This window comes from Pseudorca crassidens, chromosome 7, assembly GCF_039906515.1.
Source record: "Pseudorca crassidens isolate mPseCra1 chromosome 7, mPseCra1.hap1, whole genome shotgun sequence".
Taxonomy (NCBI): domain Eukaryota; kingdom Metazoa; phylum Chordata; class Mammalia; order Artiodactyla; family Delphinidae; genus Pseudorca; species Pseudorca crassidens.
The window spans coordinates 6,290,159-6,533,951 of NC_090302.1; the positions used below are offsets into that span (position 1 = coordinate 6,290,159).

Consider the following 243,793-nt stretch of genomic DNA (forward strand, 5'->3'; position numbering starts at 1 on the left):
GGGAGAGCCCGGCAAGGAGCAGGTCATAAACCAGTGCGCACAGAATAATCGAATTAGCTCCATATACCTATGTAGAAAGCAGTCCGAAGGGTACACCTCCAGGGTGTTACAGCAATTGCTACCAGTATATGTGGGATTATAGGTCATTTTATTTTCTTCTCTCATCTGTATTTTTCCTTGTGTTTTAAAAAATTGGGATGGGACTTCCTTGGTGGTCCTATGGTTAGGACTCAGTGCTCTCACTGCCGTGGCCCCGGGTTCAATCCCTGGTCAGGGAACTAAGATCCCGAAAGCCACTCAGCGGGGGGGGGGGGAAAAAAAAAGGGATGTAATTCACATAATATAAATTTACCATTTTAAAGTATATAATTCAGTAGTTTTAGTATATTCACTAGGTTCTGCAGCCATTATCACTACCTAACTTGAGAATCTCCTCTGTGTCTTATATAGACTGTTTTCTATAACTAAATGCTTTGCTTTTGAATAAGAAAAGTATTTGACAAATCATCTTGCTCAGCTGCCAGTAGCCCCAGGAACACGCCTTCCTGAGTCAGCTGCTAGGGCTTGTGGATGACCTGGATGCCCAGCCCCCTTCCAGACGTGGTGAATCTGAAGGAGGGGGCATCGGGCCTGGGAATCTGCATTTTAACCCAGCATCTGGTCTCCCTCTCTCGCCTTTCAGCTGAGAGTCCCATCCCTTGTGTTATAAGCTCACCTGGGAGAGTGACCCCAGATGCTTGCTTTGTAGTTCTTTCAGAAAGCTTTGCGGGGGGGAGGGAGAAATGACACACATGTGGTGGGCAGAGTCAGGATTAAAGATTCCCCCAGGTCACTGCATCCTGGGTGTCGGTTACCTCTTCTGCCTGATCAACAGCTCCATTCCGATCTCTTCCAGGTCTCAGTCCACATATCCAGTGCCTTATAGGGTGTGTCCATTTGGACGTCTCGCTAGTATCTCAGACTCAGCACGGCAGAAACATAACTAATCCCCTCCCTCCCCAAAAGAATCTTCTCCCCTTGGGCACATGGCGCCCCCCATACTCAGTGGCTCCAGCCAGAAATCTGAAACATCTTAGGCTCCTCCCTCTCCCCAGGAACCTCCTCTCTAGATCCATCAACCTGGTCCATGGGATTTCCCTGCCTAAATAGCCCTCAAGGCATAAGGCTTTTTCTCCACTCCTCCCCAGCCCACAACAGGTCTAAGCCAGCCACTGCCCTTTCTCAAAGCCACCGTCTCCTGCCTTACCTCTTGGTCCCCCTAACAAGTTGTTACCCCGCCGGGGCTGCCCTTCCGCCCCCTCCCATATTGCAGTGACTGCCTAGACCTTCAAGCTCCAACAGGAAACCCCTCCCACACCTACAGCCACTGAGCACCTGAGATGTGGCCCATCCAATGGAGACGTGCTCTCTGCACAAAGTACACACTGGATTTCGCAGGGTCATACAAAATAAAAAGAATGAAAACTATCTCATTCATATATTTTAAAAATTTGATTACACATTGAACCGATAATATTTTGGCTATAATGGGTGAAATATATTATTAAAATTAATTCCATCTGTTTCTTTTAGTTTTTTTTAAATGAACCTACTAGAAAATATAAACTTCCACCGGTGGCCACATTCTATTCCTAACAGACAGTGCTGTCTTGGACGTCCCTTCTAGTCTCCATTTAAGCATCATCTCCACAGAGCCTTCCCGGGGTCCCACAGGTGACCTCATGCCCCCGTAGTGTGCACCTACGCCCAACGGCACCTGGTCCTGGGGTTTGCAGCACTTTATGTGATTTAAGGAGGTGTGTCCCGAGGAAGACCTTTCCGTTCCGTCGTTCCATCGGTCGGGTGGGTGCGAATGGGGGCTGCCCAGGTACAGCCAGCTGCTAGGAGTGGGGGGAGGGGTGTGCTGGAATTTGGCCCAGTCGGGGGAGGGGGAGGAGGGGACCCACTGAATCCCCAACGTGGAGCATGCATCCTGAGGCCCAGGTTCAGGCCTGGCTCTGTTCCTCATGCACTGTGTGGCTTCGGGCAAATCATTTCCCATCTCATGGACGAAGCTGATCTTCTCATAAGGGGAGGGTTTATAAGCATCAAAGAGGCTGGGCACAAACGCACGCCAAACAGTTAACATCTTTAACCTATTAAGAACTTTCTAAGCTAAGAAGCAAACGGTGAGCCCTCAATAGAAAATGGGGAAAGGACTCAAGGAGGTGATACTGGAGCAAATGCAAGCCTCCCGTCAGCACAGAAGCTGTCCCTGACAACTTATCAGAGGAGCACAAAACAAACTGGAAAGAAAAAGAGTCAGTGACCATAACCCAGGGTTGGCAAAGAAGTGAGAAAATGGGCAACCAGCCACTGCCAGGCAGGTTGAGTTGGTACAACCTTTCTGAAGAACATTTTGGCAGTAAATACCCATATTCTCTGACTCAGCAATTCCTCTTCTAGGAAATTCTCCGAAGCCAACCATTGGAGCTCTATACAAGTGTTTAGCTTCAAGGATGTTACTGTAGCGGCACTTATAACAACAACAACAAAAGTGGAAACAACCTACGTATCCAAAACCGAGGGATTCCATTATCCATACCATGGAATCCTATCCAACAGTATTAAATTACAGCATGGACAGAAATCTACTTACATGACACAGATCTGTTAACAGCACAAAAAAGTTTCAAAAATCCTAGGATCATGCCAACTGTGGGGTGAAAAAGAAATCTGTGATTTCATTGTGAGTGTGTGTGGGGTTTTTTTGGCCACACCAGGCGGCATGCAGGATCTTAGTTCCCAGACCAGGGATAGAACCCATGCCCCCTGCAATGGAGGCGCAGAGTCTTAACCACTGGACCGCCAGGGAAGTCCCTGTGGTTTTTTTTGGTTTTTTTTTTTTGCGGTACGCGGGCCTCTCACTGTTGTGGCCTCTCCCATTTCGGAGCACAGTCTCCGGACATGCAGGCTCAGCGGCCATGGCTCACGGGCCTAGCCGCTCCGTGGCATGTGGGATCTTCCCGGGCTGGGGCACGAACCCGCGTCCCCTGCATCGGCAGGCGGACTCTCAACCACTGCGCCACCAGGGAAGCCCTGTGTTTTTTAATTAAGTAGTTTTTAATCATATTTTTTCTCCAAGTTATAAAAAGATTATCAAAAGTATATAATCCAGTCTCTCCTGAAGAAAAACCAGTCTCAGTGGTACACATGTCCTGTGGGGAAAAGGGTTCCCTGGTCAAATGCTTTGGGGGGATATCCCATCTAGGAGTCAGGCACATTCGCATACTAAAGGCTCTGAGAAATCCTGCGGGAAAGAAATTTGTTTTATTTCAGTATTTCTACTCTTATTTTTTCCTTAGCTCCAGATAGCATTTGAAGAACTGATGTCCTGTGGAATACACAGACATGAGGAACCCATTGTTTTATGGGTTCTCCCGTGGCAGAAATGATGTAATGAAGAGGTGAAATGGATGGAGGTGAAGCACTGAGTCTTTAGTTGTCATATTCACAGGGTCGGCACTGCTAGAGAGAGCCCACCCAGCGGCCAGCTGCCTCCCCATCTCAGATGTCCCGCAGGTACCTGGCCCAAAGTGGGAGCTGCATGACCATAGGTTGGGTCCAGCTGAGCTGACTCACCCTGTCCCCAAAACATGCTGCAGTGGGCTGCCGACCCCAGCCCGTGGGCAGTGGCTGCCGTAGCGTTGTGTTGGGCAGGGGCTTGGCTGGAGAGAGTGGCATGAACCACTGCGCTATGGGTCATGGTCATCACGGAGGAAGAGGCAGCACTGTGTATCTCCGCGTTCCCTTGGGAAGAATTCTGTGGTCTTTCCCATCCTTCTTTCCTGCATTCACCCCGAGTGAATTACCACCCAGTCAGGGCAAATGGCGATTGGAGAGGACCAGGGGCTCTGGGGTCAGAGAGGACCAGGGGCTGGTCCTCCATCCATGATGTCAGAACTGCCCACCACAGTCACATCCTCACTAGGCTCTCTGGCCAGCAGCCTTGTGTTATAGGGGGCTGTGGAAGTGGCCAGTGGGACAGTGGTTAGCACAGGCCCTGGAGCCAGACTGTGCTTACTGGTTGTGTGGCCTTAGGTAAGTTACTTAAACTCCTTAAGCCTCAGTTTCCATATCTGGAAAGTGGGCATAATAAAAATACTACCTCCCCACAGAATCGTTATGAGAATTAAGTGATATACGGGAATACGCAGCACTCCTTAGTAAAGGCTGGCTGTTATTATTATTGATGAATAATTACATAGGTTTTAATAATATTATTGTTATTGACAGAGGAAAAGAGATCATTTAATGACATCATCTGGGGGGGGCGCCCAGGCATGTGACGACCTGAGCACGTGACGTGGTCAGCGCCGAGATCCTCATGGGAGAAAAGAAGAACAAAAAGAAAAACAGCTGGGCAGGTCTTCAAGACGGCGGAGGAGTAAGACGTGGAGATCACCTTCCTCCCCACAAATACATCCAAACTACATCTACATGTGGAACAACTCCTACAGAACACCTACTGAACACCGGCGGACCTCAGACTTCCCAAAAGATGCCTTCAGGTGACCTACACGCAGAGGCGGGGCCAAATCCGAAGCTGAGCCCCGGGACCTGTGAGAACAAAGAAGGGAAAGGGAAACCTCTCCCAGCAGCCTCAGGAGCAGCGGATTAAATCTCCACGATCAACTTGATGTACCTGCATCTGTGGAATACCTGATTAGACGACAAATCATCGCGAAATTGAGGCGGTGGACTTTGGGAGCAACTCGAGACTTCGGGTTTGCTTTCTGCATCGAATTTGTTTCTGGTTCAATGTTTATCTTAGTTTAGTATTTACAGCTTATTATCATTAGTAGATTCATTTATCGATTTGGTTGCTCTCTTCCTTTTATATATATATGTGTGTGTGTGTGTGTGTGTGTGTGTATGTGGTGTTTATTTTTCCTTCTTCTCTTTTTGGGAGTGTGTATGCGTATGCTTTTTTGTGTGATTTTGTCCGTATAGCTTTGCTTTTGCCATTTGTTCTAGGGTTCTGACTGTCCGTTTCTGTTTTTTCTGGTTTTTTTTTTTTTTTTTTTTAGTATAGTTTTTAGTGCTGGTTATCATTAGTGGATTTGTTGTTTGGTTTCGTTGCTCTCTTCTTTCTTTCTCTCTTTCTTTTTTCTTTATTACCTTTAAATTTTTTTATTTTTCATAATTTTTGCCTATTTTAATAACTTTATTTTTTTCTTTCTTTCTTTCTCTCTCTCTCCCCCTCCCCCTCTCTCTCTCTCTCTCCCTCCCCCTCTCTCTCTCCTTCTCTCCCTCTCTCTCTCTCTCTCTCTCTTTCTTTCATTCCCTTTTCTTCTGAGCTGTGTGGAAGACAGGGTCTTGGTGCTCCAGCTGGGTGTCAGGCCTGAGCCTCTGAGGTGGGAGAGCCAAGTTCAGGACATTGGTCCACCAGAGACCTCCCGGCCCCACGTAATATCAAACGGCAAAAGCTCTCCCAGAGATCTCCATCTCAACGCTAAGACCCAGCTCCACTCAACGACCAGCAAGCTACAGTGAAGGACACCCTATGCCAAACAACTAGCAAGACAGGAACACAACCCCACCCATTAGCAGAGAGGCTGCCTAAAATCATAATAAGGTCAGACACCCCAAAGCACACCACCGGACGTGGTCCTGCAAACCAGAAAGACAAGATCCAGCCTCATCCACCAGAACCTCCACCAGGAATCCTACATAACCCACTGAACCAAACTTACCCATTGGGAGCAGACACCAAAAAAAATGGGAACTACGAACCTGTAGCTTGTGAAAAGGGGACCCCAAACACAGTAAGTTAAGCAAAATGAGAAGACAGAGAAATGCACAGCAGATGAAGGAGGTAAAAACCCACCAGACCAAACAAATGCAGAGGAAATAGGCAGTTTACCTGAAAAAGAATTCAGAGTAATGATAGTAAAGATGATCCAAAATCTTGGAAACAGAATGAAGAAAATACAAGAAATGTTTAACAACGACCTAGAAGAACTAAAGAGCAAACAAACAATGATGAACAACACAATAAATGAAATTAAAAATTCTCTAGAAGGAATCAATAGCAGAATAACTGAGGCAGAAGAACGGATAAGTGACCTGGAAGATAAAATAGTGGAAATAACTACCGCAGAGTAGAATAAAGAAAAAAGAATGAAGAGAATTGAGGACAGTCTCAGAGACCTCTGGGACAACACTAAATGCACCCACATTCGAATTATAGGGGTCCCAGAAGAAGAAGAGAAAAAGAAGGGACTGAGAAAATATTTGAAGAGATTATAGTTGAAAACCTCCCTAATATGGGAAAGGAAATGGTCAATCAAGTCCAGGAAGCGCAGAGAGTCCCATACAGGATAAATTGAAGGAGAAACACGCCAAGACACATATTAATCAAACTATCAAAAATTAAATACAAAGAAAAAATATTAAAAGCAGCAAGGGAAAAGCAACAATTAACATACAAAGGAATCCCCATAAGGTTAACAGCTGATCTTTCAGCAGAAACTCTGCAAGCCAGAAGGGAGTGGCAGGACATATTTAAAGTGATGAAAGGGAAAAAACTGACAACCAAGATTACTCTACTGAGCAAGGATCTCATTCAGATTCAAGGGAGAAATTAAAACCTTTACAGACAAGCAAAACCTAAGAGAATTCAATACCACCAAACCAGCTTTACAACAAATGCTAAAGGAACTTCTGTAGGCAGGAAACACAAGAGAAGGAAAAGACTTACAATAACAAATCCCAAGCAATTAAGAAAATGGTAATAGGAACATACATATCGATAACAACCTTAAATGTAAATGGATTAAATGCTCCAACCAAAACACAAACACTGGCTGAATGGATACCAAAACAAGACCTGTATATATGCTGTCTACAAGAGACCCACTTCAGACCTAGGGACACATACAGGCCAAAAGTGAGGGGATGGAAAAAGATATTCCATGCAATGGAAACCAAAAGAAAGCTGGAGTAGCAATTCTTGTATCAGACGATTAAAATAAAGACTATTACAAGAGACAAAGAAGGACACTGCATAATGATCAAGGGATCAATCCAAGAAGATATAACAATTGTGAATATTTATGCACCCAACATAGGAGCACCTCAGTACATAAGGCAAATGCTAACAGCCATAAAAGGGGAAATCGACAGTAACACAATCATAGTAGGGGACTTTAACACCCCACTTTCACCAATGGACAGATCATCCAAAATGAAAATAAATAAGGAAACACAAACTTTAAATGATACATTAAACAAGATAGACTTAATTGATATTTATAGGACATTCCAACAAAAAACTACAGAATACACCTTCTTCTCAAGTGCTCATGGAACATTCTCCAGGATAGATCATATCTTGGGTCATAAGTCAAGCCTTGGTAAATTTAAGAAAATTGAAATCGTATCAAGTATCTTTTCCGACCACAATGCTACGAGACTAGATATCAATTACAGAACAAAATCTGTAAAAACTACAAACACACGGAGGCTAAACAAAACACTACTAAATAACCAAGATATCACTGAAGAAATCAAAGAGGAAATCAAAAAATACCTAGAAACAAATGACAATGTAAACATGACAACCCAAAACCTATGGGATGCAGCAAAAGCAGTTCTAAGAGGGAAGAATACTAGCAAACAGAATCCAACAGCACATTAAAAGCATCATACACCATGATCAAGTGGGGTTTATCCCAGGAATGCAAGGATTCTTCAATATATGCAAATCAATCAATGTGATAAACCATATTAACAAACTGGAGGAGAAAAACCATATGATCATCTCAATAAATGCAGAAAAAGTTTTCGACAAAATTCAACACCCATTTATGATAAAAACCCTCCAGAAAGTAGGAATAGAGGGAACTTACCTCAACATAATAAAGGTCATATATGACAAACCCACAGCCAACATCATTCTCAATGGTGAAAAACTGAAACCATTTCCTCTAAGATCAGGAACAAGACTCTCACCACTCTCACCACTATTATTCAACATAGTTTTGGAAATTTTAGTCACAGCAATCAGAAAAGGAAAAGAAATAAAAGGAATCCAAATCGGAAAAGAAGAAGTAAAACTGTCACTGTTTGCAGATGACATGATACTATACATAGAGAATCCTAAAGATGCTACCAGAAAACTACTAGAGCTAATCAATGAATCTGGTAAAGTAGCAGGATACAAAATTAATGCACAGAAAATCTCTTGCATTCCTATCCACTAATGATGAAAAACCTGAAAGAGAAATTAAGGAAACATTCACATTTACCACTGCAACAAAAAGAATAAAATACCTAGGAATAAACCTACCTAAGGAGACAAAAGACCTGTATACCGAAAACTATAAGACTCTGATGAAAGAAATTAAAGATGATACAAACAGATGGAGAGATATACCATGTTCCTGGCTTGGAATAATCAACATTGTGAAAATGACTATACTACCCAAAGCAATCTACAGATTCAATGCAATCCCTATCAAACTACCAATGGCATTTTTCACAGAACTAGAACAAAAAGTTTCACAATCTGTATGGAAACACAAAAGATCCCAAATAGCCAAAGCAATCTTCAATCTTGAGAAAGAAAAACAGAGCCGGAGGAATCAGGCTCCCTGACTTCAGACTATACTACAAAGCTACCATCATCAAGACAGTATGGTACTGGTACAAAAACAGAAATACAGATCAATGGAACAGGATAGAAAGCCCAGAGATAAATCCACGCACATATGGTCAACTTATCTTTGATAAAGGAGGCAAGAATATACAATGGAGAAAAGACAGCCTCTTCAATAAATGGTGATGGGAAAACTGGACAGCTACATGTAAAAGAATACACATAATAAACTCAACACCATACACAAAAATAAACTCAAAATGGATTAAAGACCTAAATGTAAGGCCAGACACTATAAAACTCTTAGAGGGAAACACAGGCAGAACACTCCATGACATAAATCACAGCATTTCTCCTTAGAGAAATGGAAATAAAAACAAAAATAAACAAATGGGACCTAATGAAACTTAAAAGCTTTTGCAGCGCAAAGGAAACCATAAACAAGATGAAAAGATAACCCTCAGAATGGGAGAAGATATTTGCAAACGAAGCAACTGACAAAGGATTAATCCCCAAAATATACAAGCAGCTCATGCAGCTCAATATCAAACAAAAACAAACAACCGGATCCAAAACTGGGCAGAAGACCTAAATAGACATTTCTCCAAAGAAGATACACAGACTGCCAACAAACACATGAAAGGATGCTCAACATCACTAATCGCTAGAGAAATGCAAATCAAAACTACAGTGAGGTTTCACCTCACACCAGTCAGAATGGCCATCATCAAAAAATCTACAAACAATAAATGCTGGAGAGGGTGTGGAGAAAAGAACCCTCTTGCACTGTTGGTGGGAATGTAAATTGATACAGCCACTATGGAGAACAGTATAGAGGTTCCTTAAAAAACTAAAAATAGATCTACCATACGACCCAGCAACCCCACTACTGGGCATATACCCTGAGAAAACCATAATTCAAAAAGAGTCATGTACCACAATGTTCACTGCAGCTCTATTTACAATAACCAGGACATGGAAGCAACCTAAGTGTCCATCAACAGATGAATGGACAAAGAAGATGTGGCACATATATACAATGGAATATTACTCAGCCATAAAAAGAAACGAAATTGAGTTATTTGTAGTGAGGTGCATGGACCTAGACTCTGTCATACAGAGTGATGTAAGTCAGAAGGAGAAAAACAAATACCGTACGCTAACACATATACATGGAAGAACATAGGGGCAGGACGGGAATAAAGATTCAGACATAGAGAATGGACTTGAAGACACAGAGAGGGGGAAGGGTAAGCTGGGACTAAGCGAGAGAGTGGCATGGACATATATAGATAGTGGGAAGCTAGCTAGTGGGAAGCAGCCGCATAGCACAGGGAGATCAGCTCGGTGCTTTGTGACCACCTAGAGGGGTGGGATAGGGAGGGTGGGAAGGAGATGCAAGAGGGAGGAGATCTGGGGATATATGTACATGTATAGCTGATTCTTTTTTTTTTTTTTTTTTTTTTTTGCCGTACGCAGGCCTCTCACTGTTGTGGCCTTTCCCGTTGCAGAGCGCAGGCTCAGTGGCCATGGCTCACGGGCCCAGCCACTCCGCGGCATGTGGGATCTTTCCGGACCGGGTCACAAATCCATGTCCCCTGCATCGGCAGGCGGACTCTCAATCACTGCGCCACCAGGGAAGCCCTGATTCATTTTTTTATACAGCAGAAACTAACACACCATTGTAAAACAATTATACTCTAAAAAAAAAAAAAAAAATGACATCATCTGTGGAAAGGATCCTGAACCAATATTGTGAGGGCTGGTCCTAGGGTCAGGCATGGGGCCTCCTGAGCCTCGGATTCCTCACTTGTAAGTTGGGATCGTGGTGCCCTGGGGAGCCTGCTGCCTCACAGGGCTGCTTATGGGCCTTGACAGTGGGGCTTCTCCATCGCAGAAGGAGCGGATATCCCAGGGAGCAGCTGAGCGAGTGGGTCTGTGAACGAGAAGCAGGTGCAAAACCCATTGGCCTGGGGACACACGCTTCCCTCCTCCGTTCTCTCGGGCGCCTGGGGAAGTGAGAAGGGATCTCTTTGCTCCTGAGTCCATGACCATCACGCCCACCCACCATTAACAGGCAGTGTTCTGGTCCTCAAAGTCTCTCTGCCCGGTGCGCTTGCGAGATGTACCTTCTCTGAACCTCACCTTCCCAAAAAGCCTTTCGCGAGGGTCCCGAGTGAGCTGGAGCTGGACACACACACACACACACACACACTCCTGCTGCCCCAAGCCCCACACAGAAGCAAAGGGGAACGGGCTGTCGGCTAGTGTTCCCCTGTCCTTGCCAACCCCACTAAGGCTTATTCTCTGGGTCTGGGGAAGGGTCAGGGAACCCATGCTTGCCCCTGGCCCAGCTGAAGCGAAAGGGGGATTTATTAGAAGGTCAGGAGGAGCCAAGGGGCAGCCCTGGGGCAGTGCCGGTTCCTCCCTGACATCCCGGCTCCCGGTGGCCCGCAAAAGAGAGACCACAGCCGGCTAACAGCAGCAGAACTGGCAATGTCTGTACGCACAGAACTGCTCAGGGGACTGATGGAACGGCGGAGGACGGGCTGAGGAGGGGCAGGACCCAGGAATCTCTGGAATGTGGAATCTACTGGCAGAGGCAAGGAGACAGTGTCTTCAGGATGAGATGGGCTCTGGCCTCTTCCTCCTTCTCTGCAGCCCTTTGTCCAAAATCCAGTCCCGAGAGAGACTGTGTGATGGGCCACGCCACACTGGGGTCTGGGGACTACACTGGATGGGGGCGGACAGGGCAGCTCGGTGGACAGCTTCCCCAAGGTTGATCCCAGTGGAGGAGTCGGGGGAGTCTCCCTCCAAAGTAAACTGGGTGTTTTTTTCCAGAAGAATGGGCAAGGAATGCTGGGGAGGAATGGGGTGCAGCGGGGCAAAATCTAGTACATGATCCCAGGACCCTGCTTCTTGGGGGCAGTTTCTGCCTTTGCAGACAGCTTCCCCTGCGCCTCCTGCCCCAGCGCGGCCTTACAGTCCCTCCAGGTCACCTGCCCACCAGACCGGCCGGTGAGTCACAAAGCCCAATCCTGGGGAAGAGGATCTGATTGGCTCACATGAGTCAGGTGTTTGCCTGATCCAATCAGCCCTGGCCAACGAGATTAGGTCACACAATGCCAGCTTCAGAGGTCCACCCTCTGGAAACGGGAGCTGGACAGACACCCCGAATACCGATGACCACACAATTTGAAAATCCTCAAAGCTGGGAGCCAGTATTTGAAGGCCCCAAGTCCAACGTGCCCAACTTGCAGACAGGAGAAAGGAAGACAGAGGATTGCTTCTCTCTGAGGGGCGGGTGCTGGACCCCCTCCCTAGGGACCAGTGGGCTCTCCCAGGGTCAAGCTCAGACATGCTCAGGAGTGGGGAAAACGAGCAGCTTTCTTGGAGGCCCAAGCCCTGGAGCCCATGACCACCCTGGGTGAAGGGAGCCGCACACCACCCGCCCCCCAGATCCTCACAGAGATGTCTGTTGGTTTCCAAGCCAGGCCCAGCCCCTCCTCATCCCAGGGAGTGCCAGAACCAGAGTTAGGGGCCAGAATACAGTCTCTTCTGGGCAGATGCAAGGGTTGGTTCCTAGGTTGGTCCCTGACGGCTGCTGGGGCCCAGTCCAGCCCTCCCAGGCTCCCGGGCCCCATATGTCTGTTACCTCTGAGCCAACCCAGCAGCCTCATGAGGGCAGGACTCCATGTGTCTTGTCACTGCCGCCTGGCCAGGGCCCAACCCAGAGTGGCAGCTCAGACAACACCGATGAATATTGGTGGTGACCCTTCAGCCCCTTGACTCCTCTCTGACCATGACGTTAAGTCTGTCTGTCTCCTTGAGGTCAGCCATGCAATGAATACAATAATGTCCAGGCCACTGTCCTGGGCTCCAGGCCCACTAACCTCCCTCTGGTACAGACCTGGACAACTGCTCTCACCCTCTGGACCTCAGTTTCCCCGTCTGTACAATGAGGGGCTTCAAGGTTCTTTCCAGTTGGGACATTGTGTGCTGTAACAGTTCCAAGCTGGGGTTCAGTCTCGAAGCAGTCAGAGCTGACCAGCATTCAGGTGGGACGCCTTGCCTTCTCTTGGAGTCCTTCAGCTTCTCTTGCTTTCAGACTCGAACTTAGTAAAGAGCAAGTCCACAGTAAGAGCAGCAGCTACCACTCTCTGCGTCCTTGCTGTGTGCCAGGCAGTGCGCCAAGTGCTTCCTGAGCACCAGCCCACTGAGCCTTTGCAGGATGCTATGAATTAGGCAGCCAGGCCCAGAGAGGTTGAGGAGCTGGGCCTGGGTCACACAGCTGCTGACCAGCCATAGGGATTCAAGTCAGGCTTGCCTGATCCCCAGCCTGTGAGTTCACTATATGGCGCGAAAGCATCCTGATATCTGAGTACAAAGAGATGTGTGGTCTGCTAAGACCCATCTTCATGTAATCGCTTGGTTTCACAGCTCACCAACGCTGGCAGAAGGCAGGGTATCCACATGATTTGGGGCTACTTACTGCTGCATGGATAAGTCTGCAAAGCCCCTTCCTCCTAGCAGCTCTGGAGAGCCTGAAGGGCTGTACCTGCTCGGCCTCTGGAGTTTTGCGGAGGGAGCCTGACAGCACCCCCTGGGTCCAGCAAACAGCGGACAGCCATCAACTGTGCATCTTTAAAGCCCTCACTGTCGGGACTTCCCTGGTGGTCCAGTGGTTAAGACTCCGAACTCCCAATGCAGGGGGCCCGGGTTCGACCCCCGGTCAGGGAACTAGATCCCACATGCCGCAACTAAAGATCCCACATGCCGCAACGAAGACCCGGTGCAGCCAAATAAATAAATAAATATTAAAAAATAAAATAAAGCCCTCATTCTCAACGGCCGCTGGGCCATCACTAACATACTGATGTGCAGACCTCACACCCACTCCCCCAGCCCAGGGAAATTCACGCTCCCTCACTGACTGCTGGCCAAGGATGCCTGACCCAGGGCTCCATGCCCAGTGTGGGATCCCTGCCCGCCCTACAAAGCCCAACCCACTGCAGGGGACTCAGACGGGGTCTTCGTGTAGATTCTGGGAATAAAGAGGCAGAATGCTGCAAAGCAGGATGTAGGAAAAGCTCCTCTGGTAGGGGAGGGCACAGGGCTGAGAGTTTGGAGGAGGAGTTCTAGAAGTGTCTTTCCTGGACTCCCCAGCCCCCATCTCTCTGCCCCTTCATCTATAAAAGAATGGCCTCTGCTCCTCCTGTGAAATGCTTCTAGAGCTAGCACGGCCACACGCACCCTCTCGCCCCACAACAGGTTAAGTATGGGCTGGGGGCTGGAGAGGGGACATCCTTCCCCTTCTCGCTCCCACTCTGAGAGCCCATCCAGCAGCACACCTGACCCAAGTCCCAGGTCGCTCCCAGGCTGGGGGCGGGAAGGGCAGATAGGACCTGATGGTCTGTGGAACTTGGCCTCTCTCACCTTCCTGCCCAGCCCACCAGTTCCTGCTCCTCGTGGCTCTCTGCCCCACTCCATCTGAAGGACACCTGCCAACAGCAAGCTGACAACAGGGCCCTGCAGGTGACAGAGTGCCCCTCGGGGCCTGGGGCCAGACTGAAAACAACAAACCAGAGGGAGAGACAGGCATAGCTTTTGGCTCCTTCCAAACAGGCTGGTGGCTCAGGGGTGATTTAAGGGCCAGCTTGTCTCCAGGGGTGAGGATGGGCCCTGAGCCTGGAAGGCCGTGGGAGCCAGTGCAGGCTGTGGGGTGGGGGAGGCCCTGTGATGACTTGGCCCCTTATTGCCCGTGTGACCCTAGGTTCTCCCCTGTTCTGCTGCATGGCCAGGTTTCCCGGCAGTTCCCTCCGGAGAAGTAAATACAGCCTTGTTAATAATTCTGTCTGAATCACCCGCCCTCTGGCTGCTCTGTGCTAAGAGTGGTTCATAGGGGCCTGGAGAGACTCATAACGGGGAGGTTAAACACGACTGAAAATCAATGAGGCCACCCTCTAATGGGTTTTATGAGGCCGGAACCAGGAAAAGGCAGAAGCCACAATAGTCGGGGCCACCAATATGCAGGGCGGGCAAAGGAGCCCGCATGCGAATTCCAGAAGGGTTAAACAAGTTTTCTCTCAAAACCAACAAAATCAGCTTTTATCCCGGGCTCAGCCCTGGAAGGCTTGTTGCTTCCAGTCAAAACGCAGAGTGGTGGGTAGGAAGGACTTGCCCCAGGATACAGCACAGCTGGGCTCCAAGTCCTGCACTTGCTGTGTGGCCGTGCGCAGGTCAGTTGCCCCCTGGGACCTCACCTTGGCTGCCTGGTCTATGGAACTGGGCGGGCCCCCTTTCGTGCTCAGTGTTGGGTCTGGGGTCAGGGTTCCTGAAATCCCACCTGGCTGCCTGCCCTCAGGGCATCGGTGATGAATGAATGTCATTAGCAGATTTTCAGGAAGGACACTGTATAAACCATCCCCTCCCTTCCCATGACAGCCCTTCCACCTCTGCTAACTAACCCCTTCTTGTCTCAGAATTCTGCCCCAACATTTTCCAGGGAGCCTTCCAGAACCCTCCAAGGAGACTGCAAAGGTTCCTCAGGGCTTCCTGATCCCTTGTGCATCCCTTCTGTCAGAGCGTCTACCTGCTGGAACACTTCAGAGTAACAGAAAACCTGACCTAAACTGGCTAGAGCATAAAGGGCAATTTGACGCATGTAAATCAGGAGTCCAGCAGTATCTTCAGGCAAGGCTTGATCCCGGCTTATAGGTTATGAGAGGATCTGGGTTTCCTCTCTCCATTTCTGGCTCTGCATCCTCAGTGTTAGGGCCATTCTCAGGAAGGCTCTCCAACTTGCTGCAGGCAGCAGTTTAGGCGTCCCACCTGGTGTACACATCTTGCTGAAAGTGACCCACTTCCTCCCCACCCTCATCCTGCCAACCATCAATGTAGCGGGGTGGGGAGACAAGGGATGTGCTGATCAGTTTCAATCTCTTGAGGTTCAAGCCTAGAGCTAGGAGTATGGGGTCAGTCTCCTCCAAAACACAAGCCTGAGAAATCTGAGGTCCAGTTTGGGATAGAGAAGAAGAGATAAAAGTGCGAGAGGCAGCCAGGCCATGTCCCCCACATCACTCCTTTGTGCTGTAATTACCAGCGTGCTGGATGATCAGGGTGCAGTCTGACCACATCACTTCCCTGTTAAAACTTGCCAGTGCCTTCCCACTGCCTTCATGGTAAAGGCCAGCCTCCTTAGCAGAGGGCCTCCTGACACAGCCCACATCTGCTTTTCTAGTCTCATCCCTCTCTGCTCCCAACTTCCCACTCATGATTCCAGCTCTACTGGATCCGTCCCAACGTGCCAGGATCTCATCACTGGCCTTAGCACATGCCATTCCCCCCACCCAAACACCTTTCCATCGCTGCCTGCTTCATTGAGCTAATCCATACAAAATGGTACTTCCTCCATGAAGCCCTCCTTGACCTACCCAGGGTTGGGTGCACAGGCTCTGTGTTCCCACAGACACCTCTCAGTTTGGATCACTATTTTTTTAACAGCTTTTGTCAGCTATGATTCACATACCATACAATTCACACATGGAAACTGTACATTTAATGGTTTTTAGTATATTCGTAGTGTTGTACAACCATCATCAACATTTTAGAACATTTTCATCAGTTCAAACAAAAAACACCTCTTCTAAAAAAAAAAAGTGGATATATGTATAACTGATTCACTTTGCTGTACACCTGAAACTAACACAACACTGCAAATCAACTAGACTCCAATAAGAATTAAAAACGGCAGCAGCAAAACTCACCCTTTAGCAGTCACCCCTTGCGAGCCCCCTCCCCCGGCCCCTGGCAACCACTAATCTACTTTCAGTCTCTACAGACTTACCTATTCTGGACATATTATATACATGGAATCGTACAATATGCGGCCTTTGTGTTTTCTTTCATTTAGCAAAATGTTGTCAAGTTTCATCCATGTCGTAACATGTACCAGTACTTCATGCTTTTTTTATTGCTGAATAATATTCCTTTGTATATAGATAGACCACTTTTATTTATCCATTCATCAGTGATGGACATTTGGGTTATTTCCAATTTTAGGCTATCAGGAGTAATGTTTCTATGGATATTTGTATCCAAGTTTTTATGTGGACCTGTGTCTTCATTTCTCTTGGCTGTGTACCTAAGAGCGGAATTGCTGAGTCACATGGTAACTCTACACGTCGTCTTTGGAGGAACCGCCAAACTTTTCTAAAGCAGCTGCAGCATTTTATACATTCCCATCAGCAAGTGTGTAAGGATTTCAATTTCTCCACATCTTCAGCAACACTTGTTGTTATATATTTTTTATTATAGCCACCCTAGTAGTGCGAAGTAGTATCTCACTAATTTTGATTCACTTTTCTCTGGATGTTGAGAGTCTTTTCAGGTGCTTGCTGGCCATCTGTCTATCTTCTTTATAGAAATGGCTATTCAGATGCCAAGACCATTTCAATGGGGTAAGGACAGTCTTATCAACTAACGGTACTGGGAAAACTGGGTATCCACACGCAAGAGAATGAAGCTGGACCCTCATCCTTACGCTATACACAAAAATGAACTCAAAATGGATCAAACTAAACCTAAGACCTAAAAACTCTTAGAAAAAAAAATAAAAGCTTCATGGCATTGGATTTGGCAGTGATTTCTTGGCAACAACAAAATAAATAAATTGGACTTAATCAAAATTTTTAAATTTTGTGCAGCAAAGGACACTATCAAGAGTGAAAATTCATTTGTTATAAAGCAGAAACTAACACACCATTGTAAAGCAATTATACCCCAATAAAGATGTTAAAAAAAAAAAGACAAAAATAGGGCTAATTCCTTGGTTCTGGAGCCAAAGAAGAAGAGATAAATCCAAGAGGAACTGGTGAAAGCCATACTCCCATCACATAGTCCCATGTGTGTTCTAGTATCATAACCTTTGTTACTGTGTATGTAATCACCAGTTTACTTGTCAGTCTCCTAGATTGTCAGCAACTTCAGAGCAGGGACCACACTTTATTATCATTATTATTCCCGTGCCTGACATAGTGGCTAATATTTACTAGGTATTTAATAAATGTTTGCTGAATAAAAAAAAAAAGAGTGAAAATTCAACCCACAGAATGGGAGAAAACACTGCAAACCATATATCTGATAAAAGATTAGTATCCAGGGTATATAAAGAATGCCTACAACTCAACAACAAAAAAACCCAATTCAAAAATGGGCAAAGAGAACTTTGAGGACACAACGCTAAGTGAAATAGGCCAGTCACAATAGACAAGTACTGTGTGATTCCATTTATACGAGGTGTCTAGAGTAGTCAGATTCATAGACAAAGTAGAATGGGGGCGGTGCCAGGGATTTGTGGGGTAGGGGAGAATAAGGAGTTGTGGTTTAGTGGGTGTAGAGTTTCAGTTTTGCAAGATGGAAAGAGTTCTGGAGATTGGTTGCAGAACAATGTGAATGTATTTAACGCGACTGAACCGTACACTTAAAAATGGTTAAGATGATAAATTTATGTATATTTTACCATAATTAAAACTAAACTAAAACTAAAATGAGCTAAGGACTTGAATGGACATTTCTCTGAAGAAGATAAACAAATGGCCAAGAAGCACAGAAAAGATGCTCAACATCACTATTCATGAGGGACATGGAAATCAAGACCACAATGAGATACCAAATCACAGCCACTATGATGGCTATGATAAAACCAAAATAACCTACAAAATAACAAGTGTTGGCAAAGAACACCTGTGGAGAAACTAGAATCCTGTGCACTGCTAGTGGGAATGTAAAATGGTACACCTGCTGTGGAAAATGGTACGGCAGTTCCTCCAAAATTTAAATACAAAACTACCATATGATCCAGCAATCCACTTCTGGGTATGTACTCAAAAGAGTTGAAAACAGAGACTTGAATAGATATTTGTACACCCACGTTCACAGCAGCACTACTCACAATAACCAAAAAGTGGAAGCAATCCAAGTATTCATCAATGGATGAATGGATAAACAAAATATGGTATGTCTATATATACATGAAATGGAATATTGTTCAGCCATAAAAAGGAATGAAATTCTGATACATATCACAGATGAACCTTGAAATTATTATGCTAAGTGAAACACCTATTCAGATCCTTTGCCCATTTAAAAAATGGGTTATCTTTTTATTGAGTTGTAAGAGTTCTTCATATATCCTGGAGAGAAGACCATTCTCGGATATACAGTTTGCAAGTATTTGGGTTGTCTTTTCACTTTCCTGATGATGTCCTTTGAAGCACGAAACTTTTAATTTTCATCAACTCCAGTTTATCTTTTTTCTTTATTGCTTGTCTTTGGTGTCTTATCTAAGAAACCACTGCCTAATAATACAAGGTCACAAAGATTTACTCCTGTGTTTTCTTCTAAGAGTTTTATAGCTTTAAGTGTATGGTTCATTTTGAGGTAGTTTTGGTATATGGTGTGAGGTAGGGCTACAAACTTACTTTTTGCATGTGGATGTCCAGTTGTCCTTAGCAGCATTGGTTGGGAAAAAAAATTCTTTCCAGATTGAACGGTTTTGGAACACTTGCCGAAAATCAACTGACCACAGATATATGGGTTTATTTCAGGACTTTCTATTTTATCTCATTGAGCTCTACATTTATACTTCTATCACTACCACATTCTCTCGATCACTACAGTTTTTTAATAAGTTCTGAAACTGAGAAGGGGAATCCATCAGCTTTGTCCCTCTTTTTCAAGACTGTTCTGGCTACTCCGGATCCCCTGCATTTGCATATGAATTTTAAGATCAGCTTGTGAATTTCTGCAAAGAAACCAGCTGGGATTTGGGTAGGGATCACACTGAATTTGGAGATCGATTTGGGGAGTATTGTCATCTTTAACAATATTGTTTCCTGATCCATGAATATGAGATGGCTATTTATTTAGATCGTCTTTCTTTCAGTGTTTTTGTTTTCAGAATATTAATTTTACACTTCTTCTGTTAAATGTTTTATTCTTTTTGATGCTATTGTAAATGGAAATGCTTTAATTTCATTTTTTGGACTGTTCGTTGCAAGTACATAGAAATAGTTGATTTCTGTATATTGACCATGCATCCTCCTTGCTTGCTTTTGCACCTCTATGCTTAACACAGCAGGCAGGCACTCGGCCAAGGCATGGCAAAGGCTGGGAGTGGGGCAAGACTGGAGGTCAGGCCACCAGCTGCAAGGCAGCAGCTGATGTTGTAATCCGGGTTATGGGTGAGTGTGGCTGGCCTGGCTAGTGGCAGTGGGGAGAGAGAAGTGGGTAGGCTTGAGCCACAGGACTGGGATGGGGTGAGGGAAAGGGAGTGTCAAGGATAAGGCCCAAGTTTTTGGCCTGGATCACATTTACTAGGATTGGGGAGGGGACGTGGTCATTTCATTCTGAGAGTGTAGCTTTGAAGTGCCTTTAAAACAGTCCAGGGACTTCCCTGGCGGGCCAGTGGTTAAGACTCCATGCTTCCACTGCAGGGGGCACAGGTTCGATCCCTGGTCAGGGAATTAAGATCCCGCATGCCACGCGGCACGGCCAAAAAAACAAAAACCAAACAGTCCAGGAGGCAGCTGGATAAACCGTAAGTAGCTCAGGACAGTTCTAGGCTGGGAATACGATCCTGGGTGTCAGAGAGCAGAAGAGAGCTGGGGCAGTGCCGAGGAGCCCAACACCGAAGGGCTGGGCGCAGGAAGCCGACTGTGGCCAAGCAGCTGGAGAGAGAAGGAAAACTACCAGAAGTCTAACCTGGCTGGCGTGGAATTCCGAGGAGGGAGGCAGTGGGTGCAAGGTGATGTGGCCAAGGGTGAAAGGGGAGGGGTCCCACTGTGCCACAGGCTGCTACAGTCACGGCAGGTAATAACCAAGCCCCAGAGGCTGCAGGAGACTTTGGCCGGTGGAACCCGACCGCAGTGAGTTGGGGGTACTGGAGGGGAAAGAGGCAGACCAGAGAAGTTCGCCCTGTAAGTGGGGGGCAGGGGCTGCAGCTTGGCCTAGGGAGATTTGTTTTTTTTAATGGGAAGAAAACTTGACCAAGCAGTACTGCTGATGCGAAGGGGCCAGTTAAAATGGAAAGGGTGGGAGGAAGCAGGGGCAGCAGTCATGCGCTCAACCCTCCCCCACGCACCCCCCCTCATTGCTCTCCCATCACGCGGTGGAAACCAGGCTCGCATCATTTTGCGCTGTGGTCCTGCAAACACTAGTGCGTTGAGGAGTGCAGCCCTCGGTGAGGCTTGCAGCCTAGAGCCCGGGCCCTGAATGAGACGCGTGCTGAGTGCATAAACAAGACTTAAGCTCGGTTGGTTCTGCAGATGTTTCCATGAGCAGATTCCTTGTTTTTTATGAAAGTCAGCAACCCTGGCAAACTGGGAAGGAGCAGTGCAGGGTGCAGCTCCTGCAAGGGGCACACTGACCCCCTAAAATCCAGCCCCCAAACCGCTGAGGCAGCTTCTCCCCACGTGGTGGGGCCAGGCCAGCTCTAGGGCTGGATGGATGCTCGGAAACGCCTGTTGTGCACGCAGCTCGGGCGCAGGTCTGCGGGAAGAAAGTCCAGCACTTTCTCACCCCACTTACCAGCCTCACTGTCGAGTAGCCTGAGGGACCGCGCAGCTCTCAACCTGCCGACCTGACAGATCCCTGGGGAAGGGCAGGGCGCCCGAAGGCGGCTGCCACAGGGAAGGAGCCCACGTGGGCGTCGGGAGGACTCCACAGGGTCCCAAGGGCCGTCGGCCGCTCTCAGCAGGTAGATCTGGGTCAGCTGTCTGCTGCCCACTTGGTCTGGTCTTCCGGCTCATTAGAGAAACCAGAAGGCGAGTGAGCTGTGGTCGGACCCACTGGCACAGGCCTTCCTGACCCTGAGCGGCACTGGAGGTGCAGGGTCCTCGGCCCGCGAAGTTCACAGGTTGTCAGCCCGGACGGCTGCATTTCTAACGGGGGAGGAGGAAGCCAAGGCTGATGGAGGGGAGCAGCTCAGCTGGCCCGCTGGCACCCCTCACCGGATTACCACTGCAACCCTGCCAGGCAGGCCCAGAGTCAGGACGCCGTCTCGCTGCTGTGTGACCAGCAGGAGTCTGCACGGGTGGGTGCTCAACGCACCCCCTGAATGACTGGGGCAAGTCTCAAGAAGGGAGCTGGGTTACACCAGCGGTTCTCAAGGTGTGACCTGGGACCAGCCGAGGTGGCATCACCTGGGAGCTTGTTAGCAATGCAACGTCTCAGGCCCCGCAAGAGACCTATTGAATCAGAAGCCCTGGGCCCTCCAGGGACTCTGATGCTTGCTCCAGTTTGTGAAGTACTGGATTAGACGGTCCCCAGGTCCTTCCCACACCTTTCCTCAGCTGTCCCCTTCCTGGGTGGCCTCAGCATCTCTCACCCTTGAGAGTCTCACCCGATTCCTGGGCTCTACTCTTGGAATGCCCTGTCCCCGCTCCTGAGGCTTCTCTCCATGGACACCCTGGGTAACCCAAGGCCTCTGCAGAGTCAGGAAGGAGCTGCGGGTGAGGCATGGCCGGTAACTGGAAAGCCCAGGGGAAACGACATGGACTCTGAGGCCCTTCATTCCGAGCTTCTGGGATGCTGTGAACTGAGGATCATTCTAACGTTACTGTAAACACAGCAACAGTACCCGATAGAGCTCCAGGCCAGGCCCCTAACTTAATCCTCATCACCACACCAAGGCTGGAGTCAGGAGACCTGGGTTCTCACCTCAGCTCTGATACCTACTGGCTGGGGGAGGGGGGGCACAATCCTCTCTACGCCCCCATTTTTTGCAGCTTTAAAGCCAGGGCTTTGGATGGACAAATCACAGACAGTCTCCTGAGTGGAAGAAGCCATACAAGGAAGTGTGATTCCACTCACGTGAAGTTCTAGAATAAACTAACCTACAGCGTAGAAATCAGAGCAGCGGCTGTGGTAGTTCTGGACAGGGGGTGGTTTTGACTGAGAAGGGGCACAGGGGACTTTATGGGGTGATGGAAATGTTCCATCTCACTTATTGCAGAGGCTTCAGAACTGTATATACACTTGTCAAAACTCATCCAACTACACGCTTAAAGGGTAAATTTTACTGTATGTGAGTTACACCTCAATTTAAAACATTCCTAGTAAAATAAGGGGTTTGGGATTGGAGGACTTCCAAAAATGCTTTGAGTCTGAAATCTTGGATTTCTCTGATTCTGATGTGGGAACACCAGCAGGGTTATCTGATGACCAACATCGTAAGAGGGTGAACCCGAGCCTGTCACAGGGTAGGCTTTACCCCAAGTCTCTGCCGTCATCTCCCCTCAAATGGCAGCAGTGCCCAGGCCCTGACTCAGAGAGCAACCCCTGTCCCCAGTGGAGGCAGGACACCAGTCAACTACAACTGATCTTCAGTTTGTTCCAAAACAAAGCCTCTGGAGTTGAAGTCACGTCTGAGTTTCAATGGCAGCTGAGACACAGGGAGCTTCTCTAGTAGGTGTCACTCTTGCCAGTGGGAGCGAGTGGGAGGCAATTAACTAATTTAATGAACAAAAATCACAAAGGAAAGAATTATAAGGGGGGAGGGGGGCGGAGAGACAGCAGGCAGCAGTTGGCAACGCCCTCGGATTACAAACATACGTTCCTGTCACAGAATCTTTATTTTACATGTTTGCATCACAGCAGGAGAACCCGTCCCCTACATCACCCGGATCGGAACCTCCACCCGGCAGATGTTCACATAAACACTCTTCAGTGACCATCAGTGTTTAAAAAAAAAGTACTGAAAACTCCTGCTGCATCCCAGTCTAACCTGGAAAGCAAAGAATATTTACAAAAAAAAAAAAAAAAAGACTTCCATTGGGCTTTCCTGGTGGCACAGCGGTTGAGAGTCCGCCTGCCGATGCAGGGGACACGGGTTCGTGCCCCAGTCCGGGAAGATCCCACATGCCGCGGAGCGGCTGGGCCCGTGAGCCATGGCCGCTGAGCCTGCGCATCCGGAGCCTGTGCTCCGCAACGGGAGAGGTCGCGACAGTGAGAGGCCCACGTACCGCAAGAAAAAAAAAAAAAAAAAGAATATTTACAGACATTTTCTCCCCCAAATGAAACTTATTTCTGGATTGGATGTGTCTGAGTTCTTCTGAGGTCACATGACTAGGCAAATCCAATTTACCATCCGCAAAGGCTGCTTAAGGCATCAAGAAGCCCCCTTGTGTGGACAGGATTTTTGGACCCTTTTGTAATAAGTGTCTTAAACACTAAGAAGGCTGACTGCCTGGCCCCCTGACTGGTTTGGCTGCCCACCCCGAAGTCTCAAACCCCGCCCCAAGATAAGCTTGCTGTCTGGGGGCGAGCTATCTCTTCTGTCTCACCTTGACCTTTACTGACTTTATCCGCACTCCTTCCCAAACGGCCCGCCTGCAGACTTCCTGCCAGTAGGTCCCAAAGGTCCTTGACACAACACAACCAAATCCTTGCTCCTGCACCTCCCCGCCCCGCCCCACCGAGTGCTTTCTGCACACAGTCTCTCGGAGGATGTGCGTGTCCATGTCCTAGCAACGAGCCACTGAAAAACATTATATTTCAAGCATAAGCCGTGCAGAGAGGGCAGATGCATCGCCAGGCGACAGAAGGGCCCTGGGGGGAATGTCCGGCTTGCCAATCAGTAACTACATTCCAGGTCGTAGTGACAAGTATTAGCATCAACTCAGGTGGAGCTCTTGTACGACCTCCTGCCAGAAACACCCTAGAGAAAACTGGAGTAAAGGGCAGATCTTCTAGAACGTCTGGTATGGTTTTTGATACACCAAGAGGTATCAAGTTAAAGTCTAACTTAACTTCTTCCGTGGGGAATTCTCTTCCGTGGGGAAGAGAAAAGAAAGCAGCAGGCCACAGGCGTCCTGGGCTCAGCGTGTTGGGAATTTGCTGAAGGTCAGGCGTGGGTCAGGGGAGCAAGGGTGAGGTGTGGAGTGCAGAGCAGGAGGAGGAGGGGGCGAGGATCCGTGTCCTCTGAACGAGCTGCTCGGCAGCAGGAAGCACCAACAGTCCCACTGCTCTACGGGGTGTACAGAGCAGGGCCAATAACCCATCAGACTGTCTCGGTCCTAGAAGCCTCCCTCGAAGGAAATGCTCCAGGATGGCAGAGATGGCCAGAGCCACTCACAATTAAAACTGGCATCTTTGACACTGTTCCTTGGTCGGTACAGACTAAAATAAGACATACATCTCCGTGCAGGGGCAGAAGATCATATACGGTCCAAAGCAGTAATATGTGCTCTTGGGATAATATTCTTAGCTTGGAAAATACATCCTTCACACAGCTGCTGGGAGAAAATGCTGCAATGCACCACAGGCTTCAGCCCGTATTCCCAGACTGAGCCCATGTGGAACTGATGGGCGAGGGCCAAGGCGAGGAAAGAGAAGGAGATGGGGGGGGAGGGGGAAGGAGGGGGGGAGGAGGGGAGGAAGGGGGGAAGAGGGAGGGGGGAGGAGAGCATCCTGTGGCGAGATCACAATGAGGGAGGGGACGCCTTGCCGAGGCAGTCCCGTGGAGTGCACTTATGAAGAGACTGGTGCCGCCTTGGCTGGCTGGACATGTCCAGGGGAAAAAAAAGCTGGAAATTTTACTCTAAAGTGGTTTCTTGAAAGAAAACTGAACAGACTCAGGCTATGATCTGAGAAACCATCTTTTACACCAAAGCAAGCTTCTCTTTACAAGAGGAGCCAGCAGGAGTATTCAGCGGAGGCACTGCTGCTAAAACGTTAAAGTATTGCGGGACCAAGAAACAGGCTGATGGAGTCTTTCGCCACTGTTAAGAGCCAGGATTAAGAGATCAGTGATTGTTCTTGTGGTCCAAGAAGTAATTTTCTAGCAAAACACACACACTCTATCAAAGGAAAACAGATCCTTTACTTGCTAAAGTTTCACAGCCAGCGGCACCTCCAGTCCACGGCCGGATTCTCAGAGGAAGTACGTATATTTCGCGTAGGCAGAAACGGGGAGCAGCACAAAGCGAAGCTATAAATACCACCGATCGTTCTATGATGTGCACCGATCCTTTCTGCCCAATCCCTGAAATACTGAGAGGGCTTAACCATTCAAACACTGCATCACCGTGAGCCCAAGGGGACTGTGAAAATCAGGCTGCAGGAAGCGGGCTGTCAGCTGGGGAAGCACCTTGGCTTTAGCCCCCAGTCAGTCATCTTTACGCAAGAGTAGAGCTGAATGCTGCTTACTGCCATCAAGTCATAGAGAAAGAGAACAGGATGAAGAGCTTAAATAATTTTGGAAAAACTTGAACCACCACCTATTTTCCCAATCTTGGGCTGGGGGTTTGATTTCTCTTGATCAGCGGCCTGCCTTTAAACCTTCTGCCAGTTAAAATATAGGACGTGGGCAGACGACCCGTTTGCTAGGAAGCCTGCGGCCTGCCTTTATTTCTAATCCACTAACTTATCTCATCTGTACCTTCCGGTTCCAGAAGGGTCAGCACTGTAAAACTGCAGCCTCTCAGCCATTCTGCGAGCCTAGAGGTGCCGCGTGGGATTTGAAGACCACCCGGTACCACAGAGAAGCCCAGCCCTCTGGCTCATGCCCTCCTGTGACCGCTGGGGCCCGGGGACCTCAGAGCAGGAAGGCTGAGCAGGGGCCGGTGCCAGCCCACATGCACACCCTCATCTTCATTTACTCGCTTCCCCGCTTCCAGCACATGAAGTGAGGACACCTCTGTGGAGACCCTTGTGCGTGTGTGTGCGTGTGTGTGTGTGTGTGTGTGTGTGTGTGTGTGTGTGTGTTTCCTCAAACCTTTGGTTCTTGCCAAGAGGTCTACGGCCTAGTCGAGAACATCTGCTTGCAGGACAAACAGCAAACACGTCCCTCGGAGGGAAGCACCAAAGGAAGTTTCGGCCACAGTATGCGACACATCTCTTAATCACTGGGATGGTGTTCACGTCAGGAAAACAAAGTCTGAAAAATACTCCCGTCCTCCCTGCCACTTCCTTCTCCTGTCACACAGCTCCCAGATTACTTAAAAGACAAAAAAAGGCCCTTAGATGAATACTTGGGGCCTATTTCCTCGCTCCTGAAGATGGGAAGACACATGAACCCTTCCCTAAAACATCTGCGGAGAGGTGGGCAGCAGCAGCCTTGGAAGACGCTGGTCTTCCTCCTCACTCAGCCAGGACCGAGCCCCTGTGGAGGTGGCACTGGGCAGAGCACAGAGGGCTCATCGAAGCGCATGGAAAGGACACCTGCTTCCTCACTGGTCATTTAGGAAGTGACAATGGTACAGGAGAGGGAAAATAACTGTTTTCTGAGTAAAGACACTTCAGGTTCCCAAACCGGGCATACTGAGCGGCACCCCTAAATCTTGTGGCTTCTGATCGACCCTTCCAAGTCAGAGGTAAGAGAATAACCACCGGCCACCGTCACCATCCAGCACCCAGGAGGCAGGCCAGGAGGTCGGGGGGGGGGGGCTCGGGCTCCTGACGCGCGTGGGCACTGGGAGCTACCCCGCCCGGCTGGGACCCCACGCTCCAGGGAGCTTGCCTGATGCAGTGTTTCAGTCCCCATCTCAGGCTCCGGCAGCCAAAGCCTTAGTAGGAAATGAGCAGAAAGCCCTGCTATGCCCTCCGTCACAGGGAACCTTCTGAGCTTGTCCCAATACTCGGATGACTTGGCTACGAGCTGCAGTACTGCTCACCTCAGGCAATCTATCCGTGTTCCTCTCCAAGCTCTGAAAGTTTGGAAGGGAACCTCACTGAGCTTCTGTGAAAGATCTCATCATCCCCACACCCCAGAGTAAACCTGCTAATCACCCTCACCTTCTTCGCATACTTACTCTTGGAATACAGGGACAAGGTCTGCTGCATTCCTCCCTTTAGAAGTCCTACCTGGCTACAGGGAAAGCTTTGTCATGATGACGACGTGCCTTAAGGATCTGCTTCGACATGATCCTTTCTGCCCCCAGCTGCTCCTTAAGGACAAGTCCTTCCCATTTCCCCGTATTCTGATCACACAAAATAGATGCAGCTGCGAGAAGAGAGGGAAGAGAGGGCCGCCAGAGATGGTGCTGCTCTGCGCCGTCGGGGGGACCAGACGTTCAGGGAAATCCTACAGGAGGCGGCTTTTCGAGCTTAAAAACACACTTCGTCCATCCATTAGGTAACACAGAACACACTTCAGTCAAGAGAACCATTTGCCACCACCAGGGCCTTGACTCTGACACCGTAGCCCTCGGACGACTGTCGCTCCTGGTCACTTTCAGAATCCGGGATGAAGGTCTGGGGCGACATTCAGGGTCGGAAATCCTGGGGCACTCTCTTAATACTAAATTGGGTTTTGACTTTGCTTTCTAAAATAACCTGATCTCACTCGTTTTTTGTCCCCAAGACGCAGCGATGCTCACCTCTCCCTTCTTTGTGAGCCCCCGTGCCCCACTCGACATCTGCTCGTTTCCTAAAGCCCCTTCCCGTGCCCTGAACGGCTGCAGACACACCACCACCTACCATGCCCCATCCATCAACACTCCGCTGCTACACACTGGGTCACACTGCACCTACCTGAAGAGTTCCCAATTTAAAATATAGAGATTAAAAACAAGGTCTTCCTTTTACCCTCCTCCTCTCACACCCCCTACCCAGCACTCCCACCTGAAGGAGAATTCTAGCTGCCTATCACCAGCCACAGATCCGGCTCCAGAAAAGAGTGAAAAGTTAGGCTTCCGTGGCAACTGCTCCCAGCCACGTGCTCTGCGGTGTCACCGTCGGGAGGGCCGACCTCTCTCGCCGACCAACAGGACTACGAATAAACCGTTTCCTTTGACAGTGCCGCCTCGGAGCTCCTCCATCACGCGCTGCCTTCCCACTCACCCTGCGGCTCCACCGAGCCGTTGGTCACCTTCTTGACTTTCTTCATATTCTCCATCACCCCTGACGTGGTCACTCTGAATGAGGGAAAAAACGAGGAAAACCTCAGTCTTAAAGTAAAAGGCCGTCTTCACCACAGCACAGTGGCAGCCAGGGGTAAAGGGTGTTGGCTCTGGAATCAGACACACGTGGGTTCAAATCCTGACCCGCCCTTTACTAGCTGTGTAAGCTTGCCCAAGTCACGTGACCTCCCTGTGCTGCAGGAGAAACACAGTCCCCACTTTCCAAAACTGTCGTGAGGGAGAAACGAGATTCTCTGTCCTGCCCAGTCACTACATACCAGCTGTTATCACAACCAGCATTCATCTCTTTCTTTTTGTCACAAATTTTTATGTTACGTATATACACTAGTCACAATTATGACACCAGTATCTGTATCATAATTAACATTCTGAAAAAAAGCTAATCAGCTGTAGATGTTTACACTAACCAGCCACAGTGGATCATTTCTGAGTCCTGGGACAGAACCACAGGTTTAGAGGAACTTTCTGGGCCCAAAGATTCTTTGACCGTTAGAGACAGAGAGTGACTCACGACATCTCCTGAGAAGGTGGGGGTCTATGAGAAGACAGCCTCTTGCCTCACAAAATGTGAGCTAGACAGATTCTAAGGATCTGGGTATCCATGACACAACTGAGCGGCTCCGTAGCAGGAAACACCAAGCCGATACTGAACTCCACCTGCTAGGCGGAGCACAGGGGATTTTCAGGGCAGCAAAATGACTCTGTATGATTCTATTATATAATGGTGGGCACACATCTGTCCAAACCCACACAGTGTACAGCACCAGGAGTGAGCCTACTGTAAACTACGGGCTCTGGATGATAATACGTCCATACAGGCTCATCAGTTGTAAGGAACGTACTACTGTGGACAGGGGATGCTGATAATGGAGGCAGCTATGCGTGTGTGGGGCGGGGGCATATGCGAAGTATCTGTACCCTCTGTTCAATTTTGTTCAATGTTATGAACCTAAAACTGTTCTACAAAATAAAGTGTTAGAAACAAACACCCCTGGCCCAGCATCTCCCTAAGGACTCTAGGAAGCAAGGAGGCACCTATGTTCCTCCATCGCGGACCAACAGGAATTTCCTAATCAGTAAAATAAATTCAATCAATCATTCCAACAGACTCTCTCCAAGGACCGTACCTATCCCCCGCACCAATTCCCAAATCCTGCTACTTACAAATGGCGACTCAGTGGCCCTACATGTGACATCTAGAGTTTGTCCAGCTGGACCTAACAGTAGATAAATTATTTTATTTGAGTAAGGAAAGAAAATTTTTTCTCCCTTCTTTCCTGCCACCAGCTGCTGCTGTGACCAAGCCCCAAAGCCATCCAGTCCTCCCCAGAGTTGGGGCTTTTCTCAAACAAGAGTCCTCTGGACTCATGCGTTATCTGTACTTCTGGTAAAGCCAGGACAAAGTATGCTGCAGGTAGGTGGTTCTTGTGGGAACTGAGGGATCCCTGCAGAGGCTGTGGCTGAGTATAAATGCAGCCCCCAGACAAAGGGAACACCAACTGAGAGAACCCAGCATCACTTCCTGCCAGCCGGTGCCCGTCTCGGGCCTGACCTCACCAGGAAGCGCTCACACTTCTCCCAGGAGAAATCCATGCACCCAGGGCAGCTTCTAAAGGGACCTTCTCCAGACTAGGACACGGGCACCACAAGCCTTTCCAGCCCCAGCAGAGCAACCCCTATGCGCCTCCAAACCTGTTGATGTAAGGGAAGAAGTACAACCTCGAGTCTTCCAGAAACACTCCTGGCAACAGCCGGCGGATCGTGTGGCTACTGCCCCAGGTTGAAAAGGACAAGGAGGCGGCCAACCCGCGCGGACGCGGAGGGCAGAGCACAGGCGCCGCGACCCAAGGGCGGCTCGGAGAGCGGGCCTGGGAAAACCTCTGCTCCCTTTCCTTCCCTAAGGAAACACTCCTTGCCAGATGGTGGCCCAACTGAGAAAACAACATTCACTCTGTCAGGCCGGGCCTGGGGCAAGGACAGAGAGCTGGAACTGGTGCTCCCAGGGAGCCCACTGCCCAGCAGAAGGGACGGTCTTCCAGACGGACACGCAGAGCCACTTCACACAGACAGGATGGGGGTGCCAGGGTGCAGGTGTGACGACGGCTTGGGGTGAGAAGAGTCACCTCCTGTGTTGAAAGACAGGAGCAGCAGCGAGATGGAGGAGAGGGGGGAGGGCAGGGGAGTTTCTGAAAAGAAATCTAACAAGAAAAGGCTTGGAGGAAACACAAGAAAGCTCCCCGACAGTCAGGGAGCGCTAAGAAGCTGCTGGTGAAGGCACATGGCAGGAGAGTCGAGGATGGGCACGTGGGGGGCTGTGGACGGCCTTCCGTGCCGTGTCACCGGGGTGGGCGTGACACTTATACCTGGGTTCTCGGGCCTGGCTCCAGCAGGATCCAGGGGAGTCAAAAAAGCACAGAGACACCTGAACCCCCAACATTCAGAATCTAGTCTCCGGGGAGGAGCCAGGGTATCCTCTTGAAAAACAGTCTACAGGTGATTCGGGTAGCTGAGGAGAATGGACGGGAAGGGAAGAAGATGGGAGGTGAGGACATCGGCCACACGAGGGCAGGGCACCAGGATAAAGTGGGGAGAGGGCGGGAGACACGACGTTAAGCCTCCAAGAAGTGGTCACTCACCCCACACAGGCCGAGGGAGAGGGAGGCATTTAGGCCAAGACCCATATTCTGCTGACAGCGACTGGGTGGATGCCGAAGCCCACAGGGTATGCAGGGGAGAGGCAAGCTTGGGGTGACAGGTGGACAGAGGGGCCCGAAGCTCAGGACAGGCAAGGGGGCTGGAGCTGGAGACTGCGGAGCGGTGAGTGAGCGGAGTGGAGGCGCCCCGGCTGCGGGGTGAGGGGTGCGTGGGCACAGAAGGGCGGCACGGGCGGAGCCAGCGATGATGGGGTGTGGTGTGAGGCTGGACGGGCGCTGTGCCCTGGCTCCCCAGTGAAGCCTCTGGGAAGTGAGAGGGGTGCCAGCTGGAGGAGACGGAGGAGGAGGCCGTGGTCAGACTGACGCCCAGGAGCCTCCCGGGCAGGAGGCGGCGCTTTGGCAACTTCACAGCTCCACGCACACCCCCCTGCACGCCCTGGTTTCAGTACAAACGCTGAATGGGGACAAAGAGCCGCAGAGCCGTCCTCGGAGCAGCGCCCCGCACTACACACAACCTGCGCAGAGGCCCTCCGTGTGGCGCAGAAAGACACCGGACAAAGCTCAGGTCGAGCACCGAGCAGCGGTGACGTTCAGTCTAAACTCAAACCCCAGGGATGCGAATGCAGGCGCAGCCCCTGGAGCCGCCCAGGCGGGGAGAGCCCGGTCCCCAGAGGGCAAGGCCTGCCCTTCCTGCCTCTGCCCATCCCAGCCCTGCCTGACCTCTCGCCCTCTGCTGAGATGCCTTTCTGTGGCTCCAGACACACACCTCTATCGCAGCGCCGTCTACACTCTGTCATGCTGGTCCCGCAGGAGACTGGGGGATTCGGCACCGGCTGCTGTCCGGAACCACCTGTAGGGCTGACAGAGCGCTCATACCAGCGCGAGTAGACTCGGTGCCCGGGCCAAGCCAGCCTCTCTGGCTGCCAAGTCCCACGCTGCTTCCAGCAGAAGCTGTCCTGCCCTCAGGGCCTGCTCAACTTTTTTGAGCCGAGGTGGCCTCTCCTGACTTCAAGAGGACACTGGCCCCAGGGTCAGCAGCTCCTGAGCCGGTCTGAGGCAAGGCGCCACAGTGCTAAGCCGACAGAGGGGCTCCCAGGGGGATGGGTCCAGGGGAGCGTGGAGGATAGAGAAGACAGTGGAGCAGAGAGGTGCCCAGAGGAGGGGGGCTCCAGCGGAGACGGGGGGAGCGGACGGACCCAGCTGCCTCCCGCTTTCCTTCTACCCCTATGTGGTGACCTCTCTTTTCCTTGTAGAGGCCTGAGTCTCGTGTTTGCAACCAACAGGGCCCTAATGAATACGGGAAAGACGAGAAAGGGGGCTTCAGGTCCCCACTGCTCCTTCTGCCACACGAGACTGCCGTCAACTGTGGCCGAAGTGGCACACGGATGCATCTGTTTCTGTAACCAAACTAAATCTAAATGCTAACCATCTCTGGACTTGAAATGTGGAGAGGCTTGGTTAAGAGACAATTCTATTAGTCTCCAACCTCTGTTTCTGCATTTGCTGGTTACCCACTTGCACGAGTGCAGGAAGTAGTAAAAGGTTACCGGCACTCGGGAAGGGGAGCCCCAGAGACACAGCTTCTGGAACCCAAACCAGATCTCTCCTCACTCCCGCTTCTCAAGATGGCAGAAATAATTCAGACCATCAAGGATACGCATAGCACGTGCGGTGGCTAAAAGTCTGATAACTGAAATTACATCCAATACTTAACTTGCTGATTTTGTTATGATAAATTCTGTTACCAAAATCAGTAAGCCACTTTGAGCTTGAGTCCAAAGAGAGATGTCAAAAGGAACAGAAAGAGAAAAAGATGGAAAGTCAGCATTACTTCCGAAGGCGCCCTCATTCCCCCAGGCCCAGGGGGCGCAGCTGCCCGGACTGCATGCAGGCCTAGGCTGGAGGCAGGGAGGACGCACTACCCTGGGCCAGACTCACTTCCCAATGCACCGCCCTCCCGCAGCTCAGCTTCAGACAGAGGAGGTAAGAAGAGGTGAATGAGAAGCTACCCAGAGCCTCAGTCAGCAAGGTCACTGCGTGGCCCAGGTCAGAGTTCTGGTGCAGAGGGCATATTAGGAAGGGTGTGAATTCGTCTTAGGTGTGCGAGGCATAAACATTATTACTGATACTTTGCACAAAGAGGTGCTTAATGTCCTGGGTGGGGATCAGACCTAGTGCCCTCCTTCAGGAAACACCCTCCAGTGTGCATGACAGAGCACTCAAGACCTTCTAGAAAATACAGGCAAGGCTGTGCTGGTCTCTGGTTTGGGTTATTTCTGGAGGATTTAAGAAGGGCCCTCCAGGAACAGAACTTCCGAGCAGAAGAGGGAGATGACAGTCCGGGCTCGGCGGTCCCAGAAGCTGCTGAGCCTTGACCCTCACCTGCGGCTGAAGCCTCCCCCTCAGGCCTCTTCTGCTGTCACATCTTATAACTTCACAGAACTTTCCCAACAGTCGAGTTCTCAGCTAAAGAGAAACCCCAGTACAACTGCCTTGCTGACTGAAAGGCACCTGGCCTCAGCTGGCTCCTCAACTTGTCTTTCACAGGCTCATCGGGGCTGGTGCTCCCGGGAAACACCACCACCACTCCTGTAAGCAAACCTTCATTTGGGCCGACTCCCTCTCTAGGCTGGTACATGTGCAGCCCTCCCGTCACAGAAGAGACGCTCACTTCACCATTACGGGAGGGCCCACACTCAGCCAACCCCGGAGAACAGAGCACAGAGCGCTCTTCCCCGGTAACAGGAGAAGAAGCTGAGGCAACCCAAGGGTCAACCTTGGCTCAAACTGCCCACCCTCCCCAAATCTTGCCAGAAGAAAGAAACACACTCCCCCTAGTCTCCAGCGGACTGCTGGTCTGTCTTCTTCCCTTTTCCTCCCCTGATTTTAACACACACACAGGCCCTCTTGCGTTTTCGTTACCACTACCACCAAATACTGTCAGAGAGAAATAAAAACCAAAACAAATTTTTAAAATTTTGCCAATGAGACAAACATACCTTAACAAAGCATCTGCGCTTCTAGATGCAATGGCTGACGGAAAGGATGTGGGGAACAGGAACGCCTGCCTTGCTGGGGAGAACGTCAACTGACCACACTTCAGTCAAGCGGAAGATGCTAGGACCCAGCCATTCAGCTTCTCGCTATGACCCCAGAGCAACCCTGCTTCAAACGGTTACAGAATGCTGAGCTACAGGGCTCCCCGCAGGGGAAAGGAAAAATACACCACGTCTCAGGTTACTTCCCAAAGCTGCTGCTTACCAGATGGACTCTATTTTTTAATTTTTTTACCAACAGCTTAAGTATTTTAATTGTTTCCAACTAAGCTTGTTCATTATAAATATATAATAAAAATGTACAAAGAATAACGTTGCACTTTTTGGTTAGATTTAAGTCAAAGGCATTCATCAATAAGGAATCTTCGGATGTGAATATTCCAGAAATTTCTCTAAGCCATCTGATGAGGAAATTGTCTCTGAATATTACCTTACTTTGGAAGGTATTGGCGGACATTTAAATTGAACTCAGACTTCTTCAAAATAAACCTTAATTTAAAAAAACTATTCTGGCCTGAGCGTCTGGCTTCCAATCTGCCTGAATCTCAGTGCTGCCTGAGATCCTTCCCTTCGGGACACTGATAGTTCTAGGAAAACCCTCAACTACCAGGAGCCACTAAAAATAAAATAGGCCACTTGGATGATCACAAAGGTTTGAGAGACAACCAAGAGTCAGGGCAGGGTTGAAGGAGGAGGCTCATCTCCTCCATGAGGCCCCTCCTTCAAGATTGGGAGAGGGGGCTGTTTATCTAATGCATAGACACCAACACAGAGTCGAGCAAAATGAAGAAATCGAAGACTATGTTCCAAACAAAAGAAAAGACAGAACCTCAGAAAAAGCCCCTAATGAAATGGAGAATTGACTAGAAAGCTTTTCTGAAAACTAAAATGACTAGTTTAAACAACCTGTATATGAACGTGAAGCATGAAAACAAATTTATACAAATGAGAGCCCTAACGGAAGGAATGGCTACCTTGATTTAAGGCAGCCTGGGAGCATGTCTTAAAAAGCAGTTATGCAAGATGATTAAGTTCCATATACATGCTGTAAAACACTGTGGCTATAATTAGCAACACTGTATTATACACTTAAACATTTATTAAGAGGCCACGTGGCTGACAGGGTCTTGGTGCTCCAGCTGGGTGTCAGGCCTGTGCCTCTGAGGTGGGAGAGCCGAGTTCAAGACATTGGTCCACCAGAGACCTCCTGGCTCCATGTAATATCAAACAGGAAAAGCTCTCCCAGAGATCTCCATCTCAATGCTAAGACCCAGCTCCACTCAACGACCAGCAAGCTACAGTGCTGGACACCCTATGCCAAACAACTAGCAAGACAGGAACACACCCCACCCATTAGCAGAGAGGCTGCCTAAAATCATAATAAGGTCAGACACCCCAAAACACACCACTGGACGCAGACCTGCACACCAGAAAGACAAGATCCAGCCTCATCCACCAGAACACAGGCACCAGTCCCCTCTACCATGAAGCCTACACAAACCCCTGAACCAACCCCTTAGCCATTGGGAGGAGACACCAAAAACAACAGGAACTATGAACCTGCAGCCTGCGAAAAAGAGACCCCAAACACAGTAAGTTAAGGAAAATGAGAAGACAGAGAAACACACAGCAGATGAAGGAGCAAGGCAAAAACCCACCAGACCTAACAAATGAACAAGAAGTAGGCAGTCTACCTGAAAAAGAATTCAGAGTAATGATAGTAAAGATGATCCAAAATCTTGGAAACAGAATGGAGAAAATACAAGAAACGTTTAACAATGACCTAGAAGAACTAAAGAGCAAACAAACAATGATGAACAACACAATAAATGAAATTAAAAATTCTCTAGAAGGAATCAATAGCAGAATAACTGAGACAGAAGAACGGATAAGTGACCTGGAAGATAAAATAGTGGAAATAACTACCGCAGAGTAGAATAAAGAAAAAAGAATGAAGAGAATTGAGGACAGTCTCAGAGACCTCTGGGACAACACTAAACGCACCAACATTCGAATTACAGGGGTTGCAGAAGAAGAGAAAAAAAAAGGGACTGAGAAAATATTTGAAGAGATTATAGTTGAAAACTTCCCTAATATGGGAAAGGAAATGGTCAATCAAGTCCAGGAAGCACAGAGAGTCCCATACAGGATAAATCCAAGGAGAAACAGGCCAAGACACATTTTAATCACACTATCAAAAATTAAATACAAAGAAAAAATATTAAAAGCAGCAAGGGAAAAACAACAAATAATATACAAGGGAATCCCCATAAGGTTAACAGCTGATCTTTCAGCAGAAACTCTGCAAGCCAGAAGGGAGTGGCAGGACATATCTAAAGTGATGAAAGGGAAAAACCTACAACCAATATTACTCTACCAAGCAAGGATCTCATTCAGATTCAATAGAGAAATTAAAACCTATACAGACAAGCAAAAGCTAAGAGAATTCAGCACCACCAAACAAGCTTTACAATGAATGCTAAAGGAACTTCTGTAGGCAGGAAACACAAGAGAAGGAAAAGACCTACAATAACAAACCCAAAACAATTAAGAAAATGGTAATAGGAACATACATATCGATAATTACCTGAAATGTAAATGGATTAATTGCTCCAACCAAAAGACACAGACTGGCTGAATGGAGACAAAAACAAGACCCGTATATGTGCTGTCTACAAGAGACCCACTTCAGACCTAGGGACACATACAGACTGAAAGTGAGGGGATGGAAAAAGATAATCCATGCAAATGGAAATCAAAAGAAAGCTAGAGTAGCAATTCTTATATCAGACAGAATAGACTTTAAAATAGACTATGGGCTTCCTGGTGGCGCAGTGGTTGAGAGTCTGCCTGCTGATGCAGGGGACACAGGTTTGTGCCCTGGTCCGGGAAGATCCCACATGCCGCGGAGCGGCTGGGCCCGTGAGCCATGGCCACTGAGCCTGCGCGTCCAGAGCCTGTGCTCCGCAACGGGAGAGGCCACAACATTGAGAGGTCCGCGTACCGCAAAAAAATAAAAATAAAATAAAGACTATTACAAGAGACAAAGGAGGACACTACATAATGATCAAGGGATCAAACCAAGAAGAAGATGTAACAACTGTAAATATTTATGCACCTAACAATGGAGCACCGCAACACATAAGGCAAATGCTAACAGCCATAAAAGGGGAAATTGACAGTAACACAATAGTAGGGGACTTTAACACCCCACTTTCACCAAGGGACAGATTATCCAAAATGAAAATAAGGAAACACAAGCTTTAAAAGATACATTAAACAAGATAGACTTAATTGATATTTATAGGACATTCCAACGAAAAACAACAGAATACACTTTCTTCCCAAGTGCTCATGGGACACTCTCCAGGACAGATCATATCTTGGGTCACAAATCAAGCCTTGGTAAATTTAAGAAAACTGAAATCTTATCAAGCAGCTTTTCCAACCACACTGCTATGAGACAAGATATCAATTACAGGAAAAGATCTGTAAAAAACAGAAACACATGGAGGTTAAATAACCAAGAGATCACTGAAGAAATCAAAGAGGAAATGAAAAAATACCTAGAAACAAATGACAATGAAAACACGACAACCCAAAACCTATGGGATGCAGCAAAAGCAGTTCTAAGAGGGAAGTTAGCAATACAATCCTACCTCAAGAAACAAGAAACATCTCAAATACACAACCAAACCTTACACCTAAAGCAATTACAGAAAGAAGAACCAAAAAACCCCAAAGTAAGCAGAAGGAGAGAAATCATAAAGATCAGATCAGAAATAAATGAAAAAGAAATGAAGGAAACAATAGCAAAGATCAATAAAACTAAAAGCTGGTTCTTTGAGAAGATAAACAAAATTGATAAACCATTAGCCAGACTCATCAAGAAAAAAAGAGAGAAGACTCAAATCAAAACAAATAGAAATGAAAAAGAAGTAACAACTGACACTGCAGAAATACAAATGATCATGAGAGATTACTGCAAGCAACTATATGTCAATAAAATGGACAACCTGGAAGAAATGGACAAATTCTTAGAAATGCACAACGTTCCGAGACTGAACCAGGAAGAAATAGAAAATATGAACAGACCTATCACTAGCAATGAAATTAGGACTGTCATTAAAAATCTTCCAACAAACAAAAGTCCAGGACCAGAAGGCTTCACAGGCAAATTCTATCAAACATTTAGACAAGAGCTAACACCTATCCTTCTCAAACTCTTCCAAAATATAGCAGAGGGAGGAACACTCCCAAACTCATTCTATGAGGCCACCATCACCCTGACACCAAAACCAGACAAAGATGTCACAAAGAAAGAAAACTACAGGCCAATATCACTGATGAACATAGATGCAGAAATACTCAACAAAATACTAGGAAACAGAATCCAACAGCACATTAAAAGGATCATACACTCGATCCTCATGATCAAGTGGGGTTTATCCCAGGAATGCAGGGATTCTTCAATATAGGCAAATCAACGTGATACACTATATTAACAAACTGAAGGAGAAAAACCATATGATCATCTCAATAGATGCAGAGAAAGCTTTCAACAAAATTCAACCCCATTTATGATAAAAACCCTCCAGAAAGCAGGCATAGAGGGAACTTACCTCAACATAATAAAGGCCATATATGACAAACCCACAGCCAACATTGGTCTCAATGGTGAAAAACTGAAACCATTTCCACTAAGATCAGGAACAAGACAAGGTTGTCCACTCTCACCACTATTACTCAACATAGTTTTGGAAGTTTTAGTCACAGCAATCAGAAAATAAAAAGAAGTAAAAGGAATCCCAATCGGAAAAGAAGTAAAACTGTCACTGTTTGTAGATGACGTGATACTATACATAGAGCATCCTAAAGATGCTACCAGAAAACTACTAGAGCTAATCAATGAATTTGGTAAAGTAGCAGGATACAAAATTAATGCACAGAAAATCTCTTGCATTCCTATCCACTAATGATGAAAAATCTGAAAGAGAAATTAAGAAAACACTCCCATTTACCACTGCAACAAAAAGAATAAAATACCTAGGAATAAGCCTACCTAAGGAGACAAAAGACCTGTATGCAGAAAACTGTAATACACTGATGAAAGAAATTAAATTGGGAGATTGGGATTGATATATATACACTAATATGTATAAAATGGATAACTAATAAGAACCTGCTGTATAAAAAAATAAATAAAATTCAAAAAAAACACCATATGTAAAAAAAAAAAGAAATGAAAGATTATACAAACAGATGGAGAGATATACCATGTTCTTGGACCGGAAGAATCTACATTGTGAAAATGACTATATTACCCAAAGCAATCTACAGATTCAATGCAATTCCTATCAAACTACCAACGGCATTTTTCACAGAAATAGAATAAAAAGTTTCACAATTTGTATGGAAACACCAAAGAGCCCAAAGAGCCAAAGCAATCTTGAGAAAGAAAAACGGAGCAGGAGGAATCAGGCTCCCTGACTTCAGACTATACTACAAAGCTACAGTAATCAAGACAGTATGGTACTGGCACAAAAACAGAAACATAGATCAATCAAACAGGATAGAAAGCCCAGAGATAAACCCATGCACATATGGTCATCTTATTTTTGATAAAGGAGGCAAAAATATACAATGGAGAAAAGACAGCCTCTTCAATAAGTGGTGCTGGGAAAACTGGACAGCTACATGTAAAAGAATGAAATTGGAGCACTCTCTAACACCATACACAAAAATAAACTCAAAATGGATTAAAGACCTAAATGTAATGCCAGAAACTATCAAACTCTTAGAGGGAAATATAGGGAGAACACTCCATGACATAAATCACAGCAAGATCCTTTTTGACCCACCTCCTAGAGAAATGGAAATAAAAACAAAAATAAACAAATGGGACCTAATGAAACTTCAAAGCTTTTGCACAGCAAAGGAAACCATAAACAAGACCAAAAGACAACCCTCAGAATGGGAGAAAATATTTGCAAATGAAGCAACTGACAAAGGATTAATCTCCAAAATTTACAAGCAGCTCATGCAGCTCAATATCAATAAAACAAACAGCCCAATCCAAAACTGGGCAGAAGACCTAAATAGACATTTCTCCAAAGAAGATATACAGATTGCCAAGAAACACATGAAAGGATGCTCAACATGACTAATCATTAGAGAAATGCAAATCAAAACTACAATGAGGGGCTTCCCTGGTGGGCGCAGTGGTTGAAAGTCTGCATGCCAATGAAGGGAACAACGGGTTCGTGCCCCGGTCTGGGAAGATCCCACATGCCGTGGAGCGGCTGGGCCTGTGAGCCATGGCCGCTGAGCCTGCGCGTCCGGAGCATGTGCTCCGCAACGGGAGAGGCCGCAACAGTGAGAGGCCCGCGTACCGGAAAAAAAAAAAAAAAAAATAGAGGGACAACCTCTGGAGCAACAAACTGCGGAGAGTAGCTGCTCCAGTTCATACCACGCTGCTCTTAGTTACGTGAGGGGCGAGGGAGGGAAGGGAAAAAAGGAGATTCTTACACAGATTCCATTTCCAAGTCATCTTCTTCCTGAGAAAGTTGTAGGTAGGGGTTATCTGAAGCTGGACGGAACTTATACCCCGTTAGAACAAAGAACACCAGCGTGGCCATTTCATCCAGGAGCTGCAAATTTTAAAACCACCCCCAAATAAAGGGATTAGAATATTGTTCTTCAGAAAGCAGTGGAACTAAACAAACTGACCCCCTCCCCCCGACCACTCGCCGTTCAGTCACTCAAATGCCAGAGCTGACCGCTGGGGAGCGTTTTCCTTAGAGGATTTGCTGAAGCCTTAGCTAGGAGCATTCTGCCCAGAGATGATATGGGAGACTCCTTGCTTTAAGTGTCTTCATTGGCGCCCTTTAAGAGCTCATTACATACATACATTTTCCTACAGTGTCTAAAGCACCAAGTGAGGGCCTCCAGAAAGAAGTCTCGAAATCATATGGCGGCTACCCTAGTAGTTAAACTAGTTCTAGTATATTGCAAAGATACTTTGTTATTGAAATAGTAATAATGGGCAAGAAAAAGGGAGGTCTGGATTCCAAGCTATTCTAAGCCCTATAACTGGCTTCATCTAGATTTTAATTATACAGGGCAAGTCTTTCTCGGCCTGAGGCTTTTCTCTGCAAAAACTTTTAAAATTGAAAACTAAAATCAATAATGCAATTACTTCCAGATTTCTCATGTAATCCAGCAGCTTTCCTGGACAAACATATCGTCTTAATTGCAGACCGGAAGAGACAAAAGGTCTTAGTGGCCACTGCCAAATAAATTAGTAACGATCTTAAGTTACACCCTAAGGCTTCATCCTCAGACACAAATTCTCTGGCACTGTCCCCTGTGAGCAGCATACCTGGTAGAGCCACTTCCACTGGAACGGAACAGCAAGTTTGAGGAGAAATGCAATAATCCTGGTGAAGTATATGTAACATACGATCTATATGAGGAGCAAAGAAAACAAGAAATAAAATCAACATAGAAATTATGGCACCCCTTTCTTCCAATGACCTGCTTTCACAAATTAACTATAAAAGAGAAAACAGAATTACCTGAAGATCATTTGACACTTACAGTGCTAATTAATAAACATGGCAGAGAGACAGATGCTCTGCTAGTTACACTAGAAAGGATTTCTTCTTTTTCTCTAGGTGACCAAGATATTGACTGATCACAGTCACACCCACTGGGAGGACACTTTGCTGTAGTTGCTCTTAATTCCTGAGTAACCCCTTCGTCGCCTAATTCTCATACATAACCCACTGATTTCAAGCCCCAAAGGGTAATAGTTTTTTATTCCCAGGATTTGAGAAATATTTTCCAGCAGTAATAGCGAAATAAAGCCACACAGGGAAAATACTGATTTTTAGTCTCTTCAGCAGATGCTGCAAATGTTTGAGGTCCACGCTCAGAGGAAGTACCAATAATCCTAAGCATTCTAGTAAGAGAGGACGTGAAAAGGATTCAACATGCTGACCCCTCGAGAGTGGACGGCTCACTGGGACCGCACCCAGGGCAGACAGGCTTGCAGGGGACTGTGCAAAGTGACAGTCAATGCCAAAACCACAGATGAAGATGACTCAGAAGCTTTCATTTACTAGTACGGAAGCAAATTCTAAAAGAAATCTATACCTTATATAGTCCAGGAAATTATGACTCTAATAACTTATAGTAAGTCCTGCCTTTGGTGCTACGTTTATATGGACTTTTCATGTTCATTCCAGTCCTGTTTGTAGATATGATCCCATTTTTGTAAATGAATTTTTTAAAAAGCAAGTCAAAGGAACAGCTATGCATGGCATATGCCTAGAAAGGAATCTAGCAAAATAACCACTGAACTGTTAACCATAATACCTGGGGGAGGAGGAAGAAAAGGGGAAGGGGTATAGAAGGTCGGGGTCATAAGGGGCTTTTGCTGTGTTCCTATAATCCTGCATTTTAAAAATATCAAGCATGTATTAATTTTCTGAGTATTTGAAGCCAAATTTAAAACTAAAATTTAAGAAGAAGTAACTCAGATATTTAATTTCCCACGTCCACGGCCCCCATCTGGTTTTGTAAACGAAGCCCACACGCAGCTCCAGGCAGCACTTCCTGTGCTTTTACCAGTGTTTTGGAAGTTCACTAGTTCTACTCCATGAATTGACCTCACTTACAAATTTAGGAATTTTTTACTCACCAAGACGTAGTAATGTCTGAAAAGTTTCAGCTTTGCCAAGTTAATGGCAGCTGGGGAGAAGAAAGGAACAAAATGAGAGGCTACTTCTTTTCTCATTCTTAAAGCCCATCATATTCAGGTACCCTCTCAGTCAAGAGGCCAAGTCTAATGCACATGGGTACCGCCCAAGGGGTCGGGGGCACATCTGTATTTCTGGAAATGCAGTTTGGCAGGGTCTCCCCCAGTCACCAGGAAGAATTTGGGAGCTGTGGCGGCAACATGCTGGGACTCCCAGCTCCAGTAAACCAGTGCACCTCCCCACTCCACGTTCCGAAGCTTTAAACAGCCACGCTGAGAATACAGTGACACCACAGAAATCAGCAGACACTACCAATCAGGACTCTTCCCCCGCCACCCCCAAAGCCATCATTAAACATTTCAGCTCTGCCACTGTGGCTACAGGGCTGCACCCCCCAATAGGACCAGTCCCAGGTGGGTCCCTGAGCCCCATCCAGGGGAGCCTCCAGCTAACTGAGGGTATAAATTCAATTAACCCATGGGTGCATCTTGCAAATTTCACTTAGGTTTTCACTAAGTGTCTTGTAACAGAGCCCTTGAAATACAACCTCCCCAGCTTTGCCCTACCTTCAAGATTGCTCAAGGTCAGGGAGCCAGGACAGCTAGCTTCCTGCCACCGCCAATGGCCATGAAATATTGATGACCACAGAGGGTAGCCTGGCTCCCTCCCCGACTGGCAATCCTTTCATTCATCATAAACCTCCCTGCAGGAGGCAAATTAATTTTGCTCAGTAACATTTAATTAGTGGTTCCCTTTAGGAATGGAACTGTGGGTGGTGAAGGAGCGACTTCCTTCTGTCTCCCTCCTCTGGCTCATGATTAGTCGGGGGGCAGTCAAGCTTAGGATTCCTGGAATCCTGAATTAATCTTCAAGGTGATTATCAACTAACAGTATCTGCAAGAATCCGCTCTGAGAAACCGAGTGTGTCAATGAGAGGAGGTTCAGAAAATCTGAGAAATTCTAACTCCCCAAATCGAGAGGCTATAATACCCACATACAGAGCTGTGATGGACTCGTGCACTCAGGTAACACCTGAAGAAGCTAAATGAAGCAGGCAGATCGGCAACAGCTTTCTTATCTAGCAACCCCTCTGGCAGTCTTGCTATTTTTTAAATTAAATCTCTCTGGTTCTCCGTCCTTCTTCATCTACTCTGACTCTGGGCCAGGCCCCTGGATGCAGCAGTGACCACGGCGCCTGCCCCAGGGGTGGCTGCCATCCCTTAGGGAAGGAGAGGCACTGGATCACTGGCCATCCACTCACAATGCTAAGCGCACAGAGTACTGGGCGGTGCGGATGTGGGGTCAGGTTCTCCTCCCCGCCTGGGGGACAGGAGAGGCTTCACGAGGTCAAGATGTTAAAACAGAAGTGTCGGATAACTATGTCACCAGATTTCAAACTCTGCACGTTTGCATGAACCAGCGTTCCTTCTGTGTTCCTCTCTGCGTGCGAGTCTCTGCTTACACTGGCGGCAGTCAGCGACATGGCCAGCTGCTCCTGCACTCTGCCCCATAAAACCAGGTGGCCTACGAGAACCGGGCCCCTTCCAAACAAGCAAATCGGTCTTGAATTTGGACGTTCAATCCTCTTCTTTGTGAATAACTGACAAAAAACAGCACCAACAACCAGACCATTTAGACAATAAAAATGCTTTCCAAGTCTCTTCTGAATTTTGCTTGCTGAAATAAATCCTGGCAAATGAATCTCCTGCCTTTGCTTCAACAAGGAACATCAGCCCAACAGAGAGAAGCAGCATGTTTCTATTCCTGGATTTCATGGTGCTGTGCTGGGATATGCATGGTTGCCATGGCCACGCCCAACTGAAGGGCTCCCAACTCAGACTAAGGGGATAGGGAGGAAAGACAGGATTCCCAAAGGAAGTGGTGTCCAAGCAGAGGCCTGACGGGGGCTCAGGAGGGAGCGAGAGTGGAGAGGCCAAGCAGAGAGAACGTTGGGGAAGAGCAGATACCAAGGTTTGGAGATGCTGGTATCACGTCTCGGTGCAGAGAAAGCAGCTCAGCGCAGCTGGACTGCGGAGAGGCTAGGGACACGGCTGGGCTGAGGACAAAGCCCCAAACTCAGTCAGACGCAGACCACGAGCTGCTCTCCTCGTTGATGCCAAGGCCCCAGGGAGCCTCTGAAGCATCTCAAGCAGGGCAAAGCCTGAGTCACATCTACATTTTGGAATAATCTCTCTGGAGAAAAGATGGAAGAGTCAAGAATAAGAGTCCAGGGGCTTCCCTGGCGGTCCAGTGGTTAGGACTCGGAAGTGCCGAGGGCCAGGGCCCAATCCCTGGTCGCGGAACTAAGATCCCACAAGCTGTGCAGTGTGGCCACAAAAAAAAAAAAGAAGAATGAGAGCCCCACTAAGGTCAAAAACCCTGAATTTGACACCTCATTGTAGTTTTGATTTGCATTTCTCTAATGATTAGTGATGCTGAGCATCCTTTCATGTGTTTGTTGCCAGTCTGTGTATCTTCTTTGGAGAAATGTCTATTTAGGTCTTCTGCCCATTTTTGGATCGGGTTGTTTGTTTTTTTGTTATTGAGCTGCATGAGCTGCTTGTAAATTTTGGAGATTAATCCTTTGTCAGTTGCTTCATTTGCAAATATTTTCTCCCATTCTGAGGGTTGTCTTTCGGTCTTGTTTATGGTTTCCTTTGCTGTGCAAAAGCTTTGAAGTTTCATTAGGTCCCATTTGTTTATTTTTGTTTTTATTTCCATTTCTCTAGGAGGTGGGTCAAAAAGGATCTTGCTGTGATGTATGTCATAGAGTGTTCTGCCTATGTTTTCCTCTAAGAGTTTGATAGTGTCTGGCCTTACATTTAGGTCTTTAATCCATTTTGAGCTTATTTTTGTGTATGGTGTTAGGGAGTGATCTAATCTCATACTTTTATATGTACCTGTCCAGTTTTCCCAGCACCACTTACTGAAGAGGCTGTCCTTTCTCCACTGTACATTCCTGCCTGAATGGCCATCATCAAAAAATCTAGAAACAATAAACGCTGGAGAGGGTGTGGAGAAAAGGGAACACTCTTGCACTGCTGGTGGGAATGTGAATTGGTGCAGCCACTATGGAGAACAGTATGGAGGTTCCTTGAAAAACTACAAATAGAACTACCATATGACCCAGCAATCCCACTACTGGGCATATACCCTGAGAAAACCATAATTCAAAAAGAGTCATGAACCAAAATGTTCATTGCAGCTCTATTTACAATAGCCCGGAGATGGAAAAAACCTACGTGTCCAGCATCAGATGAATGGATAAAGAAGATGTGGCACATATATACAATGGAATATTACTCAGCCATAAAAAGAAACGAAACTGAGCTATTTGTAATGAGGTGGATAGACCTAGAGTCTGTCATACAGAGTGAAGTAAGTCAGAAAGAGAAAGACAAATACCGTATGCTAACACATATATATGGAATTTAAGGAAAAAAAATGTCATGAAGAACCTAGGGGTAAGACAGGAATAAAGACACAGACCTACTAGAGAATGGACTTGAGGATATGGGGAGGGGGAAGGGTAAGTTGTGACAAAGCGAGAGAGAGGCATGGACATATATACACTACCAAACGTAAGGTGGATAGCTAGTGGGAAGCAGCCGCATAGCACAGGGAGATCAGCTTGGTGCTTTGTGACCGCCTGGAGGGGTGGGATAGGGAGGGTGGGAGGGAGGGAGACACAAGAGGGAAGAGATATGGGAACATATGTATAATTTGTTATAAAGCAGAAATTAACACACCATTGTAAAGCAATTATACTCCAATAAAGATGTAAAAAAAAAAAAAAACCTTGAATTTGTAGAGGTTCCTCGAAGTGGCAAGGGACCTGTCTGACAGGGCAGAGCAGTGGCGGGCCAGGGAACAAGGTGGATCCTGTCTTAGTGGCTGAGGGAGGGGTGGGATGAAGTTGAGAGTACCAGAGAGAATTCTTCAGGTGAAGTCTGAGCCCCCCGCCATCACAGGAAAGCAAATCAGGGGCAGAGGGAGGGCTGACTGAGAGGAAGCAGAGGGGTCAGGCCACCGCAGGTCTCCATGGGATCAGAGGAAGGCGGGGAGGCACTGCCTCTCCCATCCCCCTGCGATCTGCACCACACGGCTGCCTGTCAGACACTCCGAGAAGTCAGGCAGGCCAGGAAGCAGTCAAAAAATGAGCCTGCACATGACGTCCAGGCAACACGAGGAAACGTCAGCACGGGCACCGATGCCGCGCCATCCCGGGACACGTGCTGGAACAGATAAACGGACCTCGGGAACAACCGGTGTTGACTCTTAAGAAATGCAGCCACAATACGCAGGGCTCAGGGTTGATCCCGAAACCCACCAGTCACGACAGACATCATTTCCAGTCACAAGAAAGACATCCGTTTGCAAGTCTGCTGCTCGTGGGATCAGGCTCCCGGGTCCCACATGGGTGTTCCAGTCACAGCCATGGCTGTGAAGGCAGGAAGCAAGCTCACTTATTGTTGTGAGTAACAGCGTAGGCCCTGCACATCTGAACATCTTGGGTTCTAATTCCAACTGTGCTGTTTACTAGCTGTGTGACCTCAGATAATTCACCTAACTTCTCTGAGCCTCAGTCCTTCATCTGTAAAACAAGAATACCACCACCTACCACTAGGGTTGGTTGGAGGAATTGACTGACACGGTACGTGGAAGACAAACAGCACACAGTAAGCACTAGACGAACGTCTGAGGTTACAGCATTAGGACTGTATTAGGATTACAGCTGATCCTTGAACAACACGGATTGGAACTGCTCAGGTCCACCCTTACGTGGATTTTTTTCCCCAACTGTAAATACTACAGTACTAGGGGACCCGTGGTTTGTGGAATGCAGATACGGAAGAACAGCGGTGACTGTTATACTCACCGATTTTCGACTGCGCAGAGGGTTCGACTGCCCCAAGCCCCGCGCTGTTCAAGGGTCAACTGTTTATAGTTTTCCAATACCAAATGCGTTGTGGTGGCTGCCACATCTGGCAGGAGTCCAGGCTCTAGTAAGTGAAACGGGAACAAGTGGTGGCCCTGGGCTCTCCTGGAAGCAGGGCTGCCATGTGCACATGCTGAGTCAGCACGCTGAGCAGAGGAGGACCAGCTCCGAGGGCGCAACCTCACCAGTGTGCTGCAATGGGCAGTGATGCAGCACGTCGCAGCCTGGAATCCCAAGCCTCCCCTTGCTTTTCTTCCAAAAAAGCTCTCCCTGCAGCTAAGAGCGCCGAAGGCATGCGGCTTACTGGGCCGCGGCAGGGCTGGCCTCCCATGGGAGTGAGGCTCACCACGTCTGGGCTGGCTATTTTTGATCCCACCACGAGGAACAGCAAATATGGTAAAAGAATGAGCAAGATGAGAGGAAAAATAACTCGGAAGGAGCCAGGAGACCCGAATTCTAGTCACCGCACCATCGTAACTCAGCGTGCCCTAGCCTGGCCTGCCACTTCCTTCTCTGGGCATCGGTCTCCTTCAGAGGAGAATGTCTTAGTGGTGGGTTAGAATTTCTTTATGGCAATGGCTCTTAACCGGTGAGCACCAGAATCATCTGGAGAGCTTTAGTTAAGGACAGATGCCCAGGTTGCCCCTGATTCTTCTGCAATTGGGCCTGGCTATAAGGATTTTGAAAAGCCTCCCAGGGAATGGGGAAGGGCAGGGATTGGGGGCAGGGAGGCAGCAGGTCCACCTGCTTCAGGAGCTCCTACAAGGCTGGCCTCTGGTGGATTCCTCTTCCTCCCACTCACTCTCAGGAAAACAGCCATGACTCTGGGTTTTGGCAGGTGCTTTTTACTGATGAGCACAGAACAAGTGCCCACGAGGCAGGAAGAGCCCAGGTTCTCATATACTTAACAAGTCAGTTCTCTGACGCAGTAGCAAAAGAGCAAACGCGCCTGGCCTAGAGGAAACACCACACCTTCCCTAGACTTTCACCTTTCCTCTTTACACCAATGGGGAACTAAACAGGCTGGCAAGAAGGCAGGTCGTCCCCTTCCTCCCCAGTGGTCTTCCCTGGGTGGTCTCGGAACTGTGACAATGAAAAGAACAATAGTGCTGGTGGTCACATCTATTGAGTGGTAACCACGCACCAGGCATCTGCCTGGGCACCCCTCATGCTTCATCTCATGTAATCCTCACAACATCCTCTATGAGGGAAGAGGCATTGTTACCACTGCCTCACAGATGAAGGACTCAGGCCTGAAGAAGTTTAGTAAATTACCAAGGTCACAGAGCTTGTAAGTGGGGAGGCCAGTGCTCAAACCCAAGTCCCTCCCTCCAAGGACCAAGCTTTTAACACCTACACTTTGTGCTAAGAGAAAGGCAATTCATAGCTTTGTAATCCACTGGCAGCTCAGGGATGTGATGGTGGCTCAGAGTGTGGGCAATGCCCAGGAGCTGCCAGCAATCCAGTACTGAGGAGTCAATACCGGATGATCCACGGAACACACAGAGGCAAAGGCCCACGACAGCCACTTAAAGGGTGAAAATCCTTCCCCGGGAGTAAGGAAAGCCTCGGGGCTTAAAAACACCCTCACCCACCCATCACCTTTTTCTCCTGCTTCCTCCCTGCCACGCTTCAGAGGGAATTTTGAGTCAAGCACAAAAATTAAAGAAATGAGTGTGATGGCAAAGCCTGGACGGCAGGAGACTCACTCTGACTCACTCTCAGTAGCACCATTTCCACAACCTGCTTCAGCATCGGGCTCAGGCCCACTCTGTACGGGTGACAGGGCTGCTTCCCCTGTTCACGGTCAAGCACAGACCTGAAAGCCAGGCCACACTGGCCTGGGACCCCACTGTTCTGAAAGGGTCCTTTCTGGGGAGTGATCGGCTCATGGGGTGCCCTCTGGCCTCCATTAAGAAGAGATTCCACTAACGCATCTCACAGAGAAGGTATCAGCAAGTACGGGGAAGGGTGCGCTAATACAAGAAGAACTACTTAGAGAAGGAAACTCTTTGACCTTCAAACTGTTGAGGGTTGTGTGAAAAGTGGTTCAAAATACATTTCCAATATATACTTAAATCAATGACCCAGGAGTGGTCAAAAGTCATGAACTGAACAGTTAATGACTGTGCATCTTACTGTAAGCAAAATTTTATCTTAAATTACTAATAAAAAGAAAGAAACAAGAATGGCCCAAGAGAGCGGCTGATGGCCATCCCACACAAGGAAAGTAATTCTATGAAGACTTGCACTGTCAAGTCAAGCAAATTTCTGCCTTTCGCTTCCCTTATACTCCAGAACCACACCAAAGGCCCCGCTAGAGGAGGGGTCCTCAGGGCCAAGCTGATCTCAGACTCGGCTCCTGTCAGCCCCTCCCGTCACGTCCCGTCTCTGGAAGTCCACAATGAGCTGAGCTGAGTAGAGTGACTGGGACTCCCCCAGCCCCAGGGCCGCCCACTGCACAGATTCAAGTCAGACATCCCACTGCTTAAAGACACAGCTGGTTAACAGCGGATAGCACCTTCTCAATAAGAGAACCGGACCTCCCTGAGTACTGCAGTGATGGAGAAGAGCTGGTTTCAACTGTGTCTGTCTCGAGACTCTCAGAGTCAAATGCGTGCTGACACCCCTAGACAGGGAACCACGCCCGGAGCCAAGGTGGGCCGCCAACCCAGATTACTGACCAGGCCCGCTGGGTGGCCGAGGGAGGGACCCCTCAGGCAGTTAGGTTCCCAATGTTTTAAAGGCCTAATAAAAAACTGGTAATGTGACCATGATGAGGCTGGTTCTCAGCCTGAGGACATGAGGGGCCCCTTTGCTTTTGGTTGTAGATTATATGAACTCAGGGCGGTATCACTGGCTAAATGATTACTTCAAAATGTTGATTAGAAGCTGTGATTAGGTTCACGACACTGAAGGAATTTTGTGTGATCTGCGGAGGGCAAGTAATGAGAAGGTTTTGGTGTTTAAAGAAATTAAAAATCACTGGGCTTCCCTGGTGGCGCAGTTCTTAAGAATCCGCCTGCCAATGCAGGGGACATGGGTTCAAGCCCTGGTCCAGGAAGATCCCACATGCCGCAGAGCAACTAAGCCTGCAAGCCACAACTACTGAGCCCACGTGCCACAACTACTGAAGCCCACACGCCTAGAGCCCATGCTCTGCAACAAGAGAAGACACCGTGGTGAGAAGCCTGCGCACTGCAACGAAGAGTAGCCCCCGCTCAGCAATGAAGACCCAACGCAGCCAAAAATAAACAAATAAATAAAATTTTTTTAAAAATTAAAAATCACTGTATTAAGCCAGTCTCATAAAATACACTTTTTTCTCTCATTCTCTCTTCATGACAGTTTACTTAGCTATGGTTTTCACCCTTCCCAGGGTCACAGACTTGTTTGAAAATTTGCTGAAGGCCATGCATCCCCTAGCCGCGCCTGAAGTGCCTGGTGGCACACGCCAGGGTAAGGCACTCCCGGATGCCACGGGAAGAACATCAGAGTCAGAGGGTCGCCACACACTTCAGTGAAGTGGCCCTGAGCACAGGACAGAACCCTTCTGAGAGCTCGACATATGCACCCTCACCTCGTGCCTTAAGAGAGGGAGGAGGTTTCATGAGTACTTCTATCACACTGCCGGAGAGAAAGTGGTCTGCCTAACACTCCACCCTTCTGGAGCCGAGGACTGTCACAGTGCTCCCGTGGTATGCGTCAGACTGCTGGCACAGAGGTGGATTTACAAGTACATGCTCTAGCTACCCACGGACAAAAGGAAGCATGAACATCTTCTGAGGGACCGGACAAAGGGAATCTCATTTCTTCTGCCTCTTCTCTCCTATCATCAGGAAACAGCGCTCCAGAGCCAGGAGCCCAACAGACTACACTCCACAGCGGGGCAGACACTAGCAGACGGCAGGCAGTTCTGGAGGAAATCAGCCTTGCCCAGGCCGCACCCCGTCCTAGAGCACCGCCCTCAACCCTCACCTCCAGCCCCAGCCCCATGCCGAGGAGATGGGATCACGCCAGATGTGCAGCCGGGAGGCTCCCCCTTCTCCTGCCCTCCTTCTTCCCCTCCAGGCGTTTGACCCTGAGTCTCCAAGTTTAACCTAATCACAGTCCTCAGTGCCTAGAGCATCAGTGCATCTGGGGCTACCTTAGTTTCCACTTGGACAAACCTGGAATTATAACCAGGAACTGAGGAAGAGGTGCTTATTCACATGGGCCAGGCGGAAGGGTACAACCCAAAGCCCTGCTGGTAAACAGAGGAGATCCATGCGAAAAGCCATCTTGCTAGTTAAAGAAAAGTACCAATTCCCATGAGAGTAAACAGGTCAGGTAAAACACCAGAGCAGATGAAGATGCAAAAGCTATTGTTCCAATCAAACAACAAAGAACACAGTTCTGGATACAAAAGTTGGAGTTTGGCAAATACTTAAAAGCAGTGATTTCTTACATCTATGTGAGCTTAATAGTTTTCAAAGTGCTCAGTATAGAATGAAGTCAGTCAACAGCACTACACTGTAGGTACGGTTTTTAAAATGGTATCTCTTAAATGTCTACAACAGTACAACAGCCAGGAGCCGGCAAACTGTTTCTATACAGGCCTGGAGAGTAGGCGTCTGGCCTTGCGGGCCGGGGATCTCTGCCACCTCAGCGCAAAAGCAGCCACAAACCACAGGCATACACACCGCACAGCTGTGTTCCAATAAGGCTTTATCTATAAAAACAGACAGGGGTATTTCTCTTCCTTTCTCATCAGTGGGTTTTTCATTAGGCCTGTTTATATGAATACATCCAAATGAAACATTTTCCCCCCCATGAGTTGCCCAGAATGAAGAGACATCTTAAATAGTCATAGAATTTGGCCAAGTAAGTCTGAAACGGGCTCAGTAGGCACAGGAGAAGAGAACCAGGCAGGCTTTTCACTCCCCTTCATGGTCATCCTGACCACCAGACTCAAGAAGCCTTGTCCCTAACACACGTTTCTCAAACTTTCAGTGTCAGGACCCCTTCACACTTTTTTTTTTTTTTTTTTTTTGCGGTACGCGGGCCTCTCACTGTTGTGGCCTCTCCCGTTGCGGAGCACAGGCTCCGGATGCGCAGGCTCAGCGGCCATGGCTCGTGGGCCCAGCCACTCCACGGCATGTGGGATCCTCCCAGACCGGGGCATGAACCCGCGTCCCCTGCATCGGCAGGCGGACTCCCAACCACTGCGCCACCAGGGAAGCCCAGGACCCCTTCACACTTTTAAAACATTACTGAGGACCACAAAGAGCTTGTGTTGATGTGGGTAGAGTCTACCAATACTTACCATGTTAGAAATTGAAACAAATTTCAAAAACATTTAATAATTCATTTAAAAGTAACAAAAATAAATAATCCATTACATGTTAATATAAACAATGTTTTCCTTATTAAAAAATAACTTTCAAAAAAATTTCATGAGAAGAGTGAAACTGTTTTCCATTTTTGTAAATTCCTGTAACGTCTGGCTTAATAGAACACAACTGGATTCTTGTATCTGCTTCTGCCTTCAAATCTGGAGTGAGGGAGTGTTTTGGTTGAAGTCTATAAAGAAAATAGGGCCTAATCAGACGTCGGCCTTCTCAGAGAACTGTGAACAGTCATCTTTGATTCTGCATTAAAGCTTGACAAATGGTAGCTTCTTAAAGATAGGTGAGGTAGGGAATCTGAAACTGTAGCAATGAACTTTCTTTTCTTTTTTAGATTACTGGGTTTTTTTAATTTAAAAAAATTTGTTTTTTAATTTTTGGCTGTGTTGGGTCTTTGTTGCTGCACACGGGCTTTCTCTAGCTGTGGTGAGCAGGGTCGTGGGCTTCTCATTGCGGTGGCCTCTCCTGCTGTGGAGCATGGGCTCTAGGTGCACAGGCTTCAGCAGCTGCAGCACACGGGCTCAGTAGTTGCGGCACGTGGGCTCAGTAGTTGTGGCACGTGGGCTTCAGCAGTTGTGGCTTGCCGGCTCCAGAGCGCAGGCTTGGTAGTTGTTGCACACGGGCTTAGTTGCTCCGTGGCACGTGGGATCTTCGTGGACCAGGGATCGGACCCATGTCCCCTGCATTGGCAGGTAGATTCTTAACCACTCCACCACCAGGTAAGTCCCTGTAGCAATGAACTTTCGCACTCTGTCACAGTAAAATCCACTGGTCCATCTTAGACTCTGAATGGATCTTTTATTCACGCATGACTGCGTAACATGCAGTGATCAGGTAGAAAATATTGTTTCACTGAGTTAAGCAGATCTCTGAAATACTGAAACTTGTATCATAAAATATTTTTAAAGTCACATTTGTTTAATATCACCCCTGCTCACACCAGATGTCTGTTAAGAACTGGGAAGCCGTCAAGCTTACAGTGGTAGATTATAAGTTTTCCTAAATTAAAATCTGTGCTTTCAAGTGAAAATTAGATCACTGACAGCAAATATTTTAAATTGTTTTCATGAAGTGACACATTCACTTCGTTCATTTTCAGGAAAATGTTTGTCAAAAGCCCAGGTCTGAGTAAACACAGTTGGACTGTCATCATTCTTTCAAATAAAAACAGTGTCCCGAGAGAAAGCAGCTAGTTTGGCTCACAACTCAAACAACTGCACACACGCTTTTCCTCAAGATGACCACCACAGCCCGGGACAATGCACAAGTGCTTCCTGGGTATGTCCCATTCCACACAGGATGGTAAAGACAAATATCCAAGGGTCCAGACTGAATAACATTAGTACTTTCTCCTAACTCATCAAGGCATTCTTAAGTGAAGTGAGCCTTTTTCACCCCCAGGAAGTAGATGGTAATGAAGGATGCAGCGGCCACTAACAGTTCGGTGCCACCGTCCTGAATCATGCCAAGGCGCCAGCTGTTTTACCCACCTCTGCTTCTGCACCATCAGTGCAAACATGAACAGCAAAGAAGCCTGCGAAAGTCTTATTATGAAAAAAGTTCTGATCCTGAGGACCCTCCTGAGCACGGCTGCCCTCTCAAGGCCACAGCTACTTTCAGAACACAGTGGCAGCTGGGAATGAAGCCTTTCCTCCATACCCTCTTCAACCAGCCAATCACCATTTGTTTAAGTGCTTTTGACGCTCACGTGAAAGCTAAAATTTCGAAGAAGGCTTCCGCTGAAATTTCCTCAGAAACAAAAGGGGAAAAAAGAAGATGCTCAGAAGCAGAGATTGTTAATTAGGTGTATGGTGTGTCTCCCCAATCCAGTCCTCTGAGGTAATGACACTGGAGGAAGAGAAGGGAACAAGGGTGCAGGCTCAAAGGCAGAAACAGCCAGTGACTCCTGGAAGGCAAAACACAGCGCAGCAGAGCTGGGCGTGCCTGTGAAGACTCAACGAAGCCTCCTCTCAGAGGATGTGGCACGGCAGTGACACTAAATGACAGAGCACCTGAGAGAAGCCACCACGTGTGACAGGAGAGACAAAGACACGACTTAAGGACAGTGGGCAGCTTCGCCCTTAATGTTTTCCTTTATACTTTCTCAGCTTCTGTCGAAAGGAATCTAGACACAAAGAAGTAAACAAATCCACACCCACACTCTTTGAAAGCTACCTGCCCCCAGATAGCTGGAGCACACCTCCCACTCATTACCTACGAAATTATCCGCTCCTATAAAAACTGACAACCCCGTACCCTGGTGCCACTCTCGCCTTCTGAGATGGCCCACACTCTGTGGAGTGTGTTTCTCTCTAAATAAATCCACTTCTTACCTATCAAAAAAGAAAAAAGAAAAAAAGAAAAGAAAAGAAAGCAATATGAATCCCAAGTGCAGGGAGAACAACTACAAACAGCCTTTCCCCCACCTGCAATCAGTCAGCCTAGACTGCACTTAAACTGACATTCTTAAGCCCAAGTCGCGGTCAAGGTCATGTAATGAGTCAGTGGAATCATGAGACTAAGAAGAAGAACCAAAGTGTCAGGCTCCATCCGGCCAAAAGCTTCCAAATCCCGCAGGAGACTTTACTGCCCACGGCCTCTGCTCTGTCAGCTGCCTCCAGGATCTAGATCTCAGGCCGGGCGAACTGAGGAGCAGAGAGGGTCACCCGCAACATTCCAGGACCAGCAGGCGGTGGGCAGTGCGCTCACTCAAGCTCTCCCGTGCCGCCTCACCTCTGTCCTGGGGTAGCCGAGCAGGTGCCCGAGGATGGTGTGCCAGCACAGCGTGCTGCCCCTGAGTTCTCCGCAGGGGAGACTTCAAACGTGGGGACGTGGCTGCCCTGTTTCTGGAAGGGTCACAAGCATAACCACTCTTCCAAGTTCAGAGTGAAATATGCGTTTGTGGATTGGCTCCAAAGCACCCCACAGCCTAAACCAGTTCAGTGAAAGAGGACGAATCGAGAAGACACCCTATTCTAATCAACTCTGTCCCTCTTTCAGAGGCTTGTGATATCTGCTGATGAGACATGGGTGCTTTCTTAATGGTATGTCCCCGAGAACGGTGGAACGAAAGTCCTGGTGTGCCTGCAGGACTTCTGGTTTTCATATTCGCTCTCTGCTGAAGAGGTCCCATGCTGTCACCTGGTGGAAAAAACAAGAAACTGCCTTGTATGCCCCAGGGGATGACAAAAGCGTTCCTGTTCCATAAAGTTTCTCTTTACTACAGATGCTGGGGGACAACTGTGAGCCCCCCATCTTGGGCTTCACTTGCTGTGCTGTCCACCGCAGGCAGGACACTTTACTAAACAACAATCAATGTCTCATGGAATAAATGGTCACAGAGACAGTTAATTATCACAGTCACCCCCAAGCCCTCTAAAAGCAAAGTGGAGAAGGCAGAGAGGTCTCAGAGGATCAGAACAATGGAAAAGAGGAGAAGGGAGTGGTGAGGAAGGAATAGAGGAATTCACAAAGGGGTAAGGATGAAGCCAAGAAGAAAAGTACAGATAGGACTTCTCTGGCAGTCCAGTGGTTAAGAATCCACCTTCCAATGCAGCGTACGCGAGTTCGACCCCTGGTCAGGGAACTAATATCTCATATGCTGCAGGGCAACTAAGCCCTCACACCGCAACTACTGAGCCCGCACGACACAACTAGAGAGCCCATGTGCCGCAACTACCGTGGGACAACTAAGCCTGCACACCACTACTACTGAGCCTGCGTGCTCTGGAGCCCACGCACCACAGCTAGAGAGAAACCCATGCGCCGCAACAAAGACCTGACGCAGCCAAATAAACTAATTAATAAAAAAAAGAAAAGTACAGATAAAACTTATCAACTGGAAAACGTTACCCTTGGGATTTTTGAACATTTTCAGTCAAACAGTCAGTAAAATGAACCCAGAACTACTGAAGTGTAAAAAGATGAAAAAGTTAAAATGTCTCATTTCAATATATTAAAATAAGAGAAAGACCTATTCATTAAGTTACAGAAATAATAAAACCAACTTTTTATATAACATGCATAGAAGAAGGAAAAAAAAAAAGGCAAGAACATGCCCAAACGATAAGTTCCCAGAAGGTGGGTTTTTACTTTGTTTGTGGCAGCGTGCTTTATCAAGATTCGAATTCATGGTTTATTTTTTGCAGCTTTCCTTTACCCCACACTCCAAGAAGGCAGAACGGCTCTCTGAGATCCGTGACTCAGAAAGCCAGGCTAAAAGCAAAAGATTTCTGCAGACCACGTTCCAGCTTAAACTCACTGAAAAGAATCTATCCCAGGAGTTCCCTGGTGGCACAGTGGTTAAGAATCCGCCTGCCAATGCAGGGGACATGGGTTCGAGCCCTGGTCCGGGAAGATCCCATATGCCGCGGAGAAACTAAGCTCGTGCACCACAACTACTGAACCTGTGCTCTAGGGCCCATGAGCCACAACTACTGAAGGCGCAGCGCCTAGAGCCTGTGCTCCACAATAAGAGAAGCCACAGCAATAGAGCCCGCACACCGCAACGAAGAGTAGCCCCGGCTCGCCGCAACTAGAGAAAGCCTGCGTGCAGCGATGAAGACCCAACGCAGCCAAAAATAAATAATAAATAAATTTTAAAAAAAAGTAAAAAAGAATCTATCCCAGAGGGCATTCCAGAGGGAGAAGGGAATCCAGGGCCTTAGAAGGAAGAGAGAGAGAGAGGAAAAAAAAGCTATTTCCTGGGACTAGAAAGAGAGTTGGCACATTCTGCAAGTGGGGCCTTATGGCCACCTGGGAAGCTGGGGGCACCTTGGGAGCCTGGAATCTGAGTACCAGGGCTCCCAGCCTGGCATGACCCTCACACACCAGGCTTCTCACAGCAAGAGCACTTCACGGACCCAGACAGCAGGAATCCCGACAGCAACTACTGTGGACCCCAAACTGGAGATACCCCAGCGAGTACTGTGCTCTCAATAAGAACGCTGGGATCGTGCCTGACACTGGTATGAAGCCTTGAAGTCAGGTTAATTCAATTTAAAGAAAATCATGTGATATTAACTGTATAGCAAATGTGAAGGAAGCTTTGTGCCTACTATCCATTTTCCAAAATTTCCAAAATGAACCTACATTACTTTTACAATCAGAAAACAGGTCAGCAACAAAATTTTATTTAACAAGAACAAATGAATAATCTGGCTTAAAGAACATTACTACCAGCACTGGGTGTGGGATTTCATGGATCCAGAGGCAGACGGGACCTTTGAGAGAGCGTGCCTCCTCAACCAGCTGTGGCCTGAAATCCCCACGTGGCCCACGGCAGCCTGTCGTCATGGACATTATTCAAATAAGCCCAGAAATGCAAAACATTTTCTCGGTGGTTTCTTTTCAGACTCAGGAGGCATGGTTCGAAAATCAAGAAGATGCAAAAGGGTTATAATGGCACAACCATTTAAAAATCAGAGAGTTTCAGAGGTTCTTTCTGGCATGAGTCTCTTTTTGAATTAATACTGACACAACTATTTTGAAAGCGTGTTAAATCAGCAGGAAGGGATGCTTTACACATAGCCATTCCCAATCCATAACAGCCCCTGTTCTCACAGTGAAGTGTTATCTGGTCCTTCCAAGACAACATTTTCTCCTCCTGACTCAGTTCTGAGAAGGTGAAGATCACACTCGCGAGTGGTGATAAGCAGTCACCTCCAGGCCTTACACAACTGCTCTCAGTAATGCTCCCCACCTGCCTCACCGGCAAACAACCCGGGGCTACTCTTACAAAGCCCCTAGGGCTCTCCCTTGAGCACCGGCCTTCCTGCTCCACCCTCAGCAGTGCCCAGGCATGTGGCTTTAGGGAACGCTGTCCAGCACCAAAAGGAACTTGCCTTTTCCATCTGTTGCTGATGCTTCTTGTAAATGTCTGATTGACCTAAAAATAAACATTTGGAGAACAAAAAAGTTAGCTAACAAATTTGCATTCCTCTATTTTCAGCACTAGTAACTTGAGGCCTTGAATTTCTCGATTATAAACTTCAAAGGCTGGACTAGATGATTTTAGAGCACTCTCCCTAGACAACATGACTGTTGATAAGCAACCCTTCAGCACGTATGGTGCCCAAGCCTGAGGGTTAAAGATGCCCTCTGCTGGCTCAAAAAAGCCTGGCAGAGACCTGGGTGTGAGGGGAAAGATCAAAACACAATAACACTCCTCATCTTCTTCTACCTAATCTCTCAGTCCCACAGCCACGCCCCCGCCGCAACACAGCTAGGACAACGGAGCCTCAGTGAGTTCACCTGCTACCTGGAGAGAATGGACCCCATAAGAAGGTCACAGGCCGACTTCTGAAGTCTAGGTCTAGGAGCTGCGAGCACAAGGCTTCATGCAAACTCGATACTTCATCGACCTGAGATTTCTAACTTTGCTGAAAAAATGCCAACCTCTAGGGAATCTTTTCTGGCTGTGAGGTGCTGGTAACCAATTACCAGTCAGACAGGGGAACGTGAACGTTCTTAAAGAAGCTGTAGACCAGCGTTCTAGGCAGAGTTCACAGGCACCGAGGGAAGGACTGTGTGGGAGGAAGGGCACAGCACAAGCAGACATGGCACAGGGGGAGGAGGGTTGGGATCTCACAGACCCAGGCTGCAGTCCTGGCACAGCTGCCCACTCTCTACTCAACTGTAAGTAAGTCATTTCTCCTAAAACCTCTGCAGTTTGCCCACCTGTGAGAACTGAATGGCGCAACATGTGAAATTAAGTGGCACAAAGCTGACACTGAACCAAAGCTGGCTGAATCTGAATGTTTAAAAAAAACTTTGATACTGTTTCTTAAATTACCTCTCTAGTACTTGACTTTTTCACTTTACAGCAATTTTCAGAGTGGTTACCTTGAAGAATCTTGCCATCTGGCATCTGCTCCTTAGTGCTGTAATTAACAAAGGGCAGGAGATGGCTGCTTGTAGCTCCAGAGTGTATCTGGGGCTTCCCCAATCCCCTAGGTCCTTCCTATGTTACTGTGCAAATGTGGCCGTGGGGACTGAGGCTCTATTCCCTAATAAGATGCTCTTTCTGCCTGAAGACAATGCTGGCCATCCTGTTACAGAAGCCTGGGCAGGATGCGGGGAGGTTGTGGAGATTAAGAAACTCACTCGTGCTCTCCCTCCTATGCTGGCAGCTGTCTGCTCCATCTACTGAACTGCTGCATGTACACATGCGATGCATGACAGAGTTAGGGTTAAGAGTGAATCTAAATAACTGGCCCGAATGAGGATTACACTCCACTGGCACCATGTTCTAAATAATCAGAATAACTGAATGACCTGATCGACCCCAGGAGTCTAAAAATATTAATTCACTGCATGGGGCACTGCAGAGTGGAACACCTCACTTCTAATAAAAGGCAGGTAAATCTGTATTTTTAAACTTTATTCTAAAAGAACTGATTGCTTTCAAGTGGCCACAGAACGAGGTCATTATGAAGGCGAGTGTCTGACTTTTGTTAGCCCTTCTTCCTCTCAGTGCTTCCTATTGAAGCAAGAATTTCCTTCACTTTGATGAGATCTCAGGAGGACATTCTTTCTCATCAACCACTGACGTGGCACTAACGTGTCTTCACACACAACCAAAGCACGACACATACACGCATCTAAAGCCTGCCACTTCCAGGAGTGAAGCAAACCATCCTGAAGGTACCTGCAATGTTTATGAGCTGAGAACTATCTCTGGTTTTATGTTAGTAAACTTCCGCACTTTCTACCCAATCCGGCAAGATGAGGCTGTGTATGGGCTTTCTTCAACTCCCTTCCCTTTAAATTCATTCTGCTATTTTATGTTGCTACTAAGTTCTCATCTCAAGAATCTTCTCTAGTGTCTGAACTGCTAAAAGCCTGTGCCAGATGAGCGCTATCACAATCTACCCGGGAACCTGAAAGAGATACAAATTCCAAGGTCCTGCCCCTGGAGACTAATTCAGGTGAGTCTGGGGCCCAGGAAGTTGTCATTTTTAAACAGATGCCCCGTGTGATTCTGACCAGTTTGGGAACGGCGGGTTCAGCCATCGGGCTGGACAGACAAGCCCACGGTGCACACGCGGCCTCCCTCCCCGCAGGCACTCACCATACCACCGGGAAGAGGATGGCTCCACAGCACAGCAGGTCCACCAGAAACAGAGAATCCTTCCACAAGCCATACTCAGTCGTCCCCTCCTCGGTGGACTCTATGATGATATAGGCCACGTTTGCCAGGACCTGCAGGACACAGAAGTTGCTGAGGCCCCAAAGCATGGACAGATCTTTACAAGAGCAGCCCCGATGCGGGGGCGGGGGGGGGCACCAGGACCTAGAGGCCCCAACCTAGGACCACAGCACGGTTTCCAGGTCCATGTGCTCTTGCAGAACACTGCTTCCCTCCAATCAAGAAGTAGTCTCCGTGCCTCCTCGAGCTTGCGACTGCTCTGACCAAGAGAGGGTGGCCGTGACTGACACATGTCGCTTCCAAGGCAGGTCACACAAAGGACACTGCCCCTGCCTGGCTCTCACACACCTTTGGAGCTCCGGTCTTATAAGAAGTCTGGCTACCCTGAAGCGGCCCTGCCGGAGAACCCAGGCAGAGAGAGAGAAGATGCCCGAGGAGTCCCCACAGTGGACACGGCTTGGTTCTCCACACTGAGGTGCGTCTGCGTCCACGGCCTGCTTCAATCTCCAAAGTGAAGGACGTGCCTTGTACATTCGGTCCTGTCATTAAGCTCTTAGCATGTTATGAAAAGTCCCTCAGCTGGCTAAACAGAGAGAGCAATATTTTACAAACTGTGACACTACTGAGCATAAGGGAGACATAATTTATGAGATATTCTTTCGAAGATTATCACTAGGTATGAAAGCAGAGATCAGAATCCCACCTCTGTACTCCACGCGAAATCCATGGTCCCAAATACTCTGCTTCACTACTCTAAAGGGAATTCTCCACACTTCTACAAAAATGTGAAACCGGTCGTGCAATGACTTGGGAAGGGTAGTTTCTCTTTCCATCTAGGACTTATCAGTTAAATCATTACTGAAGCCATAATTCACTTAATACAAATGCAAAAATTAGCTTGAAATTTCAGTCTCCCACCGACACCCAGCCTCTGGGTTCCTCCTGCAGCCCAGTGCATCCTAAACATCTGCATTTGTGGCTCTGTCCATGAAGACAAAGTGGGAAACTAACAGCTTAAATGCTTAATCCCATTTTGTCCTTAGTTCACACTCTTGACACCAGACACGAAATGTTCCCAGAGGTGCTGGTGTGGAACCAAGCGCCAATAATGTTCTCGAAACTCCATTTTTACATCATCACTCCCTACTCAGAAATGCACAGTGGCTCCCCGTGACCAAAAGGAAACAGTTTCAACTATTCAAGGCTGATGCTCAAGGACTTCCCAGACAAGTCCTTACATTTAAATACTCGTAACTTCCTTACATTTAGTTTTTTAAATGGCCTTCTTTCCTCCGAGTGACCTGCCACGTAACCTTGTGGGGAACAAAAGGGGGGAAGCTGGGAAGATGTGTCCCTTATATCACAGTTTAGGCTATGTGAGGAAGAGTCGAACTGGAGGGGAAGGCAGCGGCTCCTAGAGGGAAGGCGAGGCGGGGCAGGACGGCAGGGGAGGAGCACCCCGGCCCACCGCCTCCGAGCTCCGAGACCTTGGCAGGCTGGAGAACTCAGCCCGGCAGGGAAGTGGCCCCAGTGGCTCAACAGCCAAGACCTGCCCAGCGCCTCAGCACCTCCTGTACACCAGACAGTCGTGTCATGTTTGCCTCCGTCATGTGTCTTACCTTAAAACCTAGGCAAGGCTCGTCTCCACCACAGAGCTCTTCCAGATCATTCGAACGGGGGTGAATACTCTCTCGTTGGAAGCCTACAGCAAATGGTCTGCACCATTCACTTGGCACTAGTGTGTGCCCCTTATTATTGACCGTGAAGATGGTTTTGCCACAAGCATTGCCAAACCGCTAATCACCAGAGTGGAACAGGCCGACCTGGGTGCCCAGAAAGTTGTCCCTCTCCCACCCTCACCTGCCACACTTACACTGTGCTCCAAAATGATTGGCTGACGAGAACAACGTTATCAGATAGAAGCTCCCTGGTCAAGCAGAGCTGAGGAGCTGCGCATCTCTGCTAGGACCTCTCTGTTTATTATGCGTCCCTTATGTCCAGGTTCTATATCCAATAAGACTGTTACACATAAGACAAGGTTCCTCTCCTGAGGGGCTCACAATTTTATAAAGTTGGCCTCAGTCCGGGGCCCCAAACATATAAAGCATTTAATAAATGTTTGCCCCAATGTCTCATATTCTGCCGTGTGGAAACTCACTGATGTCATTCAGTTTTAAAATAATTTGTTGGGAATTCCCTGGCGGTCCAGTGGTTAGGACTTTGCACTTTCACTGCCATGGGTGGGGAACTAAGATCCTGCAAGTCATGTGGCATGCCGGGGGGGAAGAAAAATTTGTTGGTCGAGTCACCGTGTACCCAAGCTTCTTTGCTAACAGGACCATCTTGTTACAAGGCAAACAGATTCCCTAATTTCTCAGCAGCTCCCTATTCACATGCTGGCTTAAAGACGGTAGATGGTGGAGCAACCCCCAGTGCAATGACCTGAGGTCCAGGTCTGTCAGAATTCAGAAAGAGAGGCCCAGTCTCCAACCCCAGAGGCAGAAGCGGGGGTTTCCGGAAGTGACTCCCTCTTCCCAGGCAGGCCTGGAGCTGAGCCCAGCTAAGTGTCAAGAGAGAACGAGGACAAGCAGGACTAGGGTTCCTTTACCTGAAGCGGGATGACAATCATGAAGATCTTTTTGTCTTTATCAGAAAGGATGTGCTTAATGAAAGCCCAGCCGGTGCCAATGAGTGCGATGGTGATGAACAGCAGGGCCCCTTTCAAGCTGCAAGGGAAAAAAATGAACAGACACCAATGGGTGTCTTTAGCATCTCACTCTGGGAGTTGGAGTGTACAGCTCGTTCTACGATTTCACGCACTGCCGGCAAAAGACAGGTGGCCAGACTCAGGCAATTCACCGTAAGTGAGGAGCACTTTCAGGTACACGCTAGCTAGCTATGCGCCCCACTATCTGATCGGCAGGAGCACGTCGACAGCCCCGAGCTCTCAGGTCGGGACAGCCACTGCACGCCACACGCCTCAGGCCTGGCAGGAATCCGGCAGGCTGCCCTGCGAGGGCAGGGCCAGTCAACGTGGGGCAGGTCTCGTCCTACCACGGCTGCCCCATCTTGTCTGGCAAGCCACCTGGCAGGATGGGTGCTTCCTGGTCACTCTGCATACTTACAGGTGAGTGATGTAGTACACCACAGCCCACCCTTCGATCGGGAAGCCCTGGGAGGAGATATAGTGGTAGTCGATCTGCAATCAAACAAGTGCATTTCAGGAAGATCATCTACGACAAGCCTTACACACAGCAGAACAGGAAATGCCACCAGCGCCCTCATGACGGGGGACACCCGCTCCCAATCCGTAATACTGAGCTTGCTGATGCACAGTGAAGCCTGTAAGCGCACTACAAATGTCAGGAAACCTGCGTCCTGACAAGGAACTTGACGCAAGGGTTCCATGTCACTAACACCTAGTCTGGGTCCCTCTCTTTCTGGCCGCGCCACACGGCATGTGGGATCTTAGTCCCCGACCAGAGATCGAACCTGCACCCCCAGCACTTGAAGCTCAGAGTCTTAAGCACTGGGCCACCAGGGAAGTCCCAGGGCCCCTCTCTTGAGGCAGGTGATTCACTCTGGCAAATGGATGCCTATTCTTTAATATCTCCAAGGGAGTTCCCTGGTGGTTAGGATTCCAGGTTTTCGCTGCCGTAGCCCAGGTAAAATAAAATAAAATAAAATGACGTATAAAACCACCAAAAAACAAATAAAAAAAAGACCTCCAAATGCCACAGGTCTTTCCAATGCCCCAGTCAAGAGCTTTACCTTCCATAGCCTTGCTGCTTACATAATAAATCAGTCAGTAAAGTCAGTAAAAAAATCTACGTGGGATCACCTAGCTTCAACTATGTTATCTTTGGGAAAAAATCTGTAAATTTAGAGCTACCTGAAATCACCAGTGCATTTTAACTAAAGTGACCAGTTTCAGTAGTGGCCCATATGCTTCCAGGCAGGACTCCCAAAGCTGACATCAGTTTCTTTATACATCTTTCATTCTCCCACACGTGGCTGTCTAGATATGAAAGTGACTTGAGAATCTTATCATTCGTTATCTACATGGTTCCAGAAAGAATCTTTTACCTTACACCCAAATGGGAAATTATCCAAATAATTGTCATTTCTTGAGATTGTAACTGGCTATATTATTACTTTTTCTGCGACAATATTTTTAAGTGCAGTAGGATCTTGTGCACATGTCTGGAGACTGTCACCCTCACGCATAACCCATGGATACCTCGTACGCCTACAAATCAGGGAAGCTGTGATCTGACTCCCATGGGCAGGCTCATTGCAATCTGCATCAGTACTAAATATTCAAAGCTTAAGCTCAATTCTTATGCCTCAATCTTTAGAGCATCAGTTTTCTCTCAAATAAGTATCCTAACACTGAACTTCATATCAAACGGGAACCGGAGGGAATATTTGGAAAAATAAAGGAAGTCATGGAAACAATTCAGCAGGTGGCACACTAATCTCAAGAAATGACTGGGAAAAAAAAACAAAAAAAACCCACCAAGTGTTCTGAGAAAACTGAGTCTGAAGGTAACGTCTGAAGATCTCAAGTCTAGTATCAGGGAGATTGTGATGATTTATCTCCGTGACCAGTCCCTCCCAGACCAAAGGAGGCTTCATGACAAAGGTATTCTTTCATCTCTTATTTGATGTATCCTGTCTTCTACTTTATTTTTCCAGACAGTATAGGCATTGTACATCATTTCGTAAATGACCCCAAAATACTAATACGTACTGCGTGGAACACCAAGGAAAGAGACTTGGTGAAAGGAAGGGCGGCCATCAACCAGTGAATTTTAAATACATCATTCCTATGTAAAAACAGAGAGAAAAGAATTAAAGGAATATTTCATACTCCCAAAGAACAGGTGAAGCTCCAGGCATCATATACTTATAAGGAGGCAGTAAATATAATCTAAGCAAACCACAAACACAAAGCTTTTTAAACAAGTGGTTGCTGCCAGCAGAAAAGGCCTGGAATGGAGCCCAAGTCACCTCTACTATATAATTCAATGCTGTGAATGGAGCCGAGTTATGCACAATGGGTTTCCAGGCCTGATAAGATGGAAATCTAAACAGGCTGCCAGCTTCTTCTCCAGAAACCACCTTGGAAAGCCCGCAGAGGCAAGAATGAGGCAGACGGATCTATGAAAATGGCGTGAAATCCCCGAGAAGGCAGAGGTGATTAGGTACAGCTACAGGGGAACTCTGTAGCCAGGAGAGGAGGATTTGGAGCCAGGCAGCAGGGCTGGTCAAAGAGAAAGCGCTGGGGTTGTGCCCCCTCTTCCCCCTCACAGCTGGAACCTGCCATACACACCAGGACGGTGGCGCAAAGCACCCACTGCCCCACCTCCCCCTACGGGCACGAGTCCACCTTCAGTCTGCCAGGCATTCAACTCCTCTCTACCCCTTCTCGCCTCATCCTAGGAATTAACCTAATAAGACAAACAAAACCATGATGGAGAAAAGTCTTAAACTCTATTAAAGAAAGCAAACAAAGGCTTGAGTAAGAGCTACAGTGGGGACTCCCACTCTCGGATATCAAGACATTCTGCAAAGCCACAGCAGTAAAAAATGGGAAATGGGTGTCGCATCAGACAAGTAAACCAACATAACAGACCAGAAGGCTTATAAATAGATTCGTGTGTGTACAGAAGCTTGATAGTTAAGGTGATACCAAGTCAGTGGGAAAAGAACAGCCTGCTTAATGACTGACATTGGGAAAAAATCAGCTCAAACCTATATAAGAAATAAGGAAAGCTGGATCTCTGCTTCACACTTACTTACAACCCAGGTGGAGTCTGCCGCTAAGCATAAAATACACATTTTGTAACCTTGGAGTAGGAACGGGCCTCTTAAGATCCAAGGAGCACTGCCCAGAAGACTAAAATTAGAGAGCTGTGACTCCATTAGTATGAAAGATTTTTACTCAACAATTCAACTGGGAGAAGAAATTTGCAATGTCTAAGACATGCAAGGGATTGAGATCCGAATGTGTGAGGAACTTATGCAAAGCAACAAGAAAAACACAGAAAATCCCACAGAAAAATATGCAAGTACAGGCAGTCACAGAGGGAAAACCCAGAAGGTTAACATGTCTCTGCTAAGATAATTCATATCACTGATATTCAGAGAAATGCAGAAGAAAATGAGGTACCAGTTTATACCCGTCACACTGGCAAAACATAAGGTGTCAGTGTTGGCACACGTGTCGTAGGAGCATAAGCCGGCACAGGCACGCATCCTGGCGGGCAACCGGTGGCACTTAGCGAAATTAAAGGAGAGCTCCCCGACACCCAGGGCACCTCCTTCCGAGAATGTACTTCAGAGGCTGCAGACCCCTCCGGGGACAGGGAGGAAGGGTGGATCATGACAGTATGGGGAAGCAGGGAAATGAAGACAACCTAGGGGTCCACGATTAAGGGGGTGGGTGAGTGGAATGGGGACGCTCACTGTGGATGACATGGAGTAGCTGGACAGTAATGAACTGGATGTGCACGCAGCCACGTGACTAGATCTTAAAGAGGATATTCTGAGTGAAAAATGTACAAAAACAATACCTACAGATGGAACAGTTTATATAAATTAAAAATACATGCAGGGCTTCCCTGGTGGCACAGTGGTTAAGAATCCGCCTGCCAATGCAGGGGACGCGAGTTCGAGCCCTGGTCCAGGAAGATCCCACATACCACGGAGCAACTAAGCCCGTGTGCCACAACTACTGAGCCTGTGCTCTAGAGCCTGTGCGCCATAACTACTGAAGCCCGTGCACCACAACTACTGAAGCCCGCGCGCCTAGAGCCTATGCTCTGCAACGAGAGAAGCTACCGCAATGAGAAGCCCGCGCACTGCAACAAAGAGTAGCCCCTGCTCGGTGCAACTAGAGAAAGCCCATGTGCTGCAACGAAGACCCAACACAGCCAAAAACAATAAATAAATTAAATAAATAAATTTATATAAAAAAATACATGCAATACCAATAAACATTATTTGTTTACAAGAATACACAAATATCCCCAAAACACATACTAAACGCATCTGAGTGGCTGGCCGTGCGGGGAAGGAACAGGAGAGGGGACAGGAAATAAAACAGGAGAGGGCCTTGCACAGAACGATAAGGAGGGCGTGTCGTCAGCTGACGCACACCCAGTTTCCGGACTGGTTTCCTCCCTGGTACTTTCCTGCTCCAGTGCCTACCTACTTGAAGGTCGAAAGGGAAGTCAAGGCCAGAGTAGTCTGTCCCTCCTGAATAGTAATGAGATTTACCCAGAGAGCAGAACCATCAAGGGCTGTGCTCACCACACACCCTGGCCACCAAGACTCGCAGTCCAAGTTACAGCATTGATGGCTGGGCCGTTATGTGAATGAAGGAAAGATCTCGGGAGCCACATCGACCTGGCTCACATGCGGGTTCCACCCTGACGACCTTCATTTCTCTAGGCCTCAGAAACCTCTGCTGAAAATGGGCCAACAATGGCCTCAAGGAGCCATGACATCCAGTGCCTGGCTGGGCAGAGAGCAGGTACCAAACCGATCAGCTGCCCGCGTTCCCTTCCCACTTCCCCGTGCTCTGGGGCCCACAACAGAACCACAAAGGCACAGCAAGCCACTCTGGGTCCCAGGGCCAGCTCTGTCGGGGGATGCTAGCCATGTCTCTCACTTCCCCGCTCAAGGCCTCAATAAGACAAGGCAAAAAATCTCTCAGTTCCCTCCAGCACTAAGGGGCTACAAGTCTCTGAAATGCGCTGGCAGCCCTGGAGTCACATCTGTGACGTGACTCACATGGCTGGCTGTGAGACTCCTGGAAAAACACGGGGATGGGGGCTTCCCTGGTGGCGCAGCGGTTAGGAGTCCGCCTGCTGACGCAGGGGACACAGGTTCGTGCCCCAGTCTGGGAGGATCCCACGTGCCGCGGACCGGCTGGGCCCGTGGGCCACGGCCGCTGGGCCTGTGCGTCGGGAGCCTGTGCTCCGCAAAGAAAGAGGCCATGGCAGTGGGAGGCCTGCATACCGCAAAAAGAAAAAAAAAAAAACACGGGGATGGGGCAGAGGGCTGAAATGATACGTTTCTGTATATAAGCTATACTTCAACAAGAAGTTTAAAATACGTTGTACAAAGTAGGTCAGCCTCGTTTAATCACAGGTTTTAAACTGCTGCTGCGGTTTTATATAAGTGAACCAACGACAATGACTGTTGCATCGCTAACTAAAAGGAAATTAAAATACCACTGAACATCTGGCTAAACTATTTTGTATGTCCCTCATCTCTGCATAGCACCCTGATCTGCAAAACACTCTTGTACACATCATTTCAGGGGGAATCACATAAGAAAACTAAGGATCTAAGACTTTGAGGGGAAGGCAGGGCAGTTATGACTGTCCCGGTTCTGTAGCCGAGGAGAAAGAGGCTTAGAGCGAAGGAAGGCACACAGGCAGTAAGAGTCACAGCATTTACACCTGAAATCAGGTCTCCGACTCCTAGTTCTTACTTTTCTAATAACGGCAAAAGCAAAACTTTCTTAAAAAAAACAAACCAGGGCTTCCCTGGTGGCGCAGTGGTTGAGAGTCTGCCTGCCGATGCAGGGGACGCGGGTTCCTGTCCTGGTCCGGGAAGATCCCACATGCCGCGGAGTGGCTGGGCCCGTGAGCCATGGCTGCTGAGCCTGCGCCTCCGGAGCCTGTGCTCCGCAACGGGAGAGGCCACAACAGCGAGAGGCCCGCGTACCGCAAAAACAAACAAACAAACAAACAAAAAAAACCAAACGCCGCCCCCCAACCACCTTTTATGGCCTGAATTTGTAGGATTCTTTTTTTCTTATTAATGGCTGCCTGATCTCCAGTCCAAACATGATTATGTAGGGTTCTTCACAAGTAAACAAGACACAGTTCCATCCAGCGGATGTAAAAGATTTATAACAGACAGGAACCAGCAACCACACCCAGCAGAGCCCAGTACCCGAGCTGAACATGTCCACTAGAAGGCAATCTGGCCACCAGAGGTTAGAGATCTCACTCTGTCCCACCGCTCCAGAGAAAGAGGTATCTGGTACTTGGGGGTGCTTAATTATTGTCTGAATTTAAATCCATATTATAATACCATATTCACATACCATCATTTACACAGTTCATGGGCCTTATACTATAACAAACACTTCACACTATTTTTTAACTGAAAATTAGTATTGTTTTCCATTTAGAGGGAGGGACACAAACACTCCCTGCACACACACACTGTTGCTCCCCTCAAGTACCAAGAACAGGAAGTTAAAGCCTCAGGGATTTCAGAAGAAAGGCCAAGAGTCAGGCAGGTGGGCTCTGAAGAGCTTTTCTCGAGTGATGATCCCCTGGAGGTCAGTATCTACCCTGCCCAGGCTCTGTGCTGGGGCCTTCAGCGCTCAGCAGCAACTCCATGCTCCCACCAGGCACTGGGCTGTCGTCACTCATCTCTTAAGAACAAAGAGCCCCTGAATGGGACCAATGTGTTCACTCTGAGTCCTGGACTCCAGTGTCCTCGCTATGGAAATGTTTTGCTTATACATTTTATTTTGCTTGTGTATTACTGAAATATTTGGATTTGCTTTTTAAACAAAGCAATGGGAAGTGAACAAACACCAAGGCATGCAAAGGCCTCCCAGGCGGCAAGGCTCCTGCACGGTCTCCCTTTGTTTCGGGGAACATGCCCTTTGGAGGGAACAGGATCGCTAGTGCCAAGTCCTCCAGGTTCAGAAGACAGCAAAAGGTGAAATTATATAAATCCCCGAACGCTCTTGGATGAAGGGCTCAAGGAGGTGATAATTTACCGTCGTTTTCGAAGGATGTGAATCCAGATTGTCCCAGAGAGCAAAAAGAAAAAGGCCATAGAAATGTATAATTTGGGGAGAGGAATTTCTCCCGCTGAGAGGTAGCTGTCAGGATTCTTCTCTGTGATCTCGATCTGAAACCAACATGACATTAATTTTTACTTTTCAGAAACAGATCATCCCATATTCAGCAATCTGGAATCTTAGCTGTTTCATGGCAGTTCAAGAAAGTGAGTACCAGCAGATAACAACCACATTCTTAATGCATAGGCTGAGAGCGTAAACACACCCTAAATTGCTTTATATTTTCTTATTTATGAACCCTCTGCTGAAGTATCCTGCCCACTGGCATAAATGTTATTTTGGCCACATGTTTCTCTTACTCTGGCTTAAGTGTTCTTAAAACTACTCTCCTAAAGAAATAACTGTCTCCCATTTTACATGGCTGACAACACCCACATGTGAGTTTCTGTATGGTACTCACATCGAGGCTGAATGAAAACTTGTCGTTAGACCGTACTTCACTTCCAGGGCATTTATGAAAATAAAGACTGTAGAGGCCTTCTTGGTCTTCAGTGCTGATGTTAAAGAAAAACTGAAAGTGAAGAAGAAAAAAATTTAAGGGTACCCAAATCCTCGGCTAAAATTTTAAATCTTAGAAATAAATCGTGACTACCATGAACAGAAGAAAGCAGACTGCTTACTCAGATAATCAAACTGTCCCAGAGCAGAGTCTAAGCAGACGGCTTCTTATTCTGTGATACCCTCCTAACATTCTGTTATAACAATTTTCAAGCTAACAGAAAGGTTACCAGACTTATACAGTGAATACCTATGTACCCACTACCTAGATTCTACAATTAACAGTTTACTACACTTGCTTTATCACATATCTATCCATCAGTGATGGGCTTTTGCAGAAGTCTGCAGAGCTAACCTAAGATACAGTTTTCTAGTTTGCAAGCCCACATACTGTTGTTTTGCTCTTTGGTAAAAAATACTTCTGAGAAAGAAAGGAGGTTCATCTGATACTTGAAAAGGTAAAGGACCAGTATTCCCTCATCAAAATTTACCCCTATGATTTTAAACAACAGTAACAGAGGCTACATTTTCTACATTTAGATATTTTTCTTTGTTTTCAACAGTATTTCACGTATTCAAATGAAGTTTAATGCAAATTTAAAAATGTATATATATAAAAAGATCACAGAATGTGACACTTTAATCAATTCCAGAGAACATTTTACTAAAAGCCTAAAATATACTGATTAGGGTTACATATATAGGTGGTAAACTATGAAGAAAAGGGAGGAAATGGTTATAACATCTTTCACGATAGGGGCTACTCTAGAGTTGAGAGGAGCATGAGGGCCACAGGGGGGCTCTGGGGTGTTGGCACTGTTCTAGTTCTCGTCCCAAGTGATGGTTACAAAGGTGATTATTTATAATTACGTGTACTCAACGTAAGTAATATACACTCTTCTATAGGTACTATATCTCAAAATTTAAAAGAATGGGGGGAAAAAAGAGACATCTGACAAGAAGACGAAAAGAAAAGACCAAGAATTATTCAAGCTGAAATTATTAGCATTAAACCATGTCCCAAACTCTTCACTGTAAAGTGAGAGCATGTATTCCCGTCCACCCAAGGTAGCCACAAAAAGAAAACTTTTCTAAACATGTAATTTTAATTACAAAAGTAAGACTCTCATGAAATTTCTAAAAAATATTTTTTTAAAAAATCAATAGGGGGCTTCCCTGGTGGTGCAGTGGTTGAGAGTCCACCTGCCGATGCAGGGGACACGGGTTCGTGCCCCGGTCCGGAAAGATCCCACAGGCCGCAGAGCGGCTGGGCCCGTGAGCCATGGCCGCTGAACCTGCGCGTCCAGAGCCTGTGCTCCGCAACGGGAGAGGCCACAACAGAGAGAGGCCCGCGAACCGCAAAAAAAAAAAAAAAAAAAAAAATCAATAGAACCATCATGGTGGATCAGAGTAGACACCTGACACTTGAAGGAAAAAAAACAAAACAAAATAAAGCAAAAATGAAAATTTTAGGGTTGGGGTAAGCCCTGACAGTCCCTTTCCAGCTCTAGGTAGATAAACTATCAGACCTCCTCTGTGGATGGAGCAGAAAAGCTCAGAATGACCGTACTGTCCAAAACTGGGAGGACACTGGGTAGCAGAACACTAAGGAGCCACCTGCCGGCTTCTTTACAGGAGAGGGGAAGCCAGGGAGAAAGCGAGCGGCCCATTCTGTGTGCTGCCTGTTCTATGCATCCCAAGAACCCTATGAACTGGCTTTTGAAGCAATTGTTCTGAATCACCACAAATGCTGCTTTCCCCTCAGTACTCACCTTGACACAAAGCACTAGTAACTGACAAATGTGTATCCTATAAATGCTTTCCTTTTGTGACTTAAAAAAGAAACATTCAAAATACTTATTTTATTAACAAACATTTTAAAGTGAGGGAAAGAAGACAGAAAAGTACCTTTTGTATTTTCTTAAGAAGGTAGTAAAGCAAAGTGATTAAACACATGGGCCTTCGAGTCAGACAAACCTGGGTTTGAACCCTCCCCTTGGGCAAGTTACTTAACCTCTCTGAGTCTCAGTTTCCTCATCTGTAAAAGGAGAATAATAATAGTACCTAATTCACAGACTGTTGGGAGGATGAACTGAGATAATGATGACATGTAAGTACTTAGCACGATGTCTGACTCACTCATTCATCTCCATAATGACTGATGGGCAGCCTGTTATGGGCCAGGCCCAAGATGAGGAATTTCATATACAGCAGCAATAAAGCAGATAGAGGGCTTCCCTGGTGGCGCAGTGGTTGAGAGTCCGCCTGCCGATGCAGGGGACGTGGGTTTGTGCCCCGGTCCGGGAAGATCCCACATGCCGCGGAGCGGCTGGGCCCGTGAGCCATGGCCGCTGAGCCTGCGCGTCTGGGGCCTGTGCTCCGCAATGGGAGAGGCCACAACAGTGAGAGGCCCGCATAATGCAAAAAAAAAAAAAAAAAAAAAAAGCAGATAGAAATCCTTGCCCTTATGGCTACCTTCTAAAGGGAGAGACAGATAATAAATACAATAAATAAGTACAAGTATACCGTATGTTGGAAAGAAGCACTAAGGGAAAAAACAGAGCCGGGGTGGGGCGGGGGGTGCTGCATTTAAAACAGGGCGATTGGAGGAAGCTTTGTTGAAAAGGTGACATTTGAGCAGAGACTTGAAGGAGGAAGAAATTGATCACACAGATTCTGAGGGATGAATGTCCCTCCAGCAGGTACAGCTAGAGCAGAGCCCAAGGCCTGATCTTTTCTAGCAGCAGCAAGGTGGCCTGTGTAGCTGGAAGAGAGTAATAAGCAGGGGGTGGGGAGGAAACAGGAGCTGAGGTGAAAAAGCTGACAGCAGCTGGACCATGCAGGTTTGCAGACCACGTGGAAGGACTTGGGCTTTTACTCGGAGACAGAAGGGAAGCTGTTGAGGATTCAGAGCAGATGAGCACCCCAAAAGCTCTCAGTTAGCTGTTAATACCGATGGTCACTAAACTTAAAAGAACATATAAAAATTGTTAGATAGGCAAAAGAATCTATGGTGAAAGAAATCAGAATAGCAGAGGCAGGGGTGGGGGACTTTCGGAGATGGTAAAAATACAGAGAATCTTGAGAGTAGGTTATGTGGGTGCATGCAGTTGTCAGAATTGACTGAACCATACACGTAAGACCTGGGCATTTCCCTCTAAGCAAATTATACCTCAATTAATGAAAACTGGTTAGGAAAGAGACAGTGATCCTTACAAATTAATGATAAAAGATTATTTGTATAGTGCTTTACAAAGCACTTTTATTTTTGAAGAATGATACACCTAACAACCCTGTGAGACACGTGCCCTCATTTTCCATTTTCAGATCATTCAAGAGCGAGGTTCAGAAGCTGAGTGAGCTGTCCAAGGTCACCAGCTAGCACATGTGCTCTGAGATCCAGTCCAGTGTCCTCCCCCGGACCCCACACATGGGCTGTGATGCTGCCATAAACACTCATGTGCAGTTAACAATGGTGACAGCTGAGCAGGTCAGTCAGGCCTCTGAGGCTCAGTGAACTCATCTCTGAAATGACAACATCACCCTAGAAGATCACAATGGTCCTTTCAGGTACAGAAGTTTGTGTTTCTGACACACTCTGAGTGGGAGGCAGCATGGGATTGGAGAGGCAGAGGTGTGGGGACAGCCAGGGAGAACTGGGTTGGAATATGGGCCTTCTCACTCACACTGAACATAACACTCTGAGTTATTCTCTCTCAGAGATTTATGATTTGCGAAGTGGTGGGTAACAATACCCACCCTGTAGGTTTGTTATGGAGAGAGCTACTGTATTCAAGTGACTGACACATAGCATACCTACATTTCTACTCCTCAATTCAAAATTTCTATTAAAATTCACCCTTTTACATGGTAGAGAGAAATTCTACGAAGCTTGACTGAAAGAGAATACATACCTGAAATGAAACTGCCCCATCATTATTACGAACAGAAAAGGATTTCTCTCCTGTTGCCTAAAAAAGACATTAACGACCTATTTTAGAATGAGACTGGTGGAAAAAGCATGCTAATAAAAATAAAAATTTTAAAACTCCAGAACATGCTTTTCTTAAACCCAAGCTTTCTTCAAAAGCTCACTGAAAAAGAAATTCACCATTTTTTCAAGATGTATGAAATCACCTTTCACAGAGAATGGTAATTCTTTACCCATTTCCTTTTCTCATCTACCTCTTGTCTCTTCAATACCCCATATTCACTACTGAACACCTCTCTAGTCTTAAAGCTTCCGCTAGACAACGGATGCCAACTCAGGTCACACCCTGACACAGCACCTGGGCTCTATCCCCGACTTCAAATGATCTACAAACTGCCACCAGTACGACAGACTGAAGGTAAGTAACAAAAAGAAGGAACTACTGACCCATGGAACAACATGGGCGAACCTAAAATAATTACGCTAAATGAGAGAAGACAAAAAAGAGTAGGTATTGCATAATTCATTTATAGCAGCTTCTGTAAAACTAATCTATAGTTACAGATCAGTTGTTACTTAGGGACAGGAAGGTGACAAAGGGACAGGAGAAACCTTTGGGGTGATGGACATGTTCACTCTCTTGTTGTGGTGGTGGTTTCATAGGTATACACACAAGCCAAAACTTATCCAATTGTCACTTTAAATATGTGCAGTTTATTATATATCAATTATGATTCAATAAAGCTGTTAAAACAAAATAAAATACCGCCATTTGGATGTCCCATCACTGAAAAATCAAGATATCCCAAACCAAAACTTTCCCGTTTTTCCTTCTGCTATTTCTACTTCCTACACCTCTTGTGGGGGGGGAAAAAATCTACCTCTTCTCCTACCCTCCCACCAGCCCCAAATGACCTCCCAGACTGATTGCAAAGCTCTGCTCTAGTTCAGATCCTCATCACCCTAAACCTGTATTATCACAACAGCATTCCTCCTGGTCCCTCTAGTTTCACTGTCTCCCTCTCCAAGGCTACCCTGCACGTTCCTTCAGAACTATGACCTTCCCTTAACACCTTCTGCATCACATTCCATCCTTGTCAAGAACACACGATGACTTCCTGTTTTCTGTTTTCTGTGCATCGATGCCTTCAACTTTCCAGCCCTCTGTTAACTAAGACACCTCTCTCTGCTCCCAAATAGGTAGCTTTTACTTCCAATAGGCCAGTGCCCAGCACCTGCCATGCTCATCTCCACTTCCGGTCTTTGCTCATGATGGCCTTCACCTCCTTCGCTCTCTTCTTCCCCAATCTACCAAACTTCAAGCCCTGGTGACGCCTCTCTCCAGAGGGCTCTCCGAGAGCCCACTTCCCTCTCCTCTCACTATCTGAGCCTCTATCATGTAAGTGCTGTATAGCTCAGCACTCAGTCTTACTTTGAAATTGTTTCCGAGTGCCTAAGTTATCTCCCCAAACAGAAGGCAACCCCCTGTAGATCAGGCATGCAGATGTATGTGTGCGCACCTGTGTGTGTACATATATACATATGTATACACATTCCTATACGCACACACATACACAGACAAACATATTACACCCAGGAAAGCTGAGAGCTTAACTCAGGTTATTTCTTACCTTTGAATCCACTGTACTTCTTTCAGACTTTCCACTGTCTAGAAGCAGAACCATTTAAGAGTTATTATTGCATGATTCAGCTCATATGTATATTACAGTATCATTTTATGAGACTCTAGCTCGTCTAATATCAAATAATTGAAACAATCAAAACGGTGAGGCCACGTGCCATCTTGTGAAATGCCATCTGCTTAGAACCCCAAACACTCCTGAGCTGTAGAAGCCGCAAATGGCAACCTGTTCTATTATAAATGCAATCTAATAAATGATAATATTCAGTACAGACGAGGGAAATCATCTCTAAATAACCTAGTGCATGTTTCTGTCAGAGATACCACGTGGAATGACTTCCTTATCTTCTAAGTAATTACATTTGAAAACAGATCATTGTTTAAAATACATATATATCTAATATATGAGATTTATTTATATACATGGAAAAATAGGAAATAATATTAGCATAAAGCATACTATTTTTATTTCCACAGCAAGGAGTGTAGAAATTGCTAATGACTTCTTTCAATGAACAGAGAGGGCAGCTGTGTCTTATTTTTACTTAAGACCCTCTTCGTGAGGAAGACAGCATCTCAAATTCCCTGCAGGAAGGGAGAGAGTTTCAGAAAAAAAATAAGGAAAAGAAGATTTTCTGCCCAGGGAATGGTTATGTGAGCCTGAGGAACCTAGACGAGGAGGAGATGGTGCACATACGTGAAACTACATCATCACACAAATGTAACATTTCTGCACATCTTTTAATCTGGGTTAGAATTTTGAGAAACCGAGAAAAAGACACATAAATAATACAATAAATAGTTATCTTTAAAGCACTCATATAAATTATCAGATAAACCTAACGGTTAATGAAAGAGGTGACAAATATAAATTGGTTAATCAACATACGGAGGAAAAGAGCAGCCTCAGTAATAAGAGTGACTTCAGGGCTTCCCTGGTGGCGCAGTGGTTGAGAATCTGCCTGCCAATGCAGGGGCCACGGGGTCGAGCCCTGGTCTGGGAGGATCCCACATGCCGCGGAGCAACTAGGCCCGTGAGCCACAACTACTGAGCCTGCGCGTCTGGGGCCTGTGCTCTGCAACAAGAGAGGCCGCAACAGTGAGAGGCCTGTGCACCGCGATGAAGAGTGGCCCCCGCTTGCCACAACTAGAGAAAGCCCTCACACAGAAATGAAGACCCCACACAGCCAAAAATAAATTAATTAATTTAAAAAAAAGTGACTTCAAAATCAAGACTACCTTTTTGCCTTTCACTTTCGAATTTAAAAAACAAAACAAAACCAAAAACCCAGTATTGTCTAGGACATGGTGACGTGGGCACTATTCTTATATATTTCCCAATAGGAGTATAAATTCACACCACTCATGTGGAGAGGAATGAAAATATGTATCAATATTCTCAAAAGTATTCATATCCTTTGAACCAGAAATTCCAATTCTGGGAACCCATCCTAAAGAAAGTTCTACATATGAAAAAAAATCTACAAATAACAATGTCTGATGTAGCAATGTTTTAATATAATAGCATCAAGGTTGAAATATGTCTCTTTAAGGGGAAAGGCTGAGCAAATTACAGTATCCATTTAATGGGATATCTGATAAGTATGAAATAACTTAAAGTTGAGTGAACAGGGATGCTTATAAAATTATAAACGTGTATGAGTTTTAAAAATCAAATATTCTAGACTTAGGAAACAAGTTTAGAAGGAAGTATAAATTACTAAAATTCTAACACAGGGAGTAAGGAGAAATGACGTTTCTTCTCCCATATTTTCCACATTTTTCTTTGTTACATATTTTTATATCACCTCAAAAATAAAATAATGCTAAGATTGTATGTGTTTTTACTCAGGAACAAAACAGAATCTACAGATCAGGGTAGTGAAGAAAATGCTCGCTTCTGCCTCACAGTTTACCTTGTTTTTTCTGAGTCTGGCTCCCTGCTGAAACAGCATTAACGCCAGGCTCCTGGCTCTGACCAAGGACTTTCTCATCCTTGCTGAAGATGATCTTCGGTAACTGGGTACCAGCTTCTGGTGGAGATCTTATTCGCACTCTATATTCAAACAAGACAGAAGAAAAAGAGTTCAAAGTAATGCTTATGGCCAGTAAGTGTTCTAAGTTAGGTGTTGTTTCCAGCTCTAAATCCATCATCTCATGCAGTCCCATGATGTCCTATGATGCAGATTCTATTGTCCGCATTTTACAGATGTTGAAATGAAAGCTCAGAAAGGTTAAAGAACCTGCCCAAGAGTAGGAAGCCAGTGAGCAGCTGGGCGAGGACCTGGGCAGTCTCACTCTAAAGCTTAAGTTCGTAGCAACCATACAATTCTGAGGTACACATTCCCCCCTAAGTATGTGCAATGTGTTCAACAAATTGGTGTACAAGGGAAAAGGAACAAGAGGTAAAAAAAACCCCAGTAAGATGTTAAAGTGAAGCCGTGGGGAGCACGCGAGGGGCAGTGAGCATTATTAGTAGCCCGCCTAATATGCATTTCCTCCCTTCTCCCTGCTTACCAGACCGCAATTTTGTTTGCCCCATCCCGCCTGAGGAGGAACCAGCAAGTTTCCATGCCTGAGTGGACACGCAACCTCAGCTGGCACCATCACTCGTACCAAGGAGCACGTGTCTAGCACTGAACGGGGAGGACCCTTCCTCTCTTCCCCTCAGCTGGATGCAGACAACGCACTCACTTCACTGAACACACCATGCTATTTCACACCACTCTGCCTTTGTATATCACGTTCCCTTTGCCTAAAATGCTCTTCCCTTTCTTACTCATCTGTAAAGGCTATTCATGAGAAGCGTGGTCGCACCAACACTTCTCTGAAGCTTTCCCTTCTCTTCTGCAATCCTCAGTCTCTCTGCTCTACTACTTCTCTAGTTTGCTGTGATCGTTTGTATTGCTCTTCTGTCTCCCTCATCCATCAAGAAGCTCCTCCAGGACTGGACCTCTGTCTTCCTCATCTTGTTTTTAATCTCCAGCACTCAGCAAAATATTTGGCATGTGGCAGACAATAAATGGTAACTTAACTACCAAATTCCCCCTAACTTTACTCTAGGATTGAACTGAAGGATTAGTAGAATTACTTACTCACTTCTGGAGATGTCTAGGATTAGAAGGGTGACAGAGGCAGACTGTTTCTTTAAAATACAGTAATTCACATCTTCATCCTGAGAAAGGAAGACCCAATTACACACCACCTTATTCATTCACACTAGAGTAAGAACAAAACGTTTTCAGGAACTAAGCAAATAAGTGGCCCAGACTCCATTCAAATAACACAACTGTGGGTGCTCAGAGATGCTTGCAAGTCAAAGCTGCTACCACCTCAAGAAAACAGCACTGACGGAAGCAGGGTGTTTCCACCCAGTGTCTTGGGTTCGAGTGAAGGGAGTATCAGGTCACGCATTTGACGCTCACCAGATAAGAAGAAAATCCATCATTCTTTGTGCGGTCTAGGCTGAATCCAATCTAAGAGGAGGTAAAAACAATGGAAGTAAATAACCACATGATGCCCGGGCGCCCTTACCTTCATTACTCCAAGAGCAGAAAGGTGACTCTTTTGGTCTGGCCACCTCTTAGTTTCCTTAGCATTCATTTTGTAAGAAGGATCAGTTGTTACTAAAATTATTCAAGAATTACAACTTAACTGCTAAGAATAAAACTATCTGACGCCCGCTCACAAGTTTAATTTTCTCTACATTCTGATACTTCATATTTAAGTATGGGGTGAAGCTTTCACCTAAGCAACAGAAAAGATCTCCTGGAAAGGCACTTACAGTTGCGTCCTTGTCTGTGGCTCCTTGAGGCTCACTCACTGAAAGGCTACTGACATTCACCATCATGTACCCATTCTTGAAGAATCCAAAGGTGTTCAGATGAACCTTATGCCTCACATCATCCTAAAAGGATTTGCAGTGGTGGAATTAGTAACATGGAGAAGTTAACTTGATTAGTTAACATATTCATTTGCTTGGAAAACTATGGTTACCTAGTTCCCTGCTACCTAACCAACGTTTCTATATATTCAGTAATACAGACAGCTGTGTTCTTGCTCCAAAAGCTGAAGAAGACTCATCAGATACTCATAATATAGCAACAATTTTGCAGAAGGAAACACACAATAGATTCGATTCATTCCAGTGTATTTGTAAGGGTCCCGGGGGCAGACTCGATGGCCTGCGGAATGTGGATTCCAGGAAAGGAGGAACAGTGTTTTAGTCATCCTCCCATGCTTCCTTCAAGTACAAGGCCTGGCATCCAGTAGGCACTCAAAACATGGAGGCGGGGGGAAGAGGCCAAAGCTGCTCCAAGAATGCGCTCATTTATATAAACCTTCTGAGGCGCTTTAGTGTAAGCAGCTCCTCCCACTGCAGGACAACAGGACTATCTGAACGTTACTTGAACCTATCTCAAAATGGTGATTCCAATGTCAACTCAGTCAACAAATTTTAGGGCCAATGGAACAATGATATTAGTGAGTACTTCTAAAGTTGAGGTTCCACAAAGACGCTTCACACTCTGCAAAGTCATGAGTTTTATATTGAGAATTATTTGCCCAAATGTGCACAGCTATTAAGCAGCTCCTGAATGCAAGGCATTACGCTAAGCACTTTTCTAAAACTCGGATTTGGTTCTTCCTCAAATCCGCAGAGCCATTAATGGTAGTGTTTGTTTCTTGCTCATGTTTTAGAACTCTATCCGCTGTTTCTTTCATTTTAAATATAGCTCTCTTACAACATACTGAGGAGCTCTGAAACCCCTAATTCTGTTCTTGGTCATCTCTGCTGACTTTCCTAGCAGTTTGTTTCTTTGTGTGAGGGGTAACTTTTTATTTCTAGACGTGGAGCTTCTGGACTTCAAGAGGTAGTCTAATTGCAAACACCAAACGCCTGTGATGAGAGGCTAAGGATCAGATCTTCAGCAGAAAAATCAAACTGACTCCTCCCATAGCTAAGACACGTTTTACTGCCGTTAGGAGGGCTCTATTTCCTAGCCCACTCTTTCACTCGAGGAACAGAGCTCTGGAGAGGCTGCTGTTACGAGCCGAGCAGAGGGACACAGTCCCGGCGGCCCTCCCGGCCTGGGTCTGGGGCTTTGGCTCCTGCTCTCCCTCACCGGCTGCTCAAAATCCAAGGCTCTGGGTCCAGATTTCTACGCCTTGGGGCAGCCCGGGCTTGTGTTATTTTGCCTCTGGGGTTTCAGCTCCTTCTCTCCCTCTCCCCTTTATCTGGCCCTGGGACTTTCCCTCCTCTTTCTAGGAGCCCAGCTATGCATTTGCTAGACTTCCTTCCACCTCCAGGTGGGATGGAGGAGCTTGCAGCAAACCAGCACTCCCCGGGAGAAAAAAAAAAAAGCCAGATAAGATAACTTAACTGTTATCTTCCAGAAGTCATCTGCTAGAAGACACTGGAGAGCTGCTAGACCACAAAAACCAGAAAAGCTGGGCTTCCCTGGTGGTGCAGTGGTTGAGACTCTGCCGGTTCATGCCCCGGTCTGGGAAGATCCCACATGCCACGGAGCGGCTGGGCCCGTGAGCCATGGCCGCTGAGCCTGCACGTCCGCAACAGGAGAGGCCACAACAGTGAGAGGCCCGACCTCACTGTACCGGGGGGGGGGGGGTGTGGGGGGACAAAAAACCAGAAAAGCTAAAGCTCCCAGTCTTTCCTGGGACTCTACGAGAGATGAACCTCCACGGAACATGATTTGAGTGGGCATCTTCTCAGTTCTCCCGAAGGTATTACAAGGCTACTACCATCCTAGACTCACAGGACAGAAATTAATTCAGCTACATATGATGGATCACTTTGGACTTTAGGGCTTAATACTCCGGCAAAATCCATAGATGAGAAGGGCTACAGAGGGACAATGAAGGAAAATGAAAAAATTCCTGCCCCACGCAACGTGGATGGATCTCACAGACATAACACTAAGCAAAACAAGCCATATTCCCCATAGGTATAACAAATTCAAATTCAAACGTTGGGGGAAATACGCTAAAGGCAACAGAGCTCAGGATGGTGGTTGGTTATTCTTGGTAGGGAGAGACTTTCCAGTCACTTGGGGGATGCGGCCTTTAGGAGCTTCTGGAAATGCTTGCTAACATTGTTGCTGGTTGCACAAGTATTCTTACACAGTGGAAATTCATTGAGTTGTATGCTTACAATGAGTATTTTCTTTAGCATGTATATTATACTTCAATAAGTTTAAATTTTGAAAAGTATGTTTGTTCTAATTTATCACGCATTTAGATGCTGTGTAGCAAAAATGGAAGCCTGTTAATCGATTTTTGTATCACATAGTCCACCACAATGTCTATTTTCTAGGTTTGGGGGGGGAAATGTTTCAATTGTAACCTTATAACAGTGATTTTTTTCCATACAAACTCTATTCCTTTATTGTTTTTTTTTTCACTTTTGTATAGCATTTCACTTGATAATACAATGCTATTAAAAACATGTTTTTGAATATTTTAAACAATCACAACAGCATCACAACTCCCTGTTTTCAGCACTTACCAAGAACTGGGTTATGTGCCAAGGGCTTTCCTATGATGTCTAATCCTTACTCAGCCCAGTGTGGTTAAAAGCAGTATCCCCATGACAGGGATGAAGACACAAGTTCAGAGATGAAACGCTACCCAAGACTATGGACACTCTAAGTGGTAAAGCTGGGATTTCAACACAGATCTGAGGTGAAAGCCATTTTCACACCACTATCCCCTAATACTGCAAAGTAATAACAATATAACATTAAATGCAGGTTGGAGTACCTAGAAGAAATGGACAAATTCCTAGAAACATGTAACTTACCAAGACTCAATCTGAAGAAACAGAAAATCTGAATAAGGAGACTGAATCAGTATTCAAACAGTTAAGGAAAAATTAACACCAGTGTTTCTCAAACTCTTTCAAAAAATTGAAGAGGAGGGAACACTTCCAAACTTATTCTACAAGGCCAGAATCATCCTGATACCAAGCCTATAAGGACACTACAAGAAAAGAAAATTACAAGCCAATATCCCTGATGAACAAAGATGCAAAAATCCTCAACAAAATACTAGCAAACCAAATTCAACAGCACATTAAAAGGCTCATACACCATGATCAAGTAAAATTTATCCCTGGGATGCAAGGATGGTTCAACATACGTAAATCAATAAATGTGATACACCACATTAACAAAGTGAAGGAAAAAATCCTATGATTATCTCAGTAAATGCAGAAAAGGCATTTGACAAATACAACATCCTTTCATGATAAAGACACTCAACAGATCAGGTATGGAAGGAATGTACCTCAGCATGATACAGGCTGTAATATGACAAGTCCACAGCTAACATCATACTCAACAGTGAAAAGGTGTAAACTTTCCCCCTAAGATCAGGAACAAGGCAAGGATGCCTACTCTCACTATTCAACACAGTACTAGAAGTTCTAGCCAGAGCAATCAGACAAGAAAGAGAAATAACAGGTATCCAAATTGGAAAGGGAAAAGTAAAATTGTCTCTGTTCAGAGATGACATAATGTTATATATAGAAAACACTAAAGACTCCTCCAAGAAACTATTAAAACTAATAAATTCATGGGACTTCCCTGGTGGTGCAGTGGTTAAGACTCCACACTTTCAATGCAGGAGGCCCGGGTTCAAACCGTGGTCAGGGAACTAGACCCCACAAGCATGCCGCAACTAAGAGTTCCCATGCCACAACTAAGGAGCCCACCAGCCGCAACTAAGACCTGGTACAACCAAATAAATAAATTAAAAAAATATTTTTTAAAACCTAATAAACAAATTCAGTAAAGTTGCAAGACAAAATCAACATACAAAAATTAGTGGCATTTCTTATACAATAACAAAATATCTGAAAGAGAAATAAAGAAAACAATTCTATTTTCAATAGCATAAAAAAACCAACAGGAACCTCCCTGGTGGTCCAGCAGATAAGACTCTGCACTCCCAATGCAGGGGGCCCAGGTCTGATCCCTGGTCAGGGAACTAGATCCCGCATGCATGCCGCAACTAAAAGTTCACATGCTGCAACTAAGAAGTCCACGCGCCACAACTAAAGATCCTGCATGCCACAACGAAGATCCCGCATGCTGCAACTAAGACCCAGTGCAGCCAAAATAAATAAATAAATATTTTTAAAACTTTGGAATAAATTTTACCAAGGAGAAGGAAGAACTATACAATGAAAACGACAAAAACACTGATGAAAGAAATTAAAGAAGACACAAATAAATGGAGAGATAAGCTGTATTCATGGATTGGAAGAATTAACATTGTTAAAATGTCCATTCTATCCATATCATTCAGTGTAATCCCTATCAAAATTCCAGTGGCATTTTTCACAGAACTAGAACAATCCTAAATTCACATGGTACCACAAAGACCTTAAAGCAATCTTGAGTAACAAGAACAATGCTGAAGGCATCACACTGACTGATTTCAAAATGTATTACAAAGTTATAGTAATCAAAATAGTATGGTACTAGCATAAAGACATATAGACCAATGGAACAGAATATAGAGTCCAGAAATAAATCCACTGATTTATGTTCAACTGATCTTTGACAAAGGTGCCAAGAACACACAGTGGGGAAAGGATAGTCTCTTCAATAAATGGTGTTGGGAAAACTGTATATCCACATGCAGAAGAATGAAACTGGATCCTTTTCTCACACCATATACAAAAATCAGCTCAAAATGGATTAATGACTTAAATGTGAGACCTGAAACTGTAAAACTACTACAAGAAAACATAGGAAAACAGCTTCTTAACAATGGTCTGGGCAATAACTTTTTGGATAGTAACCAAAAGCACAGGCAACAAAAGAAAAATAGACAAATGTGACTGCATCAAACAAAAAACTTCTGCACAGCAAAGAAAACAATCAACAGAGTGAAGAGACAACCTACAGAATTAAGAAAAATATTTGCAAACCATGTATCTGATAAGGGGTTAGTTAATATCCAAAATATACAGGGAACTAAAACAACTCAATAGCAAGAAAACAAATATCCTGATTTAAAAATGGATAAAGGGGCTTCCCTGGTGGCACAGTGCTTAAGAATCTGCCTGCCAATGCAGGGGACACGGGTTCAAGCCCTGGCCCGGGAAGATCCCATATGCCGTGGAGCAACTAAGCCCATGCTCCACAACTACTGAGCCTGAGCTCTAGAGCCCGCGTGCCACAACCACTGAAGCCTGCATGCCACAACCACTGAAGCCTGTGTGCCTAGAGCCTGTGCTCCGCAACAAGAGAAGCCACGACAATGAGAAGCCCGCTCACTGCAACCAGAGAAAGCCCGCGCTCAGTAACAAGACACAACACAGCCAAAAATAAATAAATAATTTTTTTAAAAAAGGATAAAGGATCTGAATAGACATTTCTCAAAAGAAGACATAAAAGGTGCTCAATATCACTAATCATCAGGGAAATGTAAATTAAAGCCACAATGAAATATCACCTCACACATGTTAGAATGGCTATTATCAAAAAGTCAAAGGACAAGTGTTGATGAGGGAGTGGAGACAAGGGAACTCTTGTACACTGTTGGTGGGAATGTAAATTAGAAGAGTCATTATGGAAAACAGTATGAAGGTTCCTCAAAAAATTAAAATTAGAACTCTAGGGAATTCCCTGGCAGTCCAGTGGTTAGGACTCACTGCTTTCAATGCCGTGGCCCGGGTTCAGTCCCTGGTCAGGGAACTAAGATCCCATAAGATGAGGGCGCGGCCAAAAAAAAAACCTCTATATGATCCAGCAATCCCACTTCTGGGAATAAATCCAAAGGAAGTAAAATCACTATCTTGAAGAGATAGCTGTAACATTATTCACAATAGCCAAGATATGGAAACAATCTGAGTAGCTGTCAGCAGATAAATGGATAAAGAAAATGTGTGTTTATGTATGGACTATTTTTCAGCCTTAAAAAAGAAGGAAACCTTGTCATCTGCAACAACACAGATGAACCTGGAAGATATTACGCTAAGTTAAATGAGCCAGACACACAAAGACAAATACTGCACAGTCTCACTTATACGTGGAACCTAAAAAAGTTGAATTCTAAGAAGCAAAGAGCGGAATGGTGGTTACCAAGGCTGGGGGTAGAGGGAAATGGAAAGATGTTGGTCAAAGGGTACAAAGTTTCAGATACGCAGGATGAGTAAATTCTGCAGATTTAATGTACAACGTGGTGACTACAGTTAACAATACTGTATACCTGGGGCTTCCCTGGTGACACAGTGGTTAAGAATCCACCTGCCAATGCAGAGGACATGGGTTCGAGCCCTGGTCCGGGAAGATCCCACGTGCCACGGAGGAACTAAGCCCGCGAGCCACAACTACTGAGCCCATGTGCCACAATTACTGAAGTCCACACACTCTAGGGCCTGTGCTCCACAACAAGAAAAGCCACTGCAATGAGAGGCCCATGCACCACGACGAAGAGTAGCCCCCGCTCACCGCAACTAGAGAAAGCCCGCGCGCAGCAACAAAGACCCAAAGCAGCCAAAATAAATAAATTTATTTATTAAAAAAAACCAATACTGTATACTTGAAATCTGCTAAGAGAGTAAATCTTAACTATTCACAAACATACAATCAATTTTTTTTTTTTTTGCCTTACACGGGCCTCTCACTGTTGTGGCCTCTCCCGTTGCGGAGCATAGGCTCCAGACGCGCAGGCTCAGCGGCCATGGCTCACGGGCCTAGCCGCTCCGCGCCATGTGGGATCTTCCTGGACTGGGGCACGAACCCATGTCCCCTGCATCGGCAGGCGGACTCTTAACCACTGCGCCACCAGGGAAGCCCATACACATACAATTTTTATTTGTCAATTATATCTCAATAAAGCTAGAAAAAATATTAAATGCAAAGAACAGAAACAAACTATATACAGTTAAGAGCTAAATTTGTTTTTAAAAATTAAAAGGTATACATATTTACAATTATTTATAAAGGATTTGAAAGAAATTCATCAAACCATGAAAAGGTTAGTACCAGTGGGATGGTGGGTAGCAATTTTTTCTTTATACTTTTCTATATTTTCTAAATTTCTAACAAAGACCGTGTGTTAATCTGTAATTACAAAAAAAAAAAAATCAATCGTTATTTCTAAGTATTACCATTTGCCAGTAATAACTGCAGGACCCTCGCCTAACCTAACCTCTGACACTCCATTTTAAGCTATTATGTCACCATATCAAATAAGATACGTATGGAAGTGACTCTGTAAACTGTATTTCACTATACAAATCATAGAGACACAAACTTTGAGATTGAAAGTAAACAGGAAGGTCAAACATTCTAACCACTCATTCAACTTTGATTTAATTCAATGTAAATAAACCAATATTTACAAAACACCCCTAAGGGCTGAGGCCCAAGAAGTGATAAACACTCAGTCTCAAAAAAAATCTCCAACAGCCAGGCCTAACTGTCCAGGAACAAGGAAACCTCTCCTTCTACCACAAGGAAGCCAGAGATCTGGGGGCCCTGGGATGAACATCCCGCCCACTGTAAGTGCTACAGCCAGAGTGCTACAGGCAACATCTGGGGATGGGGTGTGAGAGGGGAAGAGAGAAGCCTTAGCACTCACATCTGTCCCTCCAGATACTCTCCCAGGTAAGAGGCAGCAATGTCAGTGTCTTGGCAGAGTGACAGAGTAAAAGGAGGCAAGGCAAGGAGTTGCCAAAGTGGGGTGAAGATGACAATATCTGACACAAGCAATGAAGATTTAATTACATTTTCAAAGCCCACTCAAATCATTTCCATTAGCACTGAATGAGCAGTAAGGTTTGCCTGTTTCTCCAAGGATCACACAGATCGCAAACATTTGACCTTGTACCCAGTACTGTGCTAGGAAGAACTCTATCACCATTCACTCTTATTACAACACTGTGAGACAGATGTTGTTATGCCCATTTTACAGATGAGGCTCAGAGTGGTAAAACTTGCTTAAAATCGTAATGTTAGTAGGTGGCAAAGCCAGTATTCTAACTCAGGTTTGTTTAAAACCCAAACCTGTGCTCTTATCCATCTCATACTTTTTACAGGGACTCCCCTGGTGGTCCAGTGGTAAAGAATCTGTCTTCCAATGCAGGAGATGCGGGTTCAATCCCTAGTCGGGGAACTAAGATCCCACATGCCACATGGTGCAGCCAAAATAGAAAATTAATACTTTTTACAACCAAATAAATGGTATATGCTTTGCTTGTTTTAAATTTTTTTTTATTATAGAAAATTTCAAGCCATCAACTTGTGATCAATTTTGTTCCCTTACATTCCTCCCCATATAGGGGAGGAATAAAAAAATAACCATAAAAACAAGTTATATTCCTAATCACAGTAAACTGCTTATCAAGTTAATTAAATGAATTTGTTCACTCATGAGAAGTCAAGGCTACCAGAACATAAACAAAATACAGGACTGTTCCCAGGTACATATTTATATGGTTGATTGTAAAAACTTGTATTTTTTCGTGGCCTTCCTTAGTAGATTTATATTATCTGAAGTTGGTGGAAACATAACTGGCCCACAGTTATAATCTCAAAAGTACTAGTTCAAACAAAGACATAAGCATTAGTTTGACGATGATGATGAAGCCATCTGAATTAATGTACATGTAATTTATCATAGAGGATCTCAGAAAAAAGGCAGCATCAGATCATTCTGGATTATTTCAGACTATTCTGAAAGGTTTTCTGGTAAACAAATAAATAAATTTATTTATTCATTTATGCATGCATGCTGTGCCAGGTCTTAGTTGCAACACGCCAGATCCTAGTTGCAGCATGCATGCAGGATTTAGTTCCCCGACCAGGGATCCAACCTGGGCCCCTTGCATTGGGAGTGCAGAGTCTTATCCACTGGACCACCAAGGAAGTCCCCTGAAAGGTTTGTTCTTATTTGCAATAAACTACTTTGTAAAATTAAAACTTTAATATTATTGAAATTCTAAGCCAAAATTTTACCCAAAAAGTTTATTTAAAATGTGAAGTTTTGGGGCTTCCCTAGTGGTGCAGTGGTTAAGAATCCACCTGCCAATGCAGGGGACATGGGTTTGAGCCCTGGTCTGGGAAGATCCCACATGCTGCGGAGCAACTAAGCCCGTGTGCCACAACTACTGAGCCTGCGCTCTAGAGCCCGCAAGCCACAACTACTGAGCCCGCGTGCCACAACTATTGAAGTCCATGCGCCTAGAGCCCGTGCTCTGCAACAAGAGAAGCCACCACAACGAGAAGCCCGCGCACTGCAACTAAGAGTAGCTCCCGCTCGCCGCAACTAGAGAAAGCCCATGCACAGTAATGAAGACACAACACAGCCAAAAATAAAAATAAATTAAATTAATAAATTTACTTTTTAAAAAGTGAAATTTTGGTTCTTAATTATGGGTGCAATTTTTTTTCTCTTTTTCATGTTTTCTGTTTGCATGCAACTTTATTTTTCCCACCACAAATGCTTTACCAGCATTTAAGAACATATATACACCGAAAAGTATACTCTTACTGAAATAAGTTTTCCTAAATTTTCTGGTCTACAGAGAAGATCTGAAATTAAAGGCCAGCAGGGGGTTAATAAACATGCTGAGATCCTGAACCTCACCAACAGTTAACTTAAAATAAGATGTCACCTTTTCCCTATCAGGTTGGCATAAGCTAAGACATAATGTGTTGGGGAGTATGTGGGTAAATGAACACTCTGAACATGCTCATACTCTACTGGTGGAGTGTCAATTGATAAAACCTTTATAGAGGGCTATTTGGTACCTTTCCTAGGAATCTACTCCACAGAAATACACAAAGCTATATGACAAGAATATTCATAGCAGCTTTGTTTATAATAGCTAAAATCAAGGAATAAAAATACACTATAAATTTCCATCAACAAAAGAATGATTTTTAGAAATGGTGAGTCCCTCTTACAATGAAGTATTATTGCAGTAGTTAAACAGAAGGAAGTAGACCCATATATACACTAACATTTTTTAAATGTCCACAACTAATAAATGAAAAAGTTCATTCATTTGACAAGTATTTATTGCGTACCTACGGGCACTGCTCTAGGTTTTGAGAACAAAACACTGAAAAAATGAACAAAAAGGCCTCTCTCACTGAGCTTACATTCTAGTAGAGACAGACAGATAAGAACAAATAAACAGTATGAGCCATCGTCTGCTCAACGGTGATGAGCGCGCGCGACAGAGAAACACAGCAGGGAAGGGAGAGGAGGAGGGCGTGCAGCACTGCCAGCCACGCGAGGCTGGTCAGAGAAAGCTTCACTGGGAAGGCATCTTTGAGCAGGGACTGAGAGGAGCTGGACATCAGCCTGCAGGCGTAAAGAGGAAGGGCACTTGGGCCTCGGCATCCAGGAGTGCCACCCTCAGGTGAACCTCTGCTTTGTGGACGGAGGACTGCAAGAGGCCAGGATGGCTGGACATTGGCTTAGAAGTCATCGAAGAGCTCTGCACACACCCTGACCTGACTTAGATGTTATAAAGTGATTACACCAAAAAAAGGAAAGAAAGAAACATACGTGTGGGGAATGTGTATACGAAGACCTTAAACGTGGAAGGGACACACCAAATGGTACCAGTGGTCAACTCGGAAGAATCCAACTTAAGGGGATGGGCAACAGGAAGGACCGGACTCATAATAGAAAAGCTCTTAGGTCACCAAAAAGCAAACTTACTTGTCATATAACAAATACTATTTGACTCCTTCAAATGTTTTACGAAAGGTAATTATAACTTCTGTTGTTCTAATCTACACTTTATCCAAGCAAAAACATTTTTGGTTGTCTGTAAACTATGCCTCTCAAAATGAAGTACTGTATTCAAAAAAATCATTTTTATTTGACTTTAAGAGTGAATAGGATAGTTTTTGTAATCAAATTTAATTTTTAAAAATTACAAATGGGGAATTTCCTGGCGGTCCAGTGGATAGGACTCTGTGCTTCCACCACAGGGGGCACGGGTTAGATCCCTGGTCAGGGAACTAAGATTCCACATGCTGTGGCCAAAAAAAAAAAAAAAAAAGACAACTATATTAGGGAAAAAAGAATCAAAGCTCTCCCCTGCCCCCGAGTCACTACTATTTCACCACCTTGCGAAAACTATTCAGAATTTGGAGATTTCCCTCTAATCTCTGTTTTATTTTAATATCATTTATTTTCAATTATAAAACTTGCACATGCTCACAGAAAATGTAATTGAAAAAGTACAGAAAAGTAGCTGCAACCTTACCACTCAGGTATAAACTAATAATAATAGGTTGGTGTTTTCCTTTTACATGTAAGAATATTTAAAACACATTTTTCAGTCATTGTAGCTTTTCAGTGGTACTAACCAAACAAAACAGAAAGGTACAGAGCCATAATTTATAATCTTGCTGTTTGGTGGCATCTATAACAAGATCAGCCACGTACTAAGCACTCACAAGCCCACCACCCAGGTGCAAAGAATTTCTATTTTTATAAACATTGGCAACCATACTTTTTCCAGTAGTAAGCACTCATCCTAGAAAATCTGTAACACAGACACACATTCATTTCCTCATTCAACATACTCTTCCTGAATCCTTATCTGTGTCAGGCCCTGCGCATTCAATGGTCAGCGAGACAAGTGAGCCCTTGCCCTCAGAAGACTCACAATACCCCTCGCTGTAGAACAGTAAAAGGAATAGCGACAAATATCCAAATCCCCACTCCCCACAATTACCAAATGTCTGTATTGTAGTTGCTTCAGAGCCACAGGAAGGGAGGGCGGGAAGGAGGAAAAGAACAAAACTTCATTGACAAAGTTAAGCGCCTTTGTACCTCTACTGAATCCTATTCCCCTCCACCATCGCTTCCCAAGCTCATGAATTGGTTAAGTGCGCTTCTATTTTTCACTGGACGTATCCATAACCATAAACATCATATAGCATTGCTATGTTTTTAAAATTTGGATAAACTGTGTCATGATGTATGTGTATGTCTGGCAACTTGCATTTTCAGACAACACTGTATTCTTTGAGCACCTAACTGTGTTGATACATTGAATATGCTCTAGTTCCTCACTTTGTCTGCTTGTGTTCCATCATTATGTACATCACAGTATATCCATTTCCCTAAAGCATTACTTGTGCATTCAGGTTAATTCCCAATCTTCTGCTGTGACAGTGCTGTTATGAACATTCCCTGTACATGTCTTATGCATTATGTGTGTGGGGACTGAGGGTATATATATCTAGATGGCACATTTTCAGTTTTACTAGAAATTGCCAAATGGGTCCCCAAAGTATATGAACGTTTCCTTACATCCTTACTGAAACTCGATGTCATCAAACATTTCATTTTTCCCAGTTTTGGGGAAAATCAAGGCTGATGTTGACTGAATTTGCATTTCCTGGTACTTCATGAGTTTGAGCACCTCATCTAGGTTTATCAGCCATTTGGGTTTTTCCTCTGTGAAATGCTTTTTTTAAAATATCATATGTCCGGGCTTCCCTGGAGGCACAGTGGTTAAGAATCCGCCTGCTAATGCAGGGAACAAGGGTTTGAGCCCTGGTCCGGGGAGATCCCACATGCAACTAAGCCCATGTGCCACAACTACTGAGCCTGCGCTCTAGAGCCCGCGAGCCACAACTACTGAGCCCACGTGCCACAACTACTGAAGCCCGCGCGCCTAGAGCCTGTGCTCTGCAACAAGAGGAGCCACCGCAATGAGAAGCCCGCGCACCACAATGAAGAGTAGCCCCCACTCTGATTTTTCACAAGTTTAAATCCATTTATGACCAATGGAAATTTGAACCTGATTTGGTATTTCATGATATTAAAGGTTAACTTTTTTCTTTGTTATAATAGCATTGTAGTTATGTTTTTGAAAGAGTCCCTGTTTCTTATAGGTACATACTGAAATATTTATGGATCAAACAACATGATGACTTTGATCCACTCTAAAATAACATAAGAAGTACTAATGCTGGCACAATATGTGGAAAGGAGAGCCCTCACAGTTTCTGGTGGGACTGGAAAATGGTACAGTCACTTTGAAAGTGCTTTGGCAGTTTCTTTAGAAGTTAAATACATATCTTCCATATGACCCAGCAATTCTACTCCACTCCTAGCTATCACCCCGCAAAATGAAAACATATGTCCCCACAAAGACCTGCATGTGAATGTCTGCAGCAATAATATTCACAATAGCCAAAAAAGGAAACCCAAATGTCCATCACTGGTGAATGGCTGAGCATAAGGTGGTATATGCATACAATGGAATAGTAGTCAGCCATTGAAAGGAATGAATTACTAATACACAGTACAACATGTATGAACCTCAACGACATAAATAAAAGAAGCCACACACAAAAGATCACATACTGTGTGATTCCATTTACATGAAATATCCAGAAAGGGCAAATCTACGGAGACAGAAAGTAGATTAGTGGTTGTCTGGGGCTGGAGGTGGGAATAGGAGTTAACTGTAAACCAACACAAGGGATCTTACAGAGATGATGGAAATGTTCCATGGCTGAACAGTGGTGATAGATGCACAACTCAGTAAATTTACTAACAAATCACTGAACTGTACACTTAAAATGGGTGAATTTTAATGTATATAAACTATGCCTCAATAAAGTTGTTTCAAAAAGTTAAGGAAGCTAAAGAAAGAACAAAAGAGAAGAAATTTGAGAAGGCTGAGAAAACCAGAAGAATGATGGAAAATGTAGCATGTGATGAGAAAACTGAATAAAAAATGAAAAGACTTGTTTCTAATTAAAAAATAAAGAATGCAAGTGAGAAGTGATTTGTGTGGGGAAGGGGCAGAATTAGCCACTGGTTAATGGTTACTGAGGCTGGGTGACAGCTACATGGGAGTTCACTATACTATTCTATTTGGTGTATGGCTGAAATTCTCCTATTTCTCTCAGTCTCAAGCAAAAGAAGATAATCTAATGTTGCTGCTCTGACAGGCTCTCTTCAGGTGATTTCCATTTCCTTGGGCAAAACACCATACTGTTTAAGAGAAAAGGAGCAACTACAGTACTGACTATGGAAAGGGCACCACAGTACTTGAGAAACAATTACAAAGATGAAAAATATTCATTAATTTAGCACAATATGGAGAAATCAATCACCAGAATTACACCAACTCGGGTTGCTTCTACCACTGAGGATAGTATACTTTTTCCTCTATACCATTATGGTCAGTATTTATTTACCTACTGATGCTGGCCATCCGACACTTTAATTTTAGAAATGCCCAAAGCCAAGAGACATGATCCAGTGTGTCCTAGTATTAGCTTTGTCTCTAATTTATAAACTACATAAGCTCAGTTGCATGACTTCATCTAAGACTCATGATCCCAAACTATAAAGTGAAAGAATTTTAGGAGTTCATCTCTTGGAGTCGTAAACCTGGGGACTAGGGCCTATGGATAAGTTTCCGCAGGATTATAAAAGCCCTAGAAATTCCAAGGAAGTTTTGCCTACATTTCTACCTGCATTTTCTGGGGAGAGATTGAATACCTTTCAGCAGATTCTCAAAAGGAGCCAAGACTCACTTGGCCTCCTGCGGCTGAGAACCATTTTCATCAGGATACATTTTATTTACGAACAACTGGTAGCCAAGGTATGGAGTATGGGTCTGGCCAGGTTTTTTAATCCAGATTCTGTACTCTTTAAACTGTACATTCACAAAATACAATGCTTTGTTAAGGTACTGTTTTAACAAGGCAAACTTTCTACAATCCCACACTTCTAAGAAAATTGTATATTATGAAAACAATGCACAAGGCTTTGAGTCATAACGATTTAGTTTTCTACTTTCCAGATACATTAACCTGCTGAATCGCCTGGAGGCATGTTTTGAGTTATAAAGCAAGATCCAAGGGATCATTCTAGGCCTATCATAAATCCCTTCCCTAGGCAGACAATGACAGGAGCGAGAGATAAAAAGGCAGGCCCTCTAATTAGAAACATATTTTAAATGTTGGGTCTAAATTTCCGGTCACGTATTTCAAGCGAGATTTGAAATTCCTCCTGGAGATTCCCGCTTTGATCAGTCCAGAGTGCGCCCGAAGCCGAACCGGGAAATTGAGGCAAAGGTTCTGCCAAGTACAAGGGCATGGACAAGTGGAGACCGCGGACAAGCGAACTGGGGCATGAAAGTTGGAGGTGAGAAGGGAGGAGGAAAAGCAGGTTGCTGTCGGCAAGGAAGCTAGGGAAACCAGCAGGGACTGCAAGCGCGGCCTCCGGAGTCCTTCGGGGTTACGCCGCAGTTCAGCCCCTTCCCCTCTCTCAGCTCGAATCTTCCTGCCCTTTCCAGACAGACAGGGGACTCCCGCCATCCCCAGAGTTCCCAACAGACCCTTCTCGGAGAGAGGCCGCGCCCGGGAAAAAGGGCGGGAACCCAAACACTCACAGACAATCCCCCCCTCCTCTGGGCCAAAGTTACCCCCAGCTCCCGGGAGCGGCCGCGGCCTCCGGCCCCCGGCCCGCTCCTACCCGGCCCCGGTCGGCCTTACCTTGAGCGTCAGGTGGTGGACGCGGCCCAGGCCAGGCTCGACCAGCAGCTGCAGCAGCCCCAGTAGTGGGAACAATCGAAGGCCGGCGGTCAGCCGAGGACTGCGGGAGCCCGAAGAGCCGACGGGCGCCGGGGCGGCCATATTTGTTCCAGCATCACCAGCCGCTTCCTCTCCCGCCCACTTCCGGGGGTTAAAGGGCGGCGGCCGCCGGAAGGGCCTGGAAGGTGGGGTCAGGGGCTCCGCGGCCAGCGGCGCGGCGACTGTGGCTTTTTTCTTGGAGTGTGGGGCCCGGGAAGTCGCCGAGAGGCCTAAGCTGGCTACTTCGAGGCCGTTCAGTTGGCTTCCGCTGTGAGGACTTTAGGTTTAGCCAGAAGAGGTGGCGCCTCCAGTGCGGACCCTGTGGCGGTTGCCATGGCAGCAGTCGCTGGGCAGGACCAGCCCGGTCGTCGCCTTAGCCCGGCGGAGCTTGGAAAGCGACCTTGGGCCTGCGCGACTCGGCCCACCGAGTCACCCCGCTTTCCAAAGGGTGGGGGTACCGCCAGGGTGCCTGGCCGTTGATGGGACTGATTTCCCGAGCAGCGTTGACTCGGTGGAAAATGCCAAGTTCGTGGCTTGTCTTTTAGTCCTTTGGTTTTTTTGAGGCTCTTCACACTGAAATTTTTGACGAAGTGGTTGTAGTGATAGGAATTTATTGAGCCCTTATCAGGCACTTCGTTAGACCTTTTGTGTGCATTTTTGCATTTAATCCTTGGAACAATCTGATGAGATAGGAGGTAGGTATAAGCATTATCCCCCTTTACCGGTAAGCAAACTGAAGCTCTAAGAAATCAAGTCATTTGTTCCAGGTTGAACTGGGAATCACGTGGAAACTACTAAATACTGTGTTATATTGCTTCATGCTAGTTTATCCGACCACTAGAGTATGAATCTTTTAATTCTGTGTGGAAACTTCCTTTGCCTCTTATCTTTGGAATTTGTAGGGAGACCTTTTTTTATTATTATTTTTTAAATTTATGTAAGGAGATCTTTAAGGGAAGGAATCCTTCAACTCACTATTTTTTATCAAGGAGTTGTAGAGGAACGTGCTTATTAAAATTGCCAATAGACTAGCTAGGTTTATTTAGTTTTTAGTTTTTTGAGTTTTTTTTCATTGTTTTTGTTTTGTTTTTCTTGCCACACAAATAATGCATGCTCCTTGTGTGCAATCATTTAAGCAAAAGAGGAGAAAATAAAAACCACCAGGAATCCCAATACTGAGTGACTATCAGTGTACTAATGTGTTTTATGACAGAATCAGATTCTTTGTTTTTAACTGGACCTAGAAACTGAAATTAACATGATATATTTAAATGGAGCTAAAGTGCTGCACTCAGGTTAGAAAGAATCAGTTGGGAAAGTACAGAAGAGAGGAGGGAGGGTCCTAGATCTTTTAGCTGTGCAATCATAGTAGTAAAAGTCATGAATCTATGAATTCTTCCCTTGAGTCAAAAACCAGTACAGGTTCTGTCACACCCTCTGCAAGAACAAAAACAGGGTACTGAGGTGTAGCCGAGAAGCTAGAAAGGCAATGTTTACTATTTGGTGGTTTACTTCTTTCTCCAACCTCATATCCTTAGCCATCTATTGTGAATATGCAACCTTACTTCTTTGAACAGAATTCTCATCTGATCTTACCCCATCTTACAGGAAACTGAGAAGAAGAAACTTTATTGTTTTAGAAATCCACAAAGGAGATAATAGTTAATCTATTTATTGAGCAATTAAGTTTGCCAAATATTCTGCTAAGTACTTTATATGTACATTTTATAATTTAAGACCAAAATCTTTATAAGATCTATATTTTTGTTCCTTTTTTAAAGATAAGACTTGGTTAGATAAATTAATTTATTCAGGATGGTCTGATCATTTATAAATGACTCTCATTCAGGCCTCTCCCATAAAGCCCAGCACTTAATCCCTGTCCTGCAATTGTTTCAAAAATTTCATTTCATATGAGGCTGGAAGGGTCCTTAGATAATCAACAGATCCTTTCACCTTATTTAACAGATGTGAAAACAAATCCAAGGAACTCAAGTGATTTGCTCAAGATCACACAATGAGTTGGGTAATTTTTGGCAAGCATCTTTAGAACCAGGACTGGAGCCTCATCTGCTTCAGAACAGGGTCTGCGCTTCTTGCACTATACTGTACATGGCTTTCTAATTCTTATAATTTTATTATTATTATTTTTAATTCTTATAATTTTAAATTTTCAAAAAATAAAATCCCAGAATCTGAGTAACCAGTGTGTTATCAAGTGAAATGCAAGAGAAATTTTCAGAAAGTATTTTAACAATCAGCAGTATGAAAGAACATAGAAGAAATGTAAAATAGTTGATACTTTCTTTTAGGTATCTAGAGGAAATACCAAAGGCAGTTAGCTGATTCTCACTTCAGTATGAAACTAATCGTTAAAAGAAATGGGGATTTTCAAGTGCAGTTTCATTTTTAAGGGCAATTTACAGTGTTGGAGTATTATTATAGTTTACTTTTTAAAGTGAGGTACCATTTTTGAGAATCTCTGGTTTTAAATTTGAATATAATAGGCTTCTAAAAACGGATTGATCAGGAAGAATATTAATTTTATTTAATATTATAATAACTAGTTTATAAAGTAGAAGACGTTTGTCTTTTAGTCTCTGGAAAACAGTTTTACGAGGGCTCAAAGCTGGGTTCTTATTCCTTGCTTCTTTTCACTTGGGAATTATTATGTGACCTTCACAGGGTCACATACCAATGGCATCTGTCCAGACGTTTATGAGGAATAGTTTCTTCAGGTATTTGAGAACTATATTGTGCCAGTCATTAGCTTGGAATTGAGAGAAGTAAGAAAGGGAACACAAATTACAAAGACTTAAGTGAAGTATTGATTAGACAGTTACTTCTCAAATTCTGTGAAAACTGCTATCTTGGCAATTTTATATTTATTTATATATTTTTATATTTAAACACATGATTTCAGAGTTTCAAGAACAGATTATTTGCATAATCATGGTACTGTAACTGGGAACAGACCTGTTGAGTAACAGAACAAGTTAGGCCTGCCTCTCCCTGGCAACATTTTCAGAGGGGCATTAAACTTTGAGGTACTGACTGAAAAGGCCTGGAGGGGCTGGAAATACTGTCTCCTAAATCTGACTTTCAGCCTTATCCTCTTAGTCAAGTGGATTTTATTTTTCTATTTCCTCTAACCTTGCAAGGTCCACTGAAGTTTGCCACTAGTAGCAGAATTGGTAGTTTGAACCTAGTGTGATTCATAATGTTTAGCATCAGTTTAGAAATTTCCAGAGATGTTTAATGTAATTATTGCGTTAATATTCTCCAGTTATGATTGCCATTTGTCTTTCTTATCAAAAGAGATGACATTTCAGACCAAAACCCTCTATAAACACAGTATAGCGAACCAAAAGTCAAATTGGGGTCTGGCAACACATTCAGAAGTCAAATGTCACTTTTGTTCTTCAGCTTGAAATGTCATTTCTTGGGGCATGGGGGAAGCCCACGGCCTCTCCTTGCAGAGAGTGATCTTGGAAAAGCTAGGCCCTGACCCATCTTGAATCCTGCAGGCTGCAGAAAAATTTCCAATTCACTACTCCTCAGTTTGGTGGCACAGTGTGTAACTTGCTCAGCCACATACAGCTGGTTTTTCCTGATTTTATGCACATCTTTATAGAACTTCAGGGGAATTCCACTATCAGGTACAAAAATTGGTTTCAGTTTTAAGATTCTACTCACCACAGAGTTCCTACTTTTATCCCACTTTAGCTTTTTCCACTAGAGTTTGAATGATAAGTAAATGGAGAATTTAAAGCTAGAAACTGATGGAAGCTATTTTAACGGAAAAAAAAAATCTTCAGAATTTCATTAGGAAGAGTACTTCACCAATAGACAACCGCCAATCAATTGTAGTTCAGGCAGTCTGTCTTGCTGCATCAGAAGTGCTTTAAAGGATTGCTTTACTTGATAGAGGAAGTAAAAATTCTCCAGAAAACAAGAGGAAAGGAAAGGGAACCAATACTTGTGCCCTCACGTGCTAAGCATTTTACATGTATTCTTTTTTTTTTTTTTTTTTTTTTGCGGTACGCGGGCCTCTCACTGCTGTGGCCCCTCCTGTTGCGGAGCACAGGCTCCGGACGCGCAGGCTCAGCGGCCATGGCTCACTGGCTCAGCCGCTCCGCGGCATGTGGGATCCTCCCGGACCGGGGCATGAACCCACGTCCCCTGCATCGGCAGGCGGACTCTCAATCCCTGGGCCACCAGGGAAGCCCAAAAGGTTTCCTTTTAATATGGTCTCTCTCTTTTTTTTCTGCCGTCCCTTCCTCTTTGTCCCTCTTCTTTCACTTCTTTAGAGCAGCAGGTTGCTTTTCCTCCTGATTAGCATCTTTTCACAAGTGGTCACTCTGGTTTTGAGAAGTCTTCTAGAAGGCAGTCAAGTGTACTTGAAAAAATATTAAACCTTGGTAGGAAGGGAAATTGAGGTGAATACTGAGGCAGGGTCTTGTTAGATGATTTGCATTTCACTTACCATTTCCAAATAGCCAGCTAAACTGTGCAGTATTGTTTGCATTTCTAACCCCTCCAACTCACTCTGGCTATTAATCTACCTTGGGAGATAAGTGGATGGCAGTTCTGATTGTTACACATCTAGCAGGCTTGGGTAAAGAGTTCCCAGACCTGGTAACTGAGAACAAAATATTTAAATACACACACTAAAAACAAGGGGATGGAGGGAACTTGTAACTGAAAAAAGACAGACCAAAACAGTTTTGACAGTTTAAATTTATTGTAATTCTGTCCAACAAAGGAAGTAGAACTTGGTTTATCTGCAAGAGTAAAACACCACCCTTGCTCCACCCTCTCGTGGAGAATGATAAGCTGGTTGAGGCTGGGTGTAGTGGGACTGGAGAGATGCACCACTGTGAAATATTTCTAAAATGGAGCCCATTTTAGGAGTCCACAGTTATTCAGAAAAGTCAGTAGCATTAGCTGAGGAAGAAAGAAAAGTTGGGGAGAAAAGGCCTAGTGATTCAGAGGAAGGAGTTGGAACTCAAGCAATTCTCCATTCCTGGAATGTTATTTGTGTAGACCCTCCAAATACAGAGAAAAAGGAGTCCGTATCTACTGAAAAATGAGCTCAGTTTACCAACAACAGGCCAGGTAACAGGTGCTCATTTCCTTGATCCTCGCCAGCACATGGCAAGATGGCTACGTTATTAAATAACTCCATTTGTCAGGCGAGGGCTCTGAGCTTCTAGAGGTGGAGGCATTGTCGGAGGCCACCCAGCTAGTAAGTGCGGGAGGCTGGCTTGGAACCAAACGCGTTATCTGTGGACCCAGCGACTTTCCTTTTACCCACTAAGCGGCAACGTGATTTCACGTTTGAGAGTTTCTTGGCCGAACAAGTTGGAAATCACTGGTTGTGCGCCCCTGGATTCCTTCCCCAGGAATCAAACTCTAAGCTGTTTGGCCGCTCTTTGCCTCGACGTCCCTCTGTGTGCAGTACACACACAGCACCGTACCAGGCCCCACTCCCACCCCGCAAGGCTGCAAGGCTCCTCGGGCCTCCACGGTTCCCGAGCGGTGGGGAAACACCATGCGAGCGAACTCCTGTCGGTGTGAATGGCTGCCAGGGAAAAGTATGGTCCTGAAATTCAAAGCGGCGGCCGGCGCAGGGGAGCAACCTCAGGCCTCTGCAGAGCACCCGTAATAACAGGGGCCGGCTATGTTCAAAGGCGAGTGGTTGTCCTAAGAGCAGAGAGTGTGGTTGCTAATAAGTAATTTAAAAAATCGGGGGGGTTGGGGGGGAAGGTCCGGGCCTCCAAGTCCCGGCGGTCCCCCCTCCTCCCTCCGGGTCCTTCCGGACCCCCGGGCCGCGTGGGCGGGGCGGAGGGCCCCTAGGGGGAGGTGGTGCCGGGGCCGGGGGCGGGGCGCGCGCGTGCGCGAGCTGTCAGGCCGACCCCGCCCCCGGCTGCAGTCCCGCCCCCTCCCGCCCCTCCCCCGCCCCTTGCTCCCCGGCTGTGGGGCGGGCGGGCTGGCGGGCGCTGCGGCGACCGCGGCTGCTGCTTCCTCGGGCCATTTTGCTGAGGAGCGAAGGGGAGGAGGAGCCGCCGAGGAGACTCAAGGCGAGGAGCGGCGAGCCGGAGGAGGCGGCGGCCGCGCGGGCACGGGCTTTCCTCGATCGCGGGGATCTCGAGGGGCGAAGGGATCGCCTGGGAGGGGGACTGGAGAGCCGCGCCTGCCGCGCGGCGCGCCCCTTCCCGCCCCCTGCACCATGAGCTGGGGCACCGAGCTCTGGGTGAGTGAGGGGCTGGGCCCGCCGGGATGCTGGGGAAGGTGCCTGGCGCGCCTGGGCGCGGGGCGCGGGCCGGGCTGCCCGGGTGGAGGCGACCGCGCGCTGGTCGGGGTCCCGGCGGCCTGGGGGTAGGCGCTGGTACGGGAGCCTCTCGTCGGCCTTGGCTTGAGCAGGAGGTGCGAGCCAGATTCGCCCTTCGGAGGTGAGGGGCGCTGGGGTGGGTCCCCGGCGGCCCGAGCAGGGGGTTCGGATCAGGGTCCCCCCGCGGCCTGAGCCGGAGGCGCGGGCGGGACTCCCTCTCCTCGGCGCCCCGAGGCCAGCGGTGTGTGTTGGGAAGAGCCTTAATCCCCCGGAGCGAGTAACCGATGCGTCGCGGGCCGACCCAATGGGGGCGTGGAGGCCCGGGGATTTTCAGGGCTGCGTTCGGTGTTCGGCGCCCAGACCCGAGGTCCTCGGCTGCTTTCTCTTCGTGGAGGTGCGGGAGGGTCGGGCGCTCCTCCGGGGGGCGGGGCGGCCCAGGCGGGGCCGGTCCCGGGTCTTGGGTTTTGGGGCGCAGGGGCGAGAACTGGTGTCTTCCTCCTAGTGGCGAGGACGTTTGCACTGTGGTGGTCTAGGGGTACACTTGTGATTTTTTGAGGGGCAGCTCAGATCCTCGATTTGATGTGGGGACTGCGGCGTTTGGCCTGGAGAGGAAAGTAGTCGGAGTTAGAGGGAGATCTGGTGTTATCACCTTCAGGAAGAGGCATTCGCGGGGTAGATTTTATATTTTTTAACTGCTCAGAGGAAAGAGTCTAAACTGGGGTAGGGAGCGCCCCGCCGGGATTCTTAACCTGGGGCGCGGATGGATAAACAAGTAGCGTGCCGTCTGGAAGCTCCTCTCCCCGGACCAAGGCGACAGGAGGATGCCAAGGCGGTGCACAGGCCGTCCTCGGGGAGGAGAGGCAGAGGCTTGTGGACTGGAGCTTGTTTCCCTGCCTTCCTCTGGATTCCTGAGGCAATCACTAGGCAAGGAATGGGCAGAGCAGAGTTCAGAGGGAGGAGTAGATGAAATCTCAATTATCGCCCTGAAGTATTCTCAAGATGAGACGTTTCCCATGATGAACTCGAAAGTGCCTCCCATCGGAATCCCATTTGTAAAGGGCGTGGAGGAGAAAGCGTGGGGTGGTGGCTGCTCTCTGAGCTGAGGCGAGGAAATCTCACGTCAAAATAAAACAAGGTTAGAGCAGCTATAGAAACAGTGCATCCTCCCTTAATTTTTTTTTTTTTTTTGCTTTAATTGTTTTTACATAACCATTTCTTAGGCTCAGAAACAGCCACTGGTATTAAAACCAAAATCCTGAAGGCAATAGCTCCCTTACATGAAGATAACTCATTTTATAAACATCCTCTATCAAAAGGGACTCCAATTTTCGACTGATGTTTACAAATATTCATTTAAAAAATAAAGTAACACATGGTTTTAAGTATTTACACACGGCCAATTAGGCGGAATCTACCATTTTAAGTGTTGAATTTCTGTCTTCTATTCCTTCTCCACTCCATTTGGCTCTTTTTACCTTTTCTGGGATGAGGGGAACAAATCAGAAGTAATTTTTCATCAAGAGAATAGAAAATTTGGCACGATTTTTTTTTCACTTGTTCAAACTAGAGAAAGGAATTATTGGGGTGGGGGGAATACAATATATTTCTGAGTGAAATAGGCTGTAGTTAAAGGAACTGAACACAATGGTGGGCACTTCACGGTGATGTTGGTGAACGTTATAGAAGGTGATCCAGAAGGGGGGGGGTAGCTAAGAGAAGAAAACCAGTTAAATAGCTACAATCACCTGTATTCTGTACACTTCTTTTTGGAGGTAGAGGGTGGGAAGGAAGGCAAAGACAGGAAGTTGTTGAAAATCAGTCGGAACTGGAATATATATGAATGAAAGGAAATCTTGGACTTGCTTCAAAAGAATTTGGGGTGGTAGTGGATGGGGATGTCGATGAAGGGAACGTGCTTGGGAGTTGGTCATTGTTGAAGCTGGGTGATGGGTACAGGAGGACTTGTGATACCATGCTTTCTACTGTCTATGCTTGAAATTTCCTACAGTGAAAATAATTGGAAAAGACTTTTAAGGGAGAAGGTGTGTAAACTAATTGAGAATTTTTTTCACTTGTGTTTAAGTTTATGAGGAAGAATGACTCATCCGTTGTCTCTATACAAGTATATGTCAGCGAAGAGTTAAAAAAAAGAAAAAGGCATTCCAGTAGAGTATTGCCCTTTGCCCTTGAGTGGCTTGGAGGTTAATAGAGGGAAAAGAATGATCACATAATTTGTGCTAAGAGAAGTGCAAAATCTGAGTTTAAATTCCAAGAAGTAGAAGGGGAATGAAATGTCTGTTTCCAGTTGCCTTGTTTTATTAATATTTGAGATTTTTTAAAAAATTAGAATAATGAAAGATTCTGAAAAATAAACCTCCAGTTCTCTGGTGGTGAGAGACTCAGCGTTGTGTGGTGTGTTGGGCAGCAATGGGCAGCCTGGCAGGGCTGTGATTGAGGGTTTTCCTTGAATGGTGGCTGTGGGGATCATGCACATAGGTAATGAGATAATGATGGGGCGCTCAGGCCTAACTTGGCAGAATGATGCTTCCATATGGAGAGAGAAGGAGCTCTGGTTCCGTAGCCACGAGTTCTTTGTAATAGGTGTTTGCAGCTTTCATAGACCTTCACAAATGCCATCAAGTTTCGCACATATTTTAGGATGCCAGCCAATGTGCATGCAGGCTTTTCAAAACGACAGGTTTCTAACATGCACTTTACATTAAAGGCCTGTTCTTAGCCACATCCTGCTTTGTAGACAGAGTAAAACCGTTCTCTTTTCTCCTTTTTTTTTTTTTTAACCTCTCCATAGGCATAAACTTTGATATCCTAGGACGTTTTTGAGAAATCATGAAATGTCAGGAAGTTATCAGGCAATCATAAAAATGGACTCAAAACCCATAATTGGTAATAACTTTATTGGATTAGATTGTATTAAAATAGGGGCTTTCTATTTTATATCAGAAGTTATAACAAAGTATAAATGGCTGGTTTAAAGTGATTAGGGTAAAATTGTTTCTGTACCAAAATTAACCAAAATGCATTTACTCAAGACTTTGTTTAAAAAGTCATGTTAATAGGCTGAATAGTTTTCACTGACTTGTTGAAATTGTGACTGGTCATTGGAGAAATGGCAAAGCAAGAATTTCTTACATTTGAATTTTTTTTTTTTTTGGTTTTGTACCTACATGTTAGAAAGAAGTGAGAAGTTACTGAAGTGTCAGCTCAACTTTTTGTAAGCTTGATCATTAATGTGAAGTAAGAAAAAGTCCATTGGAAATTTTAGCTTTCCTTATAACTGTTCTACTCTTTGTGGCTAAAAATTTACTCAGTGATAGAATCTACCTTTATCTCCTAGTGTCCTCTCTGCCATCTTTCTTTTGGTGCTAATGAGAAATGGAGTAGCCCAAAATAATAACAGCAAGAAAGCAAACAGAGAGACCCGAATAATACATATTGGTTAACATATTACTATGTTAAGCCACCTGTGTTGATTGTACTTAATTTTTTTTCTTAAACCTACGTTTTTAGGACAGTGTCAGGCATATAATGTGCATTTCACAATTTGTTGAATATAATGACATTGATTGTGGTGTGAACCTTTAAGAGGCAGCAGTGAAAGAGTTGTCTACCAACTGGACCAGGAACAATGCCTGCCTCACAGTCGGGAGTTCAAGAAATATTTATTGAGGGACTGGAGCAACTAAGGGACTGGACCAATTGAGGGACTGGAGCAACTAAGCCCGGGCGCCACAACTACTGAGCCTGCAAGCCACAACTACTGAGCCCGCGTGCCACAACTACTGAAGCCCGCCTGCCACAACTACTGAAGCCTATGCGCCTAGAGCCCATGCTCCGCAATAAGAAAAGCCACCGCAATGAGAAGCCCGAGCACCACAACAAAGAGTAGCCTCCGCTCACTGCAGCTAGAGAAAGCCCGCGGGCAGCAACGAAGACCCAGTGCAGCCAAAAATAAAAATATATATTAAAAAAAAAGAAAGAAAGAAATATTTATTGAATAAATGAATGAATCCTTTTTTTCATTTTGTTTTAACATTTGCTGTTTTAAAGTAATGGGAGCGTAGTTTTAATGCCTTTCTGCACTTTGGCAGTTGTAAACATTTTTTAAAAAATAATTCTAGGCACCGTTTTTTTTTAAATAGACTATTTTTTAGAGCAGTTATAGTTTCACAGCAAAATTGAGCAGAAGGTCCAGAGATTTATGCTGCTTCCTCACAAATACACAGTCTAGATCTCTGTTTGGGGGGCAGGGGGCACGGGGCACACTGCACGGCCTGTGGGATCTTAGTTCAGAAGTGAGGAGTCGTAACCACTGGACCGCCAGGGAAGTCCCTCTAGACCTTTTTTTAAAATAATTTTTTAAATTAATTAATTAATCTATTTATTTTTGGCTGTGTTGGGTCTTCATTGCCCAGTTGCGGTGTGCGGGCTTCTCATTGCGGTGGCTTCTCTTGTTGCGGAGCGCGGGCTCTAGGCGTGCAGGCTTCACTAGTTGTGGCTCTCAGGCTTCAGTAGTTGTGTCCCATGGGCTTTAGAGCACAGGCTCAGTAGTTGTGGCACACGGGCTTAGTTGCTCCACAGCATGTGGGATCTTCCTGGACCAGGGCTCGAGCCTGTGTCCCCTACATTGGCAGGCGGATTCTTAACCAGTGCGCCACCAGGGAAGCCCTAATGGACTGTTAATAGTTGCAGGATTTGGAGAATTAGTACCTCTTCTTACTGCCCAGTACTAAATGGAGTAGAGTACTAACAACAGTTCATAGCTCTTCTCCTGCTCCTTCATCTTTAATCCTTCAGAGATTTCTGTTTGGGATAAACATGGCAAGACCAACAGGGGAGACATCACTCTTGGCACTTCGGTGAGCAGAGCAGAACTGCCTCAAAAAATAGACCAAATCAAGTTTAATTCTGTCGTCCCTGCCTCTCTATTAAAACAGGGTTTGCACAGTCTTTTCTGGTTAGTAGATTTTTTAAAATTAGTTTATTTTTTAATCTTTATTTTCTGTAATCGAAGTGTAGTTGATTTATAATGTTTCAGGGACTTCCCTGGTGGTGCAGTGGTTGAGAGTCCGCCTGCCGATGCAGGGGACGCGGGTTCGTGCCCCGGTCTGGGAAGATCCCACATGCCGCGGAGCGGCTGGGCCCGTGAGCCATGGCAGCTGAGCCTGCGGGTCCGGAGCCTGTGCTCCGCAGCGGGAGAGGCCACAACAATGAGAGGCCCGCGTACCGCCAAAAAAAAAAACAAACCCAAAAACAAACAAACAAAAAATAATGTTTCAGGTGTACAGCAAAGTGATTCAGTGATATATATATATTGTTTTTCACATTTTTTTCATTATAAGTTATTACAAGATATTGAATATAGTTCCCTGTGCTATACAGTAGGTCCTTCTTGTTTATCTTTTTTGCTGATATATAGTAGTTTGTATCTGCTAATCCCAAACTCCTAATTTATCCCTCCCCGCCCCCCACTTTCCCTTTTGGTAACCAGAAGTTTGTCTTCTAGTTCTGTGAGTCTGTTTTTGTTTGTCTTTATTTATTTATTGTGCCGTGCAGCTCGGGACATGTGTGATCTTCGTTCCCCGACCAGGGATTGAACCCGGGCCCACAGTATTGAAAGCACCAAGTCCTAACCACTGGACCACCAGGGAACCCCCAGTCTATTTCTGTTTTGTAAATAAGTTCATCTGTATCATTTTTTTAGATTCCACATGTAAGTGATATGATATTTGTCTCTCTGGTTAGTAGATATTAAACAAAACAGGGGTGGTCAGGTGATTCTATGGTTGGAAATTTACCCATCAGCTTGTTGCCTTCACTTTATACGTTAGATATCATCCTGAACATTGCATTTTTGGTAGGTAAAACTGTGTTTCAAGCACGGTAAGGGGTTTTGTCTGTGCTTACCATGTGACCACATTAGAACTCTTGCTTTACATTGGTGTGACATGGAAAGTGCCTCTTTGAAGGACTATTCAAATATCACCCACTTCCTTGCTAAAGCTAATATTGTGTTTCCTGCAAGTATTACTCATACTCGTTTCATCAACACCACCCACATTTAAAAATAAGGCTTTATTTTGACACTTAAAAATTGCAAGCTACCAAGCATACACGTATGCCCTGGGAAATTAATTAGATTTTGGAATGTGGGTGTGAAGTCTTCTGGAATTAGTGTCTGTAATGCAATATTTGTTTCCTGATTTAGTAATACATAGTCATACTAGCTTGAGCCTGGTGATGTGTCTAGGTAAAAAAAATTAAAAAGTCATAAAGGGCCAAATATGTATATTGTATTAAAGAGTTAGTTGGGAATATAAAAGATTTTAATATTGATTCTTTTTTTTTTTTAATATTGATTCTTTTAACTCATAAGCCTCATCTGTAAAGTTTATGCTAAATTTATGTAACTCAGGACTTCCATGGTGGCGCAGTGGTTAAGAATCTGCTTATCAATGCAGGAGACACGGGTTTGAGCCCTGGTCCGGGAAGATCCCACATGCCATGGAGCAGCTAAGCCTGTGTGCCAAAACTACTGAGCCTGTGCTCTAGAGCCTGTGTGCCACAACTACTGAAACCCTTGTGCCTAGAGCCCGTGCTCCACAACAAGAGAAGCCACCGCAATGGGAAACCCATGCACAGCAATGAAGACCCAACACAGCCAAAAAAAAAAGAAAAAAAAAATTATGTAATTCTTTTTTTAATTTTAATTTTTAAAATTTATTTATTTTTATGCAGCAGGTTCTTATTAGTTATCTATTTTATACATATTAGTGTATACATGTCAATCCCAATCTCCCAATTCATCCCCCCACCAGCCCCCCGCCTTCCCCCGCTTGGTGTCTATACATTTGTTCTCTACATCTGTGTCTCTATTTCTGCCTTGCAAACCAGTTCGTCTGTACCATTTTTCTAGATTCCACATATATGCGTTAATATACAATATTTGTTTTTCTCTTTCTGACTTACTTCATTCTGTATGACAGTCTCTAGGTCCATCCATGTCTCTACCAATGACCCAATTTCATTCCTTTTTATGGCTGAGTAATATTCCATTGTATATATGTACCACATCTTCTTTATCCATTCGTCTGTCGATGGGCTATGTAAATCTTAACTTCAATTGTTTAATACTAGCACTGTATTCATACCACCACTGCCAACAGCAAAATAGATGAAACTTCCAATTTCTTCCTGCAAAAGTTATTAAAACCTGTTCACATTTAAACTATAATATCACATTAGCTATATTGTGGTTTCTTTTTAAAACTTTGAACACACCATTCTAATCATTGGCATGAAGTTTTTAATAAGAATTATTTCTTAGGACTTCCCTGGTGGCACAGTGATTAAGAATCTGCCCTCCAGTGCAGGGGACATGGGTTCGATCCCTGGTCTGGGAAGATCCCACATGCCGTGGAGCAACTGAGCCCGTGCACCACAACTACTGAGTCTGCGTGACACAACTATGAAACCCGCGCACCCTAGAACCCGTGCTCCGCAACAAGAGAAGCCACTGCAGTGAGAAGCCCACGCACCACAATGAAGAGTAGCCCCTGCTCGCCGCAACTAGAGAAAGCCCGCGCGCAGCAATGAAAACCCAATGCAGCCAAAAATAAATAAATAAAATAAATAGCAGACCGTACCCTAAAGGAGGCTGTCCTCTAACCAGCTGGGCAGGGAGTCCTTTCTGGAAGAAGGATCTGAGCGGCACATCTCTGCACTGGCCACATCCTCATTATCCCCTTTTACAAGAGAGGAAATCGAAGCGCAGAACGGTAAAATAACTTATCAAGTTCACAGAGTAGAAAGCAGAGATTCAATCCCATGTCTGGGACTCTAGAGCTCTCCTTCTCGTCCTTTTTTTTTAAGTTAATACCATCAAAATGTATTTTTATTGTTTGTAGTTTTTATTATAGGAATTTTCACACATACTTAGAATATGATGAACCCCTACGTACTCATCACCCAACTTCAATATTATCAATATCTTTGGCATTCTTGTTTCATCTTTTTGCCGCCGCATGGTTTTTTAGAGCCCTCAGTCTCCCCCGCCACACACTGTAATAAATACTATTCTACTCCCTCCCTTTCTGAGGAATCATGCATAGAACCCAAATTCTCCCTCCATCTTTTAAAGTATGAAAACGGAAGAGAACCAACTTGTAAAGTGCTTGACACACCTTGATTGGGGTATTTAAATGCATCCTTTCATAACCTAACAAGGACCCTGTGAGTTTATTTCCATTTTATAGACCAGACCCACCCAAACAATGAATGCTAGTGCTAGAATTTAAATATTTTTTTCCCAACACTAAACAAATGTTGTTTTAAAAAAATTCGTCTTCTGTGTTAGTAGCTCATAATCCCTCTTTTCCCCATTACTCATATTTCCCCTATCACTGATGGAGGTTTTGCTTTCTAAAACATTTCATGTTACTCACACTGAGAATCATTAGGAACCAATGACTCACAGTACCGTGCTGTAAACGCAACAGAAACTATTATGAATGAAGCGCCTGTTCTAGCAGGTGTTTCATATATGTCTAGTGATTTCCCCCATTCCTTTAAGTCCGGAGTTTTTTTTTCTTTTTAATTTAAATAAATTAATTTGTAAAGGTATTAACTAGTAAGAGTAATATCAATTTTCTGATTTGGGGGTCTAACAAAATTATGTCTTGGTGAAAAGTATTTTTAATGAAATTGAGACGAAACAAAGAGAATTAGATATTGACCACTTTGGGGGTGCTCTGGCTGTCCCATGCAGGGCTTCAAAGTTTTGGTTCTTGAGAAACAGGAAACTAAATATGTCCTTTCATATCAATAGCAAAAGAAAACTTGGCACCTTTACAGGAAGCTATTCCCCTCGTACTTCTATTTGCACAACCCAAACTGAGAGTGGGTTCCTGGAATGCATTAAAATACCCGACCGGTCCTTGGGAGAAATGGCGTGGGCCCACGCAGGTGGATGAGACAGCCTGGAAGGGCTAAGCCGGGGCCGTATGGCTTGCCTCATCCAGCATTTATTAGTGTCCCGCAAGTCTTCATCTCTGCTCCTCCTTTTTCCCGATCTATAAAGTGGTGTGGTGATGCTTGCCTTCGGCTCCACAGAAAGCATAAAGATCAGTGCTTGTCTGTGAAGTGCTTTGAGACTGTTGGATGAGAGGTGATGGGGAAGTACTTAGGAGAGTCTAGGGGAGGGTTAAAGGAAAAAAGAAAATCCTGTTCCTTGAGAACAAATTGCAGAGCTCTCCTGCTGGAACTGGGACTTGTGAAAAATGAGCAATTCTAGTTTGCACAGTGCAGTCTGTCCTTTGATTTAAATTTCTGTTTTCATGTTAACCATAAAATAAAATAACTTAATAGTAGGAAAGTGCCTGGAAATCAGTGCTTTGGAAAGGAAATCTGGATTATAGGAGACTATGCATGTTTATCTCTTTTCTTTTTCCTTTTTTAAAAAATATAAAATGCACTGCAAAACTCTAACCATACTAATTTTTTAGCAATATACTTGGGTCTACTTAAGGGATAATTTAAATGTTATCCCTCAGAGGGAGATAGTTCTCTTTGGCTATTAATACCATTTAAAAAAAAAAAAAATCTACCGAAGTCACATTATTTCCCCCCAAATGCTGGATATTTGCTGCTTGAGACAGCTAATGAATTATTCTACATATCAGCTTAGTTTGAGATTGTTTTCTTCTTAGCAAAGAGAACCAAGAAGTTTTAAAATATTTGTGTTAGGACAGATATCTATGGAAATGCCTGGCAATGGTTGTTTGGGCAAAGACATTTGTATTTCATGAGTGTGTATATGTGTGTAAACTGTATTTTTCAGCATGACTGAATTTTTTTAAAATTTTTATTTTATTTATTTTATTTTTGGCTGCGTTGGGTCTTCATTGCTGCGCGCGGGCTTCCTCTAGTTGCGGTGAGTCCTCACTCTTCATTGAGGTGTGCAGGCTTCTCATTGCGGTGCTTCTCTTGTTGTGGAGCACGGCCTCTAGGCACGTGGGCTTCAGTAGTTGTGGCACACGGGCTCAGTAGTTGTGGCTCACGGGGCTATTTGCTCCGCGGCATGTGGAATCCTCCCGGACCAGGGCTCGAACCACTGCGCCACCAGGGAAGCCCAGCATGACTGAATTTTTAAATTTAAAATTTACTTATCTTTGGTGGTGCAGTGGTTAAGAATCCGCCTGCCAATGCAGGAGACACGGGTTCGAGCCCTGGTCCGGGAAGATCCCACATGCCACGGAGCAACTAAGCCCGTGTGCCACAACTACTGAGACTGCGCTCCAGAGCCACAACTACTGAGCCCACGCGCCTAGAGCCCGTGCTCCGCAACAAAGAGAAGCCACCACAATGAGAAGCCCACACACCACAACGAAGAGTAGCCCTAGCTCGCCACAACTAGAGAAAAGCCCAGGCACAGCAGCAAAGACCCAGTGCAGCCCAAAATAAATTAATAAATAAATAAATTTTTAAAAATAAAATAAAATTTACTTATTTTTAAAACTAGCAAAGCAATCTGTTTGCATTGTTCAATTTTCAAACAATACTAGAGTGTACATGAAAAGTCTCCCTATCATCTTAGGATAGATGTAATTTTTTGTTTTGTTTTGTTTTTTGGCTGCTCTGCTCAGCTTGTGGGATCTTATTAGTTCCCTGACCAGGAACTGAACCCCAGCCACGGCAGTGAAAGCATAGAGTCCTAACCACTGGACTGCAGGGAATTCCCAGGATACATGTAATTCTTAATTGCCATTACCGTTTTTGGCAGAGGGACAGGTGATGTTGGTGGCAAGTAATGTGACTTTAGTACCTAAAAGAAGAGACCAAAATTATAAAAATTGTATCAGACAAGAGAGATGAGAATGATTGAGATGTCCATATTTTTGTCCAAAGTATCTATTTATTCTTTGAGCATCTACTAAGTGCCCAGACATGGTTCTTGCCTACAAGTAGCTTATAGTCTAGTTGGGGGGGGGGGCAGAAACATAAATAGGAAGTTGCAGTACAGTGTGACAAGGACTAAGGTAGGGTAACTACATGGAAACTTGTACACAGGAGTATAACTCAGTTGGGGAAGAAATGACATCTCTATGGTGTCCTGAAGGACTGATAAGTTACACAGGTGAAGGGAGGCGGTCAGGTTGGGAGGGTGATCTAGACAGTCTTTCTGGAGGACGGAGTAGATGCCATGTCCAAAGGCTTATAAGTGTAACAGGACACAGAGCTCCAGAATGAGCCGAGCACATGAAGAGGAGCCTGGAAAGGTAGACTGTAGCTGAAACCAGGTGACTATGGCTTTACCTTGAGGGCATACAAGGCACCCACGCTTGAACTGCTGAAAGCAGTTGCTATGGGGCTAGATTGTCAGTCTCCTTACTGCCGTGTGGAGAGGACTGGAAAGGAGGGAGATAGCTTCGGGCTAGACTAGGCTAATTGGCTAATTGGATTAATCCTGTGAGTTAGAGCAGAGAGTACCCCTCCACATTTTTATAAGGGTAGAATTGATGAAAATGAATTGCTAAGGAGTCTTGGATGCCGAGAGAAGACCTGGCAGTGTACATCGTGAGTGGTGAGCCAGGGCATCGGCAGGATGAGGTCAATTCACTGCTCTGGCTAGTGGGTTAAGTAGTAAGTATATCAGCCTCGGGGTTTTTTGGTTTTTTTTCTCCAGTTGGATGCAAAACCAAAACCTACAGTCACTTCTTTCTTTCTTGCCCTCTCTTTGTTTCTGCTCAGTACAACCTTGATAGGGCTACCAGTGTCTGTTCCTCAGCTCTTTTAAGCTAACAGAGTTGGTATTTTCAGTATGCCTTGGAGGTGACTCACATTAACCGAACTCCCAAGACTGATGCACAAACCAGAATGCAAGTTTCAAATTTATAATGAGAAGTATATCCATAAGGAGACTAGCTATTCATATTTGCTGAAGTGCACATTTTTTCCCTGAAGGCTAATCTATGTGGAAGGCTAAATTCTATACACAGTTACTTGGAGAGCATAAAATGAAAATCGAGTTGGAGGAATTTAATGGCTTGTGACACCAAGCTATGGAAGCCTGAGGCATCTATCTCTTCTAGAGGGATAGATCTACATTAAGGATAGAATAGAGTCTGTTTTTACAGATGCTATGTAGTGATTCCCTTTCCTTTTTTTTTTTTTTTTTCTGTACGCGGGCCTCTCACTGTTGTGGCCTCTCCCGTTGCGGAGCACAGGCTCCGGACGCACAGGCTCAGCGGCCACGTGGCTCACGGGCCCAGCCGCTCCGCAGCATAGTGGGATCCTCCCGGACCGGGGCACGAACCCATGTCCCCTGCATTGGCAGGCAGACTCTCAACCACTGTGCCACCAGGGAAGCCCTCCCTTTCCTTTTAATCTATCCTTTCTTTAGACAGACTACAGGGTATTCGGTTATACAGCTAGATAGACAGACAGACAGATAGTTTGGCTGCACTGGGTCTTCGTTGCTGCGGACAGGCTTTCTCTAGTTGAGGCGAGTGGGGGCTACTTTCCTTGCGGTGCGGAGCTTCTCACTGTGGTGGCTTCTCTTGTTGTGGAGCATGGGCTCTAGGTGCACAGGCTTCAGTAGTTGCGGCACACGGGCTCTGTAGTTGTGGCTCGCAGGCTCTAGAGTGCAGGCTCAGTAGTCGTGGTGCACGGACTTCGTTGCTCTGCTGGCATGTGGGATCTTCTCAGACCAGGGATCAAACCCGTGTCCCCTGCAGGCGGATTCTTAACCACTGCGCCACCAGGGAGGTCCCTTTGGTTATGTTTAGACCTTCTAAATTCTAATCTCTATTCCATCTTGCATCCCTGAGATTCCATCCAACATTTCCCAAACTGGCAAGAATGAGCATCAATAAATTTAAAAGCTCTCCTCGGTAATTCTGATGTGGCTTAGGTAGCATGATTTAACACTGAGATTCCTATGCATACATTCTCAGCTTTTGCTCATTTTTATTCTTTACAAAAAATTTAAAATCTAGCAATATTTTGGAGCTACTTTCTTACCCTGTCAACCACTTACAAGCATAATCGTTCTAAGGTACCCTTTATTCCTTTATCCCTTCATTCCTTGGTTCTCTCCTTGTGATTTACTCAGGGACCCAGATAAGTCATAATTCATTCAACAATAATATTGACCACCTGCTATATGCCAGGCATATTTCCCTTTGCTCTAGGCGAAGGGAAAATGGCAGTAAACCACAGAAAAAAAAATTTTGCCTTAATATATGTGATCTAAAGGCAAGTATAAGGGTATAGCTAATGTATCCAATAATGATAAATGCTATGGAGAAAAATAAGGCTTTGAGAGACTGAAAACAGTAGGATTAGGGTTGATGGGGAAAAGAACAGAATTTTAGTGCTGGACATTTTGCAAGATGCCTATTAGCTATCTAAGTATCTTGTATCTAGTAGCTGGTTAAATGTATGCATCTGGAGCTCCGGGAACAGATCCAAGCTGTTTGGGTCTGTTTGGATCTGATTACCCAATGTAAGTAGGAAAAGCTAGAATTATAATGGTAAAGTTCTAAGCTCTTGCCATAGTTATATTCCTGCAAGCACTCTTATTTAACTTTAGAACTCTGTCACTTGGAAAAACTGTCATAATATGTTGCCCTTTTGGACAGTGGCTGTGCTCCCTGTTTGCTGAACTGTTTGCCTTACTGAGAATCATGATGGGAAACTTGGTTTAGGTTAGGAGGGGCATAGACTATTAAGAGTTGATTGGTTTTGTAAATTGTGATATGAGCATAATCAACAGATCCTGAAGCTTCGATAGGTGTAGAAATAACACTAATGTACCAACTTGTAAATGAAAAAATAAAAATAAATGGCCACTGATGGGTAGTGAGTTTTGGGTAATAATTAGAAATTAATGTCACACATGCATCATTTTAATAGGTTTTTGCAGACGGTCTAAGATTTTCAATTTTACTTCTTTGAAAGCTGCCTATTTGCTTTGGAGATGATTAGCAAATGTTTAGAATTATTCAGTTTACACTGCGTTGACTTAGATCTCTGTCGTACCTGATATATTGCTTACTTTTCCTCTTTACATTTCTCGGAGATAGTTTAAAATCGGCAATACTAGATCACCAAATTGACCTGATTTTGGGGGGAGCTCTACTTCATATGTGTGACAGATTCTGTTTTGCAAGGATGGCCACAGCAGTATCTCCAATTCCACGTGCTCTTCTAGTGTGACGTTGAGACTCCTCCCACTGAGGGGAAGGGGAGGGCTTACATCCCTTCCCCTTGATCCTAGGCAAATCTCTGTGACTTCCTTGACGGGTAGAATATGGTGAAATGGTGCCATATGATGCCATGTGATCCTTTCTGAAGCAGGATCATAAATATGCCATGCACTCTTGCCTTGCTCTTTTGGGATGCTTCCGCTTAGAACTCAAGCACCATATTGTTAGGAAGCCCAAGCAGCCCACATAGAGAATCCATGTGGAGAAGTCAACTGTAGGGGTTCCAGCTGACAACCCAATTGAGGTTTCGCCGAACAAATGTAATCAGCGGCCAGCCTGAGTGAAGGGTGTCCTGATGATTGTACCCTCTCGCAATCAAGTCCCCACAGCCTTCAAGCCTTTCCAGCTGGGGCCCCAGCCACGGAGGAGCAGAGACAAATTGTCCCTGTCAAATCGCTGACCTATAATTAAATGGTTCTCTCCAGCTGAGTTTTGGGGCTGATTTCTTATACAATAACAACTAGAACAATATCTTTGGATGTCAGGCTAGATAATACTACTACTATCCTTGTTTAGTTATTTAAGAATAGGGCTACCATGTGTCCTTTTCTTAAAAATAAAATAAAATCACTTTCTCTCTGAAGAAATCCCTTCAAATAAGAAATTGAAAAGTTGGGGAACATTCAAGAAGTATCTATGTTTACTTTCTCTGAAGATGATGGAATAGGAAAGTGAGAAGCTCTGACGTGAAGACTTATAGGAGAAAGTAAACTCCTCAAACTAAGTTTGTCCTAAGGTTCTTGTCACAAGATTGTACACTTTGACTATGATGATGCTGTGTCATTCTTTACAAAATCTCAAGAATTTCTACATTATTGTCATAGCCATTGACCCACAGAAGAGGACATTTCATTGCCCATCCTTTTTGTAAGAAATGGTTTTTCTAGTTTTTTTCCCCCTATAATTCATCTTCTCTCCTTTGAAATGTAAGCCATGCTGATCCACTAAAGAAGTGTTTTTGAAGAAATATCAAATAAAACACAATAATTTCTGTAGCTTTAGTTGTGAAATAGAATCAATATTCTGGAGGCAGTGAATCTGTCAGACTAAAGCTAAGCATATGGGTCTCGTTGTCTCTCTGCTACTCACTCTGTCTTCACTCTCTGAGTGGAACACTTGGGCTTCTAGTCTCTAATGGCTGCTTATTTTTTAATTCTTTTGTTTTATTCTTAGAAGATTTCTACAGTTTAGTCAGTGCCATATTGTTCAAGAGCATGGGTTTGGATGCCGACTGCTTGGTTCATAGTCTGATGAACCTAGCTGAGTAATTTGGGACAAGTCATCTAGCCTCAGTTCCTTCATCTGTAAAATGGGGATAATAATAGTGCCTGCTTTATGGGATTATTGAGAACACTAAATGAGTTAATGAATACTTAGAGCACTAAATGTCCGACACAATAAGCTTTATGAGCATTGGCTATTGTTACTCACCTTCGTATGTTGCTGGTTGTGGTGATATTTGGGTTCACGTCTTGGGTTCCATGTTGAGAAGAAACTGAATGAATACTTCTTTGTTGGGGGTTTTGTAGACATGACCAGTGAATTGGGTGTAAATTAGACTGCATGACCTCAAGTTTCTTCAACTCAAGTGTTCTAGGGTAATCCGAGTTCCAGGATCAACTGACACTGGAAGTGGTTGTCCCGGGAGTACTGATTCATAATACACGGAGACTACATCAAGATCAATTATGGTAGAGTAACTACTTCCAAGGCTAGAAACTCTATTTAGAAATTTTATGTATAGTTCCCACATTGTAGCCCAAAGAAATGCCAATAATGTTAATAGGAGGTTTGTAAAAGTTTCAACAATTCAAAAAGTGACACAGAAATAGAATCATTAGGCACATTCCTTAAGTTGTCAGGCACTCAGTACATGGATTGAATGTCTTGGGTATGACACTATAAGCAGAAATATCAGGGACTGTTTTGCTGAACAAAAGCTTTTTGGCTGAGAAACCTGAAAGGCTTGATGTTTAATTTATTTTGTCACTTTGGTAGATCAGTAGGTAAATAAGGTAGATAAATAAGACCATTCCAGAAAAACTTTAGGCACGTGCTTCATTTCTAGATAAAAATATTCAGGCACCTGATGGAAATGAAATGCAGGTTGATGACTTTTTTCTTTACTTTCTGGATTATTTTTGGATTATGAAGTGCTGATAATTGAGAAAGTGGAAGGAAAAGCTAATTAGATGAGAAGGAAACCCTCAGCTAGATGAAAGACATTGGAAAGAGTTGGCTGGGATAAAGAATGTTTCTGATAATTTCAAGCAGATCTATACATTCTTTGATTATGACCAAAGAAGAAGAAGAAGATTAAAAACTTTAATCAATTGCAGAGTCAGTTGCAGAATTGGGCAAAGGATTACCTCTATCAGCAGTGCTCAGTTAGGTGTTACCCATGTCTGGTAGTCTGTAAAAAGATCTGTTTGTTTACAAATAAATCGTGTTTGTTTGAGGTATAGACCACACTCAGGTCACATGCTTGGAGTGTGGGGCTGGCTGTTAAATGATTGCAAATGTAGGCCAAGCTGAAGATTATACTTAACTTGGTTTTTCAATGTGGCAGAGACTAGAGTATCTCAAAGGGAGATTAAAGGATTTTCTACACTATTTGCTTGGTCATCTTTGAATTGTGGACCAGGCAATCTCATATGGGCTGAAAATAAAGAAAGAAAGGGAGAAAAGAGAGACTAGCTAGGGGGAATGTAAGATTTGCTGATGACAATAGAAGGTTGAGCTCAGAGAAACTGAGTAAATGCTAAATGCCCAGATTTAAAAAGATGACCCATCCTTTGGATCCTGTAGGCAACTCCAAGGGGTACTGTGGGGAGAACATGTAGGAACCTGGGTTACCTCCTATGCAGTGGGTGAGGGGCGGACCTGAGCCCAAACCTAAGGAGGCCTTTACCAGCTCAGAGTAAAAGCTGAATTTAGACAGTCCTCTACCTTGTCTGCCTACCCGGTGCCCCTAGACACTCTCTTCCAGCCACATCTGCCTTTTCAGTCCATCCTGCGCACCAGCCTGCTTCTCCCCCAGGGCTCTGTACTGCTTTGTCCCAGCTTTGCCCTCCACAAGGAATACCCTTGCGCGGGGTAGCTTCGTGCCCCTTCACCTCCTCCCGCCAACCCTACTTGTGTGTCGTTTTGTCCCCGTAATATACTTCACGCATTTCCACACTTAAATGAACTCTGAGAGCTCAGCCATGAGAGAAGACTCTGTTAAAGCAGCCAAACTGGGGAGAAGTCATGATTTCAAAAGCACGATTTCTTTCTTATCTACGTCTTGAATTTATTTATGTATTTGAATAGACCATATACCTCTTTTCCTCCCTGGGGGCAACCACTGCTACCAGTTTTTTGTGAATTCTTCCAGAGAGCTATCAAGCGTTTATAAACAGATGCCCCTCCCCCCACACAAATGTTAGTATACTATTCGCACTTTTTTTTAACCTTACTTTTATCGCTTATAATATCTTGGTGTTTTGTTTTGTTTTGTTTTCCTTAGCTGCCTCATTCTTCTTCTTTTTTTCCCCTTTTTTCCTTTTTTTTAAAAAATTCACGTATAGTTGATTTACAATGTTGTGTTAGTTTCAGGGGTACAGCAAAGTGATGTAGTTATACATATATGTATATAATATATATTTTTTCAGATTCTTTTCCCTTATAGGTTATTACAAAATATTGAGTATAATTTCCCGTGCTATACATGCCTCATTCTTCTTAATGTAACTTAATTCTTATTTAATAAATAAAATTCTATCCTATGGATATATTGAAATTTGCTATGGTCACTAAATTGTCTTCAATACATTTTCCTATTAAACATAGTACAGATTAATAGTCTTATATGTGTTATTTTACATCCGTGTAAGTATATTTGGAGGATAAATACCAAGAACTTAGATAAGTATCACCAAACCACCCTCCAAAGAGGGTCTAACAATTGTGCTCTCACCAGCCACGTATTAAGAGTTTTCCCTAACTGTGTGTAATCAAACGTTTTGATATCCACTCAACAATCGAGTGCTGTTAATTTTATGTTATGTGAATTTCACCTCAATTTAAAAGAAAAAAAGATAAAAAAACAGACTGGTACTGGGCATAATTGTTATCTCTAAGATGGCAAACAGCTCATCTGGGAAGCTCCTTGGTCTTTAAAATCCATTGTAAACACCGTATAAAACAATTGAGTTTAGGCTTCTCAGAAGGGTTCTAGAAATGTTTTCCAAATAATTAAAGGATTGCTGTGTCATGTTTGAAGTCTCCTTAGTGACTAAGAACTCTTGTTGCAAAAAAGTTTCTAAGGGTATATTAGGTGCCATTTAAAAATACACCCACAACATCAGACTGAACTCAAAAAATTAACTGGTAACTGTTCTCTCTGCAAAATTAATTTTTCACCAAATCAGTTGTTAAGCTATCTACCCAAACCAGTATTTAGTGGCTTTCAGTTAAATTGGCTAATGATAGTGTTCTGAAGTAGAAGAGAATAGAACTGAGAGTGAGCTGTCAAGGTTGACTTTTTCACACCTTACTGTAATTGCATCATGGGACCGAAAATAACTATTTGGTTCTCTCTTTTTCTAAAGCCACTATAGCTAGATTGACCGTAAACATCATTCAGTTTACCTGTGTTATAACTCACTTCCACAAACATGCATTGTGCAAGGCACCGAGCGAGGTGCCGAGGGGGTGGGTATGAAGAGACCTGACAGCTGTCCTTAAGTTGAATAGGTATGAGATATCTAGAAATTGCTATCATAATTTTTCAACACCTAAAAACCCATCTGTTCTGAATAACCAGTTTTATGCTAGGTCAGAAGCACTTTGGAAAAGTAGCCGGCAATTTGAGATTATTTTGGAGAAGTCTTTTTTTTTTTTTTTTTTAAACAGAGGTGGGAATCTATGGGAATCTATTTAACAGTGATTTTAATTCATCTCAGTAATAGAGGATGTTAGAACTAACTCTGGCTGTATGCTGACACCCACGATCTACAGGGGCCAGTGGGTTTTATATTCTCTGTTGTTCCTGCAGTGGGAATGAAGGGCTGAAGGCTGCCTGCCACTTGAGAAAATGGCAGCTTTTCAAAGTTCTGGAGTGCTAACCTCCCTTGAATCTGTTAAGGCATTCAGAGCAGAGTACAAGAAACTTAAGGTTTGAATTGGACTCTATCTCTGCTGAGTTGGCATAGCATAGTAACGCTCTCTTCCTATTGGTAATTTTTGGTGTTGTTACTAAATTCTTAGTACCCTTTGGTTTTATGTTGACGTGAGGTAGTTTGTGTTACAGAAACAGTCGTTTTAAAGTTATCATTGCACTAATAGTCTCAAATAGACAACACCTAGTAAACGAAAAAGGGGGAAAAATGCCTAACACAAGAAAAGTTAGAGGGCATTTCTAAAGTACCCCCGATTAAATGAGAAAATCTGTGTTCATGTATGTTGCTGAAGTGAAAATAAGCACATATGACATTGTCTCCTAGGCAGAATCACTGCTGTTCGTGGCATGTGTGTCATGCTAGGGTTTTGACAGCCAACGGGGATTTCCCCTTTAGTATCCACATGGAGAAATATGATTAAAACATAGTTCTGTTGCCTAAATGGCAAATCATCAGAACAGCTTTATAAGGGACTTGTAGTAGTTACTTTCAAGTTCTGTAGACTTTTTTGTTTTGTTTTTAATCTAGTGGGGTCCTGTTAAAATAGTTCAGTGTTTATAGAGATAAAATCAGCATTGTGCATTTGACCACTTGAAAAATTTGAGGTTCCTTCCTGGCCAGCCATCATTCAGAAAACCAAAACAAACAACAAAACAAGCAGGGATGGTATTGTTTATTTCTTTCCAGTTAATTACTGTCAGATTTGAATTTGTGTGGCAGTTTGGGCTCCAGATGGCGCAGTCATAATGATCTCTTTTGGAACTTTACTCATTGATTTTAGTAAACATCAGAGCAAATTACAAAATTGGTATTCCAAAATATTTTCTTAAATCACTCCATGGGTGTATCTTTCATCCAAAATCACTGTTAAACTCATAAAGACTTTTTATGAAACCAGTGCAATCTGATTGTTAGTTCAATCCAAAAAATCAGCTTGGCTGGTGTATGTTGGCTTTTGTCTGGGGAAAAATATGATGATTTGATTGTCTTTTTTAATGTATTATTTTACTATTTCTAGCTAGCAAAAGATGATTCTTACTTGCTTGAAATAAAGTCCGTACTTCAGATTTTCAGGCGGCAGAATTTTCAGAGTTAGTAGAAATTCTTCTGGTACAATTCAGCTACATTATATTCTTCTTTACCTGAGCTTTATTGAAATATAATTGACATATAACATTGTATATGTTTAAGATGTACAACTTGTTGATTTGATACACATATATTACAGAGTGATTACCACCTTAGTGTTACCTAACACCTCCATCCTGTCACATAATTACCATCTCTTTTTTTTGTGGTGAGAACATTTAAGATCTACTCTCTTAGCGACTTTTAAGTATATAATATAGCATTATTAACTATAATCACCATGCTGTACATTAGAACTTGTTCATCTTCTAACTGGAAGGTTGTACCCTTTCACCAACATCTTCCCATTTCCATATTCTCCCCTGGTGCTTGTTAACCACCATTCTACTCTCTGTTTCTCTGGGTTTGGCTTTTTTAGATTCCACATATAAGTGATACCATACAGAATTTGTCTTTCTCTGTCTGACTTCTTTCACTTAGCATAATACCCTCCAAGTCTATCCATGTGTCACAAATGGTGGTGTTTCCTTCTTTCTCTTGATGAATAGTATTCCATTGTTTATGTAGACCACATTTCTTTATTCATATATTCTTATTTTACTAAGTGGTAACTGTATATAAAAGTGGACTCTTTTGACTGCATTTGAAATAATCCAGGTATTCTCTATATGCTATATGGCAGGTCTAAAAACAAAATTTTGAGATAGTGAAAATTGCAGTGAACCTTAGTAATTCTTTTGTTTTTTCTTTCTACAATAATTTTTAATTAGCCATGAATGTGATGCCATTTAAATCTTCTCAAAACCAGAAATATGTTTCTAAGTTTAAGAAATTTCTCACTAACACTGGTTCTTTTGATATTATTAAAATAGTACTTTTGGGGCTTCCCTGGTGGCGCAGTGGTTGAGAGTCCGCCTGCTGATGCAGGGGACACGGGTTTGTGCCCCGGCCCGGGAAGATCCCACATGCGGCGGAGCGGCTGGGCCCTTGAGCCATGGCCGCTGAGCCTGCGCGTCCGGAGCCTGTGCTCCGCAACGGGAGAGGCCCGCGTACCGCCAAAAAAAAAAAAAGTACTTTTGCCAAGATATTCATTCTGTTATGTCCTGCGGGAATACAGGGGTGAGCACCCAGAGGGTGTCTGCCCTCATAGAGCGTACTAATTAAATAACTTCCCAGGTAGATGTGGATTTATACTCTGATCAATGTCGCAAGAGAAAGGCACATAATATTATGAGACTATGACTGGGGAGCCAGCTAAGTCCAGGTAATTTCAAGAGGCTTCCCTGGAGAAGTAAATATTGTCTTGCTAGTTTATGCTATCTTTACAAATACTGCCTGAAAAAAGAAATTGCACAGCATTCTTACAATTTGCCCCACCTTAAATTATTCATAATTCTTAAAGGTGCCATGTCCATTTTTGTTCATTAGAATTTCTTTTTTATTTTATTTTATTTTTGTTTATTATTTTTTTAGAATTTCTTATAAATGCCTAATAGTGCTGAGAGAACCATCCAAGAGAAAGTTTTCTTAATTTGAGGAAATCCTGACTTTTCTGTGCAGTGGGCTTTTTAAATAATACTGTCATTCTTTTGTTATCCATGTCGCTTTTTAAAATAAAGAAATAAAGAGAACAACTCCAGAACAAAAAAGAATGTTTTTGGAAGGGAAAATATCAGTCAGACCGGCACACTGATGTTTATAGCTTTCTTCATAATTGCCCAAACTCAGAAACAACTGTGATGTCTTTCAGTAGGTGAATGGTAAAGCAAACTGGTACATCCAGACAATGGAATATTATTCAGCAATAAAGAGAAATGAGCTATCAAGTCACAGAAAGACATGGAGGAACTTTTTTAAAAAAATCTTTTAATTGAAGTATAGTTGATTTACAAAATTGTGTAAGTTTCAGGTGTACAGCACAGAGATTCAGTTATACATATCCCATATATATATATATATATATATATATATATATCCTTTTTCAGATTCTTTTCTCTTATAGGTTATTATATAATATTGAGTATAGTTCCCTGTGCTATACAGTAGGTCCTTGTAAGACATGGAGAAACTTTAAATGCACATTGCTAAGTGAAAGAGCCGGTCTGAAAAAGCTACCCACTGTCTGATTCCAACTGTATTACATTCTGGAAAAGGCAAAACTATGCAGATAGTAAAAAAATCACAGGTTGCCAGGGTTTAGGATGGAGGGAGGGATGAATAGGTGGAGCATAGGGGGTTCTTTGGACAGTGAAACGATTCTGTATGATACTGTAATGGTGGATACGTGCCATTATTCATTTGGCGAAACCCGTAAAATGTACAATACCAAGAGTGAACCCTAATGTAAACTATGGACTTTAGTTAATAATAATGTATCAATATTGGCTAATGATTCATAGCAAGTGTACCACACTGATGCAAGATATTAATAATAGCAGAACCTGGGATGGGGAGAGCAGTATATGGGAACTCTGTACATTCTGCTCAATTTTCCTGTAAACCTGAAACTGCTGGGGAAAAAAAAGTCTATTAATTAAAAAGTAAAAAAAAAAATCAGTGCAGTAAACCAAGATCATTAAATAACCTATTAACCTATTAGCTCTTGTGAAGGAAAAAAATTGTCGATTTTTATTTTAAACTTAAAAGCATCTGCATTGGTTCTTTCCTTTCCTTTTCTTTAAATTAATTTTTATTGGAGTATGGTTGCTATACAATGTTGTTCCTTTCTTTTAAAAAGACATTTTCCGCCCCCAGAGGCTAATGTTTTAATTAAAAAAATAATAAATTTATTTATTTATTTTTGGCTACGTTGGGTCTTTGTTGCTGCGCGCGGGCTTTCTCTCTAGTTGCAGCAAGAGAGGGCTACTCTTCGTTGTGGTGTGCTGGCTTCTCATTGTGGAGACTTCTCTTGTTGTGGAGCACAGGCTCTAGGAGCACGGGCTTCAGTAGTTGTGGCATGTGGGCTCAGTAGTTGTGGCACACGGGTTTAGTTGTTGTGGCTCATGGGCTTAGTTGCTCCACGGCATGTGGGATCTTCCCAGACCATGGATCAAACCTGTGTCCCCTGCACTGGCAGGCAGATTCTTAACCACTGCACCACCAGGGAAGTCCCCTAATGTTTTATTGATGTATGATTTCATAGAATAAGATGTTTCTGAAGATTCCATTTTTTAAAAAAATTATTTTATTGAAGTATAGTTGATTTACAATGTTAATTTCTGCTGTACAGAAAAGTGATTCAGTTTTATATATGTATGTACATATATATGTATATACGTACATATATACATACATGTATATGTACATATATATACATATATATATTCTTTTTCATACTCTTTTCCATTATGGTTTATCACAGTATACTGAATATAGTTCCCTGTGCTATGCAGTAGGATCTTGTTGTTTATCCATCTTACATATAGTAGTTTGCATCTGCTAGTCCCAAACTCCCAATCCACCCCTCCCCCACCTCCCTACCCCTTGGCAACCACAAGTCTGTTCTCTATGTCTGTGAGTCTGTTTCTATTTCGTAGATAAGTTCAGTTGTGTCATATTTTAGATTCCACACATAAGTGATATTATATGGTATTTGTCTTTCTCTTTCTGACTGACTTCAATTAGTGTGATAATCTCTAGGTCCATCCACGTTGCTGCAAATGGCATTATTTCATTCTTTTTATGGCCGAATGGTATTCCATTGTATATATGTATCATATCTTCTTTATCCAGTCATCGGTCGATGGATGACCATGCAGATTAACTTGAGTTGTTAACATCTTCTGCACCTTCGTGTTTGCATAATTCTTTGAAGAATTCCTGAAATATGGGCCCTTCCCACTGAATTAGAGGCTTCCTATGGTCCTACCCCAAATCCCTGGAACACTGGGATTTCTGCTCTTAGACTCAGGATTACGGTCATAACCACTAGCAATGTTGGATTCCTTACTAGCTCACACTGTGAGTAACCCATGTGCAGAAAGTGAGAATGGAATCTAGTGTTAAAGATAGTTTTACCTAGTCTTTTAATTTTTTATTTTAATTTTTTATTTTTTGGCCACACTACTTGGCATGCAGTATCTTAGTTCCCTGACCGGGGATCGAACCCGTGCCCCCTGCAGTGGAAGCATGGATTCTTAACCACTGGATGGCCAGGGAAGTCCCTTACCTGTCTTTTAGGGCACAGAATTTAACCATTTGACCTGTGTTATGATATCGCTATGATGTTTAATCTGTCAGTAAGCTATTATTTAGCTACTTAATTACTTGGTGCCAATTCTCAGCACTTTACTCCATATTCACTCATTTTATGTCCCAACCACTTTACCAGGTTGGTACTTTTTTTCCACACTGCCTCATTTTCGCTTTTCAGATCTCATGAGCATTATCTCGCTTGTGAAACCTAAACACAGATCCCTACGTACAAGAGAGTCTGAGAAATGTAGTTTTTAGCCTTCTAGTCTTTATGGTAAAGTAGAAACTTCGAAGGGGTGAAAAATGAATACTGAAAGTCAATAAGCAATATCAGAACTAATTCACTATTCTCAAAGTATTTCAGTGACTCCCCAACCTACTCTAAAATTCCTTCGAATGGCCAGTGTGGCCCTATGTTGTCTAGTCTAATGTGATCTTTCTGACTTCTCTTAATAGTCTTTTTCATAAACTTTTTTTATTGTAAAATATACATAATATAAAATTTGCCATTTTAGACACTTTTAAGTATACAGTTCAATGGCTTTAAGTGTGGTATTATTATTTTCACTTACAGATGAGGAAACTGTAACACAGAAGTTATGCAACTTCACACTGCTAGTGCAGTGAGGCGCCGAGACTGGAGTCTCATGCCGCATAGTCCACAAACCTTCCCCCTGTCCTGCAATAAAAAACTTTGCCTGGGCTTCCCTGGTGGCGCAGTGGTTGAGAGTCCGCCTGCCGATGCAGGGGACGCGGGTTCGTGCCCTGGTCTGGGAAGATCCCACGTGCCGCGGAGCGGCTGGGCCCGTGAGCCATGGCCGCTGAGCCTGCGCGTTTGGAGCCTGTGCTCCGCAGCGGGGGAGGCCACAACAGTGAGAGGCCCGCGTACCTCAAAAAAACAAAACAAAACAAAAACGGAAACACTTAGCCTGACCAACAGCGCTGTATGTTTTTAGTTTACTCATTTTAGTTTGTTTTTAAAGCATTACTATAGTGTATTCGTTATATTAGCATTTGCCCAAAAGAAATCTGTAACACAGAAATAGCTCAAAAGAATGAAATAAGATGCAGCTAGAAATAATTTACAACCACTCAAAAACAGAGCCAAACATGCGGGTTTTCTTTGAACTATCTATTCATGTTTATTTTTAAAACTTGAATAGCTTTTAGTTATTAAGAAAACTGACTATCCGTGTATAATTAATGAAAAGAAAACACTTGTGCCAGGATTATAGGTATCTAAACATTTAGCTGTCTCACATTCTTTGGCAACAGCTTAGGGAAAGCAGCCATGTACTAGAATTTTTTTTTTAAGCTTTTTTTTTTGCACCCGAGCTCAGGGACTTAAGTGCTCCTAATGGTATGATTGGAGGTTTAAGAAACAAGGCAAAAAAAAAGAAAGCAACCCTATATATGTAAAATCTCAGGTTACTGCAGGCTCTTCAAAAGTAACATTTTTAATAGCTTCATGAGAGCAGGGTACTTTTGTGTTCACAGTTGCATCCCTAGCTCTTGGCAGAGAGGCTGGCTCACATTATCCTGAAATCCAGGAAAATAAACGACATATGTGAACTAAACTGACTCTGATAATGGGCTTGAAGGAATTAAATAGCAGAAGAATTACAGTGATGGCTGAAGGAGTTTCCATTGACTCATTCATTCATTCCACAAATATTTAACAAGGGCCCCCAGGTGGTATGTGCCACGTTAGTCTTGACTGATGGTGCAAGATGTAGTGAGTCAGGCTCAGATGAGGTCGTGCTCAGTGAAAGAGGTAACTAGTGTTGGGATTACAGGTAAGAGTGCCTGGTGCACCTTCGGTAAACTGATTAGTATGAAGGTGGCAGCACTTGGCAGTAGATTTAGAAATTTAGAGGAAAAGACATTTGAAAGTGAACCCTGGATTTCTATTTAATGTTACATGATATGTCAGTAGAGATGTTTTTCCTTTTAGTAAAAGCATCAGACTTGAGTAAAATGGCAACATTTATGTTATTTTATCATGAATTACTACCTGGAAGGAAATGGTAATACAATAAAGTGAAGGTAAAAGTTACTTCCAGAATAGATACTTCCTGATGTTATTTCCTTGGGTGTCTTTAAAATAATAACTTGTTAACTAAATTAGCATTGTACTATATTGATAATCAGGAAAAATGCTCATTGGAGAAAATTTGGAACGCACAGAGAAGTGGAAAATAGTCACAGTTCTAACCCCCTAGATAAACGTACATTTATATTTCTCTGTGTCAAAAATACATATCAAATTTTAAATCCAACATTTATACCAAATATGACACTCTAAGATATGATGAGCTTATGCAGAACAATAAGATAATTTCAAAATTTCTAACAGAGAAGTGAATAAGGATTAAGAAGAGAACCATTATAAGAGGAAATTCCAAATGCTAATGAACATGTCTAAAAAAGGTTAATTCCACGAATAATTAAAGAAATTCATAATAAAGCACTTTCCTTACCAAATAAGCAAAATGGGTTTTTTGGTTTTGTTTCTGTTCATTTGTTCTTTGTTTTACAAATGGTAATATTCAATAGTCTTGGATTTTTTAAAAGTTTTTTCTTTCTAAGTGTGAAGTCTTTTTTTGCAATCAATAGTCAGTCCATACTTGGGTATTAAATGATGCCCATCTTCTGAAGAACGTTTTATATTTTTTATGGGAAAAAAATAAGCACATCAATCAAGGGAAAAAGTACAAGTTCAATACTTTATGTAATGTTTCTATTGACTTCATTTTTTTTCTTTCATAAATGTATCTTTATTTTTGATCTCCAGTTGGCAGAGGTTCAAGTGATCTTAAGTCCCTCTTATACTGAAGATTTCCCTATCAATCCAACTGTAAACTAGCAGTTAAATATTAATTGTGGTATATTACAAATGAATGTATGAAACTGTATAGATAGAATGATGTGTACAGAAATAGCAGTGAGATGAACATCCATGTGCATTTCACCCAGGGAAAGAAATAGAACTTTACTCCACTCCAGAAGCCCCCTATGAGCCTGATCACATCTCCACCTTCATACTCTCCTGCCCTAATTGAGTACTATTCAAAATTTTGTATGAAACATATTATTTTGTTTTTCTTTGTAGTTTTTCGTCACTTATGAATATATCGATAAACAATACATGGTTTAGTTTTGTCTCTTTTTATATAGACTTTATATAAATGGAATCAGATGGACAGTTGGGTTGTTTGTATTTTGCTGCTGTGAATTATGCTGCTATAAACATTCCTTTGCATGTCCCTTGGTGCACATGAGCAAGAGTTTATTGTTTTGGTCCTAGACCTTAAGATACGTCTCCAGCAGAAGAATTGCTGGGTCATACAGGGGCAAATGCTCACCTTTACTAGGTAAACCAATCTGTGTGCCAAGGTCCCCAGCAGTATATGAGCATTCACCTAGCAACACATCCTTGTTAACGCTTGGTGTTTTCTGAGTTAAAATTTTGCCAGGCGGGTCGGTATAATTTTAATATGCATTTTCTTGATTACTTATAAAGCTAAATATCATTTCATTCTTAAAATTATTATGATTTTTGCCCCCTTTCCTATTGGGTTATTTCCTCTTTTTGAGAAATGATTTAGTTGTCATCACAAGAAAAACATTTTTTTGTAACTGTGTATGGTGACTGATGTTAAATAGACTTACTGTGGCAATCATTTCACAATATAAATATCAAATAATTATTTTGTACACCTGAAACTAATATAATGTTATATGTCAGTTATACCTCAGTTAAAAAAAGAAAATTGATTTGAAGGAGTTCCTTCTATATTCTAGATACTTACTAACCCTTTGTTGATCATGTGTTACAAATATCTTCTCCCAGTTTGTCCTGTATCGTTTCACTTTCCTCGTGGTATCTTTTCATGAACAGAAGTTTTTAGTTTAGTTTTGTTTTTTTAAATTTATTTATTTATTTGTGTCGTTATTTATTTATTTATTTTTGGCAGTGTTGGGTCTTCACTGCGGTGAGCGGGCTTTTCATTGCAGTGGCCTCTCTTTGTTGTGGAACACGGGCTCCAGGCACGCGGGCTTCAGCAGTCGTGGCTCGCGGGCTCTAGAGCGCAGGCTCAGTAGTTGTGGCGCACGGGCTCAGTTGCTCCGCGGCACGTGGGATCTTCCCGGACCAGGGCTCGAACCCGTGTCCCCTGCATTGGCAGGTGGATTCTCAACCACTGCGCCACCAGGGAAGTCCCCTAGAAGTTTTTAGTTTCTATACAGTCAGGTTTATCAATCTATTTTTCTTTACAGTGAATGCTTTTTTGTATCTTTTTAAAAAATCCTTTCCTACAAGGTCAGAAAAGCATTCTCCTATATTGTCTCCTGAGAATGTTATAGTCTTGCCCTTTCCATTTAGGTCCTTAATCTACCTGGAATTAGTTTGTGTATGTATTGTAAGAGATAGAGTTTTGATTTCATTTTTTTCAATAGATGTACAATTATCCCAGCACCTTTTATTTTATTTGAAGTTTTGAATTTTATTTTTTTATACAGCAGGTTCTTATTAGTTATCCATTTTATATATATCAGTGTATATATGTCAATTCCAATCTCCCAGTTCATCCCACCACCACCCCCACCCCCCACCGCTTCCAGCACCTTTTATTGAACAGCTTGTTTTTTCCCCATTAGCCTTTGATGATGATGGTGATGATGGTGGTGGTGGTGATGTTGGTGATGATGATGCCAGTATTCACACTTACTGAGGGCTTACCGTGTACCAAGCAGTGTTCTAAGCATGAGATAACTTATTGAAACCTTACAGTAACCCTACAAATAGATCCTGCTATTATGCCCATTTTTTTAGACAAGAAGCAGAAACACAGAGAAGTTAAGTAACTTGCTCCGTGTGGCATAGCTGGTATGTCAAAGAGCCAGAGTTCAAACCAATTCATTCTAGCTCCAGACCCCAGGTCCTGCCATCAGGTTCTCTGTCTTTTCTATACGGCTACCTGTTTTCTATACAAAGTCTTTTTTGGCATGGGTCTGTTCCTGGCCTTTCTGTTCTTTGCATTCACCTATTTTTCTGTCCCTGGCCAATACCACACAGCCTCTTAATTAACTTCATAATAAGTCAATATCCGGTGTGGCTAGTACCCACCCCTGCCTTGTTCTTCAAGAGTGTTTTTGGCTATTGATTTAGCTTTTCAACTCCTTTTTTTAAAATTTATTTATTTTTTACCTTTGGCTGCATTGGGTCTTCGTTGCTGCACGTGGGCTTTCTCTAGTTGCGGGCAAGCGGGGTCTACTCTTTGTTGCGGTGCGCGGACTTCTCACTGCAGTAGCTTCTCTTTGTTGTGGAACACAGGCTCTAGGCGTGCAGGCTTCAGTAGTTGTGGCACTTGGGCTCCGTAGTTGTGGCTTGTGGGCTCTAGAGTGCAGGCTCAGTAGTTGTGGCACAGGGGCTTAGTAGCTCCGTGGCATGTGGGATCTTCCCGGACCAGGGCTCGAACGCATGTCCCCTGCATTGGCAGGAGGATTCTTAACCACTGCGCCCCCAGGGAAGTCCCTCAACTCCTTTTAATCTTTGAATTATATTCTCCAAAAACTTGTGGAGATTTTAATTGACCCTGCATTGGATCTATAGATAATTTGGGGGAGATTTGATACATTTACAGTATAGAACCTTCCAATCCATGAACATGGCTTGTATCTCTCCACTTATTCTGGTTTTCTTTAATGTCTCTTAAGAAAGTTTTATCATTTTCTCCATGACGGTCTCACACATTTTCTGTTAAGTTCATTTCTATCTACTTGCAACTTTTCATGCTATTGTAAATGAAATTGTTTCTAAAATTTCATGTTCTGTTTGTTGCTGTTTTATAGAAAAGCAATTGTGTCCTGTATGTTGATTTTATATCCAGCAATCATGTTAAACTCTTAATTCTAAAAAATTATCACTGGATTCTTTTGTCTATGCTACATAGTTAATCATATAATCCGTGAATGACGTATTTCTTCCTTTCCAATCCTTGTACCTTTTATTTTTCCTATCTTGTCTTATTGAGCAACTTATTTCCCCAAATTACGTTCAACATCTATTGATATTATCCAAAACCTTTGGAGCCAGATGTGTTTGGAATTTCAGCTTTTTTAGAATTTAGAAAGGGGACTTCGTGTAACTAGGAGGAGGAAGCATCACTGATGTGCTGGGAATGGCAGAAACAAGAGATGAAAAACATCTGGCTCTTTAATGAAATTACTGACCATCAACACCAATCCTGGAATATCCCTGCCTCTGGACTCTTTGTAATGTGAGATAGTATGTGTCCTTATCATCTAAGCCTCTTTGCTTTGTGTCTTTTGTTACTTTCAATCTAACCCACACCCCTTGTTTCTTTTCCAAAATTGCAAACATTCAACCATTTCTTACTGAGCGCTGACCATAGGCACTGGAATTATAGTGGAAACACTAGAGTTGTAGTGGGGGTTAAAATAAAAAGGCAGTGGGAGCCTGGAAGTATGGGACTCAATCTAGATGTGGGATTAGAGAAAGCCTTTCAGAGGAAGTGATGTTTAAACTGAAACAAGAAGGATCAGTAAAAGGCAGCTGGGCAAATCGGGGAGAGAGGGTGCAGTCCCAAGCACCACAGGTAGCTATGACCAAGTCAAGTTAAGAAGGGGAGGAGTTTGATAGGGAGGATAGTCTTTCTCAGAAGCCACCTGTAGATATCCCATACACCTCACTAGCCAGGGTGATGTCACATGTTCACGTCCTAGCTGCAAGGGAGATGGGAAAAGTGATCTTGTATCAGGAGAGCTGCTCGACCCACAGAACGGGGAGCAGGCAACAGCTTCGTTGCCAGCCAAGAGGGTCTGTTCCAAGGGATATCTTACAGAACCAGGGGCTGGAAGAACAGGCCAGTCTCCCAAAGGACTTGAGTCAGCCAGTGGAAAGCTCGCCATACACCCATTTTGAATGCCCAGAGTAATGTTGTCTGGCATCTCTGCTTTATTCTCCGTCTCTGCAGACTCACGTTTTTTTCTCTAACTTCTCACAGGAACAATTTTCACCTCTTACCTCCAGCACCTATTTCCAGAGACTTTCTGATGGGTCCAAGCTAGCCTGTCATGTGGGTACTTTGGATCAGATGCTGGGTTGTGGCAGCGGGATTGAGACTTCGTATCCCCTGTCTTGGAAAGGGACAGCCTGTATTTGCTTAACCTTCTTTACTTAAAATTGGAAGTGAGTAAATTGCTAAGTGTTTAGATAATCTTTTTCATCGACGTTAACTAAGTTTCAGGTGCCAGGGCTTAAAAAAATGTTTCCCTGTGATATTTCTATAATATTTTGCCCAACGCCCCACACACACCTGGAAATATTTTTATAGAGTTTAGAAATAAGTCAGACTTCTAAAATCTGGCTTTTCCTTTTCATTAAAAATTTACTTGCTCTTCATTAATTAATTTGCTCTTCATTAGTCTTTGGACTGCCTTCAAAGTTCTTCCTGGTATTTAGAGTGTGGTTTCCTCCTCTTCCTCTCCTTCTTTTCTTCTGCCCTTGGGTTGGTCTTGAACATGCTTCCTGGAGGAGAGAATCACCCATGGAGGCCAGTGTGGGCTGTTTGAGAGGTACAGTGAGTTCTCCAGGGCTCAGAGGAATGCTGGACAGCTGGAGGAGGGGAAGGGAACTGAACTCTTGCACCTGCTGATGGAGCAGGCTCGGGAAAGGAACCAGTTCATATGTAGACAACCTTCAATGTTCCAAGCTGATGCACAGAAACCAGGAAATGAATGAGGAGATTCCGTGCCAGGTTGAAGCCAGACAGTAACGATTCTGGGTGTTTGTGTTACAGATGTTCATCTTACAGTCGTGAGTTGACTAAGCAAAGCCCCTCTTGTGTGCCGTCACAATGAGACAGAGCGTTTTTTCTTATAAAGAGCAAGATCTTGTTCTCTGACTAGTTTCTATCTTCAATTAGCATTGATTCAGCCCACTACTTACAAGCTAGACCCAGCTTTCTGAAACTAGTTTTTATAGCTTCATCATCCTTTTTTCTTTCTTTCTTTCTTCCTTCCTTTCTTTCTTTCTTTGAAGTATAGTTGATTTACAATGTTGTGTTTCAGGTGTACAGCAAAGTGAATCAGTTGTACAGCAAAGTGAATCAGTTGTACATGTACATATATCCACTCTTTTTTAGATTCTTTTCCCATATACATCATTGTGGAGTACTGAGTAGAGTTCCCTGTGCTATACAGTAGGTCCTTGTTGTTTATCTACTTTATATACAGTAGTGTGTTTCTGTTAATCCAAAACTCCCTAATTTATCCCTCCCCCCTGACCCCATCATCCTTAATTCTTCGCCTCCTCTGCTTAAGGTATTTGATAATGCCTATCTGGAAAAATACTGTTAAAAGTATCATTTACAAAGTTAGTGGATTTGTTTGTTTGTTTTAATGAAAGAAAGTAAGCGCTCTTTGAAATATTTTTTTCTTGAAAATCTTATCCTTTGCAGTCTCTTTCACTCAGTCTGTTTGGGGCAGTTACAGATGTTTGTTTGTTGCTTTTACTGTATCCAAAGGAGCAGAGATGGGGGTGGAAAGTGACTAAGGTGTTCTAAGAACATTGAAATAGACCAGAAACTCATTGTGGCTTCTTTTTTTTTTTTTTTTTTTTTTTTTAATTTTACTTTATCGATCTTTGGCTGCGTTGGGTCTTCGTTGCTGTGCGCAGGCTTTCTCTAGTTGCAGCAAGCGGGGGCTACTCTTTGTTGCAGTGTGTGGGCTTCTCATCGCGGTGGCTTCTCTTGTTGTGGAGCACGGGCTCTAGGCACGTGGGCTTCAGTAGTTGTGGCACTCGGGCTCCGTAGTTGTGGCTCACGGACTCTAGAGCGCAGGCTCAGTAGTTGTGACACACGGGCTTAGTTGCTCTGCAGCATGTGGGATCTTCCTGGACCAGGGCTCAAACCCGTGTCCCCTGTATTGACAGGCAGATTCTTAACCACTGCGCCACCAGGGAAGTCCCCATTGTGGCTTCTTAAAGGAATACGTTCCATAGCAATTTCCCCTCCAAATCTCATCTGCTTGGACTCTGGGAGAGTCAAAATTCTGGTGCTTTTTCTCCATGTTATGGTTGTTACCTTCTCTTTTCATTTCAGGATGCAATGTAAAATCGCATCACGTTTGGCTGAGGGCACCCCACATTCATTAGCCCCAAGTCTTCTGCTTTCTGGGGCCTCTCATTTGTTGTACATCCCACATTAGCCTCTTTATTGTCCTTTTTACACAATACAATTATCGTTAGAAAAATTCCAAAATGCAGCTTTTCATGTTCTGTGCGCCTTTCCACATTCTTCATGTCGCTAACTTCATCCATATGCTGTTGCCTCAGACTTCAGCGAAAGTTTTTTTTTTTTTTTGACTCATACATATATTTTCATCTTGTGTTTGTATATGTCCTTACCTCTCATGTTTCCAATGCAATGGCTGGAAAGAACCATGAACATGGACTAATTCTTTAATATTTTCATTTTCACAACAGAAAGAGTGTTCGATGGTGACTCGTTACAGCAAATATACCTGAATTTGTATACCCATTTTTATGACATGTTGTAGACTTGCTTTTTAAAGAGATTCTGAGTTCAGGAAAACCTTTCATTTTGCGTGCATTCCCTTCCTAATTAAAATCCATTGTACTAACTTGACTGTCCAGCCATGACCCTATGATATCAGAGCCCCTATTTTGTCAATTATGTCACAGGCTCTTGCTTGAGTAGGCATTTTCAACCCAAGGCGCACACCACACTAATTCACAGGACCCGTTTCAGAATCAGTAGATGTATTGTGTATATGGTTTGACAGAATCTGCCTCTACTTGTATTGCCAAAACACAAGGATTTCTGGCTGCTTGAAAGAAACACTCTAATGCTGCCTTTCACATTTTATCTACTTTGGTCAAACATTGAAGTCACTTTGGGTAATGGTTTTTCGTCACTTTTAAGGTTTGACAACTTTAATGTTGAACCTATATTTGGGGGTATTTCTGCTTTTAATGTAATGTATGAGGACAAGTCTTCTTTTGTCCATGAAAATGAATTGAAGTCTTTGTTAAACATTCAAGAAATAGAATTGCAGGTGCTATTTGGGATGACACATTTTTGTTTATTAAGTTTTTAAAAATTAATTAATTTGGCTGCGTCGGGTCTTAGTTGCAGCACATGGGATCTTCACTGCGGCGCACGGGCGTCTTGCTAGTTGTGGTGCGCGGGCTCAGTAGTTGCGGTGCGAGGGCTTAGTTGCCCTGCGGCATGTGGGATCTTCATTCCCTGACCAGGGATCGGACCGTGTCCCCTTCATCGGAAGGTGGATTCTTAACCACTGGACCACCAGGGAGGTCCCTTGTTTATAAAGTTTTATAAAACTTTTTTTGTTCCTGTAGATGCAGCCACTTGACTCTTCAGACTCAAATGGATTTTTTAAAACTTTTTTTTTTTTTTTTTTTTTTTGCGGTACGCGGGCCTCTCACTGTTGTGGCCTCTCCCGTTGCGGAGCACAGGCTCCGGACGCGCAGGCTCAGCGGCCATGGCTCACGGGCCCAGCCACTTCACGGCATGTGGGATCCTCCCGGCCTGGGGCACAAACCCGTGTCCCCTGCATCGGCAGGCGGACTCTCAACCACTGCGCCACGAGGGAAGCCCTTAAAACATTTTTTTTTAAATTTATTTGGTTGCACCAGGTCTTAGTTGCAGCACGTGGGCTCCTTAGTTGTAGCATGCAAACTCTTAGTTGCGGCATGCGTATGGGATCTCATTCCCTGACCAGGGATTGAACCTGAGGCCCCTGCATTGGGAGTGTGGAGTCTTACCCGCTGACTGCACCACCAGGGACGTCCCTAAAAACACTTTAAATGGAGGTTTTGTTACATTTACTGAGGATAAATCTATGCCTTCTGACACTCTTATTTTTTAATTTTTATTTTATATTGAAGTATAGTTGATTAACAATGTTGTGTTAGTTTCAGGTGTACAGCAAAGTGATTCAGTTATACATATACCTGTATCTATTCTTTTTCAAATTCCTTCTGACACTCTTCCCTCAAAGAGAAGAGGAAGCCAACACCAGTAATTACATTCCAAGCGATTCTGTTGAAATGGAGCCATTTAAGGTCTGCCACTTTATAAAGTGCCCAAGTCCTTAGGAAAGTGGATTTTTACAGAATTAGAGTATCCTAACATGGTGGTTTGATAGCACAGATGGAAGTGCCCCAGTGATATGGTGGGGATAATTCCCTTCCCTGAGTAACTTGCTGAGAGGGACGGATTTAAGTGGGGGACAGCTACCCTCAGTATACCCTTCCTCTGAGTCTGAGCCATTTACACAGAGGTAACTTTAGCAACTTAGTTTCTTACTAGATTGGCTTTTGCCAGGGATTTTGAATGTATCTGTTTAGCATACTTTATTTATTTGGTTGTGCTGGGTCTTAGTTGCAGCAGGCGGGCTCCTTAGTTGTGGCAGGCGGGCTCCTCAGTTGTGGCATGCATGTGGGATCTAGTTCCCTGACCAGGGATCGAACCCAGGCCCCCTGCATTGGGAGCACAGAGTATTAACCACTGCGCCACCAGGGAAGTCCCTAGAATACTTTTTAATTACAGGAAGTATTGTGTTAAAAATTGACCTACACTTTGGAGAAAACTTCCTTGTGGCTGATTTGGTCTCCTCATCTTAAAGTAAATAGCTTTTGTGCATGTAGTTCCTGTGTTAGTTCTTTTGCATCATTTGAAAAAAAAAATCAGATTTCAGAAGTCTTCCTAAATAACCAAGAATAATCATTGTATGCTGACCTACAGAGACCAGTCTCAACCCTGACTGATGGGTTCATATTGTAGATATATAGGAATGCAAAATTTGTTTGTATTCAGCTTCATGATTTTTTAAAAAATAAATTTATTTATTATTTTATTTTGGCTTCATTGGGTCTTCGTTGCTGCGCGTGGGCTTTCTCTAGTTGCAGTGAGCAGGGGCTACTCTTCATTGCAGTGCAAGGGCTTCTCTTTGCGGTGGCTTCTCTTGTTGCTGAGCACGGGCTCTAGGCGCATGGGCTTCAGTAGTTGTGGCACGCGGGCTCAGTAGTTGTGGTGCACGGGCTTAGTTGCTCCGTGGCATGTGGGATCTTCCTGGACCAGGGATCTAACCAGTGTCCCCTGCACTGGCAGGCGGATTCTTTTTTTTTTAATTTTTTTTTTTTTTTTGGCAGGCGGATTCTTAACCACTGTGCGACCAGGGAAGTCCCAGCTTCATGATTTTTTAGAAACTGATGAAGATATAATGAGCCAAACAAATGCCAGAGTTCATGCTTATTTCGGTTCAATCTTCAGTGTATAAAGGAGCTTAGTCACAGTCTAGGACAGAAAACCACACCTGAAAAATAATACAGCAATTGTATGCTGATTAATACAATTGCAACTCATTTGTCTCTTCAGCTTACTCAGCCCCTTACAGCTGAAAGCTCCTGGCAGGAGCCTTTGGTTGGTTGGAATTCAGGGAGCAATGAGAATTTAAGAGGAGACTGTGGGGGAGGGGGGAGATTCTGGAAAGGTACCTGTCAGGTTGTAACCAGCTACTTGGACACATCCATTTGCAGTCCTTTTGGCAATTTTGGAGTTACTTGTTGAGTGTATATATAGTATGCTCTTATAAATTAAACATTTTCCATTAGCTCATACATTATCTGACTTTCTTCATCTTTGGCAATATGAAGCTTTCAAGTAGAAATTTTAGAGTATGTGTCATATGACAGTGGTTCCTAAAGTGTGGTCCCTGGACCTCTGGAGGTTCCAGAAACCCTCTCATGGAGTCTATGAGGTCAAACCTATTTTCATAATGATAGTTAAGACATTGTCTTTTTCACTGTGTTGGCATTTTTACTGATGGTACAAAAGCAGTGGTGGGTAAGATGGCTGGTGCCTTAGCAGGAATCAGGGTGGTGGCTCCAAACTGCAGTAGAAGTTACTGAATTCTTCACCATTAGTTGTTAAAAAAAAAAATCAGTTTTATTTTTAAATGTCCTTGATGAAACAGTAAAGATTATTAATTTTATTAAATCTCAACCTTTGAATATACATCATACATCTTTTTAATAGTGTGTGTGACAAGACAGACAGGAAGTATGCTTAAACCAAAATACTTAAGTGATTGTTTTGAGCTGGTCTAGCTGCTTTTATCATAGGACACCGTTTTTACTTCAAAGAACGATTGACAGACAAACACTTGAGCATTTGTCAAACATTTTCTCAAAAATGAATGAAGTGAGCCTGTCACCTCAAGGAAACAACTGACAACATTTGTTGATAAAATTCCAGCTTTTAAAATTAGAATTTTGGAAATTGTATACATGGCACTGTGAGCTTGACAGTTTCCAAATATTTAAAGACTCATCAGATAAGATAGGTAGTGAAATAAACATGGAATTTTAAAATATTTTATACGGAAATGTGTCAACACTTGGAAGATCTGCATATATCAGTGTAATAATATTTTCCAAATGACCAATGCATAATGCATTCACGCATAGGTGAAAGCTCCATTCAAAGTGCAAGACAGACTAGTGCATTTTATTGTAACCAGTATGAAAGGTTCATTGCCATGGTTTCAGATTTCACGTTGCAGCTAGCCTTTAAGAAACTACTATTTGTTAAGTTTGGGTGTGGTGTCAAATAAGAACATCTGCAACTACCTAGAAAAGGCGTTGAAATACTCCTCCGTTTTCTAACTACATATCTGTGTGAAGTTGTATTTTTTTGATGTACTTCCACCAAAGTAAAGACTCATAACAGACTAAATGTAAAAGAATATGAGAATCCAGCTGTCTTCTATTAAACCAGACATTAAAGAGATTTACAGAAATGAAAAACAGTGCCATTCTTCTCATTTTCTTTTTGTTTTGTTTTGGAAAGTAAAGTTCCTAAAAATAAACAAAAAATTAAAAATATATATATATGCTAGTTACATTAATATATAATGGATTTATTATTGTCTTTTTAAATGAATTGATAGGTATTTAAAAAATCTTTTAGTTTTTAATTTCTGATAGAGTAAATATTGATAGCTATAAACCATGTAAACAAAAGCTCTTTGGGGTCCTCAACGATTTTTTAAAAAATTTATTTATTTATTTATTTATTTATGGCTGCGTTGAGTCTTCGTTGCTGTGCGCGGTCTCCAGTTGCGGCGAGGGAGGTCTACTCTTTGTTGTGTTGCGCGGGCTTCTCATTGTGGTGGCTTTTCTTGTTGCGGAGCACGGGCTCTAGGCACGCGGGCTTCAGTAGTTGTGGCTTGTGGGCTCAGGAGTTGTAGCGCGTGGGCTCTAGAGCACAGGCTCAGTAGTTGTGGCACACGGGCTTAGTTGCTCCGCGGCATGTGGGATCTTCCCGGACCAGGGCTCGAACCCGTGTCCCCTGCATTGGCAGGTGAATTCTTAACCACTGCGCCACCAGGGAAGCCCTCCTCAACGATTTTTAAGAGGACAAAGGAGTCTTCAAAAGTGTCATCATGTGACATTAAACAGGAAGGGATGCATTTCTCTCTCTCTTTCTCTCCCTCTCCATTCCTCCCTCCCTCCCTGTCTTTAATTGAGGTATAATTCACAGATAATGGATAGGACTCATTTTTGATAATGGTACCATCCCCAAAGTAGCAAAGGCTATTTTTAAAAACACCACTTAAAATATTTGCTTACAAAAGAGTCTTTTTAAGATTTGGAGGTTTTTTTCCATTAAGTTTTCCACATTTTAGTCAAGAATGTAAGTGGGTTGATGATTAGTTTTTCATCTGTTTTGAATTTTCTCGTAGCTGCTGTCAAGAAAGTCCATGTTGTGGCCATCCATGTGACAGCAGCAGTAGAGTCTGGCGTCATTGGAGATGTTTTAATGTAGCATAAAAAAGAACTATGCTGTATTCACAAGCAAGTACTAGTTTATGTGTTACTGAGTCAGGTTTTTTATTATTAATATCTTCTATCTCACTTGGACCCTGTTATTTTAGTAAGTGCTTTATTATAGCTTCCAGAATGTTCTTGAATACAGATAACTTTATTGGAAACATATTGTTGGTTTGAGGCCTGTAATTTTTAAGGTGGACTCAATTCAAATGTAGATTTTTTTAAAAAAGTGTTTTGATCTCAAAAGCTGTTGCTTTATATTATACATATTAGGGCTAAAAAGAATTGCAAAGTAATATAATAAGGAAAAATACGAACTTAGGTTGTTAGCAGGACAAGGGTGAAATCTAAGAGCAGACTATCTTAGTAAGCCTTCAAGGAAACACCTATAAACATCTATAGATGTTTATAACATCTATAAACATCTGTAACTGCTAAACATAGTAAGGCTCTGGAGATAGGAAATTATACAGAGAGAGGGCTCTCAAATGGAGGGAAGTGTGTGAAAAAGAATTTTCAATAAATAAGGTCAATATGAAACTATATTAACAAAGGGTTACTGATTAGCAGAGAGCTTTAAAGAAGACTTGCTCTAATTAACTAGGAATGATTGTAATCATACTTGAACTGTTTGTATATTTGCTCTCTCAAGTAGTTTAAAGAGATCTAGTCTTGTTTACACTATAAATTTGCCTGACAACCCTTGACCTTATAGGTAACATAAATAAATAACATTCTTGAGCAGTGTTTCTTTTATTTATTTTTGTTTTTGAGCAGTGTTTCTTGAAATGAAATCTCAGAGTTTGTGGAATATGTTATTGAGGACCAAGAATCAATGAAAATCTTAAATGGTCTCTGATTTTTTATGATAATATTAGAAATTATTAGGTATAAAGGTAAACATTGTACAGTGATTACTTTCAATTAGAAAATATTCTTGTAAAAGAAAGCCTGAATTTCTTTTCTTTTTCTTTTTCTTTTTTTTTTTTGCGGTACGCGGGCCTCTCACTGCTGTGGCCTCTCCCGTTGCGGAGCAACAGGCTCCAGACGCGCAGGCTCAGCGGCCATGGCTCAGGGGCCCAGCCGCTCTGCGGCATGTGGGATCTTCCCAGACCGGGGCACGAACCCGTGTCGCCTGCATCGGCAGGCAGACTCTCAACCACTGCGCCACCAGGGAAGCCCCTGAATTTCTTAAGTTGAGGTTTCTCAAACTGTTCTGTGGGCCTGGGCGGGAGTAAGGTTGAGGAAATTATTTTTCTTCAGAAGAGGGTTTCTCTTGTGTAGCTTGCAGGATCTTAGTTCCCCGACCAGGGATGGAACCCATGCCCCCTGCAGTGGAAGCGCAGAATCCTAAGCAGTGGACCGCCAGGGAATTCCCAGGGTTTCTCAAGTTTGAGAAAAAAAGTGTCTTGACTCTGCTACCCTCCTGCTCTAAGTCAAGTATATGGAACATTTTCTCATGTTACAGTTTGCACTGCTTTGAATGGAAAATAGAATCAAAGCACAATGATAGATTTAAAATTGAAGATGCTGGATCTAAAAAATAAGCTGAAGGACGATGCAAAATGTATATTGTAAGATTGCACACGCCTGGGATAGGGTTACATGGTGGCTTGTGTTTTTGTACTTGGCTTGGCATTTTTCCGTCTTACATGATGCTCACGACCGATTTCTCAAATTAGGCAGGGATTCTATCTTCATCTTGTAGGTGGATGACTAAAACCTTGAGATGTTCCATGGCCTTTCTCTGCGAAGTCCCAGAGCTGGGGCTAGAACCTCATCCTCTGTTACTGTTACCTCTCATGAGCAGACTTTCACCTTTGCAACTTCTCTCTTCCCCAATGTTGTGCTAACACCCCACCTTCGTAGGTCTTTCTGGGCTCTCCTCCCTGGGTTTGGCCCTCTTTATGAATTCAGTGCAGAGCTGCAGCCGACTCTGGGGTTCTGATCCTTGGCTATTGTTTCAGATCTACCAGCTCCCTGGCCTCCGTCCTTGAGCCCTGAATACATCTGTGTTTCCAACTCTCTTCTGGACATGTCAGTCCCTGACTCCACATGTCACTTCACCCCAAACTGCTGCCCCTCCGCCTGTGTACTCACAGGAAACAGAACCAAGGAGTCGCCTTAGAATCCTCCCCTATTCTGCATATCCCTTCCAGCCTCCCCATCCAGTCACTAAGACTAGCTGATTCTTTGTTCATGGTCTATAAAATCCTCCCCTCTGCTCCCAGTTTCTCTGCTTAGGATATTGAACAGTCCCCTGACATCCAGCTCCTGGTGATGCTAAACATGTCTTAGGTGTGCCACTCCCTTTGCGAACCCTTCAGTGGCTCACTTGTGCCCACCAGAGAGTCTAGACACCTTAACTCGGCATTCAAGGCCCTGGGTGATCAGGCCCGGACCCTCTAGTCCCCTCACCCACCACCACTCATTCCCTTGTGCCCTACCCCCACCTTGAGCTCCAGCAGGACCGGTCCCCCTGATTCCTGGGCCTCTCCCTGCCTTTGCATTAGGGGTGGCTGGAATACCTACCCGCTCCCTTCCAGACTGGGAATCTTGAGGCAGCCTGTACATCGTGGCTATAATTCTCTTCTTTCTTGTTCCCCAGCCCCAATCACCATTCCTGGCAAATAGTGTAGGCTTGATGCATGGTTGGATGTTGGAATGAAGTCCGCATGAGTCATTTGTTTGAAGAAAGCAAGTATTTTGTAACTCTTCTCCCTGCCATTTCCTTGCCTCAGATTTCAGTGAGCTTATCCTGAATGCTAACTCAGAGATAACAGTTAAGGTGCTAATAGTGTGACTGAGTTGACACGGGAGTGTGTTTCATCTCTCAGTTTTGGGTATCTGCAGAAGACACTTTGCTTTGCTCTAGGACATTAAATACATCCAAACACCATGTTTCTAACAGGAATAGGTGACGTGAACAGAGGGGTCAGAGTTCAATATCTCAGGCAGTTTTCAAACCAAATTTGGTAATGTTGATTTAAAATTTGCTCAGCGAAAAAGCACCCAAGTACAATCATGGAAAATGTTAGAACTGCTTTCTACGTACTGATTTATTGTTGAGAGAATTGTTCACTGAAGTTACGTTAATCACAGAGAAAGATTACAAGCTCTCCCTTTGTTTTTTATTAACAGGATCAATTTGACAACTTAGAAAAACACACACAGTGGGGAATTGATATTCTTGAGAAATACATCAAATTTGTAAAGGAAAGGACAGAGATTGAACTCAGCTATGCAAAGCAACTCAGGTAAGTTGATATTGAGAAAGGTTGTTTGTTAACTGCAGAATGGATGTAAAGATAATTTATATCCTCATTTTATACTATAAATGTATAATCCTTTAAATATTTATTTTCCCTTTTCATGTAAGCTTATATTTCAGTAGAAGCAGTTGTTTTTTTTAATATCGAAAATTATTTTTTAGAGGACAGTAAACATAAAAACCAAGTTATTGCTTTTAGGCTCTGTTTCTTTTTTTTTTAATTTTTAAATTTAATTTTATTTATTTTTTTATACAGTAGGTTCTTATTGGTCATCAATTTTATACACATCTGTGTATACATGTCAATCCCAGTCGCCCAATTCAGCACCCCACCATCCCCACCCCACCCCCCGCGGCTTTCCCCCCTTGGTGTCCATACATTTGTTCTCTACACCTGTGTCTCAACTTCTACCCTGCAGACCGGTTCATCTGTACCACTTTTCTAGGTTCCACATACATGCATTAATATACGATATTTGTTTTTCTCTTTCTGACTTACTTCACTCTGTATGACAGTCTCTAGATCCATCCACGTCTCAACAAATGACTCAATTTCATTCCTTTTTATGGCTGAGTAATAGTCCATTGTATATATGTACCACAACTTCTTTATCCATTCGTCTGTCGATGGGCATTTAGGTTGCTTCCATGACCTGGCTATTGTAAATAGTGCTGCAATGAACATTGGGGTGCATGTGTCTCTTTGAATTATGGTTTTCTCAGGGCATATGCCCAGTAGTGGGATTGCTGGATCATATGGTAATTCTATTTTTAGTTTTTTAAGGAACCTCCATACTATTCTCCATAGTGCCTGTATCAATTTACATTCCCACCAACAGTGCAAGAGGGTTCCCTTTTCTCCACACCCTCTCCAGCATTTGTTGTTTGTAGATTTTCTGATGATGCCCATTCTAACTGGTGTGAGGTGATACCTCATTGTAGTTTTGATTTGCATTTCTCTAGTAATTAGTGATGTTGAGCAGCTTTTCATGTGCTTCTTGGCCATCTCTATGTCTTCTTTGGAGAAATGTCTGTTTAGGTCTTCTGCCCATTTTTGGATTGGGTTGTTTGTTTTTTTAATATTGAGCTGCATGAGCTGTTTATATGTTGTGGAGATTAATCCTTTGTCCGTTGATTCATTTGCAAATATTTTCTCCCATTCTGAGGGTTGTCTTTCCATCTTGTTTATGGTTTCCTTTGCTGTGCAAAAGCTTTTAAGTTTCATTAGGTCTCATTTGTTTATTTTTGTTTTTATTTCCATTATTCTAAGAGGTGGATCAAAAAAGATCTTGCTGTGATTTATGTCAAAGAGTGTTCCTCCTATGTTTTCCTGTAAGAGTTTTATAGTGTCTGGTCTTACATTTAGGTCTCAAATCCATTTTGAGTTTATCTTTGTGTATGGTGTTAGGGAGTGTTCTAATTTCATTCTTTTACCTGTAGCTGTCCAGGTTTCCCAGCATCACTTATTGAAGAGACTGTCTTGTCTCCATTGTATATCCTTGCCTCCTTTGTCATAGATTAGTTGACCACAGGTGCGTGGGTTTATCTCTGGGCTTTCTATCTTGTTCCATTGATCTATGTTTCTGTTTTTGTGCCAGTACCATATTGTCTTGATTACTGTAGCTTTGTAGTATAGTCTGAAGTCAGGGAGTCTGATTCCTCCAGCTCTGTTTTTTTCCCTCAAGACTGCTTTGGCTATTTGGAATCTTTTGTGTCTCCATACAAATTTTAAGATTTTTTGTTCTAGTTCCATAAAAAATGCTATTGGTAATTTGATAGGGATTGAATTGAATCTGTAGATTGCTTTGGGTAGTATAGTCATTTTCACAATATTGATTCTTCCAAGCCAAGAACATGGTATATCTCTCCATCTGTTAGTATCATCTTTAATTTCTTTCATCAGTGTCATAGTTTTCTGCATACAGGTCTTTTGTCTCCCTAGGTAGGTTTATTCCTAGGTATTTTATTCTTTTTGTTGCAGTGGTAAACGAGAGTGTTTCCTTAATTTCTCTTGCAGATTTTTCATCATTAGTGGATAGGAATGCAAGAGATTTCTGGGCGTTAATTTTGTATCCTGCAACTTTACCAAATTCATTGATTAGCTCTAGTAGTTTTCTGGTGGCATCTTTAGGATTCTCTATGTATAGTATCATGTCATCTGCAAACAGTGACAGTTTTACTTCTTCTTTTCCAATTTGTATTCCTTTTATTTCTTTTTCTTCTCTGATTGCCGTGGCTAGGACTTCCAAAGCTATGTTGAGTAAGAGTGGTAAGAGTGGACATCCTTGTCTCGTTCCTGATCTTAGAGGAAATGCTTTCAGTTTTTCACCATTGAGAATGATGTTTGCTGTGGGTTCGTCGTATATGGCCTTATTATGTTGAGGTAGGTTCCCTCTATGCCCACTTTCTTGAGAGTTTTTATCATAAATGGGTGTTGAATTTTGTCAGAAGCTTTTTCTTCATCTATTGAGATGATTATATGGTTTTTCTCCTTCAATTTGTTAATATGGTTTATCACATTGATTGATTTGCCTATATTGAAGAATCCTTGCATCCCTGGGATAAGTCCCACTTGATCATGGTGTATGATCCTTTTAATGTGCTGTTGGGTTCTGTTTGCTAGGATTTTGTTGAGGATTTTTGCATCTATATTCATAAGTGATATTGGTCTGTAATTTTCTTGTTTTGTAGTATCTTTGTTTGGTTTTGGTATCAGGGTGATGGTGACCTCATAGAATGAGTTTGGGAGTGTTCTTCCTCTGCAATTTTTTGGAAGAGCTTGAGAAGGATAGGTGTTAGCTCTTCTCTAAATGTTTGATAGAATTCACTTGTGAAGCCATCTGGTCCTGGACTTTTGTTTGTTGGAAGATTTTAATGACAGTCTCAATTTCAGTGCTTGTGATAGGTCTGTTTATATTTCTATTTCTTCCTGGTTCAGTCTCAGAAGGTTGTGCATTTCTAAGAATTTGTCCATTTCTTCCAGGTTGTCCGTTTTGTTGGCATAGAGTTGCTTGTAGTAGTCTCTTATAATCCTTTGTATTTCTGCGGTGTCTGTTGTAACTTCTCCTTTTTCATTTCTAATTGTATTGATTTGAGTCCTCTCCCTCTTTTTCTTGATGAGTCTGGCTAATGGTTTATCAATTTTGTTTATCTTCTCAAAGAACCAGTTTTTAGTTTTACTGATCTTTGCTGTTGTTTTCTTTGTTTCTATTTCATTTATTTCTGCTCTGATCTTTATGATTTCTTTCATTCTGCTAACTTTGGGTTTTGTTTGTTCTTTCTCTAGTTCCTTTAGGTATAAGGTTAGATTGTTTATTTGAGATTTTTCTTGTTTCTTGAGGTAGGCTTGTATAGCTATAAACTTCCCTCTTAGAACTGCTTTTGCTGCATCCCACAGGTTTTGGATCATCGTGTTTTCATTGTCATTTGTCTCTAGGTATTTTTTGATTTCCTCTTTGATTTCTTCAATGATCTCTTGGTTATTTAGTAACGTATTGTTTAGCCTCCATGTGTTTGTGTTTTTTATGTTTTTTTCCCTGCAATTCATTTCTCATCTCATAGCATTGTGGTCAGAAAAGATGCTTGATATGATTTCAATTTTCGTAAATTACCGAGGCTTGATTTGTGACCCAAGATGTGATCTATCCTGGAGAATGTGCACTTGAGAAGAAAGTGTAATCTGCTGTTTTTGGATGGAATGTCCTATAAATATCAATTAAATCTATCTGGTCTGTTGTGTCATTTAAAGCTTCTGTTTCCCTATTTATTTTCATTTTGGATGATCTGTCCATTGGTGTAAGTGAGGTGTTAAAGTCCCCCACTATTATTGTGTTTCTGTCAATTTCCTCTTTTATAGCTGTTAGCAATTGCCTTATGTATCGAGGTGCTCCTATGTTGGGTGCATATATATTTATAATTGTTATATCTTCTTCTTGGATTGATCCCTTGATCATTATGTAGTGTCCTTCCTTGTCTCTTGCAATATTCTTTATTTTAAAGTCTATTTTATCTGATATGAGTATTGCTACTCCAGCTTTCTTTTGATTTCCATTTGCATGGAATACCTTTTTCCATCCCCTCACTTTCAGTCTGTATGTGTCCCTAGGTCTGAAGTGGGTCTGTTGTAGACAGCATATATATGGGTCTTGTTTTTGTATCCATTCAGCAAGCCAGTGTCTTTTGGCTGGAGCATTTAATCCATTCACATTTAAGGTTATTATCGATATGTATGTTCCTATGACCATTTTCTTAATTGTTTTGGGTTTGTTTTTATAGGTCCTTTTCTTCTCTTGTGTTTCCCACTTAGAGAAGTTCCTTTAGCATTTGTTGTAGAGCTGGTTTGGTGGTGCTGAATTCTCTTAGCTTTTGCTTGTCTGTAAAGCTTTTGATTTCTCCATTGAATCTGAATGAGATCCTTGCTGGGTAGAGTAATCTTGGTTGTAGGTTCTTCCCTTTCATCACTTGAAGTATATAATGCCACTCCCTTCTGGCTTGTAGAGCTTCTGCTGAGAAATCAGCTGTTAACCTTATGGGAGTTCCCTTGTATGTTATTTGTCGTTTTTCCCTTGCTGCTTTCAATAATTTTTCTTTGTCTTTAATTTTTTCCAATTTGATTACTATGTGTCTCGGCGTGTTTCTCCTTGGGTTTATCCTGTATGGGACTCGCTGTGTTTCCTGGACTTGGGTGGCTATTTCCTTTCCCATGTTAGGGAAGTTTTCAACTATAATCTCTTCAAATATTTTCTCTGGTCCTTTCTCTCTCTCTTCTTCTGGGACCCCTGTAATGCGAATGTTGTTGCGTTTAATGTTGTCCCAGAGGTCTCTTAGGCTGTCTTCATTTCTTTTCATTCTTTTTTCTTTATTCTGTTCTGCAGCAGTGAATTCCACCATTCTGTCTTCCAGGTCACTTCTCTGTTCTTCTGCCTCAGTTATTCTGCTATTGATTCCTTCCAGTGTAGTTTTCATTTCAGTTATTGTATTGTTCATCTCTGTTTGTTCTTTAATTCTTCTAGGTCTTTGTTATACATTTCTTTTGTTGTTGTTGTTGTTATACATTTCTTGCATCTTCTCGATCTTTACCTTCGTTCTTTTTCCGAGGTCCTGCATCATCTTCACTATCATTATTCTGAATTCTTTTTCTGGAGGGTTGCCTATCTCCACTTCATTTAGTTGTTTTTCTGAGGTTTTATCTTGTTCCTTCATCTGGTACATAGCCCTCTGCCTTTTCATCTTGTCTGTCTTTCTGTGAATGTGGTTTTTGTTCCACAGGCTGCAGGATGTAGTTCTTCTTGCTTCTGCTGTCTGCCCTCTAGGCTCTGTTTCTTAAAAGGATTCTGCTGAATTTTGGAGCACCATTTTTTTTTTTCCCCAGAAAACTGTTTTGAAATATAATATATATATACAGAAAAGTGCACAGGTCATAAATGTAAAGCCCCGGAAATTTTCAGAGTGAATACCACTATGTGACCAGCACCCAGGTCAAGAAACAGGAAATTCCCAGCCTCAGAGGCCCCCCATCGCCCCAGCCCTTTCTGGTTCATCCCCCTCGCCCACATGGTTGACCACTTTCCTGATCTCTGACAGCTTGGATTAGTCATGCTTATTTTTGAACCTTATGCAAATGTAATCATTTATTATGCACTGTTTGTATTTGGCTTCCTTTTTTCCTCATTATGTCTATGAGATTCATTTGTGTTGTTGCATGCAGTGGTGCTTCTCTTTTGATTGGTGTTTAGTATTTTGGTATATGGATGTATCACCGTTTGTTCAGTCTACTGTCACTAGGCTATTGCTTGTTTCCAATTTGGGGATATAAAGTATATACCCAGGAGTGGAATTCCTGGGTCATAGGCTTTGTGTATGTTTAGCTTTAGTAGATGGAGTCAAACAATTTTCCAGACAGTTTGTCTGATTCACGATCCCTCCAGCAGCACGTGAGAGGTCCTGTGGAGGCCCTTCTTATAACAATTTAACAATGATGAAATTATCCAAGAAAGTTGTGTTTTTATGTAAAATGTTTAAAAGTGGCTGGTAAGCTTGAACTTGAAGTGGCAAAATCTTTAATGATTTCTTTTTTTTTAATTTATTTATTTATTTGTGTATTTATTCATTTTTGGCTGCATTGGGTCTTCGTTGCAGTGCGTGGGCTTCTCATTGTAGTGTCTTCTCTTGTTGAGGAACACAGGCTATAGGCACACGGGCTCTAGAGTGCAGTTGCTCTGAGGCATGTGGGATCTTCCCGGACCAGGGCTCGAACCTGTGTCCCCTGCATTGGCAGGTGGATTCTTAACCACTGTACCACCAGGGAAGTCCCTTTAATGATTTCTTGTTTGGCTGGTTTGCACAGATTGTGAAAGGTCTAGATGACTTTTGGTTTAGAAGTATTTCATTTTAATCCAAAGAGCATCTGGATAAGGTGTATGTCATGTATCTTTGAAAGAACGTGGCTTCTCAGAGGGCTGTTGTTGTTGTTTGTAAATAAGTACCTAAGTGGTAGCACCTGTGGTATACTTTTATGGATGATAAGTTTTGTTTCCATTGAGTAAATAAAATGTAAAACAGATTGCTCAACGAAATAATTTTTATAAATAATTTATTTAATGTATTTAATAATAAATAAATTTATTTAAGAATAATTTAATAATAAATAAATTATTCTTAAATTTACTTAATAAGAATTTAATAAGTAAATTTATTTTTATAAATAAATTTTATTCCAGATGAATTTCTGGCGCCCTGTATGTGTATCAGCCTCATTAGCGCTTTAAGGCTTTTAAAACTGAAAGTGTGAATGGAGAATGAGCTGCTTTGTGTTGATTACTGAGACGTTGCGCTGTCATAAAATGTTGTCTCTCATGTGGAAATGGGTTACCTAACAGCTTTAGGCGAAGTAAGGTCTCATCTAATGGATTTCCCTACATTTGTTGTATTCTTTTTCTCTTAGCCTATTCTCTTCTTTCCTGGTGCCTTATCCACTGTCTTGTTTTGCTTTGGAGGTTTGTCATGGGATGTCATTAAGTCAGTTCTCAGCAAATTTCTCCATCAGTTCTATGTCATGAAGGGAAGGTGCTTTCTTTTTCCCTCTGGGAAGCACCTGGCTCCCTGCCCTTTCTCATCCCCCTCTGTGAGGGAAGTGCTGATTTAGGTAACAAAATTGGAGGCTATTGGAAAAGACTCCAAATCCCAATAATAGGTTTGGGATAACATTTAATAGCTCTCCATCGACCGTTTTACCCTGTTCTGGATCATGTTTCATGACTTGAAATAGAGTAGCGGTATTACTGCTATGATGGTAATCTCTTAGGAAGTCCTTTTCCTGAGATTTAAATGTTAACATCTGTTTCATCACATCCCTGCAAAGTATCTAAATTTGTGCTTATTGGGAGAAGTTGATAAAAAAAGATTATGAGTAATTCAAGAGAATTCAAGACAATTGCTAATCCTTTGGAGGTGTTTTCTAATCCTTTGGACTGAGATCTGGGCCGGGCCCTTGAGGCTGATGAGTAATCATACTACCTGCCCTTTGTTGGTTTGCTTTCCCACCTGCCTGCGTCTTTCATAGCTTCTCTTTCCACAAACCCCAACACCTCCCTTCCCATCCTCACCACTTGCTTCCTACTTCACTGAGAAAATTGAAGCAGATAGAGGAAAACACCCTCAGGCTCTCAGGCTCTGTAACCCATCTGTCGGCATCTGTTCCCACACCTGGATGCCCCCTCCCTCTGATGCTCCTGGCTGAATCCAAGCCCTCCTCTTGCACACTAGATCTTCCCCCATCTCTCCGACTCTGGAGCTCTGTCCCCACTAGTTTTCCTCTGTCTCCTATGTTATCAAGGCTTTACTTTCTACTGGATTATTCCCATGGTCACAAAAATGTACCACTGTCTCCCATCATTAAAAACAAACAAGAAAACAAAACTTCTCTTGAGCTCACTTCCCCCACCAGCTGCCACCATTTCTTTGCCTTCCTTTGCAGCAAACCTTCCCAACAATGTCTCTCCAGTTCCCCTCCTCTCCCTATTTAGCTCACCTGCACCTGTGCACCAGAACAGCTCCTCGGGGCACCAGTGACCTTCATCCTGTCCCACCCAGTCGCCTGTCCTCAGTCCTCACCACCCTTGACCCCTCAGCGTCTTTGAAGGGGTGGGTGCTCCCTCCTCGAAACACTTTTCTTGCTTGGCCTCTGAAACCCCAGTCTCTTGGCTTCATTCCTATCTCACCAGAAGCTCTTCAGAAGCCCTGCTCAACCCCCTTCGCAGTTCCTCCTTTCCTTCTGCCACTTCACCCCGATGTGCCCTGGCGCCCAGTCCTCCGTCATCTTCCCTTCTCTATTTATACTCTCCTGGTGATGGCTTTAAGTACGATCTCTACGGCAACAGATGTCTCCAAGCTTGATCTCTGTCCTGAACTCCAGAAACAGGTTACTCAGAATCTCCATTTGGATGTCTGAAACAGAATATCCACTCAAAGTCTGCATTTCCGGGGCTTTCCTGGTGGCGCAGTGGTTGTGAGTCCACCTGCCAATGCAGGGGACATGGGTTCAAGCCCTGGTCCAGGAAGATCCCACATGCCGTGGAGCAGTTGAGCCTGTGCGCCACGACTACTGAGCCTGCATGCTACAATTACTGAAGCCTGCGTGCCTAGAGCCCGTGCTCCACAACAAGAGAAGCCACCGCAATAAGAAGCCTGTGCACGGCAACGAAGAGTAGCCCCCACTCGCCGCAGCTAGAGAAAGCCTGCATGCAGCAACGAAGACCCCACGCAGCCAAAAAACAAACACAAAAATCCCAACAAAATCTGCATCTCCGCAGCCCGGCTCCCCGCAGCTCCCCGGCTCGGCTCGAGGGCAGCTGCATCCTTCCTTGCTTGGGTCAAAAACTCCAGAGTCATCTTTGGCTTTTGTCTTTCTCCCACACTCCCCCGCCCCCATCGGGAAGTCCTGGTACCTCTGCTTTCCAGATTGATCCAGGATCCCTGCCCTTCTCAGCACCTCCACTGCTGGCACTGTGGTCCAAGCCCCCATCACCTCTTACCTGGCTTACTATGAATCTTCTAACTGGTTTCTTATTCCTCCCTTATTTCCTACTGTCCGTCTTTTCCACAAGACAGGCAGATCACAGCACTCCTCATTCAAAACACCAACGTCTCCCCATTTCCCTCGAAGTAAATCGAATATCCTTACAGTGGATGTCCTATAAAGCCCTTCGTGAACGGGTCTCTCTACCTCTCAGACATTACCTCTTTCTCTCTCTCCCTTCGTATCTCTGCTCTAACAGAATTGGCCTCCGTGCTGTATCTTGTACATGCCAGACATGCTGTCACCCCAGGGATGCTGCATTGGCCTTTCATATAGATGTTGTCACCTAGAGGTCCATCCTCCAGGGTCCACGTGGCCAACTCCCTCACCTCCTTCAAATCTTTGCTCAGATGTCACCTCCTCAGTAAGGGCCTCCCTGCCTCCCTGCTGGACTTTTTGGTTTTTCCAAAGCGCTGATAACTTTCTAACATTATGTAATTTTCTTACATATTGTGTTGTTCATTGTCTTCTGCTCCCTCCCTGCTAGAATATAAGCCTCCCAAGGGCAGAGGGCTCTTTGCGTTGTGTTCACTAATGAATCCCTGTAGTGTGGAACAGTGCATAAAATAGGTGCTTAGTAAATAGCTGTAGAAAGAGTGAATCAACAGGGAACAGGTCTACAATATTTGGTCAGCACTGCTTCAAGGAGAATTATGTGCCTGCACAGGCCTATGGGAGCTGATGAAGGTTTAAAAACAAACAGAACAACTAATAATGTGTCAACAGAGTTGGGGGCGGGGGAGACTCTAGTGAATGAGACACAGGAAGTGCCTGAGCCTGAGGGACTCACCTTCTCACTATGGAAAAAAGACTGCATGCAAATAAGCAAGGCAGTAAATCATTTAAAGATAGCGTTTAAGTAATAAATAAAGTTTAATAAAGATAGCGAATAAGTAAAACCAGTGATGCATTAGAAGATGATGGGGGGGGCAAGGCTTACTTAGCCTGACTGGCCAGGGAAATCCATTGCTTGAGAACTGACAGACAAGGAGAAAGCAGGCATGCAAAGATCTGAGAGCAGTTCTTCCAGGCCAAGGAATCAGCGAGTGCAAAGGTCCTGAGGTGGGGACATGTTCAAGGAATGGAAAGACCAGTGTGACTGGAGCATATTCAACAAAGACTTGCTTAAAACATCAATATGATGTTGAAAAACCATCATGGTCTCTTTGGGGAGTTGTCTGTCGTTAAATAATTTCTTTTCTGCATTAGAGGAAAAAAGACTCTAACTTATTTTAGACATGGAAGATGATAATTAGGGCTTTGATTTCTGTAGGTCAGTGGTTAACAAACTACTGGCCATAGCCATAGCCAAACCCATCACTGCCTGGTTTTGTACACAAAGCTTTACTGGAATACAGGTGCGTCCATTCATCTGTGTATTGTCCGTGGCTGCTTTTGCAGCCCCGTGACCCTGGGGCTGCAGGTCTAATATATTTACTGTCTGGCCCTTTATAAATTTGCTTTTATGTATAAGCATATACATATATACGTGCTTATATATAAGTTTGCTGACCCCTGCTATAGTTATTATCCGTTCAAGGCAGCATAGGGTCAAATTCTTAATATAATCTCTTTTTTTTTATAAAAACATTTATTTATTTTATTTATTTTTGGCTGCATTGGGTCTTAGTTGCAGCACGCAGGATCTTCGTTGAGGCACGCGGGATCTTTCATTGTGGTGTGTGGGCTTCTCTCTAGTTGTGACGTGTGGGTTTTCTCTTCTCTAGTTGTGGCGCTCAGGCTCCAGGGCGCGTGTAATCTGTAGTTGTGGTGCGCAGGTTCTAGAGCACGTGGGCTCTGTAGTTTGGGCTCACGGGCTCTAGTTGAGGTACATGAGCTCAGTAGTTGTGGCACCGGAGCTTAGTTGCCCCGTGGCCTGTGGGATCTTAGTTCCCTGACCAGGGATTGAACCCACGTTCCCTGCATTGGAAGGCAGATTCTTTACCACTGGACCACCAGGAAAGTCCCAAGTTCTTAATATAATCTTTTTTAAAATTTTTATTTTCTATTTATGGCTGCATTGGGTCTTCGTTGCTGCGTGCGGGCTTTCTCTAGTTGTGGCGAGTGGGGGCTACTCTTCATTGCGGTGCATGGGCTTCTCATTGCGGTGGCTTCTCTTGTTGTGGAGCATGGGCTCTAGGTTCGCGGGCTTCAGTAGTTGTGGCTCACGGGCTCTAGAGCGCAAGCTCAGTAGTTGTGGCGCACGGGCTTAATTGCTCCATGGCATGTGGGATCTTCCCGGACCAGGGCTTGAACCCATGTCCCCTACATTGGCAGGTGGCTTCTTAACCACTGTGCCACCAGGGAAGTCCCCTTAATATAATCTTAAAACATCTTACATGACCTATATAAGAGAACCAACTATTGATTGCCCCTTAGCAACTGTTTCTTTAAAAATAAACAAAAAGGACTTCCCTAGTGGCACAGTGGCTAAAAATATGCCTGCCAATGCAGGGGACATGAGTTCGATCCCTGGTCCGGGAAGATCCCACATGCCTCAGAGCAGCTAAGCCCGTGCACCACAACTACTGAGCCCACTCACCACAACTGCTGAAGGCCATGCACCCTAGAGCCTGTGCTCTGCAACAAGAGAAGCCACTGCGATGAGAAGCCCGCACACTGCAAGGAACAGTAGCCCCCGCTCACTGCAACTACAGAAAGCCTGCCCTCAGCAACAAAGACCCAACGCAGCCAAAACAAACTAAATTATTTGTTATGACCAGGTAATGAATTCATATGATTAAAACTTCTAAAGGTACAAAAAGGTTTACAGTGGAGTGTCCCTTCTCTTACCCCTGTTCCCAGGGACAATAAATGTTATCTGTCTCTTACGTATCCTTCCAGAGAGATATTATGGATACACAGGCAAGGAAGTGTGTTTTCTTCCTTGCTTCCCCAGCAGTTCAGTGTGCCCTTGCCTTTCTGCATCCTGGAAATTATTCCGAGAGTTCATTTTTACTATTTACAACTATACAGTGTTGCATTGAATTGGTGGATATGTTGTTTCCAGTTGTTTGCAACTCTGAACAAAGTTGCACTGGATAACCTTGCATGATACACTTGGGCAAGCATATCTAGAGAATAAGTTCCTAAAAGTAGCACTTTGGTTCTAGTAGAATTTGCCAAGTTGCCCTTCTCGGAGGCTGTGACCCTTATCACCACTTCAGAGTTCGTGGCGGTGCTACTCGCCTTGACCCTCAGTGCTTCTTGTTACCCATCTTTTTTATCTTTGCCGATTTGATAAGTAAAAATTGCTATGTCTGAAAGGTAATTTGTCTCTTAGCATGAATGAGGTTGAGTATGTTTTTATACATTTGAGCCGTTTGTACTTTCTTCTTGATGAACCATTCTTGTCCTGGTCAATTTTTTTTTTTTTAAATTGGATCTCATTGTAAATGAAAGGTAACTGTGTAAAAGTCATTTTATAAAATATGTTGCATATTGTATATGCAAGGTATTAAATTTAAATTTACTTGAACAATTAAAAAGATTTTATTAAAGTGAAACTGAAGGATTTAGCAAACTTGAAATATTAAACAAATTCTTATAAGATTTAGCAAAAAGATTATGGAAAATGTGTAGGGTGTCATTCCTGTTTTTTGTTTGTTTTTGTTTTTGCTTTAACTCATGTTGTAATTTTAAACAGGCTCAACTGACTCACTGCTAGGAAACATAAAGAAAATAGTATCTACCTGTTTTACTTCCTCTCCTGATTCAGTTATATAATTTAGTCTGTAACATGAGTCTCACAGTTAATTTGTCTTAATTATAGATTTATGCTCATCACCATTCCTTCTACCACAGCCCCTCTACTTGTTTGTTGGCCTCAAGAAAAATAGGGTTATCTTCCCCCTATAGGAGCCTGTGGCATAATCCTCCAGTTCTTTCTTGTTTGAGAATGCCACTATCCAGTCACCCCTCAGAATCCGTGGGGGATTGGCTCCAGGAACACCACCCCCTGCCCCCGCCCGCCTCGGATACCAAAATCTGAAGATGCTCAGGTCCCTTATGTAACATGGCATAGTATTTGTGTGTAATCTACACACATCCTTCTGTATACTTTAAAGCATCTCTTGATTACTTATAATACCTAATACAATGTAAATGCTGTGTAAACAGTTGCCATCATGAAGTAATTCACGTGTTGCTTTTTGGAACTTTCTGGAATTTTTCCCCCAATATCTTTGATCACGGTTGACTCTGTGGATGTAGATCCCACAGATGTGGAGGGTCGACTGCACTTAACAACAATTTGACTTGATTATTCTCTGGTCATACTTTTCTCTCCAAACTTTGCTGCTGCGTTGTCTTCTGGTTGAAAAGTCTGGGGCCAGCCAAATTTTTATTCTTTGTAGGTGACTTGCTTTTTTGACTCTGTATGTGAAGAATTTTTTGTTCCACTTTAGCAGTTTGATAACCTTACCAAGCAATGCCCTGTGGTTGATCACTCTTTGTCAATTTCCCTTTCATATAAAAAGTCAATAATTTATTTCAGGGGAACTTTCTTCAATTATATCTGAATTTTTTTCTATTCTACTTATTGGGTCATATGCTTCAGAGATCCATTTTCCTTATGTTACAGCATCTTGTTCTTCAGATCTTTTTTCTTTTTCTGATTATGAGAGTTACTTTCCACGTTATGATTGTCTTAAAACTTTCCTCTCTTAAATTTGATATCCAGCCTAATTTATTTATTAGCTCTGGAGTTGTGTGTTTTAGTTCCTAGTTCATTTCCTTAGCTTTGCAGCCTCCCAGTTTCATCCCATTCTGTTTTGTCCTGTAGGCTGGGGATTCTTGCTTTATTGGCTTTGTGGTTTTATTAAATTTGTTTATAGTGTCAAATATTCTGGAGGAGTTAGGATTTGCTTCATTTCCTTTTATGTTTTCTTCCAGATTGGGTTTTTCTCTGTCATTTTCTTCCTTCCTTTTCTTCTTCTTTCTTATTTTTATTTTTTTTAATTTTTGGCCACATTGGGTCTTCGTTACTGTGCGTAGGCTTTCTCTAGTTGCAGTGAGTGGGGGCTGCTCTTCGTTGCGGTGTGCGGGCTTCTCATTGCGGTGGCTTCTCTTGTTGCAGAGCGCGGGCTCAGTAGTTGTGGCGCGCGGGTTTTGTTGCTCCGCGGCATGTGGGATCTTCTCGGACCAGGGATCGAACCTGTGTCCCCTGCATTGACAGGCGGATTCTTAAGCACTGCGCCACCGGGGAAGTCCCTTCCTTTTCTTCTGTATTACATACTACATCCCTTCACCTTGCTTATATTTAATACAGGCAGTTTAGTGAAGTGGTTACAAGTAACAGGCTCTAAGAGTCCCAATGCCTGGGATGTTCTTCCGCTTAATAGTAATATGATTTGGGACAAATTACTCTCTGTGCTTTGTCTTTTTCAACTGTAATATGTGAATAATAATAATGATGATAATTCTCACCTTATAAGGCTCTTGAGGGGACTTAATGAGATAAAGCATGTAAACGTCTTAGGTTGATGCCTAAGCACGTTTTTGTTATTAACACAAACAACACCAGTGCCCCTCTTTGATCTGATAGAATGTGAATAATCACTGCTGTGCTTCCGGTGCCATTGGTCTTTCCCTCTGAGCTCCCTTATAGGGTAAGCGTGGAGGAAAGTGTTACCAAACCAGGTTCGTTTGCCAACATGCAACAAGCCAAACACTGAGACGCCGAGGTTTGCAGGAGGGAAAGGGTTTATTCACAAGGCAGCCAAGCGAGGAGGTAGGAGAACAAGTCTCAGATCCACCTCCCTGAAGGTGAGAGGCTTGGGGTATTTACGGGATAAGGAAGCAGGGTGGTCTTAGGCGTGGGGAAAGGTGATTGCAGGTAGGGAAAAGGTGAGGTAATTAGTGTTCTGTGCAGGCGTATCTGGGTTACTTGCTTCTTCCTGGGATGCATGTTCAAAAATGGAGGCGCCTAGCACGATCTGACGGTGGGGTCTTTGGCCCTCTGGTGTCAAAGTGTCATTCGCCAGACACCTGTGCAGGCCCAGTTTTAGGGAGCCCCGACCAGTCTTAGCTGGCTTGAGCTTGAGCTAGACACAGCCGGCTCTGAGTGCCTGGAAAGCAGCCCAGGCACTCCTCTTACCGTGTCGGCTGTGTGATGCTTGGAGGGCGGCGGAGCCTTTTGTAGCAGCAGTCACAGCATCGGCTCGATCGGCGAGGGCAGGTTGCACGTGAGGGGTGTTTAATAAACTGGGAGGCAAGCTCAAGAATTTCTGTTCATCACCAGTTTTTATTAACCCCATGGGGCATGGTCTCAAAAGCACTTGTTTCTGTACATCTTGTCTTTGAGGCTCTGAGTTTTGTTGTCTGTTCTGAAACTTGGTTAGAGGTTCTGTTTTAGCATTCACTCCATTAGGTCAAAGGCGTTCACCCCTATTCCTTGGGAATCCCTAGGTTTTGTGGTAATCTTCCCCAGGCATTCAGCCTGCAGCCCTGGGAAGTAGAGACCCAGGTGGCCAGCCCCAGCTCCTGCCAAGTCCTGGCATCCGGGTGGCCAGCCTGCATGTCTTCCTCTCAGATCTTTTCTGTCACTGTCCCCTGAGTGCTTACTCACCCCTCAGTTTACTTCTGTCTGAATCGGTTTTCAGGGTTCTGTGGACTTGTTTCCCTCCCTGTGACTGTGAGGGTGGGGTCAAGCATATGTTCTACACTGTTCCAGAATTTTCTGTCCCTCACGCTGGTCACCACTCCTCAGAGTGTGTAGACTGAGGTGACGTGCCTTTCTTCATGGGTTTATTTTCTGCTGTTGAAAATTTCCTGGCTTTTATTTCGCCTCTCGTTGGAAAAGCGCAGTTCTCTGATCAGATTTGATTGTGCCATCTTTATCTGGCAATCTGTGGTGAGCTTTTAAAATATAAAAGACAGATTAAAAAAAAAACCAACAACACAAAACATTCCTGTGTCCAGCCTTGGACCTTCCATTTCAGAGGGTCTGGAATGAGGCCCAAGTTTTTCCTTTTTAGAAGCTTCACCGCAGTTCTTAGGACCAACCAAATTTAAATCCAGTATCTTTATTAAAAGATGTATATTTTCCTTTTACCTTTTAATTAGCCTATCTGAAGAGCAAGTGTATAAAACAATTTAAATTTCTCAGAAAGACGCCGTAAATTTAAAGGTGCTTTTGGTGTTTATTTGCCTGCTTATTTTTAAAATAACCTCATACAAATAGGGCGAGAAAGCCCACCTCCAGAGAATGGAAATGCAAGTTGCTCTTTTTTTTGTAGTGGTCCCTGAGAGAAATATCCTTATCCCTTCTAGACCTCTTAAGCCTTTAGTTTTCTGCTGGTGTCTATAGAGTGAATTATTCATTGATGCTTTTTTTTTTTTTTTTTTTTTTTTTTGCGGTACACGGGCCTCTCACTGCCGTGGCCTCTCCCGTTGCGGAGCACAGGCTCCGGACGCGCAGGCCCAGCGGCCACGGCCCACGGGCCCAGCCGCTCCGTGGCATGTGTGATCCTCCCAGACCGGGGCATGAACCCGTGTCCCCTGCATCGGCAGGCGGACTCTCAACCACTGCGCCACCAGGGAAGCCCCACTGATGCTTTTAAGAAGCATTTTGAATGCTATATATGCTAACATCGTCAAAGTGATAATCATTCTTCAGTACTGGACCGTCTTTACTGGAGATCACCCACAACAGGTCTTTAATCCTGGTTAGGATTTGACTGGTAAAACGGAACTATAGAAAGTACTGGTTTCACCTGGATCTCTTCAAGCTATGGTCCCTTCAACTAGATATAAAGTTTAAGTTATTTTTACATCTGCTAATGACTGAAAGCTAAAAAGAAAATGTGGATTTAAATCAACCTCTAAAATAACAGTTTTGAATGAGTTTTTATATAAGATGTGAATTTAGAAGTGACATTTTCCATTTGTAATTTATAGTTAGCAGAAGAAATGGTCAGTATTTAAAACCATGCACTAAAAATATCTCACATGCAACCTCTAGGCTTTTCAATACTGCAGGTCCCATATATGCTGCTTTAATTATATTTGGAAAATAACCTATTGATTAGTCATCTGCTTTCCATGGCTCCCCTTTTATTCCTGGTACATGTAAGTCGGAGCTATTGTTTTTATTAAATCTACCTTTTTAAGGACTAAATGTGGTAGGCAACTCAAAGAATTCTACCATGCTTTCAATATATAAGATTTATCTCTTTTAACAAAGTGAATCAGCTATGTATAGCTGATTCACTTTGTTATAAAGCAGAAACTAACACACCATTGTAAAGCAATTATACTCCAATAAAGATGTTAAAAAAATTAAATTAAAAACAAAAATTTCTCTCTTTTGCATTAATTTTTCTCTAAGGCACCTGCTTCAAGGAAATACTGCTTTTTCACATTCTTTCAAATCTAGATCTATTAGATAATCTTTACTGTGTATCCAGAGTATCAGTAGAGAAAACACAATGTAGTTTGTTTAAGCATAGCTCACGTGATAGCAACCTCCAAGTCAGTAGATTTTTCTTTCATCAGTTTGTCTAATTATAATTTTTAAATTGTTATATACCCATGACTTCTTTTTTTTTTCTTTTGTGGTACACGGGCCTCTCTCTGTTGTGGCCTCTCCCGTTGTGGAGCACAGGCTCTGGACGCGCAGGCTCAGCGGCCATGGCTCACAGGCCCAGCCGCTCCACGGCATGTGGGATCTTCCCAGACCGGGACACGAACCCGCGTCCCCTGCATCGGCAGGGAGACTCTCAACCACTGTGCCACCAGGGAAACCCCATAACTTCTTTTTAAAGTAATTGCAACAATCACTATTCTATTGGGTGACATATATTCCCTGGGAATTTCCAAACTTTAAGGGACAATAGAGGTCATTTCACACACCTGACTCAGGCTTACAGATGAGGAACTGGAAGCACAGGCTTGCCCATTGCTTTGTCTGAGGTTACACCATCTAGTCACGTGGCCTCTGGGTTCCCAGAGCAACGTCCTTTTTACTAAAGTCCTCTGCCTCTCATGTCACCTAGTAACACCTGTTAGAGATGAACTCACATTTCGCTTTGTCTGTAAAACGTACCGTGATCAAAATTGTAAACTTATTATTGCACACTTTTCTAGGTATATCTGTAGATTCAGGGGAAATGAAAGAAATAGAATGTGAAATAATGAAAGTAGCTACTATGAAAGAAGAATAGCAACATGGAATAAACAGGGAAGTGAATACTGAGATGCTGTCATATGGAGTCCCACTGTGGACCACTAGTCCACTCCTAGGGCTGTTGTTCTGCTTCTTTTTTTTTTTTTTTCCGGTACGCGGGCCTCTCACTGTTGTGGCCTCTCCCGCTGCGGAGCACAGGCTCCGGACGCGCAGGCTCAGCGGCCATGGCTCACGGGCCCAGCCGCTCCGTGGCATGTGGGATCTTCCCGGACCGGGGCACGAACCCGCGTCCCCTGCATCGGCAGGCGGACTCTCAACCGCTGCGCCACAAGGGAAGCCCTCTTTTTTTTTAAATTGAAGTATAGTTGATGTTAATTTCTGCTGTACAGCAAAGTGACTCAGCTCTCGCGCTCTCTCTCTCCCTCTCTCTCTCTCTCTCTCTCTCTCTCTATATATATATATATACATATATATATATATATATATACAGACACACACACACACATTCTTTTTCATATTCTTTTCGATTATGGTTTATCCCAGGACATTGAATATAGTTCCCTGTGCTATATAGTAGGACCTTGTTGTCCATCCATTCTATATGTAATAGTTTGCATCTACTAACCCCAAACTCTCAGTCCATCCCTCCTCCAGCCCTCTCCCCCTTGGCAACCACAAGTCTGTTCTCTATGTCTGTGAGTCTGTTTCTGTTTCGTAGATAGGTTTATTTGTGCCATATTTTTGATTCTACATATAAGTGATATCATATGGTATTTGTCTTTCTCTTTCTGACTTACTTCACTTAGTAAGGTCCATCCTTACTCCAGGTCCATCCATGTTGCTGCAAATGGCATTATTTCATTCTTTTTAATGGCTGAGTAGTATTCCATTGTATATATGTACCACATCCTCTTTATCTATGGCTGTTCTTCTTCCTTTTTTTTTCAATATTTATTTATTTATTATTTATTGGCTGCATCAGGTCTTAGTTGCAGCACATGGAATCTTTTGTTGCATCGCACAGGCTTCTGTCTAGTTGTGGCGCATGGGCTTAGTTGCCCTCCCACATGTGGGATCTTAGTTCCCTGACCAGGGTTCGAACTGGTGTCCCCTGCATTGCAAGATGGATTCTTAACCACTGGACCACCAGGGAAGTCCCTTTATGGCTCTTCTTCTAACTACAGAAGCCAAAATCAGGACCCAAAAGAAATCAATAAGTGGAACAAATGTTAGTGAGTTTTCTTTTTTCAAGATTACCTCTTAGTTTTTGTGTAATTTGAAGCATGCAGAATGTAGAGGGGAGTATCTGGATTCTTGACCTGGAGATGGGATTAGGAAGATAGATTAGAGCAATTTTGACTAATCTGAGTGTGTTCAGTGCAAGCCTGCTAGGCAGGTTAAAAGTTCTCCTTGCTAAATGTCTTAGCATAAACATCCCCCCAAATATTGTCTCTACCTCCTTCAAGAAGACTTATTCACAAGTAGTTTTCATTAGGTTTTGGGAGAGCGGCACACAGCCTTCAAAAGCTGCCCTTGACACTTTGATTTTTCATTTAAACATCTGGACTCAGTCCAGATGCTTGCCTTGGATTTAGAGCAATAATGGTTGCATAGAAACACATGGTCTGCCCTCTCCGGTTAAATAATGTCAAGTCTTAACATCCAGGTAAACGACCGGTTGGCAACCATTTCTGTTCTTATTTGCTCTACCTTTAGGTAAAAGAGTCAAAGCTGTGCAAGTCTTTCACGCTGGAAGATGGAAGGAAACATGGATTTCAGCTGTGGACATTTTGTGGCTTTTCTTTTTTTAACTTGTAAACAAAAGCACTGACTTCTTTCATTCCTGATTTCTCAGTTATCTTTCTGTGTAAGGTGACATGTCTGCCTTTTTGTTTTAGGAATCTTTCGAAGAAATACCAACCTAAAAAGAACTCGAAGGAGGAAGAAGAATACAGGTGTGTTTATCATTGATTGTTATGTGGTAATATCTATATGGCATTGGTGATGATTATAAAGGAAATCTACATATATTTTGTAGATATAATATATCTACAAAAACAAGTTGCCTTCCTCATTCATATCTGTGCCAGTTTTTAAATTGGGGGAAAGACAATAAAAACCTACTCAAATAACTTATACTGAGTCACTAGACCTATTCCAGATTGTTTCAGTTAAGGTAATTAGGAAAAGCTTAGAATATAATCTAAGCAAATACAGGAAGTGTGGATTATACACTCTACATCTTGATTTGGTTTTGTAATACAGGCGTCTCATTCATCCAAGAAATATGTCTGTTTCGGACAGCAATTAAGACATCTTAACATGAAAAGTACAAAAGTATTATCTATAATTTAGATCTAAATATCCATGATATTAGTACCTATAGTACGTATATGTATTTTGGGTTATATGTGGGCTATTAACAAAGCCAAATATTGCCTTATGTAGGGCAATTTGGCTTTACACAATGAAAAATGATTCAGTTGTAATTTATTCTGCACCATTTTGATGAGAACCCTCTTATGTGTAATGAATTGTCAAGACCCTATGGGAGCTGTATGCAAATTAACCGGATTTTAATTACTATTTCGCTGGTGAGAAGCAACATGAGAGAGGATGTGCCTTGTTTGAAAAGGAGTGGTGTGCGTTCTGTTCTGTAGGTATACAGCATGTAAAGCCTTCCTTTCCACCCTGAATGAGATGAACGATTATGCTGGACAGCATGAAGTCATCTCCGAGAATATGACCTCCCAGATCACCGTGGAGCTAGCACGCTACGTCCAGGAATTGAAGCAGGAGAGGAAATCGGTAACTAAAATTTGTTTTTTCTTCCTACGAGATGGACCAAAGATGATGGGAATATCCCTACAAGTTTTAAAATTATCAATAAATGGAATCATATGAGATGGTGGGTCTTAAATTGCCACCTTTGAGACACGTATAAACATTCCTGACCCTGTTCGTAGAAAGTGTTTCTACGAACACTGGAGTAATTTAATGAGTAAATTATATAGTAATTTAATGAGTAAATCCCTAGTCTTTACATCCGATTTCAAGCATCCCTCGGACATTCTGAAACTCATTTGTGGATCCCAGAATACTAACCCCTTTGAGGAATTTAAATATATTTGCGGCTATCAGATATACAAGAGTAAGCAATACAATATGATGTATGCTGTGTGGAATAAACTGTGTTAAAATAAATGTTATAAGGAGTTCAAAAGAGCCAGAAGGATGACCTCAGTTACAGCCACTCCGTTCCGTGGCTCATTCATTGTCATCTAATGAAGAGGGCCTTTTTGTTCCTCTTGTCATCATTACAGTCTTTTCATAGCTTTTGTTGTTAACAAAAGGGAAAAATGTACCCTCAAGTAAAATATATTCATAGTCAAGATTTTGCCCTAAGAGATTTATCATTAAGCCATGGTGGTCTGTATCATTGTACTTTGATCGCCTGTGAGGTGCATAATAATTTGTTAGTAATAAAGTACCAAAGTTGGCCAGTGATATGCTTTTCTATATAAATTTGACTCCACAGTAATTCTTTTAGTGCTCTGGAGATACATGAGACAACAAGATTGATAGGGTTCTTGCTGAAATGGTGGAGATATTAAATAATAATGACCAAAATAATTATTTAATTGCAGTTGTGATAGTTTCAACAAAGTACGAGCACATATGTGAGAACATATAAAAAATGGGAACACCTAACATGCTTATGCTCTGGATCATGGGAAAGCTTCCTGGGGGGCTTCACAGTTAAGGCTTTAACAGGACTTGAGGGACAAGTAGGAGTTGCATGGGACAAGCATTCAATAGAGGGAGCAGCTGTGCAAAGGCCCTGAGACAGGAAGGTGTTTGGAACATCTGAGGAGTTTAGTTCTTTCTGAACTATAAATATGTAGCAAATAGCTGTGGGTATGTTTAGAAGTTAGGAAGAGATATATGCCTTAGGATCAACCCATTGAATTACAAAAAGAGTTAATACACTGAGCCGATGTTTTTATCTGTTCACATTAAAGCAGTGATTACCAAGCAGGCACAATTTTGCTCCCCGCCCCAGCAAACATTTGTCAATGTCTGGAGACATTTTTGGTTGTGAGGGGCATTATAGCTGGGGGTTGCTACTGGCATCTAGTGGGTAGAACCCAAAGGTGCTGCTAAACATCCTATAACACAAAGAACAGCCTCCACGACAAAGAATTACCTGGTCCAAAATGTCCATAGGGGCTGAGAAACCCTGCACCAGAGCTCCAATTCGGTGACAGTATCTATACACCATGGAGACTGGTCTTTTATAAGAAAAGGAGAGCTTTTCTTTTATATGATGGAAAGGAAGAAGTGAAACAGAATATTAAGGTTTGGAATTAAGCAAAATACCTAATATAATCATAAAGTAAACACAGTAAATCTGAACACGATGCTGGACTACTTCCCTGGTTCCTGACTTTCCCTTGACCTTGCAAAGTTTATACCTTCTTCTTATTTGTTACTTTGGTCAGTGGCTTGTGTCTCTTGCTGACCTTCCTTCACTCATACAGTTTAGCATTTTAGCCAACACCCTAAACAAAAACTCTGCGTATTTACCTTAGTAGCAATCATTAATTGTATTTCTGGAGTGAATCATGAAATGTGAAGCCCACATAACTTGGCCTCCGCCTACTTTTTTTGAATTCTCTTCCTCCAACCACGTGGCCTTCTTACCCTGTGCGATCCTGCCCCAGGGCCTTTGCACTGGCCTTTCTCACCTTGGTAAGCTTTTCCCCCAGGTATCTGCAGAACTCACTTCCTGACTTCTTTCTCAGGAATATCATCTCATGGAGGTCTATCTTGTTTACCTTATTTAAAATTACAAAGTCCCCCCACCTTCTCCACCCCATTTCTACCACGTCCCCCTGCTTTATTTTTCTTTAGTACTTAACCAGCATCTAACATTTTATGTATTTACTTGTTTGTTTTTCTTTCACCCCACGCTGTAAGCTCCACTAGGGCAAGAATTTTCTTGTCCACTGTTGTATTCTCAGTCCCTGGAACGGTGCCCAGTGTGGCACAAAGCAGGCTCTCGATCAATACTCTTGGAGTGAAAGAAAGAATTGAGAAGTAGAAGCAGCCTTTTTCGACATAGCTTAGTTCTCAGTTAGACTTTGTTCTACTAGTTGCAGATCCTTGTATTTCTTTGCTATGTTATGATTGTGTCCTTCTGTTTTATTTACTCACTGGTAATCATGTCTTTTTTACAGTCTGTCATGTCTGTACTTTGAATTCTTTTTCTTTTTTAATAAAAAATTATAGAAATTTAATGAGTAAATTATAGGTGGTGCAGACACAGGTTAAATAATATCTTGCAATGCACAGTGTTCCTTTTATTTTAAGGGGAATTACACGTACACTTCTCTGAGTCAGATGTTCTGTTGAGAGGAGCTGTAAACAGTATGCTGTCTTAAAGCCTTTTGTAATTCTGTTGAGATGAAAATTTAAGAAATTGTGAAACCTTTTAAAATTCTAGAAAGAATATCAGTAAGTACATTTGTGGTGTTTTAATATCACGCATCATGAGCATTTCTGCTTTGCTTATTATGTGGGTAATAGCTACCGTTATTTTGAATGACTGCATGATGTGGCATTGTGTTGATGTTCTCTGATTTCTAAAATTACTCTCATAATATTGGATATTTAACTGTTTGGCCTCCAGTGTTCGTTTTTGTTTTTTGTTTTTTTTTTTGCGGTACGCGGGGCTCTCACTGTTGTGGCCTCTCCCGTTGCGGAGCACAGGCTCTGGACGTGCAGTGGCCATGGCTCACGGGCCCAGCCGCTCTGCGGCATGTGGGATCTTCCCGGACCGGGGCACGAACCCGTGTCCCCTGCATCGGCAGGCGGACTCTCAACCACTGCGCCACAGAGAAGCCCCTCAAGTGTTCGTTTTTACAGGTTATAATAACTGACTTCTATCCTCACAGCATCCCTGGGGGGGGGGAGGGCCGTTATCTTATACATTGTGCTCATTATCTTACATTTTGCTACCAGGCAGCCCACGTCTCAGGGCAGCGCACAGTCACACACATGCTCTGGTTCCCACTGGGTTATTTTCTGGATCTTACACCCCAGGATGCTGGGCTGACTGGTGTGAAGGTCTCCATCAGCAGTCAGCTGTAGAAAGGGCTCCTTGAGATCATCTCATACTATGCAGTGTTTCTCCTTGCAACCTTTCACCTTTGGCTACCCTGACTTTTCTTAGTAAGTGATCTAATTTTCATAAGGATGACTGTCAAAACCACAGTAGAATGTGATGGTTTCCACTTTCTGGTGATGGTAATTATCAGCAGAAGGGCCACAACAGAGCGAGAGCCCAAATCCAGCTCTTCTGGGGTCAAATCCAGTTGCTGCTTCGATGCGGGACCATGAAGGGCTGACAGTGAACTTCAGATCTTCTTCAGAGGAGAGGAGGGCCTCAATCAGCAGTATGTCCAGAGAGCCGCAGCTCCCGGCCGTCAGGGAGGAGAGGAAAGGACCCAGGCTCTGCAGTCAACAAACCCACTCAGGACTCCGGTAGCCCCACCAGCTAGGAAACCGTAGGCAGGTTATATAACTCTCTGAGCAGCCAGTTCTGCATCTGTAACTGAGGCTGATTATTATAAACCACCTTCCCGAGTTCAGGGGAGGATCGCAAGAAGACAGGTACAAACCACCTAGCACCACTCTGTGTATTGATGTATAGGCACTGCATATCTGGTACCTTCCATCAGGTCATTCTGTTTCTCAATACAGAATCTCCTTTCTACTCCAGAAAGGGTTTGACAGGGTTTATTACAGAAAACAGGAGCAGATACAGGTCTCCTTGTGACCATATGTCCTAACAATATTGTCCATAACAGGACCAGTCTAAAAAATGTTGAATTGGCTGACGGCATTGAAAACAAGCCGCTTTTAAAATTTTAGGTCGAGTTACTGTTTCTCATGGCTGACTAGAAATAGTGCCTTGCTTAAGTACCATTCTTAACCGTCAGCCTAATACATTTTGGGCCATTTGATACAGTGGCGAAATCCTCCCTGCCCAAAGGGACGATTTAGAATTTACAGGATTACTGCTGGATCTTGTTACTGCATATAGAGAGGATTTCCAAGTTCAGTTCAGAATACGAGTAGAAAATTATTTTTCATATAGATTTTGCGATGTTTCGATAGATGAATCTCTAACAAGAGTGCCTGGTGAGAAATAGCTCACCAAGCAAAAGATGAGGTTTCCTTCCTTTTTTGAATGGATTTGAAAGGAAGTAGAAGACAGTAACATAGTGGGAGAGATGGATATTCTCCTTGCCTCTGAGGCCATATCATGCTCCTGGGCCAGCTGTTTGATCGTAAACAAAAGCTTAAAGTCTTAAAGGTATAACTGATTCACTTTGCAGTACAGCAGAAGCTAACACAACATTGTAAATCAACTATACTCCAATAAAAATTAATTTTAAAAACTCTTGAAGTCTTAAAAGTAAAATAGGATAGTACTTGTTCATGTTTTTGGGAGAAAGGATGATTTTTTTTAATTTATTTTATTTTTTATTGAAGTATAGTTGATTTACAATGTTATGCCAGTCTCTGCTGTACAACAAAGTGACTCAGTTACACACACGTATATATACATTTCTTTTGGGACTTCCCTGGTGGTCCAGTGGTTAAGACTCTGCGCTTCCACAGCAGGGGGCACAGGTTTGACCCCTGGTCGGGGAACTAAGATCCCACATGCCGCGTGGTGAGGCCAAAAAAAAAAAGCGTGAAAAGACTTTGTCAACATAAAAAAAAAATTCTTTTCCATTATGGTTTATCCCAGGAGATTGGATATAGTTCCCTGTGCTATACAGTAGGACCTTGTTGTTTATCCATTCTAAATGTAATAGTTTGCATCTACTAAACCCCAAACTCCCAGTCCATCCCTCTCCCTCCCCACCACACCACCCCTGCCCCCCCATCCCTGGCTTCATTCTCTATGTCTGTGAGTCTGTTTCTGTTTTGTAGATAGGTTCATTTGTGCCGTATTTTAGATTCCTCATATAAGCGATTTCATATGATATTTGTTTTTCTCTGTCTGACTTACTTCACTTAGTATGATAATCTCTAGGTCCATCCATGCTGCTGCAGATGGCATTATTTCGTTCTTTTTTATGGCTGAGTAGTATTCCATTGTATATATGTATCACATCTTCTTTATCCATTCATCTGTTGATGGACATTTAGGTTGTTTCCATGTTTTGGCTATTGTGGATAGTGTTGCTGTGAACATAGGGGTGCGTGTATCTTTTTGAATTACAGTTTTGTCCCGGTATATGCCCAGGAGTGGAATTGCTGGATCATATGGTAGTTCTATTTTTAGTTTTCTGAGGAACTTCCATACTGTTTTCCATAATGGCTGCACCAGCTTACATTCCCACCAGCAGAGTAGGAGGGTTCCCTTTTCTCCACACCCTCTCCAGCATTTGTTATTTGTAGACTTGAGAAAATATGATTTTTATATAGCAGTTTCCACATATGCTATGTTCTCCTATTACAATGCAGCTCACTCACATAATATTATAAATAACCAGTGTTGGTCCTGACACACAAAAATCCGTTTGCTCGTTTTGATGAGAATATGTTGATTTTGTAAAAGGAAGTTCTTTAAAAGAGAGCTCTGACTTGCCATTTGCAAGAGCACAGCCGTTGAGATTCTTTCCAAAGCCTGGTGTTCAAGCCAGCAGCAGTTCTCATTAGGAAACACCAACACTCCTGGAAGCCTGAGAGGAGGGGGGCTCTTAATTTCTTCACCTCATGGGCTCCACTTAAGGCAACTGTATTTTTGGCAAGATGTTCACCTTCTCTTTAGAGGTAATGGACTCAGTGGCCAGTCCTTGGGGTGAATATAAGTCAAAGTACACAGTGACCGTTCTTACAGGAAGTACAAGATTCCTCATCTCTTTAAGCTGACCACATACAATAAGAACGTCTGTTTCTTTTATTTACTTTCCCTTTTTAAGGGGAGTTGCTGTGATTCATTGATTAGTTACCAAAGTTTTTAAAGAATGTTACTAAAACTCTGAATTAAAGAACAAAAACTCACAATCCTTATCAATCAAAAGCATCATTTTTCCAAGTTTCCTTCTGGATGTCATTTATAGATATATAGATAGTTATTTATATAGAGAAGTACTGATATCCTCTATATATGGATATAATACACATATAATATTTAAGAGTATTAGTCCTAGTATAGGTATAATTTGTTTTTCTTTATTCCCCATTCAATATCATAAACACTTTATATGTTTCTACATGAAAATATATAGTTTTCATAATTAGAATTTTAGTGGCTACGTATTATTCTAACACATAATTCACTTAACTAATTATTGCTTGATCATAGGCTATTAGTGGTTTCTGATTATTTATTTAGTTATTTAGCTGGTTTATATATGATTTATATAAAATCATACTGCCATGAATTCTTTACTTCTGTAGCTGTTTGCTTTGTGTGTGGGGTGGGGACTATTTCTCCAAGCTAAATTCCCAGAAATGAGACTATGAGGTCAAAGCAGACCAGATTCATGGTTCTTGGTTAAACTTTGGCCATTTGTGAGATTGATGGTCTTTAAAAGAAGAAAAGATGAGATTCCCAAGTTGCTGAAAGGATCAACATGGGTGTGAATTGGCTTATCTGAGATGTGGGTAATTCAGAGTTGCTATCAGATAGATTCCTCTGAAAGAACTATTATAGATATGCTCTTACGAGCAATTTTTGCACTCTGAATCAAGTTATTAAAGAATTTTAGAGAGAGAGGTTCAGCTCCAACCTTTGAGTCTGTGTAAGATTATCTGCAGTGGTCACCACTAACCACGTATGAGGGATTTATGGGAATTTATAGCTCCAGGAGGGGAATGCGAGGTTCCAGCCAACATTTACTGGAACCTCCAACTACATTTCTCCTGGCAGGTGGAAGGAACGCTTGATTACGAAATGTTGGCCAGGAGCAGAATCACTTTTTGGCAATGGTTATCTGAAGAGTTCTGGAGGAAATAATTATACCTTCAGTGACTCACTAAAAATTTTTATAAATCTCAGATAATGCTTGCAAGACCCCACATTACTGAGAATTGACAATATGAAAATTTCCCCCAAGATTTTGGAAATGTTTAAAAGTGGATACTAAAAGCCACACATTTACACAGTGGTTAAGAATCTGCCTGCCAATGCAGGGGACACGAGTTTGAGCCCTGGTCCGGGAAGATCCCACGTGCCGCGGAACAACTAAGCCCGTGCGCCACAGCTACTGAGCCCGCGAGCCACAACTACTGAAGCCCATGTGCCACAACTACTGAAGCCCGTGTGCCTAGAGCCCGTGCTCCACAACAAGAGAAGCCACTGCAATGAGAAGCCCGCGCACCACAACGAAGAGTAGCCCCTGCTTGCTGTAACTAGAGAAGGCCCATGTGCAGCAACAAAGACCCAACTCAGCCACAAATAAATAAAATTTTAAAATAAATAAATAAAATAAAAGCCACACATTTAAAAGTTTAGGTATTGGCTATATCCTATTTATGAAACTTACGAAGGGGCTTAATTTCCTACAAGGCAGTTCTGCAGCCCAGACTGACTCTAATATGTTTAGAACATGTTTTGGTTTTTTGGTTGGTCTTTGTTGGTTGGTTTGTTTTTTGGCTGCACTGTGCCACGCAGCTTGTGGGATCTCAGTTTCCTGACCTGGGCCACGGCAGTGAAAGTGTTGAATCCTAACTACTGGACCACCAGGGCACTCCCTAGAACATGTTTTTATAAGAGATGATAGCAAAGAGACAAAACTTAGCATGAAGGAAAGCAAAAAGGAAAAGGAGCTTATCTATATGACCAAGCTAATTGCAAATCTGTTTTTGATTTATTCAGTCCTATTGAGATTCAACTGTGGATACTCTGTTATAAAGCCAGAACCTGTAGGAAGAAAACACAGAAAAGCAAGGCAGATCTTAGATTTCATGATCTGGAAAAGAAGCAGCGGGTCTAAAGAGCTGTTCTTCCTTACTGGTGTTACTGCATTTATTTAAATAAATCAAAAAGCGGGAAACCCTATAAAAGTTGTTGGTCTTCTGCGTGTCACGCTTATACAGCACCCACTTATATCCCCTGGTTTAATGTATGTCTAGAAGGTGTATTTTGTTTTGTTCTGTTCTCTTTGTTTTCAAAGAACATGTGATAGCGGCACTCAATTAATTAACACCCTGTCCCCACTGTGGTTCTGTCACTGCAAAACCATTGGCCGGGTGAACCAAAGAAATTTTATTTTCTCATTTATGGGGTAACATACTTAATTATCAGGATCCTTAAATTCTGTCCTTGATTTCTTGGATTTGAAATGTGACTTTGGGTTTTGTATTTCCCCCCTGTAAGTTAGAATGAGACCTTCTTTTTCTTCTAAAAAGTATGAGAATTTCTTGACTACTGTGGTGTATCTCACCTGACTCTCCTATATCCAGTCATCTCCCCTTAAATGTCCGGTATAGCATCACCCATCACCCATGTCTACACTGCTGTCAGCAGAGGCCCTGGAGCCCGGCAATAGTGTGAAAGTGCAATGCGGTGGCCCTGTCAACCTGTCCAAAACAAACTTTGGATTCCCCAAGTATATCCTTTATCATGCCCCATTCCAAACTGCAATTCCTGCCATCTGTGAATGGCAGTCCTTTTTAACCCAGTTGGTCTGGCCAAAAACGTGGGGCACCCAGGACTTACTTTTCCCTTATGCCCCATCTTCTGTCTAATGTCAAGTCCTGTCGGCTCCCCCTTCAGTAACTGTTCTGAATCCAAACACTTCTCACCACATCTAGTCTCTCATCATCTCTCATCTGGAGGACTGTCCTAAGCCTTTTATTTTTAACTCATCTCTGCTTCCAGGCTTGCCCCATGGTCCATGATCCAGCCCCCCATCTCCATCTCCACCACCAGCTCATCCTTAGGCAGGTGGTCCCCATCCTCCTGCCTGGTCCCCCTGCACCTCCTGCCCCCATTCAGTCCATTCTCCATACAGCAGCCAGCGCAACCTTGTGATCGTGCAAATCAGACCATGTCCCTTCCCTTCTTAAAATTTCCAGTAGCTTTCCATTGTGCTCATGTGGCTTGGGAGGCTGTCCACGGTCTAGCCCTTGCCTTCTTCTGCCTTATCCTTCCTTTCAGTCTAATTGCACTGGCTTCTAGCTGTTCCTTGGATACACCAAGCCCTTTCCCACTTCAAAGCATCTGCATTAGCTGTTCCTGCTGCTTGGAAGGGTGTTTCCGAGAACTTTGCAATTTCACTCCTACACTTTATTCAAGTCTCTGCTCAAGCATCCTCCCAGACTGCCCTATCTAAATGCTGCCTGCACCCACACCAGTCCTCTTTAGTTCCTTACCCTCTTTCTCTTACTGCTGTGTCCACTATTTCACTAGGAAAGGGGCTTTGTTTTATTCACAAGTAAAGCAACACCCTGCACATGTGGGTGTGGAATTAACACCTGTTGAGTGAACGATTTGAGTTAGATTTTAAGATCTTTCAGCCCAAGGAAGGATTACTGTCCCGAAAGTTTCACCCATCAACCTCGCACTCTACCTAAAATCCTTATTAAGGGCGATTTTCCTTGTTTTGGTTTGGAAGAACAGTTTCATACCCTTGGAAGAGATCAAGTGAGGAATCTGAGTCATTTGCTGCTTAATACTGATCATTTGAAGATCCTTTCATCCTGAGTTAATCGGGATTCCTCAGAGGAATTAGAATTTTAAGGGATGTGAAAGAAGGGATCCTTTTGAAGAACAGTTTAAAAAAGACTACTGGAGTCTAGGTAAAAAGTGTGGTTGTGGGGAATTCCCTGGCGGTCCAGTGGTTAGGACTCAGTGCTCGCACTGCCGAGGCCTGGGGTTTTGTCCCTGGTCAGGGAACTAAGTTCCCACAAGCTGCACGGCAAAGCCAAGAAAAAAAAAAAGTGTGGATGTGGGGAGAGTTCTGGGGAGTAAAAGCCAGCATGAGAATAAGAGAGTCGGTGGGGTAAGGGCACAGCAGGAGAGGGGATGAAGGAAACCTGGCCAGGGCTGCTGGACCTGGACCTGGACTCGGCGGGGGCAGGGGGGGGGGGCGGCGGGGGGGGTTGCCCAGTGCCTGGATGGTCAGTGTTACGGGGGAAGTTAAATAACTGAAAACATGGCACGGGGAGGCAGGCAGTTTTAGGAACTTTAAACAAGTTCATTGAGAAGATATTTTTATTATAAATGAATTTGGGGGAAACAGGCCTTACTGAAGAAAAGCAGAATGCAACTCCTGTCAGGAACGTTTCTGGGTTTATGGTTTGGGACTTCAGTGAGGTGACAGAATGCTCCCTTGAGGAGGTCTGAAGATGCTTCACAGCTTTCCTACACGGTCCACATAAAGATCTACACACACAGATTTATCGCTACGTTAATTAATCCTGAGTCAGGCTTAGAAGCTGCTAGTACTCAAACTCACCACATCGTAGGTTTTGAGGAAATTCTAATATTTGTCACAGACATATTTTCTGGTAGCTCCTTTTCTCTTGGCCTTTTCAAGTTTTTGTGTTCCTTTGTTTTCATCTGTGGAATCTGAGTTTTATTTAAAATTCCAGATGGCTGACTGTCCGTAGTTGAGTGTTTATTGTTTTTTTTTTCCACTTTCTTTTTTGAAGTGGCTGTTCTCAACATCAATGCCATATTTTGCTTTTGTAGATGTAGTTTTAAAAATTAATGATAGATTATATGTATATAGTAAAATGAGCAGCTGTTGTACCTAATTGTAACATGTGAATAATAAACATTCTCACCGTTTGTCTATTCAGCCTAAATATGATTTCTTGCAGTGCAGAAAAATCTCCTTGGAAGCTTTGTCATTGTCATTTTACTTTAAGTTAATGCTTGCCTATTTTAGGTTCCCTGTGATTTTTTATTTCAGCTACCCCTGGTCCCCAGGAAATTTCTAAAAAATTTTTCAAGGCTGATTTTATTTGTATAGATTTTACCTGTATATTTTTAAGGTTCAACCAAAAAGTTGAAATGAAAGTAAGTTTAACTGTCACCCCAGATACCATCAGGCATTTTTAAAAGGTCTATTATTATGTTTGAAGAGAAACTAAAGTATCTTATTACCGGAGAAAGCAAAGAGCATTTTTCTGGGTCTCTAGAGATGGCATTTCCTGTCTCTCCTCTGATAGGAGAAAAGAGCTGTGATGACTTCACTCCGTGCCTCCAAAAGAAGTGCTTATTATCTTTTTCTAGAGAACAATTCCTCTTTATTTAGAGCTTGGAGACGCACTTTTTAGATCCACACTTGCTATCTGCCCAGCGAAGAAATGTTTGACCATTGTTTGTTAATAAACAACAAACACATCTGGCAAGCTGGTTGGTTTGTTTAACTTGGTAACTGTTAAGATAGCTTCTCCGATTAAAGGAGGGAAGATGGAGCTGGTGACAAAGGGCCGCTGCTATTTAGGTCATGGGATGCTCAGAACGGTCAGAAGGGCTTTTGTTCCATCCATTAGTTTCCTAAGGGATCAGGCAGCACAAGGTTGTTTTTGTGTGTTGTAGGCAAATCCATTTGGGAGGAACACATACTAGGCAAGAAAGACTGGAAGGAAAATCAGTGACATATAGATTTTTTTCCTTAAGCTACATGAAATGCAATCACAGGTGTAGTTCTCAGATAATTGTTTCGGTTCCGCCGAATTGTGGTGTCACGGGGTGTGTTGTGACAGGAGTCCATCCTGGCAAAAAGCTCACCAGTAGCATCAAGCAAGGTCCACACCGTGCTTGAAAAATAAATTCATATTTATTTTTGAACCTTGGAATGAAGAAGTGACAAGAGAGTTTACTATGCAGTAGATTTTCAATAAAAATCATCCTTCATGCTTCCAAAAACATGACCTTTTTTGGAACACTGTTGTCTTCAGAGAAGGTCCCTTTGCTAGTAGAGCCCAGTCCACCTTTCCTGTGCCGCGTCCGTCACTTCTCCATATTCTTTGTGTGCGTTTCCTCTCCATCAGGACGGCCCTGGCTGTGAGGGAGCTTTCCTTTTGTGAAAACATTCATTTCAGAGTTGCTGTCGAGCTGGAGCGGAAGCTTAGAGCCCAGCTCTGAATTGAGTGCCGAGCTTTCCTTTCTCTTTTTGTGTCTGTCTTTGAATCTCAAAGTAAGATTTGGGGGAATGGAGGTATCTTTTCTGCAAACTGCAGAACACAGGGGACCTGCTTAGGAAATGGGGCTGGTCCTCTGGGCTGTTTGGGACAATGACGAGGGACTCTCAGGGCCGAGCGGCACAGCTGAGCCTTGGTCTCCCTCCGGAGCCTCCTGCCCCCCTACCTCCCCAGGCCCTCCCTCCCTCCTTCCTTCCATCCTTCTTTAAAATGATACATGTGGCTTTCAGAAAACCTGTACTTCCTCCAAAGCTCCCTAACTCTGCTCTCAGCTCACCTTACTCCTCCCGAAGCCCAATCCTTTCTTGCTTGTTTATTCCCACCTTCGACTCCATTTCTTTTCGGTCCTATCCCTGTGTCTATTATGAGACTTGAAAAATGAAGCCCCACGGGGCTCCTCTAGACCAAAAAATTGCTCGATGGATAAACCTTGCTGTCAAGAGGCGCTTAACATGGTGAAACGTGACCTCAGAAGAGAGACAAGAAAACATTCCCTTATAAAGGAGCACTGTTCTTAAAAAAAAAAAATCTGATTTTGTCTCCTCCTCCCTGGCCTCCCAGGAGTCAGCTACCTTTTGTGACTTGGCTAAGCCATAGGCGCTGACGACTGAGAGAGAAGGCTCTGAGGCTGTACCGAGGGGACCTGTCTGTGCCTGTCCCCCTGTCACCGTGCCTTCTCTACAGCACACCCTTCCCAGCCGTGCTTACCTCGGCGGCCAGAAAACAGACAGCACATTCAAGCCTAGTCATTGAGGGAAGGCCATTTATTAAAAGGAGCATTTACCACTTGTGGAAAGGGCTCAGGAAAAGCAGTGAGGGATGGAGTGGTACCCCCAGGCTAATCATTGGTGGGGAGCGGCCGTGGCCCTGGGTCTCAAAGGGCAAGGCAGCCTTGAAGGAACTTCAGAGATCAGCTGCAGAGGTGCTGCCTGACAGGAGCTGTGGCCTTTGGTCAAAGGACCTGGCCAGCCCCTGGCATCCTAGCGAGGGAAAGCTGCAGATAGAAATTCACGCCCTCTGATATGCCAGAACCCTCTCCGTGGCAAATCTAACAGAACCAGAGGGCAAGGGCTTCTGTTCACGTAGTCCATGCAAGTCTGAACAACCTTGGAATCACTCGGACCCCTCCGTATCTCACAGCCCACCTCTGATCTGATTCGCCAGCAAATCCTAGTCGTTTTCCTGATCAAAGGACAGCCAGAATCTGAGCCTCTGTCACCACCTGCACTGCTACCCCATGGTCCAAATCTCCATCATTTCCAGGGTTGGAGAGAGACTCCCACCTGGAACCTTCCTTTACGGCATTTACAGATCCCCCGCTCATTCATACAAAAACCCTACGAGACCCTGCACAGGCTGCCCCTTTCTTCTCTGACCCCATCTCCTCATATTCTTGAGGTTCACTTTGGTCTGGCCCTCTGGTGTCCTTGATGGTCAACACCAAGCGCATACCTGCCTCAGGGCCTTTGCAGATGGCAGGGAGATGAATTTTAAGTTTTAAGAAAATCTAAGTAATGGAAACATCTATCCACACAAAACTTATACAGATGTTTGCAGCTGCATTATTCATAATAGCCCCAAACTGGGAAAAACCAAATGCCCATTAGCTGGTGAATGGACCAACAAAATGTGGTATAGTCACCCAAAGAGATATCACGCCGCAATAAAAAAGAATAAAGTACCGATACATGTGCTCACGTGGATAAACCTTGAAAACATTAGGCTAAGTGAACATTATGAAATAATGAAGGCATGATGTCAGTCACAAAAGACATCATATAGTACGATTGCATTCATATGAAACTTCCAGAATAAGCAAATCTATATAGACAGGAAGTGGTGTGGTGGTGGCCTAGGGCTGGGGAGGATGGCGGGTGACAGCTAAGAGGTACGACGTTTTTTTGGGGGGTGATAAAAATGTTCTAAAATCGGTGAGGGTTGCCTATTTTGTGACTATACTAAAATCCATTGAATTGAACAATGTCAATGGGTGAACCTTTTGGTATATGAATTACATCTCAAAGCAATGAAAAATAAAGATCAAAGTGATTGCTGTCTTAAAACATTCCTGTCATTTTTACAAGTGGTGTATGTAAGTCTTAGCATTCAGTATTATTATAGCTAAAGTTTGAAAGTCAACTCTTGACTATTACTGTTTTCATTTCCCATTTATTTTTTAACTCTTAAATTTCTCTGGCATGCACATGCTAGATAGTCAATATTTAAATATCATTGAAGTTGGGCTTCCCTGGTGGCGCAGTGGTTGAGAGTCCGCCTGCCGATGCAGGGGACACGGGTTCGTGCCCCGGTCCGGGAAGATCCCACATGCCGCGGAGCGGCTGGGCCTGTGAGCCATGGTCGTTGAGCCTGCACGTCTGGGGCCTGTGCTCTGCAGCGGGAGAGGCCACAGCAGTGAGAGGCCCGCGTACCGCAAAAAAAATAATAAAAATAAAAATAAATAAATAAATAAATATCATTGAAGTGGATGAATTTTTCTTTTCTCAAGTGTTAATATGAGAAAGAGGGGGTACTAATTATGGGTGTGTTCCCCCCTCCAGCACTTTCATGACGGACGGAAGGCACAGCAGCACATAGAGACTTGCTGGAAGCAACTAGAATCAGTAAGTGAAAAACCAACCTCTCAAGAAATGTCTTTATAGATTTTCTCGTTTGAATTTAACTTAAGCTTGAATCAACCAGCAAGTACAAAACAGAGACACTATTTATTGTCTTTAGAGATTTTTATAATTTGAATTTAACTGGTTTCTAGAAATCATTGCTGAAAGTAAAATGTTAAGCCCAAAAGAGTCCAAGCAGAGTCTTTTTCTAAAAATCATATGGAAAGAACAAAGATTAGACAGTTTGGATGGAAATAAATGTGGATTTTAAAATAACTTCCTGAAATGATGACACGGAACAAATCAGTTTGGAGAAGAAAGCTTTCGGTGGAGGGGGGGCAGGCGGATGTCGATAAAATTACATCTTCTCATAAGAATCTCATGGTTTCATTGAAAATTACTTTCCCCACCACCATCTTCCTCTGCTTTTAGAGTAAAAGACGTTTTGAGCGGGATTGCAAAGAGGCTGACCGAGCCCAGCAGTACTTTGAGAAAATGGATGCTGACATAAATGTTACAAAAGCAGATGTTGAAAAGGTAAGGTGAAAGTGAGGGTCTTTCTTTCATTTCCCTTTTTAACGTTCATCACGTATCCTCCCAGACTGCTGGTTCCCAAGTTCTCCTTTCTGCTGCAACCACAAAAGGCCACTTTACTTGGGATCATTTTCGTTTTGTGTCAACGGAGGGATGTTGGCGGTGGGGTGGCAGGGGGAGAATCTAAAATTTGGGGAGTCTTCGGTGTTATGATTTGAGCAGTTTGTTGATTTATTTAGTCATCAGGATGGTAACACGGAGACTTAGACCATGAACATACCTTAGGGGGTGGTTTCCGCAGACCGTGGTTCTCTCTTAATGGCTTTTCAAAGAAAAAGTCAACCTCTTAAAAGCTGGAGCAGACTGTCCAGTGCCATCTGGAAGAGCTCGGCCGCTTACAGTGCTTCTGTTAAAAAGGTAAAGAGATTCACATGAGTGGCCTGTGTTCTAATGGATTCATTCAGGTTGATAACAGGTTGTACTCGAAGGCTTGCATTGGAAAGTCCTCCCAAAAGCTTTTCCCGAAATGGACTTGTATTGGCAATTAGGAATATTATTATAAAGCTTGTACTGTGTCTTCCTGTGGTTCCCTCTGTGTTTTTTCCCTGGAAGTTAAAGTTTCTTTTTATAAAAGTCATCAGTGTTAGTGTAAACAAAACTGGGCTATTAAATAACAGTATTCATTCGTGACTGCCCAGGGCTACTTTGGCATTCACAGACTCATGCTTTAAGTGGGGAAAAACCCTGCTTTTTTGCAGATTTCTTTCACTTTTGCCAGATTATTTGGAGTTGAATTTGCTCAGAAAATAGTGTGAATTAGTTATTCATTGCCCAATTCTGCCAGATTCCTTGCTTAAAGCCTAGGTATATATTAGCATGCCTTCCTCTAAAATTATCTAATATATTAGAAAACACATTCTTAATGTCTATATTTGATCTTGAGTGGAGACATTTACTTTACCAAAAGATATATTAATTTGCTGGTAAAGTTACCTATAAATTACCGTAAATTTGTTATAAGTTCTCATAAAATATTAATTCCCTGAAGTATTTAATATGTTATTCCATTAAAGTAGATTGACCCAAAGTTTATCAAAAAAACATTTGGGGTTAAAGGAGGTAAAATCAGTATATGTGTCCCAGAAACATGCCTGGCACAAAGGTATGCATTCTGTAGCAAATATTTTATTACTCTAAATGTAAAATTGGAATGATTTTTATTTATTGAAAGACTTTTTAAAAACCATTACTATTATGACCTTGTCTTAGAAAAAAAGCTATCTATCCTTGCTCATTGTAGAAATACCTGAAAATACAACCAAATGAAGTGGGAGAAAAAAATTAAAACATCCAACTATGGTTAATAAAATACCTTTCAGAGCCTCCACCATTCCTTCCTGGTCTCTAAACAAAGGTACTTGACTTTTTTTTTTTTTTTTTTTGGCTGTGCCGCGTGGCTTGCGAGATCTTAGTTCCCTGACCAGGGATCGAACCTCTGTCCCCTGAAGTGGAAGCACAGAGTCCTAACCACTAGACTGCCAGGGAATGCCCTCAGAGCCTTTTCTTTAAAAAAGATTATGTATACTACACATGTACAGTGTAAAGAATAGTAACAAAGGGAACAGCTGCTAATCCACAACCTATCTTAAGAAATAAAAATCTTATTGTTGCCTTTCAAGTCTCCCTTCCTAACTTCATCCTTCTCTTCACTCTAGAGGTAAACTTTATCCTTAATTTGGTGTTAATCATCTCCTCGCTTCTTCATAGCTTTACCTTAGGTGTCTGTATCTCCAAAGAGTTTATTTCATAATTTTGTGCACTTTTCACCTTTATAGAAAGAAAATCATACTTTCATTTCTTTTCTTGTGACTTGACTTTTTCATTTGATATTATGTTTTTTACTTAATTCATGTGGACTATAGAACACATAACTTTTATATATTAATTTTAGAGCCAGATGCTTGCTAAACTCTCTTTTTATTTCTCTTTTGGGGTTTTCCGTAGGAACAGTCATAACACCAGCAAATAATGGCAGTCTTATATCTTCTGTTTCAATCTTTATGTCTTTTATTTATTTCTCTTATCTTGCTCTTCTGGTTACGACCTCTATTATGCTGGCAGTAGCAGTTATTGTGGACTTCCTTATCTCGTTCTAGATTATAAAGAGGGTGCTTCAAATGTTTCCCCATTAAGCATGATTATAATATACCCTTTATCGGGCTAAGGGATTTCCCTTCTTTTTCTATTTTGCCAACAAGTTTTTTGTTTTTTTTTTTGCGGTATGCGGGCCTCTCACTGTTGTGGCCTCTCCCGTTGCGGAGCACAGGCTCCGGACGCGCAGGCTCAGCGGCCGTGGCTCACGGGCCCAGCTGCTCCGCGGCATGTGGGATCTTCCCAGACCAGGGCACGAACCCGCGTCCCCTGCGTCGGCAGGCGGACTCTCAACCACTGCGCCACCAGGGAAGCCCCAACAAGTTTTTTTTTAAAGCTTGACTTAATATTGAACATCATCAAATACCTTTTCTGCTTCCTTTAATCCATTAACGGGTAGATTACATTATTAAATTTTCTTGTATTGAACCAAATTAGCGTTCCTCGGACGAATATAACTAGGTTATGATGTATTTTTTTTTTTATACAGAGCTGAATTTATTTTGTTAACATTTTAAGATTTTGCATCTATAGTCATTGAAATTGATCTGTCATTTTTCTTTCTTGACTGTTGTAGTTTGCTTTACTTCTTTTTTTTTTTTGCGGTACGCGGGCCTCTCACTGTTGTGGCCTCTCCCGTTGCGGAGCACAGGCTCCGGACGTGCAGGCTCAGCGGCCACAGCTCACGACCACCGGCCCCAGCTGCTCCACGGCATGTGGGATCTTCCCGGACCGGGGCACGAACCCGCGTCCCCTGCCTCGGCAGGCGGACTCTCAACCACTGCGCCACCAGGGAAGCCCTGCTTTACATCTTTTTAGTTGTGGAGTGTTGCTCTTTATTCTCTGGATAATATATGTGAGACGAAATTAACTGTTCCTTAAATATTTTGTAATCCTTTATTGTGGGAGAGTTTCTAACTACTGATCCAATTCCTTTATTGTCTTTTTCTTTGGTTGATCCTGGTATGTTATATTTTTCTAGAAATATATCCATCTCATCCCAGGTTTTCAAATTTAGTGGCCAAAAGTTGCCCATAATATTCTCTCACCTTAATTTTTTGCTGCATATATTGTGTGTCCCCCTTATTTATTCCTATTATTATTTATTTATACTTTTGGGGGAGGGCCTTTTTTTTTTTAATCAATTCTTATTTATTGATTGATTTACTTGGCTGCATTTGGTCTTAAATGTGGCATCTGGCATCATCGTGGCATGCGGGATCTTTCAATGCGGCGTGGGCTTCTCTCTAGTTGTGGCACGTGGGCTCCAGAGTGCACAGGCTCAGTAGTTGTGGCGTGCAGGATTAGTTGCCCCACGGCATGTGGGATCTTAATTCCCTGACCAGGGATCGAACCCACGTCCCCTGAATTGGAAGGTGATTCTTAACCACTGAACCACCAGCGAAGTACTGGGAAGGGTCTGTTTTGTTTTGTTTTGTTTTAATAATGTATATATATTTTAATTTTTATTTACTTATTTATTTTTGGCTGTGTTGGATATTTGCTGCTGCGCGCGGTCCTTCTCTAGCTGCGGTGAGTGAGGGATACTCCTCTGTGGTGCGGTGGCTTCTCTTAGTTGCAGAGCACGGGCTCTAGGCGCACGGGCTTCAGTAGTTGCGGCACATGGGCTCAGCAACTGTGGCTCACGGGCTCCAGAGCACAGGCTCAGTAGCTGTGGTGCACGGGCCTAGTCGCTCTATGGCATGTGGGATCTTCCCCGACCAGGGCTTGAACCCGTGTCCTCTGCACCAGCAGGCAGACTCCCAAACACTGTGCCACCAGGGAAGTCCGAGGGTCTGTTTGTTTTTTTTTAAAGGACATTAATGGTCTTCATCTTTTATTTATTTGTTTGTTTGTTTTTGGCCACGCCGTGCAACATGTGGGATCTTACTTCCCCGACCAGGTATCAAACCATGCTCCCTTCAGTGGAAGCGCAGAGTCTTAGCCATTGGACCGCCGGGGAAGTCTCAAGGGTCTGTTTTTTAAAATCATTTTTTATTAGTATTTTACAAAAACCAAAAGTTATCTTTATGGAACTTCTTTTTACTTTCTATTTTATTTATTTTCTTTTTCTTCTTCTTCCTCCTCTTCCTCTTCTGTCAATATCTTTGGATTTATTTTATTGCCCTTTTAAAAATTTCTTTCTTCAGATGCTTTTCTCATTTCAACTTTTCTTCTTTTCTAATATAAGCATTTAATGAACAAAGTTCCCATTTAACTACTGTTTTATTTGCAACCCACGGATTTTGGTATGCAGTAGTATTATTATTGTTCATTTCCTGATATTTTTCATTTCTTTTACTATTCAGTCTCTCCAGTAATTTATTTGGAAGCATATTTTTAAATTTCCAATTGTATGACGTTTTTAAACTTATCTTTTTGTTAATGATTTCTAATTTAATTGCATTGTGGTTATAGAAAGTCTGAGTTTGAGACTTTTACGTTTGTTGAGACTTGTCTTATAGCCTAGTACAGGGTCAGTTTTTATAAGTGTTCTCTAAGTAATTGAAAAGAATGTGTATTTTCCATTTCTTGGTTGCAGAGTTCTACATTTTTTCATTAGAGCAAACTTGCTGATTACCCACATCTTCCCATCATTAAGGATTTTTTGTCTGCTTGTTGTAATGTATTTTGATAGAGATATATCACTTCTTTGTGCCTCACTTTCCTTGTCTGTAAAATGGGAACACAGAAGGAAACGATTGGTGCGAGTGTTGGTTGAGATAATATGTACAAGATACTCAAAGCCGTTTATGGCAGTGGCCAGTGATCATTACATTAACTATTGCGATGATAACGATGGAAGATTTGTCATTTTCTGTCCATTTTGCTCTTCCATTGTAAAGCTGTTTTATTAAAGAATAAAGTTTAGAATTGTAATGTCTTCAATGTGATTTAATTTTTCACTGATTTCCACAGTCATGCTTTATGCCTTGAAGTCTATTTTACCCAACATAAACCAGCCTTTTCTTTGGGTCAGCATTTGCCTGGCAAGTCTTTCCCATAGTTTTAGTCTACATGTTTCTTTGTTCCCATATTTAGATGTGTCATTAGTAAATGGCATATAGCTGGATTTCTTTTTAATACAGTCTGATGGCCTTTACCTTTCACCTGGAGAGTTTGGATGGATGTATACCATCTCATTTTATTTCTATTTGTTTCACTTTTTCTGTTTCCTTCCCCCTTTCCCTGATACTCTCTGTTTCTTGCCTTCTTGGATTTTTGAAAATTGTGTTTTGTTTTCCTCATTCCGTTTTCTCCTCTACTGCTTTGGACATTATGTATTCTATTTCTGTGCTTTATTTGGTAAACCTAGACTTTTTTTTTTTTTTTGGCTGCATTGGGTCTTTGTTGCTGTGCGTGGGCTTTCTCTAGTTGTGGCAAGTGGGGGCTACTCTTTGTTGCGGTGTGCGGGCTTCTCATTGTGGTAGCTTCTCTTGTTGCAGAGCACGGGCTCTAGGCATGCGGGCTTCAGTAGCTGTGGCAAGTGGGCTCAGTAGTTGTGTCTCATGGGCTCTAGAACGCAGGCTCAGTAGTTGTGGCGCACGGGCTTAGTTGCTCTGCGGCATGTGGGATCTTCCTGGAGCAGGGCTCGAACCCGTGTCTCCTGCATTGGCAGGCGGATTCTTAACCACTGCGCCACCAGGGAAGTCCTAGACATTTTAACATATATGTTCAGCCTAACTATAAAGTAAATTAGGGTCTTTACTAATGTCCACCCAAACAACTTTAACTAAAACCAGCTCCCTCTTAACATTGCAATGTATTTGTGAATATTTTTGGTTCAACTGCATTAATTTTTTTTTATATAGTTCTGTAAGTATACTTTCTATTTTCTTTGTTCACCATTTCTTTTTGTACCTGGGGTCTTATTCCTTCTTCCCAAAGGACACCTTTAGAATTTCCCTTAGCAGAGATTTATTACAGTAAAATCTCAGTTTTTGTTTGACTGGAACTGTCTTTTTTTCCCTTTCATTCTTGAAACATGATTTCTCCATGTGTACGGCCCTAGGGTGAGTGTATTGCACCTGGAGGGTCTTATGCTGCCATCTTTTGACTCCCGTTTGTAGTTGAGAAGTCACAGTGTGTGAGAAGCCAGTATAATTGTTAATCCTTTGAAGATAATGTCTCTTCTTTTTAATAACTATAAAGATCTATTTTCTTGTCTTTTTGTCTTTAAAATAGGGGTGACTTTCTTTATCTTCCTTTTGAATCATTGGGCTTATTGCCTCCAGATTGGAATTTTCTGATGCCTGCCTATTCCTCATTCTATTGTTTCCATTGGAACTATGATTATAAGGCATTAGTTAAAATATCTACTCTATCCTCCATGCCTATTAAACTATATTTGTATTTTTCATCTCTTTGTCTCTCTCTTTCTCTGCTGTGTTCCATGTAATTTCTTTAGATATAACTTCCATTTCAGTAATTCTCTCTTAAGCTGTGTCTGATCTGTGGTTTAACATATCCATTGAGTTTCTAATTTCAGTTGTTACATTTTCATTTCTACAAGTTCTTTATAGCTCTCTTTAAAATCTATAGAGTCATTTGTTATTTTCTTGTTGCTTTGTCACACCCTTGTACCATATTTTACTTCTTTAAACATACTAAACACATTGACTTTATATTCTCTATTTGATTAATTTCAGTATCTACAATTTATGTGGGCCTGTTTCTTCAGTTTGTTGTATCGGCTGACTTGTTTCCTCCTATATTTTTGTCCTTTCTTCGATAATGCCATAAATGCATTGCTGAAAAACTTTATGTTCTGCAAAAAAAAAAGTAAGCTGCTAAAGATAATGAACAGGACTTAGGAGAAAATAGGCTTAGAAATAGATCACTCAGTACTCACAGAACTTTGTAACCAGAGAACCAACAAAACAACAATCCTAGTAAAACAACTAGCGTTTGAATTGAGTATCACAGCCCTTGTCCTTTAAGATGTAGGTCCTTCTGAGTATTCGGGCCTTAAGACACGTAGGTCCTTGGAAGCATTCACTTTCAGCAAAATGAAAAATCTGCTCCTGGATAAATGCTTCCTGCACTTATCTGTTGTTCTGCCACAGGTGGAAATATCTTTCCAGATTTTGCATACGTAGCTTTACCAGGTAGTTCAACAGAATGAGTATGGTAGCAGTTCTTGAAGCCACTGAAGCAGCCACTAGTTGCAATTCTGTAGATTTTTAGCCTTTTTCTTTCTTTTTTTTTTTAATTTGAAGTGTAATTGATGTACAATATTATATTAGTTTCAGACGTACTTAGCCTTTTTCTTAAAATCTGCATGACGTTGCTAAGGCTTACCTGTGATTGCTTCCAAACATTAATTTACTGTGAAAAATTGCATACAGACTGGCAAGGCTTCTATGTTATACCAACATCATTGCCTTATATTTCAGTCACAGAAGAAAGTATGTCACAGCAGAAAAACATGTGAGATTCAAAACAGAGTGTGTGTGATTACAAACGTGCGTTTCTTGGAATTTCCTCTCTGGCCTACATTTAAAGTGGGTTCTCCAGGGAGCTGGCATTACCTGGGCTCACTACCAGGCCAGGACTGCATCAGTCTGAATTTCCAAATTGGGGTTGGCGATCCACACACGCTGTGTGAGTTCTAGTCCTTTGTGATTGGAAAACTTCCAGGATGACTTTTTAATTTTCCTCCCTCAGGTCAGATCCAAGGTAGTTAACTTAACAAACGTGCAATTGCTGGGTCCAGTTGCAGCTTTAGGACTTTTGGAAGGTACTACCAAATTGAACCGCTCTCCTCAACTATTTTAATTTTTCCAAGGATGTATTATTATTTCTTATACGTAGAGAGTCATTTTGTTATTTTTATGGAAGTACTATTTACCTCCTCCCTAAGGATGTGATAAATTACTGGATTTTAGCATCACAAATGTTAAGCTCATAGAGCAATGTCTAAACATTGGAATTCTTAAGTTATTCTTAAGTTATTTTGCTTATGAGTATCACTTGAAGCACTGTAATTTCCCCAAAACAAACTGTGATTTGACTGTTTTATCAGTTTTTGCATTATCAGCCGTGAAGCCTCTTGTCAGTAACAAGCTGAAAGGATGCAGTGTTTCAGTTCTTGTGGATACTTAATGTAATTTCCCATTTTGACTTCTAATAGCCTTCAGATCTAATATAAATGTCTTTTCCTCCAGTTTCTGCCCATGATTAAATTATCCAATTGTATTCAAGATCACTCCCCCTCCTTTTTCCAGCAGTCAGCCCCACGACACTTGGAATGCCATGCCTGTGTTTACAAAGACATTGTAGCTGCTCCCACCATGAGTAGGATGGACTTTCCTAAACTACGCTTGTGTTTGATGACACAGCTCATGGGAACTATATGTGCATGCATCTTCTAAGCTGCGTAGGATCTGGGTAGGAGCCTGATTTTCTTCTTCTCCTTTTGAGAAGTTAAATGTTCCGCAGAGGGATTGGCTCTGTGTTCAAATTGCCTAAATCTGCTCGAGTCCACGTTTTTGCTTTGTGTTCAGCATCAGTGTGTGGCCAGATGTTTAGTCATTTGCTTACAAGAGGGTATTTGTTAGCCTTGAGGCACCCAGTTTAACTAAATGTAAATTTATACGTTGAAAGTAGGCATAAGAAAAAAACCTGACAGTTTTACCTCTGGGCCAGTGAACATATTTGGATGTTGTGAGGATGCCATGTGCCTTAGAAGAACGATGGGGAAAGAAAATAAGTTCAATGGAATGGTTTTTATGCCACTGTCAGAAAGCTTTGGATTTGAAGACTTGGAATGAGTTGTAGTGATTTGAAATTAGTGAAGCTGGCTATGTCAAAGAACCAATAGAGGTTGGAATAGGTCATCTCATGGCTCGTGACCCATACGCTCAAGTTGAAGGTAAAACCAGACTTTTTTCCTCCTTTTTAAGGAGATGGAAAAGATAGTCCTTACTATCTGTCTTGTAATATTGAGCAGTCGAAGGACTGCAAGGGAACATGGAAAAATCAAACCATATTATGTCTTACTCAAATATAGGAGTCTCTTGTAAAAAAATTAAAGCACTGAGGATAAGGTGGAAGTATTCTCTGCTGTCCAGCCCTCCACCTCCCAGACCCTCCTCAGAGGTGGTCACTCTCGCCATTGGTATGTGTCCTTATAGACCTTTTAAAATAGGTTTTTATTGAGGTGTAATTTACATACCATAACGTGGCCATCTAACTCAATATGATGTCTGTGAGATTCATATTTTTGTCGTGCGGGGGTGGTTTGTGTTGCCGTGTGGTGCCCATTGTGTGGACGTACCACAATTTAGCCATTCTCAGGTTGGTAGATGTTTGGACTGTTTCCATATTGAGACTAAATTAAGAATAAAGCTCCTAAAAAAGAATAAAAGCTCCTGTGAACATTTTTATACATGTCAGTTGGTGGCCATGGTCTCTCCGCCATGGGCGTGTACCTGAGGTGAGATGGAACCCTGGGTCACAGGTGCGAATTTGGCGCAGTGCACTGTCAGAGCTTTGACAAAGTGGCTGTACCAACCGACACAGAGCGGCAGCTGCTCCTCGCCCTCATGGACGGTTGGTATTCTCAGTCCTTTTATTTTACCCGAGAAGACCCTGCAATGAGAAGCCCACGCACCACATCGAATAGCAGCTCCCGCTTGTGGCAACTAGAAGAAAGCCCGTGTACAGCAATGCAGCCAAAAATAAATAAATAAAAATAAAATAATAAAACATTTAAAAAAAAGAAAAGAAAAAATAAAGTGCAGTGATTTAACTGCATTCAAGGTCAACATTAACATTTATTTATTTGGCTGTGTCAGGTCTTAGTTGCGGTATGTGTGATATTTAGTTGCGGCGTGGGGGATCTTTAGTTGTGGCATGCGGGATCTAGTTCCCTGCCCAGGTATCGAACCCAGGCCCCTTGCATTGGGAATGTGGAGTCTTAACTGCTGGACCGCCAGGAAAGTCCCTTTAGCTCATTTTAAAAATAGATTTTCTTCTTTCTGGCATACAGGTGCTCTTGATACACTTCGTATATGAGTGTGTATGTATATGTGTGTGTGTGTGTGTGTGTGTGTGAGTGTGTACATATATACATATGTATGTATGTATATACTAATACAGTTATCTTTACTTACCCCCAATAAAGCCTTCTCTATGCCTTTAATCGATATGTGGGTCATCTTTTATTTAAAAATTTTCATCATTGCTATTAAAATATTGTTGTGTGATGGGAAAAGCCTAGACAACCAGAATATTATCATTTCCAAGTTACACATGTTTAAGGCTCAGGCTTAGAAATACAGAGAACCCAGCTCTCCGTGGCCCCATCTCTCAGAAGACCAGTGCCATCAGATTGGACATGGTGCCAAAGGACCATTTAAACTCTTGATGTATTCTCGATCTGGGGGGCCGGGGGTAGAGTATAGTGTGTAAAGAGGTGAGCCAGAGACTACTTTTTAATGGAGTCGGTATTTCAAGCTTTATAGAGTTTGGAGATTACTTGTGAAGAATCAGAATGCTAAGTAGCCATTAATTTATTTTATTAAAATGTTTCTAGTAATTTTTTTCTTGCAGTTTGCTTCTGCTTGGTATATAGCTTTTCATCCAACTGAATTCCAAATTTGTCTTTTTCTATTTAAACATGGGCCCCCAAATGAGTTACCGTATATATATATTTTTTAATTTAAGGGAATTCTAATGGAATCATGATTTCATGGCCTTATTATCATTTTTCAAAAGCATCTAACTTGTTGACAGAATTCCTGAGTTGTGAAGTGTTCCCATCCATTCATTCCCTCGCCCATTATTTGTTCCCTGTGTGCTGGTGAGGTATGGTGGTGGCATAGATACCGTCGTGGAATCACACAATCCTTGACTTTAAGGAATTTGCCTTTCATTTTCTTCCTAATACTTAGTGACTGTATGGTGAATTTTCCCATGTGCTCCCTACATACTTCTTGAATGCCATTTTGGTGACAAACACTTTAAAGTGGGGTTTTATCTGTCGCTGTGCTTTGGAATAAAAACATGCTAGACAAATGGGTGAGAGGCAGGGCCTAATCTCTGCTTTTTCTGATAATGCTGCAGCTGGCTAGTGCGGTGCTGGGATGAAAAAGGAAAAGGTTATCAAAATGAATGGAATGTGAACTAATATTTCCGAACAGAGAGAACAGTGTTTTCTAAATGCATGCATTAAACTGAGTTCATCCATGTCAGGCAATGAATAATTCCCTTTCTCTCATTCGCCCTTGCCTTGTGACTGTTGGCTCTTACATAATTTCTAAATGCAAAATAGGATATTGTTTAACAGAAACTGCAGTTCGTGGTTACAAGTAGCTGCAGAAATTGTTAGTGAGCTCAAGTTATGGTTTTTAAACTCTGGCATCCATTTCTCCTTTTCTTACAGGTCTAGTTTCATTTAACTTGTGTGATTCTTTGACTGCTAACGTCTTCATTTTCTGGGCAGTTGTTTGCCATCAAACAGTTAACTTGGATTCTTAATTCAAATTCAGTGCAGTTCTGAGTGTTGACTAACCAGAAGAATTCTCTGTACAATGTGAGAAGTTGCCCTATTTGGCCTAATCATGAGTTTTGCTGTACAACCCGATTTAAGGAAATGTTTTAAAAGTTAAATTAATGTAAAATGCTGACCATGAGCCCTTAGAACAGTGTGTCCATTTCTTAGGGAGTTTGCATTCCATTTTTGTGTGATATTACGGCTTCCAAACATATTTGGCTTTGAGCATTATTAGCTTTTAAATTCCACATAGATGCCCCTATCGTGAAGTAGACTAGGACATTCTGAGTCATTTATGAATTAAGGTAGAATTCTAAGAAGTATGTGATAGAACTTCACGTTTCTAATGACATTAAAATATGCATGCACTCTTTTAAAGAGAAAAATACAATTTTAGTAAAGAATCTATGTCAGCGTTAAGCAAGAATGAAGGAATTTACTTTGAACGATTATCAGTTTGATAATTATCTTGATAAAACAAATGAAATTTACTAGTTTAGGAGGTTGTCCTCAGTTGGAATCAGGGATGCCTGCTCTGTGAAGCACAGGCAGGACAAAGTTGGTTCTGTTCTAACTGAAGCCAGCTGAGTAGCAGAGTGTTAAATTTTTTTACCATTTGGGGAAACATTCTCTAGCAAGATGACTACTTTCGTTACTGTACGTATAAGGAATTGTACTATTAAGTTTTCTTCTCTGCCCTTGCTGTAACCACGAGGTTGACATCTTTATTAAACATGTTAATATCTTTGGGGCTTTCCCCAAATTTGTTTCATATCAAATGTCTGACTGGTTATCTGAAGGAATTGTTCACTGTAACAATTTAGAAAACAATTTTTTTTTCCAAAAGAGGAAGTGGTTTGTATGAATGCAGGAAGTAAATTTCTCAACGGCAGCTTGATCTTTTAGTTTAAAATTGCTTTCGTTTGCAACAAGAGAAAAATGTATAGAATAATGGATATCGCTGCTGCGACTGTTCTTTAAAAGTGGATCAGTGTTCAAATGAAAGCTTCTAGAAAAGTCATCTTTGTTATCCTCTTGTTTATATCTGTCCTGTAAGCAGTCACATCTGTAGACTTTATGTTTTGTTTATTTTGCTCCTCAGTGTGCCTGTATTAAGTGAACGTCGTGAATGGTTTCAGTCGTTTTGATGCTTAATGTTTGTCCTGAGTAATACGGATGTTTTCTTCTTTTTCGATGCTTCATATGGGAAATGGAATTTAATGGAAATTTTTCCCAATTATCAAATGTGGAATAAATGTACTTATATTTGGAAACAGGACACAACTTTGAATATTAGTAGGATGCGTTTTTTTTTTTAAGGCTGTGACCCTCGATATTTAAAAAATGAATTTGTGATAGGAATGTTGAAACATAAAATTATTTACTCTGTTTTTTTTTCACATACACGTATTCTTGTTTCACATACACGTTTCACATACACGTATTCTTAACGTTGCATTCAGCTCCCAGTTTTAGTTCATTTGCTAGCAATTACTACAGCCTCTATGTTGTTGACCTTAATTTTCGCTTCTTTGCTTTGGAAATAAGTGGTTTTTACACAGCAAATGGAGTTTGGGTAAACAAACATTTAAAAAGTAGCAAGGGGGCTTCCCTGGTGGCGCAGTGGTTGAGAGTCCGCCTGCCGATGCAGGGGACACGGGTTCGTGCCCCGGTCTGGGAAGATCCCACATGCCACGGAGCGGCTAGGCCCGTGAGCCATGGCCGCTGAGCCTGCGCGTCCAGAGCCTGTGCTCCGCAACGGGAGAGGCCACAACAGTGAGAGGCCCGCGTACCGCCAAAAAAAAAAAAAAAAAAAGTAACAGGAATGTCAAAATCTCAGAGCATCAGAAATGTTGGGGGGTGGGGTGCTCCCCAAAGTGAATGTATATAAAGACCAAATACTTTTAAAAGCCTCTTCAGTGAACTAGTTCCAGTACGCATTATGTTACTTGCATGAAAATGCTAACGCGAGAATCCATCTTAGCTTTGCTTTAATACTCCTACAACAAGCCTCTAAGTGAATGTTCAAGATAGCAACAGAATGAAATAAGATGATAGGTCATTCCCATACCCTAGATCTGAAAATAAAAGTGAACTGAATAAAACATGAATACAAATATTCATATTATATGAATATATGAACTTGAATATAAAATAAAATAAATAAATGATATTTACTTATTTGAGTGTGTGTGTTTGTGTTTGTGTGTGGCTTCAATACTTGGCATTTCCTTTGTGCCCCTCATTGTTCTAAAGGCTTTTGTACAGCAACTCATTTAATAAAATATTTTAATTTTTACTGATAGTAAATGGTCTATCTCGGCCAGGAGCTGGTTCTTAACATATTTTTTTAATTAATTCGTTTTATTTTTTGGCTGCAGTGGGTCTTCATTGCTGCGCGTGGGCTTTCTCTAATTGCAGCAAGCAGGGGCTACTCTTTGTTGCAGTGCACGGGCTTCTCATTGCGGTGGCTTCTCTTGTTGTGGAGCACGGGCTCTAGGTGTGCGGGCTAGAATCGCGTGCCCCCTGCAGTGGAAGCCCAGAGTCTTAACCACTGGACCGCCAGGGAAGTCCCCGATTAAGTATATTTTAAACATCCTAGACAAATTAGAGTCTATTAGAGTATTTATTGAACAAATAGTTCAGAGCATCAGTAAGATTATAATGAATACCTTTCTCGAGGGCCTTGGTTAGCAGATAACAAAGAGATAGAGAGACAAGGAAAACTCGAGTCAATTGCAGAATCAGATAATGTGTATAACATGCTAAGCTGCGGGGTGAAGATATTCAGAGCAGCAGTAGTTTAAAAATGATTAATGAGGTACATCCTATGTGAAATCACCTGGTCTTATGACCAGCAAATACTAGGAGCTTAAGAGTTGCTCATAGATTCTGCAGCTGAAAAAGCTCCATGTGGATTACAGGTTGTTGGGATAGGGCTGAAGGAAGAATCAGGACTTGAGTATGATGGATGGGTAGAAGTTGAGTGGATAGAGCAGCGAGGGAGCATCTGAGAGGGAGAGAACTTCGTCCCAGGCGTTGCGGGAAGCATGCTGCTGATGTTGACAGAACGGGGAGTTGAGCAGGATCTCCCGGAGAGGTGACATGAGAACGGATTGTGAAGGATATTAAGAGTGAAATGAATGTGATCCGCATGAAATGGTATTGAACCTACTTCTCAAAAAACTTACACTGGGAACGTGTTTTATTTTTTTCGAAGAGAGTTTCAGTCCTTGCCATAATTCTTTTATCCCTTGATAGATAAAAAAAGGTAAGGCTATACAGTGTTAAATTTCCATTAACCTGGGACTTCCCTGGTGGTCCAGTGGTAAAGAATCCACTTTCCACTGCAGGGGATGCGGGTTCCACCCCTGGTCCGGGAACTAAGGTCCCACATGCCGCGGGGCAACTAAGCCCGCACACCACAACTACTGAGCTCGCGCACCGCAACTAGAGAACCCGCGTGCCCCAAACTGCGGAGCCCACGCTCTCTGGAGCCTGTGTGCCACAACTAGAGAAGAGAAAACCCACACACCACAACTAGAGAAAAGCCTGCACTTCACAACTAGAGAGAAGCCTGCATGCCACAACGAAGAGCTTGCACACCTGAAAGAAGATCCCACGTGCCACAACTAAGGCTTGACACAGCCATAAAAAATAAAATTTAAAAAAATTTTAAAAATTACCATTAAGCTAAAATGGCCGTGCTGGATGTGGGAGAGCTAAGACTGAAGCACATTTCTATGAATTCTTTGTGAATTCAGTGTCCTTGCCAGTGTGCCGTATGATTTCCCTCCTGGTTTATGTTAAACGAGCTCTTTATTGTTAGCCACTGCTCTTGCCTGCAGAGCTAGGCTGGTGATAATGGGTTGGGATAAGGTGATAAAGAGCAATTGACATGAAGCCTCAGTATATACTAGGGGCCCAATAAGGAGAGGTGGGCCCAGGGACCATCTGAAGTGGGCACCATCTATCCACACAGCCAGAGACATGTACTAAGGCAGGCCAAGTGTTGTTACTTCTTGCATATTCCTCCTTTCTGGGTTAAATTCCCTCCTTTCTGAATGATAGGTTGTTTTCATTTTCTTCCATAAGGGTTTGTGAGTAGTAAGTTCTTTATTTGTCTGAAATGTTTTTATTTTGTCCTCACTCGAATGTGATTGTTTAGTTAGGTATAGAATTCTAAGCTGACAATGATTTTCTCTAAACATTTTGAAAACCTCATTCCGTTGTCTTTTATCATTGATTGTTCCTTTGGGAAGTTGGCTAACTACTTAACTGTGTTCCTTTTGTGGGTATTTGACTGTCCTCCCTAGCTCTTAAGACCTTATCATTGCCTTTGGTGTTCCGTGGCATCACTGTGATATTTCCAAGTACAGACTTTTTGTTTCTTATTTACTCTGCTTAGGGTTCACTGGGGATTTGTTCCTTTCATAAATGTAGGAAAACTGTCAGGTGTTCACTCTTCAAATATGCCTTTCTTTCATTCTCTTGAATTGTTGGTTCTGGGGCTCAGATACGTCTGAAACTTCTCATTCTATTCCCCATGCTTCTTAACTTCTTTTTCCTTCATTTCGTTTCTTTATCTCTATATATTACACTTCGTGTAACTTTCTCAGCTACTTCATGAGTTCTCTTCAATTATTCTATTATTTAACTGATTTATTAAGTTTTTAAATTTCAATGAGTGCATTTTTTATTTCTGGAAGTTCCATTTGCTTCTTTCTCAGATACACTTCATCTTTATAATGTCTTTCATTTTCTTGTGATTTCTGTTGCTTCTTTTATTTCTTTAACCCTTTTAAATGTCTTGTTTTATATGTTCTTTAAATTTTTCTTTTAGCTCAGGTTTTTAAATAATTAATTAATTAGTTTGTTTGTTTATGGCTGCGTTGCGTCTCCGTTGTTGCACACGGGCTTTCTTTAGTTGTGGCGAGGGGGGCTACTCCTCATTGCGGTGCGCGTCCTTCTCATTGCAGTGGTTTCTCTTGTTGCGGAGCACGGGCCCTAGGCACGCGGGCTTCAGTAGCTGTGGCTCGCGGGCTCTAGGCACGTGGGCTTCAGTAGTTGTGGTGCACGGGCTTACTTGCTCTGCGGCATGTGGGATCTTCCTAGACCAGGGCTCGAACCCATGTCGCCTGCATTGGCAGGCGGATTCTCAACCACTGCACCACCAGGGAAGTCCCTAGCTCAAGTTTTTATGGTGATAGTTTTTCTCTCTACTGTGTCAGCTCTCACAGTAGTTTATTTCCTTGTGCATTTATGATTGTTATATTATTATTTTTTGTATGAGCATACCTTCAACAGGGATGGGTTTTTCCTCTGGGAATCCCTTAAAAGCAGGATTGTGGGTGTATCCCCACTCCCATTAGGGTTTTGTATTTATTTTGGCCAGACAACCTGGGGCCGATTTTTGTGTTAATTTCTTGTGGTGGAGATTCTTGCAACACTTTATGGTATACACAGGCTTAAGGTTTTGTTTCTCAGAGGACACTCTTACCCCACTTCATCCCATAGCCTGATACCTAATCAAACTTCTTTGCTGTCTTCTTTGACCACTAGAAGTTTTGCTAGGTGTTGCCCAGCTGAAAGAATGCAGAGAAAAGTAGTACTGTGGTCAAAATTCAGGAAGCGCCTGTAATCTTTTATCTTGACCTATTAAGAATATATTACTGAAAATAACTTCTGTAAGATTTTTAGTATTAAACATTCCTGATTAAACATCTATTGTGACTTGGGTACTAAGGTTGAACAGCTGCTCACCAAACACCTCAGATTTCTCTTTTTTTTTTTAACTGAAGTGTAGTTTTTTTAATAATGTTTCATGTGTACAGCAAAGTGATTCAGCCATAAATATATATATATATACTTTTACAGATTCTTTTCCATTATAGGTTATTACAAGATATTGAATATAGTTCCCTGTGCTATCTAGTAGGTACTTGTTGTTTATTTTATATATAGTAGTGTGTATCTGTTAACCTCAAATTCCTAATTTATCCCCATCCCCTTTCGTAACCATAAGTTTGTTTTGTGAGTCTATTTCTGTTTTGTAGATAAGTTCACATGTCTCATTTTTTTTTAGATTCCACATATAAGTGATATCATATGGTATTTGTCTTTCTCTGACTTACTTCATTTAATGTGATAATATCTAGGTCCCTCCATGTTGCTGCAAACGGCATTCTTTCATTATTTTTAATGGCTGAGTAATATTCCATTGTGTGTGTGTGTGTGTGCGTGTGTGTACATATATATACCTCAGATTTCATGGTATTTCATTTCTTTCTCTGGGGTATATAACATGATTAATTTTTTTACTCTTCTAAGGAATATATATGTCTTGTAGAACTGCATTCCAGAGTGCTTTCAGTATTTTTGCTCTTCACAATAATGCCACAGCCGTAGAGAATGGTGATCATATGGGCATCAACTTTCCAGAATCCAGGCTGTTCTCTTCAACTGTGCATATATGGAACCTTGTGGTATTAACCTTGTGCATGTCATATTTTGGGGTGACGTTACTTTTTAAGGGGAGAAAGGGAAGAGAAAGAGATCATCAATCTCAACCTACTATAACTGAAAACTCAAGACCCTCGCCAGGAATAATGTGTTAGAAGCCAGGGAGGAGGAGGGGGCAAGTCTTGGAGACAATGATTTATATTTTATCAAGATCTCTGAGCTCATACCAAGTTTGTTTTCACCAGCTTAACTTGGAGGTATGCCAGCCTTAAGAGCAGCCATATCAGCAGTGGCTTCTGTTTCAGCAGAAATTGTCACTCACCTTCTAATTCTACTTTTTAAATAAGGCAACTGGGGTATAGGGAAACAGAAGGCCTTTTCTTAAAACTGTTTAGCAAGTGAATGGCCCCTGAGGGATTGAGATGCTGGTCTCATTTGCTATCTTTCCATTTTCTCTCCTTCTATTTCAGCACTAAAGTAACCTACAATGCTGGGGCTAGAAGTTGTAAGCCTGTTTCAAAAAAAAAAAGAAATCAGGAAATGGCTGGAATATTTCAAGCATATTTCTTTGGTTAACTTATTTTGAAGTTTTTCTGTGTTCTGTATTTTAGCTGCCCTTATAATTTATCAAAGACAGACTCATTGTTTTGGCAAGTCCCGGCCTGGAAGTCTCCAACAAAAACTCACGGTGCTCCTCTGTCTGAATAGGAATTTTTAGATGCATTTTAGTCTTAAACTTGAAAATGTATTCTAGATGCAACAGTTTGCTGGGAAATTGAAATGATGCCATTTATCATACAACAACATTACTCCAGACAGAGAGCTTTTCCATCTCTTCCTTTGTTACTATCCCTCCTACTATATCTTTCAGAGCTGTGTGTGTGTGTGTGTGTGTGTGTGTGTGTGTGTGTACCTCAAAGGCAAGCCATACCTCTTCAATCTTTCACTGTTGTTTCTGGAATTCTGCGTTACAATTTGCCTCTTTCACTAAGCTTTTTGGCAAAATAAACTAACTTTGTCACTCTTTTCAGAAGTGATCATTATTAATGTTTTATTTTTATAATAATGAGATTATACTGTAAACACTGTTTTAGAAACTTGAAAAAAATTAAATTATATATAGCTTTCACTTTCCCTTATTAAATACTCTTTCACATTATTTTTCTTCCAGGCTACACAATAGTCCATCAAGGGTATGACATATAATTAACCAATCACATTACTGGACATTGTCTCAAATTATTAGATATTATAAATAATACTGTGTGGATATCTTTTGTGAACACTGAAAATTATTTCATTAGGATAAATTCCCAGAAGTAGAATTGCTGGGTCAAAGACTAGGGTGAAATCAGTTTTACTCCTAATCATTGACAAATCATAGAGAAATTCAGTTTACCAGTTAGAAGTTCAGGGATTCTCAATAGATTGCTGTTTTTCTGGTCTCAAAAATACGTAGAGGAGGACCTGGTGGCGCAGTGGTTAAGAATCCGCCTGCCAATGCAGGGACACGGGTTCGATCCCTGGTCCCGGGAGATCCCACATGCCGCAGAGCACCTTAACCCTTCCACCACAACTACTGAGCCTGCGCACCTAGAGCCTGTGCTCTGCAACAAGAGAAGCCACCACAATGAGAAGCCTGTGCACGGCAATGAAGAGTAGCCCCTGCTCACTGCAACTGGAGAAAGCCCGTGCGCAGCGACGAAGACCCAACGCAGCCATAAATAAATAAATAACTTAAAAAAAAGTACATCCTTTATTTAAAAAAAAACAAACAAACCTAGAGGGACTTCCCTGGTGGTCCAGTGGTTAAGATTTCATGCTTCTACTGCAGGGGGTGTGGGTTTGATCCCTGGTCGGGGAACTAAGATCCCACATGCTGTGTGCTGCTGCATGGGGGGTGGGGGGGGACGACACACCTAGAGAACAGGTCACAATATCCAGTGGCCCCTACCTCTCTTGTATGCTGTGAAGATGTGTGCATTTCTTCTCTTTAACCTGGCCACGTCCAAAAGGAAAGGTGCTCCAATCGTTGGAGCTACTGGTGACTCTGAGACTCACCATCTTTGCCAGCTGTTGATTGGGGATCATTGTAATGTGGTGGTGTCATTTAATGATGTCCTTGCAGCTGTGTTCTTGGAACTTTCCGGTGAATTTCCCAAGGCTGCTCTACCTCCTCTCAGTGTTATCTCAGATCCCACTCCACCAGGGAAGGACACTAGGTTTTCACTATTACCAATGTTTACCAGAGGGTGGAATGTGCAGGGACTTTTACTTTCTAAACCTTACAATTCTGTAAATTTGAATTATTTACAGCAAGCATATTTTTGTAGTTGGGTGAAAAAAGAACTAAGATGGAGAGAGGCCGATAACCCAGGTTATTAAATTCGTTAAGTTTGATTTTATGCACAATATTAAGTCAGCAGCTCAGGTAGTTGCAGAGGGGTGAATCGAGAGCCAGGTGCCCTGCTGGATTCTTGCTGTGTCTCCAGCCCAGGCTCTGTGCCCTTTTGGCTGGATTTCGGGGCTGGTGGTCAGGCCATCTGCCCCCTAAGTGGAGCTGTTGCAGGTCACGGGCTATTGGATAATAAATATGGACAGCCTAGCTGTGGTTCAGAATAGTAAATTCAGAATAAAATCTCAATTTAGCCCTCCTTTCCCCTCTGGCCTAAAATACAATTGATCTCTTCTTATGATAATGATGAAATAAAATATTGAAAGTCCAGCTGCTCTAGAGAACATTTACTGCTGTTGGAACTACCAGTGATGAAACATTTTTCATTGTGCTCCCCAAATTTTTGGTAATCAAGTGGGGCCTTTCTAAGTTGTTATATTCACATACTTCTAATCAAGGAAAAATTTGACTTTCCAAAAGCTAGGAATGCTGCTGCAATAAATAGTTTATCATTTAAGGAACAGCAGTGTATACAGTCCTGAGAAGTCTGAGGTCATGTTCAAAAATTAATACATCTCGGGCTTCCCAGGTGGCGCAGTGGTTGAGAGTCCGCCTGCCGATGCAGGGGACGCGGGTTCGTGCCCCGGTCCGGGAGGATCCCACATACCACGGAGTGGCTGGGCCCGTGAGCCATGGCCGCTGAGCCTGCGCGTCCGGAGCCTGTGCTCCGCGACGGGAGAGGCCACAACAGTGAGAGGCCCGCGTACCGCAAAAAAAAATAATAATAATAATACATCTCATTATGTATTTAACAATAAATATATAAATAGAACCAGTCCGCATTTGGTCATTTTGTTAAAAGGTCAAAAGCTATAAGCAGCCCTGATAAAAGATGTGAGGGTATAACCTAGTAAGTATAACCCTATTCCCCGTGTGAAAGTAAACACATTCCTTAGTATAGCTCATTCTCTCTGTTTATGACAATTGAGACTCAGCCAGCGGTGTTTTCTTCTTAATATTTGAAATATTAAGGAAAAAGTAATAGCGAATTGAACAGGAAATAGCTACACAGTTTGGCCATGCTCATCATCTAAATTTAACTAACTAAATGGATTTTAGTATTTTTGTCTTTAAACCTGTGAGGATTTAGAAGCATTGGGCTGCAGCTCAGTTTCTAAAATCTTGTTTTCTTTATTTAGAAACTGTAACTCTGACCTTTTAGGCAGCACAGCTTTATTTCCATAGGATGTTGAGTTAGAGGTGTTAAGAATTACTAAGCAGTGAAGTAGCACTTAAGCAATACATACTTAGGCCTATTTGGATTTATCTGGGGAGAGTCCCAAGGATTTGTCAAAGAAATTCTAAAATTTAAGTTCAGTCTTTCTGATTGACAGTGAAACTGGTGTAGTTCTTATTTAAAGATGTCTGTGAATTACAGCCTCAGGCAGTTGTGGTCATTCTGGACTTTTTTAGAATGTTATCTCTAAATTCTGTAACTCTGAGTCATTAAAAAAAAAAAAACCCTCTGACCTTCTCTCTGCCCTACAGTAATATTGCTATAAGATGCAGTATCTTTTATTCTTAGAATGAGAACATGAATGAAAAGAAATAGCTAATGGTCTGGCTGACAGTAGAAATACTATACCTCTTTAAGATAATAGTTGCTATTTTCAGATGGACTTAAAAAGGGAGGAGAAGTGATGCTTCTAATCTTCATGTAGCCTTAGTCATTAGGAGATACACTCTCGAAAATATCTAGTTACTTAGCGGTTACTCCAAATAAGTTTTTGAAAATACTTTTAAAGATATTTTTAAAAACATATTTGTAGTAATGAGTAACTGACTCAGCACTAGTTTTAGAGAGAGACTCTTGAAGTTCCATCGCAAAATAAACACAGCAGCTTAGGAAACAAAAATAGATTTCCACAGTAAATCTTGGTCAGAACAATGGCACATTCCTGGGCCTGGATTCAACAGTGGGTATTAATTCAAAGCAGCTGGATGCTGGGATTGAGAGTAAGATAGTCCCGTCTTCCTGCGGTGGCCTTGCAGAATCTGATGTGCGACAATATTTTGCTGCTTTTAAATGTTGCTTTATCCTTTTAGTGAGTCAGAGAGAATCTGCAGAGGTACAGAGGCTTTTGCAACCTCAGGTCCAAACTTTTCCTTTCAAGAAAACTCCCAGAGAGATCATGCTTCCTTTACAAAAGGTAGACCCATTCCCTCTGGAGTCTGTTTGTTTTCTTCTACTCAGCTCACTTTCCAGGCTGGATTTTATCCATGTTCTTCCTTATCTCAGTTTCTTCCATAGTTTACTGGTCACCTAGTTACATTTCAGGAATGCATTGTGCAGGGCACTGTGAAACTATTATGAATTAATATTAATTATGAATTAATTATTAATAGTTTAATTATTATGAATTAATATTAATAGTTTAATTAATATTAAACTATTATGAATTTATATTAATAAAAGCAATTATATAGCCAAAGCAAAAACATGATTAGAGATTCTGGGGAGTTCAGAGGTTAGAGGATGACGACCACTTCCAGTCAGATGGTGCTGGGGTACCTCTGGCAGGCTCACCTCCAGTTCTCATGAGTAAAATATTCCGTGGTCGTTACGAGGGCTTGACTGTCAGGAAACGTTAATCTGCTTATGTGGGCTGTGTGTGTGTGTGTGTGTGTGTGTGTGTGTGTGTACACACATAAGTGCATATTTAATGATGACATTCTGATCTCTGTTTCAGAACTAAGCTATTTTAAGTTTTCACCAAATTAGACTCATTTCTGCAAAATAAATAAGGAGACTGTTCATCTTGCTACTCTCCTTACAAAAGAGATGACGGAACCTCCCTCCCCTGGGATTTTTCTGAGACTTGTTTTCTGAGGAAGTTTTGTAAATGAAAGAGAGAATTTTTTAGAAGTGGGAGGTTACCTGGGAATTTCCTTGTATGTTATTTTTTTTTCCCCCATCGTCATAATAGAATGAGAAATGATAAAATTCTAGGTAATTGAAAGAGTTAAAAGGATTTTTGAGTTGGTTGCATCAGGGGAACAGATGGAGTGCACGTAGGTGGGGAAGCTACTATTAAAGTGGAGGAGGGTTACTGTGTGTTGGAAAGGCATGGATTTTGCGGGGTAGCTGGGGAGTCAACATGCTGGGGACTAGCTTACGTATCTGCTAGTGAACACAGTAAAGCGGAAGCCAAAGCGTATGGTCAGGAAGGGAGTTAACAGTCCGCTGACAAAGAGGAAGAATGCGGCAGCTGAACTAACTGAGGGGAGGTGAGAAGTTGGTAAATTGGTTTTGAGGTACCTAAAGGTCTTAAGAAACTAAGAAGCCTCAGGTAATAAGGAAATCAGTTTGGAAATATTGATATTGTTCCCTGCATTTGGGAAGTGTTTACGTATGAACAGAGAAGAAAATAAAGGAAGCAGCTCTGAATGACCACCTCGGGCTTTCACGGATACACAGATGAGCGAAGCATATCAAGGAAGTGAAATCAGGTTAAGCCTTCAGGTCACAGAGGCAGGAAACCAACGAAGGACATGGCGGTGCGAAGAAACCGATCTGGTACCAGTGATCAGACAGAGAGTGGGACAAACGACTCCAGCCTTTCTTCTTCGTGTTGGCATTTGAACGGTTCTTTGTTTTTTCTTTTTCTTTTTTTAAGCAGTTAGGTTCAGTAAAACAAGACAAAACAACAAACAAAAGTTGCCTTGGGTATGTTGGAACAAGGCCCTTTTCCTGTTGAGTTCTTGGTTCAGTGTGGTAAGTTTGCCCAGTATACAGGCCAAGCCATCTCTTCATCTGGCAGGGGGTAGTTGTTGCCCTGCACGGACCTCAGATTGTCTTAGAGATTCATGAGATTGTATTTATCAAGGCGCCTCCAAGGTGCTGGAGGAATCTGAGGAGCTGTTACCAGCATAACAATCTCTGCTATTTGTGGAGGACTTTCGACTTTACAGACATTCTTGTTTGAACTTTCAAATCGATTCTGCAACTTGCCGCTAAGAGCCCCTTTCTTGCCTGTGTGTAATTAGCCAAAAAGTGAATGAGAAGAGAGAAACAAATGTATGAGTTCTATTATTATTTAGGAGAAAAGCAATGCAGTAAAACACAAAATAGCACGCGCGCGCGCACACACACACACACACATAAAAAGCACAAAGAGAGCACCGTACTTACTGCTTCTTTAAAGTATATTCTGAAAATAAACATAGTGGAGAGTTTTAGAAAGGTCCCTTTAGATCACTGGTTCGTGTACCTTTTTAAAAAATATTTATTTATTTATTTTTAGCTGCTTTGGGTCTTCACTGCTGTGCACAGGCTTTCTCTAGTTGCGGCGAGCGGGGGCTACTCTTCATTGCGGTGCGTGGGCTTCTCATTGCTGCGGGCTTCTCTTGTTGCAGAGCACGGGCTCTAGGCGCGCGGGCTTCAGTAGTCGTGGCTCATGGGCTTAGTTGCTGCGCAATATGTGGGATCTTCCTGGACCAGGGATCACACTCGTGTCCCCTGCATTGGCAGGCGGATTCTCAACCACTGCATCACCAGGGAAGCCCCCGATATGACTTTTTAATTCATGAACTCCGTTGAGAATTGGATTAAAAAATTTATAGATCGCCTGTCCCCTCCTCAGGATATAAAAAATATGATCAGCGGTTCCCATAAGGGAACCTAAATCTAGGTAACATAAATGTGCGAATTGGGCCAAGTGCAGACAATAAAGAATGTTGGCACATGTGTCAAACTAGAAAGTAATACCAAGTTAAGACAATAGAGAATGTTGGTGTTTGTGAAAAATTAGGGTGCACATCCTTGCCTAAAGTAAATTCAAATTCTAAATAATCTCTTTCTCCTTTTTCTTTTTTTTTAAATTGAATTGCAGTTGATTTATAATATTATGTTAGTTTCAGGTGTACAGCATAGTGATTCAGTATTTTTGCAGACTATACTCCACTATAGGTTATTACAAGATAATGGCCATAATTCCCTGTGCTATACAGTATATCCTTGTTGCTTATCTGTTATAAATATAGTAGCTGGTATCGTTAATCCTATACCCCAAATTTGTCCCTTTCCCCTTTGGTAACCACAAGTTTGTTTTCCAGCTGTGAGTCTGATATTCATTTGTACTATTTTTTTTAGATTCCACGTGTAAGTGATCTCATACAGTATTTGTCTTTCTCCGTCTGGCTTATTTCACTAAGCATAATATTTTCTAGGGTCATCCATGTTGCCACAAATGTCAGTATTTCATTCTTTTTTATATCTTAGTAATATTCCATTGTGTGTGTATATGTGTGTGTGTGTGTGTGTATCACATCTTCCTAATCCAGTCATCTGTTGATAGACACCTGGGTTGCTTCCATGTCTTGGCTATTGTAAATAGTGCTGCTATGAACATTGGGGTGCATGTATCTTTTCGAATTAATGTTTTCATTTTTTTTCTGGATATATACCCAAGAGTAGAATTGCTGGATCATATGGTAGTTTTATTTTTAGTTTTTTGAGGAACCTCTATATTGTTTTCCATAGGGGCTGCACCAATTTCCACCAATAGTGTACAAGCGTTCACTTTTCTCTACATCCTAACCAACATTTGTTATTTGTAGACTTTTTCCTGATAGCCATTTTGACAGGTGCGAGGTGATATTTCACTGTTGTTTTGACTTACATTTCTGTAATAATTAGTGATGTCGAGCATCTTTTCATGTGCCTGTTGGCCATCTATGTGTCTTCTTTGGAGTAATGTCTTTTCAGGTCTTCTGCCCATTTTTGGATTGGATTGTTTAAACAATTTCTTTTTAAAACAGCATCTGCTAAATACAACAAATGGGAGGTAAATTTGATCCCCCAGTTCCTCCAGTTTGCAATCCTAGGTTTTTACTTATTATGTGTAAACATGGGGGTATTCTCATTTTTTGCCCTAAGGCACGACAACAAGCTCAAATGCGTCACCAAATGGCAGAGGACAGCAAAGCAGATTACTCATCAATTCTTCAGAAATTCAACCACGAGCAGCATGACTATTACCATACTCATATTCCCAATATCTTTCAGGTAAGGAGTTCAGATCTCTCAGATTTGCTTTGCTTAGAAAAATGTTGCCTTGGAATCATGATTTCTGGGCTTATATTCTAAGTATTTCTATAATTCTAAGTTTCCTCTAATTCAAATCATTTTTTAAAACATTCAGATCAAGCACTGACTGACATTAAGATGAAATATAACATGAATCTCAAGATTAATCGATAGCCTTTGCAAACTTCCTTGGCTTGCCCCTGCGGCCATTCTTGGTCAGTCTTAGAACTGTGATTCTCAGATGAACACTCTTTTTGCTAAAAGGACCATCCTGGTTACAAAAATTCCAACTTAACCTTTAGGAATCTAAGCAGCATTGAGACAGGTGTAGGATTTGAATAGATGACAGTTCTTTCCTTTGGATTGTTTTTCTTTTGGCTACTTTAGGTTGTCAAAAATCGTATGAGAAAAGATACATACATTCCCACTCTGGGAATTTTTTACAACTTAAAGTCCAACTGTAGAAAAAATAATAAATGTTTGTGTCATAGCGTCTACATAGCAGATAAGAACCTCCAGCTTGTAGAAGGCAGGTATACTAGTTAATGTAAGTCTGTGTTGGGTCAAGGCAGTTAACCAAATACCATGCTTTTGGTAGAGGACAAAGCAGTGCCTCAAAGATGGAGGAGATGTTTAAACTCTAATACCAAATGGTGCTAATAGTAAAGCTACTTGAGTTTCGGGTTCTTACTGAAATTGGAATGGAATTGGGTAAAGTGTACATTTAGGCAGCCCGGCAATTCGTAAAATAGGTGTCCAGCTGGCTAAGGTAGAGGCACAAGAAATTTACGGTTGCTGTAACTCTAACCTTTTTATAGGCCTATTTCCCTCCTAGAGAATTTTTTAGAGGTAACAGTGCTGCCAAAAAACAACTTCTGTAAGTAACAGTGGACCAAACTGGGGCTTCCTTGGTGGCGTAGTGGTTAAGAATCTGCCTGCCAATGCAGGGGACACGGGTTCGAGCCCTGCTCTGGGAAGATCCCACATGTCGCAGAGTAACTAAGCCCGAGTGCTACAACTACTGAGCCTGCACTCTAGAGCCCACGAGCCACAACTACTGAAGCCTGTGTGCCTAGAGCCCGTGCTCCACAACAAGAGAAGCCACCGCAATGAGAAGCCCGCGCATCACAACGAAGAGTAGCCCCCACTCGCCACAACTAGAGAAAGCCCGCGCGCAGCAACAAAGACCCAACGCAGCCAAAATTAAATTAATTAATTTTTTAAAAACCCAGAAAACAGTGGACCAAATTAATTTTATGCAAATTCTGATGTTTCAGAAAATACAAGAGATGGAGGAGAGGAGGATAGTGAGAATTGGAGAATCAGTGAAGACGTATGCAGAGCTGGATCGGCAGGTGATTCCAATCATCGGGAAGTGCTTGGATGGAATAGTAAAGGCAGCCGAGTCAATTGATCCAAAAAATGTAAGTACTGTAGTTTGGACTTAATTTATAACTAAGAGTTTGCGGTCCCATTATTTCCCTGCCCCTTTCCACAGTGACCATATTTAATCACCTGAAAGTAGTTGCTTTCAGTGGTCACAAATACTTTTCAACAGAAGCAGCACCATTTTAGAGTTTTTTAATTCAGCCTTCTGTGTTTTGGATTAGTATAGTCACTGGCACACTTAGGATTGTAGAGCTGAATCTGCTAGTATAGGTTTAGGTTCATATAACAATGGCAATAGTGTCTTAAGGTGGTTTATTTTTCCTTCCATGTAAAGATGTCTAGAGGCAAGAGGGTCCAACCATGGTATGGGCAGATGGTCTGCAAGTTCTCAGTGACCCAGGCATCTCCTAGTTCACAGCTTTTGATGATATGGCTTTCAAACTCAATGTGGCTTCTGTAGCTCCAACCATCACATCCAAATTCCAGAAAACGTTATATAGAGAAGGGCCCATGCCATCTCTTTAAAGAGGCTTCCAAAAATTGCTCCCTGTACTTCTGTCTACATCTCAAGAGATCTCAGAGGTCAAAACTTAGGGGCCACCTCCTGCTGTACAGAAGACTGGGGAGTGAAGCCTTTTTGCTGGGTGGCCATGTGCCTGACTTAAAATCAGGGTTCTTGTTACTAAGAAGGAAGGGTGATTGGCTATTGCAAGACAATTGACGCCTATGGCACACCTACAAAATCAGTGTCAACTGAAATAGCTACGGCAAATTAAAATGTGGGCTCACTGTAGGAAGTTGAGATTTTTCCAAATTGTCTTCTCTAGTAGTTTTTTTTTTAAGATTTATTTATTTATTTATTTTGTATTTATTTTTGGCTGCATTGGGTCTTTGTTGCTGCACGTGGGCTTTCTCTAGTTGCGGCAAGCGGGGGCTACTCTTTATTGCAGTGCGTGGGCTTCTCATTGCGGCGGCTTTTCTTGTTGCAGAACACGGGCTCTAGGCACGTGGGCTCAGTAGTTGTGGCTCGCAGGCTCTAGAGCGCAGGCTCAGTAGTTGTGGTGCACGGGCTTAGTTGTTTCACGGCATGTGGGATCTTCCCGGACCAAGGCTCGAACCCACGTCCCCTGCCTTGGCAGGCGGATTCTTAGCCACTGCGCCACAAGGGAAGTCCCATCTAGTAGATTTTTTAAATCAGATGATCATTGAGTTAGAAAGTTATTACAAATCACATGTGCTTTTGTAACAGTTTAACTATACATCTATCTATCTATCTTTGGCACGATAGTTGCCATTTCTTTACACTTTGGTCTTCACCACCTGACCCCAAGAAGATTCTGAACTCAAAGTTCCTACCAGGGTGCACACCACAGAGTAGGCAATCAGTTCACTGATTTATTCAGCAAACATTTATTGCACCATGATTACCGGACACCATCTAGGTACTAGGGACACAGTGGAGGAAAAACAGAAGGGAGCCTACATTCTAGTAGAGGAGAGACTGTGAACAAATATATACATAAAGAAAAATTATTCAATAAATTCATATCTTTGAACCACAATTAACCAAAGAAATCAGAGAGATTATCTACTCTTTGCTTTGACTTTGTGTATGCCAAATTGCTTTAAGACCTTCTGATGAGAACCGGTTTTTGTACTACTGTATTTTTCAAGGGAATCGCATAATAAATGGCCCAGTTTTTCTGCTTTTAGCAAAGTCATTCTTAATTAATATTTGTTTCTGTAAATGTAGAAAAATGGTTAATTATTAAAAGTATCTTCAAATCTCAGCTAGACATGTAGCTTTACAAATTATTCTTTCTAATGATAAAAATATTACTAGAAAAAAAATATTACTAGAAAATCTATTATTAATCAATATAACTTATTTAGAATATCACCTGTATGAGGTCATCATAGTTCATTGTGTATAAGGTATTTGCATGCATCTGAACGTATTTGTGTGTGATGGGTGTAATTTCAGGATTCACAGCTGGCCATAGAAGCTTATAAGTCCGGTTTTGAGCCGCCTGGAGACATTGAATTTGAGGATTACACCCAGCCGATGAAGCGCACTGTGTCAGATAACAGCCTTTCGAATTCCAGAGGAGAAGGCAAATCAGAGCTCAAATTTGGTGGCAAATCCAAAGGAAAGTTATGGCCGTTCATCAAAAAAAATAAGGTACTGATGGCTGGACCCAGTGTGAAATGAGTGTTGCAAAGTGTGGAGACGTTCACTTTATCTTTTAGTCTTAAAGGAACGAAGATTTTAAGCTTGTTTCAGAATGCAAAAAAAAGAAAAAAAAAGCTAGTGTGCTATTTTATTTTAAGACAGTATCTCTCTTTGGTGATGGTACCTTGGCCATGGCCATGTGTCTTATTTCAGACGCGTTATCACCTGCACCGTGTCACCCACACTAACAGATTACTGACCTCTGGCTTTTGCTTCATGCCTGTCACTCCTAAGTCTCCTAGATTGCTGGTTACCTGGGCTGGGAGAAAGGAAATTGTACAACATTTCTATAACCATGTATCAGCATATCTAACTGAAATTGTTCCCATGGGTTAATAACTTGGTTTCCAACTCATGTTAACATATGTATCCATGAACATTTTTCGTTTTCTTTTTATAGTGTGATACGTAAGTGCATGACAGCATTAACATAGGCATAAAGTATGATCAAGGCGATGTGACTGCTGTAACCTTAGAATAATTTAATATTTCAAGACTGTCTTTGCTGTTTTCACAACCTTAGCATTGAAGGACTTTCGTTTTCTCCCATCAAGCTGTGTTAGTTTAGGTGGTTTAGAAATATTTACCCTTCTGGCTTACACTGGTTTAGAGTAACTAATTAGAACGGTAGCTTGCATGTGGAAGTCTGCATGAGCTTCTTGTCAGACATTTCTTGCTATTCTTCTGTTGCTTTACTTACTAAAACTCCCACTTCCATCATATTCCCATTTAACGTATCCTTACGTATTTTCTTTTGGACCATGGCCTAAATATTTAATTGTTTGTGTTTGACTTGCTTTGGGTTTTCAAATATTATTTGATGCTTATTTTTGTTTTGTGTCTTATCTTCTTGTTTCTGATTTTTTACTCTGTCACTGCTCCGTCTCTTACACGTAGCTTATGTCCCTTTTAACATCCCCCCATCAGCCTCCCCCACCTCCCCCTGCCTCTGCCTCACCCTCTGCTGTTCCCAACGGCCCCCAGTCTCCCAAGCAGCAAAAGGAACCCCTCTCCCATCGCTTCAACGAGTTCATGACCTCCAAACCCAAAATCCACTGCTTCAGGAGTCTAAAGCGTGGGGTAAGTTCTGCTCTGGAATCCTGTCTCTCTTGTGCGCTTTGGTTGCATGTTTTGTTCTGCATAACTTATTTTGTTTGTGAATGACTCCATTGTGTTTTCCCATAACATAAAACAATAAGAACCTATGATTCATTATAGCCGGAAAGAAGAAGCGCCACAGAGAGGAAAGAAGGAAGGAAGCAGGAGGGGTGGGGGAGGGGTGGGGAGCCAGCCACCCCAGAGTTCTTTTTGTCTGTAGCACATTTTGGATGGACCTTTCTCCGTTTCCCTTTTGAAACATCTAAGGCATTAATATTTTACCTTGATTTTACCAAAAAAGGAAACTTAGATTTCGTTTCTAAAGCTAGCAACATTTGAGGCGTTGGAAATCACTGTATAGTCAGAAAATATTTGCTTAATAATTACTGAAACAATGTGTCGTGAGGGTACTTTTCTCTGAGCTATGCCTCAGGGTTTGAGGCGAAATGGTATATGGGTTACAGCGGTTTCTTTAGCTATTTTGGTGATGTACAAGGTGTTGATTAAATATCTGATAACAGACTGACTGCAAAAAGGCCTAATGCAGTATTTATCTTAAAGGGGGAAGTACTAGCGGCTCACATTTACTGAGTGCTTGTCGTTTGCCAGACTCTGTTCTATGCGCTCATTTACTTTTTTCAACCACCCTATGAACCTAGGTACTAAGAGTTCTTTATTTTACTGATAAGAAAACTGGTGCATACAAAGATGGAGTTAGGAAGATACAGAGCCAGGATTTAAAGCCAGGGAGCCTGCTTATGATCTGAGATTCTGTGAGTCCATACTCAGGGAGAATCTGTTATACCATGATTGACTCATAAGTGGTTGTTATTCAGACTCAGGTTTGCCATCCTAACTAAGATCGCATGTGCTTAAGTCACAAGGTCTTATGGAATTGATCAGCAATCCAAAGTAGATACCAGTTCGGTTTTTTAGAAAAAGATTGGAACAAGGTCATTCCTAGCCTCCTGAATAAACCTAAATGGTCAGTCTAGTCTAAGCCATCCCCAGATATTCTTTATAATGAATAATGAGTAAACAGACATTAAGTGCATTAACATATCCAGTAAGGTTTTCTTTTGTCCTGTCCTGTGGGAGTTGAAATATAGTTGTAGTGGGATGTGTTCTTGTACAAATATAATTTTTACTTTTCCCTTCCTCTGTGTAAAAAAGTTGTAAATATAGTAGATAGCTACATTGTTACCTTTTAAAATAAGGGACAAAACCCTCATTTCTTTATATGCAGAGTTCCTTTAATAATGGAATCTCAAAGTTTTATGCAAAGAATGCAGTTGGTGGGATTATCCTGTTTTAAGGTTACCCAGCATATCCAGGTTAAGAATTCGAATTTAATTTCCTAAAGATTTCAAGAGAGGCCTTGTTGGAGGGCAGAATATAGCTTCAAAAGTGGATGATGAATGGTGTTGAGTTCTATAATTAGGTCTCCATTATGCTGGCTTTTAGAATTCTCCATCCATCTCCTTGCTCATCGAAGAATTTTCAACATATGACTGTGTCGCTATACTAGACTATAGACTATAAAATTTGACATTAACTGTAAATCAGTTACCCCATCTCTGCTGCTTCCAAAACCTTCACACAGCACTCACTTATTATATTTATAAAAATATCTCTGCATTGTCTCTTGGAATCTCATAATGAAGGATGTTGAATATTCATGACTGTTTACCATTTGTGTATGTATCTGTTCCACTCTTCTCTCAACATCACAGTCTGTTGGTTGCACATGGTTTCTGAATCATGTTTCATGGCGTTCTCTAAATGTTTAGGAAGAGACCAAGAATGTCAGTAATCAATAAGTGTAAGAAAAGATGGCTAGGAAAACATTAACACTTGAAAACAAAAACAGTGAAATGAGAAACAGGTTATTCTGATTAATTAAGGGAACCCTATCCCATTTTTTTAAAAAAAAATAATTAGCAAAAATAAATTTTATTTCTTACACCTCAAATCTGTGCTCAGCAAACTTCTATTTTTTAAAAAAAAATTTCCTAAATGGTGAGTGTGTTTTCAAGAATAACCACACACACACACACACACACTAGAAGCATCAGTAAATAAATAGAAACATATTTTTGCTTCCCTCCTTTTTCGTTGATCTGTTTTTAGGATCAGATTTGACGTACTTTTCTTCAGGAAGTAGCAGTGCAGAAAAAAAAAAAAAGGAAAGGAAATACATCATAGAAGTAAATGAGGAAATTTTTAAAAATCTGAAGTTTGGGGAAATAAATGTGATTTTAAAGCAATTTCAAAACTGAAGGTACATGTTTAACAGGATCCGTGACTAAAATGCTGCAGTCCTTGCTATTTCATTTATTCTACTTTTTAACTTTAAGACTGTTGCACCGAAGATAGGAAAAGGATTCTCGGAGAATAACATCTGTTTCAGATCCCGATTTTAATCATTTGTTTCTATTATCGGAATGTATAAATCCTATGCAAACGTTTCTTCGCATAAATAATTTCGTTTCTGAAGAACTAAGTAGGATAAATCTTTTTTGTTGTAAGTCATTCACATTTGTAAGCAAATGTCTCATTGAACATCTTTAAAGATTGGCATGCCACCATGATCAACCATTATTTCACCTTTACTGAAGTCAAAGAAAAATGAAGCTAGATTGTGTGTTCTCAATTTGCAGTCTACAAAGTAACTTTATTGTCTTAACATTTCTTTTTCTGGTGTGAGCAAGGGGCTTCTAAATCTACAATATGGACATATTTTCCCCACGTTTTAGAGTTAATTGTACGGAAAAATACCATCATCGTTGATCAAAAGATTTTGAAAATCCCTACCAATTGTTTGTCAGATGTAACTATCTTCTGATTACTTTCATTTTATTGATTTTACCTTGTTCTCTTGCTGATTATTGGCAGACTCAGTCTCTCTGTTTTCACAAAGAACTCATGAAGAGGACGATAGGGAAACCCACGTATGCTTTTGAAGCTAGGGATTATGTTGTAAGTTAACCTGTGACGGCTAGGTCATACGGTCACGGCACAGGCACTAACCCCTGTGACAGCACCAAGACTGGGGACCCAGATGCTCTCTGACCCGGACACTGGGAAAAGCCTCACTGTATCGATCCAACCACACAGGCTTCTTCTTCCGGAAAAGTTACATGGAAAAAGGAACCAAACTATCAAACTTCCTAAAAATGTCAGTGAGCTGATCTTGTGTTTTTCCCCTTTTCATTGATTGGGATTGCCGTCTGAGCTGTTGTCACTGGGTATGATTTTACGGCAGAATTTCACCCCTAAAAGGCAGCTGGTCACGGGAGAATGACACTCTCGCAGACGGCAGCGTGTAGCACGCTTACCCACACCCACGTCTGAAACAGATGGATCCGTGGATCCATAAGGGACAACCAAAAAAATCAGCGAAGCCTGAGCAAGGTCATAGAGCAGTGAAATGACTTTCCGTGGACCTTAAACCAGATCCTTATATATTCGTGTTCACTGTCCCCTTTCTTTGTACTTGAGGTTAGTACCTGTGACGGCCCAATAACACATGGATCCGCCAGCTCTGTGTGCCCTCATGTGTTATTGACACTCGTGGCTCCCCAGGCTCCGTAATTGTTGCCTGAAACTGACAGCTTTTTAGTTCTTCAGGTGTCTTGCAATGCACTTAATGCAACCTTTGAAAGTATTCTGTTGGCAGACGATTCAGTTTCTAATTTGAAATGATCTAACTGGCTGGCTTACAGCTTAAGACCAAACACCAGTTTATAATTGTTAAAAAGGATCCCATATACTGGGATGGTGCTTCTTGTAGATTATCCATCACTGTCCACTTCAGAAAAGTGAATTTGTCTGAGAATTCGATATTGCCTCTCTCTATTGGGATTTGTTCTCAATCCTAATGACTTGCTTTTATTATGAAGTGGTTATATTCCTATGCTCTTAGTTTTGATGTCAGAATTCTGTTTTTGGAATGCTTAAGAAAGAATATATTACTTTAAGCAATGGAAGTAGCCCATAGAAAGCAGATAGAGTGCCGAGTTCAAATCAGCGACATTTCCACAGTAACGTCTGAGAAACATTTGTATATGGTCGTATGCTTCGCAGGGAAGATATTTGCAAAGTTTTCTGCTGTGCACCATAAGTGTTGTCTGTAAAGAACTCAAATTGTGATGAACAGATCTGTGCTAAAGTTTACAGGAGGGGCTCAAGGCATTCATGTAGGTTGCCTACGTGAGAGCGGTCATGAATATGACTGTACCTGTTTCCCCCAGAGTTTTGTCTTGCTACTTCTTTCCTTAAAAGTCTTTTTCCCCGTAGGGACAATTTCTTTAAAAGCTTAATTAATGCTTGTTCACAAAGAAGTATCAACTTTGAGTTAATCTGAAGAGTAAGATTTTTTAAATCTAGTTAAGGAATTTTTAACACCCTCTCCCCTCCCAATTTCAAATCAAAGGACACTGTCTTTGGTACTTTGTCTCTGACATATTTTTGGATCCTAGTACCAATTGCCTAAACTTTAGGGTTGATAACAGCTAAGTACGTGTGCACCGAGCTCTCAAAATACTGCTTTATAGCCAAAAAGCATGTTTCACCTGTTTCTGAAGAACCAATGTTTCTTTTCCTAATTTTGAGATGCCTTTTAATCTGGTTTTGGATCCAGTAATTAGTATAGTTTTGCCAGTCTCCGGGCCTAGCAGAATTGCAGCTGCTGTGTCCTGATAATGAACAGGAAATCCATAGCAAGGAGTAAGTACACCTCAGTAGTTGAGACAGTTGGCTATCTATTTCCTAAAGGTAACTTGTAAGAGCAGCAGCTTCTGTTAACTCCCCAGATGCTATAGAACCCCTGTGGGTAGGGCTCTGAGTTCGATAGAAAGCCCCAGAAGACACCTTCTGCAGAGCAAGAGGTGCATGCAGTCCACAGGTGGGAGAGAGCATCATGCTTCCACCTCCAGCCAGGCGCTGAAAGGCTCCCTGGAGGTTGGTTCTTAGAGCATCTTCCAGTCCTGTGTTCCCATTTACCAATTTGAGACTTTGCCTTAATACCTTTAGGAAATGCCACTGTTCGTATTTATTAGATCTCCTTAAGATAAAAATATTACTGGGATGTTGTGGAACTAATTGCTTTCCCAACGCTTTTAGTCTGTGTGGAACTTTCCATGGGAAATTTGGTGAACAAAAGGCTATGTGATTATTTCCATCTTTTATAATCATGCTATTTCACCGACCGCAAACTTATATTGGTTTATACTCAGGCTGATGTGACCAATCCAGAACAGTAAACGGAAACCCTCCTTTTCTATCTTTATACTTTGCTCTGGCAACGTGGCAGCTAAAGAAAGGTTTTGGTCGATCAGCCCCTCTTGGGAACTTTGGCACAGAACCGCTGCAAATCATTTTCACGAAGCGCCAGGTGAATTGATGTATGTTAATTCAGTGTAATGAACAAGTTCCTCTTCTTCTCATGTGTTGTTGTTTCTCTCTCTCTCTCTCTCTCTCTCTCGCTCTCTTTTTTTTCCCTGTTACCCCTTCAATTTTTACACGAAGCTTTCTCTCAAGCTGGTAAGCACAATTCCTCCATGCATGTCCTGAATCTAATCAGGTTTTTTGGTGTATGTTTTGTGGGTGCCGTGCCATTGTGCAACAAATCTTCAGAGTCAACTGTTGATTTGTGTTTCTCTTGTGTGTGCTTTTGTTGGTGTTTCTTTATTAGACCTCTGGAATACAAAGGTCCAGAGTCTAACAGAGGTGACTGTAATCTTTTCAAGTTGCTAAGAAAATTAACGCTTAACTCATGATTTGGTTTTCTTTACCACTGGAGTCTTAAGAGGATGACAGATGTTGATAAACTTTATTTAAATGTGAACATAAACATGAATATTAGATATGAGGGAGTTTATGTATTGGATCATTCGGAATAAATGCAAATATAATCGTTGAAAATTGCTCCTCCCCGGGAGCCACAGAAGCAGATGAAAAATGCTGGGGACCTGAGGGAGACATGCAGGAATGATGCCGGGCTCCAACTCAGGTCTCAGGCACCTTCGAGAATTGGAGGTCACGAAATCTTTAAGTTGCTACATAAATACATGGGTGCCTTGTGCATAGCTGATTTAAGAAATCAAAGACGATTTTATGGACAATGAAAAGAGCCTCCTAAGCCTTTCTAAAATGATTTCTTTAGTGTTCGGTGTTGTTTCTACTTTTAATTCCATAGCCCTAGTAAATAGTCAAACTAATCATTAAATCTATTAAAAGAAACTCTTAACCACATAACCCATTACTGTACTTCAAATATGTGTAAGTTACGTAACAGTCTCCAACACCACAGCTGAGAATATCCTAAAATTACGGACAGTGATGAACTGTGACACTTCAACCAGGGATAAGACCAGCATTTTATGCGCTGCTGTTGAGAAAGTATGACAATGTTTTATGGTTATCCTTATACATACTTTTATACATGTGTCAGTACATACATAAACATATATATACATAATTTTTCGACCTGACTCAGTATTTGGCGACTGTTCCAGCCCTAAGGAAAAGGAATATTTTATTAAATTAAACATTTCTTAGACGGCAAAATAAAATCCCGAGAAGAGTTCTACAAGAAGGAAAGATCTTAAATGAACATCAGTCATTAGCAGCAGTGTGAATTTGGGAGAAATTGGATCCATAAACCGGGAGTCTCTCGGATGCCAGGGTTTCTTTTTTGCCCTTTATTTGTTCTTTTGCTCACGTGCTAGCAGCTAAAGATAACATTATCGGGCAGTCTTTCTGTTTGAGATAAATCATTTTACCAACCTTGTATTGAACTGCTGCTCGATGCCCTTACTTTGAAGCTAATAGAGAAGTTACACACAGATGGCTTGGGTGTAAAAATAATAAAACTCAAGAAGCAGCTCGTGCCCTTGCCCAGGAGCAAGTGTTTGATTCCAGTAGCAGGTAAAACGAGATCCTCTTAGAGCCACAGCCATTGAAAATATACGTATTTTGGGCCCTTTTCCAAACCCTGGTACAGCCAGTATCCTAGGGGCCCCTCCAGAGAGTTCAGAAAATCTATTCTGCCTCGAAGGTAGAAATAAAAATTCCTCTGTGGCAAAATGAATCATAGGTGAGAGTATTGTTCGAAAGAATTCAAGCTTCGAAAGGTGAATAGGACAAAATGAACCTTTGAAGGTACTTTCCAGAAACCTCGAGTTTCTTTGGATCTAGAAGAAGCTGTTGACCTGAATCTCCAATGGTCACATGAAGTTTGTTTGAGGCATAGTTACTGGGATTGGTTTTTAAATAACAACACAGAAATATAGACTATCTATTGAAAGGGACCTAACTGGTCAGTTAGACTAACTCCTGATCAAGTGAAAGGGATCATTTATTATTTAATTGCTTTTGTTTCTGTAGATGATCAGGGTTGCGTTTGTTGTTGTCGTTGTTTGGGCATCTATTCGTAAGTCATAAGTTAGAGTGTCATTTACTACAGATTTCTTTGCACCTGTTTATCCAGTGCAAACCTTACACCTGTTCACAGTCTAGACCTATGTGGTACAATGTGGTTTCCACGCACCACAGGTAACTTAATTAAATTTAACTTAATTTAAATGAAAAGTAACTAAAATTTTAAAATTCAGTTCCACAGTTGTACTGGGCACACTTCAAGGGCTCAACAGCCGTATGCGGCTACTATATTGGACGGTGCAGATGTGAGAACATTTCCATCACTGAGAAAGTTCTTTTGGGTCTCATAGCACATAGCGAGGCTCAATAAATATGTATGAGTGAACACTGACTGCTTCCTAGGTTTGCTGACCTCTGCAGCAGTGTATCTCACACTGTGTTTTGTCTCATTCTAGCATTAAAACAAAAATGAAAACAAAACCAAAATCTCTGTTCTAGAAAACATGCTGATCTCTTTTAAGTCAATTCAGCATGAGAACAAAGTACTGAGCTTTCAGGCTCAGTGATTGAGTTGAGAAAACTGAAAAGCACTTAATTAAGGTTTCAAGTGTTATAGCACAATAGTTTATGGAAAAGGAAAAACAGGTCTGCTTTATTTTTATATTGAAGATTACTTGGCTTCATCTTAGTTTTAGAAGCAAGTTGAACTTCCTTGGTTTGGCATTAGGGAATAATCACTTCTGTTTTGCTTTTCACTCACACACACGCACACACACACACACGCGCACACAAGTCTTTGAGACTATTAGCTGAAAGGTCTTTGGTGGCCTTAGTGGTGAACTATTTGCTGAATCACAAACTTCCAGCACAGCAGCCTGGCATTTTCTCATAAGCAGCCTAGGAACTTCAGTCACAAGCCCCCGTGTAAGCTGCTTGGCAAACTCAAGCTAATTTTGCAATTACATTATCCGGGTCCCTTCTTTTCCACCCACTCCCAGGCAAGCCTGTCTTGCCTTTGTTTAATTGGTTCTAAAGCAAAATCTCTTTTCTAAATTCCCTGGCTTATCCCTGGCTATTGATAAATTTCTCTTTCTTTATGAAAATAGCCTCATTTAAGGAAAAGCACTTGATGGCCACAGCTTAGCTACAGCTTCTGACATGTAAGCGTAGGTAGGAGTCTAGAAACTCACGGTTGATATTTTCTACTTAAATCACATGCACAGAGGAGAGAGAGCAATTTTTTTGAAAGGGAATCAAGATATCAAAGTACACTACTTCTGATGAATTAGAAACAGCTGAGGCTGATTTCATACACTGTGGGTTGTTGGGTTTGAATTTGGGGCTGGGGGCGGTGTTCTCTGTGAATTCTCTGAGATGATCCTAACGATGATGAAAAAGAACCGACCAGATGTTTAGAGGCAGCAGAGGCAAGAAGAGTGCATGGCAGGGAGGTGGGGGGGGATTGTTTTTTTTTAATGTCCCTTTTACCCACATTCTCTGAGGAACTAGACGTCCCATCTGTCACTTCACTTTTCGGCCTCAGCCTGTGTGAGGAGACGGGAAGGAATACTCAGGCTGGGTGGGGTGGGGGAAGCAATGCCATCGAAATGCAGCAGTTGGCGGGGGCACTTATCACTGTTTTATGTGAAGAAACAAACCTAAAGCTTCAGTGTTGCCACCGACACTGACACTAAAGTGCAGAATCAGTCTCCAAATTTGTTTTTCATTGATCCTCTCTGGAGTCAAAAGTATCTCTTCCTGTCTCGGTGCTCCCTGCCTTGTCAGAGGTGTCTGGGCCGGCATGAAAACGGTGTGCGGGCCTTTTGCAGTTTGCATGCACTGATTTTTGCATCTCAGCTGGGTGTCGTGGGAAAGAGCTTAATTTAGTTCATGAAAACACATGCAGACGTCTGCATTGCCCTGTTGTCTGGGGACTCTTTCCCGCAGGCTTCCCTCGGTGTCTTTTTGTCAAGGAGTGCCGTGAGGTTTCTATTTCTTTTTGCATCTGCAGGGTGCGACTCCAGAAGATTTCAGCAACCTCCCACCTGAACAGAGAAGGAAAAAGCTACAACAGAAAGTCGATGAATTAAATAAAGAAATTCAAAAGGAGATGGATCAAAGGTAGAGTGGATCGATATGACTTATTAAGACATTTGAGTTCGGTTTGGAAAGATGGGAGGCCCTACATCAGATTTTAATCCCAGTGATTATTTCAGCCGTGTGTTTGGTTGTAGTCTACTGGATTGCTTTAGTAAAGACAGGGAGGGTTCTTTTAACAAATAGGTATTATTCTGAGTTTGGACAACAAAATACACATGACTGTCTTCTTCATTTTTGTATGTGTTCACTTACTTTAGTAATGCCACATTCACCATGCTAGCACCATGGAATGCAAATTCAGGTTAGACAAGAAAATTTCTCAAGTACAGCAAAGCATTCTGTAGCATACCGAAGTTTGTATAAAGTCTGACCAAACCAGTTTGCTCATAAATCACTTCCATTATAGGCGATCTATTTAGTTTAATATTTATGATTCTTACAGAGAAAATAAACATACTGTACACATTTAAAAAAGTGTTTTCATTTACCTTTGCATTAGCACTTAAAAAACACATTTCTGTTTCAAAATGTATATTAGCCATAAAAAGGAACAAAATGGGAACAACATTGGAACAAAAGGAACAACATGTCATTTGTAGAGATGTGGATGGACCTAGAGACTGTCATACAGAGTGAAGTAAGCCAGAAAGAGAAAAACAAATATCGTATATTAACGCGTATGTGTGGAATCTAGAAAAATGGTACAGATGAACCCATTTGTAGGGCAGGGATAGAGACGTAGATGTAGAGAACAGACATGTGGACACGGGGGGGGGAACGGGAGGATGGGACGAATTGGGAGATTAGGTTTGACATAAATACACTACCATGTGTAAAATAGATAGCTAGTGGGAACCTGCTGTGTAGCACGGGGAGCTCAGCTTGGTGCTCTGTGATGACCTAGATGCGGGGGCAGGGGGGAGGTCCACGAGGGAGGGGATATATGTACACATATAGCTGATTCACTTCATTGTACAGTAGAAACTAACACAACACTGTAAAGCAATTTTACTCCAATAAAAAAAAATATTCTAATATAACAGCAGCAAAATATAGCCCTGCAATTATAAAAGTGCTAAACGGGGATCTACAATTATTTTCTTTTTTTTAGTTAATTAATTAATTTCTTTATGGCTGCGTTGGGTCTTCATTGCTGCGTGTGGTTTTTCTCTAGTTGTGGCGAGCAGGGGCTACTCTTCGTCACTGTGCGCGGGCTTCTCATTGCGGTGGCTTCTCTTGTTGCGGAGCACGGACTACAGGCATGCAGGCTTCAGTTGTTGTGGCATGCGGACTCAGTAGTTGCAGCTCACGGGCTTAGTTGCTCTGCGGCATGTGGGATCTTCCCAGACCGGGGATCGAACCCATGTCCCCTGCATTGGCAGGCAGATTCTTAACCACTGCACCACCAGGGAAGTCCCTTAAGTTATTTTCATATTTACAACTATGATTCTGAAATAAATACTACTTTTAAGCAGCTCTGTTATCAGCTTTTTAGGTTTGGTTTAAAAACATACACATAATTGCTAGGAGGTTTATAATGTTGTATTCCGTTCCTGAAAGCGTTCCTCAAAAGCCAACCAGCCCTCAAAACAGTACTCAGTCCACAAGGCAGTCAGAAAGAGTTAAATTAACTGGGGTAAATAAGAGTCCTACATTACATCAAAAGCATATGATATTCTGCAGCAACTAACTGGGAGCAGTTCAGGATTGACTGGCGTGTTGTCCTCTTCAGAACTAATTTCATCAGAAGAGTTTAAGAAGGTGGACATTGGGGACTTCCCTGGTGGTCCAGTGGTAAAGAATCCACCTTACAATGCAGGGGACCGCGGGTTCGATCACTGGTCGGGGAACTAAGATCCCACATGCCGCGGGGCAACTAAGCCTACGCGCCACAACTACTGAGCTTGCGCGCCTCAGCGAGAGAGCCTGCATGCCACAAACTACAGAGCCCACGCGCCCTGGAGACTGTGCGCCACAACTAGCGAAGAGAAAACCCACGCGCCACAACTAGAGAGAAGCCCGCGTGTCACAACGAAGATCCCCCATGCCGCAACTAAGACCTGACACAGTCAAAAATAAATAAAATAAATTAATTAATGATAAATAAATCTTAAAAAAAAAATAAGGTGGACATTGTACCACTACCAAGTGCATTTAAAAGTGACATGTTTCCTCTGTGCTAATTTGACACCCCTGAATGACCTAGCTAGTGAACTAGTCACGGTAACTTGGTCACCAGGCAAACCAAGCCTGCAAGAAAGGACGCCAGTGTTCAAATTACCATGTTATCGTCTGACCCAGTTTATTTTCAACATAAACATACAATCTCAATACGAGATGTCTAACTAAAGCAAGCACCACCAACAAGACCAAGACAGCTTCTCCTGTTCCAAGGTTTAGGTTTTGCCCAGAATTCTCGGTACGTGGAATAGCCCACACCAAGAGCCATTGCTCCCATAACAAAGCCTTGGGCTGCCACGCGCATGTGGATCAAATAAACAGACATTTTAGTATCTCCCCTGCTCTTCAATCTATATAATCCATATGCAACGATTGCTGCCAAAACCTGCCATTCCAATGGGGACAAATGGTGCCTCTCTAGCTTTCTGGATAGAGAGGCACATGTAGTGATTGAAGAATCTTCAGACAATGACAAGACATCTCAGGCTCCAACTGGCTTCAAAAAGATTTTCTGGTGGTTTTTGTTTGTTTGTTTTTGTTTAGTTTGGCCGCACCACGTGGCTTGTAGGATCTTAGTTCCCCGACCAGGGATTGAACCCGGGCTGTGGCAGTGAAAGCCCGGAATCCTAACCACTAGGCCACCAGGGAACTCCTGTTTTCTCTCTATCATGAGTGTAGAGGTGAAGTTTTTGTACAAATGAGGAAGAGCGAAGTGGCGTGACCCCCACCCTATCCCTTGCCCCACGTCGGAGCTATGGTTACGAAATGTACTTGTCTTTGTATTTGAGGGTAAGTAAAAATCAGCCTTCCTATAGATTCTCATGTCTTCTCGTCTTTCTATAGAGTGTGTTGATGGTATCTAGAAAACAAGTCACAGTATGTCTTATACACATCACCAGCCATCAAAGGTGTAAATATTTGCTTGTTCTTGACAAGCACCTGCCCATCTGCCCCGGCTCCCACTGGGAGAGTCCCCTGGTTTCTGAGCTGTTCTATAAGTTTGATCCTAGGGATGGTAGGTTGGTACATATGCAAAAAAAGAAAAGAAAAAATTGGGAAAAGATTCAATATCTCTTCCCATTTGCACTTCCTTCCCACATTTATAACGAATAATACCTTCACATCATTTAGGGGATACTTGCTAATGATCCTGATTGAAAAGCCACTCTAGGGAACTATACTCGATATTTTATAATAACCTGTAAGGGAAAAGAATCTGGAAAGAAAAAGATATGTGTATGTATAACTGAATCACTTTGCTGTACACCTGAAACTAACACAACATTGTAAATCAACTGTACTCCAGTTTAGAAAAAGAAAAAGGAAAAGAACAGCCACTTTTTATTCTCTCACCTTCTATGTTCTCACTGACGGAATTAAGTGAATCATCATTAAGGGCGATTTGAACTTAAAAGATAACTTGAGATTTTGTGCTCTATATAAGTAGGCCAAATTGTAGTCCTACATAAATTTAGTTATATTGAAGCTGGGGTTAAAACTTGGTTGTGCAAAAAATAAACAAACTTGGTAAGGCAGTCAGTTTAAGTACATGCAAAAGAAAAGTGGGTTTTGATTTTTTTTAATCTCTGGGAGAGCAACTCCTGAAAAATAGATCGTTTTATAAATATTGTTGCAGTATGTTAAAAAGAGGAACACATATGATGACCTTTGTTCTAGTTTTATATTAAAAATAGACTATGAAATAAAAATTTTTTGTACTTTTTATAAATAGAAGTCTTTGTATGTTTTATAACATCTGGGACCAAATATAAAAGGGTTTCTAAATGTATTATAAACCTCCTGCTGTTTACTAAGTGAGCACTTATATTTTGCACAGGAGTAACAAGTTATGACTCAAATATCTGAAATGACATTTTATAGGTTGTTGACAGACTCTCTCTAATTGTTTGATATCATTCAGAAAAGTTTCTCTGTCACTTGGGTTGTGGCTGTGGAGCTTGGTTAACGTTTGAAACCCCAGAGCAGTGCTTGCTGGTAATAAGGCAAATCACGTTCAACCATTCACTTCACCTCTGTTTATCGAGCATTTACTGTGTACAAGGAAATATTCTAGGTATAGCAATGAGGATAAAGCGATGAACAAAACATCAAAAACATCTGTTCTCATGCAACTTACATTTTGTGCAGGAGGAACAGAAAATAAAAGGTTTTGAGCAGAGGTGGCATGATCTGGAAAAGGCTAGATTTTTGTTTTCAGTTTTTTTTTTTTTAATAATCCAAAAAGGCAAGAAAGGAGAGAAAAAATATTAATATATAGAATAGGCAGGACAAATCAAAAGCACAAAATAGAGTGGAAGATTTAAAATACCAAGCATACTAGACACCCCGGATTCCAATCTGGTTCCACCTGTTTGTTTTGCAAACTTTGGACAAGATTCTTAACCTCTTAGCACCTCGGTTTCCTCACCTTGAAAAGGGAGTTAATATGCCTGTCTATGAGGATTAGGTGTGTCAGGGTATGTCAAGTGCTGAGACAGTGCCTGGCATATTGTGTTTGTAAAATAAAATGAATCAGTATGTTAAATGTGAACAGACTACATGTTCCAACTAAGAGATTTTCAGACTGGACAAAAAACTAAAACCCACATGTATGCTAGTTACAAAAGACACGTCCAACTCACAAAGTGCAGAAAGTTTGAAAGCAAAGACTGGAAAAAGATGGGGCTTCCCTGGTGGCGCAGTGGTTAAGAATCCGCCTGCCAATGCAGGGGTCAGGGGTTCGAGCCCTGGTCTGGGAAGGTCCCACATGCCGCAGAGCAACTAAGCCCGTGAGCCGCAACTACTGAGCCCGCATGCCACAACAACTGAAGCCCGCATGCCTATAGTCTGTGCTCCGCAACAAGAGAAGCCACCGCAATGAGAAGCCTGCGCGCAACGACCAAGACCCAATGCAGCCAAAAATTAATAATTAATTAATTATTTAAAAAAAAGAATGGAAAAAGACAGACCATGCAGGTACCGACCAGAAGGAAAACTGGTGTGAGAACACTGACTTTCAGGCCAAAAAACACCCCAAACTATTCAGCTCAAAAGGATCAACTTCATAAAATAAATGATTCAAATAACAAATGGCTCAATTCACCAAGAAGAGATACAATTTTAAGTCTGTAGAACCATACTAGCATTGCCTCAAAATATAGAAAAGGTTATGCTGTTGACCTTCTGACATAAGTACAAGAAATACAAGCACATCATTACAGTGGGAGATTGTTCACGCACTTTTCTTGGTAATTGATAAAATAGATTAGCAGAGAGTCAGGATAGAGGATTTGAACAAAATAATTAACAAAATTGACCTACTACACAGATATCCAATAAGTGCATGTTCAAGCACACATAGAACATTTCCAAAAATTGGGCATATCCTGGTTTTATAGAATGAATCTCAACAAACATCAAAGGATAGACATCATTCAAAGTACGTTCTCTGAAGGCTGCAATTAAGCTGGATATCAATAACAAAAATTTAGAAATTAAGAAATGTGGGGCTTCCCTGGTGGCGCAGTGGTTGAGAGTCCGCCTGCCGATGCAGGGGACACGGGTTCGTGCCCCGGTCCGGGAAGATCCCACACGCCGCGGAGCGGCTGGGCCCGTGAGCCATGGCCGCTGAGTCCGTGTGTCCGGAGCCTGTGCGCCGCAACCGGAGAGGCCACAACAGTGAGAGGCCCGCATACCGAAAAAAAAAAAGAAAGAAATGTGGCTCTCAACTAACAACATTGTAAAACAACTACACCCCCTTAAAAAATAAAATAAAATAAAATGTGGCTCTCCGCAGGGCTCAGTTACAGCAAGAAGCCTGCTCAGTCAAGTTAGAAAGGCTCCCCACCCTTCTTATCATTCTGGCATGAAGTCAGGAAGAATCCTGTTAAGTTGGTTTAGCAGGAATCGTTCCATTCACCTTTGATTTTCCATCCACTGAGTCCCTCATTCTGCTTATTGGCTAAAAATCCCCAGCTGTCTTTACTGTATTAGGAATCGAGCCCAGCTCTAACCTGAGGTGTCTTTTCCCCGATTGCAATTGTTTTTTGATTTTTTAAAATAAAATCTGTTTTTACTGCTTAAAAAAAAAAGAAAGAAATGTGGTTCTAAGTAACACATAGATTAAGGAAGAAGTCGTCATAGATACTAGAAAATATATGAAACAGAACTGAACCTTACCCTTCACGTACATTCTCCATCTCCGTTTTGGGGATGTCACTAAAGCCATGCTTATACGAGGAAATTTAAAGCTTCCAATACATATGAGAAACAAAGAAGGCTGCAAATCAGTGAGCTAAGCATCCCTCTTAAGAAGTTAGAAAAAGAGTAGCAAATTGAACCAAAGAAAATAGAAGGGAACGATAAAGGAAACTATCAATTAATGAAATAGAATCACACATTCAACAGAGAGGATGAACAGAGCCAAAAGCTGGTTCCTTGAAATGATCAACAAAATTGAGAAACCTGCAGAGATTGATGAGGAGAGACCTGGATGAGAGGAATGGGAGATAGTGATTTTAAACAACTCTTTTGAGAAGTTTTGCTGAGAAATAGGGTACTGGAGATATAGGCCATGAAGTCGAGAGAAGACTTGTGTACATGTGGATGACCTTGCAGTTTGTTGTAGGGACATTTATTCATGTAACAAATACTTAGTGAGATCTATAGTGCACCAGGCGTGGTCCGGTCACTGGGGGTTTATCATGGTCATAAAGGGCTTGAGCCCAGAGAGCTCCTCGGAGAGCTGCTGTTCTAGGCGGGAGAGACAGACGATAAACAAGCATCATAACAAGTCATATAATGTTGGGAAGAGATACATGCAGTGGAAATAAAAGAAAGTAGAGCGAGGTAAGTGGGCTGGGAGGGCAAGTGGGTGGAGGGCTCCCGTGGAGACCTGGTCTTAGGGAAGAACAGAGGGTTCATTGTGCCCACCAAGGGGCAATACGGGCTCAGAGGCAAGGGGGCAGGTGGAGGGGTGGTGAGGACTTGTGGAAATTCTCTTCCACTTATTTCTGTATTTTTGATTAAACTATTTCCCGTGACTCAAAATACAGTTTGTGTTGTTGGTCTTATGCTGGGTGATGGGTGCAGAGTTTCTTTTGCTGAAGCCCATTAAAGTTAGCCCCTCACCCTCGGCAGGAAGCCATTTGCTCTAAATTTAACTCGAATGCTCCTGAAGTGCCCCGAAGCCAGGGTTCCAGTTAGCAGAGCTCTCTGGTCCTAGAAACAACCTTCAGAGGGCTGCTATGGGCGGCCTTCCAGACAGGATTGCAGGAGGGGTGTGGGATCTTGCAGTGTGCAGCTTTAAGGCTCTGTTGCCCACCTGTCACGGATCCCGACTGTGGGTTCCGTTTCTTAAATAGTTGAAATCGTTGAAATCGAACTGTTTAACTTAATCCTTAGAATTCCCAAAGCAATGACCTGCACTTCTTCATGAGGTAGACATTGCAGCCCATGAGACCCATGGTTTGCATGCAAAACACGTACATGGAAATATTGGGGTTTTGTCTCTTGTTATGTAGGGCAAAGTGATGTGCAGGATTAATTTACGTTTCTCACTCGCTAAAGACAAGAGGGAGATTTCGTTCCGAAAAGGCAACTGGAATTTAAATATGGGTCTCTGGATCATACAGACCTTGGTAGCAGAATCCTTATAGAGACGTTTTAGAAGGGAGGCTGACCCAGTATCCCCTTCCAATCCACACCGCGGTGCAGTCTCGCCACGCCCTCATTCCCGTAGTTTTCATGGCGGTGGGAGAATATGACTGGCTGATGACAGCATTAACCTTTACCACGTTCTGCCCCTTCTTTTCAGAGATGCCATCACAAAAATGAAAGATGTCTACCTAAAGAATCCGCAAATGGGAGACCCCGCCAGTTTGGATCACAAATTAGCGGAAGTCAGCCAAAATATAGAAAAACTGAGACTGGAGGCCCAGAAATTTGAGGTAGGAAGAAGCTGTTGTGGAAAAGCTTTGTTGGAAAAAAAGAAATAGAAGTGGGTGTAGGGAGTCACGAGACGCATACGCATATGGTTGTAAATCGCCATTGTTTCTTTCCCCGCGAGAGATGGAGCTGGAAAAATCAGGTGTCTCACGAGTTATGATAAAAGGAAAAAGACACTGTCATCCACTGGGTGCTCAGCTTTTCAGCATATCCTATTTTAAGGGTGTCCCTTAAAAGGGACGCTATTTAAGCTTATGTTTGTATACAGTGTTCGTTGTTTTTTTTTTATCTAAGTGTTTCACTTAAGTTGTTCTACTTCATCTCCTGTTGACAGTGGGTATAATTGGGAATATACGGTCGGCCATCATCTCAGTGAATCCAAAAGACAGTTTTTAAAAAGCCATTGATATTTGTAATTTTCTTGTAATGTCCTTGCCTGGCTTTGGTATCGGTGTAAACGTTTTCAAAATATACTCTGGATGCAAATTCCTTTTCAGATCTAGGATTTACAAATATTTTCTCCCATTCTGTGGACTGTTGTTTTACTCTCTTCAAGGTGTCCTTTGAAACACGGAAGTTTTATTTATGTTTTTGTTTTTTTGGCCACGCCACATGGCTTGCAGGATCTCGGTTCCCCGACCAGGGACTGAACCCGGGCCACGGCAATTAAAGCACCGAGCCCTAACCACTGGACCGCCAGGGAAGTCCCCAAAAGTCTTAATTTTGATGGAATCAATTTTTTTTTTCTTCTGTCACTTGTGCTTTTGGGGTCATAGCTAAGTTACCAGTGCCTAATCCAAGATCACAAACATTTATGCTTATGTTTTCTTCTAAGTTTTATAGTTTTAGCTTTTACATTTAGGTCTACGGTTCGTTTTGAGTTAATTTTTGTATATGGTTAAAGGTAGAGGTCCACCTTCATTCTTTTTTATGTTGTCCCGGCACCATTTGTTGAAAAGGCCTTTTCCTCCTTGAATTGTCTTGGCCCCTTTGTCGCAAATCAATTGATCATAAATACAAGGGTTTACTTCTGGGGGGGGGAACCATTGAAATATGTTACTGTTCCTTCAAAGGATCCATTATCAAAAGATGACATATGTGAAAACCAATAGGAAACACACATAAGAAATGAGGAAGAAACACAAATAATAAATCTTTTAAGGAGGGAGTGCGGCACTCAAAAGCTGTGGGCAGGGCTTCCCTGGTGGCGCAGTGGTTGAGAGTCCGCCTGCCGATGCAGGGGACACGGGTTCGTGCCCCAGTCCGGGAAGATCCCACATGCCGCGCAGTGGCTGGGCCCGTGAGCCATGGCCGCTGAGCCTGCGCGACTGGAGCCTGCGCTCCGCAAGGGGAGAGACCACAACAGTGAGAGGCCCAGGTACCGCAAAAAAAAAAAAAAAAAAAGCTGTGGGCAGAAGGCTTCTTTTTCCCCTCGAAATGTAAAGACTACAAAGCCTGTAAAAATAAATCAGTAACTGAGCGTTCCAACCAGAATAGATTATTTCTAGCAATAAAAGGTCAAATATGGCTTTTTTCATTCTTTCTAGAATCTGTCAATAAGGTATTAGCATTTGAGGTTTTAGAACCTAGAAATGTCCTTTTCTGATCATTTTGATTCTTTTGCCTCTTTTACACTATTTCCAATGTTGCTGAAGATACTTTGATCTACTTTGATTTCCTACGTATGAGTTTTCTTCACTATTTAAAAAAAGAAAAACGTTACACTCCTTAACAAAAATGGGAAGTGTGGCTTTCTAACTGAGTCATGGCTTAAGTGTGTGGCAGGAACCCTCATGTTTCCCAGTGTGACCTCATGGTCACAGAATTTCTGGAACCAGAAGGAACTAGAAATGACTTAACCAAAATCACACAGCTGCTTAAAAAGCCCAGGAGTATAACGGAGGCCAGTGTCTTTCTGCCACATTATGAGCAGTGGCTAAATATGTTTGCCTGTACTTCTCCAACTTTGCCTTTGAGTACATTTATACAGTCAGGGCACACAGACTGGAGACTGCCCCCATGGGGTCCTTCTCCAGTCTGCTTCAATGACCAACGAGCAGCCCCGATCTGGGGCCTGAAGCCTGCACGGTCAGGCCCTCAGCTGAGCTCAGACCATTCTTTCCTGCCTTCTGTTTGCAGGCCTGGCTGGCCGAGGTTGAAGGCAGACTCCCAGCACGCAGCGAACAGGCCCGTCGGCACAGCGGCATGTACGATGTGCAGAACCCCCCAGCCGTCAACAACTGTGCACAGGATCGGGAGAGGTACAGTATCTGTACGGAGCCTGCTCTTTCTGACTTTGTATTTATTTCTCAATTCTGGAATCAGAGACGAGCACAAGGTACTTGTTAGATCCCAAGCGTCTGTGACGATTGGCCTGTGATGTTTCCCACGGTGCAGGTGTCTAAGTCCCCGTGGATGGTGCCCGAGCCTGCGGGGTGACTGAAGATGGTCCTAGTTACAACAATCGGGGGATGGGGACGGGGGCGGGTTGCAAGCACTTTGCTCTCGCGGGGGCTGAATTCAAGCCCTCGCTGGGGTCAGTGGCTATAGTTGCTGTGTGTTTTGCTTTCTTGAGCAGCCCGGATGGCAGTTACACGGAGGACCAGAGTCAGGAGAGTGAGGTCAAGGTGCTGGCCACGGATTTCGACGATGAGTTTGATGATGAGGAATCCCTCCCCGCCATAGGGACGTGTAAAGCTCTCTACACGTTCGAAGGTAACACCGCGTCTCACCTAATTCGCCCCACTTCTCGTGAACTGTCTGAGTCACTCTTCTCTTTCTGTGATCAGGCTTTCTTTTGAAGTCATCCAGAACTTTCCCTCGTTGCTCTTTTGCTCTGCTCGTGGTATCTGTGTTTATGATTATGATCTGGTCGATGGCTGTATGTTTTACCTTTGGGTCTGTACATTCGAACAACTTTCAGTGAGCTTAACTGAAGCAGATAGTATGGAATAATGATTATTTCATCCATTCATTCAATACTTATAGAACTTCTGTCTTGTAAAGGCCCCTGAAAGGGTGGCAGGCAGATGGTATGTTCTGGCTTCCACCTTTGGAGGAAATAAAGCAGACACACGTAGAGAGAGGGCCGCCTGCAATATTCACCAGAGGAGGGGTACGGAGTGACGGGGGATTCACGCGAGGATGAGATCACTTCCTTAAGGGGGTTTGGAGAACTCTCCGTGCTGAAGTATGTCAGAGGCACGGGCACGGCCAAGCGTGGAGCGAGGAAGGTATGGGGTTCGTATGGCTGGCGCTCAGATGTCTTAGGTGGTGAGATGAGGGGGTAGGCGGTGCCAGTGGGGGGTATGGGTAACAGAAACATCTGGATTTTATTTGGCAAACGTCGAGAAGCTACTGAAAGTATTTGAGCAGGTTGCTGACACGAGCAGAGCTGTACCTTGAGACATTTACTGTATGTGTCGGATCGGTTAGAAGACAGGGAAATTGGTTAGAAAGACTAGCCTAGTGTTTCCTAAACTGTGAGCCTTGAAACGGCACCTTGCAGGATGCTGATAAGGATGTTGTGAAAGAAGCAATCAGAGCTCAGATCATCTTCAGAAGCCCTGGGATAAATGAATCTCTTTACTGGAGGACTTTTTGTTTTTTTTTTTCTTTTGGCCACACCTCACAGCTTGCAGGATCTTAGTTCTCTGACCAGGGATTGAACCTGGGGCCCCTGCAGTGGAAGTACGGAGTCCTAACCACTGGACCACCAGGGAATTCCCTTTACTCTAGGACTTTTAGAGCCTTTAATAAACTAAATATTCATTATGACAAAATAAGAAAGGGAAGTACCAGGTTAAATGTTCCCGGTTTTACTTCCCGGCCACACCATCCCTCTCCCCGCCGCGCCCACAGTACCGCTATTAACAGCCCCCTAAACAGTCTGCCTTTCAGGACACTGCTTGGGCGATGATGGCTAGTCTTTTGAAATTATCTTAGCAAATGGTGTTCGGGGCCTTGATTAAGGAATGGACGCAGAGATGCTGCAGCCAGTATACAAAGAGGGGAGGAAATCACAGATGATCCCTGAAGTTGCATTCCTGGGATGGTGGAGATGTCCACTGAAATGGGAAAGTGGGAGGAAAAACAGTGAGTCCGGGTTCACCCCTATCGCGTTCCAGGTGCCCGGGTACCATCAAGGTGGAAACGGGCTTCAGGCAGAAGGCGAAGTGGAACCTTGCCTCAGACGAGAACCAGAACAGGAGAAAGAAAAGTCGGGGTGCTGTGTAAAGAGATGTAATTGACGCCGTAGGAGTACCTTCAGGGAAGAGTAGAGAAGCGGACCCAGGATTTCCTCTGCGGAAAATACCTCCTGTTCTGGGAGGGAGGAACGAGAGGGCTCCCAGGAGGAGTTAGAAGAGGGTCCTAGAGAGACGCCAGGTGAGGACCTGGAAGCTTCTGTGTGGGAGGAGAGCAGAAGGGTCAGTGCGTCCATCTTTCCCTACACTTGCTTCGTCGTTGCAAAGCTGTGCTCTCAACCCGGATTTGACAAGAAACCTAAAATACTCTGATATTGCTTTTTCAGGTCAGAACGAAGGAACCATTTCAGTAGCTGAAGGAGAAACACTGTACGTTATAGAGGAAGACAAAGGTGACGGGTGGACCCGCATCCGGAGAAGTGAAGACGAAGAGGGTTATGTCCCCACTTCATACGTCGAAGTCTATTTGGACAAAAATGCCAAAGGTGCTAAGACTTATATTTAATACAACTTAAAAAAAAACCAAAAACACAAAAAACTTTAAAACATTGGAGTTGTTTCTCCCCACAACTATGACTGTTAACAGGCAGTTCTTCAAAAGACTGGATGGGGAGCGTCGCAGTTGCTTTTAGGGACGAGGTGGACTTTCAGGCATCTTACACCTGAATCTCCTGGGCTGGTTTTGACGATAATCAAGTTTCACTTGCTAATGACATTTTACTCGGAAAGCTGCCAGCTGCCAATGTACAGCTGTGTCCTTTGAAATCTGATAAACATCTCTTCTTGGGCAGCATCTGTAGATAACCAAAAGTCGCCTTCTAGCTTCTAGCCCGTATTTCTGAATCTAAACGTCCATGCGCGCCCTGGGGCGCGGGAGGCTTCAGCTCTCTTACTTACATGTAGTGTCTGCCCGAGACTGAGCTGCCTTAGGGCGCTACATTTTGTAACTTCATAAACTGAGCTGCGCTAGTTTGTTCAATTTTACAGCCATTCACTTCGAAGGAAGTCATCAACGAAGTACAGAATAAGTAAAGAGTAAGATTGGCACCAAAAGTGTGTATATTTCCTTAAACGTGTTTAAGATAATTGTTAGATCACCGTGTTTTCAGGTTATGTCTATATGATCCTACGCAACCAATTGAAATATGGAAAACTTTGGTCGGTCAACCAGTTGATTTTTACATATGACTACTGATCTTCCTTCCTCCTGCCAGTTGACAGAGCTGATCAGATGTGCTAGTGCTGTTTAGATAAACTTACATAAAAACAGCTCACTTCATTCTGTTCTTTTGGAGGTTCTGTGGGAGGTGGAGCTGTATTCCGTTCATACTTGCCCAGGTGGGGCTGTGAATAGACCCTTGTAAGCAACTGCGTCTACACACAGACCCCAGCACGTCACTTTTCAAGGGTTTTTTGGTTTGTTTTTTAATCACTGGCATCTTTAAGACCCAAAGTGTGAATCCACTGAAAACTGTTTTAGAATTTCTAGCTCGTTTTATGGTTCACCATCTTCAAAGAATCTGGGTCACTTGGGGATTTGCATTTTTAAATTGGCAGGATAGGTAGTGAAATTGGTGACATGCCCAATGGCTGTGCTCATTTCTAGAATCTTCCCTGAGATCACAGAGAACCAGCTAAAAGTGAGTCAGAATAAAGGTATGGGGTTGAGATTCTCTTTTTATTTGGCTTTGAAAATTATTTATTCATGTCCTTCCTACTCTTAAACAGGATATTAGCTCCTTGCTTCGACACTGTGGGCTCCTTTCAGAATGTCAGATCAATTTAAAGCTGATTTTAAAACTGACAGCAGCATATCAGGGGTCTAGGAGCTGGCAGGAGCTATGGGCGACTGCTGCAGAGTCTAGCAGAGAGCTCTCTTACATTTCCCGACGGCCGCCAAGATGGAATTTAGTAACCTTTACTTAATGACTGTCTGATTTTTGTTTTGTTTTGTTTTTTTGAGGTACGCGGGCCTCTCGCTGCTGTGGCCTCTCCCGTTGCGGAGCACAGGCTCCGGACGCGCAGGCTCAGCGGCCGTGGCTCACGGGCCCAGCCGCTCCGCGGCATGTGGGATCTTCCCAGACCAGGGCACGAACCCGTGTCCCCTGCATCGGCAGGCGGACTCCCAACCACTGCGCCACCAGGGAAGCCGTGACTGTCTGATTTTTAAAACATTTTTTATTTTGAAATAATTATAGATTCTCAGGAAGTTGCAAAGATAAAGCAGAGAGATCCCCTACATCCAGCTTCCCCCAGTGGTTGCATCTGACACAACTGTGGTCCAATATCAAAAGCGGGAAACCGGCCCTGGCCAGCCTGATTTTTTTTTTTAAATATAATTTTGTAATTCAGATTTCTTTTGCTTTATTATACCTTTGCTGCCGTAATATTGATAAAGCCACTGACCCTGACCCCAGACCTCTCAGGAGAGTCATTTCAGTTCTTCCTTTTAACTACCGCAGCAAGAAAATCAGCTGACCGTGGGGATTGAACGGGCAGTAGGTGGTCACAGCTTTGGGCAGGTAACCAAGTGAATCCCTAAGATATTAAAACCTAACCTTTCTATCCTGCGATGAACTCATTTCCAGACTGTGAATTATTGGAGACAGCAAACCAAGCACTGAAAAATGAGGCAGGATAACATTAGTCTTCTAAAAGCCTGACTTGAAAAGTACGGCATTCCACGAAGTTGGTTGGTGGTGTTTCTTTTGTTTTCCCCTCCTCCTTAGAGTTGTGCAAATCTGACTCAGGAAAGCACTCAGCTGGCTTTCGGGGATGGGAGGGGCGATTTGGGCACATAAATGATGATCATTATTTTAGGCTGTATGCCTCAATACCTTTACCAGATGAATCTATGTACTAGCGACTCAACGGTGAAAGATATCTTGTAGTTTCAGGTCCATCTAGTCAGTGCGCAGAGGATTAGCAGAAGTCTTGATTCCCAGAGAATCACAAATTTCCATTTCCACCCGAAGTATACTTTGTGTTCTTCCAACAGTTATCTGTTAAAATAAAAGTAGCAAAGTCTCAGCTTGTGTATAAAGTTTTCTCCTTTTGTTTAGAGATACACTTAGAGGTTAATAATGTATGTCGAAGCCTTCCTTCCCTGCCTAGTTTATGAATCCGCTCCGCCTGCTCCATAAACGCTGCCCTCTCCTTAAGCCCGTCCCAGGTGGGCGGGGCTGCTGCTTTCCGATGCCCGTAACTCAAAAGGAGTTGTTTTATTGTCAGTCATGCCAGAGCACTTTTGTGTGTGTGTGGTGTCTACCATGTGACTATTTAATAATTGCCAAAGTAGTTAGACTAGAGTAAGTTCCAACTGGTCAACTGAATTGTGACTGTCCTCTTTTATGGTTTTGTTTTTTTAAATTGCTCTCTGTGAAATATATCCATAACCGCCCCCTGCCCCAATAGATTTGTATATACTGCAATAGAAAAACTAAAAGGATTACTTGAATTCGTTGTTTTAATGTTTTACTCTTCTTTGTGTTTGTTTTATTGGTGATTCTGATGCCTAATGACCTTTTTGTCTTTGTAACCGCTGGGGGAGCCGGAAGGACGGTTACAGTGGTAGCTAGGTCCCCTGCCAGCTGATCCACATTTGAGTTTATTGTAGACACTTGGGTTCTGAGTAAGTTCTGTTTGAATATGGCCAACATGACTGTTTCGCTCTCTCCTTATCTTACAAGAAAAGAATCTGTCTGGCTCCTTTTAGTTGTACCCTCGTATCTGCCTCTCTAATAAACGTTATATTTTTCTCAGTGTTGTGTATTTTAAATGATTTTTCCCCTCTCCGAGAAAATTATTCTGTGTAATCCGAGTAATTTAACTCTTTCGTCTTCAATAATGGGGAATTTTCTAGCCAAATGCTTTTCAAAAAAAAAAAAAAAAAATTCCTGCCCTTTCCCCCTATTATATGATGACACCTTCTCTGTTTCTCACCCTGTGGTCACCTCCGGGCTTGAGGAGTCTGTCTCCTGTTTCCTCTTCTGTCCCCTCAAGATGAAGAACTTTCACTGTTTATTGCTGAGTAAACGCTGAGTGACAGGTTTTCCTTTTCACCAAAGATATTGCCTTTTACTGCCAAGGACCTGAGAGTGTCAGTCGGAGAGGGAACCAGGCCTTTGGGCTCCCGGCATCATTCTGGGAGGCTGGTTCTTTCTCTGTCTCAGAACTCAATTTATGAGAAAGATGAGTTCGGGTGCATGGGTGCATCATCTCCTGGGCGGCTTCTCTTACCCCTGAAGGAAAGACTAGCTGCTCTGATTGCAGATAAAACCGTGAAAGTTCCTTATCTCAGACTCGCCCTGTGGTAACCCATTGCTCTAACTGTGCTCCCTCCCCTCCCCCCTCCCCAGGGCGGTGCAGTTTGCACTGAGCTGCAGAGCGCCGCCCCTGACCTGCTGCCCGCCACTCTAACAGCCTTTTCCTTTCTCTGTCTTTTGTGTTGTAGATTCCTAAAGATGGTTCCGGGAGCCAGAGCCTCGGGAGAGCCTTCCCAGGAGAAACCCTTCGGTCTGCTTGTCTCCACAGGCCTGGGTGCCCGCCAGCGCCTTGGGGCTCTGCTGGTGTGTGGCCCTCGGAACCTAAGCCTGAAGCGACATCCATCCCCACGCGCAGCGGCTTGCCTTTTTCTTTCTTTTCTTTTTACAGCATGTTCCTCGTAGCCTGGTTCCTCCCCTGGCCCAGCCTGGCTGCCTCTTGCGGGGAGGTCTGTCCCTGTCTTGGTCCCCGTCCAACTCGGGGCCACAGAAGGCGGCTTGACGCGTGGTCCCTCCTTCCCGGGCCTCGGCCCTCAGTCCATCTGGCGCATCCCGGCCCGTCCACAATTCACACTGTGCCTTTTGTGAAAACTTTGCCACTGGTCTCCTGGGGAGACGAACCGCATCTGAACAAGGAGGGTCAGGCCTGCACCAGGTGGACTGGGCGCCCGAATGTCACTCATGTGTCCCTGTGTCCTTTACGTTAGAAAATACTCATCTTTTCCCAAGTCCACTGGGTATTCGGTGGTCCTTTCCTGACTGTGCGTCCTCACCTCATACGAAACAATTGGCCCTTGAAACGTTTCACAGCCTCAGAGTGTCCGTGGCGGGCACTGGGGCATGTACACGCACACTCACATACACACACGTACACACATTTTTGTTTGGGGCCCTGTCTTCAGTGGCCTGGAAAAGTCCACAGCAAAAGTCAAATTCCAGCTCTGGGGCCAGCCCTGCTGTCCTGCCCGTGCCCACCTTTCATGGGGTCAAGGAAGGCCCCAGCCCACCTTCTCCCCGTTGGCCGCCTGTTAATGAGAACTGCAGATCGTGAACGAGGGTCTCACCTCTGCATTAGCTCATTGCCAAGGGAAGACTCTCCCCTTCCCGTGAAGTCCGAGATCCGCATCTTAGGATTCTAGTGCTTTCATCACCAAAGACCCTGTGCTTCTTGTGGTGCATCAAGTGATCCCGTGGCTACAGCTTCCACATTTCCCCACCTGCTCTCCAGGCCAAGTGGAATTAATCAAGTTTGTTTTTTGAGCTAAATTTCCTTCCTCTTATGGGTCTTTGAGGAAGACATGAGGTCATGTACCCTGTGGTCACTCATGCCTTAGAGCAGCATAGCTTCTCTACTTATTCGGTGCAGAAAAAGCCCAGAGAAATCATTGGCTGTGAGTTTCTGTGAGCGAGGATGCCGTCAGAAGCCCAAGGATGCCACCAGGCATCTTTCCTCTCTTGTTTTGCTTTTGGTAACCAGGAGGTCACCTTGAGCATCCTCATTGCTTCTCAACCCTTATGAATCAAGACAAGGAAATCTTACAGGAGCCGAAGGGACAAGGACAGAAAGGACAGGTCCTGAGGGTTGGGCCTTTGTTCAGTGGTAGGAAAACGGTTCCTCTCGGCAAACCAGGGTTGACCACACACCAGCCTCTGAGAGTGGCTCAGGCAACCCTTGCTGACAAGAAACCAAGAGGGAGCAAATACCAAGGGCAAAAAGCAGGGGAAGAGGAAGTGGCTTCAGGTTTGAGCAAGCGTGAGTCACCCCCTCGCCCTTTCTTCCCCAGAGGGAGCCTCTGCAGCTGTGGGCATCTGGGGGCCGCTCCGTTAACACCCAGGGGGCGGCCCCACTGTCACACACTCCTCAGTCTCATGAGAGGACTGCAGATGACGGTGAAGCCAGGATGCCAAAGGGCGAGAAGGGTCAGGGCCTCACCCGCGTCCCTGCAAACCAGCAGGTGCGTGGTTCCTGTGGACAGTCCCAGTGGCAGGGTGACCGGGTGTCTCCAGCAACTTCTGAATCTCACCAAGTCAAGCTGCCCACTCTTCACTCTGCAAGGATGCCACACATTTTTTTAAAATCTGATTTTAGAGCCTTGGGAATGCATGTGCATTGCATCTTTCATATTAGGGGTCAGGATAGATTAATTTCTTACAACCTAGGGGAAAAGGCATAAAGTGCAGTAATTTGTTCTTTTAGTGTCTGTTAAACCCAAAATAGAATATGCTGGTATCCTCTTGTAGCCCCTGTGCCTTTTTTTTCCCTCTGTACCACCTGTGTCCAAAAAAGAATGGATAAATGAGTGCTTTTCAATGTTAACCTTGGTGTTTGCTTCTCTGACAGTCTGTGTGGCTATGGGGAAAGGGCAAAGCTGTACCAGCTGGGCTTAGTAAAGGAAGTAAGTTATTATAGGATAGTTGAGATATATCACTTACTCTGGGAATCCTACTGTGAAATCGTCTATATATTACTATAGAGCAGTTCACATAGAGTAGAAACGTGGAATTTCCCATGTGCTTTTCTCAGCCTTCCCTCGTATCCACTGCCCGTCACTTCTCCACCAATGCTAGGATATTGCTGTGCCGTAAGAATAACTCATTTTTAAAGAAGCTACCCTGAAAATAACTTAAAATGGAAGAGAGGAACCTGTCGTTTACCCAATTTTTCCTTTGCAGGATAGGAAAGAATAAAAAGGCATGGAAAGCTGTAAGGGGATTGCCCTTTGGGTTTATATCACGATCTTCCTGAAGCTTTTGGGCGCCAGCAGCCTGTCTCTCCAGCAGTAGCGCAGAGGCCTCTTATGCCTTTTGGTAACATCTGTAATTACTGGGGAAAAGTTTACTGAACATGGAAAAGTTATGTTGATGCTAAGTATTTTTGCAGAAATGTCGATTTCATACTTCCTAATGGCTCTGCCTCCTGTGCTTATATCAAAAAAACTTTAAAAAGTGATCCAAAATTTTATTTTAACCTGGTGTCGAGCACCTTTAAACTTCTTGGTTCATCTGTGTGTTGCACTAATTCTAAACTTTGGAGGCATTTCAGTGTTGTAAATGGCCCGTTGCCATTGTAAAGGTTATGGAATTGCCCATTTGTCTCTGGAGATGGAATTAAACCAAATAAAGTGCTTCCACTGGAAGGCTTATATTGACCTTGTAACTATATGTTAATCCTCTAAATGTTAAATAAAAGTGTAACTTCTGGCACGGTATCGCGGGGCTGTTTGTTGCGCAAAGAGGAGACCCTGGTCACAGAAGCAGTCAGAGTCCCCTGGGCTGGAGGCTGGGCTCCGATCTGCATGTCACTGATTTACTGGTGTCAACCCAACACCAGTCGAGGTGCCATCTGCTTGGGGAGGGGCCTGAGACCCAGGGAGCTCCAAATTCCAGCCCTGCCCACTGGGGGAAGCCGTCAGAGACCTCAGTGATGTGGGGTCCCGTTGATTCAGTGCAGGGATTTGGGGAGGCTCCTTAGGTCCAGGCCATTTTATGCAAATTCAGCTGGCAGCTACTCTGGGGTTTCGGGGACCCTACTGTGGGGACCGA

The 243,793-nt window shown here is 43.2% G+C and overlaps 2 protein-coding genes across 20 annotated transcripts; one reads left to right on the forward strand and one right to left on the reverse strand.

Moving 5' to 3' along the window:
• Positions 1 to 23,255: 23,255 nt before the first annotated feature.
• Positions 23,256 to 97,186, reverse strand: GPR107 (G protein-coupled receptor 107). Its single transcript, XM_067742983.1, has 18 exons — positions 97,006 to 97,186; positions 81,267 to 81,389; positions 80,908 to 80,958; positions 80,578 to 80,657; positions 79,399 to 79,538; positions 77,472 to 77,509; positions 75,824 to 75,880; positions 71,812 to 71,922; positions 71,328 to 71,461; positions 66,264 to 66,339; positions 64,636 to 64,709; positions 64,119 to 64,236; positions 61,433 to 61,563; positions 59,205 to 59,248; positions 42,978 to 43,027; positions 41,655 to 41,738; positions 40,802 to 40,923; positions 23,256 to 28,557 (listed from the first exon to the last, which is right to left on the reverse strand). The coding sequence occupies exons 1-18, from the start codon at positions 97,144 to 97,146 to the stop codon at positions 28,461 to 28,463; spliced, it is 1,671 nt and encodes a 556-aa protein (XP_067599084.1). The 5' UTR covers positions 97,147 to 97,186; the 3' UTR covers positions 23,256 to 28,460.
• A 5,867-nt stretch (positions 97,187 to 103,053) lies between these two features.
• On the forward strand, positions 103,054 to 243,459 carry FNBP1 (formin binding protein 1). Of its 19 annotated transcripts, XM_067742965.1 has the most exons (18): positions 103,054 to 103,339; positions 146,191 to 146,306; positions 166,422 to 166,478; positions 167,184 to 167,331; positions 182,265 to 182,327; positions 182,757 to 182,861; positions 209,304 to 209,432; positions 210,731 to 210,877; positions 212,827 to 213,024; positions 213,973 to 214,155; positions 217,069 to 217,152; positions 219,703 to 219,717; positions 223,568 to 223,677; positions 231,653 to 231,785; positions 233,923 to 234,044; positions 234,359 to 234,498; positions 236,315 to 236,473; positions 240,442 to 243,459. In XM_067742965.1, exons 1-18 carry the CDS (start codon positions 103,316 to 103,318, stop codon positions 240,447 to 240,449), a joined length of 1,941 nt encoding a protein of 646 aa, XP_067599066.1. In that variant the 5' UTR covers positions 103,054 to 103,315; the 3' UTR covers positions 240,450 to 243,459. The 19 variants fall into 19 exon arrangements, with proteins under 19 accessions (XP_067599066.1, XP_067599064.1, XP_067599065.1 ...); XM_067742963.1 differs by lacking the exon at positions 240,442 to 243,459 and having other exon boundaries at positions 236,315 to 239,749; XM_067742964.1 differs by lacking the exon at positions 240,442 to 243,459 and having other exon boundaries at positions 234,362 to 234,498; positions 236,315 to 239,749.
• Positions 243,460 to 243,793: the final 334 nt, after the last annotated feature.

What these genes read in the sequence shown, in the direction of transcription:
- GPR107 (XM_067742983.1), bottom strand. Translation starts at nt 97,146, where the DNA reads ATGGCCGCCCCGGCGCCCGTCGGCTCTTCGGGCTCCCGCAGTCCTCGG. An exon ending in CTAGACATCTCCAGAAGTGA is followed by an intron (nt 79,539 to 80,577) that starts GTAAGTAATTCT and finishes GTTTGAATATAG; the next exon opens with AGTGCGAATAAGATCTCCAC. An exon ending in TGATTGTCATCCCGCTTCAG is followed by an intron (nt 61,564 to 64,118) that starts GTAAAGGAACCC and finishes TGTGTCCTGCAG; the next exon opens with GTCCTGGCAAACGTGGCCTA.
- FNBP1 (XM_067742963.1), top strand. Translation starts at nt 103,316, where the DNA reads ATGAGCTGGGGCACCGAGCTCTGG. An exon ending in ATATTCCCAATATCTTTCAG is followed by an intron (nt 209,433 to 210,730) that starts GTAAGGAGTTCA and finishes CTGATGTTTCAG; the next exon opens with AAAATACAAGAGATGGAGGA. An exon ending in AGTCAATTGATCCAAAAAAT is followed by an intron (nt 210,878 to 212,826) that starts GTAAGTACTGTA and finishes GTGTAATTTCAG; the next exon opens with GATTCACAGCTGGCCATAGA.